At 43.6% G+C, this 288,358-nt stretch overlaps 2 protein-coding genes across 3 annotated transcripts in view; both read left to right on the top strand.

Moving 5' to 3' along the window:
* TENM2 (teneurin transmembrane protein 2) overlaps positions 1-104,400 on the top strand; it is a 1,128,689-nt gene extending 1,024,289 nt beyond the window's left edge. The window contains exons 15-31 of the mRNA XM_075010154.1: positions 9,503-9,649; positions 35,281-35,491; positions 44,460-44,579; positions 46,537-46,798; positions 47,591-47,858; positions 48,609-48,752; positions 53,238-53,487; positions 58,694-58,714; positions 67,990-68,222; positions 70,054-70,208; positions 70,721-71,595; positions 79,176-79,351; positions 80,876-81,111; positions 87,681-87,977; positions 89,909-91,523; positions 96,854-96,984; positions 102,534-104,400. Of these exons, the coding sequence (XP_074866255.1) occupies positions 9,503-9,649; positions 35,281-35,491; positions 44,460-44,579; positions 46,537-46,798; positions 47,591-47,858; positions 48,609-48,752; positions 53,238-53,487; positions 58,694-58,714; positions 67,990-68,222; positions 70,054-70,208; positions 70,721-71,595; positions 79,176-79,351; positions 80,876-81,111; positions 87,681-87,977; positions 89,909-91,523; positions 96,854-96,984; positions 102,534-103,295 (5,903 nt within the window). The 3' untranslated portion in view covers positions 103,296-104,400. The remainder of the gene's footprint in view (positions 1-9,502; positions 9,650-35,280; positions 35,492-44,459; positions 44,580-46,536; positions 46,799-47,590; positions 47,859-48,608; positions 48,753-53,237; positions 53,488-58,693; positions 58,715-67,989; positions 68,223-70,053; positions 70,209-70,720; positions 71,596-79,175; positions 79,352-80,875; positions 81,112-87,680; positions 87,978-89,908; positions 91,524-96,853; positions 96,985-102,533) is intronic.
* Positions 104,401-154,718: 50,318 nt separating this feature from the next.
* WWC1 (WW and C2 domain containing 1) lies at positions 154,719-287,933 on the top strand. Of its 2 annotated transcripts, XM_075009711.1 has the most exons (23): positions 154,719-155,373; positions 210,918-211,027; positions 220,298-220,501; positions 221,811-221,887; positions 222,937-223,016; positions 227,728-227,857; positions 228,341-228,487; positions 232,435-232,508; positions 242,593-242,835; positions 246,548-246,637; positions 250,064-250,596; positions 264,770-264,878; positions 267,060-267,140; positions 268,775-268,861; positions 270,183-270,375; positions 271,573-271,725; positions 272,342-272,442; positions 274,140-274,281; positions 276,597-276,761; positions 280,546-280,638; positions 281,648-281,878; positions 284,033-284,154; positions 285,101-287,933. In XM_075009711.1, the coding sequence occupies exons 1-23, from the start codon at positions 155,255-155,257 to the stop codon at positions 285,165-285,167; spliced, it is 3,351 nt and encodes a 1,116-aa protein (XP_074865812.1). In that variant the 5' UTR covers positions 154,719-155,254; the 3' UTR covers positions 285,168-287,933. The 2 variants fall into 2 exon arrangements, with proteins under 2 accessions (XP_074865812.1, XP_074865813.1); XM_075009712.1 differs by lacking the exons at positions 154,719-155,373; positions 210,918-211,027 and adding an exon at positions 220,594-220,656 and having other exon boundaries at positions 220,468-220,501.
* The last annotated feature ends 425 nt before the right edge of the window (positions 287,934-288,358 follow it).

The following is a 288,358-nucleotide window of genomic DNA, read 5'->3' as shown; positions in this document are numbered from 1 at the left end:
GACATAAATCACTTGATCATTGTCTTCTGTTCTCCTTCTCTGGGGCACCTGGCATTGGCCACCGTCGGCATATGGGTTGCTGGGCTGGATGGACCTTTGGTCTGACCCAGTATGGCCGTTCTTATGTTCTTATGTTCTTATAGATTGGTAAGCCTAACTTGAATACCAGGACAATTGGTTAAAAGTAATAAACAGCATAATTATCAAACACATGGATAAACATAATACATTTTGGAGAAGAGTCAGCATGGCTTTTTTAAAGGAAAAGCATGCCTCCCCCATCTGTTAAGAGATCTTTGATGGAGTGCAGTAACTTGTGGACAAGAGTGATCCAGTAAGTAGAGTGTACTTGGTCTTTCAGAAAGCCATTGACAAGGTCTCTCACCAAAGGCCATTAAGAAAATTAAGCAATCATGGGATAAGTGGGAATGTCTTTTCAAGGATCAGTAACTGCTTAAAAGATAGGAAATAAAAGGGTAGGAATAAATTGACAGTTCTCACAACAGAGAGGGGTAAATAGTGCTGTTCAGCATATTCATAAATTATCTGAAAAACTTGGTGGATAGTGAGGTGGCATATTTTTCAGATGATACAGAATTACTCAATATGCTTCAGTCCAAAGCAGACTACAATGATTTACAAAGGGATCTCACTAAATTACTCTGAGCACATCAATATGGCTCAGCCACACAAATGGCAAGTGAAACTGAATGTTAGTAAGCGCAAAATAATGCACATGAATAAAATCCCAGGTATACATACAAAATCATGGGGTCTAAATTAGCTGTTACCACTCAAGAAAGGTATTGTGGTGTTTTTCTGAATAGTTCTCTAAAAAAAAGTCCATGTAATGTGCAGCATAGTCAGTAAAGCTAACCAAAAAGAACACTTAGTAAAAAAGCAAATATCATAATGCCATTATATTAACCCATGGTACACCAAAACCTTCAGTTTTGCATGCTGTTTTGGTCACCACCACCACCCTCAAAAAAGATATATTAGAATTGGAAAAGATGCAGAAAATAATGACAACAAAAAGTTATCTGAATATGGATAACTTCCACACAAGCACAGATTCGAAAGACAGACTGTTCTAAGAAAAGAGGTGACTGACAGGAGAACAGGGGCCCATAAAGCCATGAATAGTCTGGAAAAAGTGAATATGGATATGTTATTTACCACTTCACTGGACCAAGGTGGGTCACTCACTGGAACTAATAACTGTTTTAAAACAAACAAAAAGAATTAATTTTTTCAGCAATGCACAGTCCACCCATGCCATGGGTTATTAGGAAGGTCTTTTCTTTTTCGTGTTGGTCACTGGATAACAAGTAGGACATCTTCCTGTCATCCTCCTATTTGTGAATCCATTGATGACTGACAAGGGGCAGGTAGATGGTGGAGGTGGTCAGGGCAGGTTTTGCCATTCTTTTCTCATTTTGGACCTGACCTTGGAGGAAGCCTAAAGCATAACTGAGTACAAAAAAGAATTTGATAAGGTCCATCCGTGGTTATCAGCCAAGTGATCATGGACTCCATTCCTTGCTCTGGGTGGCCCTAAATCTGCAATTACCAGGAACATATAGCTTTGACCCTGTCAGAAACTGGATACATGGATAGACGGGTCCTCAGTCTGACCCAGTATGACTGTTTTTATGTTAAGTATTTAAGGTCATTGATGTTTCTTGTTTGACCTTTTCATCTCTCTCAGCTTGTGCAATGAAAGCCAACTAACCGGTTTCACTTTTGAGTCAGTTTCTCTTTCACATTCTCACTCACTAGATCTGTGTCTACACGTGCTGCTTCTTCTGGAAGTGACATGCTAATGAGCTTTCTGGAATATGCTAAGGAGGTATGGATGCAAATTTTTCTGCACCTTATTGGCATATCAGTACATGGTTCAAAGTCTGGAAGAAGCTCTTATGGACTGTAAAGTACATGTGCAGACACGCAGCCTGCAGGGATCTTCCGGAAGGAAATCCTCCTTCTGGAAGCCCCTTCTTTCCCAAAATTTTGAGGAAGAAGGAGCTTCCAGAAGGAGGGTTTCCTTCCAGAAGATCCCCACAGGCTGCATGTCTGCACGTGTACATTGGAGTCTGGAATAGCTTCTTCTGGACTCTGAACCATGTGACAATATGCTAATGAGGCATGGAAAATTTGCATCTGTGCCCCATTTCGGAAAAGCTCATTAGCATGCCGCTTCTTCTGGAACAAGCGGCATGTGTAGACACAGTCTAGTACAGTATTTATTTAAGCTTAGTATAGTTATCACTTTATTTTTGTGGTGTGTGGGAAAAATGTTTAGTGACTTCATTAGTTTTTTTCAATATTGGTATCATTCAAAAATGAGTTATTTGTTGTCATAAACCAATTTGTTTAGCTAAACACCAGTCATGAGATAAACAACTGATCAGTGCCTACATCTCTACTATGTGTCATTTGTATTTTTATGCTTTGCCAGTGGCTTTAACTGTGCCCAGTGGGTGTAGGAATTGGATGGTTAAAAATAACAAGTGAGAAATCAAAGTCATGCTCTGATTTCCATACTCCTTGACACCTCATTCATTATTTGCTAGGCAGTACTGGGACTATCAGTAGCTCATTGGTGGAAACAGGACAAAGTACAAAAACAAGCTGATTATCATCCAAAAGCCAAGTGAAACAGGCTATTGTCTCCTTTGTCTTTGTGATATTTCTGTATGTTCCCTAGGCACAGCCAAACCTTTTGCTTCTTTTGCATATTATCTACTCTGTTTATTTCAGCTACACTGCAGTTGTGATTTTAAACATAATTTTTCGAGAGACAGAAAGGTGTAAGTTCCTCAAATTAGGTGGTGGTGGTTCAGATTTGTTTTTGTTTGTTTGTATTTGTTCACCCCTTACCTTAGTTGTAACTGTGTTTAAATAAGGAAGTTTGCACCCAATATGGTAGCTCTATTAGACTGCCTCTTTCAACGCATTAGGGATAATTTCATCCTGGAAGTGGTGAAAACTCTGTCACATGAGTGGTTTAAAATTGGACTGTACCTCACAAGGGAAATGAGATTTTGGGTCTAATGTTCATTAAGTCAGTGCAAAGACTCCCCTGGACTACAGTGGGCTTTCAGTCAGGGCCCAGATCACCTCATTGGTTTCTCACATGTTCAAGAGATGTTATTGACTAAATAAACCTGTGTGTTCAGAAAGAGGGGAAAGACCAAAGGCTTCTCTTTGATTCTCGAGCAGTCGTATGTTTTGTGGAGCAGAAAGCCATGATTTGACTGTCTAGTAGACCAGGCATTGGACAGAGACCTAGAGGAGACAAGTTCAATTCCCAGCTCTATCCATAGTCTTGCTGTAGGAATTTGGGCCTCAGTGCTCCATATGTACAAGTATAGTACTCCTTTACCTCACAAGGGTGATGTGGAGATCAAAACCATTGATCATTCTGAGCTGCTCCAGGAGTACGGTGAGGTAAATGTCTGGAGATGTAGACTAAAAGACTAACCTGCTTATCCCTTGGTATTTCTTTCTAATTGCCACTTCACCCTTTTCCCCTGTTTTTTTTTCTTTTTTTTTAAACATGTGCTTATTATTACAAACATTTAGAAACTTGGAGAAAGAGCAAATTAGATGAGTCTTCCCATTTCCAAAGAGTGTTTCACACTTTTTTTTCAGATGCTCAGCTCTCCTTCCTCCCCCTTTTAAGGTGTCTGGCCCTATTGGAACAGGGAGTACTACTGATTATAGATGGCACCAACATTCAGAGAGAAAAATCCAAGTGAAGCATTCAACATGATTTTGGACTTTGACCTTCTGTCCAGAGTGTGAAAAACTTATTTGCAGTTTCACTAAATTTAAAGCTAGTTCATGCCAAGGATAACTGTTATATTCATTTGTGTGTGTGTTCTTGTGCGCATTCCTTAATATCACTCAGCTGAAAGGGTAGGTGTTTGGGGTATTTTTTTAAATTTATTTATTTATTTATTTATTTATTGGCAGACAGTCATCTGAAACTGGGTTGCAGTTTTCCCTAACGTCGCTATATATAGCAAATAAATTTAATTAACAGCATCACTGCTTAGTTTGAATGGACATTGAATTACTGATAACTTGTGCCCAACATAGTTTTCTCTGTATTTATAACTTGAAAACAAACACATAAATAACTGTGATGCTTTTGTTTTCTGTTATGATTCTGCAGTGCAGTCTGTGGGAGTGTCATCCGAGGGATCACTGTGTTATTCAAGTTCTATGTTAGTCTTCAAAACAAGCTTACGTGCTGCATAGATTTTGCACTGGCCCTCCACATTGAGATGAATTTAATTCACTGAGAACATAAGAAATACAAATTATGACATTGACAGTAGTCTAATTATATAGCCCTATATACTTTTGTCTCATCCAATACTTACTAATAATGATAATTGTATTTGTATTGCAGTAGAACATAGCAGCCCCCCTTTTAGGTCAGGGCCCCATAATGGTAAGGGCTATGAGAACATATGGCCAAACATTTACATTATTTTAGTAGGAAATCTTCTATATGTTGTTTTACAGTTGTCTATAGTAATTATCATGTTGTGATCATAATTCTATGTATAGGGTATATCAGCAAGTTTTCTCTTCTTTGAAGTGCTGTGGTCATGGTTGTGTTGAAACTGTCCTGGGAAGTGCAACTGAAACACTTCTAATTCAGTACCAAGCAGTGTAGGTATCTAGGGAATATAATGTTCCTGGACAATGACACAGCTGTAAAGTATTTATTGAATTACTGACTGATGGCATAGTGACAAGATTGTACTTGAAATATACCAGATAATTCCCACGGGACTCAATAATGTGATACTATTGTTAATGGAGATGTGGTACAAAAACATCTTGCCAAACAAAAATGGCCTTTTTGATTATGAGCAAGCTAAGTATAGGTGATATTTGTCCAAGCAGTGAAGAGTCATGGACTCAGTGAAGTCTACTAAGGAGTTTGATGTGCCCATCAAATTTACTGGTTGAACCTCTCTTGTCTGGCATTCTCCAGTCTGGCAACATCTGGCAACATTTCAGTTTGCTGAACAACCACTTATGCATGTGGCCAACTTTCCTGTGGTCCCACGAAGTTTGTTTACAGGCACCAGTGCTGGCTCTCAGTATTCCATGTTGTTATTTAGCTGTAATTTACTCCTAAATGTCTTCTAAGAGGCCAGTAAGCAGTGGAAGGGTTGTTCGCGCAGCTAGACAATATTGACCTCCCATGGTTTGGCAAATTCTCTGGTTTGGCACTAGTCAGATCCCAGTGATGCCTGACTTGAGCGGTTCAACCTGTTCTTGGGAAGCAGAGTAGAGATGGTGGTGGTTGCTATGGGAATCCCTAAGATAGAAAGTGAAGATGGACATTGAGGCTCAGTCTTACAATTCTGAAGTGATAAGATTATACCGTTATTTTCATTGAGCAACTTATAAACCAGGATCTCAGCCTTACAGAGCACATGGGTTTTGTGTCAAACCCTGATATCAACATCTTACGATATTTTCCCTTGTGTGCACTCACTTACCCCTTTCCCATTTTTAGCATTCCTGTAGGCAAGCAGTGGACTGAAAGAGCATGAGGCTGAGTTCCCTTCTTACCCCCTGAGGCAATCTTCCCAAGTCATGTTGAGGGACACTGCCAGAAAAGTGTGAGAAGCCTGCACTGCTGCTCCTGTTTTGTGGATAAATAGGCTGTTAGTTTCCAGGCTGTCAATGTGACACTTCAAAAAGGCACTATATGTCCTGAGTTTTTTATCTTACTTTTTGACATTTTCCATTAAACATTACAGAAAAGATAAGAGGAATATTCTGAACACTAGCAGTATCTCTACCTGCCTTCTCAACATGACGGGTCCTTTCCCTGTAGTATGAATTTGCGGTTCCCATGTAGCATTGAATTAGGGGTGAGGGCTACATTCTGATATCCTTACTTTCATTGAGAGGTATCTTAATCCTTCAATAGCCTCACTAATTTCATTAGGACTGCTCAGGGCGCTGGGTATTACTTGATGGGGGTAGATTGGCAGAATCCATGCAAAATTTTGGCACGCATTCCCTCAGTGCTGAGAGCAGGACTTTCTTTGATGTGAGTGCTTGTGGAAGTAAGTACTATGACCTGTAGAGAACATTTGCAAAACTGGGACCTTGTTTTATGTCAGAGTCCCAACATTCTTGTATTTGGCAGGGCTTAAATTGCATTTGAGAAGGCTGTTTGACAAAGAGCTTCAGGCCTTGCTAGACATGTTCAAACACTGAGGTACTGCAGCACCCCTTGAGATGCCCAATCTTGCTTTGATCTAGCTAGCTCAAATAACAACAGCCACTGATTGTTCAGATGAATCTAGGACCTGAAACATGTACCTGAGTAGCTAGCCCATGCTCTTATGGCTTCGCTGCTGCTGCTGTTTTTTAAGCCAGCTACATCAAGTCTAGTTTCGGCACAGCTGCAAGTGCTGCAGTCTGATCGCAGCATAGACATTACCTGAACAACAGACTGGCCATATCAGTTCCAATTGCTATGCAAATGCACAGTTAGGAAGGTTTTTAAAAATGGGCATTTTGGACCCAAGTAAAAGTTACTCACACAACTACAGTTTAGACATTTTTATGGAAAGTTTATTATTTACTCTGTAGCTCATAATGGAGATGTTTTGGTCTATTGTATAAACAGACTCTTAGAACCACTTTTTGCCTAAAATACCATAATGGCTGTCCTGTCATGTACATATTTATTTGGAGATAATTTTTTTAAGTGCCTTTGTGTCTATTTTAGTAAAAATCCAAGTGGCAGCTACCTGCCTATTTGCTTATAGACATTTTTCATAGCTAAATACAACCATCATTTTAACAGCTTTTAAAGAAAAAAATCATCGCCAAAAATAATTAGATTGTATTTGTGGTCTAATTATATGCTGGCTCTCCCCCCCGCACCACCACTTTTTTTTTTTCCAAATGGAAAGGTTTTTTTTTTTTTTTACATTACTGGAACACAAAGTCTCTCTTCAGAAGGCCACAAATTGAATGAACTCTACAGTGGTGGCATAGTGTTTCCTAGCAACATCATGCCTGCACTAGTATTGCTTCCTTCACTCCTCAGGCTAAAAGCAAAGTCATGTCCATTAATTCCCAGCTGTACCTAAAACTTTTCAGAGATTTTGCTGGCTCCCTACTGTTCATGTTTTCATCTTGCTCATATGTTGTGGAGCAAACCTGCTACTGTGATCTGTTTATCTCTCTCTTTGGTTCCCCCACAAAAAGCAAACCCCAAGTGTATATTCACAATTAATGTTCATTTTATATATAAAGCAAATCATTTGTCCTACAGCATTATGTCTCACTTGATGCATTATCAGTTTAGTCACTCAAACGGCATGACAAGCCAAAGATAAAATAAAATGCCTTCAAAATGTTTCAAATAGTGAAGTATGCTGGCAACATTTTGCTGCTAAGTTCTGTAATGCAAGAATAACCTTTCTTTCAAGTGAAGGAAGCATTGCTTAGTTTAAATACACAATAGCCTCTCTGAAAGAAAATTCAGAGGGTTTCTTAGAATCTGCTAACAGTAGGCCTGTACTGAATGAGTTTAATGGTCTCAGGCCCATCCACATAAGGCAAGTAGCCACATCCGAAAACACACCAAAGTGGAGAATTTTATTGTCACTATTTATTATTTTAGTGTTGGGAAAGTATGTTGAAAGTATGTATGGACCTGGTCTGTGAATAAACTCAGGACTTCAGTGTCCAGAACTCTCAAGCCAGACCATTTCACAAGCTCTACGTTCACATGAAACACAATATAAATGCGGCTTACAAAAACATGCAGATCTAAAGATGAATGGTGACATGTTGATCTCTCACTGCTTTCTAGCCTAAGCAATAGCTACACTGTACCAGGATAGTCGGGCAATTTCACTGTGCCCTTCTATAGATTTTGACATAGGAATGGATTACTCCATTTATTAACAGTCAGAGCTTAAGGGTCATGTGGCAAGTACAGAGAGACCTAACACATGCTGCTACACGCACATTCTCCGAGGAAGACCCAAGAGTGCTGTTGCAGGCCTGATATCTAGGCAGAGTTCAGATTGCCACAAGAAACAATCCATTAGCCTTCAGCTATCCAGGATGAGGAAACCTTCCCTACTGTGGCATTCTGTGGATGAATTCAAAAGGTTCTTTTGAGGTCACAGTGGTTCCTGGGATTACTTCGACTGTGGTTATGTAGAATTAAAATTAGCAATGAAGCATTATTTGCTCTGTCAGATCAAAACCATTTGTCCTTTGAGTTTTCCCTCCAACAAAGGCCAGTCTGTGATCCTTCAGAGGAAGGTGAGAGAGCCCCATGATGTACATAGCCTTCTCTGCAAAGCTGTATCCAGAGGAAAACTTGCTGCCAGATTCCTGCTTCATAAGATTAAATACTAGCCGCAATTAGTCAATGTGCTGTGACAATTATGTAGACAGCATGATTAAGACTGGAGATTGGATTTCCCCAGTCTGTGTGCATCATGAGAGAAAAGCTTGCTGCCTGACACATCACCCTTCTCAGATGAGGCATTATTGGTAGGACTGAGATGTGGAGTAGATAATGAAGAACTATTGCCACCATATATGTACTGGCCGCAAAATCTCCCCCCCCCCCCCCCCCCAGCACCTTCTTCCTTCCTCTCCACTCCCACTCCCACTCTCTCATTCCCTCAATGGGAATACAGTCTGTTTCAGGTAAAGGTTCACCTACTGCTACAGTTTCGCCTATAGGAAGCGGATTGACAAGATAAAGTATCCCATTATCAGTGAACATCTGGGTGGGGCACCTAAGCACCACGTAGACTATTTCAATTCCAACTCAACTCTAATGACAATAAATAAGTATGAGATGGTCACACTGTGTATCATTTGTGGGATATCCGAGATAACATGTCTCTCAGGGAAACATGTTAAATCCTGACACAAATAATCTTTATAATTAATGGAATAGTCTTTTAAAGATATGCATTTAAACTTGACTTTTAACAAGAGGCAGGGGTTAAACAGTTTTGTTAGAGGATCTTTATATTCCAACTTTTAGGATACACTGTATAAAAGGTATAGGACACGTTGCCACTTTTGCTTACAAATATTCTGCTGTATAGATATAGCTGCATGGAAAAGTTAGGTTGTATAAAAATGAGCATAAAATAAGGATTTGATCCTATGTCAGCAGGCTGTGAATTCTGCCCATAACAATTAAAAAATAACCCAAGATCTTAAAGTTTTTGTAGAGCCAGTTACATATCATGGGCACATGACATTTGAATATACACTTTTATTAAGGTGTGAGTTAAATATGAATGTCTTCCCTACCTGCCTCTCTCCACCCAGCACCAGTGAGGGAATTTATCCCATTAGCTGAAGCTGCTTTTTGTGTGCACAGTGATATTATTTTGCCTACCTAGAGCATAGAATCTTAATGTGAATTAGTATTTCTAGTACTTATCTTCTTCATTTCTTCAACCAGATGGCTGCCCTGATTTGTGCAATGGCAATGGGAGATGCACGCTCGGTCAGAACAGCTGGCAGTGTGTCTGCCAGACCGGCTGGAGAGGGCCTGGATGCAATGTTGCCATGGAAACCTCCTGTGCTGATAACAAGGATAATGAGGGAGGTGAGCAAAAGTCTTGCAGTTCCCAGTCCCTAAAGAACAGAGGGTTATATGCACTTTCGTTACGAGTCACTTTTTTACAGAAAGGCCCTCTCTCATACGATTGTCAATATTGTTATTACATTTCCTTTGAAACAAATGAGATGGAGAAAGTGTTATCTTTGTGGAAAGTTGGTGTGACCTGAAAGACCTCCTTTTGAAGACAGAGGACCAGGTACCACCTTGGCAGAAAACTCGTTGCATCCAGTAGGGTTATGTCAGTGACGAATATGGCCTAAGATCTGAGAATTCAATCCTTCCCTCAGATATGCAAACTCATGCCAGCTGGTGAATTGTAAAATCACTTACTCTGGGAATGTGCCGAAGCGTAGCAGCAGATTAGCAGGATGTTTAGCAACATTTAGTTACCTATGTATCAGAAGCCAAGGTCCCGTCCTATATGTAAAAAGCACATACGTTGTCATAGCTCACTGTGTCGTATTTCACTGCCCACATCCAGAGCTGTAAAGGACTGGATCTGCTGTGCTGAACAACCTTACGTTACATCCTGAGGATTTGATTCAGTTTTCACTCTGTCCTTACCCAGGCAAACTAATATTAAGTAAATGATTATTATAGACTTCAGGTTTGATTCAAATGGTTTACAAGGAGGGCTACAGTACATCTTGTTTTCTGGAAACATTCATTATAGAGTGGTGGAGATTAGACCAGAAAAGTTCCTAAAAGCAGTACAATGTGAGTGTCCAGACTCCTGAGAAATACATTGAGTCATGCATGGGAAACGGGAAAAAACACCTGTACCATATGTAACATGCTGAGATTTGTGCTTCAGCAGATGGGCTAAAGTTTCTCAGAAACTGTTTAGTTCAGGGTTGGCCAACCCATGGTTCTCGAGTCGCATGTGGCTCTTTGCTTAAAGAAATGCAGCTCTTGTGAAGTCAGAGCCAGGTTCTTGTTTAACTTGTCCATTCATGCAGCAGGCATAACACTGGAAGATGTGAGTGGCTTTAGGATCATCAGTACATCTGCAGCCTGACAGAGAGCTGCTGGACAGGACTATGTTCTTAGCAGGGTGATATGTTCTGTCTTTTGCCTTTGCCTTTCCCTCCAGATCCCCAGACAGTGCTTCTGCCCTCCCCTGCCCAGTGGCCATGTGGTAGAGCCCAGCCAAGGCCACAAGAATGACTCAGTGATTCCTGCTGCGGAATGGGTAGTAGTTTGTTATTCTTGTGTCTGAGACCTGGGGGGAGGTGCGCAGTGGTGCTCCTGGGGCAGGCCTGAGGGTGAGAGGATGGGAATTGTTAGGGGTTAGAGCAGAAGTGTGGGAGAGATGGCAATGAGGATGGGTGGGGGATTATGAGGCAGTGGGGGCGCTGGAGGCAGCAGGATTAGTAGTAAATTTCAAAAAGGGCAATGTGAGGGAATTCTGCTATTAGAGAATTAGAAGAGGGACATTGTTATGGAATTGAGTGAGCCAGTGTCCACGCACTCACTCAATCCGCTAACAAAGTCCCTCTTCTAATTCCCTAATAATCTATCTATATTATAAATCACTGCATAGATATATAAAAATACATATATAATATGGGCTCTTTGCACTCTATCCACAGCTATTTTGGCTCTTAGTCTCTAACTGGTTGGCCACCTCTGGTTAGATTTTCCTGAAGTAATTCTCATATTGTTCCCTCTGCTGCTTTCAAATGCCAACCTTTGCGCCTTTTCATCTCGCTCCTTTTCTTCTAACATTCTTCAAAACCAAATACGTCATGCAGCTTTTGTCCTTCAGTTTGCTACTTTAGGTTGGACCTAATTTATTTTAAAGAGCACATCTGTTGTGTAAAGAGGTGGCTATTTCTTCTGGAGCAGTAGCTGAAGAAAATGTTTTGGTTGTCATATTTCCCAAAACTTCGGGATGACTCTTCTTTGGATGTTGCTTCAAGCAATGAAATTATCTTTATGATGCATGTCCAATTCTTACACAGGTTTAATCTCTCCAGTCTGGTGTTCTCAGGACCTGACCTGTGCTGAACCAGAGAATTTGTGGAACCACAAGAGGTCAATATTGTCTAGCAGCATTACCAACACTTCTACATCTTACTGGGCCTTTAGAGTAAATTAGAGCTGAATGATAGCCCAGAACACTGAGAGCCAGGACTAATGGCTGTAAACAAACCTTAGGGGACTGTGGGAATTTGGCCACATCCATGAGAAATGGACCAGAGAGTACCAGACTAGAGAGGTTCAACCTGTATAATATTTAAAGCTTCATGTTCATATAAATTATTAAAAACCACCAAATCCAAAAATGAACAGCATTTATAATCCCTTAGGTCCATATCTTCTGAATAGTTCAGAATCAGGTTTGCAAGTGATCAATACTGGGGTAAGAGTTTCAAAATTGCTCAACTCACAGGGTGAATACCTCTTTTGAAGCCTTAGCGAGTAGGTCAGTTCTGCACTCACATACCCAGATATGAACATCCTCAAATGTTGGAATCTTAGTCTCATCTTGGCAGCTGTTTTCTTAATATGTGGCTATTTGGTTATAGGAATAAGGGGATTTTTAAGCTTGCAGGGTCCTTTCAAAAAGGACCCCGTGTAGATGAGCCGTGTGTGATCGAAAGCGGCACTTTTGAAGTGCCGTGGCCACCATTTTGCTAATAAGGTGCTGCATATTCATTGCAGTTCCTCATTAGGATATCTTGAAGTGTCTCATTAGCATCCCCCTTTTGAAGGGGGGTAGCTAGTGTGGACGTAGCCTGTAAGGACCAAATTAACCTCGGGATCTGAACACTGCAAAACAATACAGGGCTATGTCTAGTAAATAGCTCTTGTGATGTGATCCTACAGATAAAAATAGCCACCTTAATACTAGTATGTGACATAACATAATAAATTTTAAAGTGAACTAATTTTTATGCCAGCATTGATAACTGTCAATGCAAAATTAAAAATGAACGTATTATTGAATTCTTCCCAAAAACAAAAGTGATTTTTGAAAGCAAATGATGATAATGGAATATGGTTTTTTTTTTAAGTAGGAACAATTTTTCACTATCTTTATTTAGTTACTTGTTTAACCCTAGAGTATATTGCATTTTTAAAACAGACATGCAGGGAAGAAAAAAAATCCTTTTGCTCTTGTGAAACCATTCAACTGATCATCCCAATTTAAGAATTACAGGCCTCAAAGACTTTGCTCACAGAGAGCCAATATCATCCCATTAAAGTCAAAGAATATATCAAATGCTATGCCAAATGTTGGGAATATAATATTAACCATCACTACCAAGAGTGTGTGTTTGTTCATCTTAATCATAGCCAAAGGGGAAAGGGTGTAGACTGCCTCTAAATGTGGGAACTGCAGGTTGATGAAACTTGCAGACCATCTGGCCTCTGAGCACTCCCATGTGCATTCAGTCTACACAAATATTTTCTAACATTGTGTTCCCTTCATCTGTTCCATTTGTCACCAGTTGTAATGATAATGCTTTATGTCATCTACTGTAAGATGATGGAAACCTTTCTGTATGTTTTTCACCATCTTATAGACTTTAATATTTCCCATATATGGAACTTTATAGAATAGTTAAACTTACACACAGAATGTCATAGAGACATGTTCTTGTAGAAGAGTAATCTCCATATTACATTTATGTCGAACTCTATTATTATTATTATTATTATTATTATTACTATTATTTATTATGTGTTGCAGTAATGTTGTAAAAGTTCCACTCAAGATCCTGGCACTGTCACAGTAGGCACAGAGACAGCAAGGCTATGCCTACACTGTGGTTACTATTTCAGGATACAACTGCATCCTGATATAGCAACCTTGTGGTTAAACACTGCGCTCGAGATAGCAGGACTATGTCAAGCACGGTATCTGTTTCCGCTACCCCTCGCGATGAGAATTGTAGAAACTCCGAACTAGCCACTTTTTCAAAATGGCACCGAGTCCAAAATAAGTTAGCTCAAAATAATTTATGCAAGTTGTACAATGCGAATTCTATACGTTATTTTGAGTTATGGCTACAGTATAACCATAGCCCAAGAGTCAGTTTCTGTCACAAAGAGATTATAGTCTATATAGATAAGAAAGACAGCATGTAGGGAAAAAATAGTGCCCTCATTTTACAGATGGGCAATCCTAAGCAAGAAAGACTGAGGTCATAATTATCAGAAGCACTCAGCATGCACAACTAGGGCCAGAATTTTCCAAAGAGTTGAACTAAATTATTTAAATTGTTCAGAGCTTGGTAGCTGAAATTCTGGCTATTTCATCTAGGTACCTAAATGGGAACTGAGCACTTTGGAAAGGGTCGCTGAATACTTTTGACCTGTCCAAGGGCCCTCAGAGAATTGATGGTAAAGCCAAGAATTGAACCTAGAGTTTCTGAGTCCCAGTCTAGCACCTATACCAATAGCCCTTCCTTGCTCTTTCTTAGTGTCAGCCTTATTGAAGTCAAGAGGATTTGTTACTGCAAATGGTTGTGGAGTTCCTCAGACTCTGTACTTCTGCTTTATACAATGTTCATAATCGCCCTCATTAAACCTGCGTCACACACATGCACCCATTTGTCTATCCACCCACCTAACTACAAATTTATAAGATTTATAAGTAAGCCCCACTTTTTTTTGTAAACTATGCTGCGGTACTTGACCTATGAGAGAAGATTAAAAGAATTGGATTTCTTTAGTTTGGAAAACAGAAGGCTGAAAGAGGACATTATAGCATCTTTCAAGTACCTAAAAGGGTGTTATAAGGAGAAGGGAGAAAAATTATTCTCCTTCGCGTCTGATGATAGGACAAAAAGCAATGGGCTTAAATTGCAGCAAGAGAGGTTTAGGTTGGACATTAAGAAAAAATTCCTAACTGTTAGGGTGGTTAAGTGCTGTAATAAAGTGTCTAGGGTGAGTGTAGAGTCTCCATCATAAGAGATATTTAAGAACAAGTTGGATAAATATGTAACTGATGATACAGAGAGTGCTTGGTCCTGCCATGAGGGCAGGAGACTGGACTTGATGACCTCTTTAAGTTCCTTCTAGTTTTATTATTCTATGATTCTATACTGTACTTTCAATTCATTGTGACTAGAAATTTAAAGGTAGTTTTACTCCTAATCACCCTTCATGCCTATAAAGTGATCACAAAGTTTTTTGTAATTTTGTGGCTGAAGGATGATTATCTTCAATTAAAACACAGTCCATGATTCTCATGGAAGCTAGGTGTGTTTAATAGAAGACATTTTGTATAATCTACAGGGTTATTTAATAAATTTTCTGTAGGCTTTTCTTCTACATCCTGATGATTTCTCTCAATGCATGTGTGCCTTTTAGTTAGTTTTCTTACGTCTAACTTCTAGAAATAGTTATACCCAGCTCAGAGCGGGACCTGAGGTGTTAGTGAGGAATGCGTCACTTTAAGAACCTATCCTTTATTTCTGATCAAACTGGCCCTCCGGGCACCCCAAAGTGCAGGCCCCAGAGCAGTCTCCCCAGTGTGCCATCCCCTAGAGACTGCTCTGATCACCTGCTCTTGAATAATTAATTAAAATGTAATGCACCTGGCTCACTGTAGAATGGCTATTAGCTATATGCACATCCTTACCTAAGCTGGATGTTCTTGTCATATCTAAAATCTGCATCTCACTGATATTAGTAGGAGTTTTGCTAATGGCTCCATTGGGACCAGAAATTGTCCTTTTGTTTTATAACCTATTAAAGTCCATAACATGAGTTCCAAATTATTTCCAAGAATGAGAAAAATCCAACTGCAAAAGATTGTACCCGACATTTCCCTAATTATTTTTTTAATTAAATTCAGTTGTTTGTGAGGTGGGTTATTCCCAGAAGTTGCATGTTGGTTTCTGTCTCACTGGGATTTATTCATGATTGTTTCTGGTTTACTGCCATACTCTGGAATTAGTGTAGGAATTCCATGGCCCTTAATCACACAAGTGCAGCAGGGGTCTAGGGAAGGTCGAATTCTCTCAGCAATCTTTCTTTTTGAGGACTCTAAGTGCTTTGCTACAGACTCCAAGTATAGTCCTGGGAAATACTTCTATTTTTATCCTGACTAGTCATGGATCAAGTCCAGACATGTGCTTAATCAGGTGTTTACTCTGATGCTCTTCAGATATGTAATGGTGCTCAGATTGCTTTGTCAAAAAGTTTCAAAGGCAGGGTTTTCTTTTGTTTCATTTTGCTTTGTTTTAAAGGAAGAAACCTGGTTAATAGATAGGATTTTTCTGGGGCCAACTCTCTTTAAGTCTTTTCAATTGTTTTTTTTTTTTTGTTTCTAAAACAAAAGATGTGTGAACTCCATTGAAACAGTCATTGTGGCCACTTTAAATCTAATCCTTTTCTTAATCAAGTCCCGTGTAGTTTAGTAGTTATTAAACTTCTTTTAGAGGGCAGTTATAAATACTTATTCAAGATTATAGGTTGAATCAAATAATCATGTATTTGTAATCAAAACATATAAGCCGTGTCTACACGTGCATGCTACTTCGAAGTAGCGGCACTAACTTCGAAATAGCGCCCGTCACGGCTACACGTGTTGGGCGCTATTTCGATGTTAACATCGACGTTAAGCGGCGAGACGTCAAAGCCGCTAACCCCATGAGGGGATAGGAATAGTGCCCTACTTCGACGTTCAACGTTGAGGTAGGGACCGTGTAGTCGTTGCGCGTCCCGCAACATCGAAATTGCGGGGTCCTCCATGGCGGCCATCAGCTGAGGGGTTAAGAGACGCTCTCTCTCCAGCCTCTGCGGGGCTCTATGGTCACCGTGTGCAGCAGCCCTTAGCCCAGGGCTTCTGGCTGCTGCTGCTGCAGCTGGGGATCCATGCTGCATGCACAGGGTCTGCAACCAGTTGTCGGCTCTGTGGATCTTGTGTTGTTTAGTGCAACTGTGTCTGGGAGGGGCCCTTTAAGGGAGCGGCTTGCTGTCGAGTCCGCCCTGTGACCCTGTCTGCAGCTGTGCCTGGCACCCTTATTTCGATGTGTGCTACTGTGGCGTGTAGACGTTCCCTCGCAGCGCCTATTTCAATGTGGTGCTGCGCAACGTCAATGTTGAACGTCAACGTTGCCAGCCCTGGAGGACATGTAGACATTATTCATCGAAATAGCCTATTTCGATGTCACTACATAAGCTATTTTGATGTAGCGTTCACGTGTAGACGTAGCCATAAACCCCCAAAAGATACATATAACTATTTAACCCACTGTAGACATAATATAAGAAGTTAAGGTATTCATTCGTGCCATGCTGATTAGCGTAGGTGATCATGGCCCTCCACCCTGTCTATTACGAGTACTCTGGAGCATCTCCACAGTGCTGTGGCAATGCAACCATGAAGTGATACTATCCAATATTTTCTCACGTTGTCTACCTTGTCCTTGCTTTCCATTATACTTTCCTGTTGTCACTACATTTTCAAGTGCTGACTTTCTAATTATATGGCCTCTAAATTTTGCCTGCCTTGTTCTTATCCCATTTAACAGTGTTCTTTTGTGGTTGGCTTCATTGAAAACAGACTGGTTCGTCCTTTTGGTTGTCCATGACATGCACAACATCCTTCTTAAAAACCACATTTCTGTGGCTTCGACGTACTTCTCAACTTGTTTCCTGATAGTCCATGATTCACATCCGTACATGAGGACTGGTTCTACATGACATCACCACACTCTTTTCCTAACCTCCAGTGATAAAGATCTGTTTGTGAGAATGCTTCTGATTTTCTGAAATGCTGCTTTCGCTTGAGTGATTCTTCATTTCACTTCAGTTAAACACCTACCATCGGATGTGATATAGGATCCTAAGTACTTGAATTTAGTCACTTGACGAAGAACAGTTCCGTTTGCTAGTACCTCCACATGTTGGGAGTACCTTTGTCTTCGTAATAACCATTACTTCCATCTTCGAGATGTTCGGCTTACTCCCTTTAGCTCGCTTTCTTTATTGACAACGTTAACCAGTTCCTGAAGATCTTTTTCACTTTCTGCTATTAAAACAGTATCAGCAGCATACCTCAGGTTGTTGATGTTACACCCTCCAATGTTTAATCCTGGCAGACCTTCTATTTTGCGCATTATTCTTTCACTGTACAAGTTAAAGAGATCAGGTGAAAGAACACAACCTTGTCTCATGCCTCATTTTATCTTCACATATCTACTAAGGTTTTTTCTGACCCTGATGGCTGCTGTCTGTTCCCAGTAGATGTTTTTAATTATTCTCATATCCTTCCCATCTATATCCAGTTCTTCCAACAGTTTCATCATTTCTTCATATTTTACTCTGTCAAACACTTTCTGATAGTTGATAAAGCACAAATATATGTCCTTTTGAACTTCCAGTGCTCTTTTGATAAATGACCTTAAAATGTAGATTGCGTTACCAGTATCTCTGTCTTTCACAAATCCGCATTGTTCATCAGAGATCTCAGACTGTATTTGATTTTGAATCCGGTTCATAATAATCTTCAAAAGAATTTTGGTCATGTGACTCATGAGACTGATTGTCCTATGCTGTTCACATTCAGTTGCACATGGTTTCTTCAGCAAGGCAATAAAAACAGATCTTGATAAGTCTTCTGGGATGTGCCCTGTACTGTAACTATCATTTAAGAGTTTCGTAATTGTGTCAATACCAAAGTCTTCTAGGGCTTCAAACATCTCACTCATGAGTTTGTCCGGACCAAGCACTATTCCTTTTTTCATGCATTTCAAAGCTTTTCTTTCTTCTTCCTTGAGTATAGGTGGACCATCTGCATCCTTAGAGGGACTCACCTTTTCCACTCTCTCATCATCATAGAGTTCTGAAATGTATTCTGACCACCTTTCCAAAATGTTATCCTTTTCCATTATTATACTACTATCCTTCAACTTCAGACAGCCAGACGATGAACATGTTTTCCTTCCTGTTACCTCCTGGATTCACGTATGCATCTCTTTTGTATGACTTCCATGTTGCTGTTCAATTATCTTACACTGTTCATTTAACCAGTTCTCCTTTGCAGCTGTATATTTTAACTTTATTACTTTGTTCAACTTTTCATATTCAGAAGATTTCTTTTCCTTTTCTCTTCTTTCTCCCATGAATTGCAAAATTTCCTCAGTCATCCACTTTTTCTTAATAATGGTTTTATTTCTTGGAATGTTTTCATCTGCAGATGTAACAATGGATTCTTTTAATAATTCCCATTGTCTGTTAATAATAAGATAATAAGACAAAAGATATCATACTTCCCCTATATAAAACTATGGTACGCCCACATCTTGAGTACTGCGTGCAGATGTGGTCTCCTCACCTCCAAAAAGATATATTGGCATTAGAAAAGGTTCAGAAAAGGGCAACTAAGATGATTAGGGGCTTGGAACGGGTCCCATATGGGGAGAGGCTAGAGAGACTGGGACTTTTCAGTTTGGAAAAGAGGCGATTGAGGGGCGATATGATAGAGGTATATAAAATCATGAATGGTGTGGAGAAAGTGAATATAGAAAAATTATTTACCTTTTCCCATAATACAAGAACTAGGGGACACCAAATGAAATTGATGGGTAGTAGGTTCAAAACTAATAAAAGGAAATTTTTCTTCACACAGCGCACAGTCAACCTGTGGAACTCCTTGCCCGAGGAGGCTGTGAAGGCCAGGACTCTATTAGGGTTTAAAAAAGAGCTTGATAAATTTTTGCAGGTTAGGTCCGTAAATGGCTATTAGCCAGGGATAAAGTATGGTGCCGTAGCCTTCAGAACAAGGGCAGGAGATGGATGGCAGGAGATAAATCACTTGATCATTGTCTTGTGTTCTCCTTCTCTGGGGCACCTGGCATTGGCCACCGTCGGCAGATGGGATGCTGGGCTGGATGGACCTTTGGTCTGACCCAGTATGGCCATTCTTATGTTCTTATGTTCTTAATATCAGTTAGATCTCTTAAGGCGCTGAATCTATTTTTGACTGCTAAAGCATATCGACTTCGAACTTCTCGATCCGTTTGGAGGAATTTCAGATCAAGTTTTATGCTTCTTACAACATTTTGAATTTTCTTTAATTTTACTCTCAATTTGCCTACCATCAGGACATAATTGCTATAGCAATCAGCACCTGGCATCGTTTTAGCTGATATGAGGGAATTTCTAAACCTTTTATTTATAAGAATAAAATCGATTTGGTTCTTCACGTTCTCTCCTGGACTTTTCTACGTCCATAGTCTCCTTGGATGTTGCTTGAACCATGTGTTTCCTATGACCAAGTCATGAATTCTAGCCCATCCTACCAGTCTTTCACCTCTCTTATTTCTTGAACCTAGACCATGAGGTCCTGTTATGTCTTCTGTTCATTCACAACCAACTTTAGCATTAAAGTGTCCTTGAACAATTAGAACTTCACTTGATTTACAGTAAGCTTTGGCTTGTTCTAGTTCTTCATAAAATCTGTCTATGTCTTCCTCAGTGCTGTCTGCAGTTGAAGTGTAGACCTGGATTATATTCGCATTGAAGGGCTTGCTTTCAAGTTTAACTAACAAGACCCTCTCAGATACTGTCCAATAACCCTTAAAACTATTTGCATTTTCTGAATTTAAGATGATTCCCACACCCCTTTCATGTTTCTCTCCTCCTGAATAGACTATTTTGTACTCATCCAATGTAAAAATTCCAGCTCCCTTCCATCTCATTTCACAGAGTCCCATTACATCTACCTTTAGTCTTTTCATTTCTTGCTTGATGTTCTCCAATTTCCCACTTCCCAGCATAGTTCTCACATTCCAAGTAGCAATCTTTATGATGTTGTTGTTGTATTTTCATTTTGTTCTTGGTTTGCTAACAGTCACTTGATGATGGTCTGGTGTCACCTGAAGCACATGACATACCCTACCGGACGAGGATGTTTTGCAACAGCCCTTTACGTTGTTCTCATTAAATAGATAGTGATTTTGGTTCATGACGTTCTTGGGAATGATACAATGGTGGTTTCCCTTTGTCTTCCATTGGTTGTCTTTGGTTGTCTCCATTAGCCTTTGGTACTCCCATACCATCAGACCTGTCTGGCGTGGGTGTCCCTTTCAGGAGTTAAACTCCCACTGGCATAGCTCACTAGGTCATTGAGACTCACAAGCCCTCTCACCATGCCAAGGTAGCAACTCATGAGAGAGTTAAGGTATTAGAAACAAAATTTCAGGGATGCCAGGTCACATTCATTTTTAAATTTAATTTTCGTTTTGATTCCCTCTTTTTTGTGAGCAGTTGGACTGTGTTTGAGCCCATGCAATGGTTTCTTTACTTGAAAGCTTTTTAAACTTCTGATCTTGGGATCCTTCCAAATTCTGAACTGGTTACAGTGTGTCAATACAGACAACATAGAACCATGTGTGTCTTGCCACAGAGCACCCAGAAACAAAACCATGAGTGTAGTGGAAGGCAGAACTCGCACTCCTTTTGCCAATGCAGCTAGTTCCCAGCATGAGACAAACTAAGGTAGACTTGTGAATATGTGGGCAGGTGAAGTGTTGTTAGCTTCCTTTATGGGCATGACCCTTGCCACAAAATCTACATTCTCTCATTTTCTAAATCAAGACTTTCTGTAATAAGGCATTCTTTGGAACCAACAGTGAAGTCATTAGTAGAAAACAGCTCATGTTCATCCTAGAACCTGGCATTTCAAATACTGAGACAATATTATTTTCTGTGTATACTTCTACATTTATTCATGCTGAGTGAAATCTGCTATTGTTTTAGTGGACTCCAGTGTGCAGAGACCATGAATGAAGTAGAAAACTTGTCCATCGTGCTGCCAAAATGAAATTTTATTTGTTTGGCACCTTGTTCCTGCAGGAAATGTTCCAAGCCTATAAAACAGTCAGTGAGTACTTTTCTGGGATTTGCATGGAAGCTGAAATGAGCTCTGTTTGGTCGTTCCATCAGGGGATTGGAGTCAAGACTTCTGGTTTCTGGCTGTTTCCAGCCTTGCTGTGGGCTTACTTTATATATGTCAACACAGCATTTCGTCAGGAGCTGAGAACCAGGTTGGCAGACTTGGGGAAGCAGGTCTTGTGCTGCTGCTCGAAAAATAGCTGTGTTGGCAGTCCTTTGAAGGTGTGGCTCAGGCTTTGAACTTCATCCTGCTCTGTAGGCTCCCGAGCCCAAGCTGTAGCCCTAACTACACTCCAAGTGATCTCTGCATTGCTGTTTTTGAGCATTAGTGCAATCCCTGCTGGCTCAACTCTGTTGATGCAAAGTGAGAGGCTTGTTCCCAGGGGCTCCAAAACACTATGCTGCACCAGTTAGCAGAACAGTCTTGTCTCTCTTCTTTTGCCGTATGGTACTTCAAAGTTTTAATGGTCTCTGGACAGTGGGAATTGTAATCCTTGCGAGCTCCAGGCGTTAAATGAACTCCTGGGGATTTAGGCACTCAGGTTGGAAAGTGCTACCTTTAGCTTAGTTTCCCAGGTTGTAAGAGAAGGATAATGTGTCAGTGCATATAGGAAGACAGTGAGGACTCTTTGTTAATGTTTGTAAAGTGCTTGTAAAATGCAAATCCTTGTGTAAGTACAAAATACTGTAACAGCTCTTTAGCCTCCATGTTATTTCAGTCCCTTCTGGGCTGGTTGGTTGTTTCTGGTGGGTTTTTTTTTTTATTGTGATTATTATTTGGTGCCCATAAAATGCTGAACAAATGAACAGCGAATGTTGTAGGAAGAGCACTGTCAAGTGTTAAACCCCCACTAACGTCAAAGTGAGAGAGTGGACATGCTTTCTTTGTAGTCGGGAAAATCCCTGGTGCGATTGGTGGGAATCAGCAGAGCAATGAAGGACAAGTTGGCTGTCAGGCTCATCATGAGAGCTGATCGCCTGCTAAATGCTAAAATCTTTGGTAGAGCTCAGCCCTGTGTGAGAGAATTTGCTCCCACTCTGAGCCAAGAACCTGTTTTCCAGGGAGTCTCTCCCTCCCAGAGCTGCTGTTACTTGGATCTGCATTCTTGCCTTTAGTTGTCTTTTTTGTCATATTACCTGCAGATGTCTAACACTGCTTTGTATGGCTAAGCCCACCAGAGCTTTTTTTAAAAAGTGACTGCCCTGGAGTGGGTGCCCCACCCCTCCTCCACTGCTGGTCCTCTCAGCCTAGTGGGGGAGCCTGGAACTTTACAGCAAGCTTTGCTTGGGCTTCTCTAGATGCCCTGCGAGGAGATGCCAGGGAGTGCAGGTGCAAACACTGGGCATGTGGGGAGCATGGATGGGGTGTGTGTAGGCTAATGCAGCAGTTAGCAAGGGAGGGGGGTGAGCCCCAGTTGTGCCTGGGTGAGTGTGTGAGGGACCCCAGCCAGCCTGGTCTTTATGAAAGGCAGCAGTAGGTGTTCGCCCTATGTCTTGGTTAGGCAGGGTTCTGCCTCCTCCTTTAGGAGACTTGCCTGCAGTGCAAGCCCTGCTTAACCTGACACCATAACAGCTTAGTGCAGGGGTGCCCAAAAGGGGGAGGCATGAAATTTCATAAGGGGGAGCAGCGCAGCCAGCCTGCCTCTTCTGCAGCATCTGCTGGCTCCTCCAGCCTCTGCTGCCTCCCCACACCTGACCTCTGCCACGGGCGCATGGCTCGTCACTTCTGGGAGACCTCTGTTTGCTTCCAGGCCTGTTGGAGGGCCTCTGCTAATTGCAGAGACAAAAAAGTTGGGCCCGACACAAAAAATTTGCTCACCCCCAATCTAGACTTTACTCTCAAGTGTTAGACTGGTTCTCAGAGCCATATTTTAACCTTTAGCTTTTCATGTTCCTTTGTGTTTACTTTACTCCTTTCTGTAGCACTTACTACTAAAGCATGGAAGCACTGTCACTGCAGAGAGGAAAAATAAAATGGACAAAATAAAATCAACTAATCAAATGCAAAGCAAAATACAGGAGTGGGAGAAAAGCTTGCACAAAGTCCCAAAGCTGGCTAGACTCTTTCTCTGGCTGGCTGGCCAGAAAGTGAGCCCCAAATAAGGGAATCCCCCTCAGCTTGTTGTTTTCTGCTACCTTCTTTACAAGCTGAGCTTCTGTATCCCTTAGGCTTTTGTGCTAAATTTCCTTTGGTTTGGAAGAGGGATGGAGAGAATAGGAGTAAAGCAAACTCCCGAACTGACTGTGCCCTACCCCGGTTGTACGGTTGTATTTCCTCACAAAACACATAGCATCCAAAAGTTTAATTCTCAAGGTACTGGGAGAAAAAAAAAAATCTTTCCAACCCCAGGAAATGCAGTATAAATGTTATGTAAAAGAGGATGGAATTGAATCCATACTGTTTGCTGGATAAACCTGGAGTCTTTTTTCCTACTTGTTTTCTTGTATAACTCCCTTGCCAAGTTAGTTCTAGTTAGTGAATCAGGGCAAACTTCTACCCCTGAATGCATTCATACACCATTCCAGAAGGCTACACAGAGAACTGAGCACTTGTCAGAGGGCATATTTTGTCCCTCAGTATGTTACTGTAAAGCTGTAGCACTCAATGTGAAATACAGTCAGTGCTAATTCTGCTTGGCACAATAGACTAAAGATCGCAAGCAAGAGAAAGTGATTTATCTGCTCTAGTCTAGTGTGAGGTTTTCAATTCAAGGATGAAATGCATTTCTGGAGCAATACAATGTTCTGAGCTGTGTATTTGACCTACTGTATTTGAGTTTCCTTAGAAAACGTCATTGCTGAAATTAAAGGAAGAAAGAAAGAAACTAGTGCTGTTGAAATAAACATTTGGACAAGCCTTGCTTTTAGAGAACTATGAATCCTGTGATTTGATACTGCATCAGGCTTGTGACATTTAAGAAAATACAAGTATTTCACAGCACAAAAGCAAATCATGTAATTTAACTTGCCTCAACAAGCAGTGCCGCAGCAGGGGTCTCTAATTCAGCACAGACAAAAGATTTTATGAGATTCTCGATACAAATACCCACAATACTCTCGGAACAGAGAGACTCCCCACAGTCAATACACAAGATATGGCACACAGTTGTCTTTAGAATATCTGATGTGCTGAATACTTGAAATCTGTTATTAATAGTTGTGGAGGAAAAATATTTTGCAAACTTTTAATAAACTTCAGTGTGGCATCTCTGTCAAAGCTGGTGTTTAAACATTTTAGCAAGAGTCAGTGAATCTGTGTGTATGTGCTTAAATTTAATAAAGTGAACCTGGCATGTTGTATCCTCAAAGCATCTTGATAAACATTAACTAACTGATCCTGACAATAACCCTGTGGGGCAGGTAACTGTGTATTATTGTACTTGTACAAGTGGTCCGGGAAATCAAGGCAGGGAAATGAATGCCTACATGTGTCAGAGCTTGCACAGGTGCAATGCCCTTTGAGTGCCGAAGCACAAGTCACACATTTTTCTGAAATACTTATTGGTTTTGGTTATAGCCAGGTTCATGCACTCTCTGTGTTTCCTGTGCTCCAAGGGTACATGAGTTTTGAGTATGAATTTGGGAGTGAGCACTCAGCCTGTCTTTCAGGAGTCTCAAAGATGGCCCAGGTCCTGTGGACATAGCTGGGTCAGAGGCACAATTCTTGCAGCTATTTAGCACGATTCACGTGACTGTCAGTAGTAGTAGCAGGGTCTAGTTATGAAAGTGAACATTTAGGCTGCATCTGAACGTAAAACTTCTTAAAAGGGAGATGTACCAATCTGGGACAGACCGCTTGGGGAAAGGACTGTGCTACTGCATGGGACTTGCCTAGAAAAAGATGCTGTTGACAGTAATCCCACTTTGCAAGGGAAAGGACAAGTCTTTTGATAATCTGACAGGTCCCTTCCATCTCAGACTGTGATGGCCCCATTCACTTTGGCATATTGATGCTTCACGTGCTTAAAATCAGATAATCACAAGCTACATAACTGGCCCTTACAGTCCTCAAAGAGACTTATGCTCTCAGTAGCTGCACCCTGCTTTCCCTAACCTTTCCTAGAAGTATTTAGCAAAACACCCACACTGAAGAAATCCTCCTAGAACTATACTCTGAAGGTGACCAAACCCTGGCTCTGATGAACTCAGAATGCCCACCACTGTGTGTGCTCTACACAGGGGTTTCAAACTCAGTTTATGCTTTGGACCAGGCCAGTCCTCATATCCTACTGGGATGCACCTCTCCATGGCAGAGTTCAACGTGCGGGGGTGTCCACATGTTCCCTGCACCACACACATGAGTCTCCATGCACCTTCCTCTATGCATGCCCTGGTCCTACCTTCCACCCCCGTAGCAATTTAACCCCCTCCTCTACTGATAGCAGCAGGGCTAGAGTGGCTTCCAGCTGTCGCCTCTGCACCACTGTCAGCATGGCCCTGTGGCCTGGGCGTGGTATGTGCAGAGCTGTACCATTCATAAGACAGTTTGATGTGGCCATCCCAGGCCCTGCACTTAAGGGGTGGGGGACCCTCATGGCAGCCACCTAATTTTCCTATGGACAGGACTGTTCCCTATACTCAAGTTAGCCTGGAGGGTCCTAGGCAGGCTAAGGCCAGCAGCACGTCACCACCACCCCCAAACACATGCTCACAGCAGCAGCAGAAACCATGGGAAAGCAGCACTATGCAGCAGCCTGCTTCACTCTACTGCCATCTCCCAAACCAGCTCACACAGCGACTGGGGCTCTCCACTTCCCATTGCCATGGGGAATTGGAGCAACCAGGCTGGCCTGGGAGATAGCTGCAGAGCAGAAGCTGCTGTGTTGCTCCTCTTCCCCACAGCTTCCTTGCCAGGTCCTCTGGTAATCCCTGAGGCCGTATCTCTTGGGGGCTGGGGCTCGAGGGAAGGAGTGCAATAGGGCAGAGGGCAAAGCGGGGTGAGAAGAGGCAGGGCCTGGACTTGGGAGAAAGGTATGAACACCCCCAGAAGCAGCAGGGCACCATGTGCCAGCTGGATCCTGGAACTGCTTGGGTTGCAGCTGGCCCCTGAGTTTGAGATCCCACCCTACAAAATTCTATTCTAGAAGCAGATAGCAGGAAGTGTCCTGTTGTTTGTAGTCCTACCAGCTGGGCGTAGACAGGAGTGGGGAAGTATGTCTAAGTGCTGGTCCCTGTAGGTATTCACCATGGGGGTGTGTGCACTGCATGTTCCTGGGACTGCTCTTGCTGCAAGCCTAGGGCATAAGTAACAATACAGTCTTCAGCTCCTCATCTTCCTTTTGTGGTTTGGGATGGAGCCCTCCAGTGTCTGTATTCTCCTCTTCCACTCAACAGCTCCCTGTACATAATTTACCTTTAGATTTTCTTTTTGGCAAATTAGCATCAAGTCTTCGGTTCTTACAGAGAGACAAGGTTGGTGAGGTAATAGCTTTTACTGGACAGCTTCTGTTGGTGAGAGAGACAAGCTTCACACAGAGCTCTCCTTCAGGTCTGAGAAACTTAAATCAGTGTCACAGCTGAATAGGGGCGGGGGAACAGATTACTTACGCTAAACAGTTAACACATATTTCAAGTGACCATTCAAGATGAAGTGGTCCATTAACACCTCTCCAGGAGTAAAGTGGCGAGGGAGCAGCTGGGAGGTGTTTAGTGGATTATAAACTGTTTTAATAAGCCATAAATCCTGTTTCTCTGTTCAGTGCATGATTTTAGTGTCTAGCAAAGATCGGCGTTTACGCTTCCAGGCTCATCTTTTGAAAATGTTGTGCGGGTTTCCTTTGAGGATGAGGACTTCTAGGTCAGATATAGAATGATTGCTTTGTAAAAAGAGATCATCCAAAGGAAATGTGATGTTTTTGTCTTACCATATTTGTATGAGTTCATCTGAAAGCACAGTGATTGTCTGGTTTCTCACCCATCATTGGTACTGGGGCATTTAGTGCATTGGATGAGGGTGCCCCATGTGCTCTAATAGGCATATGTAGGACCCAGGAAGGCAGGTGTGGTGATCTGAGGGTTTTTGGTATACAGCTGTCTGTAGGGTTCCATCATAACTGATCATGGTGTCCATGATGCTTATGGTGGTGTCAGAGTGTTCCAGGCAGAGTATAATGGACAGGTGAGGAAGCTGAATTTCAACAGCCACTGTTGGTTCTTTAAATTTCCCCTGGAACGTTCCCGCCACCTTCGCTCCAGACAGGTCACCCTTCAACAAAGGCATTTTGTTGGATCATATTCTGTCCCCAACTTAACTCCTGTTGGGCAGCCACCTGGCCCATTTTCACCCACCCTCTATTACAATAGCTATTTTGTTTTCATTCACCCCTCACACCCTGATTCTTTAAAGATATTGTCAGACCTTTCCTTCCACTATCTTGACCAACACATCCTGAGAGCTGAGTTTAGTAGAAGCAACACTCCCTAGGCCACCCTAGGCTTCCAGCTCTTTCCTATATTCACTGATGAAGGTGGCCTTCTTGACAACAGTAACTTAAGTTAGGAAGGTACATAAGTTTTGTGCCCTTGTGCCAGATCCGCTTTCACAGAGACAAGATGTCCCTCTAACTGCATCCTAACTTTGGTCTCAAGGGACTATCAGACTTCCAAGAGAATCAAACAATTCATCTACCCTGAAAACTCAACAGGTCTAAAGATGGCAGGAGATTACTCTCTGTTCGAAGGGCCCTCTCTTTTGACTCCGATCAGAGAAAACAACTTCAAACACCTCTTCAGCTGTTCATTATTTGTGGAACGAATGAAGGGTGATGCCATATTTTCTCAGAGACTCTTGATGTGTCTGTTTGGCTGAATCCCCCAAACATTAACCAGGCACTATGCGTGGACTTAGGCTTCAGTAGATGATGCATTATTTGGTGCAGCAATACTGTTGAATGTGGTGCCAGATACCTCCTCATGCTCTCCTCCTAAACATGGACTACTTTGGAATTACCTGTAGTGAACAAGCATAGGGCCAGCACTGAAAGAAGAAAGGGAAGTTACTTACCTAGTAGCAACTGGAGTTCTTCAAAATATATGGTCTCCATAGATATTCACAATGCAACCTCCTTTCCCCATATGATTTGGATCCTCATGTGATTCGTGTTAGAGCAGGAGCCAAAGAGATAGGCAGTTTATAATGTGAGACAGTGTGGTGTGTGGGTGTGTACCAATGGACACTGCTGTTGAATAATTTCTGGTCTCAGGGACCCAGAGTGCATGAATAGCTACGGAGAATACTGATCAGGACAACTTATCTCAATGAACTCCTCTCACTATAATTCCCATTTCTTAAGTAGGCTTTGCCAGACCATACAGGGGTTTAAACATAACAAGCATATTAAATTGCATGTGGAAGTGAAAACTGCAAGTGGTCACTGCAGAAGACAGGTGTTTTATGCTCATAGCAGGCTGCCCAGTTAGGACACAAAGCTGTGCTCTGTGTTGGGTTAAATTTCAAGGGAAGCCACAGGTACAAAGGTATTGCAGTCTTCCAGCCTTTTAGTGGCAAAGATGTAGAGCCTAACCATAGGCTCTTGGTTATGCTCAGATGGAGAAGACTGGGAATCCAGGAACAGGGGTGCAGCTAGTAAAGCATTGACAATTCATGGAAACTATCTTGAGAAAGGGCCAACTCCTTCAATAGATGAAGAAGACGCAGGCCCCCAGGTCCTCCGCTAGGCACTTCCTCTTTTCAGCTGCTATCACTTGTGTTCATTCAGGCTGAGTTGCAGCCATACATTTCCAGGCAGTTCTGCCCCATTTCTGCTGGCAGAGTATTTGGTCCTAAACCTTATTATAACTGACCATTAGACAACATTGCACACGCACTCCCACACACTTTTTAATTATTCTTGAATCTCAGAAAGGAAATGAGTTTTGTGACAATACAGACCAACACACTGACCTCTCTGTGACTGCTCTGTCTGAGTCAGAGTGACAAAAGAACACTCTTTCAAGGCCTGAATGCTATACATTTTGTATTGACTCTCAGCAAGACATAAATTGTCACTGCCACTAACATATCTTCATGAACATTTAAATGTCTGTATGCTCCAACATCAGTAAGAACAGTGTCAGTTTCAGTTTGTCTCTGTTACTTTGGCTTTGTGATAAATGAGAGTGCTCTGGATAAGGAAAACAATCTTCTTGCTGTCTTCTGTCAACCAGTATATTTCTTCTATGTGTTAATTCATGGCTTGGTTGTTACATAGGAGAAGGTGTTTGAACTGGATGACCTTCTGAGTTCTTTTCCAACCCTAATCTTCTGTAAATCTAGGCATGTGTGATATGTGTTCTAGGGCAGCAAATCTTCCTTGCTGAAACTGTAAGGTCTTCTTTTGCTCTTTCCATGCCCTCAGTCATCCACTGTAGTCTCACTGTGCAGGGCAAAATTCTATATCAGTTCATGTATGCAGAGAAAGTGGATGATTGGTGTAAAGGCAAAGTGATGTAAATTTCAGTGATATGGCATTCTGTAGCAGTGCAAAACGTAACTCCACTGAGATGCCCAGTTGGCAAACAAGGGCTGTAGCAGAAGAAAAAGCCCTGTCTGGCCTTAACCTCAGTAGTCAAGAGCCAATAGTCAACATGGTCAAGGAACAGTTGCTCATACAATATGGTGAATGATTTTTGTGGAAATGTCTTTCAAGAGTATTGTTGGAGAATCATTGCATCTGTCAATATTCAAGGGCAGACAGGTATGCAGAAACAATTCTTGAGGACCATTACTCATTGTAGCTCTGCTTTGCCACTTGTGAGCAGAAATATCACTGAGAAGAGAAAAGAAAGGAACAGTGAGGGTCTCACATGTCTCAGCAGCTCACCTGAAGGAAGCTATCACTACCTCTGTCCTGCTCTTGTTAGGTCTTGTAATGTGGAAACTGATCAAGAGACAAAAATAACAATTAATTGCTCCAGAAATTCAACATAAACAAGGGCACAAATTAAAATCTTCAAATTTTGCTGCATCAGTGTTATATAAAAGCATTTAATCTGTAATAGTGCCTGTGCAGCATTTAATGATAAGCAAAGAAATGTGTGAATTCATTAAGAAAAAGTGATTTTTTTTAAATGAACACCCTATCTGTTAAGCTGTTGCTAAAGGCTTGGTAATCGGATATTCAAAAGTAGCAATGAAGAGCTAATCTGGTGCAGCCAGTTTAAATCAAATCTTTTTTCCTTTTTCATTCTTCTCTGGTTTAAAGCCAAGTCAAAAGTACTTTCAGTTATTTCACTCTGACTTTTAAATTGTTGGAAGGGATACAGTATCATGCTGACACCTATATACTGTACTTTCCCCTGGTGGGTCAGTAAGAGTGATTCAGAACTCTAACAGGCACTGCATCCACTTTAAACTCTAATATGTCGTCTGTGAAGAGCAACAGTGCTTGGGTGAAACCAATTAAAGCCTCTGTCACTGGATTAACTGTAAAAACGTGTTTAGTCCTGACTAGAAGGTCCTGAACCCATCAAAACTCTGGAACATACCTTCATAAAACCTCTACTAGAAACAAAGAAAATGTTCATTGCTGACTACTGGGTAGCAAAAGTATGTTGTTATGAAAGCTCTTTCTTTAGGAACTAACTCTGATATTGTTATGCTGGTTGATTTGATTATGCAGGTATATACTGGCAGAGGCAGACAATCCTTCCCATTCTACTTTAAATGTATTTAAGAAAAAACAAAAACAAACAGCAATATAATTAAGTCGACACTTGTCCCCATAAATGCAAATCATTATGAAATGAGGCATCTGGATAGTAAAATTTGGCATAAATAGAATAGAAATGCAAATTTTTCTGGCCAGCACATATTATTAGGGATTGCAAAGGTGGTCTTATGCCACTTTTAGTCATGCCATTGCTACCTTCTGGGCCAGTCCCCAGTACTGTATAGGCAGCTTGAACTCATAGCCTTAAGAGGCTATTTTAACAGCCTGGGAGATGATACATTGTGATACATGTCCTGAACTTGCCCCCTGACGTTGTCCTCCACACTTGGACCATGTTTTTAAGTGGAGTTGCACAACCATAAATGATGGCAGAATTTGTCCAGTTACCTTTGTTTTCAGTGTGTGCATGTTTTTTTCCCTTTGTTTTAATACATTTTCTGTAAATCCTTCAATTTGGGCATGCAGATTTTTGATACTGAGGATGTCCTAATGAAGATGGTTGCTCCTCCAAAACTTTGGAAATAAGATCATTTAAATCTGTAGTTTTAGGTTTGTGAGATGAAGCTGTATTCTGGGTCTGATGTCTAACCTTGACTGAAGTCAATGAAAACCTGGATTAATCCTATCTATAGTTTTTGAGAAGCCCTTTTGCTCCCTGTTTCATTCTTTTACTGGGTTTTGTATTTTCCTGAATAACAGTATATTTTGTGCCCTAAGATCCCCTTAGATCTAGCTCTCTCAGTAATGCATGTTTAGAGTTACTTCTTTGTCACAAAGCTTCACGCTGGTCTAAGATACTCATGGGGCTTGTCTACACTACCACCTTCCTTCGAAGGAGGGATGGTAATTAGGGTATTGGGAGTTTACTAATGAAGTACTGCTGTGCATAGGCAGCACTTCATTAAACAAATTCGCCCCTGCAGCAACTTTGAAGCTTTAAACTTCAAAGTACCTGCACGTGTCTAGCCGTGGCTCACCCTCCGGTACTTTGAAGTGCCGTGGCAACTTTGAAGTCCCCTTACTCCTCAAAATTTTCCTTTGAAGGAAGGTGGTAGTGTAGACAAGTCCATAGACTTTACAGTCAGAAGGGACCATTATAGAACACTAGAACTGGAAAGGACCTCAAGAGGTCAACAAGTCCAGTCCCCTGTCTTCACAGCAGAACCAAGCACCATCCAAAGTCTCTAGACCATCCCTGATAGGCATTTATCTTACCTGCTCCTAAATATCTCCAGTGATGGAGCTTATGACCATCTTAATTAAATGAAGTGTATTTACTTCCATAGATGTGGTTGCTAACATATTTGAATTAACTCAATGAGCATAATAAATTAACATGATAAAATAATTAGTGGGTTGTAGTTAACTTCTGGGATGTTTAGAAGAGTTGAAATTCCCTTTACCATTAAAAATGTTGTATGTTGTATACCACCATCTAATGTTGTCACTTAGCTGTGAGTTATTTAAAGGAGCTTTTTATTCTCCTCTAAGTTACAGTGAGGTGAAGTAAATTAGGAAATGCTCTAAAGGCCAAGACAAACAGATGAGGTATAAATTTTACATTAAATTGTTGCACAATTTTGCCCTTTTTGAGCCACAAGGGTGTAAATGTGGGGGACATATATGCACACACATCTCTATCAGTAGCCAGATCGAGCTGGAGATACAGATGTCTATAAACTCATCCATTGTCAAAGGAATGATATGCATGCTTCTCACTGGTATTGAATGGAGATGTTTCTAACCTCCCAGGTCCTGAACTGGCAATTCAGAACAGTTTGATTGCCTGCTTGATTGTTTGCGAGATAACTGTAAGATTGGCAGTGACAGGGTAATTTACTGAAGATTGCAATGTCAGACTATATCCAAGGGGGCTTGCTGGCATGAAGATGTGATTCTCATGACTGACAGGCCACTGGGAGATTGGTGTGCCAATTTAAAGTTCACGGTGTCGTCAAAAGTGTTCGGCTGCAGCAGCCCATAATCATGCTGCATGATGAGGTCATTACAGACATAACATATGCTCACATATAATAACAGGTATAGCAAAAATGTGCACTAGCGTGAGCAGGTAAATGCAAATTCGTAGAAGGGAGTAATTTAGAGCCTGTGTTTTGCTTCTGCTATTTCAGATGTGTTGATAGGATTCTCTTGAGTGACAGTCGCCTGAATGAAAGCACTGAGCAAGCTAAACAGTGGAGAATTTTAAGTTCACGGTTGTGAAGGTGTCACAAACTCAGAAAGAGCACAGTGCCGAGGAAAAAAGGCTCTAAACTTAACAGGAAAACTGTCTTGAGTTACTGCCTGAACTCAATGCTGTCCTCATGTTGATTATATAAAGTGGGTGGTAAATGGACTGCAAGAACAAAAATCCCAGCTCCAGGCTGGAAGGATTTTCAAGAATAATGCAGCTTCTAATGTGAACAGGTGGCTGACCTTAAAGAAATCTATAGCTCTAACGACAAGGGAGTTCATCTAACTTAAGAAGTTTCCAGGGATGAAGAATAAAAACACCATCAACATATCTCAGCAGTTTTATTTGTAAATCAGGAGCAGTAATTTTGACTGCAGTTGCCTTCAGTCAATTCAAGCACAGTCTGATGGAGATAAAGATGCTAATTGCAAAAACTCTGAGTAGAACCCCCTCTATTCTGATACAGTCAATTCTTGTACATCAGAAATATGGTAGATGATATAAGATTTGAGATATTCATTCTGTCCTATTAAAGAAAATAAGTGAGTGATCTTAACTAACCCACTGGAATGATGGACTGTCTGTCTGTCCAGATTATTCTTTGCTTCCTACAGAAATGTCCAGATTTCTGATATGCAGTAGAGATGTTAAATTGTTAACCCGTAGTATTATTTACCAGTAAACTTACTGGTTAACTGGTTAACTGACCTTGTTGGCAAACTCCAGTGGCAGGCTGTTGCATTGAGCTGGTGCAGCCCTGGCCACAGAGGGGCTGGTAGTCTGGGGCACCATGACCCCCTGGCCACGATGGGACTGGTAGCAAGACCTCCCAGCCATGGGAGGACCTGAGTCAAAATGCTTAACCAGTTAAGAGTTCTCATTTAACTGATTAACTGTTTTAATGTCCCTAATATGAGGAAAATGAATAACTGAAACGTTCTCATTTATTTGCTAAATTAAAGGTAACATTTTAAAACAAGTGGACATTAATAGCTAAATGACACTGGCATGCCAATGAAATTATATAGTTTAATTAGGTTAGTGATTCCAAATGAACAGGGTAATGCCTAAAATTATGTTACACAGTATTTTAAACATAGGTCCAACTTTGACTCAGCAGAGTAATATGCAGGGTTGGTATCTGTCTCCCAGTTGAAAGCGCTATTCTTATTTCTGCTGGTGCTAAACAGAGTAGAATTTTCTTACAGGTTAGAGAGATTGATGACATAGTAGATAGCTTGTTGACTGAACTCTGCAGCAATACAACTGAGCCTTTCTTACCCAAGCACATTGTTGCCAAATAGCTCTAAGTTGTGGAGGAAGGAGAAGGAGAGAACTGAATGTTTGAAGAGAAGTATCCCAACAGCAGCCCCATCACCAGTTTTTTCATAAAATGGCAAAATATATAACAAATATATTTTTTGTTTAATTGGGTCTTGAAAATATCCACGCTTTGCTCCCTCCTTCCAAGAAAGAAAAAGAAAAGTAAAACCCACAATAGGTCCTCCAAAGAGCAAAATGAAAACTCAGCAACACAAAATATCAGCCAAGAACTCCCTGGATCCTCTGTTTAGTTCATCTGTTCTAAGCTGCTCTTTGGCTTCAAAGAGGTTGCTTAGCTTGGCAGAGCCTGACTGTCCTCTCACTTACATGGGTGTATGTAAGTAATTAACTAAATCAAAATCCACAACGTTAATTGAGAAAAGTATCTCCAGCACATCTTTCCCATCTATGTAATGAGAATGGTGACTTTTACCCCACCTCACAGACTTGTTGTAAGGATTTAACAGCTAAAACTTGTCCAGTGCTTGGAAGATGTGCACTAAGTGTGATTATTTGGTAGCGCAGTACAGTTGGCTGAACTTGGATGTTCCCTCCCCTCCCCTTTTCAGATGGCCTCACTGACTGCCTGGATCCAGATTGCTGCCTCCAATCTACATGTCAGAACAGCCTGCTGTGCCGTGGTTCACGTGATCCTCTTGACATCATACAACAGAGCCACTCCGGTTCTCCAACTGTGAAGTCATTCTATGATCGAATCAAGCTCTTAGTGGGGAAGGACAGCACTCACATAATTCCAGGAGAAAATCCCTTCAACAGCAGGTAGCAGCCATAAATATTACATTGCCTCAGCCTGGATGCCCTGCCTGGAAACATCGCTCCTAGAGATTTTATTCATGTTTTAATGTGAAATGCTGCTTGCAGTTGCTGTATGTGTTTTTGTCTCAGGGAACAGCCCTGCTGAGGGCTTTCTGTCACAGTTTATTAATATTGTCTTTATTTCGTAATGTTACATGTTGTGTTCTACCGCCCTGGCAGAGTCTAACACTAAGTTCCCAATACTAAGAAAGAATAGCCTGGATTTTAATTCATGAGGAATTTAGGATTAACACAGAGGCAGGGAGTGGATACTAGTGCTCAAAATAACAAAACAGTTGCATTTTGCTTGGTATGAAGAAGACAAATATTAAAATACAACTTCAGAATAGTGAAGTAAGATCTTGAACAACCGATTAAATTAGAGAACAACAAGAAGTCTTGTGGCACCTTATAGACTAACAGATATTTTGGAGCATAAGCTTTCATGGGCAAAGAAAAAAGCCATCAGATGAAGCGGGTCTTTGCCCATGAAAGCTTATGCTCCAAAATATCTGTTAGTCTGTAAGGTGCCACAAGACTTCTTATTGTTTTCGAAGCTATAGACTAACACAGCTACCTCTCTGATAATTAAATTAGATATCTCTTTAGTTATCGTGTTATGTACATAAATTATTTTACTTTTAGCTGACCCATTATAAAACCACCTAATCAAATAAGTTTTCCTCTTTCTTTTAAGACCCGGCCCTGTTCTGCATTTAGTTCCTAATTCTTTTATTTATAAATAGTCTGAAAGCCAAATCATCATTAATTTATATTTGATGCCTTGTAAAATTAAAAAAACTGTTTTTCTATTTACATATTTTATTCAAATATATCTGCATTTTAGCTCTTTGTAGGGAAATTTTGAGAAATTGATGAATAAATTCATTATGCTTATATATTCCCAGTCAAAGTTGAAGAGAGAGCTGCATCTGGTCTTTTGCCTAAGCAAGGCACAGAGTATCAGCGAGCTAGGTATTTATTCCTGATTCTCCCTGTCCTTCCTGTGTGACCCTGGGCAAGTCACTAAATGTATCTGTACATTAGGCTAGGTCTCAATTAAGCAGGTAAGTTGATTACAGATGCACAATTCTAGCTCTGGCAATTGCATAACTAGAATGAACTTATCTGCAATCCACTTACCTGCTCATCCTCCCTAAGAAAGGTCAAGGGGAGAGTTTCTCTTGTTCACCTCCCTTATTCCTCACATTAGCGAGGAGTAGAGGGGTGGACTGCCCACCCCAATGAGTCGATTTCATGTGTTTCCACCAGGCATGTGAAATCATACCCTGGAAGATTGAGCCCCAGGTCAATATTCTGGGTAATATAGATGTGGCCTTTTAGTTCCTCCGTCTGTAAAGTAGAGATGATATTTCCCTACATACCAAATAGAGCACTGTTACATTAAATCCATGTACTGCTCAAATGCTGCAGCAAAGGTGACATAGAAAACACTCTCAATTAATAAGTAGACCAGACTGAAAAATATTTCTGAAAATTTAATATTTGCTGACAGCAACTGACCAACTCCCTAAATAAGTCTAAAAATTGTCCTTTGTTTTACTGCTGCATCAGAAGAAAAATGGTCCAAAAGCTGAAACAAATCAACTAAAGCACCAAGCTTTGTGACTTATCCAGAAGGCATATTGTCAAGTCAGTGGCTGACGTGACGAATGAGTCCAAGTGTTATAAATCACAAACCCATGTCTTATCCAATGAGTATGAATGCAGCCATCATGGCCAAAAGTTAAGTTTAACCAGAACATCCATTGACATCAGTAGAAATGGCGTAACTTCAGTCAGGGTCAGACTTTACCGGGTGGGGATACTTTTTTGGGTCAGGGGCAACGGACCCACAGAAAAATCAGTTGTGGGCCACATAAAAGTGAGAAACCAAAAAACTCCACAAAATCCTCCCTGATGCAGCCCCTGACTTAGACACTTCACTCCTCTCACACCATGGGCAGAGGGATAGAGAAGGGGGAACAGAGAGGTACAGGACTTCCCCTAAACCAGATTAACTCTTCTGGGGTTTCATGGTGGGATCAAAAATGGGGGGATTCAGGATTTAGTGTGTTGGGAGCTGCTGGGGAGCAGGTGTAGGATCTGGGGTGAGGAGGGTTGAGAAGTGGGCTGGGGGTGAGTGTTTGGGTTCTGGATGAGAGGGAGGGTGCAGGTCTGGGCTGGGAATGCAAGGTCTGGGTGCAGGGGAGGGTGCATAACTGTGTTGGGGGCCAAGGTGTGGGGTTCAGGAGCAGGCAGTAGGTGAGAGGTCTAGACGACATGGAGGGTGCAGGAGCAGGCTGCTTGTGGGTGTGGGTGGGAGGGAGGGAGCGTGCAAAAGTATGTTGAGGGTGAGGATCTGATGGTAGGGGGTGAATGAGCAGGCTGGAAGTGGGGGATCTGGACGTTGGGGGACACAATTACCTCTGTATGCTGCCACTGCTGCCCCCTCTGCCAGTTGGAGGAAGGTTGCGTGGAGAGAGACTCTCTGGAGAGGCTTTTCTCCCACTGCTCACAGGTACTGCCCTGGAATTCTGGCCAATCTGAGCATCAGGGAATGCCTATCCAGGCAGCACTGTGCTGCCATTCCTCAACTGGTGGTGATGGCGGTGGTGGAGCAGCTTTCTGCCACCACCAGGCGGAAGGCTTGGGGCTCTCCTCACCCACCCACCAGGGGGTTCCCACCATTGCTTTAAAATATACAATTACAATTGAACAAACGTATGTATCCTTTTTCTTTGCTTTTACAGTGTAGAATTCATTAGTTGTGTTTGGGTTTACAGTTAAACAGTAACACAAATGCTAAAAAGTAATCACAAGGGCTTCATCATTTTAACTCTCCTCACATGTTATGCCTCAGTAGCTCCAGAGCCTGTGGTCAGTCTCCAATGTTGCAAACTATAGATCTTGCAAAGTCTATACTCAGTAAGTCTGAAATTCTATTCTTGGCTCTCCTTCACTTTCAGTTCCTCTTTGTTCCTGTCAGGAAAATTAAATATGGGCTTGTGTGTGTACATTTTTGTGAAAGGACAAGGGGATAATGATAAAAACAATTCTTACTACACAATGACACCATAATAAATATACTAAAAAACACAAGGTAAAAAACAGGTAACACAGTATTCTCAAGGCTTCTGATTTAGTGATAGCCCGATGTATATTTGTGCATCTGGGTTGCGATTTTTAAAAGTGGCCAAGGCAGATAATTGCCCAATTCTCATTGACTTTGGATGCTGAATCAATGAGGCTCCATTAAAAATCCCATTCTTGGTTTAAAAGTGTTGCTGCAAGTCACCTATGGTAAATTTTTTGCAAGCACATAATGGACTCAGGAGCCTAAGTTCATTTTCAAAAGTGAAAATCAGTGTGACTGAACTGGCTCAGGATGAGATTTCCAATAGTCTGTAGGGCCCTTAAGATGAAGATAGGTGCTTTGTGCACTTTTCAAAAGCGGCTAAATAAGGTAGGCACATAACTCCTATTGAAAGTCAATCTGCTTTGGTCTTTTGAAAATCCCACTTTGTGCTTAACTTCATTTTAGGGACCTAAATACCTTTGAAAATCTGCCTCTATGGGTACCTGTACAATGGAATAAATGGTCTGTGGTACAGTTGCAGCTAGCCTAGGGCAGCTGACCTGGGTCTGAGAGGCTTGGGCTGGGGAGATCAAAATTGGTGTGTAGAAATTTGGGCTTGGGCTGGAACTGGAATTCTCAGATCTCCCTCTCTCATGCACTCTAAGAGCCAGGGTCCCAGCCTAAGCCAAACATCTATATACCAGTTTTACAGACCCTGCGCCCAATCCCTGGAAACCCAAGTCATCTGAACCAGGCCAGTCGCAGGTGTTTAATTGCTGCATGGTCCATATGGGAATAAGTTGCTTTTGAAAATAGGGCTTAGGCTTTTACATCACTTAGACCTGGATTTCCAAATGGACATAGGTACCCATCTCCATGAGAGGTACAGGGCTTAGCATCCACACCACCTATTGCCTGTCTTAGCTGGGGAGCTGCCAAGCATGCTGACTCTTATGGCTTGTAATTTAAGGCACCTATACGTCCCCATTCATTTCAATGGGAACTTATGTGTGGATTACAGTGCTGTTCCTACAATTTTTACGACACCTAAAAGCTAGTCACCAGGGTTCTCAGCATCTCAGTGCCTACGTGTGGGCTGCGAGGAGGTGCCTAGCTCTCATAGTGACCCAAGAACAGGGGGAAGCTAGGTTCTCCTCTGCTTGGCTTGCATCTGGGGCATTTTAGTGGAGGATGAAAAGCAGAAGTTCCCTTATAACTTGTAAGTCAGTGGTTGGCTGCTCCCCTGGGACGCTGCCAGTTCCAATGCCCCCTTTGCCTGAGTGAAGGAAGGGATTTGAACAAGGATCGGCCACTTCTCAGGTGAATGCCCAAATCACTGACTCTCAAGTCATTCGAGCCCTCCCTGACCCTATTGAATTATTCAATTACTAAATTAAATAAAGTAGTATAACTTCCATTGGAGAGATTGAGGGAGACCCACCTCAGAATATCCCACAGCTCAGTGGCTAGGGGTCTCAACTAACTGGTCGTTCAAATCCCATCCCCTCATCAGGCAGCAGGAGCACCTGAATGAGTGATGTTCCACGTCTTCAGTGAGTACCCTAAGTGTTATAAGACATGTTGTAATCCTACTCCTTCCCCCTGGAAGTTTGATGGAGATCTAAGCAGCCTCTGGGCTCTCCTATTAAATCAGGCCTCACACACAACTCAGGGAGTTGACCTCCTGCCTTCCCCCAGCTGGTGAATCACTCCAAAGCATAGGTGGGAGAAGGTATCCCGCTGCCCACTGAGGCAGCAGTGCATGTGTTGAGAGGTAGGATATACAGGATCCTAGGGAACTTTCATTGCAAAAACGTAGGTGCCACATGAGTTCAGACACCTCTGACTGTACATGGCAGCTGCACAGGGAGGTTGTGGATTGCAATGGGGCCTGAAAACAAGGCATATGTACCTACATACCTTAGACACTTCTGGAAATGGTGTCCCAGACTGGTATCTCAGAGGCCAAATTGTGGGCAGAACCAAACTTTAGTGTTCAAGATAAAAATCCTGAGACTGGGGGTTGAAAGTGCTGTTAAGAGGCTAGGCTCCAATTCTGCAAACATCAAAGGTGTTGTCATCTTCCAAAAGAAGTCCCATGAATTATAATTTCTTTCCTCTGGAGCTCTTGCTGACAGTCCATTGCCAAGAAATGGAGGGGGCGGGGAAATAACCACTAGACTCATTTGCTCCACCTGTTGACTCTGCAGGAGGGACTAATAATAAGTAACATGATCCCAGAAGTATGTCCTCATCATTGCTCATTCTGAGCCATGGACAAAGATGTGTTGGTGTGAAGTTGCTGAACAAAAACAGCCACGTTAATTTGTACTGCATTCACATTTGACATCTATTATATGAAAAAAAGGAAGACAATTGTATGAGGAATGTAATTATTTTCATACTTATGAGGGAATAGCTCACAAAACAGATATTAAAAAACCCCTCAAATGGTATTGATGGGGAATCACTATAATTTACATGTTAGCTAGTGTTATCTGTGGTAGTATTATTGCAAGAGAAAATCATGAATAGACTCATGCCCTTTTGTTTGTAAATTTACTGTATGTTAAAGGCATGTGTCTGATAACTGGAAGCAAATGAATTGTTAAAACTTCCATGTGATGCAATCTATTTTTTACATTTTAAATGCACCAATGATATATTAAATATGATAATTTGAGAAAATCTAGTATGGTAAAGATATTTGGGCTGTTTCAACATATTCCAAATTATATTGTCTGCAATATACATGGATTTCTGTTTAGACCAATATCCCACAATATGCCATTTTCAAAAATTATTATTATTTGATCTAGAAGGTCGAGAAATCTTGGTTTCGTAATCTTTAAAAAGCAATAGAAAGGATTGTTTTCATGAACTGCTTATATTTCTCTGATATGTGGGTGGAATGAAAGAAAAATGAGAGCACATTTGTTTAGCAGCCAATGGAATGCACTTAGAGATTCACATCAGAGCATTTTAAACATTTCAAGAGTTCATACAAAGCTCTAAAAATAGACTTTGGTATTGCTAATAAAGACAGATGTGCCCTGAGGTTTGCATCCCTTCAGCATTTGATCTCAAAGGGATAACATAAAGCAGTATATCTACTCCAAAATGCATGTGAATTTTGACAAGTTTTGGCAAAAAGCGGGTCAGTTTAATACCCTAGTCTTAAAACTGGGACTCAGTCCAAGAACCTTAGGTGTCAAGAATCTGTGTCTGCCAAATTACCTAGAGTCTGTTAAGGCTGCTGAGTAGCTGCAGACCTGCCAGTACAGGGTCAATTCAGAAATGAAGCTTTTCATTACCTGTCTTCTCTGTGTAACTGCAAATTGAAGGTGGTGGGAAATGTTGAAAACGCTTCATGGGAAAATGAAAAGTTTTTAATTTGGGCTGAATGATGAAATCTCAGTTCACTTTTTACTTATTCCTTTTGCAAAACAATTCCAAGTTGTTTTCGTACTGATTGAGAGAGAACCAACTACTGGAAATCAAGATTCAGGGCAAGGTGTGCAAATGTCAGAAGTTATGATTGAAAGTTACACACAAACTGTAATTTGGCAAATTAATTGTGCGAACTATAAATATTCCTTCCCGAGCTCTCTTCTTTTGGAGAAGTAGACTTTGAGACCATAGTGCCATAGGAAGGGAAAAAACTGACATTACTGAGAGAATTATTCAGAGGAGCAAGAGTTTATAGCAGGGGTCAACAACCTTTCTTTGGCTTAAATTTAACCTTTTGGCCTCTACCTGTGGTTTGAGTGCCAGTGATACTTTTTAAAGTCACTAATAGTCCTACTTACGACAGCTTCATTAATAAATTAAAATGCCTAGTTTTACCATTTAGGTGGTGGTTGCAAGCATTAGCTGGACTTTTGTTAATCCACAGGCGACATGACTTTGAGCAAGCTCCTGACTGCATGGGGCAGGAGATGTGGGGCTGAGCACTCACCTCTTGTGCCGAGGAAAATTGGCTCATGTGATACTCTTGGTACCCATGCTGGGGGTTGCTAACCCCTGGTTTATAGTGATGGTCCATAGAATCCAGGGAAGGTGGAATGGCTCTGTACAGTTCTGATGATCTCATAGTTATGAAACTGGGCAAAGTTCAAAAGCTGGGAGAACAAATACTAATGGAAAAACATCTGTCAGAAAACAAATGGACTGACACTGGTGAATAGCTCCACTGAAATCAGTGGAGGTGCACCAACGTTAAACCAGTGGAAATGAGAAGTAAATCTGACACACAGCGCCAAAGTGGCAAAGATATTTCAGCACCTAAAAATGAAGACATGCACCTATTAAGATGCACCAAAGCACCAAAGGAGATTGTTAGATTTTATTTCAATGGGAATTAACACCTAAAGTCCTTAAATTTTCCACAAGGCTCCTAGCTGTGTGTTTATGTGCTGAAGTACCTTTGAAAATATGGCCCTAGGTGCCTAAGTCTTCTTTGAAAATGGGACCTAGGCTCTTAAGGCTATTTTGAAAATGTATCTAAAACCTTGTATTGCTAGAATGACCTTCCAGAATATTTTTCTCTACATCAGCAAGTTTGCGGATGATGCAAAACTAGGGGGAGAGGTAGATTTGTTGGAGGGTAGAGAGAGAATCCGGAGGGACTGGATAAATTGGAGGACTGAGCCAAAAGAAATCTGATGTGGTTCAATAAGGAGAAGTGTAGAGTCCTGCACCTGGGGCGGAAGAATCCCAAGCATTTTTACAGGCTGGGGACTGACTGGCTCAGCAGCATTACGATGGAAAGGGACCAAGGGGTTATGATGGATGAAAGGCTGGATATGAGTAAACAGTGTGCCCTTGTAGCCAAGAAGGCTAACGGCATACTAGGGTGCACTGGGAGGAGCATTTCAAGCAGATCTAGAGAAGTAGTTATTCCTCTTTATTCGGCACTGGTGAGGCCACATCTGGAATACTGTGTCCAGTTTTGGGCCCCCCAGTATGAAAAGGATGTGGATTTGCTCGAGCAGGTTCAGTGAAGGGCAGCAAAAATGATTAAGGGTCTGGAGCACAAGACCTATGAGGATAGGCTGAGGGATTTGGGCTTGTTAGTTTGCAGAAGAAAAGACTGAGGGATAATTTAATAGCAGCCTTCAACTTCCTGAAGGGGAGCTCTAAAAAGGAGGGTGAGAAACTGTTCTCGGTGGTGTCAGATGGCAGAACAATGAGTAATGGTCTGAAGTTGAAGAGGGAGAGGTGTAGGTTAGATATTAGGAAAAAATTATCCCTTGAGGTTTTTAAGTCCCAGCTGGACAAGGTCCTGGCTGGGATGACTTAGTGAGGTTGAGCCTGCTTGAAGCAGGGGCTGGACTAAATGACCTCCTGAGGTTCCTTTCTGCCCTGTGATTCTGATAGCAAACCTGGAGTGATGTTTCAGTAATCACAAATCACCCTCCCACATAAGGCCATTCATCTCCATTCAGCAAATACACACCTCTATATCAGAGGGATAGATGTGTTAATCTGAATCTGAAAAAAACAAGTCCTGCAGCACCTTATAGGCTAACAGATATTTGGGAGCATAAACTTTCATGGGCAAAGACCCACTTCATCATGAAAGCTTATGCTCCAAAATATCTGCTAGTTACAAGGTGCCACAGAACTTCTTGTTGTTTTTGCAAACATCTCTATATGGATTAAGTTTTAATTTCCTTGCATACATATTGGTCTGGTTTGAGTACATATAGATCTGGTCAATATGCTGATATGAGTTGTGTTAATTTAGATCCAGAGTGAATCAGAGTAAATATAGTCAGAATACTGTCCGTAGTCTGTTTATAAACACCACACTTGTTTTCGTGATTAGCACCAATTGTGTTTCTTTTTCAGTCTTGTGTCTCTTATAAGAGGTCAAGTAGTGACTACAGATGGGACTCCACTCGTTGGAGTCAATGTGTCATTTGTCAAGTATCCAAAGTACGGCTACACCATCACTCGTCAGGATGGCACGTAAGTGAAGTTATTTCATTCTGCACCTACTTAGTATGTAATATCTGTGCTGATTAACAGATGGTGCTATCTAGTGGAACCATGTGGCATCATGCATAGAATTCCTACTGGGCCAAAGAGCTATCAAGTAAACACAAAAGTAATTTTTCACATAGCATTTTGAATACTAACGGAAAGTAAATATAAAAAGGCTGAGTTTTGATAATAATGTGTTAGCAGTCAGACTTACTTTCAAATAAATTGCCCTGTATCTATGAAAACATTTGTGGACTACAGCAATATCCAGCTGAGACCAGAAATATTTCAGTTTAAAATGCAAGGCAGGCCAACATGCGGCTGAAAAAAAGTATCATTATAGAACAGTATATTTTGTTAAAAGTTCCCTTCTGCCTCTATCTTTCCTTTTTGAAGATCCACTATCTTTAGAGTTTCTTCAGGGTAGAACATAATCAAAAGATTCTAATTGAATATACTTAGACAATTCCCTGCTGTGTGAAGAGCTGCTTTTTTCCCTCTTGTATCATCGGATTTGAAATGCACACCAGCACAGCTCAAACAAAAATGAAAGTGTCATGGTTTAGCTAATTTATTGGACATGGCATGAAAACAAAACATCTATTGAAAATGCACTGTCAATATTTGCAGTTTTCTATGTATTTAGAGTCCACAAAAATTTTGAATTGGAATAAGGGGCATGAATCAACACAGAGGGTATGTGAGTTTCCATCCAGTCCAGTGTATTACTCGTTATCAAACTAATGTGTAGTAGTTTGAAATCAATAGCATTACTCTGTGGTAACTCAGTTGTGAATCAGGCCCTGTTATGTTATTGTTTTACATTATTCTATATACTGGATAATTCAGTTCATTGCATTGCCAAGAGAAAATATAACGCATGAAATTTAACCATTCTAGCACTCTCTTGCAAGAGAGATCCATGAGTATTTTACTTATGGAGGCCAGATTTCCAAGGGCTAATGGGCATGCGTATTTAAATTGTAGTTGGGATGGGAGTTAAATGTGAGGGGTTTGTGCTTCTTAGAGGCAATGGGTGTGGGCGGGGGGCATGTGGAGTCATATGCCCCCATTCCATATTTCTGACAGGGTTATGTGTCCTGCCCTGAACCCTGATGCATACCACCAGAACTTTTAAACTGTATTATTCTCCCCACCCCCGTCAACAGTTACCTGTCATCTCTGGGCTTCTGAAAAGTGGTAGATCAATGATCCTGGAGACAAAAATTATTTGCTGAGCCACGAAACAAACACAAGTGTCCCATTACTTCTCTACCAGTGTCCTACATTACAGCATTGCTCCGGGGCACAGAACCTGAGAGAAAAGCTCATTCAGTATTCAGGCTCAGTAAGACCTTGCCTTTTCTGTTGAGAATGTTTATAGGGTTGCTGATTAGCATCAGATGCGGTGGTCGTTTGGAGAGATGGACCTTTGTTCACTTAAGAAAGTCTGTGAGAGTGGTATTTAAGGCCATGACAACATTGCCCTCTAGTCAGTGTCACTTTTATTGGTCAGGGTGTGAGAAAAAGATCCCGATGGACAAAAGTTTTACCAAGAAAACGCACATGGGTGGACTGTGCTTTGTCGGGGAGACAACCTCCTGCTCACTAAACCACCACCCTGGGTTAGGGGTGGTCTTATTTTGTCAGCTCTCTCCTACTAACGAAGAGTGGCTGTACAGCATACCTTACAGCAGCACTGCTGTAGCGGCACAACTATGCTGCAGTAAATTGCACAGTGTAGACACAGCCCAAGTTATTGGTGATCATGTCTGAATTTCAACCTGCAGCTTAGACGTTAATGGTTCCACTTTCCATTATGACCTGCCTGAGACAAGATGCATGTTTTAAATCTTATCATTAATTTCCATTTGGTGGGAATGTGATCACTGTGGAACTATTCAATCTGGTCACCTCTTATGTTAAGCCCACATTTTCCTAGGTTTGACTTGATTGCAAATGGTGGGGCTTCCCTAATTCTGCACTTTGAGCGAGCCCCCTTCATGAGTCAGGAGAGGACGGTATGGCTGCCATGGAATAGCTTCTACGCCATGGATACACTAGTGATGAAAACTGAGGAGAACTCCATTCCTAGCTGTGATTTAAGTGGCTTTGTCCGTCCTGATCCAATCATCATTTCATCACCACTTTCAACGTTCTTCAGTGATGCTCCTGGTCAGAATCCCATTGTACCGGAAACCCAGGTATGAATTGTGGGAGTGAAAAGAATGTAGACACACTTGCTCACTATGATAGCCACACAACAGAGATGATACATCCAATTATCAGAGTTTCACCATCCACTCACTGGACTTTATTTGTGACCCTTGTGTATTGATTCTCACAGATGAGCCAAAAGACAGACTTCTCTAATGAAGCTTAAAGAAGCGGTGCTAGGCTTATCTCACCCAGGCATCTCTCTTTTGACTACCTTATGCTCTCTCCTACTGCCTCTCATTATCACATTGTATATGGAGTCCTGTGTATTTCTAACTATAGCTGAAGCTATTTCAAGTGAATTTTGCAAAAACTTTGTGTATGCAACTAACCACAAGCTGCTTTCTCTTATGCTAGTCAGGGGGATAAATGATAAGGGGTTATTTAATGATCTACACTGGTATTATTATTATTATTATTACTATTATTATTGCTGGTTTGTTCCATCTTGGCATGCCTCTTGCTTTATACCGATTGTCAGAGGAAGTTGGAGGTTCATATAATTACAGCCTCCTGTGGCCCCTATGTATATAACTAGCAATAAAGCCTGTTGTTTTTATTTACACTTTTTCCACGAGACTGTTTTCAGAAAGAAAACATAAGAGCGACACATTTATTAATCCAGAAATCACCTCAACTGCATCACTGCAGCAGGGCAAGGATACAAATTTTCAGCCATAGAAAACATGTTCGTGCATAAGTAAAATTCAAAGAGATATCTATTCTAAATAAAGAGTACAGGGGCAAGTTTAATGTGTCAGCTCTGTGTTTCCATCCAGGTTCTTCATGAAGAAATTGAGCTCCCTGGTTCCAACATAAAGCTCTGCTACCTGAGTTCACGTACGGCTGGATACAAATCTTTGCTTAAGATCGCCATGACCCAATCTATTGTGCCACTGAATCTAATTAAAGTTCATCTGATGGTAGCTGTGGAAGGGCATTTGTTTCAAAAATCATTCCAAGCATCCCCTAATTTGGCATATACATTTATCTGGGACAAAACTGATGCATATGGCCAAAAGGTTTATGGATTGTCCGATGCTGTAGGTACGTCATGATGTTCAAATGCTAAAACTTTCAAATGATAATGATCTTAAAAACCTATGTAACTCCTTTTATAGCAGTACATGAAAATGTGAACAATTGCTGTAAGGTTTTGACAAATAGATACGATAGCCATGTGAATCTGGAAAGATAATCCAATTTCAAAGATCTGCTTGCTCCTGCACTTTCACAGTATTCTAAAGACTTGCCCACAATAGCACCTCTTCTCTGAAAAACTCACACATCCCATGTAAATATACGTAGTCTGAGTGTGCATAGACATACATGCTAAAACAAGATGTTGCCATCTCTAATCCCAATTTAAATGAGCTGTTACATACCAGATGGAAAAAATGCAATTAAATTAAATATAATAAGTAAATGTGGTGGCTATCAGGATAATTCAAAGTTGAATCCCAGATTGTAACATAATAGCAGAATTTTTATTTGATTTTTTTTAATGATTTTTCCTACTTTCCCCTCATCCAACTGGTCATTTCTCAAAGCCAATTATTCAATGAAAAGGTCACCAGGTCCCTGCAGACTACAAGGGAATCACATTTCAAGCTGAATTAAGTCAAAGATCTGAGTTTAATATTGTGAAATGAAAGAGAAGAATCTAATCACTCCATCCCATTTACATTATCTGGGAAACAATTTTCTTACTATTTGGAAAGCCATTGTCTTACTGTGTGAAAAACTGTACAGTCATTTTCATTCGCTGTTTAAGCAGTAATCACCATTTTCCCCTAGTTTCTGTGGGCTTTGAATATGAGACTTGTCCCAGCCTGATTTTATGGGAGAAGAGGACAGCGCTGCTGCAAGGCTTTGAACTAGATCCCTCAAATCTAGGGGGCTGGTCTTTGGATAAACATCATGTGCTTAATGTCAAGAGTGGTGAGTTAACTGGCTTCCCATGTTTTCTGAACTACATGCTCTCTAGTAACTCCCATCCATCTGTAGAAACTTCATTGCATGGTTTGTAGTTACATGAGTCCAAATCCAGTTTCAGTGTTTTTCTTGCTACATTTCTGAAAAGTTCTGTAAAGTCTGAAATGTTTTTGTATCTAAGAATTATTGTCTCATTTTACCAAGAATCACTTCTTACCCTGCCATGAAGTAGCACATTCTTAAATTCCCAAGCTTTTCCTTCTGCTCCACTGATCCTTTATCTTCCTCCCCTTATTCTGCCAGTCTCCTCTGGGTCTTTTTCTGATACCTTGGCTGCATCTACACTAGCAAGTGTTTTTGGAAAAGCCGGGCCTTTTTGCAAAAAACCTGCACAGCGTCTACACACAAAATGCACTCTCTCGATCTGAAATTGAAAGAACACAGCCCTTCTTCTGCTGGCCTTTTTCAGAAAGATTCTTTTGAAAAAAAGTGTGTGTGTTGATGCTCTACAGGCCTTTCTTTCGAAAAAGCAGTCCTCATGGCACTGGATTCTTCTATCCCTGGCCCGTTCTTTCTACAGGGCTGGAGCTGTGTGGACGCTCTCTATCGAAAGAGCAGCTTGATCTTTCGATCCATTTATTTTGTGTAGACGTGATCTTTTGAAAGAAGTTTTTTCAGAAGATCTCATCTGGAAGACCTTCTTTCAAAGGATCACTGTAGTATAGGCGCTGCTCTTGTGTATGCCTTTGTCTTCTGTAATCCTCCTAAAGCATAAGCCTAGGGAAAACTCTGAGAAATACATGGCGTGACCTGGGAGACCCCAGTACCTCGATAGTCATAATATCAAACATAAATTGGACTTGAGTCAAATTAGAGTTAAAACAGAGGCCAGGGACATGGCAATTGAAGTGACCAAGTGGCATCAGATGAGAGGACACATGCTGCTGCAGCACTAACCCTGAAGGGAGTTCTCTATTTCATTGCACAATAACTCTATCCCAGGCAAACCTGAAAAAATGCCATTTTCGGACCTACCATGGTGTTAGGGATTCACAATATGAGGAACTGGGAAATGTTAGGACAGGAATCTAGTAATGCACATACCAGCCAGAAATACCTTCATCAGTTTCTTCCCTTCTGAACTTGGGATGTTTTTCCACTGGGCATGAGGGAGATGCGCAGACACTTAAAAGCAGCCTTTGAGCATAAAGCACTTTGTGCAAATATTTGTATCATCTTTGAAGGCCTCTGGAAACAGGGAAGTAAGGTTCATTGTAATTCTAAATTTTGACCCCTTCGCATTGGGTTCTAGGGGAGATCATAAAGAAATAGTGTTTCTATGTTTTTACTTTCTAGCGGACTCTGAATTCTGCTAGAAGTTGTATTGAGGTATTTTTGGATTGGGTTTTGTTTTTTTCTTTTTTTGCCTGTTTCTTTCATCAAATTTGCTTGGCTAGAATTTAGCCATGAGGAAATACTTCCCATAAGAACCAAGAATAGGCTTGAGAAGACTCTGGGGACGGGGGATAGATAATGAGACTCAATTTTTTTTAATATGTTGAAGCAGGTAATCTGTTAAATGCCAGTTTTGACTCAGACTGTAAGGATCTGTTTAATGAGCTAACTGAAGTACTGACTGTGGCAGTATATGAAGAAACTTATTTTAAGTAGCCTTAGGACACCTGAAATTCTTAAGAAGCTGGACAAAAAGAGTTTAGGTAGCATTTGTAGGTCAGTAACAGGCTTTAAATGGCCAAGATTTCAGCGCACAAGTTATTCTTATTGCTGTAATTATCTTACTTTCTGTATATGGTCCATGCAGTTATGCAATTTTTCTGCAACTAAATTATTTATATTATAACAAGCACCTAAAATGGGCCATGTGATTCACACACATGAGCCGCGTCTACACGTGCACGCTATTTCGAAGTAGCGGTGGCAACTTCGAAATAGCGCCCGTCACGTCTGCACGTGTTGGGCGCTATTTCGAAGTTGAAATCGATGTTAGGCGGTGAGACGTCGAAGTCGCTAACCCCATGAGGGGATGGGAATAGCGCCCTACTTCGACGTTCAACGTCAAAGTAGGGAACGTGTAGACGATCCGCGTCCCGCAACATCGAAATAGCAGGGTCCTCCATGGCGGCCATCAGCTGGGGGGGGTTGAGAGACTCTCTCTCTCCAGCCCCTGCGGGGCTCTATGGTCACCATGTGCAGCAGCCCGTAGCCCAGGGCTTCTGGCTACTGCTGCTGCAGCTGGGGATCCATGCTGCATGCACAAGGTCTGCAACTAGTTGTCGGCTCTGTGTATCTTGTGCTGTTTAGTGCAAGTGTGTCTGGGAGGGGCCCTTTAAGGGAGCGACTTGCTTTTGAGTCTGCCCTGTGACTCTGTCTGCAGCTGTGCCTGGCACCCTTATTTCGATGTGTCCTACTTTGGCGTGTAGACGTTCCCTCGCAGCGCCTATTTCGATGTGGTGCTGCCCAACGTCGACGTTGAACATCGACGGCACCAGCTCTGGAGGATGTGTAGACGCTATTCATCGAAATAAGCTATTTCGATGTAGCGTGCACGTGTAGACGTAGCCATGGAGAGAGATATGGCCTTACCAATAGGAGCGTATCGTCTGAAAAAGAACAAATATTTCTACAGCCATAACATAGTTAACTGTGCATTGCAAAACAAAGTGAAGCTCCATTAATTACTTAATATGCAGTTGCTAACTACTCTATTTCTCTCCAATTATTCCTATTAGTCTATTTTTGTCATCACTTCTTCTGTTTCCTTCTTTGTCTACATCTACACTACAGCTATCTGCTGACAAAGTTACTGTCAGAAGTGACTTTCCAGCAAAACTTCTGTTGACAGATTGCATCTACACATAGAGTGGATTGCTCTTTCAATCTTCTATCGACAGAGAGCAGCCAGACTGCCTGGCCCTCTCTTGATAGAACAGCTGACCAGAAACTCTGCAAACAGATTGCATCTACACATAAAAGCAGATCGAACGAGCAATCCGCTCTGTCAATGGCAAGAAGCCAGATTGCCTGGCCCTCTCTCAACAGAATGGCTGACCAGAAACTCTGCAAACAGGGCTGCCCATTGAACCAGAAGCCCCGTATCTAGACAAAAGGGCTCCAGAGCATCTACATGGCTGTTTTGTTAACAGAAAACTGCCATGAAAGGCATTATACCTGAACATGGAGCGGTATAAAGCTGCTCATGGATGTGCCAAGTTTTTTCAACAGACTGTCAGCAAAGCCCCTTTTGCACATAGACGCTCTGTGGGTTTTTCTGACAAAAGCCCAGTTATGCCAGAAAAACCTTCTCATGTAGACATAGCCTTTATGTCTTAGACATTGTGCCTTAAGCTAATAATTATGCAGTCAGACCTAAAATGGTTACTGTTCTTCATGTTTTTTACTAGCAAAACTAAGGGAGTTGGAGACTTGTGTCCCTTGCTTATTTTTTTCACAAGTTGGAGAATACTTAATTACATGAGAAACCTAGGTGTAGTATTCAAAATTAGTAAAGTTAGTTTATTTAACACATACATTCATGGATGCTATGTGACAGGTTGAATTCTGTGGCATATTCTATGTACCAGCATATGCATTGGACCTTTGCATATGGTGTGATGTTTGTAACACATGTGCGCTCATGGCCATGATATAAACCTCTTCACTTAAAGACACAGTATGTGGATTTTTAAATGAACAGGCATCTGTTCGTTTTCTCCAGTGTTTTATTTGGCCAGGTTGTTAGTGGTAGCTTGTCTGTGCTGTTTAGAGGCACAGTATCTTGCAGACCCAGAGGAAGCAGGACTTCCTTCATCCCTCAGGGTTGTTGGCTGGCAGTCTCAATTCAGATATTCTTCCCAGCCACAGAAATCAAGATGTTTCTCTGCACACTTTCCTTTTAGCCCTTGGAAGTCCCTTTAGACATTTTGCTTGTGTCTAAGAGTTTTCCCTTTCTTCTCCTTCATCTCTTTTGCTGTCCTTGGACAAGTGAGGAGGACAGCAAGAGGGATCAAGAGAGGGAGAGGCAGAGAAGGAAGAGGACATGAGAGGTAACACAAAATCTTCCCCAAAGAGAGGGCTCAGGGGCTATGCTCATGAAGAAAAAGTGCTGTCCGTTTTTTGTCTCTTTGCTTTCAACTCAATGACATATAACAGTGGTCCTCCTTTAAGCTGCTTCTATAGGATGGGAGAAGAAAGAGATATACAACAATGATTTGACTCAGAACAATAGGGTACTATATTGTCTTCTAAGATGATCCAACCTTACACTTTTAATTTTGCTTCTACCTGAGCAACTCTTTTGCTCAGGCTGCCCTGAAAACAACTATCCCTCTCCACAATGTGGTGTTGTGAGATCATGCAACTGAAGGTACTTCACCTTACACCCTGCAAACATCAGTTGTTAAAACGGAACTCCTCTAAAGGCCAACTTTCCAAATTACCATAGTAATCACTTCCATTTCCTTTCACTGTTAGGAATACTGCATAAAGGCAGTGGAGAGAATCAGTTTCTAACTCAGCAGCCAGCTGTGATCACCAGTATTATGGGAAATGGGCGCCGAAGGAGCATCTCCTGCCCAAGTTGCAATGGTCTTGCAGAAGGAAACAAGCTTTTGGCCCCTGTGGCACTTGCAGTGGGAATTGATGGAAGCCTCTTTGTTGGGGATTTTAACTATATTCGGCGCATCTTCCCATCTAGGAATGTCACCAGTATTTTGGAATTAAGGTAAGGTGTCAAATGTAGCCCTCTGACTGATGTTATCTGTGCTGAAACCCAGTTTTCCTATTGCTTGTTTTAATTTTCTAAAGCACTGTCACTTGACACCTGATAAGTTTCCAGTGTGGAAATGCAGAAAAGCATAGCTCCAGATCTATGGATGATACAGCAACAAACGTTAATGGAGGAGAAAAAAATCGAAGATGATCAAAGAAAAATAAATTTGTTTTCAATTTTTATTAATCACTTATTACAGTGTCTCTTTACTATTAGACTAGGCCTACCTGGTTTTCAAGAAAATGGTGAGTCAGAGCAATGCACCAGGGCCGTAAAGCAGGGCAGGGAACCCTTTTTTGTGGTCTGGAGCCACTAACCCACAGGAAGATCAGCCAGGGACCATGTAACAGTGAAAACCAAATGCTTCAGTACCACAGGCAGGCGTTTGGAGACTGAGGTTAAGGGCTTCCCTGCAGGTGAGATTAACTCTTCTGGGGCCCCACAGTGATATCAAAAATCGGGGTTCAGGGTGTGGGAGGAGTCTGCTGGGGAGCACAAGTGTGGTCTGAATGGAGGGAGGGTGCAGGAGTGGGCTGGGAGTAGGTGTTTGGGGACTGTACAGGAAGAGACTAAAGACAGGGGATCTGGGTGGAAGAGGGGGCAGGAGTGGGATAGCTTTTGGGGATCTGGGTGGGAGGTAAGGTGCACAAGCGGGCTGGGGGCAGCAGTGGGCATTCAGAAGCAGACAATGTGAGGGGTCTGGGCAGGAGGCAGGGCGCAGTGATGGGCTGAGAGTGGGGGTCTATGTGGGAGGGTGTGCAAGAGCAGGATGGGGGCTCTGGGCAGGAGGAGAGGGCAGAAGCAGGCTGAGGGGAGGCACTTGCCTCCATGCTCTGCTGCTGCCTCCCCCTCTCCTGGCTGGGAAAACAGCAGCAGTGGGAGAAAAGCCTCTCCAGGGAGCTTTTTCTCCAGCTGCTGCCAGGAACTGCCCTAATTCCAGCCAGTCAGAGAGACAGGTGAAGCCTCTCTATACTGTCATTCCTCCAGTCAGACGGGGGAGCGGGGAGTGGTGGTGGCACCGCTTCCTGCCCTCCATATGCCTCATCAGAGCCTGTGGGCTGGAGTCAGCTCCGACCTGCCTGATCTGGCCAGCTAGGCTCAGAGCTCCCCATCCACCACCCAGTCCAGTCCAGATGCTGGTGAAGGGAGCCCTGAGCACTGGGGTCTGGATCCAGGCAAGCCATGGGCCAGATCTGGACCTCAAGTCCGGTTCCTCACCCCTGCTTGAGCTCAGAAGAGGTTGTGATATCAGTATTTGGATGGCCACTGTCCCCACTTCTTTCTCCTTCCTCACATTTTTAAATATCTTTCTTTAGATTCAGTCACTGCAGCTAAAGTCAGGCTGATATCACAGAGCAGCGTGTGTAATCAGGATACTATAGTTATTAAAAGTTACCTCACTGTTCACAAACAATTGCTGAGGATTTGGTCACATAAACAGAAAAGGTACCAGTGTATTGTGAGCCATTTCACTCATTTCTCTTCACTGCCTTTGTTCTTCCCTCTGGGAAAGGGAAGCCCGCAAACCTCACCCATGTGGCTAGTCCTTGCTGCTTAGTCTTTGGACAGAAATTAATTCCTTACACAAGGAAAAATTATATGATTGGGTCCAACCTGAACGTCGTCTTCGTACTTCTGCAGCTGACTTGTTGGGTGTCAAGAGATGCACTGTGATCAAACTACTGCTCTTGTAAACTTCAAAGAGTTGCCAAAAACCTCAAGAAATTCTAATAGCTCGGCTAGTTCTCTAATTCCCCCGTAACCAACTGCTTCACTTTCAGGACCTATAAACATAGCAAAATGGCTGGCTAGGAAGAGATAAATGGATCTGATTTTGGTCTCCCACCAGTTTTCCACTGATGTAATTCTGTTGACTTAAGTGGTGTGAGTCCTGTTTTATATCAGCACAAGTGAGGTCAGAATCAGGACCACTCTATGTTTGAGCCCCTCCCCTGACACCTGTCTTGTGCATTTTGGCACATCAATACCTCCCTACCACTGGGGTGACTTAAAGCATCATTCTAGACAACAGACTGATCATTATTATCAGCAGATGTGAAATAACCACAGACCTTAGTAACTGGCCATGCTTCCTATTGGTAGATCAATATATACTTAGAGTAGGTAATTTGTGTGGCTGTGTGACCCCCATAAACATTTATCATTGTAGAACATCATTGCACTCTATGACTCCTCATTTTACATTATTAATTTATTTCACCCAATCGGGCTGTATACTGCCTTTAGAAAAATAATTATGCCACAGGCTGGGAGGGCAGTCAGTTCAGAGATCAGAATACAAAATCCAAAGGACCTAGACAAATTGGAGAATTGGTCTGACATCAACAAAATAAAATTCATTAAAGATAAGGGCAAAGTACTTCATTTAGGAAGTTAAAAATCAAAGGCACACCTTAAAATTAGGGCTGAAGTGGTAGTAACACTGAAAATGATCTAGAGGTTATAGAGTAAATGTAAGTCAATAATGGAACGTGAAACAGACTAATATTGTTCTGAAGTGTTATGTGTAAGACACAAGAAGTCACTGTCTACTTGGCACTGGTGAGGGCCTCAGCTGGATTGCCATGTCCAGTCTGAACACCACATTTTAGGAAAGTTGTGGAGAAACTGGAAAATGTCCAGAGAAGAGCAACAAAAATGCTAAAAGGTTTAGAAAACCTGAGCAGCATTAGTCTTGATAAAAGAAGACTAATGGAGGCTGTCATAAAGTGGACAGTAATCAATTCTTCATGTCCACTGAAGATAGGACAGGACATAATCAGCTTAATCCTCAGCAAGGATTAGCTATTAGAGAAAAAGTTAACTATACCTATAGTAAAGCACTGTGATCAACTGCCAAAGGATGTTGTGAAATCCCCATCATGGGAGTTTTTTAAGAAGAGATTGGCCTAACATCTGTCAGGGATGGTCTGGGTTGTACTTCGTTCTGCCTCCGCGCAGGAGACTGGACTTAATGACTTCTTGAGGTCCTTTCCAGCCCTGCATTTCTAAGGCTCTATAATGTGTATAAGTAATGGCCTACATTTTCAAACTCAGGTGCCGAATGTCAAACTGTTTATTTCCATGTCACCCCATCATCTCTGAATATCAGTTCACTTTTATAGGTGCCTAGCAGTAGGCTTCCAAGTTTGAAAATGTTGACCCATTGTTTACAAGAGGACTTGTTTGATCGCGCTTCCCTTCTGTCTGTGTGGTAAAGAACAAGTATCAATCTCAGCCTCTTTTGAATATGGAAAAAAAAAAAAGAAAGAAAGCACATCAGCAAAGGTCAGGGTGCTTATTCTTTCTTTATGATTCTCTCTGGCTGCTCTTGTCTTTTATTAAAGTCTATTTTCCACAGCATACTTTTCATGGCCTAATGAAAGTATTTCCTGTTGGGTACTGTTGAAATTCTACAGCAGTCTTGATACAGTCTTTGGACTTATGTTCTTCAATTTACCTCTGCGTTCTCAGAAGGGAATCTGGGTTGAGCCCTGCATATTTTACTCACAGAAAATATCCTCACTCAGAAGAGTGGTCCCATTAAAATCTATAGGACTTCCATGAGTAAGGGTTGGAAGAATTGGGCCCTTAGTTATGAACAAGACCAGAATCCCAAACTGGTATATTTTCTGTTTTATTAAAGCTTATAATATTTCCATAATTAATACCAAAATATTCCTTCATTAGTGGCAGCTAACAAACGTCAATCTGGTCTTACATATGTAGTGTAAATCATGACAAGTAGTTCCATAGAAGTCAGTGGAGTTACATCAATGTAAAATTGTACCTGAGAACAGAAACATGCCTCAGATTTCTCTTTCACTAAGCAGTATAGAATTACCCCAAGATCAGACATCAACTGACATCGTAGCCAGCAAGACCCTTCAGCCATGACTGTCACATGGCTAGATTTACAGAGTGAAACCTGCAAAGTCTCAAGGTTCTGACTGTGCTATAAGAGCTGCTACTCAAGAGTTATGTAAATCTCTTGTATTCTGCTTAATAGCTATGTCCACACTAGCACCCCCCTTTCAAAAGGGGGATACTAATGAGACACTTCAGGATATGCTAATAATATGCTGCAATGAATATGCAGCACTTCATTAGCATAATGGCAGCCATGGAACTTTGAAACTGCCGTTTTCGATCATGTGCGCTCATCTACACGGGTTCCTTTTTGGAAAGGACCCTGACGACATCGAAATCCCCTTATTCCTGTTTGGCTATAGGAGTAAGGGGATTTTAATGTCTGAGGGGTCCTTTCGAAAAGGTCCCCATGTAGACGAGCTGCATGCGATCAAAAGCAGCAGTTTCAAAGTGCCGCGGCTGCCATTATGCTAATGAGGCGCTGCATAGTCATTGCAGCATCTCATTAGTATATCCTGAAGTGCCTTATTAGCATCCCCCTTTCAAAAGGAGGGTGCAGGTGTAGACATGGTCAACATGTATTTTTAAACAAAATTGTACAAACACAAGACCAGCAAAATATCTTAAGTCACATCCAGAAGTGTGAAGGACACTTTCCCTTTGGTCTCATCCCTAAACAGCACACGAGGCATCAAGTGATACAACACAGTCTCTTATTGCTTTGTTATCAAATAAGAATCACTTTGATCCATTTAGAGACTTTCTTGATCAATGCCCGCTTTTACAGTCAGACCTGCTTTAAGCAACTACCACAGCGACCCAGGGGAAAAATGAGCTGCTTCGTAGAAATTAGTCTACAAGTTAAAAAATATTGCCTTGGGAACTGCTTTTGGGTGGCTTGCTTTTAATTGTTAGAGGTGATCCTAGTGCCAGTTTCACTGTATCTTAATCACACCTCTCCATTAAGCCCACTGTATGGTAAACTGCCAACTTCTTCCCCTCTCATCACACAGGATGAACATTTTTCCATATAATGATGATGTCAGTGATCCAGTAACTTTCTTGTAAAATATGCCTTGAGGGAGGGTATCTTAGCAGGGAACTATCTGGTGATTACAACACCCCTGTTGTGTCTCATTCTGAAACCAACCTCAGGCAAGAGTTGAAGAGAGATTTCCTCTCTTAGGTCCTTTTGTACAGTAAAAACAAAATGCTATGTTTGCTTTACCATCTATTCTTCAGCTAACTGTTTGTTCTTTTTTTTTCCTTCTGTTCCCTTTCTATAAAGAAATAAAGAGTTTAAACATAGGTAAGACCAAGAGCTCTTTCCCATATAATTTGATACAGTTTGTTTGCTTCACTGTGTTTGCTTTTTGTGTTGTGTTTTTTGTGTAACGTAATGTTTTTCATGTACCAAATATGGTAACATTTTATGTGCTAATTGTGTGTTATGAATATGATAAGCATTAGCAATTATGAAAGGCAGCCAAAAAGACACCAAATAAGTTCTGACAATAATTAGGAATTTCTAGTAGAATGCCAGTACAATGAACCCAAAGTTAACTTTTACATAAGCATTTCTCCCTGCATTCTGTAATTGGTCTAAATGGCTGAGGCAAAGTACAGCTGTGGCTTTTGTAATGCTGGGAAGGTATCACAGAAGCACTAATGAATGGAAAGTGGGTCAAAAACTTATTTTCACTCGTTAATAACCTTTCTTTCTTTCTTTTCCTGACTGTTAACCATGTGATGGGTTAGTTAGTTTAACTGGGGTTTAAAATTCATTTCTACAGGCTCATTTATCCTGGCATACAAAATCGGTGCTGCTGCAATCAGTGCAGCAGCATAGATTTCGTAGGTCTGGTGAAGACGCAGTAAGTCAATGACAGAACACTCTCCCATCAACTTCAGTGCTCATCCTCCCCAGGAGGTGGAAAGGAAGTCAGCAGGAGAGCATCAAATATCAGCATAGTGCAGTGTAGATGCCATGTTGGGTGATTTTTTCACAGCTCTGAGCAATGTAACTTACAACAACTTAAGCAGCACTGTAGACTAGGCCACTGGTAGGGTTCTAGTTCAAAGATATTAAAGGGAAAATTCTCTCCTTTCTGTGCCACATGAGCATTAAGTCCACTCTCCAGGGTGTCCCCAGCAGTTGTACATCAGCCTCTTGCCTTCCTCCTCACAGCCACAATGGAGATCTGGGGGAGAAGTAGAACAAGGAGGGTGTGTCTACACTTGCATTCCTCTTTCAAGAGAGGAATGCAAGTGTAGACACACCTGGAGTGTGGTCAACGTGTGAAGAGCTGTGTAGTCACTAGATGATGTACGGTTGCTCACCTCTCCTGAGCCCAGGATTAGATGGGTGCAGCAGAGGTTGACTTATTCCCATGCAGCAGTGGAATAAATCAGGAGGAAGGCTGAATGAAGTCATCATCTGCATGGTTATTTATGCTGGTGAGCAGCCATTATTTGCAGTTGTAAAGCTAACCAATTGTTAGGGTGCTTAGAGCTTCATGGATGGGTGGCTTTCTGAGTATTTAAATCTAAGAAACAAGCAAAGTGAACGGCATTACTCTGGCGTAAATGAGAGGAGAATCAGGCTCTCAGACCCACTCCTGCCTTCTCTGACTCCCAAGTGACCAGCTTTCTGCCAGACTGAGTCCCATGGGCTTCATGGTCCTAAATGCTAAGCTCACGAGTAAGTGCTGTGGGCTGAGACCTGGCAGTCAAGCATCTCTGAGCCACACTGATTATTTGATTAAAAACCTTTTCAAACAAAGGATGCGTTCCCTTCCTTCATATAAATCTAATAAAGAAATTAGACAGTTGTTTTAATGGCAAAGGGAGAGGCCATGGCCACTTAGCCAGTCAAATGCTAGTTTGGGAATTCTTTGTGTCCCAGGATATGATATGTCGGTATTTGAGGAAATAAGCCGTTGGCTTCCTCATGGGCATAACGAAGGTGCCTCACTGGACATCAGTTTCTATGCGCCAGAGTTTATTGGCCCCATTATCAAACATGGAGAGAAAAGCCCCTGAGAGCTTGTGAGCTTGGGACTGTGCATGGTAGATAGGCTCACACCCTCTCTGCCCTTGTTCAGCACACAACGGCTACGTCTACACGTGAAGCCTACATCGAAATAGCTTATTTCGATGTAGCGACATCGAAATAGGCTATTTCGATGAATATCGTCTACATGTTCTCCAGGGCCGGCAATGTCGACGTTCAACTTCGACGTTGCGCAGCCCAACATCGAAATAGGCGCAGCGAGGGAACGTCTACACGCCAAAGTAGCAGACATCGAAATAGGGATGCCAGGCACAGCTGCAGACAGGGTCACAGGGCGGACTAGTGCTTCCAGGGCAACAGCTAGCCGCTCCCTTAAAGGGCCCCTCCCAGACACACTCAGCCTGCACAGCACGCGGTCTGAGGAGACATAGGCACACAGACCCCGGGCGCCGCAGTCATGGACCCCGAGCAGCAGCAGCAGCAGCCAGAGGTCCACCCAGCCCTCTCGGCAGGAGCAGGGCTTGCCCTGATCCATGCCATGCGGGAGGCAGCTGAGCACCTCCTTGCTACCCCGGAGGAGGGGCTGCCCCCAGGGCAGCAGGGCTCAACCCCCAACCCTGCAGCACCCCGCCCCCCACCCACCTCACACGCCGGCGGCTGTGGAGCTACCCCACCAGCACCGACTGGTGGGAGCGGCTGGTGCTTGGGGCGTGGGACGACGACCGCTGGCTCAGGAACTTCAGGATGAGCCGGCAGACATTTACGGAGCTGTGCCAGTGGCTCACCCCCGCACTCAGGCACCAGGACACCGCCATGCGGCGTGCCCTGCCAGTGGAGAAATGGGTCAGCATCGCTGTCTGGAAGCTGGCCACTCCCGACAGCTACCGATCCGTGGGGCAGCAGTTTGGTGTCGGCAAGGCCACCATCGGGGCTGTCCTCATGGAGGTAAGAGAACCCACGGGGGGAGGGCAGGACGAGGGCCCGGGCAGGGGAGGGGAGGGCGGGGGAGGCCAGGGCGGGGGAGGGCAGAGGAGGGCAGGGCAGGGCAGGGCCACGCACACCCTGCTCACCCCTCATTGGTGCTGTCCCATGTGCTTTCTCCTCAGGTTGTGCGTGCCATCAACGCCATGCTCCTGCACAGGCTCGTGAGGCTGGGGGACCCAGATGCCACCATCGCGGCCTTTGCCACCCTGGGCTTCCCCAACTGCTTCAGGGCTCTGGATGGGACTCACATCCCCATCCGCGCCCCGCATCACAGTGGAGGACAATACCTGAATCGCAAGGGCTACCATTCTGTCGTCCTCCAGGTCTTGGTGGACAGCCGAGGACGTTTCCAGGACATTTATGTGGGCTGGCCTGGCAGCACCCACAACGCCCGGGTTTTCCGGAACTCGGGCCTGTGCCGCCGGCTGGAGGTGGGGACCTACATCCCCCAGCGGGAGATCCCGCTGGGGGACACCACCATGCCCTTCTGTGTCATCGCAGATGCGGCATACCCCTCCGGCCGTGGCTCATGCACCCGTACACGGGCCATCTCTCCGCTAGCCAGGAGCACTTCAACGAGCGCCTGAACCACGCGCGCCAGGTGGTGGAGCGCTCATTTGGCCTCCTGAAGGGACGCTGGAGATGTCTCCTAACCCGCCTGGATGCGGGCCCCAACAACATCCCCCAGATTGTGGGTGCCTGCTGCGCCCTGCACAATTTGGTGGAGAGCAAGAGGGAGACCTTTTTCCAGGGCTGGGCTGTGGAGGCCGGCAGGGCCGACGTCCAGCCACCTGCTGCCCCCAGTCAGCAGGTGGACCCCGAGGGGACCCGGGTCCGGGAGGCCCTGCGGGCCCACTTCGATGATGAGGCCGCGGGGTGAACTCTGCCCAGGCCCCCCACTGCCCGCCCCTTCCTCCACCACACTCCTGCCCCAACGCCCACACCATGGAGCACCCAACCGCACCCCCCTCCCACTTTTCCTGGACAAATGACAGCACGCACTTGTGGCTGAACTCAAACTGGTTTTTCTTTGAGAACTTTTTTTTTTAACTGTAAATATATAAAACAAGAACAAACTACATACAACATGTGGAAACAAAGTAATATGTACAAATAAAACATTCGTAAGAAACAAGTGTCCTCATTAATAAAAAGAAAACCAGGGAGGATAAAGGGGAGAACTATTTACATGGGGGGGATGGGGCAAACGGGGGGCACAAAATAATAAGTTGAAACTATATACAAGGGGGGGGCCACGTCCCGGGCCCCTCGCCCCTACAGTCTGGCACTGGGCGTGGGCGGCCAGAAGCCCCGCTGCGGCCGCGGCCCTGTCCGGGGCTGGCTGGGGGCGGGCCAGACCGGAAGATATGCCCGGCGAGTCTCAGCTGGCTCCAGGGGTCCCTCGGCGCTCCAGCCCTCGGCGGTGGGTGGCGGGGCGACGGCGGACGGGACGGCGATGGGCGGAGCAGCTGGTGGTGCGGCTGGTGGAGCAGGCACGGCGGGCGCTGCGGCGGCCGGCGCGGCATGGGGGGCCAGGTAGTCCACCAGGCAGTTGAAAGTCTCCATGTAGGCCCCCCATGCCTCTTGGTGCCAGGCCAGCGCCCGCTCCTGCAGCTGCAGGTGCTGCTCCACGACCTCCAGCTGCCGTCGGTGGATGGCCAGCAGCTGGGGGTCCGTCGCCGTCGGCTGTTGGTGGCACGGGGTCCGCCGTCTAGCCCGCCGTGGGGCCGGTCGGTCCTCGGCCGAGGGGCTGGCCTGGAGCGATGGTCCCGGAGGGCTCTCCGGGACCACTGATGCCTCGCCGGCGCTCTCTTCCGGTCCTTCTGATGGTGCAGGTGCGGGACACAGGAGAGGAGGGGGGGAAGAAGAATGGAGACAGGCGTTAGTGTGGGCCCTGAGCCGTGGCCTTTGTCCCCCCAGCCCTGTGCTGCAGGTTCCCCATCCCCATCCCCGGGAGATGCTGCTGTGATGGATGGGGTTCAGGGGTCCCCCTGCCCTGCACCCCGTCCCCTGGTGGGAGCAACTCTCACTTCACTCCGCAGGGTCTGACAGCAGGAGAGGTTTCTTAGGCCACAGATGCCCAGTTTCTCCCAGGAGTGACAGCACCAGCTGTCGGAAGGGACAGTCCTTCCAACCCGTCGTGGGGAGAAGACCCCAAGGGGTGCCCCTCTGGGATGCAGCTTTCCCCCTCCTCAGGCTGGCTGCCTTCCAGCTCTCCCTTCCCCTAGCCTCTACCTGTGGCCCCCGCCCTCCCCCCCCAATTCCAAGCCAGCTCGGCTCCTCCCTCCTCTTTGTTCAGGGCAGAGGTGTCACCTGCCAGCTGTAGCCCCAGGATCCTCCTTTGCCCCTGGGAGCTATTCGGCTCTTGTTGCTCGTATGTAGCCTGAGTCTCCCTTTTGCACTCCCCGCACTCCATCACATGCTGCTGCTGCTGCGGGGTGTCCCACCCCCTCCTCCCGGGGGTGCCTTGAGGTTCCGCTCCCCCCTGCCCCGGGGATGGGGCATGGCACTGTCGTGCAGGGTGCGGGGGGCAGGGGCTGATGCACTGCTGTGAGGGCCATGGCCCTGCTGTCCTTGGGGCCATGGCCATGTGAGCATGTGGGGGGCCCTGGACACACATCTATTACCCCCTGCCCCTCAAGGCCAGGGGTGTACACCAGAGGGGGGTACATACCTGTCGGTCCACTCCCACGGTCTGGAGATCCCCGGGGGTCAGAGGCCCGGCTGCTGCTCCGGGATGGCAGGAGGAGGATCTGCAGCCCGGATTCTGCAGAGGAGGAGCCCCCCTCCTCCTCCTTCTCCTCCTCCTGCCGCGATGTCCCAGGGGTGGGCTCCGGGGGGGGCCCCCGGGGTGCGGGGCTTACCTCCGGGGTGGACTCCGGCTGCAGGGCCTTCTGGGGCTCGTCAGCCGAAGTATCAAGGGTGGCTGGAGGGGAGGAGGTGTGCCGGGGGCCCAGGATGTCCCTGAGCTCCCTGTAAAAGGGGCAAGTGACGGGGGCAGCCCCAGATCGGCTGGCCGCATCCCGGGCCCAGGAGTAACCCTGCCGCAGCTCCTTCACCTTACTCCTGACGTGATCAGGAGTGCGGGCAGGGTGACCCCGGGCAGCCAGGCCGTCGGCCAGCCAAGCGAACGCATCCGCATTCTGCCTCTTGCTCCCCATTACCTGGAGCACCTCCTCCTCGCTCCAGAGCCCCAGCAGGTCCCGCAGCTCGGCCTCCATCCAGGAGGGGCCCCGCTGCCGCTTGCCAGCCTGGCTGCCCACCTGGCTGGGCTGGCTGCCCTGGCTTCCCTTGGGGGGGGTCCGCTGGGGGGGCTGCCGGGCAGCCATCACAGCTGGGTGGGTGGCTGTGCTGGCTGAGGGACGTGCAGGCTGGCCGCGTGTCTGGGCTGCCGCCTGCATGTTCCCTCAGCTTCCTGCACAGGAAGGGAGCGGGAGGGGACCTTTAAGGGGCCGCTCCATGCAGCCACCATTGAGCTGAGGGGCTGGAGAGAGCGTCTCTCAACCCCTCAGCTGATGGCCGCCATGGAGGACCCGGCAATTTCGACGTTGCGGGACGCGCAATGACTACACGGTCCCTACTTCGACGTTGAACGTCGAAGTAGGGCGCTATTCCTGTCCCCTCATGGGGTTAGCGACTTCGACGTCTCGCTGCCTAACGTTGAAGTTAACTTCGAAATAGCGCCCGACGCGTGTAGCCGTGACGGGCGCTATTTCGAAGTTAGTGCTGCTACTTCGAAGTGGCGTGCACGTGTAGACACGGCTAACAGGGAGCAAACACCAATATGTCCAGTGTGCCTCCTTGCCAAAGAGCTGCTAAAGCAAACGATAGCAAGTGGTCTGAATGAGCTCATTGCATCATGACCTTAGCCTGACTGGAATTCTTATGGCAGGCAGGGGCTGTGAGCTCAGCGTGCACATTAGTGACTGCATAAGAAAGATAGAGGCCCAGGAGGCACCTTCAGTGGGCCAAATTTTGCCACCCTACCTTGCAGTGCTTAGTCCCTTGTTCCCCTCGATTTCAGTAGGACCCACTTGCAGAGTGCGGTCCTACTCAAAGTGAATATGGTGACAGAACCTCCTCCCCAGTGCTGAAGGTGAAGATGTGTGTCACATGAAAGAGGATCTCACAGGGACAGCCATGCTCATCTGTGGATACACAGATAACAAGCAGTCCAGTGGCACCTTAGGGACTAACGCATTTGTTAGGTGATGAGCTTTCATGGGTAACAGCTACTTCACACAACACCTTATGAGCTAATAATTTGTTCGTCTCTAAGGTGCCACAGGACTGCATGGAAAAGGGGGAACCTTAAAATAACATTTACACCTTTTTTTATCTGACAGCTCTGGGTATTCATCTGCTGTATAACTCAGAGGCCCTGTTAGCGAAAGCCAGCCTCTTTTGGGCTTTTCCTGAAACCTACCACTTATCCTTGGCAAAGACAGAAAATTTAAAATTTTTTGATGAGGAGGGGAAAGGGAGAGGCAGTGAGGAGGTGACCTAGTGGGAGGATAAAGGACTAGGAGAGTGCAGTCTAATGCCAGTTGTTCCACTGATTTCACTGCACAAGTCACTTTATTCTGTGCCTCAGTTTCCTCCTCTGTGAAATAGATACAATAGTACTTACCTAGCTTTGCAAAGGCTTTGAGATCTTTGCATGGGATAAAACTGCCAAGTATTTTCTATTTATTTATTGTACTTTCCATGTCTTCATTTTTATGTTCCTATGAGTCTTCTGCAGATGGTACTATCTCTGCCCATGTAATGTCCGCCAAATCAATCTCCGTTTCGGAGTCTACCATTTTTGTACAAAGTGCAGAATGTGCTATTGACTCAGAATCATGCCATATTTCAGACAGTCCAGTTAGTTGCTGAGAAAGAGGATTACAAGAGTGCTTTCTCTGTCCCTCACCACAATCTCTCTGTCCTGTCATGTGCACAGTTGCCTGTGTACTGCTGAAAGTGTCACTGGCTAGAATTCCAGAGAGACTCTAATGAAGAAAAGCCTTGTTTCCTCCATCCTTGATTTGCATGCCCTCACTCTTGGCATTGTGCATTTTTGCCATATGACTCCAAGAGTTTGAATCTTTGGAGGCAAATAACTCCACTTCCTGCTAAGTGACCTGCATTTTCCCTTTGCTGACTGTTCTTATTTGTCCTCCATGCTTTTAAAATCTCTGCTGACCTTAAAAGAGCTTACCCTAGGCTCACCAAGCTGGGAAACATAATCAAGAGCTTGTTTAAAAACGCATTAAAGTGAATTCATCTTGCCAGGCAAGGTTTTGCAAATGTTCCTCTGCTCAAGCTCTAGTTATACTTATTAACGACAGAGACTGAAATATCGCAGCTTGCAGATGGTTTGTTAAAATAGTTTCAGAATTTGATAAGCTGTCAAAAATTATCGTTTCATTAGAGACACAGTAATACATCTGAGCATCCACTTTTATAACAAATCACGACTACGCACTAGCAGAGTAGCCCAGGTTAAACCCAATACATGGGCACATTCTGATTTTAATGACCTGACCCACTTCATATATCATAAATGTTTCATATTTTATCTGGCATAAGAACAAATGAGAACAAGCTTGCTTAAGGATAAATTTGTTACACACCTACCTTCTACTTATGTAAGCCCTCATGAATTTGGTGTCAGAGTATTCACGACTCAGCGGCTGGTGCTTTGATCTCATTCGTGAGATTTCTGCTTTCAAGGAAGTACAAGAATGAAAAGAGCTAGCAATGAACCAAAGAGATCTGGCCCCATTTCAACTGCATGAAGAATCTAACACACTCTACTAGTTTACTTGAAAACTTAAACTTTATAGAAATACTCCCTAGCAAAGGAATAACAATGATATAATGGTACATACTGAATAAATGTCTCTTTTCAACACCATGCAGAATTCAGCCCAGTCGATGGTGAATTTGGAGCATCACTCAATGAGCAAGGCACTTCCATTGTCTCACTTTTTCAGTATTAATCCTTCTGAGCATGAAACCATTGATACCTAACATTTAAGAATACTAACTGCCAGATTTATCCATGTAACTCAGGGACTAATCATTTTTCTGGCACGCACATAGGCATAACAGTGGGAGGAAGGAAGGGCCTTTTGCTGTGCACATTTTTGAGCTCACCAGTCAGCTACTCTGTTTTTTGTTTTGTTTTGTTTTTTAGCTGCTTATTAGGTTCTACAGTGTATTGTTTGGCAGTCTGGGAAGAAAATTATTGTGAAAAGGGAGAGGGCAAGCTCTACACCCTTCAGATGATGCTGCCCAGTCTGTAATCAGATCCCAGACACATTACTCATCTTTCCTTCTCTTTGGTTCATGCTTCACATTATGCCATTTGTAGAGTTTGTTGTTAGTAGATTTTTAAGAGCAATGTGCCCAAATGAAGTGGCAATATATCAGCAGTGTGGAAAATAAAGGGTTTCAAGTAATTCAGATGCCTCGAGTTATTAAAAGGTGCAAATGTTATTTCCAGTTCTTTAAGTGGCAGATAACTGTCTAAGGCCAAAGATCTAGGATATTTTTAGACTGCTCAGCCATGTCTGTTTTCTGTTTTTTCCCTCCTAAAGCAACAATCCTGCCCACAAATATTACCTGGCTGTGGATCCTGTTTCGGGTTCACTGTACGTATCCGATACCAACAGTCGACGAATTTACCGTGTTAAATCCCTCATGGGTGCAAAAGACTTGGCTGGCAACTCTGAAGTGGTTGCAGGAACTGGAGAGCAGTGTCTGCCATTTGATGAAGCCAGATGTGGAGATGGAGGGAAGGCCGTGGACGCAACCCTAATGAGCCCTCGAGGTAAAGGAAGCAAAAGAAACTGGAGAAAGCAATTGTCTGAGGCTAGGCTGGATCTGGATATAATTATCTAGTAATTAAATCACTACTTGCATGGCAATTTTTATTCTGTGCTTTAATCACAGTGGATTGGCAAGCGATCATGCTTTGTTTAGTTAAAGCAAACTTTATTACCCTTTCACTGTTTGCTGCAAAAGGAAAACAGAATGCTAAAAGCCACCTTTTGAAGTGGAAACCACACCGTTGTTGGAAATGCAGTCCTGTTTTCAGCTGGGAGACTGGGGCATGCCTAATGTGGTATTTTTATTCATTTCAGTCCGGTGTTCCTTAGCCTAGTTCTATCAATGGGAAAAATAGCTGTGTCTTACTAAGGTTTATAATATATGGTAAGGAGTCAGAAAAGATTTTAAGGGTGTTTGGAGACTTTTACATTTTTTTTCATCTCAAATGAAATAAGGAGTATAGTCTTCCCTTTGCTATTTTGCTTGGAGCACTGAAATCAGGGGTTTGGGAGTGCTCTAATTAAAGAGGGTGTGTTTGTTAACATTTTACTCAGGAGAGTTCTTCGTTCGAGTTAAGTAGATGTTATGAAAACCAAACAGAAACCAGCACAAAGGCTCCTACCTTTCAAACACTTACATAGTTGCTTAAATTTATCACAAGCAATGGAATGGGACTACTGGCCTATGTAAAGTTAAGTACATGTGCAATGGTTTGTTTACACTTAAAACACTGGAACTGCTTGAGTGCCTCAGTTAAGATGCATCCTAAGCCAATGGGAGGGCTGCTCCCATCAGCATAAGCACTCCACCTCCCAGAGGGGCGACAGCTAGGTTGACAGGAGACTTCTCCTTTCAGTCTAGTGCTGTCTGCGCTGGGGTTAAGTTGGTTTAACTGCGAAGTTCAGACATATGTTTGTTTATGACAGTGAACTAGGCTTGAAAGTTGGCAGGAACAGAGCTCAAAGAATTTTGAAATATCCAGAGTGAAAAACCACTTCCGCTCTTGGTCTTTCTTGATGTGGTCTATGTAGTCAAAGTCTACACAATCTCCAATTACATATATGCTGTTGCCACACTAGCCCCTCCTTTCAGTGAGGCTACAGTAATATAGCACTTCAAAATATGCTAATAAGGCACTGCCATGAATATGCAGTGCGTGTGCTTCGAAACTGCCAGTTTTGAAATGCACGCTGCCCATGTAGCTGGGGGCCTTTCAAAATGACCTCCTGATTTCAAAAGCCCCTTCTTTCCATCTGGTTTTGAGAAGAAGGGGCTTTCGAAATTAGGGGGTCGTTTTGAAAGATCGCCAGCTACACGGATGGAAACAGGCCATTTCAAAGCACATGTAGCTGCCATTATGCTAATGAGGCACTGCATATTCATGGCAGTGTGTTATTAGCATATTCAGAAGTGCCACATTACATTAGCCCTTCTGAAAGGAGGGGCTAGTGTGGCCACAGCCATAGAATCTTCCAAGAGAAACAAAATCCGAATTTTTCATGTAAGAATCAAGAAAAAAAAATCCTTTGAAAAAATAGTTTTAAGTTTCTTTATACGAAGGTGGAAAAGAGCAAAGGTCAAAATAATAAGTTAATGCAAAATTAAAGACTGTCTGACTAGTTAAAAAAACACATCATAAGTCAGCATAGTTCCATTGATTTCAACAGAGGTACACCGACAAAGATTTGGACTGCTGTTTCAGGAACTGAGGGCCTGAAAGAATGGGGATGAACAAAAAAGAAAGCACTTTGTAATTGTCCATAATTGGAATGAACTTATCAGAAAAGCATGAGACCAGAGCACTGATTATTGCCTGTTTTGCAAACCTGTAGGAATTGCAGTGGATAAGTACGGGCTCATGTATTTTGTTGATGCCACTATGATTCGGAAAGTTGATCAGAATGGAATTATATCAACTCTGTTGGGCTCTAATGACCTAACTGCTGTTCGACCACTGAGCTGTGATTCCAGCATGGATGTCACCCAGGTAGAGTTTTACTTCCTTTTTGTGTATGTGCCATACAACAGATGGCTATTTACTTTGGATAATTGCCTAGCCATTCTCAGTAGAAAATACAGTATGTTAGGCTCTTCTGAAAAAGGATTTAGAAGCTATTGATGGTATTATGTAGGGCAAGATAACAGCTTATATAATTAGTTACTGAAAAGAATGAACTTTACCTCTTGCAACCATCAACACAAGTTATTTACAGTTATAGAGCAATAAATTTGAGATAATGGAAATTATTGTATAGTTGCCTTTTATTTTTCTATACTTACCATAGAGGTTTTTGCAACATACATAATTAACCGAAGTTAGCACTGTCCATATTTTTAATTTGTACATACAAGTATTAAAAACAGCACTTACTACTTTGCTTTACTCTGTTAAACCATTGACTAATTTACTGCTGTTTCACTTATAATTATTATCTGTTTAAAGCAATTTACTTATTTGGTGTGAGTCGTACAATAATAGTGAATTATCGTGGTTCATAGGTGCGGCTGGAGTGGCCAACTGATCTTGCTGTCAATCCAATGGATAACTCACTTTATGTTTTGGAGAACAACGTGATTTTACGGATCACAGAAAACCATCAGGTTAGCATCATCGCTGGACGTCCCATGCACTGTCAGGTTCCTGGGATAGACTACTCCCTTAGCAAACTGGCCATTCACTCTGCACTGGAGTCAGCCAGTGCAATTGCCATCTCTCACACGGGAGTCCTGTATATCAGTGAGACAGATGAGAAGAAAATTAATCGACTACGCCAGGTAACTACCAATGGAGAAATCTGCCTCCTGGCAGGGGCAGCTTCAGACTGTGACTGCAAAAATGACGTCAACTGTAATTGCTATTCCGGAGATGATGCTTATGCCACTGATGCCATCTTAAACTCCCCGTCCTCCTTAGCTGTGGCACCAGATGGCACTATCTACATAGCTGACCTTGGAAATATCCGCATTAGGGCTGTTAGTAAAAACAGGCCTGTTCTTAATTCTGTCAACCAATATGAGGCAGCTTCTCCAGGAGAACAGGAGCTGTATGTCTTCAATGCTGATGGCATCCACCAGTACACCCTCAGTCTTGTTACCGGAGAATATCTGTATAATTTCAGCTACAACGCCGACAACGACGTCACAGAGGTGATTGATAACAACGGTAACTCCTTAAAAATTCGTCGGGATAACAATGGAATGCCACGCCATTTACTGATGCCTGACAATCAGATTGTCACACTGGCTGTTGGCATGAATGGTGGACTCAAGTTAGTGTCTACCCAGATCCTGGAGCTTGGATTAATGACTTATAATGGAAATACTGGGCTCTTGGCAACAAAGAGTGATGAAACAGGGTGGACAACCTTTTATGAGTAAGAAACTTTTTTACAATCTGTTGAGTTTGCATTTCTTTGTCATGTGAGAGTGGTCAGGGCCTAATATAATGCACATTGAAATCAAGGGTCATCTTTTTATTGGCTTCAGTGAACACTGAATCAGGCCTTTAAATCTTAATGTAATAGGTACCGGAGTCATGTGTGATTTTGTTAACATTAAGAATCTTTGCTGGATCCTGGCATAAGACAGATGATTCCTGTGAGCTGCTGAGCACCCTTATGTCCCACTGGAGTGTATGGGTAAACAGAGCCCCCCTACCTCACAGCAAATTGCTAGCTCCTTGCAGGATCAGTAACTTGCGTTTGCACTACTTGTTGCAGGATTGGGCCCAACTTTCTTTGCTGTAAGTGAGAGTGCAAAGAATTCAAGTTCCCTTTTCCAACCTAGACTGCCCAGTTCCCAACACAGTAATTTGTTGTTGTAGCCCACAGGGCTGCTTCTGTCGGGAGATTTCAATATTAGTTTCTTTTGAAACTCAAATTACAAGCCTTGCTGTTCAAATGTCAGGATATTGGACCCATATTACATATGAGAGATAAAGTGTTGATTAACTTTACTGATTGTTCATCCTTGAGATGGGTGAGGAAATTAGATCCCAAGGTATCTGTAAGACCCCAGTGTGACTTATAAAATTTGAAGATAGCCCAAAAGCACATTGGTTTTCATGAGCAGGTAGATTAACAAAAGACAAAATTTCCTCTTTAACTGAAACAGATCAGAGATAAAGTGCCTAGGTATATTAAAAGGCTGGAAAAGCAAACTCAATTTTCTCTAATAATTATCCTTTCCTTAATAGCCTTATCGTAATTTACTTAGCAGCAAGATAGTTTCCTAAATAAGTAACACTATAGCCGTGTCTACACGTGCATGCTACTTCGAAGTAGTGGCACTAACTTCGAAATAGCGCCCGTCACGGCTACACGTGTTGGGCACTATTTCGATGTTAACATCGACGTTAGGTGGCGAGACGTCGAAGACGCTAACCCCATGAGGGGATGAGAATAGCGCCCTACTTCGACGTTCAACGTCGAAGTAGGGACCGTGTAGTCGTTGCGCGTCCCGCAACATCGAAATAGCGGGGTCCGCCATGGCGACCATCAGCTGAGGGGTTGAGAGACGCTCTCTCTCCAGCCCCTGCGGGGGTCTATGGTCACCGTGTGCAGCAGCCCTTAGCCCAGGGCTTCTGGCTGCTGCTGCTGCAGCTGGGGATCCATGCTGCATGCACAGGGTCTGCAACCAGTTGTCGGCTCTGTGGATCTTGTGTTGTTTAGTGCAACTGTGTCTGGGAGGGGCCCTTTAAGGGAGCGGCTTGCTGTTGAGTCCGCCCTGTGACCCTGTCTGCAGCTGTGCCTGGCACCCTTATTTCGATGTGTGCTACTTTGGCGTGTAGACGTTCCCTCACAGCGCCTATTTCGATGTGGTGCTGCGCAACGTCGATGTTGAACATCGACATTGCCAGCCCTGGAGGGTGTGTAAACGTTATTCATCAAAATAGCCTATTTCGATGTAGGCTTCACGTGTAGACGTAGCCTATATATGATAAATGTGTAGAAGTGACTGTTTTGGCTTTTAAATATACCAAGCCTGTTACCTAGGTAGTGAGAATTTTGCTGAACTAGTTAATTAATACCATAGTTAGTCGTAATTTTTTGCCAGGTTATACTTAGAAAGTATTTGTCAAGCTTTATTTACAAAGGACTGGGCCTAGATTTGTTTTTCTTAGATTCTCCTCCAAGCCATGGGTTTCCACCTATAACATATGGTCACCTACTACTTAACCACTGCTGACTTTTTGCAGGAAAGCAAAACAAAAATAATAGATGAACATAATAAGTAACTGGTTGATCTAGCTGGCAAAAGAACTGAATTACTAATGCACATCAGCATTATCTCTGCTGTGTTTGGTTTTTAAAAAAAGGAAAACAGTGCCATCTCCTGGTCACTGTGTAATGTGACCACTAAATTGAACATCTGTTCATTTTTGTATACAAGTTAGACTTCCCTGGTCAGGCACTCTGGGGACCTGAGTGGTTCCAGACCAGGGAAAGTCAATGCTTCCCTGTTGGCCACTGGCCTCCACTCCTGGGCTCCCCTCTGGGCCATCAACCCGCTCTGGCTGCCAGCCCCAGTCACTGGGCTCCACTCCAGGTCTGGCAGGGATTCCAGCCGCCAGCCTGCTCTGGCTGCATCTCCCTGGCCACCGGTGGCTTCCCAGCCCCCTCCCTCCCGGCTCCCTGCCACCAGCCCAGCTGCAGCTGCCTGACCATGTTTGGGGGTCCCAGCTGCCGCTGTCCCTAGTTTCCCTGCCACTGGCCAAGATGCAGCTGCCCAGCCCTAGCTGTGGCTCCCAGCCACTGGACTCCCAGCTGGCCCCTGCTGTCAGCCCCTGGGGCTCTCTGGTCCAGCAACATCTGTGGTCCTGCCAGACCACAGAGGAGGTCGAACCAGAGAGACCAAGATTTCAGCGGTTCAACCTACATCCACATCAGTATTTAATTAGTTACATGACTGAGGCCCAAGAGAGTGTGAAATACTGATCACTGAATCAAATTAATATTAACTGTGTCTGAGTTTTGTGAAACATTTGTGATGATGAGTTGTGCTTGGGATTTTAGAAAGACCACTACCTTACTGGTTATCGATTATCAATAGTTCAGTGTTCACTAGATCACAGGGGCTGTGTCTACACTAGCAAATTCTTTTAAAATATTTTTCAAACAAAGGGGGCTCTTTCGAAAAACCCCAAACATCCTTTTGAAATTAAATTGAAAGAACACGTCACTCCTTTCAAAATCACTCTTCCACTCTGGTTTCGGGAAGAGAGCCTTCTTTTGAAAGAAAATGCATGTAGACGCTCCGCAGGACTTTTTTTGAAAGAGCAGTACTCAGGGCACCTGATTTTTCAGTCCCTGGTCTGTTCTTTTGAAAGAGCAGGGGCTGTGTGGATGCTCTTTATTGAAAGAGGAGATCACTCTTTTGATCCACTTTTTTGGGTGTTGACACACTCTTTTGAAAGAAGTTCTTTTGGGAGAGATCTTCTAGAAGAACTTCTTTTGACAGATTGCTGTAGTGTAGACATAGCCAGGTAGTATCAACTAGTTTGCTTCCTAGACGCTAAGCTTTGAACCAAACAGCACAAATTTTAATGAATGGAGATATATATATATAAAATGATAATATTACAATAATTACAAATTACAGAAGTATTTCATAATTAGAAATAATTTTAATTGAAAAATTCAGAAGTACAATACTGGTCTGCCAAAGGGCAATTAAAAGTCATGACATGAGACAGTATCTTGGCATGATTTTACAGGATGACATCTGATCATTTTTCTTCAGCTACAGGTTGAACTTCTCGAATTCTGAACTCTCTCGTCTGGCAACATCCATAATCCAGCATGATTTTAGTTAGCAAGATGACCACTTATCATGGGTGTGGCCAAGTTTCCTGTGGCCCCATAAAGCTAGTTTACAGCCAGCAGTCTTGGCTCTCAGTGTTCTGTGCTGTTATTTAGCTGTAATTTACCCCTAAATGTCTTCTAGGAGCCCAATAACTAGTGGAAGTCTTGATAATGTACTAGACAATATTGTCCTCCCGGGGTCCAGCAAATTCTCTCATCTGACACTGGTCAGGTCCCAAGGATGCTGGATGAGAGAGGTTCAACCTGTACTAAAACGGAAATGTGACAGTCGTGTTCTGAGATGTGCTGCCATGCTTCTTGAAAGTATTACATGGTATTTTTTATAGTGTTCATAATATTGCTAGGTCCTTTCCCTGGGACTATTCCTGGTGCTAAATACCAGGTACTAGCATGCCTGGTAGTAAGTAGTCCAGTAAATAGTAAATTAGCATGTTTCAGAAAGGGTAGATAGTAGGTAAATATCTCATCTGTTTTGAAGTAAGTATTGCAGCTAGGTTAAGTATCATGAACAACAATATGTAACTGGTAGACCAGAAAGATTATTCTTTCTGTTAATCTACATCACCAGCCGTAAATGCATCAGCACCCTAAACGTATTCTATATGCTTGCAGCCCAAATTTTTTTCATGTAATTAAAGAAGAGAGCCACATGATCAGCTCTGTCTAGGTTACAAAACATCTGTAGTGTGCCATCCACAAAGATGTCTGTGTCTCTGGGGCATTTTTAGTTACAAGAAGAATGTGCATAATACCAAGTGTGTGAAAAACAATGTATAAAGAGTGAAACTGAAGCAGTGTGTAAAATGCAAATACTCCACATGGAAAAGTATTGCAAAAGATAAATACAGGCATCTAGTTGAAACTGACTCTGGGTGGCTGATTTACTGTGATTCTTTAATATCCTGAGCCTGTCCCCGCACAAAGCTGTTTTGCCAATGAGATGGTAAGTAATAGTTAAATAAAATATAGGTGAATCCCTATTGACATCGTGCACCATATTAGATTGAATGTGTGAAGTGTCTATTTCCAGAGAATTAACTCTCTATCATTGCTGCATTTGTTTTGCTAAATATAGGATCATATCAATTAAAGATGGAAAAATCTATTAGATAATCAACTCTGCTCTCCGTAAAGGCAGTATGTAATACTTCCAACACCATTACACCTTCACATTCAAATGAAGATAATGAGTCCCTATTATTGCAATAGGATAGTGAGTTGTGAAATAACCACAACAAAAAAACCATCTAAAAAGTAACGTGAATTAAAGTTTAGGAATAAATGTGAATTTATTTCAAGATATATATAACAATTTCCCTGCTGAAATACAGTGCTACGTTATTTGACTTCATTGTCTTTTATGCAACCTATACCTGCTAAAAGTATGACAGAATTATTTTTGAATGTATCTTAAGTATGAACAGTCAAGGCTCATGAACAGCTGACAGCAGACTCACATAAGATAACTGAAGATTATTTGTAAGGCATAAGGGATAGGATGTTGATGTGGTCTCTGATGATATCCGAGGGGGCCTTTGGAGTATCCCAAGAAAGTGAAGAAGGATACCCTTAAATAGGACAATCTTACTTACTCCAGTCCCAGTAATACCCTTGAATCAGGCTGAATTTTATAAAGTATGTCACGAGGATATATTTACGTGTATGTGGACATACACCTTGCCTATCTCCACATTAGCTCAAAAGTTGTCAACAGAAGCTGCTTCACCCATTAACCAAAAAATATAAAGGATCCACTCACCTTTTCTCCTTTTGTCATGTTGCAGTGGTAATAACACCTCTGGGGCAGGGGATTTCCTGAAGATTAGCAGCTCCTGGCTGAATCTGAGATACTAACTTCTCCCAGGCACTCATCATTTCCCAGGAAATGTCCTGCTCCATCATAACCATTGTTTAATAAATTCATTGTATATGTCTGCTGCACAGCTCCAGGAAATCAGTTTGAGCCACCAACATCACCCGTTAAGGAAGTTTTCATCAACTGCCCTGTGCAAAATCAATGAGATCTCTGTTTCCTGGGTAGCTCTAGGTCTCACCCACACTCTATTGACTCTTACTTACATTCCCTCCTAGGCAATATTGTAGGCACTATATGGGGCAAAATCCTGGACCCACTGACATCAGTGGCAAAATCCCAGTTAATGTCAATGGAGCTAAGATTTCACCCTGGGACTGTATTTTAGGAACATAGAAATTGCCTTACCAAATCAAAGTACAGTAAACCTTCGATTTCGCAGACCCTGAATTAGCGGATTTTGGGAAAAACAGACATCCCCCATTGTTCCTGAATTCCTCTGGGGTCCATAAAATCATACCCCTCCCTCCAAAAAATTAAAGGACTTACGGCTGGTGCAGCCTGGAGGAGCCGCCACCTCCTCTGCTGGAGCCATCATGCATATGTGAGGGCTCCGTTGGTGGCGTCTTCAGGCCATGTGGTGGCCTTTCCAGCTGCACACAATGAGGCAGCTCTAACCACACCCTGGGGCACCTCTAGTTCTGTGTGACGAGGGAGCCACAGCCACATGGCCAGGTGCCTCCAGCTGCACTGCTGAGCACCTCCAGCAACATGACGGGGTCCATCAGCTCCTCTGGTGAGTGGCTGGGCTCTTTTCTGGGGGGAGGGGGAAGGCTGGGTCTGGGGGAGCCTGACAGGGGTGGGTAGGCAGGTAAACCCTCATATATGAAGGACTTCTGGTGATAGCAGACAACCTTTCCCTGGATTAGTCTGTTATATTGAGTCCAAAATCCTGTTTGTCAGTGGCCTCCTCCAGCTGTCTATACATGCATTCAGGGGTAATAATACAAAGTGTTTAAAAAACGATTTCCTTGTACCAGTTCTAAATGTGCTGCCTTAGAGTTTTGTTGAAATTCTGTTTTTAATACTGCGACTGGAGGAAGTAAGATTGTCCTATTTAATTTCTCTAGAAATTGGTGGTGTAATTTATATGAAATATGTAAACAATAATTTTGTATACTTCTAGCGTATCCCCCTCCTTAAATTAAACATCCTCAGTCTCTCCAGACCCTCTTTTTATTATACTTATTTCATATTTCTGGTAATTTTCATAATTTCTTTCTGAAACCCCTCCATTTTTGCTGTGTCCTTTTTGAGCCAGGGTGGCATGAATTGAACTGTCTCCCATTCAAAGGCACACTTACGATTTACATAAATGGTACTAGAATATGTTCCATATTTTCTATTCCATTCCTTATGTTTACTAAGAATTTGTTTGCCTTTGGCTGCTCCTGTACTTGGAGCAGAGCTGTTCAGTGGGCTGTCCATAGCGATGCCCAACTTCCTTTTCTTACGTTAAGTTAAAAACAAACAATGAGTGTGAGTTCCTGTTTGTAGTCTGTTGTATTTATTAACAGCAAAGCTCACTTGCCATTGAGTAGTGCATTCACTTAGTAGTAGTGAGGTCACTTTAAAATTCCTCACAGACTTCTCATTCTTAATCCAAACAATTCCATCTTCCTCAGATTTTACCAAATCATTGTGTTTCTTTTTAAAAATAATTATTTCTGATATTAGTACACAGTGCTGCAGGAACAGACTTTTGGGGGCACCCTACAGTTAACCTTTCACCAAATGAAGACAGCCTGTTGCTTAACTGATTTGTGGCAGAATTTTATGAGTACTTCTTTTTCTTAATAGCCTCTTGTGAAGGACTTTTTCTGAACTTTCAAAAAGCCTTTCTCAAATTACATCAACTAATTCTCTCTAATCCAACATCTTGTTGACAGAGAACTCTAACAGATTACAGAGGAGTGATTTTTCCTTAGCTAATGCAGTTGTACTGGCTTGCACATATTAAAATGTATATGATTCTGGGCTACATACTCTTCTCAGTGTCAACACTGCCAATCCAGACTAATTCAGTTGGAGTTAGTCTGGATTTACAGTGGTGAAATAGAGATCAGAATGTGCCCAGAAAAACCTTAATTCCCAGCCACAAATTGTTTTCAAATACAGTATATTGCATGACTCGGAATGTTCTAGAAGATTAATATTTGTTTCATGCCATGCAAGAAGCTGCTGCATTTATAATGTTGACTAAAAGAAGGCTATAACTATACATATGCCTGTTTTGCTGTGATTAATTTTCTATTAGTTATGACCATGAAGGACGCTTGACCAATGTTACACGTCCCACTGGAGTGGTAACCAGCCTTCACCGGGAAATGGAAAAATCTATTACTATCGATATAGAGAATTCCAACCGTGATGATGATGTAACAGTTATTACCAATCTTTCTTCTGTGGAGGCTTCCTATACAGTGGTTCAAGGTATCAGACTATACTTTTCAGCACATTGGACACAAACACCAATATCTCTCATGTACTTTTAGGGAGCCATTCTCAAAAGAGTCATATTTTAAGTATACTTCTGAGCAGGAAAAATATACCAGGAAATTCTAGGAGGGAACTCCTATACATAATCTATGAAAATGGAAGTATCTCAGAGCAAGCAGGGGAAGTTTAGTCTTCCCCAGTTAAGTCGAAAAAATTATGATCATTGCCTGTTGTAGATTGGCTCTGGGTATGCCTTTCTTGTCAGGTTTACTCTACCCACATTCAGAGTATGCTGCATGCTGGTGCAATATTGGCTACGACTTTAGTGACAAAAAGTTGGAGTAAAATGCAGGATCAGACCCGTTTCTGATGCCATGACACACACAAAAAATGTGATTTTGATGCAACATCACCACATTGGAGAACGTTGCCACTGGTCTGCATGCTACAGCAGAGATCAGCAATAACATGGTTAAATGTTCCCTAGAGTGAAACTTTCTGGCATGGACCAAACATTGTATAGGACACAATGTAAACAGTCACAGTTGCCAGAGATACACTGAAAGGAGTTTAGTGGAGGATGTTTTTTTAATTAAGAGATAATGTCACTGGAATAAGAACATTGTCACAGGACAATCGTCTCCTTCTGACATATAAATGTCATCATTTATAGACTATTATCCTCTGACACCTCGTGTTCCAATGACTTTATTTCTGTTATGCTAAATGATTAATTATGTAGATGTTCTCCCTTTGTCAGATGGATATTGATGCTTTGGTGAGCTGCACACAACAGAAGTATTGAAAAGCTCCATTCTGATTGTCTTACCTAATGGAGCTGGTTTTGTCAACTAGTCAGAGAATAACACAACTCTAAAAGTACAGTTTTATTTTTATAACTTTTATCAGTAAATGAAAAGGCCATACATCTGACTGGCTAGGACAGCTTCTTTATGGTGGGATAAAGAATGACACGGAGATACATAATGGATTGCGGCTGCCAGCTTGTATTGTTGGGGTATTGCACCTTTGGGATTTAAAACTAATCTATATCACTGTGTTGTGTATCTGTTGGTAGGGCAGTTTTTAAAAGACTGGAAAAAAGGAGAAGGGATTAGTTGTTCACTTCTGACAAAAGATTCCAATTTCCTCATTTTACATCACAGCATTTAATAGGCTTGTGATTCATCTAACGGTTCTGTTAAAAATAAAATTTCCCCGAGTTTTTCTTATTTTTAAAATGCATAGACCTTATGAAGCTGACAGATACCACTATACTTTTGGATTTACAATTAAGAGTAAAAGGAAAACAACAGTATAAATTATAGCACCTCTACAGGCTAGCAACATTAATACCATTGCTCCTTATATAAATCAATACCGGGGTAATATCCGCCATAGTACAATTAATGTAGATTCTGTTTGCCATCAAAGGATGTATCACAAAATCCTATTAAATTGGTTCTGTCTTTTCTTTATGTCTAATGTAACAAACATTGGTTTTGATTATTTTATTAGATCAAGTGAGGAATAGCTACCAGCTTTGTAATAATGGCACTTTGCGAGTGATGTATGCCAATGGAATGAGCATTAGCTTCCACAGTGAACCTCATGTCCTGGCTGGCACAGTAACCCCTACAATAGGGAGATGTAATATTTCCCTGCCAATGGAAAATGGCTTAAACTCAATTGAGTGGCGCCTGAGAAAAGAACAAATAAAAGGCAAAGTGACGGTGTTTGGAAGAAAACTCAGGGTAAGTGGAACTCACTGTTTTGACAATCTTTGGTCCTGTATCTAACCTGTTCTTCTACTCTGAGTGATACTCTATTCAATTTGACTTCATAAAAATGAATAAGATAGTGAAGTGGACTAGAAACACTGCCATTGTATGTATTTCTGCGACCAAGTATTTGTCTTTATTTCAATTTGTAAACTGCAACTATTTTCCTTCACCCAAAAGGTGGTTAAAATTTCAGTGTGGTGAATTGATTCCAGTATATAGAGGTTGAAAGGCACTTTGGGATACTGAGATGAAGGGTCTCCTCCAAAGCCCATTCAAGTCCTAGAATTCTGTTTTCTTCATTGGTTATTGGATTAGGCTCTATGTAGAATCATAGAAATATAATTCAGGAGGAGGCCTTGAGGGGTCATCTAGTTCAGCTGCTACACTAAGGCAGGACTAGTAAACCTAGACCATATCTGACAGGTGTTTGTCCAATTTGTTCTTAATGCCTCCAAAGACATCTTGGACTTCTTTTCCAGAGTTTATCCTTTACAACTGGAAATTTTTTCCTAATATCTAATGTAGGTTTGGGGTTGTTTTTTTTTTTTTGTAGATTAAGCTGATTATTTACACATACACACATCTCATAGAGCCAGCAGGGACCTCAGGAAGTCATCAAATCCAGTCCCCTGCCTCCTTGATAGGACCAAGCACCATCCCTGACAGTTTTTTTTTAAATCCATTTGCCCCAGATCCCTAAATGGCCTTGTCAAGGATTGAGCTCACAACCCCAGGTTTAACAGGCCAGTGCTCAAAAGGCTGAGCTTATCCCCCTGTCTTTCAGTGGATATGGAGAACAATTGATCATAGTCCTCTTTATAATACCTCAATAAATTTGAAGATTGTTATTTGGTCCCCCTGCAGGTGTCTTTTCTCAACACTAAACATTCCCAGGTTATTATTTTTTTAATATATCTTCATAAGTCAGGTTTTCTAAATCTTCTGTCTTTTTTCCCCTCTCCTGTGGACTCTTTCCAAGTTTCTCCACATCTTTCCCATAATGTGGCATCCAGAATTGGATACACTCCAGCTGAGGCCTCACCAGTGCCAATGAGAGTAAGACAGTTACCTCCCTTGTGTTACATACAACACTCCTATTAATATACTTCAGAACAATATAAGCTGGGGTTTTTTTTGAAGCTACATCACATTTTTCACTCTTGTTTTATTTGTCACCACTATGTTCCCCAGGTCCTTTTGATTTTCTACATCCTAAGTAAAGTATTTTGTACTTTTCTTCATTGAATTTCATCATATTGATTTCAGACCAATGCTCCAATTTTTCAAGGTTGTTCAGAATTCTAATTCTGTGTTCCAAAGTTCTTCCACTCCCTCCCTGTTTGGCATTAGCCACGATTTTTAAAGCATACTCTCTGCTCTACTATCCAACTCATGAATGAAACTATAGAACAGTGCCAGACCCACTAGTGACCTGGTGAGAATCCCAAGACATACTTATCCAGTTCTACAGTGAGCCCCTGATAATTACTCTTGAGTATGTTTTTTCAAACAACTGTGCACTCACCTTATAGTAATTACTTCAAATGATTATTTCCTTTGTTTGTTTATGAGACTGTCATATAAGATAGTATAAAAACCTGACTAAAATCAAGAAATATCACATCTACAACTCCTGTGTCCACTAGGCTAGTAAGCCTATCAAAGAAAGAAATTCTCTCTCTTTGGTGTGATTTGTTCTTGACAAATCCATGCTGGCTGTTTCTTATAATGCCATTATCCTCTGGGTGATTCCAAATTGATCGTATACCAGTTTGTTCCAGTATCTTTCAAGTTATGTAAGTTAGGCTGATTGTATATAATCATTCAGGTCCTCTTTGTTCCCCGTTTTAAAGATAAGTACTATGTTTGCCCTTGTCCAATCCTCTGGGACATCACCCATCTGCCCTGAGTTCTTAAAGATAATGGCTAACAGTTCCATAATTATTTCACCAAGCTCCTGAAGGAATTGCATAAGATGTTCTTATCATTGGATAGTATACATTGAATCAAAAACTTAGTTATTTTCAGAGAGAAATAAGACCGAAGATACTACATTTTAACATTCTCCTGGTGTTTAGTGGTTAGCAAATTCTCAGTGCTGAGTTATCAGTAGCCTTGCCTGTTTTCTTTTTGCCGTCTGTGTCTTCAGAGTTGCATGCTCCTGTATTTTTTAAAGACAAAAACGGGAATGAGATTAGCAGCTAAATCCTTAATGACTGGATTTCAGGACTGTGTAATTGATTTTTGATATGCTGTACTGTAGAAGTTGATTACAAGTAGTAATCACTCCTTTTCTAAGATAACTTAGCTCTGCATTTTGACTAGGTCTTCAAAACAAAAATAAATGAGGCCCTAAAATAAAATGGCTATAATCCTTACTCCAAATATTAAAAACTTAATAGAGGTACTTGTGGTAATTAGCTGAAGTTAAATGCACAAATCTTTGAGCTGAATCCTTGCCAGAGTTAGATTTTCTTCCATCATGTTTATGCAAATCAAAACACAGCTTTATCTATCAACACCTCAACATTTAATTGTCTGGTGTTAGTTCCTGTAACAATAATCACATATCCATTTAGCTCTTTTAAATGGAAATTACTATGAGATTATAACAGGTTGAGTGGACTGAAAATGCAATTTGAAAATGAGGGAGAAAGCATAGAATTTATTTGCATCTCATTTATTTTAATTCACCTTTGTAAAGTGTTTCGTGAATGAGATGAAATGAATTGTGGGGGGGAGCAGGTGGGACACATGGTAGACAGGGAGGGTCAGCAGTGTGGGATAAATCGGCATGAGTGGCGGGCACAATAAACCATGAATTATGGCTTCTGTGAGTAGTGAAGATTAATCAGAACACTCATCTATTTCTCAGCTGAGGCCCACATTTGGTACACAGACAGAACCAGGGGTCTGTAAGCTGTTATTGCAGGAGTCTGACCATGTATGTCATTAATTTCTTAAGGCAAATGCCACTTCCAATATCAAATTTCCCTCTTTGAATTTCTCATGTAAATATTAGCAATGATTGAAGTGATATAGTATTTCAAGGTACATTTCAATCTCAAATTTAAGTTCCTCTTTCTTGCAGCCTCACAGGCATTCCCTGATTGTGGGTGCTCAGATATCATGGTGACAGATGCCGTACAAATCATACATCTGCCCTTCCTTGGTGTGCCGTTGTGTGCTATCCACACTGCTCACAGTCTCACTCATCCACATTCTTCTGGGCAGAAAACCCTTGCTGCTCAGCATACAAGTATCCACTTGTAGTTTAGCACATCAGCATTATGGTAGCACAGTATTAGTAATTCTGCAGCCAGGGTCAGGGGTGTTATTGAACATAACATTGTACTGTTAGAGAAAGGAGCTTTGTCTCTGTAGTTTATCCCGGTGTTTGAGCACTTAACATTAACCTAATTTTCATATTTGCACTCCCTGAGTGGAAAAGAAAAGGGGCCTTTAGTGCTGATAGCAGGAAGAACATCTGAGGCTAGGAGGTAGCTCTCCCCAGGCACCAGTTGGTAACTGGGACAGGAGCATGCTATGGCAATAAGGGCCTCAGTGAGCATATTCCCTGCAGTGGCTGTGAAGGTATTATCCCTGCTCTTGTCCATGCCAGGATAAAGTGCCACTGCTTGTCAGGAAACCTCTCCCTTAGTGTGAATCAGGATCAAAGAGCCATCATTGAGGAAAGTGTGTACTGTTTCTTTATACTAACCAAAGTACGTCAGGAAATATTGTCTACTGGTCCATTATCAGCAGTGCATTGAATGATGTGCAGGCAATTCAGTCCTGAGAGAGATTGTTCTTTCAGGTTTGTTTATTTTTGTTTTTTGCATATGCGGTGATATCACTTAAGTGAAGTTTGCTGGACGAGCCAGTAACTAAATTCTAAAAAGATTCTTCCTGAGTGTGACTTTCACAGCAACAGCAAAAAGAAAAAACAGATGTGTGTGGAGTTAGCAGAACAATAGAAAAATAGCTTAGTAGATAATCTTCAGTCATGATATTCGTATTAGTGTTATTAGCATTCCCCAGAGGAGTGGGAGTTAGTCATCTTGTTTGGGTTTCTATATAATTAATATGACATTGGAATTATACTCTGTGGTGTTACTCATTCTACAAAGGAAAATGAAGTTACTGAATTATCAAACAGGTGCTATTTACTCTCAGAGTAATGTCTTTGTGTAGCTACGCTGGTGTGTAATTGTTCAGAAAGCTGGTACTTCAACTCACTGGGACTAAAACCTTTGTAAAGGAGAATCAGCTTCCTTTTGGGCAAAACAATAGAGTGTTTTGGGTTTACTGGATGCAGGAAGTAGCAGCTGTGATGAGACAAAAATGTCAAGTGGTTTAAAAAGATGCAGAACACTTAAAAGAGCTGATTTTTTCAAACCACTGGTTTCCCTCACCCCCTCCACGTAAAATGTGTCCAAAAAAAGGAGGCGATCACCAGGCCTCTTACAAGAAAGACAAGAACTGGCTATGGTGTTTTGGTGCCTGATGAGGACCTCCATAGGGTCAGGCAGCAACTTTGTGGTTCTTCCTTCACTGCTGATCTAGAATCAGATACTACGTTGTTGGCAATGGATTTTTGTTGTTTGTGTTTGTTTGACAACTGTTTGCATAGTAACATCTCTTACTAATGGAAAGCCACAGTACAAAATATAGCAGTAGAGAAATTTGTGATCCAGTAATTTTAGGTCTAGGAGAAAGGAATCTTAAGTACATCTCAAAAACTTTTTAAAGTCCTATAATTAAGATACTTATCAACAAAATAATTTAAAATTTCCTTTAATCATCACAGACACACGTAACCAATCATAATTTATTAGTCTAATTTATTTGAGGGTTTTTTTCCTTAACAATTTAGCTACTTTGGAAAGAATTCAGATTTCAGAGCTAAGCTAGAATTTTTCTTTAATTGTATAGACAGATGTCATTAATATAATAATTGGATATCCTCTGTTTTCCCCACTGGAGCTTAAAGGGCAATGTTTCTATAGATATTTCATGTTCACACAGATCTTGCATGTGTAAAAAATGGTGGTCATTTCTGAAAGATTGCCTTCTATGGCTAAGTTCTGCTCCAAGCCTTCCTTTCTACTAATGAGAAATAAAATAGAAGAGTATTTCCTTTCCCCAGATTTATATGTTTTGTGTGAACTACTATTATTGTCTTCACATCAGAGCTAGTCTATTTGTCAATACTGAAATCTTCTGTGGGAAATCCCATATGAAGAACATTTGTGTTACTAAGAAAATGAAAAGTGCATTAAAGAACTGAATTTTATTAACCAGAAAACATCAGACTGAGAAAAATGAATGATAATTAAAAAATGCTTTTACAAACACAAAATTATATTAATTTTAAAATTGCTTTTTGTATAGCTGCATTCCTACAGAGTAGTTTGGGATGGGAATTGGGCTTACTCTGCCAGTGAAAATAATTCAGAATAACTTTTATGTCCTCTAGGAAGGCTCCGAATTAATTTACATATTGTTTGATGTGCAGTAAATTTGAATAAGAGAAAAAGTTGCTTAATCAAAGCTACTGTAAAATATAAGCGGAAGAACAAATTCCCAAGAACAGATGAATACTTCTTAAGTAGTCATTGCTGTCAAAAGCGATCTAATTTAAAGACTTCTAGTTTATTAATGGTGCATCCACAATTAAATTACTTAAGAAATTTTATTAGATTGCAGCACTGGCCTGGGTTTTTTGTGGCTTGGCCTCTAGGGAGTATACTGCTTTATCTTTCTTACAGCATTTGCAGGAGTGAATGTTATAGTTAAGGTTACATAGTCAAATTTTACAACCCCTTGTTCTCGTTTGTTCACAACTTTTCAAAAATGTCTCCTGTGGGACTGAAACTTTTCATGCTGTGTTGTGTTGGTTTTTTCTTGCTAAAGAAAGTGAAAAAGTGAAATATATTTACTCAGCTTAAAGAAATTTATGGGATTTTTATTGCTTGCTAGGGACCTTAGCTTGCAAGATGCTGAGAGTTCAGCTTGCTCAGCAAGCACCTTGTGGGATCAAAGCCCAAAGCCTCAAAAAGGACTGAACTAAAAACACTTCTGAGGTAAACCCTTTCCATTGAAAGGAGGGGAGTAAAATGGGAAAGAGTTGAACTCATGGATTCTAAACTTTGGGGTTGTGACTCCAACCGGAGTCATGGCAACTTCCTCTTTATGTGGCTAGAAGGGGGGAAATCTCAACACTCTTTCCTGTTGTACTGTGGAGTCATAGTATGGAAAAAATGTTGTGACCTACTAATGGAAGCAGTTGAAAAATTACTTCTGAGCATACTCTGTGGGTATGAACTAAAAGTTAAGAGCTTATAGTAAGCGCAGGGGCTATTGCTCAGAGGTTAAAAGCTCGCCCAGGCAGCATTGTAAACTGTCTCAGCACAGTACTCTGCATTCTGTAGTTAATTCTGGGAAATGTAATTGTCCCTTCAAAGTATGAGTATTTTACTGTTGCATGGGCTAGGATTTACTGATTCACTGAACACAGCCACCTTTCGTTTGTGTAGGTCCATGGAAGGAACTTACTGTCTATTGATTATGACCGAAACATCCGCACCGAGAAAATATATGATGATCATCGGAAGTTTACACTGAGAATAATTTATGATCAGCTGGGACGTCCTTTCCTTTGGTTACCCAGCAGTGGGCTTGCTGCTGTCAATGTCTCTTATTTCTTCAATGGACGACTGGCTGGACTTCAACGTGGTGCCATGAGTGAAAGAACAGATATAGATAAGCAAGGCAGAATCATTTCCCGCATGTTTGCTGATGGGAAGGTGTGGAGTTACACATACCTGGAAAAAGTAAGTGGCTTAATTTAAACGGCAACAGGAGTTACAAAGGCTGGATGTCCAAAAGGTGTTATGCTGAGCCTCACAGCCCGTAACATTTAGGCATCTAGAAAATCACTGGATTCACAAAGCCTGTGTAAGGTGCCTAGGCTGCCTGTATGGTAAGTCTCTGTTCCAAATGCACAAAATATGTTACGTGCCTAAATATCTGTTTTTGGTGCCCAAGTCCCAGTTTGACCACCACAGCAGTGCACAAAACTCCCACTTACCCCTGTGGGTGCCCAAATTCACTTGATCCCTTCATTTTTGCTTTAAAAGGACATTAGAAGCCAATGTTTCTACCTATGCACACTGCTGCCTCCCTTCAAACACCTGCGCTGTTATCTCCCACCTAAGCCCCAAGGCTATTCTTAAACCAAGGACAGACAGGCAATTGTATGGGGACCCATCCAGTGAGTGCCCTCTGAACAGGGCTGATTATTGTGGATGGTGCCCTACATAGAGGCAGTGGGGGGTGCAGAAATGCTGCCACTCCATGGCAGGGTGAGGTGGGCTGCAGTGGCTGTGGGAGCAGGAGCAGGGCAAGCCCGGCACAGTCATGAGAAGTGTGGGAAGGGAGTTGTTGCACCACTCAGCCATTTTACATAGGGTTACAGCTGCCACCAGTCTTATTTTTGGGGTCCCAGCTGCCACCTAATGGAGGGTTCCATAAGTCTCTCGTCTTCAAGCTGCAACCCTCTGGAGAGATGCAGGGAATGCCACATCAGCTAGCTGCCTAGCGCATTCACCTGAATGATGGCACATACCTTCTCTGCCTCAGGTGGAGGGGCACAAACCAAGGTTTCTCTTAGCCCTGGCAAGTCCCTAACCACTGAACTACAAGTTATGGTAGGTTTCCCTCCTGCTTCTTGCATAATAAACATTTAAATCCAAAATGGCGGTCAACTGCCAACAGAGACAGCTCCTTCCAGCAGCCCACACTTCAGTGCCTGTTTCCTTAAGAGGGATACACAGGCCTCTGGTTGGTATCTCCTTTTAGCTAGTTTAGGCTTCACTTCACACCTAGTTTACTGGCTTTTGTGAGCCACGAACTAATGAGTGTCTCTCTGTTACATGTTCATTCTGATATTCAGATCTACGTAAAGGTATATGACCTAGGATTCCTAACATTTCAACAGTTAAAAAGCCTCTTGTGCCAGATCTGTGAATTTTTCAGTTTTTCAATTAATCAAAGGAAATACTTTGTTCATGGGTCAGTTCTTCTAATAATCCCATAAAATAGAAAAGGTTACCATAATAGCAGCATGAGCTAACAGGATGAATGTTACTATTTTAAAATGTATGACCAAGACTGACAGAACATCCCAGTAGCTGCAGCTATCTCATCTCTAACCATTATTTATTAAATGAAAATATGATTATTCATTTCTGTTTAGCCTAATTTAAGACACTTTGATCTTGAAAGTTTATAGCTAATCCTTAACAACACTTCATTGTATGTTCCGTATCTCACCCCACCTCACCCCGCATGTATTGTTTTATCTATACTAGAACCATTCCTTCTGTTAGCTTATCTGCACATTTTTACAGTATTCAGCATAAATTACAATTTACAGAGGAGATGTAAATGAGGATATTAAATTCATTTGCCCCAAAACAGTAAAGGAAGCATGTAGAAGAGGTTGATACAATGTTTCTTCCATTTTCTTATCAGAATTGATTTTTTTTACAAAGAGAATTTACTTATCATACATGTTAATATAGTCATACTGTTGAGCAGCATTGTACTGTAGATGTATTTAGACCTTCTGTACAGCTTTTATTATAACATTAAAAACTATTCAAAAATTTTATTTAAAAATTTGCTTTTCCCCCCATAAGTTCAGAAAGTGAAAAAAACAAAAGACAAAAAATATATAATCTCTGTCTTTCTCTTTTAATAGTCCATGGTACTCCTTCTTCAGAGCCAACGGCAATATATCTTTGAGTATGATTCCACAGACCGACTCCATGCTGTCACCATGCCTAGTGTTGCTCGGCACAGCATGTCCACTCATACATCTATTGGCTACATTAGGAATATTTACAACCCTCCGGAAAGCAATGCCTCAGTGATTTTTGATTACAGTGATGATGGGAGGATTTTGAAAACATCTTTTTTAGGAACTGGTCGACAAGTCTTCTACAAGTATGGGAAGCTATCTAAGCTGTCTGAAATTGTTTATGATAGCACTGCAGTAACTTTTGGATATGATGAAACTACTGGCGTTCTGAAAATGGTTAACTTACAGAGCGGCGGCTTCTCTTGTACAATACGCTACCGTAAAATTGGCCCACTTGTTGACAAACAAATCTACAGGTTCTCTGAAGAAGGCATGGTCAATGCAAGGTTTGATTATACCTATCACGATAATAGCTTTCGAATTGCTAGCATCAAGCCTATTATAAGTGAGACTCCTCTTCCAGTTGATCTTTATCGTTATGATGAGATCTCTGGAAAAGTAGAGCATTTTGGCAAATTTGGAGTCATCTATTATGATATAAATCAAATAATTACTACAGCAGTGATGACACTGAGTAAACACTTTGATACTCATGGGCGTATTAAAGAAGTTCAGTATGAAATGTTCAGATCACTCATGTATTGGATGACAGTCCAGTACGACAGCATGGGAAGAGTAACAAAGAGAGAACTGAAGCTTGGACCTTATGCCAACACAACCAAATATACCTATGATTATGATGGAGACGGGCAGCTCCAAAGCGTGGCAGTAAATGACAGACCAACCTGGCGTTATAGTTATGATCTGAATGGGAATCTTCATCTGTTGAATCCAGGGAACAGTGTACGATTGATGCCACTACGCTATGATCTAAGAGACAGGATTACACGTCTGGGTGACATGCAGTACAAAATTGATGATGATGGATTCCTATGTCAACGAGGCTCAGATATATTTGAGTACAACTCGAAAGGTCTCTTAACAAGAGCTTACAACAAAGCAAGTGGATGGAGTATTCAGTACCGCTATGATGGAGTAGGGCGAAGGGCTTCTTGTAAGACTAACTTGGGGCACCATCTTCAGTACTTTTATGCTGACCTTCACAATCCAACAAGAATGACACATGTTTACAATCATTCCAATTCAGAAATTACTTCTCTATACTATGATCTACAAGGCCATCTCTTTGCAATGGAAAGCAGCAGTGGAGAAGAATACTATGTTGCCTCTGATAACACAGGGACACCACTGGCAGTATTCAGTATTAATGGCCTCATGATCAAGCAACTTCAGTACACTGCATATGGAGAGATATATTATGATTCCAACCCTGATTTTCAATTGGTCATTGGATTTCATGGAGGACTGTATGATCCTTTGACCAAACTTGTTCATTTTACTCAAAGAGACTATGATGTTTTGGCTGGGCGTTGGACATCACCTGATTACGCAATGTGGAAAAATATTGGTAAGGAACCTGCTCCATTCAACTTATACATGTTCAAGAGCAACAATCCTCTCAGCAATGAACTTGATTTAAAGAATTATGTAACAGGTGAGAACGCTTTAGTGGTTGGTTACGAAAATGTTTTGGTGCAAATTTCTAAAGTTTAGAATTTTGTGTTGGGAAAAAGAATAGTTCAAACTTCTCTTTTCCAGGATTCCCTTTCTGCTGTCTCCTCATCCACCGGCAGAACCCTTCTCTTATCAAGCTAAGAACCACTTTCCCATTTGATAGTATGAAAAGGGCAGAGTAGTCTTGACCTCTAACTCTTGGTTGTGATGCTCAGATTAAGAACATATGAAACAGAGATATACACAGCTATTAAATAAAGGGGAATGGCTTTAATAGTAAATATTTCATTTTTTATGTAGTACTCCTCAGGTAGACTTCAAAGTGCTGTCCCAACCAAGGATACAAGTATCCCTACTTTGCTAAGGCGAAAGATAAAGACAGGTGAAATGGAGTGCCTGTAGTCACCCAAGAGGTCAGTGGCAGAGTCAGGAATTAGGATGCAAGCTCTCCTGCCCAGTCCAATGCCCTATCCCTCTGAATTACCTACTGGTTTTGTCCATGGGCACAACATCAATTACAAACAAGAGTAGCACTGATTTGGTCCTGCCATGAGTGCAGTTGACTGGACCTGATGACCTCTCAAGATCTCTTACAGTTCTAGTATTCTATGATAAACATTTATTTACTTTCCCCATTCTGCTTTTAAACACCAACCTATATTTAGCACTTGCTTTAAGAAAAGAACCTTGACATTTTAAGCTATGTTTCCTCTTGGAAAACTGAGGAACATCTGTAGTGTTAGGATGTGGAGACAATAAAATCAGTTTAGATTGCATGTGCTGGGTTTGGGTGAAACATCTAACTTCCTCTCAGTTATTACTAATTACCACTTAGTAGGCTCTCATAGTAGGTGAGCTAGCGGCAAATATTTTTTTTTTAAACAAAGGTAATTAAGATGTATCCAGGAGAAACTTTGAGAAGTGGATCTGCAGCATGTTGTAATTAAAACAGCAGTTTTGGTTGTTTTTTTTTTTTTTAATGAGCCAATGCAATTTTAGTGACAACTTCAAGAAACGTGACTTTTCTTCAAGGGAACTTATGTTAAACTATTGGTTCTTTTTTACAATGACTACATTGTATGTGCAGAATTTCTCAGGTTGCCCTTCAGCTGTCATACATTCTGAAGACACAAGTATTTGCTTGATGCTGGAAAAGAATGTCTGTGATCTAAATTGTGTTGAATTCTTGGGGTCTAATTCTGTGATCCTTAATTGAACAAAATAGTCAATGTCAGTCAGGCTTTGGCTCAATTAATAAGGGCATACTTTGGCTCTAGTGATTAGCTTTAGAAACCCCCAAATCCAGTAGGTCCTATCTCACATTCAGAAATTTCATTGCACTCAGAAGATGTTATAATCATTTTCATTTGTGCATCCACAGAAGAAATTCAGGAAAGATACGGTAATTGCTTGTACAATATGAACTTTTAATTCCTCAACAAAAATGGTTTATTACTACAGATACTTGCTGCATTCATAGGATTCCCTAGGCTAAAAGAATATTCTTGGACAATAAGTTGTTATATATGGAGTTAATATTCATAAGTGAGAAATAAATACAACTTTCATACACAATCCTCTAGACATATTTACAGTTAACATTTGATGCTGATTTGCTGACAGCTTTTTGCTGCGGAAGAGAATTTCTCCAGCTGTGTAACGACATCCTGTGAAGAACATTAGAAATATAAAATAATGAACTATTAAAATGAGAGAGAGCCTCCTCTTTATTGCCAAAGGAGGACAGCTAAAGTAAATTGTTTGGGAGGTAATGTTCTACCATATAATATAACAAATTGCAGCCATGAAATAAAGGCATAATGGTCCTTGCAGATATAGCTGATGGAAAAATTTATAATATAGTGGAAGATCTGTACACATTTCTTTAATTCAACAAGGATAGAATCTGAAGTTGTGCACAATGTTATTTATTTCAGTGTCTAGAAGACCAAAAAAATTAGGGATACAAACACACACTCAGAACTTCTCCACCCACTTAAAATTAGATATTTAATGCCTCACCCCCACCCTTAGAGGACACTAGGACAATAAGGTTGTAACATGTCCTGGATGCAACGAATTTAAGCTGTTGCAACAGAATGTGAGATTGTTTGACTCTTGCTCACCCTATTATCGAGAATACCCTGTCATCAGTCCCTTCTTTTTTACATCTAGGGTTTATTATTGGCATTGCAGTACATCAACTGATCTCTGCAACCACAGCACATCAGGAGAGGAGGTCTCTGAATCAGGCAGAAGAGCTGGTCAAAATTTTTCAAACAATTTTTTAAAAAATTGTTTTTTTTCCCCCAATGGCACTCCAGACCAAAAACTTTTCATTCTCTCACACCTGCCCCATTTTCAGAGACAAAGAAGTAAGGAAGGTAGGGCGGGACAGAAACATTATCAACAAAAATGTTTTCAGAATTTTTGCAATGTTTCAAAAGCCATTCCTTTCCAAAGTTTGGAGACTGAATATCTTAATACTTTTGGAAAAATTCTCTTCCAACTACTTTAGCATGTTGTTTAATGCACTGCTGGAAGCTGTTCAGATACTACTGTGATGAGCACAGGACAAGAGCCTAAATTGAACAGAATAGAATTCCCTGGCAGTCAGGATCCAAGGCAGATAGAGCATTTTGGGGCAAAACCAATACCTTGCACTTCACGAAAGCTGCCATTGGAGCATAGGAGGAATGCTTCCTATGAAGCATCCCTGCAAAAGGCCTTGATCTTGCAACAAGTAGGCATGAGTTTTACTTTATGAACTTGATTTGAATGGAACTACTTACCTGTCTAAATCTTTGCCAGAGTAGGGTCAAAAAGGGGAACCACGTTTTGTGCCAGAGCAAGTTTCCTAGTATTCTCACAAGTGTTAATCCACTGTCATGCAGAGTATAGTCCCTTCCATCCTAAGCAGTGATGACTGGTGACAGAAGTTCACGGGGTGGGGTCACCAGCTATGGAGGCCTGGAGCCAGCTCCCCCCAGGGCCTGGAAAAATTCTCATCAGCCCTATTTGTGGGAAAAAAAGTGTGAGAAACTCTGACCTAGACCATCCTGAGAATAAGCATCCTACGACAAAGAGACTTTAACGGCAGATTACAAAGGGACGTGTAAATGGGAATTCATGTTCAAATTCCATCCATTAACACTTGGTCTCAACAGATATAGCAATTATCTCACCCATTACAAGGACTGTTTCCCTTCCTTTGGTATTTGTGATGATCACAGGCAAGACAATTAGTATCTTTCACTCCCCCCCTTCAGTTCCATGTATCTGATTTGTCAGATTTTTTTTTGGGGCGGGCGGGGGGACCTCTGGGCTGTATAACTGTCAGTCTGTAATGGAAATGCTATTAATTTGAAGAGTCTGCCCCATGAAAGCTCATCACCTAATAAATTATTTTGTTAGTCTTTAGAGTGCTACGTGCTTACTGGTTTTGTTAGAATACAGAGTAACACAGCTACCTCTATGTTACCATCCCTGACAGATGTTTGTCTAACCTCTTCTTAAAAAAAAAAACCAAACAGACCTGTAGCATCTTAAAGACTAACAATTTTATTTATTAGGTAATGAACTTTCATGCAAGCAGCTGAGCAAGGGCTTCTTTACCAAAAGAGGCAAAGGAATTCCTTAATTCTTTAGTGGGGTCAACACACTGTCTCAAGGGTTCATCTTTCCTCAGGTTTCCTCTCTTCTAATACTTCCTTTACTTTTCCTTCTCGACTTGAGCCACAACTACTTCTAATGGAGTAATGGCTCTTTCCAGCACTCTAACCACTGGACACCAGTGCACTCCCAGAGTGGGTCCATGTGGCTCATTCTATCACTCTATCCATTAGACATCAATGCCTTCTGGGAGTCCATACTGCGTCTTGAAATAATTACAGTGCTTGAGAGACTACCAGTAGACACCAATGCCCTCCCAGCACTGGGGAGAGAACCCAAGAGTCCTGGCTACCAATCCTCCCACCATCTAACCTCATAGGCCTCCACTCCCAGAGTGGGAAGAGAACACATCATAGTATCTTCTTTCTTTTTGAATAATATGAAATCTTTCCCTAGTTGCATAGACCCATTTCCAAAGAGCATTCTTCACTTCTCTTTGTGATAGCATGTACGTTTTTTTCTCTCTCTGTCTCACTCTACTTCAAAGCTGGCTCCTTTGGCCTCTGTCTCGCTCATCTCTTCATACCTATCAGCTCAAGTTTAATATGGCTAAAACTGAGCTCATACATATCAATTCCCATCCCCCAGCATCTGCACTACCTCCTTTCTTGCTGGACAGCACCATTGTTATTATTCCATTATGAAGTTTTGTTATGCCACCAGCCACTTGCTTTGTTCTGCATTTCTCTGCGATGACAACTCAAAATTTTCTCTCTCTCTACTTCAAACCTGGCTCCTTCAGCCCAAATTAAAATTTCAGCATCTCCCTCTCTCGCTCTCTTTTCACTTGTATTTAATGTCAATTTGAAATCTTTTGTAAAAACTCTTTTGTGAAAACTGCCTCTTTCCGTAGTGCAGATGATTCACACATTTCTCTCTCTCTCTCAACTTGAAACCTGGTATCTACCCAGCTGCAAGTGGCAGACTCGACTCATTTTCTTGTACATGTGGTGAATCCCACCTTCCACCTACACTGTGTTCACTTGGGTATCATGGGCTTCAGGTACTGAACCATTCCTGTTTGGTGTCTTTTCACCAGGGGAATAGACTTCTAAAAAATGGGCATTTGTTTTCAGTGGCAGCAAGGAATGAGGGGAATGCACTCTGGGAAGATGATATCACACACTCACAACCACATGTAGAGCATGTTTTTTCCCGTAACGCACTGCCCAAAAAATCCAAAATGCAGTGGGACTGCAGGGACTGTGGAATAGCTGCCCACAATGCACTGCTGCAACAAACTTGGGCAACACATTGTCAACTTTGTGAGCAGGTGGAGGCACTCAACTTTGACTTTATAAAATCTAGTGGTGAAACGTCAACTTCAATAAATTCAATTTTATTTCATAGTGCAGATGTAGCCCAAGACTGTTCTTAAAAACTTCCCTTGCCAGAGATTCCACAGCGTCTCCAGTAATCCTGGTTTGTGTTTAAGTATAAAGGTAAATCAGCAGGTGACTATTTGTAATGTATTTAAAATAGTCATTCTTGCATCAGTTCACTCTGGAAGACTACAGCTGTGAGAGCTGCCAAGCAAAAACAGAAATTCTGAGGCCAAACCCTGCTTACAATCAGGAGCTGACCATATGTTACCTGAGACACACATTTCCCATTCATGTGTTTGCTTTTGGTTTTTAGATGTGAAGAGCTGGTTGGTGATGTTTGGATTTCAGCTCAGCAACATCATTCCTGGTTTCCCACGAGCCAAAATGTACTTTGTGCCACCTCCATATGAGCTGTCAGAGAGCCAAGCCTGTGAAAATGGACAGGTATGCTGAAACTTTCATGCATGCTAACATTTTTTGAGCATAATATGAAATTTAATATAGTCAGCTTTTCTAGTACTGAATATGCCATCTTTCTTACTAACCTAGATTTCCACCATATTAGCTGTATTACGAGTTCTTCATATATATGCTCTTGAGTTGTTACTCAATTAACAATAGCAAATGGAAATTTCAACATGTAATTTACCATCTGTTCCATCTATATCATTATAATCCTTATGCCTTGTATTTATGGCAATAAAAATGCAGTTTGTGATCATTGTACTATTAAAGAACTGACTTACAATATTATATAGACAGCATTTCATATTTTTCTGTTTGTTTGAGGGTTGAATTTTGGCAGCCTTGTGTTGTAAGTTTCAGTGTTGCAATTAAAAGGAAATCAGTGTTTACTTCTTTGTGAGATTAGGAAATTCATTTGTTTTAAAAAAACAAACAAACCTTGAAATTACTTATCCAAATACCAGGCCAATTTCTGGTCTCAGAAGTCAGTGGAGTTACTCCACATTTATAGTAATGTAACTTAGAATAAATTTAATAAACTAGAATAATTTTTAAAAGCATCCACGTGCATTAGGAGCCCAAGTTCTACTTTCAAAAATAATTAACTCGGGGACAGCTCTACACCCTAAAACTTACATTGCTCAGGAAAATGAAAAATTCACCTCCCAAACAACACAGTTCACCCCCAGGTCAATGAAAGAATTGTTCCATCAACCTGTATACTGCCTCTCTGAGTGAGAGTGGGTTTGCTACAGTCATAGAAGAACTCACGGCTGTGCTGCTGTAGCTATCTAGTGCAAACACACACTAAATTCTTAGGCACCTATCTCATTAGACATTCACAAGACTCAGGCTCAAAGTCACTTTTGAAAATGTGACTTAGGCACAATGGTACATTTTAGCTTTATAGTTTCTATATAAAGAAATGGTCAGAAATGCGTACGTAAATTGGTTCCATTGGTTCTACTGACCAGCTTTAAAAGTTTTAGCTGATTGGCTTCTGAATGCTCTTGTGACGGGCATGGTGTGGATAACCAGGATAGAGAAATCTGTCTTGATATAATCTACAAATACTGTATCTGAAAAGACAAATAAATACACAAGAAATATTTTATCTAATATTAATTGATTTTTACAGTACTTGTAAATTGAGTACTTTATGTTGATTTGAGTAACTTGCAGTTTATCTATGTACTGTGCTCTTTAGCTGGGCGGTGTCTAGACTTCAGATTTTGTCAGCAAAACACGTGGAGTGGCCAGATTTCAAAACATGTTCTGTTGACAGTAAGTCAACAGAACAGAGTAGTTTTGTTGACAGATGTTGACACCTCTGTCCAGAGTGATCTATCAACAAAAGGCAGGTGTGGACATTCCAGGGGGCATTCTGTCAACAGAAGAGCCCTCTGAGATGCCACACAGGTGCCCCTGTGGACACCCAGTCCACAGCAGTTATTACTCTATGGTTCCTGCCTCCAGGCCTTCTTAAAGCTGCAGGGAACCCTTGGAACCCCATGGCAGGAAACTGAGAACACGCAAGAGAGCCGCGTGACACACAGCTGTCTCCAACATATTCAGACCTGCACCCAGAGCACAGACGGCAGAGCCACAAGCACCCTGAGACCCCCCACTGGGCCATTGAGGGAACAGCCCCAGAGGTCCCAGGACCCATCCCAGGGCTCGAAAAGGGGTGCCTCTTGGATCTGTGGTCTGAGGAAGAGATGCTCCAAGACCTCAGAGCCAGGTGCCAGAATGCAGACATTTATGGCCAAGGCCTGGCTGAATAGGGCCACCCTGCCACACCCTTGAGCAGGTCAGCACCAAGGTAAAAGAACTGCAGCAGGGGTATCCACGGGCCACTCAGGGGCAGAACCAGCCACCTGCCCCTATTACCAGAAGCTGCACCGGACGCTGGATGGGAGGAAGCAACATGCATGTTGCTCCCCCTCCAGCCTAAGCCTGGATTTGGGACTTAATGCCCCTGTTATCCACCCATGAAGAGGATGAGCTGGAGGAGGAGGGCAAGCCACAGGATGAGCAGCAGCGGGACGCTGATGAGACCAGCAGCCTCATGGTCACCCTGGACCCAGTCCCCAGCAGCCAGAATGGCTCCTGGGACTCCTCGAGCCTTGGGGAGGGCTCCTCAGGTGAGTCCCCCATTAGTCACACATTGCAAGATATGGGAGGAGGGCACAGATGGGACAAGGTGCCAATGTCGCTCAGACGGCTTGGGTGGGACCCCACAATGGAGTCCCAGCATGTGGAACCATGTGCAGCGGTAGCATGCACCACCTGGACTCAGCAGACAGCCTGAGTTCATGGGTGGCATTCTGCTGCCAGGCTCACAGGGGGCCAGACGAGCATCAGGTCCTGGCAAGGGGAAGCCTTCCCACAGTACCTGCCATGGCTGGAAGCAAGCTAGCCACAAGAGTGCCAGTATAACCCTGGGCACCTTGCGGGGTGCTACACGCAGCACATGGGCATGCCTGCACATGCATGGCAGCACCTGCTCCCACAAGCAGTGTTGTGAGCCATGGGTGTGTGACAGGCCCCATGCAGGGTCAGGCTGCATCTGGCTCCCCTGCCACCCATGAGAGTACTCCTCTGTGGCTGGACACCTCTTTTGGCCACTAGGCCATTGACCAGGTAGGGGCAGCAGCTCAGGTCCCTATGGGGCAGGGCCCACTGTGCAGGACACACATGCCTTTGCTCCTGGGCCATCCCTGTCCCTTGGCCCAAGGGGTGTTGGTCACTGCTGACACTGGCAGGAACGACTCCAGGGGTTGCATTGCACAAATGACTGACCATCTCTGCCTCCTTGTGTTCTGTACAGCTTGACCGACTGGGGTCCGGGCAACCCCCAAGTCTCTTTCACCTCACCCCGGAGACAGAGAAAGAGGTTGTGGGTTCAGGAGGACATCTTGCACCAGCATGTGATGGTTCTAAAAGACATACAAGAAACGTTCTCCTACCACGTTCACAAGGACATGGAATGGCGGACATAGGCATGGGGCCAGCTAATGTCCTGCTGCGACGCCATAATTATGGTGTGGCAGGATAGCCTAGCCCAGCCGCCTGCTGCTGTCCCTGCTCCCTTTCCTGGCCTCCCCACTAACTTAGACCCTGCCCCAGCCCCTCCTCCTTCATACCTCCCCCCTGTTCCTGGCTCCCAGCCAGCCCCAGTGGGGCCCCCAAACGTGCAGCAGGAGGGGATCCTGAGGCCAGTGCCACTTGGGATCCTGCTCCCCTGGCTTCATGGCTCCCCTCCACCCAATGTCCCAAGACCCCCATTACCAAGTTCAGAGGCCCCCCCACCACTCCACAGTCTACCCTACATTTTTGTAAATAGTTAATGATACAACAGTTTATCATTCACCATACAAACATGTGCCTTTATTATTTTGGGGTTGGAGAGGATGAAGGGGTGAAGGAGGGGTCATGGAGAGGATAGGCTAGGGCTGTGGGCCTGGGATCTCCAATGGGGGGGTCTTTAGAAGGAGTTACTGGGGTCCTTGGCAGAAGCTCTCCCTCAGGGTCTCCTCAATCCACACCCCATCCTGATGGGCCTGGCAGCTGTGCTCAACAGCTCAGCCCTCATGGCCAGTATCTACCCCCTTTCCCACCCTGGGAGGAAGGCCTCTCCCTTCCCCTCCACGATGTTGTGCGGGATACAACAAGATCGCACAAACGCAGAGATGTTGTGCTCCCCCACAGCAAGGCAGGTCAGCAGGCACCTGTACTGTGTCTTGAGGCAGCAAAAGGCACACATGGTCTGCATCCTGCACAGTTCAGGCACTCATAGAATTGTGCCCTGCTGGGGTCAAGATGTCCAGTATATGGCTTCATCAGTCACTTCATCATGGGGTAGGCTATGTCCCCCACAATGCAGGATGGCATCTGCACGTCTCTAACCACCAGCTCATGGTGGGTGACAAATGTGCCCGTCTCCAGCTTCCAGCACAGGCTGGAATTACAGAACGTGTGGGCATCATGCCCCCGCCCACTCACCCGACATAAATGTCCATGAACTGTTCACGGTGGTTGACCAGGGCCTGCAGCACCATGGAGAAGTAGCCCTTCCTGTTGATTAACTTGTCCATGTGATGCTCTGATGTGTGGATTGGGATGTGGTCCCATCACTGGCTCTGACGGAGTTTGAGAACCCCAGGGCGGCGAATCCAGACACAGCCTGGTCAAGGTATCCCAGGCAGATGACCCCCTCAAGAGCATCGAGTTGGTGACCATCACAACCTGCAGAGGGAGGTGAATGAACACACACAATAAGGACTCTGGGATGGAGTACCTGGGCCATTGGGTGATGCCCATTCCCTTCCCATGCACTCCCCTCCGAGCTCTCTGGGAGCCCCTCCATGAGGCTGCCCCCCCAACCACAGAAGAACTGTGTGAGGGTGGGACAGCATTTTCCCCCAGGGATGGGGCTTCCCTCACACATCCCCAAGCCTGCTTCCCATGGGTACCCCTGTATCAGGACACCCCCCAACACCACCTGTCAAGGGATCGCAGCCTGAGTGTGCATTACCTCCATGAGGAGGGCTCCAATGGTGGACTTCCCCCTGCCAAACTGGTTGCCCACTAACCGGTAGCTGTCGAGGGTGGCAAGCTTCCAGAGGGCAATTGCGACCCACCTCTCCATGGGGATGGTGAGCCACAGCTGGGCATTGCATTTCTGAAGGGCAGGGGCAAGCCAGGCACAGAGCTTCAATAAAATGGCCTTCTGCGTACAGAAGTTTTGGAGACACTGCTGGTCATCCCACCACTCCATGACCAGTGCCTCTAGAACTGCCTGTCCCAGTGTGGCATGCGGTTACAAGTGCATAGCTCATGTAGCCAGAATAATAGTCCTGAAGATGAACACGGGGTCGACCTTGCTGAGGAACAGGAAGGCAGCTGCCAGAAAGTTCACCACAAGCCACAGCATGTCCCTGTGAGGCCATCACAATCCCAGCAGCAACTCTGGCAGCATGGCACCCAGGCATCAGATGTGTCATCCACAAATGTAGGGCAAGCACAGTGGGCTCTATGAGAACTTTGCTGTCCCTCACAGGGGTCAGCAAACCTGCAGCAGGGGCAGGGGATGGACCTCTGAAGGGGTCATTTTGAGCGCATGTCTCCTCAGGGTTCCAGCACCAGCTCTCGGAAGGCTGGTGGGCTGACATGGTTCTGCGTGGGCGTTTTGCCAAGAGAGCCTACCATCTGCCTAGCCGCTCTCTGTCAGGAGAGTGGATTGCCCTTTCAATGTGCTTTGGTGTCTGGACATGCTCTGTCAACAGAGGTTTTGTCAGAAGATATCTTCTCACAAAAGCGTCTGTCGGCAAATGCCTGCAGTCTAGACATAGCCTTGGTTGACTGCATAACACTATATAGTATATAGACAAACAAAAATTTGAGTGGTACCTTCTATAGCTTATAGTTTTTTATAGCACCATTTTTCATTGCTCTTTTAATCAGGTTTAAAATGGGTCTCTGAGGTCAGCATTTTCAGGCTGTGTATATCTTGTTTATTTTTGCAGCTAATTACTGGAGTCCAACAGACAACAGAAAGACACAATCAGGCATTCATGGCTCTCGAGGGACAGGTCATCTCTAAAAGATTGCATGCCAATATTAGAGAGAAACCTGGACACTGGTTTGCAACAACTACTCCCATTGTTGGGAAAGGGATCATGTTTGCTGTGAAGGAAGGCCGTGTAACAACTGGGATTTCCAGCATAGCCACAGAAGACAGCAGGAAAATTGCCTCAGTGCTCAACAATGCTTACTACCTGGAAAAGATGCACTACAGCATTGAGGGGAAGGATACCCATTACTTTGTCAAGATTGGCTCATCGGACAGTGACCTTGTCACCCTGGCAATGACCAGTGGGCGAAAGGTGCTGGACAGCGGAGTAAACGTTACTGTTTCCCAACCTACCCTCCTTATCAATGGAAGGACTCGAAGGTTTACTAATATTGAATTCCAGTACTCCACCCTGCTACTTAACATACGGTACGGACTGACCCCCGACACACTGGATGAAGAGAAGGCCCGCGTGTTGGACCAAGCTCGACAGCGAGCCTTGGGATCAGCATGGGCCAAAGAGCAGCAGAAGGTACGGGATGGCAAAGAGGGCAGCCGCTTATGGACTGATGGAGAGAAGCAACAGCTTTTGAGCACAGGAAGGGTTCAAGGTTACGAGGGATACTATGTACTTCCAGTGGAGCAGTACCCAGAGCTAGCAGACAGTAGCAGCAACATCCAGTTTTTAAGACAGAATGAAATGGGAAAGAGGTAACAAATTAACCTGCTGTCATCCTCTGCTGGATGAATCAGTAGTCACAACTGTTATCTCCTCTCCTAAGGAGATGAAGACCTAATTGGGGGCACTAGGCTGAGCTACTTTGGGATAGTAAGTGGCAAGACAGCTCACATTTTTTGAGTTAAATGCTACTGTTCAAGTGATTAAAAACCACATCCTGAAGTGGACTAAAGCCAGACTGATACCTTTAACCATACAAATTAAAAAGTACCCCTAAAATATTACCCGCTTGTTCTGGGTCTAAAGAAAAAAAGAAATAAAAATAGAAAAAAGGCCTCATATTATATTACCTCACTTCATTCACATGTGAGCAAACTTTAAGAAATTAAAGAGGGCCACCTTCACTAGACCAGCTGATGAAAATGATTCAGACTGCTTGTTTGAGAAATAGTCAAGAGATTTTTGTTTAAAACAAAAAACAGGTGCATTTAAAATATGACTTTCGGGTGAGTTGTGTGTAATAACTGGAGGGAAACGAGAACACAAATGAGACATCACTGGAAATACTAAATTAAAAAATATATTTAAAAAATAAACTCACACTTGCACTCAGACCCTGCATTTGTCTGGCCTGAAGTTTAATTTATTCAAAGAGGGCAGAGTGTAAAGTTATATTAAAAATGGTGGCTATAATCACTACAAATAAATTTCATGCTCTGTTTGTCTTTGAAGATTCCATTGTGGACAGTATAACACAGTTACAGGGTGTAGTCTGTTTAGATTCAGTAGTTTGTTGGTATCAGTTCCAGTAGAGCTGTGGGCATTGTGTTACACTATTGCAAATGGGCACCACTTCAGATCACCCTGTACATACATCAGCCAAATGGCACAATCACTGTTTCAGATTTTAAAATTATTAGTGTGTTTGTTTGGTCGAGAAACTGAGACAATCACATTACAGTCACCACAAAAAAAAAAAAATTAAAAAAAGCTAATAAGAACTTTGGTACAAGAACTTTTTTGTAATATACATGTATGAATTGTTCATTGAGTTTTTATATTAATTTTAATTTGCTGCTAAGCAAAGACTAGAGACAGGCAAAGATAATTTATGGCAAAGTGTTTAAATTGTTTATACGTAATAAAGTCTCTAAAACTTCCGTGAATGATTTGTCTCTATTTTGGAAATACTTTGCAAAAGAAAATTGTGTAGCTGTGGGTCTGTCTGTATAACCTAGTACATGCAACTTTCAGATGTGAAAGTGTGCTAGCATTGTACAAAGTCTATCACTAGCCCTTCCTCTGGACTTCCAGGTAAGCAAAATGTTCACCAGCAGCACTGTTATGAATGTTAAGCTGGCTGATATTTTTAAAAGCATTTGCCATGGAATAGAACAAACATAAACTTGGGAAAAACAATGAAATACAATTTATGGTAATAAAGCGATTGAAAAGGTTAGTGGAAGAGGGGAGGAAAATCCTAGAGGCAGCTGTGCAGATACAAGCCCCAATTCTGCAACTGGATCTGCAAAGAGAGCCTGATTCAGTTTGAGGAGCAGGGTCATATTCCCATTATTACATCCTACCTGTATGAAGCCTGTTTGAATCTAACACTGTACACACAGCGGGCCTACTACTGCTCCCATTTACACCTGGTCTGAGGCTAGTGTATCTCTGAGCAGACTTTGTTATAGTGACATCTTATTCAAGGACATTGTCCCATTGGTGAGACTCCTGGACTCAGATATGAATATCAGCCTTTTAGAAACTTTTCATTTAGCTCTAGTGTCTACAGCTTGGGGGTGGAGTCTTAATTCAAGTCCTTACAACTGCTCTTCATTCTATAAATAGCTCCAGATGGCATGCCACAGCCAGATTTCATATGGCTGAAGGACTGCTGAAGTGCATCTCGGCAAGTCTGAAGAGGAAGCCTGACTGAATTTCATTGTAAATGCCAATCTTTTTTCCAGAAAAAAGACAGTTTGCTCATGGGTTATACTGAAGTTTAAATTTACTTTTCTGAAATGCTGCAGGGACAAAATTGCTATTTCCACTGATAGTAATGAGTATATATAATACATAATTTGTTATATCCACTAAAGAACGAACTTTATTTGGCCACATTATAAGAGGTGACCCAATTATTTGAGTTGAATGTTTTTGGGGGTAGTTTTTAAGAAAATATGCATATGAATACCTTTATTAAAACTGCCCGACTGCCCCGCCCTCCCTCCCAGGCCTCATAAATGTGTAATTGCCTTTTTTTACTTGTGCAGTTAGCAAAGTTCTTGAATTTCAATGTTGTGTTTAAGTAAGCTTCAAAAGACAATAAAAAGTGATTATCAGTAGCCATACAAAACAGTCACTCAATTAATGAAAAAGGATGAGAGACAGCCAGTCATGAAACTAAAGTTAAACATTTCTGCTATATGCGAAAACAAGAGGGAAATTTGAAGTCTCTCGCAAATGTAGCCAATCCTTCATTTTAAGGGCTAACGGAAGGAAGTTTGACATTGTCCAGTTCATCACGTAAATAAACTAAAAGTGGCAGTTTTCAGGCCTCATCACAAGGGCTGTGTCTACACTAGCTCCCAACTTTAAAGGGAGCATGGTGAGTAGGGTGTCAGGAGATTATTAATGAAGTGCTGTGCTGCATACACAGCACTTCATTAAGCTAATTCTACCCTGCAGCAACTTCCAAGTAGTAAACTTCAAAGTGCCAGCTTGTGTGTAGCCGTGGCTAACCCGTGGGTACTTCAGAGTGCCCGGGCTACTTCAAAGTCCCTTTACTCCTCATCTGGGTGGAGAGTGCAGGGGGCAGATGAACGTAGACCTGCCCCAGGTGGGGGACATGCGGCTGACATGCACCTAGCTCCTGGTTGTGCCAGCTGCAAATGCAGCAGCCACAAACAGGTACGTCTCAACTGGCTCCAAGATGCTTTGGTGAGAGAGGGCTGAAGTTGTCCTCTGTTGTCAGGGCAGCCCACATACTGAACCCCTTCATTCCCCAGAGCAAGGATTTAAATAAGGTATGTACATTTTCATATTATTTTTCATAAACCAAAAATTGAATTAAGGACCTGAGGAACAGCAGATGAATCTTCTAGTTATCATGTAAACACAACTAGTGTCAAGCTTGCTCGAGCTGAAATACATTTTATACAAAAGAATCAAAATCTGTATGTTCCTGTCCGTTGAATAACTTTGTACATATGTACTAGCCACGTATGAACTACTTGACTGCTTGCCTTGGTTGTTGGATTTGGTGCTTCATTTGAATAGCTGAATTTTGACTACAAGAACTGAACAGGAGGGTTAAGCGGTAGACAGCAGTTGTTGAAGCTGACTTGCTTTCAACCTGGATGTAAGGCAAGAGATCTTAAAGTGCAAAAATAGTTTAAAATATTCACACAGGTGGGTTATTTCTGGCCTGCACTGATAGGCATGTGTTTCAGTGCATTTTGTGGTAGGAAAAATAAGGGGCTGAGGGGAAGAAGGTGAAGGGAGGAGGCTGCAGCACATGCAGTCATGGGTACACCTCTAGCTCTGCTCCAGCTAACTTCTTTGTGCCTAAGATTTACTTCTTTACTATGATCTGTTTGTTAAGAAGCACTGGCATTCCATTTAACGGATGTTGATAAACATTTACCCAGAAATATTTTTCATGGACTCACATAATGAATCTCCCTAAGAAATGCCTCATGAGAAGGTGACAGACTGAAGACAGCATTCTCTGAATTGATTTCAAGCTTTAGCAGACTCCCTCATAACAGAAGGGATGTAGAATTATTTTCATATCAAACACCAGACACAGGACGCTAATTCTATAGTGTAAGTGATATATTGCACCATTTGATGAGAACAAGTATTAATAGGCCCTAGGGATGTGGGATTTAGGCTTCAAAACAGATTTTGGCCCATGCAGTTAATTAACCAGAATTTTTATTGACACTATGTGTCTATCCTGAGTTGGTGTTATACAAAGAGTAATGAAAGCAGAGTGAGTGCTATAACAACATTTTTGATTTTATGAAAGCGCGTTACCATGCGTGATGGCTACTTGTTAGCTCTTTCCCAGGTAATTACAGGAAAACATCTCATGTATTTTACTTTCCAATTAAAAGATTTATTCAGGATAAGTAGGGTTCTGCACACGTCAATCTCAAGATCCGACATCCTGATTTCTGAAACAGAGCACCTGCAAAGAGATTCCAAATGATCCTACATGAGTTTCCTTCAGCCAGAGTTTCTCAAACTGGGTCTCAAAACAGCTTTGGGAAGGTCATTAATGGACCCACACCACTTTGAGTCCGTAGCCATGGAGGCTTGCTGCTTCCCGCTACCTCTGTTGGCTGGAAACAGTGAATCGGAGCCAATGGGGGCTATGGACCCTTCACATAAGCAAAGTGGCACAGGCCTGCTAGCAGCTTTCCCAAAGCGAGCCCTTCCTATGAGAATACTGCTTAAAGGCCGTCTCCTTTTTCTATGCCGAAATATTAAGATAGCGGCACTTGGCCCCAAACCCCTCCTGCCTAAGGCTTTGAGTTGGTCATAAGAAATCATTTAAATGTTAGCCAACTCATCACCATGTTTCCATTATGCTTCTGGTATTTAGAACAGTAACAAAGCTCTTGCAACCCTGTATGAAAGACCTGCCAAAAACCATGGTTCACTAGCTCTTCTCCAAGTTTTTCAGCTTGGCTTCCACCACGTTGCTTTCTGGCAGTCTTGTTTTCACTTGCTTTCAGGCAGGGCTTTTTTTCCTGCTGGAATGCCATAGAACAGCATTCTGGCACCTTTTTTTTCCTGGGGCCACCATTTTGGAAGGTGGCTGGGCAGCTCCGAGCCATATGTGGCTCTTTAAGGAGCCACTTGCGGCTTCCACCACTTCCACTCTCTTTCCTCCCCCTGCCTGCCACATTGAAAGGGGCATTCAATTTATCACTTAATGGCCATTAAGCCAATTAACTTGAGTCCTTTCAGCATAACAGAGTGCTAGGAGCTGCCCCTGCCGTGCTCTATGTGGGGGGAGCTGGAGGGCTGGAGGAAGCCACACAGCTGTGGTGAAGAGCTGATGGCCTGGTGAAGGAGCAGTGGGAGGCAGCAGCATGCGAAGCTCCTGGCCTGCGTAAGGTAAGTCACTGAATCCTGGGTTGCGGGGGTGTGGGGAGGGGGGCAGTTTGGGGCAACAAGAGGTTGGGGGGGACATTTGGGGCTGGTGAGGTTAAGCTGCATGGGGGCAGGAGGGGAGGTCATTTGGGGCTGTGGGGCATTCCAGTACCATTTTTCTGGGAAGAACAGCACTGCTTTTAGGTGTCTATCTTATTGCTACTCTGGTGATGGAACCAGCTTCTATTTGAAGCACATGGCCAATCCTTCTCCAAAGCCTGCTCACAATGATAGTGTGCAGATCCTCTTGGCTGCACTGTGGCACTAGATCTTGGTCTGAGATTGTCTTCATTCCCTACAGCCTGCCTCAGGAAAATCCTTGGCATTTTTTTGCCCAGAACAGGTTGGCTGTGCCATGCTTCCTCATCCCCCAGCATTCTACACTATAAAATAATGTTGACATTTTACGACTCTGGTTTTGGTGTTGATTTTTGATTATTTCCAGGCTTTATTTAAGCCCCTGAAGCTGTTCCTGGCTTTACTGATTTTGTTCTGGACATCCTGCCATGTTCCAGCATATAGGCTGATGGTGCTGCCGAAGAATGTGAATACTCCTACCTTGGTGAGAACATATAATCCTCTGTCCGTACTGGTGATGGTACGGCAATACTAAAAAGGTTGTGATAGCTGGCTTATTCTGGTTGCTTTTGGCCCAATCTGCTGATTAAATGTGCATAAATGAATAATGATCAGCTGTGATTCACCTGTTTCTATTTAGACCGCGTGGGTGGAGTTTTCAAAGAGTTGCAGGGCTTAGTAAAAAAGCAGATCCTATTGCTCATCAATGGAGTTTTCCCCTAAGTCATTTGGGTATATTGCAAAACACCCCCTTTTACAACACCTAGTCTGTTGGTAAAGTCTTTGAAGTGGACTTATGGAAAGTTCAGACTCCTCTTTCCTTTGCAGGTAAGCAGATAGTGCCACTCAGAATTCCCAGAGGCAGAGCAGAGGTTATGAATACACCGGTGTTCTCAGAGCAACTTGCTCTTCCGAGCCATTGACTAGTCTTCCAAAAGCCACACCGAATCCATTCTGAAGCATGGCTCTCTCATCCCACCCACCCCATTAAGCTTCTTATGTTTCCTTAGTCTGCTTCTGTCATGTCTGGTGATGTGCCTTAAGTCTTTGCATGGAGTTTTCCAAGTCTACTTACCAAGATCACTATGTTATATAATTGCTTATGGAAGCCTCATATCCTAAGGAGCGTTAGTATACAAATAGTCATCCCCATGCCAACAACTGCTTTGCAAGGAATGCCTGAATCAAGCCTTAGAATTTTAGCCAAGAAAAATAATTCAATGCCCTTCACACTAAAGAGCCCTGACCTTGTACAGTGTTCCCTCTAATTTTTTCCAGCCAGGGCGGGATCAATTTTATTATGTGCACTGATGCATATGTGGATGTGCACCATCAACCAAAGCCTGCTGTGGGTGCTCTCCTAATCAGCTGGGCAGCATCTGAATAGCTCCTGGGGTGGAACCACCAAGCACACAGCTTTACAAGGTACACTGTTTCAGGGGCTGACTGTCTGGTCTTGGCTCTACTTTTTTTAGGCAATTCTCTCCCAGAAAGCGGAGCAGTTTTCATCTTCCTTCAGGACTGCCATTAATTAGAGAGGGGGTCTCCTACCATTTCAGTAGTGGAGAAACCAGAAAGGTGTGGCACTTTGGTTTGGCTTACACAGGCAGCTTATTGCTTAGCTGCTTGTCTAGACTTTAAACACTGTCACCCACCAATGCAAGAGAGAAAGGGGTGATTATTTTCTTGGGTCAGATCAGTCAGACCAGCCGCCGTAATCTTTATGGGTTCATTCTGCAGAATCCCCCTAATTCTAGGATTCCCTCCATCCTTCTCGTTTCCCTTTGTTTTTCACCACCCTGCAACCTGATAAATGTCAAGCCACGGGTGATGAGTAAAGACCCAGCTGGGGAAGGCAAGCCCCATCCCGACCCCTTCTGCTACCTTCCCCCCACCCCCATGGAGTCAAGCACCCCAAACTCCAGCTGAATTGTTCCTGGAAACCTGGAGCTGCCATGCCATAGCCCCTGCCTTCCCTGACTGCCAGGTAGCATAGGCAGTTTTGGGAAGGCAATGCCTTCCCTTGCCTATATTATCTACAATCCATGGTCAAGCCCCTCACACCTCTTTGAGGGTTCTCTGTTCATATAAGCCTCTTTTTTTCCTACTAGTCCCCTGCTTTCTTTTAAGGTTACACATGGAGTTGTGATTAAGCTAACACTTCAGTTGGAGTGAAGCAAATCCTGCTCCTATTGTGGGAAAGAGCTTTAAGTGATCCCGTTACACTCTCCCAGGGTGCCTCAGTTACACTGTCACAACTAGACAAACCTGCCTTTACAGTTCCTCCACTTCAAATGCATTTGGTCACATGCCAGACAAAGGATCAAGGATCCCTGCTTCACAGAAGTCTTTGTGTCCAAGCCTGCACTCTCAAAATTCAATGCACCGCTGGGTGTCAATCACTCCCTTACCAGGCATGAGCTAGCTTAACTCTTCAGTCAATATGAACGTTAATTTGTTTCTGTCTGGTAGAGCTGCAGAAAGATGGTTACCATTTGAGGTGCAATCCTCTAGCATTCTGTTGCTAAGTTATCCCCAGTGTTCATGATACACTGCACCAAAGCCTGCTCATCTTGAGAGGTGCCTTACTCTGCAAGTAGCCTCACGGAAATCAGTGGACTGACTCCCACAGAACAGTACTCAATGTGAGTTAGAGGATCCAAGCTGCAACTGCACAACTGTGAGGCATACACAGTTGCTTTCATTTTTCAGGTCCAAAAGGCAAAGTGCACGGAGGTCATGCAACACAAACTTTAAAGCCCAAGAATATGTTTTGTGCTACAGGTGTAGCGGAGTGACAGTGTTTAAGAACATGTTTCCTTAAGGGCAATGGTAACAGCATTTTTTTTTTCAAATAAGCGAAGGAATTCTACCGGTCTAGTTCTGCACTTTAGCTTGATTGAGAAATCAGTTTTGCTTTTTAATGATTATTATGTATTAGCCAAATTAATAGTTTGTGAATATTTAGGAATGTTTGCTTTTAAAAGCCATCTTATATAGTTGTTTGACACAATATTAGGGAACCACTTAAACTTTGATCTTAAAAATCACAGCTGTGTGTCAACCTCTGCGTGATCGGCTCCCTTCAGCTGCCTTTGGCAGCGACAGCTTTTCCTCTTGAAACTGTATTACCACCTGTAAGCCACACGGTGGCAGTTTTGTCTGCAGTGTGTTCCATTCGTTAGTGACCTTTGTGTTTTGATTAAATGAAAAATGCATTCTAAAACTGCTGGGTTTGGTTTAGTCAGAGCGTTGCAATCTACAACAAAGACAGTGGGTCCAAACCCTCCTGATATCTGAGAGAAAGGAATGGAGAAGCCAGTTTTTATTTGAGTCAAGCCAACCAACATCAGACCAAATCCCAGACCTTAGAACTGTTTCTGTATTATACTTTCCTTAAGGTTACATTAGAAGAGCCCTGGTCACTGTGGAGTCTTCAGGATTTCCACTGCCAGGAGATAAATACTCCTCTTGGGGAGTTTCAGGTGTGATGCCACCTCCCTGCCCAGGAGATTGGATGGGGGGTTGGAGGGCAAAGGGGGCAGTTGTTCCATCGGTTTGGATTCCATTAGACAGGTTGGGAGGCCCTGCTAATTGCAGGGACAAAAGTGGGACTGGACATACATTTGCTCACCTCTGCCCTATGGGAACAATGATTTCATTATTACTCCAAGCAGCATTGACTAGTATTTAACTGACATCCATGAATTGATCATACAATCCCATTTGCAGTGTGTTTTATTAGAGAGGAGAACCTACCAGAGGCACAGTGTGGTTTTTGCCCAGGCCGCAGCACCATTGACATGATCTTTCCTGTTCGTCAGGTCCAGGAAAAGTACATAGAGCAGAACTTGGATCTGTACGCTGTCTTTACAGACCTGACCAAGGCGTTTGACACTGTCAACAGAGAAGCACTGTGGATTATCCTGTCAAAACTTAGCTGCCCGAGAAGATTCATTAACTTCATACACCTGTTCCACAATGACATGACCGGCTTTGTTCGTTCAAATAGCGAGTCCTCAGATCCATCTGAAATATCCGACGGTGTGAAGCAAGGGTACATGCTGGCCCCAGTGTTATTCAACCTCTTTTTCATATGTGTCCTCAGCCATGTAGTTAGGGACCTGGACCATGGAGTCTACATAAAATACAGACTTGATGGGTCACCTTTCGACCTTTGTCGTCTGAATGCTAAAACCAAGACGCTTGAGAGGCTCATCCTTGAAGCCCTTTTTGCCGACGACTGTGCACTTATGGCACACAAAGCATCTGATCTCCAGCTCATCGTCAACAAGTTTGCTGATGCCACTCGCTTCTTTGGTTTGACCATCAGCTTAGGAAAGACCAAGGTACTGTTTCAACCTGCTCCAGGAGCTGCTGTTCTCCCAGCTTCAATCTTTATTGAAGGAACAGAGATAAAAACAGTAGAGGAGTTCAAGTACCTTGGCAATGTTATAGCCAACGATGGTTCCCTTGACAAAGAAATCAATGCCAGAATCTTCCAGGCCAGCCGGGCACTAGGACGTCTGAGTGTGCGAGTGCTGAATCAGCACAATATCCGACAGTCCACTAAACTGAAAGTGTACAAGACTGTAGTCCTGACCAGTCTCCTGTGTGGCTGTGAAACCTGGACCTTGTACAGAAAACATAAAAACTGCTGGAGCGCTTCCACACACACAGCCTGAGGTCAATACTGCACATTTGATGGCAGGACAGAGTTACAAACCTGGAAGTCCAGGACAGAGCAGGAACCACGAGCATCAAAGCCATGATTCTGAAAGCCCAGCTTCGCTGGACAGGGAACATCATACGAATGGAGGAGTCAAGAATCCCTAAGCAACTCCTCTACAGTGAACTCTCCCAGAGCAAAAGGAATCAAGGTTGGCCTCGCAAGAGAGAGAAAGACTGCGTGAAGGCTGTTCACTGCTCATGCTGGTTTAAAACCAGATCAGCCAGAGCAGCATGCAAAAGACAGAACAGGCTGGTGTGCTATCATACGACATGTGTATGACAACTTTGAGGAACAGTGACGCATACACCTCATTGATGCTCGTGAGAGGAAGAAAGCAACACCAGCAGCCGCACCAACAGAGCTAGGATAATTCCCTTGCCCCCCACTGTGAATGCCCATGCTGTTGAATGCTTGGACTCCTCAGCCACATGTGAGTGCACAACCGGTGAGCCTGTGCAAGCTCAAGAGGTCATCGTTGGACATGACAGACGACCTACAACCTGGCTAGACTAGCCAGTTCATTTCAGTTTATGTGTTTCATGCTGGGTTTGATTTATGGCATTTTCAGAAGAACCTGCAGTATTTAGGGCCAGTCCGATCCTCCCTGAATTCAACTATTCAGTCAACTGACACTAAAAAGCCCAGAAGACTAAACCTCTCAGCTGAGCTTGTAGGCTCTCGTCCACTCCACGATCAGGAAGAGCGCCTTGTTTCAAAAGCTTCTTCTGAAAAAAAAAAAGCACATGTAGATTCTCCACAGGCGCTTTTTTTTTTTTTTTTTTTTTTTTGAAAGCGCAGTCCTCATGGTGCCAGATTTTTCAATCCCTGGCCCATTCTTTCAAAAGAGCAGGGGCTGTGTGGATGCTCTCTGTTGAAAGAATGGCTTGATCTTTTGATCTCCTTTTTTGTGTGTGGACATGGTTTTTTGAAAGACGATCTTCCAGAAGATCGTCTTTCAAAAGATTGCTGTAATGTAGACGCGGCCAATGAGACAGAGAGACAGTGCAAAATGTAAATTAAAAAAAGAACAGCCGTTCATATGGTAGAAAGGGTGTTGGAAACAAATGGTTACATAGAGAAAACAAAACCAAGCTTTCTAGAGCCTATATGTAAGCAAAACATTCCTTCCCCAATAGGATATCTTACCTCAAGGCATTTTCAGCCAAGGTGGCAGAGATACCCCTTTCATAATACCAAGCCTGCGGGTATCTCACTTTCATGAACTGAATGACACCACTGTGTCCCAAATATACCAGAACAGACCTTTGATCTTCTTGTGTATATGGTTCTCCCTGCCCCACCATTTACCTTTTCCTGTCAATTTCCTTCTGAAGTCTCTCCAAGCTCTTCACTTAAATCTGTGTGTGGATAGGCTTCTATTGTGAGACACACAATAGTTCCCCATGTGTCCCCTGTCTGGCTGGAGAAGTGTGTCTCAAGCAATGCTATTTTTGAGTGATCTGCCTTTAACTACAAAAACATAATTTTTAGTATATGTGCATGACTCCTCACAGTCACAGAATTATATAAGTTATACCTCTCACCATTGTGATGACTGAATGTAAGGGCTCTAATGAACGCTTGTTAGACAGTCTTCTGGTGAACATGTGGGATCCCCTTACCTCTACGTATCCCTGTGCCCACTGCCAGTTGGCTTCAAGAAGTCCTTGGGCCACAATTGACACCCTCAGATTCCTGTACATCTACCTTCATCAGAGGCAGGAAGGCACGAATTATGCATCTATTTACATTATGACTGGGTTTAACTTAACACTCATTCAACCCAGTGAAAAGACTCCCCATTCTCATTAGTCACTGGCTCAGGCATCAGATTCTCTGCATGGAACTAACTCCACAGACTTCAGTGGCGTTACCCTGCAGTGAGCAGTAGACTTTTTTTCCCTGGTGTGTAGGCCTCCCATAGAATTTAGGGGTAAAGAATAGTTTTACAGAAATGTGAAAGATTCCATTGAAGCGTACTGCCCTTTAATTAGTACATCATATGCCATATTTTACAGTGATCTCAGCCAAGGTATAAATCTTTCGTAACTAAGATTTGTAATAGAAGTGGCAGCTAAGCCATCATGAGTAGAGAAGGCTGCAGACATGGCACTCTAGTACTGTCTCTATTAAATTGTCACAGCTCAGACACTGTTAACATTTACAGAAGATTGACTCCTTGAGAGAGAGTTCCTAGCAGATTTTATCGTAATTAAGTAAGGTTACATTTTAGTCATGGGTTATTTTTAGTAAAAGTCACCACAGATCATGGGCACTGAAAAATTCATGGCTCCTGACCTGTCCACGACTCATATTCTATACCTCTGACTAAATAGTGGGTGCTCTGGGCCAACGGGCAACCCAGGGCATGTGGCCTGCTGCCGGGGATGGAGCTGGTGACAAACTTGCTCCAGATACAGGGGAAGTGGAATGGTGCAGAATTAATTTGTAGGAGGACTAGCAGCTGTGGGAGTGAGAGCTCCTTTCAACAAGCACCAAAGTTATTTTATCCCATATATGACAAAGAGCGCTGATGCTGTCACCCAACCCCCGCCACTGATTTAGGGAGTGGGGGAAGGGTGCAAAAATCCAAGATGGATTTCAACACCAACAATCAAAAGATGCAAATTGGCCCAAAACCCATGCAATCATGATGTGTTGGCATTGAACTCATGATCTTTGATCTCTTAAAGCTAAGCCATGTGTGGGGGTTAGTACGGGGTGCACATATGCTCCCGGGTCCCCCCTGCATACTCACTGTGAGCTCTGTGCCACTTCTGATGAGTATGGGGCAGTCCTGTCCCTCTCCCCACCAGCAAGGCTCAAAAGTGCTACTCCCAGGCCATGTGGAAGCAGGGGGAGCTGCCCCTGCACCCACTGGAAGCAGTGTGGTGCTTTGGTGAGAAGGGGCAGGGGCACTTGGCTGGAGCACCCTTGGCAATCCCGTGCTGGTCCCCTCTGCCCTTAAGACTATGTGCAGCAAAGACAAAGACTACTTAAAGTACCAGAATAGTTGCCATGAGACTAAGAACCAAGCTTGGGAATAAAAATCAGTCTTTAAAGATGTGAGAATTGTAACAAGGACTGAATCAAACCCTTTTATCTTTGGGCAAGTATAGCTATGGATCCAGCTTTGCTTCCAGTACTTCTGTGCACAGTTAGCGTTAGGTGAAGTAACAGAAAAATACCTTTTACTATCAGGGTTGGGAGTAAGCGGAGGCTAGAGTGAATTCCACGTCCGTTCTGGGAAATTTGGTCAGTTTTCCCAATGACTAACATGCCAGGTCTCTATTTGAAACTCTGAGGGGCCAAACCCAGAGCAATTTATCTAAATCAGCCACATAATTCCCCATCCTTTTCTTTTGAATTTTAAAGACTTCCAGCAGAACAAGACCCAAATCCAAACCACTCCTAATCTTAGTTTGCACAACTAAACTCCATGTATTAAGGTGTGGCACAGCCAACATCCACTTTTGGCTATCACTACTGAAAAATTACCGGTAATAACGAGTGATTGGAGCATTAGAGAAGTTGCTGAATTTCCCAGGGTTGTTAAATACTTGTTGTGTGAATATGAAAATTACACAAAGCACTGAATTAGATTCTGTTCTCAGTCACCCTGGTGTAAATCTAGAGTAATTATAGTGCATATAGCACAATTTAAATACCAAGCTAAAATCTGGCCTCATGTGTGCTGTCCTAAGCAGAGGTTTTACCAAAATATTTTACCTATTACTGTACAAATTATTGCAATAAGCATTATCGTTAGTATTTTAAAGAATCCCACCTCAAAATAAACCACTTTATGAATTTCCATACAAGTCACATCTTCTCCATGCTGCTGGGCAGAGTTTACCAGGGCAAAGGAGTGGAGACCCCACAAAACTCAAAACAACAACAATTAGGAATGGGAAGTGTCCACAAACAGATTAGAAAAGATAATGGTTGGGTTAATTGTAACCATCATTCCCTGGAAGTGAGCACGTGGGCAGCCACCCAGGAGAGATTCAGGCACTGCCCAGCTGATTAGCAAAGCACCCACAACCACCCACAGCTGGCAGCATGTGTTTCTACAGGTGGTGCACATCGGTATGTGCCTGGGGGCACACAAAATTTATTCCACCCATGGATGGAAAAAATTGGAAGGAATAAGGCATGCTGATTGGCCCTAGATTTTGGCCCAAAATATGGAGGTTCAGTTACACTGAAAAGTTTTAAGAAATTGTCAAACCAATCTGGTAGCATTCTTTGATAGGATAACAAGCCTTGTGGACAAGGGAGAAGCGGTAGATGTGGTATATCTAGACTTTAGTAAGGCATTTGATACAGTCTCGCATGATGTTCTTATCAATAAACTAAGCAAATACAACTTAGATGGGACTACTATAAGGTGGGTCCAAAACTGGCTGGATAGCCTTACTCAGAGAGTAGTTATTAATTGTTCTCAGTCCTGCTGGAAGGTATAACAAGTGGGTTCTGCAGGGGTCTGTTTTGGGACTGGTTCTGTTCAATATCTTCATCAACCATTTAGATATTGGCATAGAAAGTACGCTTATTAAGTTTGCAGATGATACCAAGCTAGGACGGGTTGCAACTGCTTTGGAGAATAGGGTCAAAATGATCTGGACATATTGGAGAAGTGGTCTGAGGTAAACAGGATGAAATTTAACAAAGACAAATGCAAAGTGCTCCACTTAGGAAGGAACAATCAGTTTCACACATACAGAATGGGAAGCAACTGTGTAGGAAGGAGTATGGCAGAAAGGGATCTGGGGGTTATAGTGAACCACAAGCTAAATACGAATCAACAGTGTGATGCTGTTGCCAAAAAAAAGCAAACATGATTCTGAGATGCATTAACAAATGCGTTGTGAGCAAGACATGAGAAGTCATTCTTCCGCTCTACTCTGTGCTGGTTAGGCCTCAGTTGGAGTATTGTGTCCAGTTCTGGGCACTGCACTTCACGAAAGATGTGGAGAAATTGGAAAGGGTCCAGAAAAGAGAAACAAGAATGATCAAAGGTCTAGAGAATATGATCTATGAAGGAAGGCTGAAAGAATTGGGCTTGTTTAGTTTGGAAACGAGAAGATTGATGGGGGGGACATAATAGCGGTTTTCAGGTATCTAAAAGAATGTCATAGGGAGGAAGGAGAGGGAGAAAACTTGTTCTTTTTGGCCTCTGAGGATAGAACAAGAAGCGATGGGCTTAAACTGCAGCCAGGGAGGTTTAGGAACTTTTTCCCAATGTCCAACCTAACTATAAGGGCGGTCAAACAGTGGAATAAATTGCCTGGGGAGGTTCTGGAATCTGCATCTCTGTAGATATTTAAGAACAGGTTAGATACATGTCTATCAGGGATGGTCTAGACAGTAGCTGGTCCTGCCATAAGGGCAGGGGGCTGGATTTGATAACTTCTCAAGGTCCCTTCCAGTGCTAGTGTTCTATGATTGTGTCAGTTTTGTGAAATGTTTTTGTATAAAAAAAAGTTCCAAAATAATTGAGACATTGAATTTTGAACTTCTTGAAAGGTTTTAATTTGTTTGAAATGACTTTCAAAATTTCCTTTAGTTTAATTTTAAAAGTTAAACATTTTAAGGCGGTCCAAACAAACTATTCTGATCTTGTGATTTTGTCTTCAAACTTGCCAGCAAACTGAAAAATTCATTACTCCAACTGTGCTGCTTGCTGTACATTCTTCCTCCTAGCCCTCGGTGAGATACTTGCTCAAGCTCACTTGGAACCAAGCTCTGTAGCTGGTGAGTGCAGGGAAGCCTGGGCATGCACAAAATAGCAATTTTGGCCTTCAGTCTCAGTAGGACCCAGAGTTCAAGTGTGAGTTGAGAGCTGGGGGAGGGGACGATCAAAGCTGTGTGTTGCTGCACTCATGGGGGGGGGCAGGTGAAACTTCCCCTTGGGAAGACTACCCCCCTGCCCCACCTCTTCCCACTGAGGTCCATTGTCACCCCTCCTCTCAGCCCCGCATCCCCCACATGGCCTGGCCAAGGAAGGGGTGCATGGGACGTGGGGCGGTTGAGAGCTTGTCCTTGGCTGGGTCTAGCTCTCAGTCCTGGCTGGAACTGCAATGGTGCACTTGGCCCAGAGCCCTTCCCCCATTCCATTGCTTCTGCCCTAAGCCCCGCCTCTCACCCCATTCCATCCCTTCCCCCCGCTGTCTTACACCTATTCTGCCTCTTCCCCCATCCCAGGCCCTCCCGCTTCTTGTTTCTCCCTCCCCCTGCCGCAAATGGCATCCAGACTGACCAGTCGGGAAAGTTGGCAACCCCTGTTGCAGCCCCTGGGAGCAAGAACTCCTCCAGCCCCAGGGCCATGGTGGGGCAAGAAGATTTTTCTGAGGTCCCCAAATCCACTACTTCCTTCTCCTCTTGGGGGTGCAAAGCTGGTCTCTGCCAGCCTCCATTTTGCACCACTGGGCAGTGCAGTGGCACCCAAGCAGTCAGAGATGTTATGGATGGTGCCATAGAGTTGATTGCCACCAAGGAGGCTCCTAACGCTCATTTTCAGATGCACCCAGGCAGAAATGACACATGGGGGTGCACCAGGGTCACCTGCCTGCCCAGCTTACTCCTCCCCACACCAGGTGCCTCTGCACCCAGGGCTACCCAGAAATTAAGACACAAGATAGATAGACCTAAAGATACTCAGGTGAAGTTCTGCACTGCCTGGCTATTAAAACCTGCCAGTCACCCCATGGACTAAGGACACCCATCTCTGAGACAATTATTTCCCAGTGTGTTCATAGGGTTGACACAGGGAAGCACAGCTTTGTCCCGTGTCTGTGGGTGCTCAATCCCAGCTGAGCACCAAGCCCTGCACCAACTCCACCACGCTCCCCAAGCCCTCGCCACCCCACCTCTTCTGACCGACACTCCTTAGGGTGGCTCCCTAATCACACAATTGGAGTGAAACTTTTTTTTTGTAAATTTGGACCATGACCACCCCACACGAGGGCCCTCCTCCCCTGCTACCCTCGGCTCTCTAACTGGCCTGGCTTCCCTGGCCCCCTTCAGCTACCACCTATTTGTCCCCCAACCCCTGTTAGACCCAAAGGACATCCCACCTCCCACTTGGCCCAAGGACCCTGCCCTCCCTACACCCCATCAAACTGAAGAACTCCCACAAGGCCCCAACATCTCTGCTGCCCCAACACCCCACTGCACCACTGCTCAGCCTGCACTGCCCCTGCAAGGCCCCAGCATCCCACGTGCCTGAACACAGCCCCCCCACCCCACTGCTCAACACCCCATATCCCCCAGCCCAAACCCCCACCCCACTCCAGCTCATCCTGAGGATTTCCTTTCCCTGCTTGGCCTGGGAGGGGGCCAGTTACCTGGGACACGATCACCTCCCCACGGCCTCCCTCCCCCACTCACCAAGTGGAGCTGTGCCTCGGCCTCCCAAGTCACCGAGTCCTGCTTCTCCACGGAAAGCTGGGAGGGTTCCTGCTGCCCAGTGGGGCTCAAGGGCATGGCGGAGGGCCTCACGGTGAGTGCCGGGGGGGCAGGCTGAAGGAGGGTAGCCCCTGAGGCTGCTCCTGCCCCAATAATTCCTGGCCAGACTGGTCAGGGAGGGGGGCCAGGAGTCAGGGGAGGGCAGAGTAGCCTGGTGGGTGCACACCTCCCCATGTACAGGCCTGCACAAACCTAACCAGCCTTGCACTGCCCCTCCCACAGCTCACTCACACCATTTCCACTGTCTCCCCGCTCTTACTCACCAGCACCAGGCTGGGATAAGGAGTTGGTGTTCAGGGTGTGGGCGCTGGGCTGGGGCAAGGAGTTGGTGTGCAGCAGAGTGTGGGCCCTGGGCCAGGACTCCAGACTAGAACAAGGCATTGGAGTACACAGGATGCAGGCTCTCGGAGGGGGCTCAGGACAGGGCCAGCCAGGTCACCCTTACCTGAGGCAGCTCTCAGTCTGGGGGCTAGGCAGGCTCCCTGCCTGCCCTGACCCCCACACTGTTCCCAGACCTAGCCAGCACTTCCCTGTAGCCCCTGGCAGCAGGGCCAGGGGACTCTGCATGTTGCCTCTACCTGCAGGCCCCACCTCAGCACCTCCCATTGGCAATAATTCCCAGCCAATGGGAGCTGCACAGTCAGTGCTTGTGGGGGCAGCATGCAAAGACCTCATTGTCCCCCTTCCTCCCCACCCTGAGCTGCAGGGATGGGCTAGTCACTTCTGGGAGCAGCACAGGGTTGGGGCAGGCAGGGATCCTGCTTTAACCCCACTGTGCCACCAGACTTTCACTTGCCTAAAATTGCCCCTTTTGGCTTCAGCAATCGCTGGGAGACAAAGTCAGATTCTCAGAATGGGAGGGTTGGGAACCCTGCCATCCAGGTCCCAAGCACCTGCTATCCCCACCTCTCCCCACCCCCCACGGACAGGCCCTAGTGTGCCTCCTCTCACATCCCAATTATGGGGGATGGGAGGCACTGGGGGGTTGGAGGCAGCTGCTGAGAGTGGGTCCTAACACCACGAATCCCCCCCACAGAGTTAGCAGCTTTGCAGGTAAAGAGGAGGAGAAGAATCAGGACTAAGGCAGTGGTTAGTAGGATATGGAAAGCACTAAGCCAGGGTGTGTTGGCAAGGGAGTTACTGAGACTGCTTCCTTCTTGACTCGTGTCAGGGAGTGAACTGAGACCACGAGCCTCTGCTGCTCACGTGGCAGACTGTGATGAGGAGGGCTGCAGCAGAGTCACCTCTGCAGCTCAGGCACAAAGAGGCCATGTAACACACTGACGCTCCCAGAACAACCTTATAGACTAACAGAGCTTTTGGAGCATAAGTTTTCATGGGCAAAGACCTGCTTCATCAGACGCATAAGTGGACTCATGAATCTGACGAAGCGGGTCTTTGCCCACGAAAGCTTATGCTGCAAAATACCTGTTAGTCTATAAGGCGCCACAGGACTTCTCGTTGTTTATGACGGTAGAGACTAACGTGGCTACCTCTCTGGTACTGACTGTCTAAGGCGTTGCCTGGTTCATGCACCCACTGGAAAAATAGTTGCTGCTGAGCACCCACCAGACACAGCTGTTCACCAGGGCTGCAGAGGAGCTGTTTGGCAGCTGGGGGAGGCATGTGGGGAGAGGAGTGCAGTGGCAGGCACCCAATGGAAAACACCAAATATCCGCATGTGTGCGCTGGATGGGTTAGATACTGCTGGGAGTTTAGATGCAGCACTGTGACATTTCGGGACTCAGTCTGTAGACTTGGACTCTAGAGTCTCCACATCAGACTGCAAACTCCATCTTGAACGTGGGGCTCCTCTGCTTTCTCTGTTGTCTTTTTACTTTCCTATTGGACTGAAGTTCCCAAGGACGGTGACACAGGGCTAACAATGGAGAGTTGTTAAACCTTCACTCTCCTCTATTCGCATGGAAAACAACCTCCTTGGACAATGAGTAGCCTTCTTCTGCCCAGCAGAACGGGCTGCACATTGGTCTGGTAACTAACCAACAGATCACCTTGTGGAGGAATTTGATCACCTGACAAGGCTGATCAGGAGATCATCTGACAAAAGGGATTGGAGGTTATAAAAGAAAATGTCTTTTACAAGCAGTTTACTTGAGAGAGAGAAAGGGGAAAGGAGCCCCACAGAAGAAGGCTGGCAGCAGAGGCAAGTGGGGACGCCATGATCTGAAAGAGAAGCCACATCCACGGGGAGAGGAGAGATCCTGGATTCCTCAGAAATCTCGGCCCTGAACCCAGAGAACATTCAGGAGTGATAAGGAAGGTGAGGCAGGGAAATGAGCATACATGGTTTATTGTCTTTCCGAGATATGTCTATTTTTGGCCTGCTGTTTAAACAGTAATTGTATTAGAAGCCTTTGCACACTCTTTGTATTCTGTGCTTAACTATCATGTCTCTCTCACGTTGTAAGAAGGTAAACCAGAATGCCCACACCACAATGTTGAACTAGCTCTGGGAAATGTACTTACACAACTGCTTTGTGTTGGGAGGTAAGAACTGTTCCTGAGACAGGCACCTGGACTGCAATGTCCCCCTGCCACAGCCACTTTACTATCCAGGAAGCTGGCTAGAGGGGCCAAAGAAAGAGAGAGTGGGCATCTAGCCAGGTTAACAAGGTTAAAAGCACATGGTTCCATACAGAGCAGCCTGAGGAGCGCCCAGCAGGCAAAGCTGGTCCAAAGCTGAGGCAAGTACCAAAGTCAGACTGCAGTGGAAGCCTGGGTCCGTACTTCATAAAGAAGCTCCAGGAAAGGGGGCAGTGGGCAACTGGAGGCCAAAAGTGCCCTTATGTTTTTCTGTTCCCTTCTGAAGCCCCTACATGTGTGCAGGAGGCCTGGAAAACTCCATGTACCTCAGTGACGAGACTAGTGAGTGGTGGGGGCACATAACAGCCTCTGTGCAAGTCAGAACCACCACAGCATACAACATTATTTTGGAGAGCCACCAGGTGCACTGGCATTCCTAGAGAACTTTGCAAACGGTGGCTTGTACGCCGCCACAGATCCATTAGCTTTCCTGAGGAAAACATTGTGTCGTGAATTGTTCACTGGATGTCCTGGCCATTGTAGATAACACTAGGGGTTTATACCAGAGGAAGCACTTGCTCTGTTGCTGCTCCAGTGACAATGATTCAAATTTGTGCTCTCTAGGGATTTCTATCCAAAGAGCTCCATGAGAGGTATCGCTCCCCCCGACTCCTTACCCACACCCCAAGAAGATTGAAAAAGCTTTTGGAAGCTCACCGTAACATGCCCGGCTATGCACTACCTAGGAGCAGACTTACCAAGTCTCCCCAGGACAGTACTGGGAATAAATATCACACAATATTTTAAACAGAACCCAAACACATACCACGGGGCATTCTATCACCCAGCTGAAACATATGATCTGCCTGCTTTGATGGTTAATTCTGTCTCACAGGTTGCTACAGTGGGGAATTTTTTAATTTGCCAGCCTCACAAATAATGGATAGAAATTACAGTTACAGCTGAGATTCTTAGCCCCCAGGCTAAGTCCCTTTTTCTGCTGGGAAAAAAGTTCAAAGGAAAGGCTGGAGCCCTTCTAGTCAGACTGTCTGAAGTTACAGACATGCCACAGGGAAAACTGTAATAACACATCACACAAGCTTGCTGATATTCTTAGAGCCCCGGCTGCTAGACAGGGAAGCCCAAAACTGGGCGAGACTGATGACACACCACCTGGTTACACCAAGATTTCTCATGATATTTAAAGATGACTGATGTTTTGTCTGAAACAGAATTTGGGCTAGTCTTCAGGGTTAATTTCAATGGCAGAAAAAGAACCGTCAAAGCAATTCCTTTGGTCCCTTTGCATTTATGTAATTTCTCATCCTATCTCATAATTAAATTATGTTCAGGTCCCACCTCTACAAGCATTTTAGTCACATACATAACATCATTTATTTCAACAGTCCCATTGATTTCAGTGAGACCACTCACAGGTGTACAGTAACAAACTTCAGTGTTTGCAAGATTGGGAACATATGTGAAAACTAGATTGCTAGCTAGTATCTCTGGTTTAATTAGAGCAACAACATAACCAATCCATCAGCATCTGTTAATAACAAGCAATTAAAAATCAGTCTGCAAAACAACACTGCTCAGAACCCTGCCTGGGACAAGGCAGACATGCTGTTAAAGGTCATACTGATCTTCAGTCCAGGACTAGAACACAAGTGCTCAGAGCACATATAGTCAGATCAACCCTTTTCTGATGCTTCAAAAGGTCCTGCCATTAGGTGTGACTCCTGTCCTGTTATTAAAGTTATTTGTGCTTCTGCAGTTTGAAGAAGAATTATCTTATCCTACACACTAAACACATTTGTTATAACATCCATAGGCCACCACTCAAGAGAGCGTCTCCTAGCACAGTAGGAAAGATTGCAACAACAAGCAGTAAGGCAGAGTGCTGTAAGAAATGACATTCACTTACAGGAAGACTTAAAGGGTGAAACTGCAAGGATGAATTTGGCTTAGTGTAACCCCATGGCATCAACAGTCCACTGAATTGAAAGCAACTGGCATTTGAGAACATGAATCCACAGAATACAGAGAACCCTGAACGTATACCAAATAAGTGTGAACACAAACTAGTTTTCTAAGAGTATGTTTAGACTGCAGAGGATGGATTCTTACAAAGGAATATGAGCTAGTCAGGGATTTCCTTACTGACCAGCTCTATACTACTCCATAAATTATTTGCTAACGCTTTTCACTGCTCCTTTAAAAAAGGGGCTTCTATGAAGGAGTAGTAACAGAGAGGTAGCCGTGTTAGTCTGTACTCCAGCAAAACAAAGCAGCAGAAATGTAGCACTTTAAAGATGACAGACTGATGTATTCAGTGATGATCTGAAGAAGTGGGTCTGTCCCACGAAAGCTCATCACCAAATAAATCATTTTGTTCGCCTTTAAAGTGCTACATTTCTGGTGCTTTGCTCTATTAAGGAGGGTATAGCTGTGGCACAGACACAGTATTAGCACTGTCCTGCCATAAGCTACTAGACCCAGAGGCAATTATGCCTTTTGCTCAATTTTGACAGCTAGCCATATCAATCTCTTTAACACTATTGGCTACTACTGAGGGGTGAACATAACTTAAATTTCTTACAGGTGCTGCCTTATTGCAACCCTGCAGGGGGCTAAGGCTGGAAGTCAGGGCATTGTGATGGATATTCCCTCTAATTTTTCCCACCCCTGAGTGGAATGAATTTAGTCACCATACATCAGCTTCATATTTGTGCACATAAACTGAAATTTGTGGGGGCAGGGGGCTGTACGTGTGTGAGGGGGCTCAGGGCTGGGGCAGAGAGCTGAAGTCCAGGAGCATGAGGGCTCTAGCTGAGGGTGCAGGCTCCTAGCTGGGCCAAGGGTTGGGGAAGTCAGGGCTGGGGCAAAGGATGGGTGCATAAGGGCTCTGGGGTAGGGCTGGGAATGAGGAGTTTGGAATACAAGGGGTGGGGTCCAGGTTTGAGGAGTGTCTCAGGGCTGGGGACTGGGGTGCAGGAGGGGGCACAAGCTGTGGGCTGAGGAGTGTGGGCTTTTGGGTGGGTCTGGGGACAAGGAGTTTAGGGTGCAGTAGGCAGCTCATGGTGGGGTAGAGGATTGGGGTTCATGCTTACCCAAGCTGCTCCTATCCAGGATCACTAAGGCTGCGCTGGGCTCCAGAAGCAGCCAGCAGATCCAGCTCCTCTCTGAGGTGGCAGGAATCGCTGCGTATGCTGCTCACACACACACACACAAAGAAAAATAAAGCTCCATATGGGAACACAAGTAACACACTGATAGAATTATCAAACCACTCATCGCAAGAAGAGTAACCCTAATAAGTTAGTCGGCCCAAAAGCAACGGGCAAATCTGGTAACACCATCTATGGCATGGTAACTTTGTTAAGAGACGTTGCAACATGCTTTTCCCACTTCTTATCAATTTTAAAGATGACGTCACCTCTTGCACTCATGTTCTAGAGCTACTTAGGCATCCATTTCTACTAGCACAAATAAGGGGGTGTAAGGCAAATTCTACAGCACAAATACATGATTACGTGCAAGTACTCAAGATCAGTATTCAGACTCTATAGTGTTATATCTAATAGCTCAGGGATCTAAGTTCCAGCACCAGCCATTAGACAAGGAACCTTTTAAAATCTAGTCTATGTTCAGACCCAACCCCAATTCATCAATGAGCAGAGCTGAAGATGAGAGTATGGTTAAAAATATGAGTGAAACTTATTTGTATCACTACAAGTTCCTGTTAAAGTTTAAGTAACAAGTCCCATTACAGACCAGATTTAGACTGAGGTGAAAGGGTTTAGTCACTGCAAAAGTCTTCCAGAAAAACCCTGGGGCAATGTACAAACTTATCTCTTACCTTGATGCTACTTGGTCCTCACTGCTGAAAGCCATTCATCACACAGTCTTTAAGGAACACATCAGGTGGACAAGGAGAAAGTGCTGTTCTGCAAGGTGATGATGCACATGGACTCAGTCATGGTGAAGAGTTACTATCCCAAGTGTTTTCATGCAAAGTCTCCTTGGAAGTGAATCTGTGTATGCCTGTGTCACCTCTTAACAGCCTGCACTGTGATGCCTCTAAAGGCAGCAAAGTCCCTGAAGACTTAATAGCCATACACAGAGTCAGGCACAATTCAGCTCACCACAGAATCTCTTATTTGGCACATCAGCAATTTACTTGAGCATTTTTCTCTATTCATAGTCAAGACACACTTCCACTGACTGCAGCAATGTCTACTTTTTAATTCTTCAGTTTCCTTCTTTTTGTTTAAAGTACAAGGTGCTAGTAATTAGTGTCATTTTTGCTCTCAGCACAGTTGTTTCATCCCCCCCCACCCCCGCTCCACGTGTCTTGCTACCACTTATGGCTAGTCAGATCAGTATTACCCGGTTATATGGGACACTTGTGAAGACCACTGCTTCTGTCTTTAAGCCCTATCAGTAGGGTCTGGCTATAAATAAGACATAGAGCTAGACGTGGAGCTAGATTAAATTAGATCTCACACACACACATGTGCAAAGTTTAGGCAGTGTGATGGGGTGTCCCCTGCTTGAAAAGGTAAGATGGCCAGTCAGAATAATTAACTCCTATGCTGCACCTGGAGAAGGAACCAGGGAGCAGCAATTAAACTAGAAAAGGCTCAGCCAGCTGGCAACAGAAAAGCCTGCAGGGGAGTAGGCAGTAGTCAGTCCCTAGAAGGAGGCAGGTGTAGTCAGTATTGTAGAGTGTAGTTCAGAGTTACTCCCTGGGAGGAGGGAGTTGGCGGGGGTGGGAAGCTGGGTAGCACAAGGCAGGCAATGTGGGCATGGGGGATAGTGAGGAGCAGGAATGCAGAGCTTGGCTGCTTATTAGAAGTGCCCCTTAGCTGAAGCCAGGGGAGAGGGTGGGTCTGGAGTCCCCTACCAGTTGCTGGACATGTGCCATAGAGCAGGCTAATGATAGTGCACTACCAGAGATCATTTGTTCTGGAAAGACTTTGTTTTACATGCACTCGTCTCCGCCCCCCCGGCTGGAAACACTCATAGTGATGCGCCTGGAGGACTGTGTAACAAAGAGGAAACGGTGGTTCCTGGAGCAACAGAACCACATACTATGTGCCTCTCCCAGAGCTACCAACACCTGTCCCATCTGCGATAAGCCCTGTTGCTCCCAAATCAGGCTGATCAGCCATCAAGGGACTCATTATTGAGTGACCGCTGCAAGAAGGTAGAGAGAGAGAGGCCCCTGGGCTGAGAGGATGCAGGAAGAGACAATCGGAGAAGGGTGCTATTCCTGCCAGAGCGCATGTCTAGACTGACCAGGAGGAGATGTGTCTAAAGGTGGGTGCACCGCGTGAGCGCCAAACACAGTACAATCAACAAATTAAGCATGTAGTGAACATGGGGCAGGGACTGGTTTCCCATCCCTCTGTTTTAAGGGTGAAATTCTCCTCCCCACTCAAAGCCTGAACAAAACAAATGTATGTGTGGGATCAAGTCTTCCCTCAAGGTATAATGAGGGCATGAGTCCTGGCACAGCTGTACAGTTCATGGGCTGCAATGGAAAATGATGCAGCCTCTTTCAAACTCAGCTATGCAGTGCTCATGGGCAGTGGCGCTGCACAATGAATGTACCCAATTGCCTTTCCTGCACCCACACACCACTTCCCTTGTGATCGCTGTGCAGCTCAACTGCAGGGGTCCTCATATCACTTCTCAGCCAATGCTGCTCCTTGGTTTGGGGCCTACTGCAGCGAGAAGGGGTCTGCCACATGCCCCTTGTCCTCTCTCCCAGAGCATGTAAGAAAGCCAGGCCAAGCAGGCCTCAGAAGCAGATAGCTTTATCGTATTTAGATGCCTCGAGATGCAGATAATGGCCAAGGGGGCGTTTCAAAGTGTCCTGGTACCTGGTTGGCATTTTAGGTGGCAAAATACATTTCACAACATTCCTCTCAAACTTTTTGTCCACAGTAGTTACATGTGCGTGCTCATTATAGTGGCTGTGTCTCACCAACTAGAAGGCACTGCTAAGCTGCTCCCACGCCCAAGTACAGTGGCTTCGGGGGGGGGGGGGGGGGGCGTCATTTCACAGTTCAGTGCAGCACAAAGCAGCCCAAACATGGGAGAATCTGAGCCACAGATCAGAGGGCGCAAGAAGCACAGCCTTCACAGCTGTGGGGCCCAGGAGCTGGAGTACCCTCACAAAGGAGAATAGGAGGAATAATACCCTCGCTATCTTCAGCGCATGAAGGACGCCCCCCCTCCCTTTGCATGGCATCACTGAAAGAAATAGGGGAGCAGAGAGCTAGATCTCACAACCAAGTAAGCCAAAAGCAGAGAAGAATTACCCAAAAGTAAAAAAAAAAATCTATGTTAGGGTAGAGACATTAATTAAGGGCTAACTCTAGATTGCAGGGATTTGTTGGCCGAAATAAGCGTCAGAAGACCTCCTGAGACAAAACATCTGTCGACAGAGCGCAGCCAGACAGCCCGGATGCTCTCTGGACAAAACCACCACCAGGACAAACATCAGCCAGGGTTGCAGGTCATCCCATCTTTCTGGGAGCCAGTGCCAGACGCCATTGGAGATGGGCACTTGAAGGGCTCCCTCCAGACAGCTGGTCCCTGTCCCTGCTGCGGGCTTGCCTCACCCAGTGAGGGACAGCAGAGCGCTCCAAGTGCCTGCTATGCTTGCCCTGCCTGTTGGGGGGGGAGGGGTAACACAGTCGGTCCCTGGGTGCCATGTCAGCAGAGCTGCTCATGGGCTTGTGATGCCCCCCACCCGCCCCCTAGACATGCCACAGCTGCGACTGAATGTTCTAACAGCCGTCCTCTTCCTCACCAAGGGTGAGCCTTGGAGCACCTTCTGGGCATGGCATCCTGGCTGCAGGACTTTCACATCGGCACCTGCCCACTCTGGAGGCAGCTCTGGAGGCACCACACCGGTCCAGACTGGTGGGACCAGCAGGTCATGGAGCAGTGAAACAACCAGCAGTGGCTCCAGAACTTGCGCATGCAGACGAACACCTTTCCAGATCTCTGTGCCTGGCTCACCCCTGCCCGCTGGAGACATGACGCCCAGCTGTGGCCTGCCATCCCCATAGAGAACCAGGTCTCAATCATGCTCTGAAAGGTTGCCACACCCAACAGCTACCACTCAGAAATGCACCCTCGGGCTATGGTCCTTGCATGGGTGGGGGGGGACCCTCAGGAAGTGGGGTTGGGGGTTGGTGTTGGAGGTGACGCCCCCATGACGGGGCAGAGGGGGCGGGGCATGCCAGCCCACCCTCACATAGCCCTGCTGCTGCAGGGCAGGGTGGCCTCATGTGGGGGGGGGCTCCAGGAGAGTTCGGGGGTGGGGGGGATGGATACCTCCCAAGGGCTCAGGTACTCACTCGCTCGAGCCCTGCTGTGTGTGTTCAGTCGCCTACCTCTGCGGGGCATGACAGTCCTCAACGTGCTTCTGCTGTGGAGGGTCAGCTGCTGGGGCTGGTATCAGGGAGGAGGTATAGGTGGTGAGGGGCTGCATGGGGGGGGGCAGGAGGATTGGGGGGGGCAGGGGGCGGGGCCATGGCCATCCCCCTGGGGATCGGGCGGGCATTCAGGATGGTCTGTGGGAGAGCTGGCAGGGGCAGGGTGGCGGGGTCAGCATGTCCCCCCCAGGTGCTGGTCACAGCATCAAAGTGGCTTGAGCTGGTCCCAGGCCCATGACTGCCACTCCAGGTCAGCCCTGAGCTGGCACTCCATGCTGCCCTGGATAGCTTGCAGAGCGGCGATGTGGTCCCACATCAGGTCCAAATGGACATGCAACCAGCTTCTGTGGCTGTGTGGTGGCAAGATGCAGGTGGCCTGGCCCGCAGATGGTTCAAGTCCAGCTGGAAGGAAGACAAGGAGGAGAGACGGTAAGTCATTCATGCAGTGCAGCCCCCTAAGGCTTTGCCCCCCAACTGTGAGCAGCAACCAACACCCCCCGGGCCAAGGGACAGGGATGTCCTGGGAACAAAGTCATGCATGGCGGACATAGCGGGCCCGGCCACATGGGGACACCATGTTGCCTCTGGAACCGACTGCCTGCAGCACCCCTCTCCTCCCCTCCTTGATAGTCTAGCAGCCAAGGGGGTGTTCAGCCACAGAGTGGTCCCCTCATGTGTGGCAAGTGAGATAGGAGCAGCCTAGCCCTCCCTGGGGCCTGCCCACACACACACACCCGGAGCTCACAGCGCTGCCGCAGGAGTGGGTGCTGCCTCTCACCTGCTGCACTCCTCAGCGTATCTGGGATCAGACTGGTGCCCTTGTGGCTAGCCCGCTTCCAGCTGTGGCAGGTGCTTCTTCCCCGGGACCTGGGGCTCGTCTGACCTCCTGTGAGCCTGGCAGCAGGATGCCGCCCATGCCTGGGGTCTGTCTGCTGGCTCCAGGTAGCAAACACTACCACTGCACGTGGGTCCATGCTGGGTGCTGCACTCCTCGGTGTCTCTGGGTGGGACCCCAGCATGATGTCCTGCCCATGCTGGTCAAGTGACACTCGCAGCACACCCCATCTGTGCCTACCTCCCACACCTTGAAGTGTGTGACACATGGGGTATTCACTGGAAGGACTGCCCAGCTCTGAGGAAGCCTGGGATGTGGCCGGACTGCCAGGGCCCAGGTCCAACTCAAGAACAAGCCTGCTGGCTCTGAATCCAGCTCCAGCTTTAGCAGGGGTTGGGGCTCGGATGGCTCCTTCTCCTCATCCTCATGCAGGGGCTCCTGCTGTGGTGGGAGTGGGCCTTGAGCCTGGTATCGAGCCTGGTGATGTGTCCCCTCCCCAACCCAGAATGGAGCTGAGTTCCCACTAAGAGGGGCATGAGAGTGGCCCTGCCCCTGAAAGTCAAGCAGAGTCCCAGGACCAGATATAACCCTGTTGCAACTCCTTGACCTTGGCCCTCATCCTGCTCAAGGGAGTGGTGGGGGTGGCCCTGCTGGGTGAGGGTGTCAGCTGTAGATCTCAGCATTTCTGCAGTGGGCCTTGGGGTCCTACAAGGTCTCCTCCTCTGCCCACGAGTCCAGCAGGGCCTGGATTTCTGCCCTGCTCCAGGAAGGGGCACACATTTTGGACCCCACAGGCTTGATCCTGGGACCTCTGAGGCTGCTCCCTTGAGGGCCCAGGGGGGTCTCAGGCTACCTGCTCCTCAGCCATGTAACCCTCTTGCTGGTCTATACCACCTAAATTCCTGACTTATACTAGTTTGTTGCATGTTCATTTTGTTTTCTAAAAGCAAATTAATTTGTGTATGGAATTGAGATACTAATGTTTCTGACTCAGTCCAGATGTAGTACAGACATGCATTCTACCAGTGCACCTCTTTTCTCAGCAATTTCTAGTCCAGTAAATCCAATCCCATTCCACACTTGCACAGAGAGTGCCAAGCATGCCAAAGTCTACGGTGATTGCTGTTGATGGTTTTTTTTTCGTTAAGGAAGTTAAATCCATTGCGTACTTTAAGTTCATAGTGTGTGGAAAATGTTTTCACGGTAGCTACTGCAGAGCTATCCTCTCCTGATACTAAAGATTACTGCAGTCAAAGACAGTCCTTCTTCATTGTTTCCTTTCTATGAAAAGCAGACTGAAGGCATTTATTCAGACTTTGACTCTCCAAGTCAACTGTCCATATGGCATTTATGATTGTCTGTCAACTCTGACCTGCAGAGTATACTCTTGCACCAAACCTGTAGGGCACATAGCTGTTGATGCTTCATCTGAAGACTTCTGCCAAGCAATAAAAAGCCACAAATAACCAATAATACATTGATTTGGTGTATGAGCATGTCTCTGGTCATAGCAGCTCTACAACTGTTGATCTGTCAACTAAAATAGACCTATAGTTCAAGTAGTAAAGGCTTTGTGGTTTTGCTATGCCTGCTGTGTTTGGAGGTTCACTGGGAGCTGTATGCATCTGCTGCTATGGTTAGTTACACAGGTCACAGCTAAGGATTATAAAGTGCTGATTAATGGGATGAAAGAACTGAAAAATCAGCATGTATTTGCTGTTCCTAGGGCGCTAGAAGAACAGGATGACCCTGAATAGTGCTGTACTTTTTTTGCTGTTTAAAGTCTTTGATCCACCTGCATACATACACTTTGAAATAAGTTCTGCCCTCTGGTTGCCTTCTCTGGGGTTGCATGTATTTACCAGAGAATAAAAAATGTGGCTCTTTAATTCAGTCTCCCTGGCAACTAAGGAGAGTGCAATTCATGGACCATTCTGATGTTCCCTGTTGCAAACAAGGCATACAGAAGCTGCTCTGAGATTTATGTGTCTTTCTAAAAGGGCTTCAGGCAAACGTTCAGTGGGGTGTCACCTGAATATGGCCTGCAGACTCAGGCACAACATTTAATTGCTACAGAGCTAGCAGCAGAGCACAAGACAGTGCTCATTTTGTCGGGTCTACTTTATTCTATCTTGGTGCCAGGCCTGATCTCACAACACACCAAACCTTTTGTGTGCTGTTCCCCTAACTTCCACTGGAAGCCATGGAAATAGGGAGTGCTCAGAGAGCACCTGATAGGTGTGCCAGTGTTAGCCCACTGGGGCTCTAAACAGGAATATTTTCGCACCTGTCTCCCCCAAACAGCATGTTCTAACAATTAGCAGATGGGCCCCTAAGCTGCTCTGATCCCTATGTAATTGTTTAACCTGCTTATGCCTAGTGCCAGCTCTCCCTCATAGGAAAAGAAATGTTCACACACCCTTGTCCCATATGTGGTCAGATTCTACAGAGGCTTCGACTCCCAATTCTTCAACTGTACCTCAGTCCTGGTTTCCGTTTTTATTCCGGTCTGGGGCCTCTTCAGAACACAGAGAATCAATCTGTGCACTGCAATAATACAGCATAACTCACAAGACTACATTGGTGCAGCATCTGCCTCTCGGCTTGTGAACTATATCAGATTTTGAATCCCAGTATCCATAGCTAGAGGACTAAAGCAGTAACCTACTGTACTGCCGATTGATTAGTTCTGTCACCAGCAGTGCACTCGACGCTTTTTAGTTATGAACGAAGATGTGACCCTTGCCCCCAAATAGCTCAAAGAAAAAGCACCATCACCCAGCAAGGAAGTAGCATATTAAACAGACTTTTAGAATCTAGACTTCTCCCATCTGGACCTTAATTGCTGTGACACTGTCTAGTGGGTTTTGCATTAATGGGAAGTGCTCCAGCATGTTCTGCACACTCTTGGGGAATTTAATCATCTGTGAGTCACAAGCTACAATACACAGTTTTTTAAGTCATCTGGGTTTAGCAGTCTCTTGCCGTCTTTCTGGTTGTGTGCCTGGCTTAAAGCTGCTCTCAGAGCACTAACATCATTTTGTTCTGAGTACACTAGAAATTCTGCTGTCAGACCTTCTGGGAGACTGTTTACTCTCAACACATGATTATTTAATCAGAGAATTCATAGGTTGATCTTCTGCACTGTCCATGCTGGCTAATAATTACAGCCAGGTGGGTTTGTAAAACTGACATAAAATAAAGACCTAATTATCCTCATTGTCTAATTAGTACACACCAGAGGGAGTGCTTAGCTCTACTCTGTTCAGTACAAATGTCTACCTTTGGATATGTGCATATTTTTCCCATTGAAATCAATGGAGATGCTCTACATACATGTGAGTGCACTGAATCTCCTCTATACAAAATATGTCAGTACAGGTTTTCATCACTTCTCTGTGCTGAGGGAAAGTGGGGCAGGATGGTAGCTGGATGTCTCATGCATGCAGCAATCAGCAGCAGGCCATGGGGGGAAAAGATAGGCCAATCAGTGGAAGCGAATGTAAAGTGATGTTAAGCGAGAACTGTCCTGGTAGCTCTATGCCATTTGCATTGGAGAGACAGGGCAATGGCTATGACCCTTTTGGGCCGAGCACACTGACAGCAGCAACAACATACTCCCATCTTGTGCTCATTGGCACAGGCTTTGCTGTTCCCCTCCTCAGCTCATCTGTATGACACTCTAAGCTGGCTGACAACTTTTAACGCTTTGGGGATCCTGGAAATGAAAGATGCTAGGGCCAGTGTCTTTACTCTTGGATGGCAGTTATGCACCTAAATCTCTATTTAAATACACACATAAAGGCATCCATATTTTCTGAGATGTGGAACACATACCACCAGCACCTGGACCATCCAAGGGCTGGTCCTGCTTTGAACATGGGGCTGGATTTGCTCAAAGTCGCTTCTAGCTCTAGAATTCTATGATTCAAACGTCAGCAGTTTGCCTGGTCTGTCTCCTCTGATTCCATCTCAAGCACTCAGACTTGACGAGTCTAGCAAATTTTTCAGGTATTATACTTGTTTCTCATTCATCCCCTTATGGATCCTTTGAGATGCTGTAGGTATATAAACCAACCCTCTCATTGCTCCATCTGGTAAATAGGAGTTTATGTTCATTTGGCCCTGTATGTAGAACACCTGCCACAGATCATACCCAGTATTCTGGTACGCCTGCCTGAGCTCCATTATATTCATGTGGCACTGCTGGGCATCTCTGGTGTATCCTAGTTCTATCATGCCCAGTGAGATTTTGGCATAGATGTCTGGGTTTCTTTTGCTGCTTTGTTGTTCTGCCAGCAGAGCTTCATCCCCCTGACTCACAGTGATTGATTTCCTGAATGTCCCATCCTAGTGCTCCTCTGCAACCCTGGGAATTCATGGCCAGATGTGCTGCTGAGGTGTGCTGTCTGCTCCTCTCGCCATGCTGGTCAAACAGGAAATGAAATTCAAACTTTCCTGGGGTGTTTCTTGTACACCTGGAGAGCAGCAAAGGCGAAAGTGCTGGACAGAGTGATCACATTGGGACACCTCCAGGAGGTCAAGAACACTGAATTTCATAATGATCGGGCTGCACTATCCTAAAGTTGACTGTGCAAGGCTAAATTTGGCATTACTCTTCATGAAAAGCAGAAGTACCAAAATCAACCTTAAGAACCCTTCAAGGTGGTGGGTTGCTTAGAAAATGGACCTAAATCAGATAAGTTCACCCTAACACCCTCGTATAGACCACACCATTTTTACTGTGCACACCAGAAATAAGTTTCTGGGCAGCAACACCCCTTCATTAACAGTTTCAGTCAGTCCTCTGCTTCCAACTCTTTTTAAAATATTTATCCACAGTGGAACAGCTTCAATAAGAAACTGTGAAGAAACCATTTTTGCCCCCACCTATTCGAATATCCTATAATCCAGTGGTTAGAGCACCCCTATGACGGATGGGTGTATGTGAACTGGGCATCTTCCACCTACCAGGTGAGGCTCTAATGACAGGGCTAAAAAGTTGAGAGAGGTCCACAAGCACCATTATTTTGTGTAGGCGCAGCTAGGAGGACCTGCTCTAGTAGGCCATGTCTAGGAACACTTTCTGAATCTGGTCTGAAGAAGATTAAGGTGGAAGAACACCTGTGTTTTCTTGATTTATGTGCCACTCCAGGCTTAAACTTCATCTGGAATGGGTGAGCAGTGCACATGCTCAAAAGTATAGGTGCATGGAAATTGTTTACTGCAAAAAGGCACTGAGAAATTTTATGTGCCCACAGGACTTGGGGGGGCCACTGAGCAAGGGTTTTGTGAATCCAGCCATTTAGTCATCTTTGCCTCAGTTCCCCAGCTGTAAAACTGGGGTGTAGTGATGACACCAACTTTCTTTGTGAAGTTTTAGATAGCTCCTTATATTGTACCCTTTGTAGGGTAATGAACGTCCCCTTTTGTTTGCACAACAACTAGCACAATAGTCCATTGTTGGGTCTCCTCTGTGCACTGACAATAAATATGCTAAAAGTTATCATTTTACTGACTAAATATGTTATATAAAAACATGGTGGTGGTATTATTAGTCAATATCCAAACAACCATAGTGCCAAAAATACTCACTTTTATCTCTGCTCAGCTGGAGATTGCCAAAAGACTGGCTATCACATTCAAACACTGCCACTGCATTCTATATATTTGCAGCCTTGAGGCTTGATTATTGCAACTGCTATCTAGAAATGAAGCCACAGGGCCTGAAAAAGCTGCAATTGATACAAAATGCATCTGCTTAGCAACACAAGTTGCCATGAACACATCACTCCAGCGCTCTTTTCACTGCACTGATGCCTTACTAAACAATGCGCCTCCTAGCTCAAGTCTCTGTCCTGACATTCAGAATTCTCCGTGAGATTGGCCCTAGTTATGTGAACTTCTCATTTCTTCTTCCAGGAGCAGGACCACAGAGGGCAGCTGTGCTCCTTTACAAGAGAGAATCTGTTAACCAATAGCGGGAAGCTTGTGAGTATAAGACTGAACTACAAAGTAGTGCATGTTGGAAAAATAATCCCAACTCTACACGTGCAATGATAAGCAGGGCTGTCCTTAGGGGGAAGCCAGGCCTGGGGCAACCCTCCTGCTCTGCCCCCTCCTCTATCTCACCTCTTCCCGCCTCTGCTCCATCTCTTCCTGCTCCCATTGTCTCTCTTCCCCAAAGCCCCTCACACAAGCCAGGAGGTTATTGCAGGGCCTGGCACAGAGCGGCAGCGTGTTTTGGGCTCCCCCACTCACCACAGCAGTGGGAGCTGCAGGAAGCAACCCAGCAGTCTATTCCATGCCACTGCCATCTCTCAACCTGTTTGTTTTGCTTCACTGTGATGGCAGGAAGTGAAACGGCCCAACCGCAGCCTATTCCTCTTCCCTGAGCCCACATGGCTCCACTTTCTACTACTGTGGCAACTGCGGAGGAGCCCATCCTCTGCTCCCACCCCCAAGTCCCAGGTCTCCCGCCAAGTAATCCTCCAGACTGCCTTGGCCCTGCTGGTTAACATCAATATGGGGGAACTTCCCAGCTGTAGGGTGGTTGAGGAAGCCTGGAGAAGCTGCCCCAAACTCTCCTGTGGAAAGGACAGCTCTGGTGATAGGTTCCAAAGCAGCTGTGACCACTCAACAAACAGAGCTTGGAGCTGCTGTGGGTAGTTTTCTGGAAACTTCTACTTAGTGTGCAGCAGTGGTCAAAAATACTAATAGTAAGTTAGGAGCTATTAGGAAAAGTATCTAAAATAAGACAAAGTATTATAGTGACACTACTTATAAATCTGTGAGGAGTGTCCATAGCTTAACTACTGAGTGCAGTGCTGGTAGACCTATCTCTAAAACTTTATTGTGGATGTGGAGAAAGCTCAGAGAAAGGCAGCAAGGATGAGAAAATGTATGAAACGGTTTCCTTATGAGAAAAGCAGAATCCAGACAGATTAGTCAGCCCTTCAGTAAGATGAACTGTCCTAAGGGACGGGGTATGACAGACATCTATAAAATCATGAATGTGTGTGTGTGTGTGTGTGTGTGTGTACACGTGTGTTTTACTGGCCCCTTCACACAACACACAAAGCAGGAAGCAGCTGTTGAAATCAAGTTTAATACAAACAAAAGGGAGTACTTTTTCACTCAACTAACGTGTGGGAATCATTGCCATGGGATGTTGCGCTCTGGGTTTAAATAAGAACTAGATAGTAGGTATGAGCCAAGAAGGCCAGATATGCAACCCCACACTTGAGGAGACGATGGGGAATGGACAAAGGGGTGGCCCACTCCATGCTTACCCTGTTCTCTATGTTCTCCATGACACTCTGCAAAATGTACCATGGTCTCTAACCCATTAGGCAGCTTCTATGATCTTAACCTTCACAGCATCCAGTCTGAACCTAGACACTGGAATTCACTCCTGCAACTCTCTTACTACATAAGCAGCGTGAGAAACGGCAACACATTTGTGTCTCACTAAGAGTAGAAGTGTAAGGTAAGTTTGTTAAACACCTGTTTTGTTGAATGCTGTGTTTGTTCAGAACCCAGCATATGTTGTTGTCATACTAACTATTATAATGCTTGGGTAACGTGTCAATAAAGGTAAGTTATTCATTTTGAAGTGCTTTTTCAATTAAATCAGTTAAAAGAACCAGATATATGTCTCACTTAATCGAGCCCTATGAGCAAGCTTCTCAGACCACTGCATAACTAAATCCACAGGTCTGTTCCCTTGGGACCATTTTTTATACTATAATGCAAAAATTAAAGGATATGTTAAAGAGTTTAAAATACAAAATGTTCTTTTGATTATTTAGAAAGTGAAGCAGCATGTGATAAGGAAAGAGACTTCCCATTGGCAAAGATTTCTCATCTTCTGGGCAAATACAGCGAGACAGCAGGAATCACAAATCAGTTTAAATTGACTAATACTCCTGCTGTATCTGTGTTGGTTGTGCAGCTCCATGGGCTTTATTGTCTTATGTAAGTGGGTTTCAATCATCTGAAGAAGTGGATATTACCCATGGAAGCTCATGGCCAAGTACATTTGTTAGTCTTTAAGGTGCTACACGACTACTTGTTATATTTTTCTTTTGCAAGTGTTCTTTTTTGGGTGGGGGGAAGGGTGTGGGGAGTGGTGGGGTGCATACTGACCTTGTTTTACCTCTGTTTTTTTAATTAAAAGAATAGGGCCCTATGGATCAAATCCTGATCCCACTGTAGCCAGTGACATACCCTTCTAATGGCTTCAGCAGGAGCAGGTCTAGCCCTATATCGAAACAATCTCCTTTAAATAGGGAGTGGGCTCCCATGGTCAGGAGGGGCTCAGATCCTACTTTGAGTTGGAAGCTGAGCAGCAGACAATGGCAGGGTGGATTTTAGCTCTCTGGGAGGTCACGTGTGGCAAGAAAATGAAGCATGTTGGATTAGTAGACTCCATTTGGGATAGTGGTAGCTGCAGTTTCATGGACATATTTTAGTTTTAATCCACTGTGTGTTTTTAAAGGTATAAAACAAGCATTAAACACCCCCTTGTTCAGTCTCCTACCCTCTGAGGCAGTGATTCCCAAACTTTTCACCTCGTGCCCACCCTTACTCTCGTATGTGCTGCCTCAGTCCCTGAGGTGGAGCCCTGGTTCTGGGAGGGGGCAGGGACATGAATGGGGCCCAGACAGGGACCACAGCTGGGGGCAGGAGCATAGCCAGAGCCCTGGACATTAAGGCTGGAATGCCACTGGCCAGAAATAAAACGTGGGGTTGGCACCCACGACCCTGGGAGCAAAGCAGTGGGTGGGGGGCTGTGGCCCTGAGTGGAGCTGGGTGGTGTGCCCTCTTCACTCCTCAGAGTGGCTAGCTTGGGCCCCCAGCTGTGTTCCCCTGAATGTTCCTCCCTGTCCCCCAGGGGTGCACACCCTGCAGTTTGGGGACCTATGCTCTATGGCAGGTATGAGGAACTTTTATTGGGTTGGGAGGCCGCTGATGGACAGAAAAATGAGCCAGGCACCACACGTAAGTGAGAAGAAACCCCATCCCCACCACCCTCAACAATATAAACCACCACCTTCAAATGTTACTGACATGGCCTCTGGCAGAGAAGCAGTAAAGAAGACACTTACCTGCCTCCCCTGGCACTCCAGCCCTATGAGGGAGGGAGGACCAAGGTTCAGGGCTTCCACCCAGGCCAGATGAACTCTTCTAGGGTGTGGGGTTGGTAGACTGTGGGTCTCCCAGGCTCGGGGGCGGGGGGATGCAAAAATGAGGGGTGTGGGAGGGGCTGCTGGAGGGTAGGATCAGGACAGGAGATAGGGTACAGGAGCAGGATGGGAATGTGGAGGTTTGGAAGGGACGGTGCCAGAGCCGGGTGAAGGCCCTGCATGTGAGGCATGTGCGTGAGGTGATGGGGGGCACTTCTCTGGCTCTGCACCTGGGGCACATATGGCTTTGTGCACCCCACTGATCCTAGGCATCATCCCCCTACTCCCATTGGTCACAATTCCAGACAATAGGAGCACTGGGGAAAAGCCTCCAGGCCAGTATTTCTCTGCACTGCCTTTACCCCAGCCCACAGAGCCGCTTCATCCCTGCCAGGCAGAGGCCATGGGCCAGATCTGCCTTGATCGTTGGGCCCCCTATCCCCCTACGCACAGCAGGAATCTCACACTCCTCATAGGCGTCACCCATATACTAATAAATTCATTGGTGGACTCTAGTCCAATTCACCTGTGTGTTATTACGGTTAAGATGAGTACTGGACTTATTATAAGGTTTAGTGTTTAGTCTTTGTGAAATGCTTATAAATTGCTGTATTTATAAATCCTACTTATAATATGTGCAGCCAAGGCTTTAACTAAGGCTTCAGGAGTGTGCTTCATTGCTCAGAACCAAAGTCTTTTTCAGCTATTAGTCACCAAACTAGAAAAAATCTTACCAAGTACAACATGTTTAAGCCCTATGAAAAGTATTAACTCTTGACCATCAGGAAGAAACACAATGGGCCATTATGGGACATCACAATGCAAATTGCCCCTTCACACCTATAACAGGCTACAGTCAAAAGGGCTCTTCTATCATTTTTAACTCTGGAAGAAGGGGGGAAAAAAAGAGTGAACAAGGAAAAATGTTCATCTCTTTTGCTCTTTGGACTCAGACAAGGCCTGGAGCTATGAAACAGACACAGAGACTAGAGTCATTCTGGGTTTGCCCTCAAAGACATTCATTGGTGACAGATCACAATGATTCTGTCACCTTTTGGAATCACAGACTGTAACTCATTTGTGTGTGTAGAAGGGTAAGCAGGAGATGAAGGAATGCATCCCTTACAGCTGGCTGGAAGTTGGGAGGGACCATGTTTATGTAAATAAATGTTGCTCCTGCTTTGCTTAGATTTGTTAAATATTCAGCTTACAGAGTGGTGTTTTTCTCATTCTAACTAACTCAACTGGTGTTGAGTCACAAATCGTGTTAACACTAATTGCGATGTCTGCAATGATTGTGGGAATACAGAAAAGAAAGACCGTGCTTAACCTGGCTCAAAGGAGAGAAACTCTCATTTTAAAGAATGAGTCTTTGTTCCTGTGTGCTTAGTTTACTAGATATTCGACGGATGGAGTGGCATTTTGCTCATTGTAATCAATTTAGTTGTTGCAGGGTCATAAGTTATGTTAATACTAAATGCAGGAGTTGTGAAATATGATCTCTATTGCCTGCGACTGTTGTGGGGATACAGGAAAGACAGGCTGTATTTAACCTATTTCAAAGGAATGAGACACTGTCAGTTTAAAGAAACTCCGATGGACAAGGGCTCTGCTGCCAGACTTCTGTGAGGTTGAGAGGGGAGTGCAGGACTCTCAATCAGCAGGCTCCGTGCCCTCAAGGCATTGGCTGTGAGACTGATTCAACCTGTTTCACTCCATTGTCTCAAGATTAGAGTTTTAAAAAGGCTCCTACAGAGACTTATTTTCAATTTATTCCAGCGGATGCTGAAATGTCTTGTGGCTGGACTGTGTTTCAGGCCAAGATCTGGTCACTGAGAGACGAAATTGCATGTGGCAGGACTGAGTTTTTGCCTAATGTCAAGTCCACCATGAGCAGTGGGCAGCTGGTGGGAGCAGCGGGTGGAGGTGGTGTGATAAGCTGCCAGCTGGGCATTGGTGGAGAGGTCATTTGGGTGGCAGCAGAGAGCAGGTGGATGGTGAGTGACCAGCGGAGTGAGTGAGATGCTGGTTTACCTCCCCACAACCAATATGGAAGGAGAACTTGGCGGATGCACCTCTGAACTCTGGGTCTGCTGTGTCCAAGGGCAGCAATTGTGAGTTTTGTGCAGAGGAAGTTTGAGTATGTGAAGGGGACATTTATCTTAGAGGAAATGGGCAGTGCCCAGCCTAGCTGGGGGGGGGGGACTTTTCACTCACATTTTATGATCCCTGTCTGTGGTTCTTTCCCAAATTAATGACAAGTTATTCCCCTCCCTTTTACTAAAAGTTTCTTCTCCTACAATCAGACTCTGTGCTTGCCGGGGGGATGTTTTGCCTCTCAGAGGCACCCGGAGTGGTGTGTGAATTTCTCAGGTTACTGGATGGGAGCGCAAGACAGTTCTGTTGTATGGATGGAGGGGAATCACAAGATATTGAATCCAACCCTGGCTGCTGCTGGCTCCATCTAGCAGAAGGGTTATATATATTTGCTTGCTTTAACCTGTACACTCTTGTCATCTTTTTCCTAGTTAATAAATACTTAGTTTACTATAGTCCTGTCTAGAAGATTTGTCTTTGGTGTGTCTTAGGACTGGGAGAAATCTGAATCTTTTGTGAATTTTGGTTTTCAGCAACTGTCACTGAGTCTAGTTTCCCTGGATGGCATGACGCACTGGAAGGAAGATACACCCCAACTATACCAGGGTGTATCTTCCAACTGGAAGACCAGGGACAGGGTAGGGACATTGCTCAGTGAGGAGAGAGAAACAGTGACAGGGAACTTGGAAATGGCAGAGATGCTTAATGACTTCTTTGTTTCAGTCTTCACTGAGAAGTCTGATGAAGGAATGCGCAACATAGCGAATGCTAGTGGGAAACAGGTAGGGTTAGAAGTTGTAATAAAAAAAGAACAAGTTAAAAATCACTTAGGAAAATTAGATGCCTGCACGTCACCAGGGCCTGATGAAATGCATCCTAGAATACTCAAGGAGCTGATAGAGGAGGTATCTGAGCCTTTATCTATCATCTTTCGAAAAATCATGGGAGACAGGAGAGATTCCAGAAGACTAGAAAAGGGCAAATATAGTGCCCATCTATAAAAAGGGGAATAAGAATAACCCAGGAAACTACAGGCCAGTCAGCTTAACTTCAGTGCCAGGAAAGATAATGGAGCAGGTAATTAAAGAAATCATCTGCAAGCACTTGGAAGGTGGTAAGGTAATAGGAAACAGCCAGCATGGGTTTATAAAGAATAAATCTTGTCAAACTAATCTGATAGCTTTCTTTGATAGGCTAACGAGCCTTGTGGATAGGGGAGAAGTGGTAGATGTGGTATACCTAGACTTTAGTAAAGCATTTGATACGGTCTCTCATGATATTCTTATAAAAAAACTAGGCAAATACAATTTAGATGAGGCTACTATAAGGTGGGTGCGTAACTGGCTGGATAACCGTACTCAGAGAGTAGTTCTTAATGGTTCTCAATCCTGCTGGAAAAGTATAACAAGTGGGGTTCCGCAGGGGTCTGTGTTAGGACTGGTTCTGTTCAATGTCTTCATCAATGATTTAGATATTGGCATAGAAAGTATGCTTATTAAGTTTGCAGATGATATCAAGTTGCAACTGCTTTGGAGGATAGGGTCATAATTCAAAATGATCTGGATAAATTGGAGAAATGGTCTGAGGTAAACAGGATGAAGTTTAATAAGGACAAATGCAAAGTGCTCCACTTGGGAAGGAACAATCAGTTTCACACATGCAGAATGGGGAGAGACTGCCTAGGAATGACTACAGCAGAAAGGGATCTAGGGATTATAGCGGACCACAAGCTAAATATGAGTCAACAGTATGATGCTGTTGCAAAAAAAAAGCAAACATTATTCTGGGATACATTAACAGGTGTGTTGTGAACAAGACACAAGAAGTCATTCTTCCGCTCTACTCTGCGCTGGTTAGGCCTCAGCTGGAGTGTTGTGTCCAGTTCTGGGCACCGCAGTTCAAAAAAGTTGTGGAGAAACTAGAGTGGGTCCAGAAAAGAGCGACAACAATGATTAAAGGTCTAGAGAATGTGACCTATGAAGAAAGGTTGAAAGAATTGGGCTTGTTTAGTTTGGAAAAGAGAAGATTGAGGGGAGACATGATAGCGGTTTTCAGGTATCTAAAAGGGAGTAATACGGAGGAAGGAGAAAACTTGTTCTTCTTGGTCCCTGAGGATAGAACAAGAGGCAACGGGCTTAAACTGCAGCAAGGGAGGTTTAGGTTGGACATTAGGAAAAAGTTCCTAACTGTCAGGGCGGTCAAACAGTGGAATAAATTGCCAAGGGAGGTTGTGGAATCTCCATTGCTGGAGATATTTAAGAACAGGTTAGATAGATGTCTATCAGGGATGGTTTAGATAGTACTTAGTCCTGCCATTGGGGCAGGGGGCGGGACTCGATGGCCTCTCGAGCTCCCTTCCAGTCCTAGTGTTCTATGATTCTATACATACAGAATGATGGGGACTAATTTAGCAATAACTATGTAAGAGAGATCTTGGAGTCATTGTGGATAGTTCTCTGAAAACATCCACTCAATGTGGAGCAGCAGTCAAAAAAGCAAACAATACTAGGAATCATTAAAAAAAGGATAGCAAATAAGACAGAGAATATTTTATTGCCTCTGTATAAATGCATGGTATGCCCAAATCTTGAATACTGCATATGGCTGTGGTCACCTCATCTCAAAAAAAGATATATTGGCATTGGAAAAGGTTCAGAAAAGGGCAACGAAAATGATTAGGGGGTTGAAACAGGTACCATATGAAGAGATATTAACAAGACTGGGACTTTTTAGCTTAGAAAAGAAAAGACTAAAGGGTAGATAGAGGTCTATATAATCATGACTGGTGTGAAAAAAGTGAGTAAGGAACAGTTATTTATTTGTTCCTACAACATAAGAATTAGGGGGTCACCAAATTAAATTAATGTATCGCAGGTTTAAAAAAAATAAAAGAGTGTTTTTTCGTGCAGCTCACAGTAGGCCTGTGGAATTTGTTGCTAGAAGATGTGTGAAGATCAGGATTTCAACAGGGTTCAAAAAGAACATGATAAATTCATGGAGGTTAGGTCCATCAATGGCTATTAGCCAGGATGGGAAGAAATGGTGTCCCTAGTCTCTGTCAGAAAGTGGAAATGGATGACAGGAAGAGGGATCACTTGACAATTACCTGTTGTGTTCACTCCCTGTAGGGCACCTGGCATTGGCCTCTGTCAGAAGACAGGACTCTGGGCTAGATGGACCTTTGGTCTGACTCAGTATGGCTGTTTTTTTGTTCTTATGTAACGCCCAAGGACACTGTCTGTGACTCATTGGTAAGATTCGAAGGGGTAAGATTGTTACAGTACTTCAGGGTTCACCTTTGTTACAGGACTGGTGCTCTGTTAATTACATTTCACACAACTAGAAAAACAAAAAAGCAGTCAAGTAGCCCTTTAAAGACTAACAAAATAATTTATTAGGTGAGCTTTTGTGGGACAGACCCACTTCTTCAGACCATAGCCATACCAGAACAGACTCAATATTTAAGGCACAGAGAAAATATTGAGTCTGTTCTGGTATGGCTATAGTCTGAAGAAGTGGGTCTGTTCCATGAAAGGTCACCTAATAAATTATTTTGTTAAGTCTTTAAAGTGCTACTTGACTGCTTTTTTGTTCTGACAGTATATAGACTAGCACGGCTTTCTCTCTGTTACTATTCACACAACTAGTTTGTGGTCTCTATCCTACCTCTTGACAGTCTGCTCTGGGGCTGGAACTCACAGTCTGAACCATTCCAAACAGAGTGAGAGGGAGGGGCTAACAAAATACTGAAGCTAAAGGGCAGATTGTGAAAGGCAAATTGTTTTAGGTGAAGAAAACAGGTGAGTGACCTTGCAACACCTGGAGGAATTTATTCCCTCTTTGCTGACCTGTATACCAAAAGATAAATATCTATTTAATGCAGGTGTACAAAGTGCCAAAGATTGCAAAGGTGACATAGCAAACAGACAACTGAGTAACTTATAATCACCAACCCTGAAAGTGAAATTCCACATGAGTCATGCTTCTACAGCAGGTGTCCTCCTGAGAGTCACATTGCAGGGGGAAAGAGTTCATTTTAAAGAATCAGAGAGGTAGCCAAGTTAGTCTGTATCTTCAAAAACAACAAGAAGTCCTGTGGCACCTTATAGACTAACAGATATTTTGGAGCATAAGCTTTCGTGGGCAAAGACCCACTTCGTCAGATGCAACACATCTTTGCCCACAAAAGCTTATGCTCCAAAATATCTGTTAGTTTATAAGGTGCCACAGGACTTCTTGTTATTTTAAAGAATGTTTACTTTGGATTTTGGAGAGAAGTCACCACAAAGGTATCAAACTGTAGGCCATTAAGGAAAAAAACTCTTAAGTATTTGATTGCCCTTGCTGTAAATATTTACAACATGTTCCACAGAGCCCCCGCTTTGGGTGGTATGGAGGTCTTTTGCCATAATTATGAACATAGCCATCAACATATCCCACTCTTGCTTACATAACTATACCTCTGTGACTATGGGTCCAATCACAGACTTGTCATTCAGGATTCCTGACTAGACAAAATGGCCACTGAACTGGGTGTCAAAATATTTTCCATTTCAAAATTCTGATCCTTGTCAAAGCCCATTAATTTTCCTTCAATGCATATTTACTTATTGGATAATGTCTGAAGCCTCTAATAGGGTTTGAAATAATAATGTGTAGGAGAGGCTTTCTGCTAACATTAAATGGGAATCACATGAGATGCTGAAAGAGAGGCAATAGATTAAGAGAAATATGTGTGTGTGTGTATATATAAAATTCCAAACCTGACTAAACTCCTAACATCAAGGAATCCAACAACAGAAAACCTTATTCATTACTCAGCATTTAACATGGGGGTTTTGTTTATTTATTTTGCATTAGTACGATAAGCTTTCTTTAGCAGCTGGATGCAGTCACACTGTATCCATCTAGTCATGAAATTTTTCCACTGCTCTAGATAATATCTATTTCTGTCAGTGGAGGTGAGCTTAGGTTGGATTCAGACTATGTAGACCAAGGCTCTGATACTCAAAATTATTTAGGATCTTAACTACCATTGATTTCAATTGGCTTTAGGCACCTAAAGACTTGGGCCAAACCTCCCTACCCCTGGAAAGGGATCTTTTTGGGCACACCCTCTTCCAAGTCCTGCCTTTTGTTGCCAACATAATCCTCTCACACATAGAAGACATTTGCTGTATCTTAAATCCTCAGCTCCAAAATTCATGTGAGCACATCAGAATCTCAACTGTTATGGCTGTAATGAAAAACTTAAGATAGACAATGTGTACCTTAAACCCTCAAAAATGTAAAATAGAGTAGCTGTAATTGATTTTTTTAAATAAAACCATATGATTTTTGGAGTCAGGTCATGATTTTTTAATGTTTGGGGTGGCAATATGCCTCACTGTGGCTTGATTTGCAGAATTAGGGTCTATCTTATCAATTCTTACAATACATAACATGGCCACTGGTTACTTCAAATGCAAAATTTTAGGCTATACAAAAATAAACACTAGGAAACTCCTATGGAGGCAGGTTGAATTAATTTCCCTCCATTTTCAAAATCTTTCATTGATGTGTTTGTGATGAACAAGCACAATAAGCCAAGGATCTGCTTAATGTATAATACTGCATTTCTTTTAACTCCCTATCTGTGTTCTACCAATTTCATTGACACATTTTACACTGTATATTAACTTTCCACAGTGGGATCCCAAAGCATTTTGTAATTACTTTTCATAACTCCCACTGTCATGTCATGAAGCTCTGATTAAAATCCTCATTTAAAGATGAGCCAGTGGAGTCAGACACAAGACCTTCCTCAACAATAGAAAATTTTGCAAAAGGTGCAGAACATATTTTATTAAAAATTCTATTTCTCATGGCTACTGAAGGGAAATGAAGATGAAAGCATGGGGCAGAAAGGCTCCAAACTCAGAAAACAGATAAAGAAAACAATTTGTTTAAACATGGTGGTTTTAGGGTGGCCCTACTAACTCCTTGAAATTCCTGAAATAAATAAAACTCAATTCCTGCTTAGTACCACAGTCCATGGGAGCTATGCTATTGTGTCAGGTTATCTGGGGTGGTAATGGAAAGCTCAAAAATTAAGACCCAGGCTCTGGCCTATTCCTGTGGGAGCAAAGTCTAAGGATGTAAGTCTGTATAGCTAACGCTCTCAAGTGCCTTTTGCTTTTTACAACAAAGAATTAAGCAGTGTTATCCACAGGCCTTTTAGGAAAGAGTTCAGTCACTTGGTGCTCTATGTGTGTGTTTATTCCTGGCTAAAAGTAACTTCACCAGAATTATTAGTGCACTTCCTAATCAAAGTAATTGTGGAATAATGTTTGCCCTCCAGAATATCGTCCTTTCAGGGAACTATTTCAGTATGGCTAGCCTGGTCAATTTCCCCCAGATGAATGAGACATAACAATTAAAAAAAAACAAAAAAGCCCACCAACTCAATCCTGAAATTCTTATAGCTCCAGTAGGCTCCATGCCAGAGTGGTATGGTAAGTCAATTCTCTTTTCCTTCTGAAAAGCCACTTCCAGAGCTGGTTCCTGTTTAAATAACAGCCCTTCTGAGATCCAGGGGAAGATTCTATGCCATATTTGCCAGGTAACATAGGTTCCATGGGCCATCCCTGGCCAGCCTGCCTTTTTCTTGTCTCCTGAGAGCAGCATGGGATATGCACCCTCTGGGACAGGCAGCTTCTGGGGTTTTCATCATGTTATTTGCACCGCACTATGAGCACAACTGCAAAGAGTTGAATAATGAGAGTTGGAACATGAGTAAATTCTTAAAAAAATACACACCAGGCTGCTCCAAATCTGAAGAAGTGGGTCTTACCCATGAAAGCTCATTGCCTAATAAATAAAATTGTTAGTCTTTCATGTAGTACAGGACTGGTTGTTTTTTTGTGAAACTACAGACTTACATGGCTACCCCTCTGAGGCTATACACCATGCTTGGGCCAGCAATGTACTTTTTTTCTATATTTAATGAGATCTCACCATTAAAATGGATGCTGTTATTGAAAATTTCTAAGCTAGTCTATTAGACTAGACTATACAAACCTACAAGGTCTAGAACAAGTGGGTTCCTAGGTGCTTTGACAATACAAAACTTGGAACTGCAGTGAATAGCACAAACAGGGAGCCTTGTTCCTTGCTCTGTCCTACATACAACACTTCCTGTTATACATGTAAAGAATTTACCTATGAATCAGCTCTGCCTTTTGTTTGCTTGTGTGGCACTAGTCACCTGCTTATCCATTTCTTCATAATTCAAATAGATTTTGATAACATTGCATTCCTTTGTTATGAGTAACAGTGGCAAAAGGGGATGAATAACAATGCAATAAATTCCTGCTTGCGTACGTGCATACGTTTTAATGAACAGTCAGGAGTTTTTGAAAAAAGGAATGAAAGAAAACAATGGCAAAATAAAGGGCTTTCACTTGAAGTTGAATATGCCTGGAAATAATTTCTTAGTGATTAAAAATTCTGTTTAAAACAATACATCAAAGGCATAAATACAACTTAATAATAGTGTGCACTCCTAGAGAAGAGTGTACTGTACCTGTACACATGCATATTTGGAGCTCACTGCTCTCCTTGCTCTTTTTTTCTTCTTCACCCTTCTGTGTAATCTTAATTGCTGCCGATTGTTTTCTGCTATGATGCTACCTGAGGCTTATTGCATTTTTCATCTGTAGACCTCAAAGTGCTTTACAAAAAGAGATGAGCACTGCAATAGCCAGGCATGCCAATGTAGTGGGGAAAGGAGGCAACTGCCCTGGGGCCTGGCAATACAAAGTGGCCTGGCGCTCACTGCCACCACTCTGGGCCCTTTAAAATGCTGCTGGAGTGCCCCACAGCAGCACTGAGGGCTGGAGTGTGGTCTAGGTAGTACTGAGGACAGACTGCCCCAGCCCAGCCCATTCCACCAGAAGCCCTGCCCCTTCCAGGGGCATGGAGCAAAGCCCTCTCCCCACTGCAGGAGCCTGGTGAGACTGCCAGCCCCTCTGGTTATACCAGCTATAAAAAGGATTATCTGAAGCACTTGCCTATAACAGATTAGTGGCAGAATACAGGACAAAGCTGATATCACCCACCCCTCGCTCCAAGATCCCATCTAGCGGACTGCACTTCTGTAAACAGGTTTGATCATTCTCTTCCCAGTAAAGTCAACAGTACTTTTAATTTTCAGACACCAGCACTTCTGTTCTGGAGCCAGTTATGGTGATCATCCCATCCAATATCCCATCTTTAAGAGTGGCCCGCCCAGGATGCTAAAGGGGAAGCTGCAAGAAATCCACAGTATGGACTGCCTAGTGATGGATTATTATGGAATCCTCATTCTAACTCATTTTACTCAGCAGGTGCTTTATGCCATGGAGCTCTACTTGTCTATCCACTTTAAAGTTAATGTTTGAATTCCTTTTCAATGATGGTACTCCTTATCTACAAACAGATATCATTTTAACAAAACCTTGGCCTCAATGATATCCAGCGGCAATGAGTCCTGCAGGTACATCAAATGTTTTGTATTATTTTTCAAGAAATTTATTTGTATCAGTTTTAAAATCTGCTGTCTTTCAAATTCATTTAATGTCTCTTTGTTTTCTGTTACCAGCAATAGAAATAATACAGGTTGAACCTCTCTAATCTGGAACTCTCTCATCCAGCAACATCTATAATCTGGCATGATTTCAGTTAACAGGATGATCACTTGTTGGGGGTGTGGCCAAATTTCCCATGGTCCCATAAAGTTTGTTGGCAACCACCAGTCCTGGCTCTTAGTGTTCTGTGCTGTTATTTAGCTGTAATTTACCCTTAAATGTCTTCCAAGAGTTCAGTAAGTATAGGAAATGTTAGTAATGCTCCACAATATTGATCTCCCGTGGTCTGGCAAATTCTCTTGTTCAGCACAGGATTCTGGATTAGAGAGGTTCAACTTGTATTCTTTCCTCTCCTATACCTAACGACTCCCGATGCTTGTTTGCTCCTTGACAAGTTTTGTATGGTGGCCAGAGACTTTTATCAACAAGCTACAATAATGACCTAGCTTCTTCATGATTGGTTGTTACTTTGGAACCCATCGAAGAGTGTAAGTAGTTCAAGCTTTTCCTTACCATGAAACTATTAAAAATGACTGTCACTGGCCATTGTGATGTTCACTCAATTAGCTTTATTAGGTCATCCATTGAAGGGTAACCCCATCAATATGAGTTCCTATATGTAAATCTCCAGTGAGGTTCTCTTACATTAAATATATCAGGGAACTTTTAGTAGGAGTAGAGATCTGGCCCTATGTTCTTGGTCAAAACATGTCTCCTCATAATATGAAGGTGGTAGCCTTCTTTATCAGAAGTGGGTGCTCTAATTCACAAAATATGCTGGGGTGAAGAGGAGTGTGTAAATTAAGGAAGACTTCTCTACCTAAAGAACACAAATTGCAGAATGTGTTTCATTCTTGACACTGACTTTAACGACTTCAGGGAAAACCACTTAGGTACTCTCATCCTCAGTTCTATCTTGTACGGGAGGCGGTATGAACTTAATAATAGGTTTTGATATACTTGTTGGTATGCAACTAAAAGGAATAAATGATATTTTGCCATAAAATGGATACTAGTAATCGAGTACAGCTAATCTAACAAGCACATCAGCATACCAAGAAACCAAGGCCCATACCATGTGTTGAGCTTTGTGTTGCCTTCCATATACTGCCCATTGTCTTTAGGATTATTTTTCTCTCCTGGTGCACCAGGCACATAGGATAGGCCCCACTAAGGGACGTAGGCATTGCAGTGGTGAACTGTACAGCTCCTAAATTTTTGGCACTAAGAAAAATCACAGGAACAGAATTTACTTGGGTTGCCAAACTGCTATGAGTTTCCTGGAACTGGCACCAATCTCCTGGTGCCTATTGAAAGCAATCCTGGACATTTTAAGTTGTGGGGACAATCTCCTGGAATAGTTTCAGTCAGTGTTGGCAACCTTAAGAACTATGACCTGAGCTAGGCTCCTGGGCTACTCTACAACACAGAGAGAGAGAGGGGATAGCTCAGTGGTTTGAGCCTTAGCCTGCTAATCCCAGGATTATGAGCTCAATCCTTGAAGGGGTGATTTAGCGCAAAGGGGGCAGGAGGAGTGGATAGTACAGAGTCCCACCAAAAAGGCAGGAAACTGGACAAGGTCCCTTCCAGGTCTATGAGATGTGTACCTCTACATATTATCATTATTTTATATTACAGGCAGGAATGTGATACACAAAACCCAGCATGCTAGGTGGGGTGCTGCCTATGATAGCCAATGAGAGATGCCAACAAGGAGGGGGCACTTAGCCCCACCCCAACACAGACACTGAAACACCTAAGCACCTCCCTGAAGGCAAGACTTATTTCAGCCTATCAACCACAAAGAGGAACCTGCTACATGGCATCACATGGTTTAAATGCCTGTCAGGTAGCACTGAGGACTGGGGTGGGGCAGACAGGACACGCTGCAGTGTGGATGGCTCTGAGAACTGGCTGCCCCAGCCCTGCCCTTTCTGCCTGAATCCTCATCCCTTCAGGGGTGAGGAGCAGGGGCCCCTGGCCTTCCCCAGGGTCCTGGAGTGGCTGTCGGGCACTCTGGTGTCTATGCTGCTCTTAAGGAAATGAGTGAACTCCTGCCTCACTCCACACAAAATGGGAGGAGAGATGAAGGTGCACTCTACCTCCCTTAGCCCAGCTGTTAAAGCACTTGCCTGGGCCATGAGACCAGCATTCCTTGCAAACTGAGTGTTTGGGCAACGACCCAGGAAAAATTCAAATGCCACCCAGGTGATTAGCAGAGTGCCCACAAAACCCACAGCTGACAGCATGTGTTTTTATTGGCAGTGCACATCTGGTGGTGCACATGCCTTGGTGAACATAACAAAATTTATTCTGCACATGAGTGGACAAAATGAGGGGAACATGGCGAGACCCCTCTTTTGAATCCTTCCTGCTGTGGCATGGGGGAATAGTGACCTTGTCTTCCACCTCCAAGGGAAGTATTTTAATCACTGTGCTAAAAGTTAAAGCTTGGTACTAGCTTGTTCTTCTCCCTCCCACCCATTGTGAGTGGACCCAATTCCGCAGGCAGCCTCTGAGCTGGATCAGCTTGGAGGTGCAAACAAAGCCCTGAACTCTGCCTTTCCTGGTTTGTGAATTGCTCTGGGGCATAGACAAGTGGATGCCCAGAGTGTGCCAAGCAGGGGCCTAGGGAGCTTTAAAAATGTAGGAACCAGGTGAGGTTTGGTACGGAAGAGGCTCATTTTGTTGATGCAGCAGAGCCCACAATGAGCCTTTGGTAACTAACCACCTTTAGGGATTGTAGCCCTAGGTTCTCTCTGAATATGCTGGCTAAATCTACCCGTTTTAATCTGCTCCCTGAGGCTTGCTTTCTGGTGGGGGGGAGAGAAAGGGAATGGGTGGGAGGAGACCACTCTGGGAAATGCGCCCCCCAGCGTGCACCAAAGCCCCAGCTGCCCTGAGCTGGCTACTCCTTTTGGGACTTTCTGGGTCGGAATGGAACAGGTTAGACTGCGAACTCCCCGAGGTAAGGGCTAGGGCCGTCTGAGGCTGTGTACACAGCACTGGCACCTCGGGCTCAGCAAACAACCCTGTGCATGCGCCAGCTTACAGCTGTGCTAACCCGGGGTCAGTGTTTTACCAGGCCCAGGCTCAGGCTCAGGCTCAGAGAGGGCGGGAGCCAGGGACGGCGTCCTTCCCCGCAGCACCCTGCTCTAACCATTAACCCACTCTGCCTAGGGCCGAGGCTAGCGCCAAACGCCCCCAGCTCGGCCCCACGCTGGGCGGAGGGGAGGAGCCGCTGAGCGCCCCAGCTGGTGCCCGAGGCAGGTGCTGCTCGGTGCCCAGCCCCCAGCGCCTCCGCGGCTGGGCAGAGGGAGGGGCCGGGCGGCGCAGTGCCCACCCCCGTGCCCTGGATGGGGGAGGCGCCTGCCTGCCTGCCTGCGGGGCGCCCGTGTTTACTCGAGCGACGGCACCTGCCTTCCCGGAGCACCTGGAGGCGGCCGGGCCGGATCGGATCGGATCGGACAGAAGCGGGCCGGGCCGGGCCGGCGGGAGAGGAGCCGCCCCCGAGTCCCCGAGCCGGGCGGAATATGGAGGCGTGAGCGGGGCGCTGGACAGCGCCGGGAATCTCCCGGCTGCCCCCGCCAGGCGCCGCTCTCCGCGGCCCCCGCCCCAGCGCCTGGCGTCGCCCCCGAGCGGAGGATGTGACTCCCGCCGCGTCCTCGCTGCGGCGGCCGGGCTGGGCGGCGCTGCCCGCCGGGCTGCGGGCCTGGCAAGCAGGGGGCCTCCTCGCCCGCCCCGCGGCTGCCTCCCCCTGCCGGCCCGGCTGCTCCGGCTGTAGCTCTGCATGGGGCAGCCCAGCCCGGCGTGGGGACCATGCCCAGGCAGGAGCTGCCTCTGCCGGCGGGCTGGGAGGAAGCCCGCGACTTCGACGGGAAAGTCTATTACATCGACCACACCAGCCAGAGCACCAGCTGGATCGACCCGCGCGACAGGTAGGAGCGAGGCCGGCCCGGGCGGCCGGGCCCTCGCTGCCTTTCCGGGCGGGGGCGGACAAAGGGCCGGAGGCGAAGGGAAAGAGGGGCTGGTCGGGTGGCCGCGTGTGTGTCTCCGCAGCCGGGGCTGCTGCTGCTCTCGCCCGCGGCGCGGCGGGAAGGGGCTCGGTTCCCAGGCGTCGGAAAGCAGCCGGCAGGGGGGCAGGTCCGCGCGGCCCCGACCCCCTCCCTGCGGCGGGGAGCAGCCCCGGGGGGCTGGCCTAAGTGACGGAGAGCCTCTGAATTCCTTCCTCGGGGGCCCTGCGAGGCTGGACTCGTTGACTCCCAGGGCTGGAAGGGACCTCAGGAGGTCATCGAGCCCAGCCCCCTGCCCAGAGCAGGATCGACCCCAACTAAGTCATCCCAGCCAGAGCTTGGGCAAGCTGGGACTTAAAATCCTCCAGGGATGGAGATTCCACCACCCCTTCCAGTGCTTCAGCACCCTCCTGGGGAAATAGTTTTGCCTAATACCCAACCTAGATCTCTCCTCCCCCTGTAGCTTCAGACCATTGCTCCTTGTTCTGCCGTCCCTCACCACTGTGAACAGCCTCTCTCCATCCTCTTTACAGCCCCACTTCAGGAAGTTGAAGGCTGCTATCAATTCACCTCCTCACTCTTTTTTTCTTCTGCAAACTAAATAAGCCCAAGTTCCTCAGCCTCTCCTAATAGCTCATGTGCTTCAGCCTCCTAATCATGTTCCTTGCCCTCTGTTGGACTTGCTTCAATGTATCCACATCTTATCTATACTTGGGGGGGGGGGGCAAAACTGGATACTCCAGATGTGGCCTCCCCAGTGCTGAATAGAGGGGAATAGTAACTTCTCTAGATCTGCTGGAAATGCTTCTCGTAATGTGCCCCAATATGCTGTTAGTCTTCTTGGCTATAAGGGCACTCTGTTGACTCGTATCCAGCCTCTCATCCACCATGATCCCCAGGCCCTTGACTTGTGATTAGCCTCAGGGCAGTAGCTGTGTAAGTCTGTGGCTTCACAAAACCAAAACCAAAACCAAAACCAAAAAAGCAGTCCTGTAGCACTTTAAAGAGTAACAAAATTTTATTAGGTGATGAGCTTCCCTGGGGCAGACCCACTTCTTCAGATCTAATGATAGCTTTCATGTTGAGGCAATTACATATTGTGCTATAGCCCAGAACCTGTGTTCAGCGACTCCTCTCATCCTAGATAAGGTTTTTAGCAAACAAGTAATTTGGTTCTGGTTGGCAAGTAAATGCATTGATCAACCATATTTATGTATTGGGCCAGATTGGAAATTCCAAGTGTTACCATAATACAAATTAAATATGGTCCAGGTTAAGACTAGATTCGCTGTACCTTGCCTCAGTGTATGGGATAGGGACTTTAGAGTCATAGGTGTGAGTATTGCCAGTTCTGCTGAGGAAAGACTAATACACACAGCTGAGGCTTAATTGAATAATATCAAGGTTTTACATTACTAAGTTCTATGGATCCAGAAAGAGGATCTTTACTCTTACAAATGTTCCCATGCTTGCACCCTACTCCACCCCAACCCTGCAGGAGTTGACTCCATTGAGGTGATTCAGCTTCAGGCCTTTATGAAGGAGAAGTATTTCTACTCCTGTAACTTTGGCGACTAAGAGCACTCATTAAAATGTTTTGTTTTGCCTTCTAATCATAAACCAGTGACTTCTTAAAGTTTTGATTCTTAAGTAGACCTACAGCATGAGACTGCTGTATTTTGACCCCAGGGAGTGTATCTTGGGATGTCCTTTCTGAGACTGGTGGTTTTAAGTATCAGAGAGGTAGCCGTGTTAGTCTGTGTCTTCGAGAACAACAAGAAGTCCTGTGGCACCTTATAGACTAACAGATGTTCTGCAGGACTGCTGGTGGCTTTAAGTTTGTCATACTATTAACAGTCTGCAATTTTGGGTTGCATTTCTCGCTAGCTAGACAGGTGCAACTTGACTGCTTGCCTTTAGTCATTTTGAACTGCTGACACTCACAGTTGACTTTAGTCTTTTGTTTAAGTGTGTTAAACAGTGATGAGTAAGTGGCAGTGTAACAGCTACTTGGTAACCATTAGAATGTTAATGGAAGAGAGAGACATCCCTTGGCTGATGTCACGACCTTGTAATTGTTCTGTAGGCTGTAGACAGTGCACCTCTTACTCAGTTCCAAAATGCCCACTGCTTGAAGAGTTGCAAAGATCTGTTTAGTTATGCTAGCAATCATCTCTAAACTTCCCTTCTATCCAATTTAAAATCCATAAAGCCACCATCTTCTTCTCGTGCTTGTTCTTTTAAATCTCTTTGCAACCTGCCTCTGCCATGTCTAGAAATGATTTCTGGTTGGCATTGACAGGCAAAGTAGTCAGTATTGTCACAGTTTTGTTTTCCTTGCCCTTCCATCCCTTCTTCCCTCAAACTTACACTATAAATTTCCTGTGGCAGGGACTGGCTTTGTTATGGTCTGTACAGTGTTTAATATAATGGGGTTCTGATCCTTGACTGGGATTTCTAAGAGGTATTAAAAATATTTGGAGGAAGGGTACTTTTTTTTGCCTTTCGTTTCCCTTTTCTTTTCTATTCACAGAAGTGTCTTGTCCTCTTTGTTACTTCAATGCTGTTGCTATTCTTATTCATACATGCTATTCTTGTTAGCAACAGCAATTTCAGCATGTTTGATATTTGTATTGTGGTAATATCCAAAGACTGTCAGGACTGGGACAAAACCATGGTGTTCGATACAAACACTAGCAAGTTTTTGTTGACAAAACCCCAGGGTTGGTTTGTGTTTTTTTTTAACAAAACTGGTGGAATGTCCACATACACAATGCATTTTGTTGACAAAACTTGGCACTTTTGCTGGCAGGGGTCTGCCTCTCAGCCATGAGGTGTAATGCTGCTGTCGACAGATTCTGTCAATATAAAAGCTGCGTGGATGCCCTTGTGGGGGCCTTCTCTGGACAGACTGGGCATCCAGAACAATGAACGGCCCTGTCTGCTGTGCTTCCACGTGCCTGTTTTGTTGAGAGTTGCTGAGATTACAGCCACTCTGTGGACAGTGGAGTGCTCTTCTGATTGGTTTTTGTGTGTGGCCGCATTCTGTCGACAAATGTGTTGTAGGGAAGTCTCTTCTGACACTGAGTTCTGTCCACAGGTCGCTGTAGTGTAACCTTAGCCATAGAGGCTAGGGGGCAGGGATTAAGGATTTAACAGTGGTGACATTCTTATGCTATAGTATACTAGTGTTATACAATAGCATGTTCTCTGTTTTGGCCTATCTCTTTAAAACAAAATATCACAATCTAAATTCCCATAGGTTATTCATGGAGTGAGTCATCTCCCACAATGCTTTTCTGATCATTCTTGCATCTCCTTCTATTACTCTTCAGCTTCCTTCTTGACCCACTTTACTCTGAAGTGTGCACTATTCTTCTGTTGATAAATTGCATTCAAGGTATTAAAAGCACCTGCTCTGCATGTACTGTACCAGCTACTTTTCAGATGTTTTGTCTGCTTAAGTTTCTTTAAAAATAAGTTTCTTTTAAAATAACTAGCATGTGATCAGTTCAGTTTTCTTGCTGAACTATGGAAATGTCACAAACTCTCTATTCTACTATCAGAACAAAAAAGCAGTCAAGTAGCACTTAAAGACTAACAAAATAATTTATTAGGTGAGCTGGCTATGATCTGAAGAAGTGGGTCTGTCCCATGAAAGCTCACCTAATAAATTATTTTGTTAGTCTTTAAAATGCTACTTGACTGCTTTTTTTGTTTTGATAGTATATAGACTAGCATGGCTTTCTCTCTGTTACCTTTCAAATATATTGTTTCTTTAACAAGCAATATGGAGTGAGGCAAGACAGAATTTTAACAAATTTTAATTACTTACATGTTTACTGCTGCTGAAGAAGGGAACTGTGCCTCAAATAGTATGTTAGCATTTCTAAATGCTGTCATGATCTAAATTTATAAAATTTCACAGTTTGTACTTCAGCAGGATTCCTGCAGTGAATTAAATTCTATTTTTAGAAATTCTTAATCCAAAACAATTGTAAAGAGCAGAAGGTTTACAGAATGTTACTGTAACAATTTTAACTATTAAGCTCAGTCTTTCTTGTTGTGTGGCAATTGTAGGTCTGGTTCTAGATAGCCTTCTTAACTGATTATTTTTTCATAGCAAGTGATTCTTTGGATCAGTTTGTTGTTACGTTTCTCAAGATGCCCACAGATTGATTTGATTCCAATTCAGTTATTTATCTGATAGTTAGTCAGCTATGAGGATGAAAGATTTGTCTGGTTCCTGTGAAGCTTTACAGGATTTCAGGGAGCATCTGCATTCTAGGAGTAATCTTTTGTGTGCATACTGTACACAAAAGTAATCTGCTGAAGGTGAGGACTTCATTTTATGATTCCCCTTTATGTAACATCATTGATGAGTTGCGACTAATACCGTTGTTGCCAGCTTTTTGCCCACTTATAGTAAGTAAAGGGAGACCACGCAAACTTAAATTAATCCCAACAGTTTCCTGTACAGTACGTCCTTATGCTTCTAATGAAGCTAAAAACAAACCAAAAATCAGGTAGCAATAATGAGGATCAATAGTAACATCTAAGAATCCTGGTCTCTTCTCATCTAGATAACTGCAATAAAATACAAACAATTACAGCATACAGATGTGCACCTTGCTTTAGGTATAGCTTGTATAGCTCTTCTAGCACCCTCAGGATCTGACTGCTTGCTGAATGAGAGAAGTTACCTGCCCAGAGTAGGTCATGTTGTCTAGCAGCATTATCAACACTGCCACTGCTTACTGGGCTCTTAGAAGACATTTAGGGGTATATTACAGCTAAATAACAGCAGAGAACACTGAGAGCCAGGATTTCTGGCTGTGCACTAAGTTGATTGGACCACGGAAAACTTGGCCAGACCTATGATATGTAGTTGTTCTGCTAACTAATCTCATGTCTGATTATGGAGTTTGCTGGACAAGAGTGTTCTGGTTTAGAGAGGGTCAACCTATATGTGTTGTATTACTGCATCAACATGGACTGGGTATTTACTACTCATAACCAGGTTTTTCATTGTTTTCTATGAAACCAGACTTATGAAATTTCTTAATATCTTGTGGTATTGACAAGTCTTGAACCTGAATCTGTTTTTTACTGGTATGAATTAAGACTAATTAGTGAAGTCATTGAAGTAATCTTGGCACCAGCATGTTTTCAGACTGAAATGATTTTTTTAACCTAGCACAGTTACAAGTAACCTCGAAAATTACCATAACATAGTTCACTGTGCAGTTGATATCTCTATGCTAATAGTCAGCTTTGTTCTTTTTTTTTTGACAGAGGCCTTTCATGCAGCAAAAGGCAGAGATATGTTTTAAAAAAGAGTGGTTGGTGATAAAAGCACAGATATTATTAATATGCAGGTGGATATGCCTTTAAAATCCTTTCAAACACAATTCCTTCAAACTGGCCAGATTTCAAGTTTACAGTGTCTGTACAATATCTGGTGAATTCATACAGTGAGCCACAACTGGTAACTAGGACCAGAGACTCAACTTTTAAAGCTTCCCTAAGTCTTTCTTTCCAGCTTAATGTAGCTTAATAAAATATGATTAGGGATATTATATAAGGGTAGTGCTTAAGATTGTCTCTCTAATTTTTTGTTATATTCGTGGATATTGGATCTGTAGGTAGATGTGTTATGTTAACTGAAGCTTGTTAAATGAATTATCACAGAACTGTGCCTGGATGCAGACACAATTGAACACCAGAGTAACGAGGACATTTAGGAGAAAGAGGGTCCTATCATTATCTACAAGTCAGCTGAATTACTAGAGTTGATTGTATCAACTGAAATTATCCCATTTCCCCGTAGAAGAGAATCTTTGAAATTTTTTTCAACTGCCAGACGTTCTCTTGTCAATGAGAAGCATGATGTCACAGCATCCTGTTGCTTAATTATATAAACAGATCTCATGTATGACAGCACCAGAAGGATTCAGAAATTCACTGTCATCCAGGATAGTGTGAGCCTTTTGAAGCTGGCCTGAATTTCTTAAGCCTTAAAGGGATGAAGAAGGATAATGGTCTAACTAATTATGAGCTTCAGTTTTGCTGTCTCAGTTAATGGGAAGGATACCCAGGCATGTTGTGTCTTAATTGCTCAGTCTATGGATTTCTGAGGTCCTGGGATAAGTTGGATGAAGTACAACAAGGGAAGTTCAAAATAAGATTGTTATTCTGAGGAAACTCGTGCTCAATACACCTCCACATCAGTTCCCTCTGGTCAATCTTTTTCCACAAGATATACACTAGGAATTATTTCAGGGAAGTTCTGTGGCTTTATATTATAAAGGTGGTCAGACTAGGAAATCGGTAGTCCCTTCTGCCTTGACCTTCTTAGGTCAAAGCAGAAACAAGGGAGGAGGGGTGACAGTGGAGATGCATGTCTGCTTTCTCAGCTGGTGTCAATGCCTTGCAGAAAGAGAAGGATATATTAAGGATGGAAGAACTTTTGGAAACTCCTTTTTTGTGACAATGGATGTTTACATGATGGTAAATCTTCTCTTCCTCAGTCAACAGAAGTTTGACTAGAAAGCTGTCAGGCATTTCTAATGGCCTGCTAAATTACTTCACCTCATCAAGTGGCTTAGTCAGTGTGTTGCTGCAACATGAAGCTGAAGCAACTACTTATTTGTGAAACTAGGAATGATGAATTTTGTCTTTAGGGCTAATTCAGGATTAGGCTTCTTAGACTGCTGTTTCAAAGACCTGCATTATTCAATAATGCATGTTCCTGAAATGATTGTATTCTCTGAGTGACAGCTTCCTTTGTGCTGACACAGACCACTCAGCGTACATTTTGATACAGTACAACTAGAATTCTCATGGCCATTTTTCTAAAGCAGAAGACACCTACAATTTGGGCCGTAAGCCCTTTAAGCTGTTTTTATAACTGCTGCTTAGCTCTTATACAAGAAGAGAACAAAATCCCAAAAGCATGATAGTTCATACTGGTGTCTGATCTTTATATTTTGCTGTAAATCAGGAATTTCACCTTTACAAAATTAGGTTAGTTGAGACAAGAATCTCACTCATCCGTTAGAATAGGGAAGAGTTACTTTAATTCCAACAAAGGAATTGTCCTTCTGTCTTTGTGGGAGAATGAGGGTATATTTACACTTCCGAAGCCTATGAATAGCAGGAGTCTGATCAGTCTGAAACCCCCATGTCCATTTGGAATGGTGGAATATGTCCTCCACTGCCTTTTCCAACTCTACATCCTCATCACAGTGAATTGTTCTATGCTTTTATGCCATGATATGACTCAGTCTTCCAAGGCTATCTCAGAATGATGTTATCTGGATTCTAATTGGGTTGCTCTGATCACTAGGCAGTGAAAATGAACAAGATTCTGGCCAGTTCTCACATTTCTGCAAGTTGGCAAAGCTGTCGTAAGCACCAGAGGTACTAGAATGGTCTGCAGACTCAGGAATACAGGGAACAGGAATTAATCTTCAAAACTGGTGTGTAATCTCTTCAGTCCTAAAGGCTAGAAGCCTTTGTAGATTCAGAGTTTAGGTTTTGCAGAAGCTGATTCTTGCTGGGGATAGTTTTCTACTTCAAGCTCAAGTGGATTGCCAAGCCTTGTCTATGAACCTAAAGAATGGTTATACTCTTCTCAAAGGGAACAGAGCTTCCAGAAGTACATAACTAATAGAAGAAAGACACCATTTAGTCACAGTGCTGAAGTTTTATTTTCTGCAAGTTGAATTTTCTTGCACAGAGATTAAGATTGAACCAAATTTTTAGACTCTAGGATTTACTTAGTTTTGAAAATGCTGGCTATCAAAGGGTTAGCCCCGGCAGGAATTCGTGGATTCCAGTAGTCTGGATATAAACATTTTTCACTGCCTAGGGGCTGCACAAATTTGGTGTGATACTTCAGTTTTTCTTGGCTCTTCTGCTTGGTTTTACTTTTGAAACAAAACTTCACAGCCGCAAGTATACTTCTGTGATTCACTGTCCATCTCTGCTATTGGCAGCTCAGTGCATTAATCTTTTAGTGGAATGCAATTAAATTTGGCTAACTAAAATGTGAAAGCTCTCCAAATGCCTCAAAATAAAAGGGCAATGAGAAGCCCAAACAACAAATAATGGTGCAGGGCTGATTTGCAAATGAAAACCAATAGTTTAAGAAGAAAAAATCTCAAAGATGTGGGGCATCTCTCCTGTGCTTTTGTTTTGTTTTCAGACTACTTTCAGCATGCATATTGGAAGAAAGAAATGTGAGTTATGCAGCTTCAGGCTTTCCTAACCTAATGCCTACTCTTGCCCATTTTTATTGGTAGGCAGCCAAATACCCAGCTGTAGTTATGTGAATCAGTTTCCCCCTCACATATACACTCTCCAAAGATAGTAGTTTAATTCATTAGAGTGGTCTGCTTAAGTTACTGCTAAGAGCCAGATTACAGATTTCACAGGTCTCTGAGTCTAGCTGTGACTGTGTGGCTGATAAACGGAGTTGAGGTCTCCCCTTTTCCCGATTACAGTTTGAATGTAGAAGGGAGGGTCGTGTTCTTCAATTTGAAAACATTTGTAGGTCCTACCCCCAGAGCAGTAGGGTTCAGTGCATTGGTACAAGTGTCTATGTGTACACACATGCTTGAAGGGGGAGGATGGGAAGCAGAATTATTGAGGCATTCAAGACTTTGTTTAAGCAAGAAACACTGAATCTTCCAAGATGAACTGAATGTAATTAGTCAGGAGGTTCTTCTAACTGAAGCAAGTCAGTGAATCAGAATCTGAATAGGAAGCTAAAATCAGGTCTTCCGTCACATAAATTGAACTTTCTTTTGCTTATCTAAGACTAACACAACAAACCCAACATTGGAATTTGTAATCATTTTGTGTGTGTTGCAAAGATTTCCTATAGTACAGTATGCAGTTCTGTTTTTAGTTGTGTTAACACTGTCACATATGGATAAGGGGAGGGGCTTGACTCTCAAACATGTAGTTCACAGCTTACCCACTGAAGTATGAGGCTTTTGCTTTCATCTTAACTTTAGAAGTGTCTGTGACTAGTTTTATTTCAGCATTATAGATGCCATGTTTTTTTTTCTCCTATGTTAGATTCGTATTGCAATAAACTCTGCTTTAACTGCTATTCAATCTTCTGGAAATCTCAAAAAAGCAGCACCAGGATCAAAGGACCCACTCTGAATCCAGCTGCTGCCTGGGCAATGGCAAATATCCAGCAGCCCCAGTGATGGAGTGCCCCTGAGTTTCCTACCCAGGACAAATCAGCCCTGCTGAGGGGAGGTGCTGCAGTAGCTGGGTGGGGTGGGCTGCTCCAGCTGGTGTGGGACCCCAGAGGACCTCCCCAAGCTCACGGACACTGATGAGGTGAAACTGGAGATGGTGATTCAGCCACTGGAAAGCAGTATGCTGACTTCATGGGAGGGGAAGAGCCCCACCATTTGGGGTAGGCGTGATGGGAGCAGGAGGAGAGAAGGGCCACCTGGGAGAAGGTGCTGGTGAAGGAGAAGGGCACCTGGTGGTGCAGCCGGTAGTGGGAGGAGCTGCCACACCAGTCAAGCCATGAGCAGGAGGAGCTGCTGGCCCACCATGAGATGGAGGAGGAGGAGCTGAGCGAGGAGACCACTGCACTGCAGCAGGAATGGGACAAGAGCCCCTTGCAGACAGGCAGACAGCCACATCACAGACCCGGGGGAAGACAACTCTCCAGCATCCACAACATTTGAACATCTGGCAACCTCCCAGTTCCAGGGCTGCTGCATATGAAAGAGTTTACTGTAGAGAAGCAGCATTCCTTGCCTAATCCCTCACTGATCTCACTTCATGGTAACTGACAAGGGTGTGAACTGAAATACCAAAAAAAGAAGAAAAAATTGGATCATGAGTTTCACTAAACTTAAGGAGCATGGGTAAAAGTGCAAAGCTTTCTCTTCCTCTCCCTCTCCCGGAAAGGATATATGTAAGTCAGATGAAAACTGCTAAGATTTGCTCCTTTTCCAGAGGAATCCTTGCTCATTTCTAACCCTTTAGTAGAGACATTAATGGCAACGTACACCATAATCCTATGGTATATTGCAGAGAAGGTATAAATATTTGCCTCTGTCTCGAAACCTAGCATTGATCTCTGCTACAGATTTATGTCATTGTATCTACAGTGCTCAGGAGTGGAAAAAATCCACACCTCTGAGTGATGTAGTTAAACTGGTCTAACCTGCCATGTAGACAGTGCTATGTTGACTGCAGAGCTCTTGCCATAGGCATAGCTATTTTTTCCTCAGGGATGTAGAGTACCTATGCCACTGATGCACTGTATGTGTAGCTGAGCCCTTAACTGTAGTCTGAACCAGAAAAAGCTACTTCCAGGATCCTTAATTAGTAGTAAGTGCCATAACTATCAAACACTCCCTTTTCTTGCTTGCTTGCTTACCTACAGGAGATGATGCCTAAAAAAACTTCTTGATAACATCATCTTGAAACTGGCTGAGTGTAAAAGTTCCCAAAAATACATTAGTGGTCTCATTGCAGTGGTTTTTAAAAGGAAATGTACCAAAAAGTTTCCAAAGTGTAGCTCCCTGTTTTAGACTTCTGAGTTGTAGTGTAATATCTGACTAGAGCTGTAAAGAGTTGCTTCATCTGATATCCACAAGAATTCAAGCTTGCTTCTGGGTAGTCAACTCAAACATGGCTGAAGGTTTAAATAGAGTTGGTTGTATCCAGACTTCACATTAAAACACTTGATTAATAAATATTGAAAATACAGGATTTTTATAGTATTTACATTCAAACATATCTCTTGGTATGTCTTCAAATCAGGATTGCGAAACAGCTGTCCAAATTGAGTAATCTCACCTTTTATCCACAAGAAATAGCTACCTTGATATTTCCGCTAGATAAATTTCTGATAATTGTTAATAAAAGTAGCTAAGGGAAAAGGCCTTTGTAACAGGAATTTAGAAATTTTGTTCAAAACTACTTTGGTTTTACCAAGTGTTTGGATGACCTGTTGTTAACCCCAACTGTGTACACGTTTAATTATGATGCATGATAATATTCAGGTAAATTAGGGAAAGCTAGTTTCACTTTATAGCTCACCCTTTATCTTTCCTGTTTCCATATGAATTTTAATGGTTTCTCTTGCCATGTGTTTAATGTTCTGTCAGGGATGTCCTGAAAAATGATTATTTTGGGAGGATTTTTACTAAGGCTATCTTATCTGGAATGTTTCTTCCATTCCTCCAAGTATTTTATTGTTTTATTCCACAGGAGAGGGTCACTTGCCTTAAAAGGATTTGGGTTTTTTCCCCCCAATATTTATTCCTAGATATTTTGAAGAGTCTTTTATTCATTTAAATGTAGTGTGTGTACCTGACAACAGTTTATTTTAACCTTTTTGGGAATTTTAATTCCTATGATTTAAAAATTTTTGTACTCTATTTTGAAGTCTGGTACATCCCCAAATTGAGTCAATTGTTCTGTAATTTTAAGGATAATATAGATCCTGCATTTATAACAAGACATTGTAAACATACAAAGCTATTTTTTGTTCTAAACTGGAAGATGTTTTGATGGTCTTCTACCAAAAGGCTGTTTCTCACATTCATTGCAAATGGTTTCATTGCCAAAGCAAACAAGGGGTTATGTGGTAACCCTCTCTGTTACCTCCAGACAAATTAAAAGGGTGGGACTGATGACCATTAATCAAAGCAGAAGCTCAAGGATAAGAGTTTAGGGTCTATATGCCTATAAACAAGTGACTTGTAAACCAAAGTTTACCAAAATCTGCTTTTAGTGCTCTAACTTCAGCTGTTTTCTCAGGTTTTATCCATATCTAAAAAAAGCTGCACACAGGAAGAACTGCTAGAATTAGCTTTATAAATCAAATTCAGAATTCTTCTAATTTCAGATGAATGCCTGTAAGCAAAAAACCCAGATGGTCATTTTGTTTGCTAGCACTGTGGTGAAAATTGGAGTGTCCATATCAATTAAAAACAGTAGGTCTGTATAATGCCAAGGTGTTAAGCTTTTTTCCCCTTCTTTAGGATTTACCACATATTAACCTCATTCCCCTGCAGTGCACCATTAAACAGTTCAGTTGCTTCAGTGCTCTGCGGTCCCTAAAAAACTCATCAGGACCTGAAGATTTGTTGGATTTTAAATTCTTGATGATAACTTTCTCCAGAGCAGTGGTTGCGAACCTGTGGTCTGTGGACCCTGGGGATGTGTGAGGGTATTGTAGTGGGTCCATGGGGGAAAAATGGTAATAGAAAATAAGTTTTAGATAAATTGTCAAGTTACAATGTATTATTTTTTAAATTAAATATCTTCCAATAGTTATTAATTGCTGTCCGAAAATCAATGTGATTTTCCTTTTCTTTTAATGAAGTGTACATAGTGGCTAGAATTGGCTTTGAATGGGGGTCCGCACATGATTTGGGGGGTTATTGGACATCTGCAAATGGTTTCTGGGGTGATTGGGGGTCATCTACACACGTGAAAAGGTTGGAAACAGCTGCTCTAGAGCAGTTTGCCTATCAAGACTTCCCACATCATCTACTGAGAGCTGATGTTTCATGCTTCTCAGATTATCTGTACATTCAGGATTTGAATATCCTGAAATGTACAAAGTATGGTAAAAGATAGCAGATAGTTCTGAGATCTATTTCACACCAATTCCTAACTCTCCCTTTTTATTTCTAATCAGAAGGGTGGTTGATCTATTGCTTTTCTTTTTTAACTTTCTGGCTAAAATCTTGTCGTTTCTGTTGCCCTTTTCATAATATTTAAGTGTTTGCTGAACCTTACCTGTTTATGACAGATTAATCTTTCCTCTTATCTCCGTTTTCTTATAACTTTTTAAATTATTGTCCCTGCAGCCAGTACAATGTGAGCAGATTGAAGGACCCATTTCTAGATTACTTTATTTCTTCCCTTGTGATGTTTGTACTGAACCTGGCACCAAACGACTAATGATCAATATTTGGGAGTTTAACTGTTAACGTGCAAACTATCTTGAACTACTAAGCTGCCTACTTAACTGTGCCATCTCAGAAAGAAAACATTTGTGCGTTAAGATTATTTTATTGAACAGTCAGTTCTGCAACCATCCTAATTTACCTCAGTTCATCTTTTGTAAAATTTCCCACACTTTTTTTTCTGTATGTTGCATTTTGGATGTTCTTGTATTAAAGTGGCCTTTCCTGTGACATGCATTCAGATGGCATTTAAATACCTGTGCATTCTCTTTTTACTTTTGACTTCTCCTAATTGTTGCCTACCTCCAAGCAGAAACATCTAGAAATACTTAAACTGAGTTAAACCTCTTTGCTTTTGCCATTCTTTAGGACAATCAGTCCAAATTCAGTTTGCTTAAATTACCTTGAGTCTGTTCAAGTTTCAGAGGCAGGGCACATGTGCTTTACACCTGCATCTCATGGAACTAACCTGTAAAATGATCTGACAATGTTATCTCTTCAGTGCATGCAGGGTAAGGTTCGTGCTTAATCAAAGAGATGCTGCTTCATTCTTTAACAACTATAAGATTAGAATGTTGTTAAATTCTTTAGTCAAGCTACTATTCAGACCAGAACTTCATTTAAAATGTTGCCACCTCTTTTCTTAAGTGATTATATGATGCTGCCTCTCTGACTTGCATGCGTGTCTTGTATTTCTGGATCTATTTAGCTGGTGTTTGTAACCCAGGAGGGTTCTCTCCTCTAAGTATCTGTTTATTTCTTGAGAATATTCACATTAGCTTCTGTGGCTGTATTTTATGATCCCAGGATTTCCGTAAATGATTCCTTGGTACGGGAAAGGATACATTGATAAATTGGCTATCATATAATCATCAGAGAGGAAGGAACCGTGAGTTGTCATCAAGTCCAGTCCCCTGCACTCAGGGCGTGACCAAGAGCCATGTAGACCAAGAGTGGGGAACCTATGGCCTGAGGGCTGGAACTGGTCTGTGGCTTGCCTTGATCTGGCCCCCAAGGCTTGGTGCTCAGTACCTCCCACACCAGCAGGGGTGTAAGCCAGTTCTGGCACTCCAGCCATGTGTGAATTGTGAGCCTTGCAGGCATGATCCAGGCAGGATGGGGCTGGATTCTGTCTGTGGGGCCTGCCTGATGGGAGGAGGAAAGAGTTCCTGTACACTGCAGGGAAATGTCCTTGCGGCACTGTCTCCCATCACTCCTCATTGGCTGAATTGCAGCCAATGGGAGTAGTGGGGAGTGGTGCTGGTAGGAACTGCTTCCCTGAGGTGCACAGAGCCTTGTGTACCCCCCTCTCAGGAACTGTGCCAGGTAAGCACCCAAGCTCCATCCTGTGCCCCCAGCCTTTTCTGCCTTCTGCTCAGACCCTGCACCCCACCCTCTTCTGTACCCCCTTCCAGATGGTGCACACTTGCTCCTGCCCCCAACTTCTTGCCGTGACTCTTTACCCTCAGCCCACTCCTGCATCCTACCTCCTGCCCAGACTCCACATCCCCACCTCAGTCTGCTCCGGGACAGCCTCCTCCCATGCACTGAACCTCTCCTTTTGGCCTCAGATCCTAGGGAGCTCATAAAATCTGTTAGCCCTGTGGCTGTGTTTTTTGTTTTTTTTCTTCCGCACTTGTGTGTGGCCCCAACTGATTTTTCTGTGGAACAGTGCTCCTGGTCTAAAAAAGTTTCCCACTTCTGGTCTAGACCATCCCTGGCAGGTGTTTGTCTAACCTGCTCCTAAAAATCTCCAGTGATGGGGATTCCACAACCTCCTTAGTCATTTTTTCTCGTGCTTAACTAGGCACAGAGTGAGGTATAGGAGCCTACAAGGTTCAGCAGCAATTCTGTGGGTCACAGTGTAGTCAAAACTGAGAGTTAGGTGAGTATGTAGGTAACTCCATTCCCTGGAGCATCTGCCTTGATGCATTGTCATTTTTCACTATTTCCGGTAGAAGAGTGGCTCCCTTGAAGTGTGTTTCCTTCAGTTCTACTTCCCCAGCCCTCCAGTTGGGCAAGCCAGCTTCACGGTGGAAGCCTGTTCTGAGGTGGGTCCAATGAAGAGTTTCCCTAAGCCGTGTATGTAAAAAAAACAATTCTGTCCCATTCTTCTTTCAGCTCAGCAATTCTGGGCTCTACAGACCATGAGCTGCTTACGCACACATGATCTGCTTGGCCACATAGTAAGTAGTCATATATCTTGCATGCTCTCAAACAAATTGGGTAGTGTCCACCTTCATTAGTATGTTGCTGGTCTCCTCCTGCAAAATAAGACTGTTATTTTTAACTCTGAGGAGGGATGGATTTAACTTGTGATCTGTCAGTTACTCAAAGGAAAGGTCTTAGTATACAGGTTTTTAATTTCTCAGTCTACCAGATTATTAATCATTACATTTAGAGCCAGTTTTTCCATGATGCATAATTCCCACTTAATCCAAACTCCTCCATCTGTTGTCTATTCACTTTGTCTGGGACCTCTCTTCACTCAGTGCGAGAGGTGGTAAAATATGGCCCTAAAGACTGTTGGATGATGCCTCTGGCTTAGTGCCCAAAATCTGTTTTTTTTGTTTCTTTATGTAGCTCCATTCTTGGTGTACACTGACACTGATTTTAATGTACAGTGGTTGGGGAGGAGGTGAGGGTCTGATCTGTTCATTTTATGGTGTTCTTTTCTGATTCTTCGCACAGTATTTTTAAATTAGAAATATATTTGCAAACAGACTTGCAATGAAATAATCTAAATTAGTTTGAGTATAGACAAATGCTTAAATATATTATCATGTTTCACTTTAAGTTTTTGCCATGACTAAAAGGAATTTCTGATTCCAGGGCTTGAGCCGCCACCTCTTATGATGGCATAAAACTGTGCCAACTCCACTGAAATAACAAGCAGTCTTGTAGCACCTTAAAGACTAACACATGTATTTATTATGTAGTGAGATTTCCTGAGTAAGGCCCATGACTTTAGATTTTCAGATTTGGAGGAGCTAATTAGAATCCAGGGGTGGTGGTGGCAGAGGGCAGAAATGGAGGGGGAAAGAAGGGCAGGGGTGGGGTCACCTGTCACTAATAGGACTAGTGGAAGAAGTAAATCAGGTGAGATGGTGCCATTCATGCAAATATCAAAGGTGGAGAAATTGTAATGCTCAAGATTATTAAGATCTCTCTTAAACCTGAGATTAAATGGGTCAAACTTGCAAATGAATTCCAGTTCAGATGTGTCTCTCTGCAGTCTTATGGTAAAATCCTTTTGTAGAAGATTGGCTGCTTTCACACCCTTTAGTGAATGTCCAGGGAGGTTAAAATGTTCCTCTATAGGTTTATATGTATTCCAGTGCCTGATGTTGGATTTATGTTCGTTCATTGTTTGGCACAGAGACTGTCCAGTTTGTCCAGTGTATGTGGCAGAGGGTCATTGCTGGCACATGATATATATCACATTAGTGAATTTACAGGTCTATGAACCCCTGAAGGTGTGGCTGATGTGGTTATGTCCAGTGATGGGGGTGTTTCTAGTTTTGATGTGTGGACGGAGTTGGTGACCAGGTTTGTTGCAGGGATAGGTTCCTGTGTTCGTATTTCTGTAATATACTTACCATCAGCCTCACACCATTTTCTCGAGGGTGGCTGGCTGGCTGTAGGAGAGGACAGACCTGTCACCTAAAGCCTGTGAGTGTGAAGGTATAAAGTAATATTTATGTGACCTTCATTGATTTGTACTATAGTTTCCAGGAAATGGATCTCTTGCGTGGAATGATCAAGGCTGAGTGACTGTGAGGTACAAATTGTTGAAATCCCTGTGAAATTCAAGGTCTCCTTACCATGGGTCCATATGATGAAGACGTCAGTGATGTAGAGGGGGTTGCTAAGTGTCAGAAACTGAGGAAACATTGCTCTAGGTCAGCCATAAAAATGTTGGCATATTGTGGAGCCATGCTGGTACCCATAGTAGTGTCGCTGACTCAGAGGTATAAATTGTCCCCAAATTAGAAATAGTTGTGAGTGAGGACAAAGTCACATAGCTCAGTCACCAGATGTGCTATGGCATCTTTGGGGATGAAGTTCCTGATAGCTTGTAGTCAATCCTCATGTGGAATATTGGCATAGAGAACTTCTACGTCCATGGTGGTATGGATGCTATTTACCGGAAGATTATGGGTGCGCTGTAGTTTCCTCAGGAGGTCAGTGATGTCTCAGAGAGCTAGGAGTGCTGGTAGCACAGGGTTTGAAGAGAAAGTCAACATTGCAGGATAGTCCTGCTGTAAGGGTGCCAATTCCTGAAATGATAGGACATCTGGTGTTTCCAGGTTTATAGATCTTAGCTGCGGCTCTGTGGGCATGTCTTTGTGGATTTGATCCTGAGCTGATGCAGGAAGTTTCTTGAGCAGATGGTGTATTTTCTTTTAGTCTTCCTCAGTGGGATCAGAGGAAAGAAGGCTGTAGAATGTGGTGTTGGAGAAATGCCTGGCTGCCTCCTCTTCATAGTCTGACTTATTCATGATGACTACAGCACCCCCTTTGTCACCCTCTTCGATTATAATGTCAGTTGTTTTTGAGGTTGTGGATAGTGTTGCATCAGGACGGCTGACGTTTAGTGTTGGTTGTGCAGAATGTCAGCTTGTGCGTGTTCATGGAAGCATTCAATAAAAGTGCAGACTGTCATTACGATTTTCGGGGGAGTCCACATAGAATTCTTCCTATGGTGTTGGTAAGAGGGATCAAGTGGGTCAGTGTGATATTCATTGGTGTGTTGGAAGTATTCCTTCAGATAAAGATGGTGAAAATAGTCTTCCAGGTCTACTGAAGTACTAGAATTACATTGGCATAAGGTCAGAATTGAACCCCATGAACCTAAACATACAGCCATAATTACAAACTTCTAATCACAAGACTTTTTTTGGTTGTTCTAACTTGTACTGGCTAGATGAATTTTATGGTCCAAGACCAAAGACACTCTTGTCATTCCTCACTCTCCTTCCCCCAGGTTTTGCTGAAATATTTCAGTGGTTATTGCTACTAAGTTCTCCCACCTAAGGAGAGATGTCCTAGCTCATTGCTTTCAGTACTTATTAATTATTACTTTACTTTTGTGAAACCCCTTGTTATGGCTTAAATACACTATACAAATACAAGACTCTTTTAGTACAGTTCATAAACTTGTATCTTATATTTGGAACCTATTTAAATAATTTTAAAGCAGGAAATTAAAGATCAAAAAGAACTCTTTGTGCATTGCATGTATAGGCAAAAGAGAAGAGATGGTCCATTTGGTGAAATGTCAAAATGTTTACTGTTATAATGATAAAGGGCATGTGAATGTATGTGTTATTAACAAACCCTTTTAAAGATGAAACCTCTCCATCTAAGCTTTGTGCAAATAAGTGGCCTTTCTGCTGAAGTTGATGGTATCCTAAGGGGACCAATTCTTCAATGGTAGGGGAATGGACCAGAGGACCCAATAGAAGTCTTCCCTCTATGACTTCTGCAAACTTTATTAATGGTGTCTGTTCATTTTTAAAAGCAAACCATTTTCGCAAGAATAACCAATAAGTCTTTGATGGGCTATTGGAAGCAGAGACTTAAACTCATAATAGTAAACATTCTCTGTGTGCAGCACGTAGTTGGAGTATTATTAATAACTATAGTAAAATTCCACTTAATTGGAACTCCTGTTTATTGATTCTGTTAAGCAAGTCTCCCCATCTAGGATACTAACAAATCTGACTAGTGATCATATCACATGTGTCCCATGAACCACAAGAACGTCGAATGAATGAATGAATTGAATTAGTAATACAAGGTATGCGTAAATGTTAAGTACTGTAGAGTGGTACAATGGACCTATTCAGAAGTTAATTACGAAACTTAGCATAAAAGGTGTACGTTTTCTCTTAAAACAATGTGTTATTTACTAAATATCAGATAAGTGTGAGAGGAAGGAAATAATATTCTGGTAGCTGAAGGAAAATTTGTGCAGGTGTAGACTGCCCACTGTGGGTGAAACTTAGCTGTGTGATAGGAGGACAGAAAATCTTTTTGCATCTCTTGACTCTTGTGTGGGGAGTATGGGTACAAAGTTCACACAGAGGTGAATCCATGAATCTACTGGGTAAAGATCAGTCTGAAGCAATATTTCCTCTAATCTTTTTCATTCATGTGCAGAATAAATTAATGTGTGCACTGAGGTAGATGGTATTGTGAACCACCAGTAAAAACAAAAACTAAGCTGCGGGCACTCTGCAAATCAGCTGGGCAGCATTTGAATCTTTCCTGAGCAGCCACAGAAATGCACATCTTACAGGGAACACTGGTTGGATGGAGGCCTTTATTGTTTTTCTCTGTCTTTAAAAACATTATACACTACACTCTGTCAAATGTCTTAAATCTACAGTTGATGATTACAAGGGCTCTGCATGTCCACTGATGGATTTTTCTGTACTCAGAAGACTGTCAGTTACCAGCCTTGACAACCAGGAGAAATCCTATTTGCTGCATAATTGAAAGCATTGTCATTGACATTTGAGCAAGGATCTCAGTGGATCTGCAGACTGAGGACAGCATCAAAGCGGTCTTTTAATCGGTAATTGGAAAGGGACAAAAATTTCATGTGGCTTCCCTCAAAGGCAGCCTAACTGTTGAAAACATGCAGGCTATGAATGTATGTTTGTTTGTTTTTTTCAGTTTCTTGTGCAAAATATTTTGGCTAGATATGCTACCAATATTTGTTTTCTAAAAACATAAAACATAAATAAAAATGTTTCAGAGATTTTTCTAACTAAAAGTCTAAAGTAACAAATGAATTCCCATAGTAAGTGCTACCACATGAAGCATGCAAACACAGAATAATATTAGCCCTCTGTCTCTAATAGATTATCTGTTTGTTTGTCTTGAACAACACCTCTGCAGAGAAGTGCTTGGGCCAATTGTCCCCCATGGGTCTCTTCCCTTCTTCTGACTTCACCTGAAGGTGTGGTTGGTTAGTGGGTCTAGAAATCTGGACCTAAGGTGTGTCAATTTGGACACCTGAAATTGGGCCTTTTTTATGTGAAGACACACTTGCGGCCTGATGCTGTTCTCACTCAGGAGGAAAAATAATTCGTTTGGTCTGTGAAGCTGGGTGCCAGTGTCAGCCAGCTGAGGCAATGGTATTTGTTTCAAGAAGCAATACTAAGAAACTGTTACCAACAATATGGCTCAAAGTAGTGCTCTGGTGAAAGTAGAGCTAGAGCATAAGATCCAACAGAAATAAAATAGAAAGTACAGGCCATGGCTCAGTGGCCCAGTACCCAGCCAGCAGGAGCAGAGAGCTATCAGACTTGCAAAAAGTGACATTCTGTACAGTCACAGGGTGATTTTAGTGGAAACACCAGGAAATGCCGAATGAGAAATGTGTGTGTTACCACTATCGGGCAGACTGGAACCTCTGGAGCTCAGTGCAGGAGCCTCTACCGTTTAAGCTAAAAGCCCACTGGCTCTCAGCTAAGGCTGTAGAGGAGACTCATTCTTTTTCTCTGTGTAAGTGGTCTAGGTGCCACTACACAGGACAGTGGACCGTACCCCTAATGTGGGGGTTATGTAGGGTATGTCTTCACCACCCAGAAGATGGACCTGGTCAATCTTCTGGGGTTCAATTTCATGTGTCTAGAGGGGACACATGAAATCAAACTATCAGGAATTGGCAGATGAGCCCTGTACCCCTCAGTCTCATGAGGTATAAGGGAGAATTTCTTCCATTGACCTCCCTCAGTGGGGATGGCCAGGTAAGTTGATTGCAGAGAAATCAATTCCAGCTATACAATTGCCAGAGTTGGAATTTCTTACCTACAGTGGACTTTAAGGTCTACTGTAGACCTGGCCATACTTCCCCAACTGAGAATGAGTCCTGAGCTTTAGAGACCCAGTTAATATCCCAGATGAGCCCCGATGTGTAACCACCCACAGGGGGACTTGAACCTGGGACCTCTGGAGCTTAAGGCATGCAGCCTCTAATTGGGGCCAAAAGCCAGCTCCCTTTCAGCTAAGGCAGTAGAGGAAGTTCCTCCTTTCTCTGTCTGTAAATAGGTGATACAGTGAACCACACCCAGTAGGGATGTGGGTTATATGTGTGCTACTGTTGGATTATAGATGTCCTTCTGCACTTAACCCTTGCATTCCATAGTGATCCTTTGTGATGGCCGGTTCAGGTGGTTTAATGGACTTACCGTGGCAGGCTAGCATCTGTATGGATCTCGTTGTTGGCCTCTGAGGTATGTATACACTTCAGGGTTAGTGAGACTCAAGTCAGCTGACCTGTGTTAGTGACCTCTGTGCTTGAGTGGCCAGAGCCTGCTGAGCAGGCATTTTGGCCAGTGTTCTCCCAGCTTCCAGAGCCAGCAACATGGAAGAGACGCCTTTTGAAGAATTTCCCTTGCTTGTGCTGTCACTCCTGTTTTAGGAGACTGGCAGAGAAGCTGAGAGGTGCTAGTGGACATTTCAGTGCTATTTTTCTGTCCCACCAAGGGTACCTGTCTGATTTTCTGATGCAGCGGCAACAGGAGAATATGGGAACTAAGAGCCTTGCTGGGTCTTTGGGCAAGGTGTGTGTGGGGGCAGCTATGTGCTCCCAGAAGGGGCTTCAGGTGGAAGAAGTGGGGCTGGGGAAGTGGCTGGGACCTTTAGAATCTCCAGGCCCTGGGGCAGTTGCTCCTTTTGTACCCCTCCTCATTTTGGTGGGCCTGCAGGAGGAGGAGTACTCTGACACAGCAGATTTGCACTGAGCAATACTGCTGAATACAGTTGGCCTAGCAGCTGATGTCCCCTGCGTAGGTCAACTCTTCTGGTGCAGGGCAGTAAGTACTGACTAGTGGGTGGCATCATCATGAAGACCGACGTTGACCATCAGGGAGGCCAGAACTTCTGCATGAAGTTTCTGTGTTTCTGAAGCTTTATGAGCAGCTTACCTCCATCTTTCTGCATAGAGACACAGCTGAGGTCACCCTTGCTGATCCAGAAGAGGGTTGCTATGATCATCAGAGAGCTGGCAACCTTAGATTCCAACCCCAACCTTGTTAGCATTGGGCAGTGGCAAAGGCAATTGCAGTTAAGGTAGTAGCATAGGTAGCTGAGGCAGCCAGGCATGTCATTTACTCCAAGGTAGTGGACATTAAAGGTATTTTGGGGGTAGTTGCAGGCTTGAGAGAATGGGGTCTCCATACTGCACTGACTCATGCCCATCATTTGCCCTCATTAAGGAGCAATAGACTGCATAAACAGCAAAGGGTACTGCTCTGTTGTTACCTCTGCCCTCCTGGGGTGGGGTCATAGAGGTTGACTTATGAATGTCCGTGTGGGCATATGTAAAAGAGCATCAAAGTTTTTCAGTGCTAAGGAGTTTACGTTCATGCAATGGATGGAGTCCTCCACCTGCCAACTGAGTTACTGTACTCAGTTACTCTGGGGGTCCCCACATACCCTCTTTTGCTTATTAAATCATACCCTGATGTCAGAGGCCATGGCCAAAAAAGGCTTGACTGCATTCAGCAGGTGTCGAATAGCTTTTGAATGTGCTTTTGGCAGATTACTATCACAAGGGAGGAGTTTACAGATGTGTTTGAGTGCCAGGAGCACGAGTGTGGTCCGCCTCACTGTGTCTTGCGCGCTTCACAACTTCGGTGAAGCCAGCAGTGAGCTATTTCACCTGAAGGAACCTTTGACGGTAAGGAGCAGCTGAATCAGTATCCTCAGCCAGGAAGTGCAGCTACTGCTGCAGGAGTGGGTTGCACCCAAGCAGTAGAAGGGGCTTTGTAGTCTCACATCATAAACTTGCATGGCCCAAGAGAGGAGGGGGAATAGTTTCCATATAACTGTGCTTGGGGGAGGGTGAGCTTATTGGTTTTGGAAGGTGTGTGGGCTTGACTGGTGCACAGTGCAATTATGTGAGACGTGATGATTAATGAACTTGGGACATGGGTTGGTGTATAGAAATACTGAAATGTGAATTGCTGCACCTTGGCAAATAGGGGAACAGTGTTTGTTTGCTTACCAATGTCTCTAATTTCTCTTTGGACTCATGACTGCATCATGGGATGCAGGATAGTAGTAAAGATTACTGAAGACATATAAGGCTTTATTTGTAAACAGGTAATAAAACACTACAACAGTCACCCGGTGCTGGACAGACCAGCTGCCACAAACCAAGTACCAGAAGAATTTTTTAAAGGACAAAACAACACAATCTGCATGAGTTCTGGCCTCGCATTCTTTTTTCTCTTCTTTCTCCATTTTCCTATGCCCTTGGTGCAGAGGGTAGGAGATCAATCCCTCTCCTTTGGAGAAATTCAAGAAAGGCTGTACAGTAATCTCTTGATTTATGTGGAGGTTATGTCCTGGGCAACCTCTGCATAAATCGAATTTTAAGTAAATTGGAGGAGGCTGAGGGGTTGGGGAGATCCCCGGAATTCCCCTGGCTGGGGGAGTGGGCAGCTGGCGGGAGTGTCGGGGAGGCAGCCACATCACGCCCGGCTTCTCGCAGCTGGGATGCACACAGCTGCTTGCGCTGCAGTTTCTCCCAGCTGGGAGCCCAGCCTTCAGACAGGCTTTCAGCACTCTGGGAGAAAGCACACCACAAGCAGCTGTGTGCCTGCCGGGCTGTTCCAGCTGGAGGTTGGAGGGGAGGGCGGTTTAGATTTTGCACTTAACTCACATTAATGTGAGTTAAGCACAAATTGAAATCGCGCTTCTCGAGGGTTTACTGTATGATGATTAACTGCCAGGCCCAAAGACTCGTGAGGTCCCAGTGCTTGGGACATCTTGACAAGGAATTGTCCAGGCTACTGCATGCCTGAGGGTAAGTTGCAAGGGGGTCAGGTCATGGTAGGGAGGAGCCAGCAGGAGGCAACAGTCTTATACGTATGATGAACATGAGTTGCTAAAATAGCTCATTGCTGTGAGCTCAACACTGTATTTGTCCCTTACCTACTGTTCCTGTTTCAGGAATTGCTTTGCAAGTTCCTGCCCTTGTGGATACCCTGACCTCCACCTCAATGGTCAATATTGGGCATTTTTCCTGCCAGTCAGCATATCGTTGCTGTAGGCTTGCATTCCTCTGCTTCTGATCTAGGATCTGATGGTCTCCCTCTCCAGCACATTGAGCATAACGTCATCACAAAAAGGCTTCCCTGTAGAAGGTACATTGGGTCAGGGATCAAGTTACTGTTAACAGTGAGCAGTAGAGGTAGAGGGGCCTGAAACAGGACAAGAAACAGAGGGTTATTGTCTAAAGTAGCTCAGTGGAGGAGCACAGTATTAATTCTTGTGGAATCTCGAGGACATAATGTTACATAGCTAAATTAAACCAACATACATTGTGAAGGGGAAGCTTCAGTCCACCTACTCTCTCTGGAAACAGCCTTGCTGATCTTAGTTATAGAATTGCAGAGACAGTGATAAGGTTAAAATTGCAATCTTTATTTTTTATCCTTTGTTATAAAAACATCACAACTAATTAACATATGGCATGTCTGTGGAGAGGTGTGGGTAGTGCCCTTGCTGCAAATGTCTTTTTATCATTTTAGGTCTTTCACCCTTTGGAAGCCATGACTGTTCTTGTTTTTTCTGCTGACAAAAAATATCACTTTTTAGGCCGTTGGTGGAAAACCTGTCATGTATTCAGCTGAAGTATTCAAACACGTAGTGACTGAACAGCACATTGTATTCTAAGAGGTGAGGGAGTTGCTTTTACCCACTTGTGACAAGGCCCTTTGTTTTGTGACTAGGAAAGATTGGTGGGGAAGTTTGGTTTTTTCAGTACGGGCAAAGTTTTTTAATTCTCCCGCTTGTGAGAGAGGTCTCACTAACGTTAGATGGCAGTCAGATTCTCTCTGTTCACTGATCTTTAAGAGTGCTGTGCTTATTTTCTCTGTATCACCTGTTCCGCACGCAGGTCGGGAAGCAAAAGTTCATTGACTTGTTTAGTCTGGAAAATATTGGCATTGACGCACTGTAATGAAGGTTATGCTTGGTCTCTCTACCTCTTACCAGAGATCCTTGCAATACAGTTTTCAGTTAACAGTCCTGCAGGATTCATTGCTCTTCCTCAAACCTTTTTAGGAATTCCCATACTGGATCAGACTGTGGGCTTTCTAGTCCAGTATCCTCTCTTGTCAGTGGCCAGTACCAGATACTTCAAAGGAAGATGCAAGGTACCATGCAGTAGGCAGTGTAGGAATGTTATGCGTTTCCCCTGCAGTCTCATCCTAATGGCTAATCGAAGTATTTGGTTAGTTATGGGTGAGATGCTGTGGGCGTACCAACACTCATACCGCGCACTTGGCACTGGCATACTGCCCTGGCTAATTCAAGGTTTTGCCTATAGTTCATGAAGTCCTAGGTGATGTGGACTGCATTAGAGCTAGCCTCTCTTGATGCTCCATCACTGGAATTAGTCTGGCTTGCTCTGTTGCTTCCCAAGATCAAACTGGGTTACCAGGCATCCTCTGGATGGTCTATATTTCTGAAATCTGCTCTCTACAGTAGTCAGGCCTCAACTGGTGTGCTGGAAGGCACACTGCAAGATCTAGGTAACTATTTTTAAATAAACCAAGGGATCAATACCGATTAAAATCTGTTATACCCACATGCTTTAGCAATAGTCAGTGATGTACATTAACCCAAGCGCTAGTAAGTATTGAACGATCCATAAATTATAACCAAATGAGTGCCTGTATTTGCACAGTGCCTATTGCAATGAGGTTGGGGCTGCTAGGCACTACTCTGATGCAAATAAATACATAAACAGTGGCCAAGCACAACAGAAAAAACAGCTTTTCTCAGGTGATTACTAGTCTCCCCACAAGTAGCCAACTCTAACCGTTGTGATGTCCGTTCTCAGTTGCTTGTTCAGTTCAGGCACATAAAGATGGCCTTTTGAGGATGCTAATGACTTTTTATGAAGGTCTTTCCCGTCGTACTTTCCTCATTGGTTGCATTGTTTTTACTTTGATCAAATATTTATCTTTATGCCATGGGTCTTTACTCATTCTTAAATGCCACTTGAAAGGGTACTTGCTTTGTTTCAGCTTCTTCTTACTCTCATTGTTGTAAAATGCTGCAGAAGTGAACACTTCAGCAAAAGTATGCACCAGTTTTTCCCTTTCTTTGGTCTTGAGCTGCTGATTCAGAACAATGAGTATCTTACATTCACTTCGATGAGCCTTTCCATTTGCTCTATATTTTGTGTCACTGCTGTTTTGAAATTGAGGTATCCCAAAGAAGGTAGGTGTAATCCCAAAAGCAGATGTTGAAGAGAATCTTTAAAAAATGTGAACTGATAATGGGGACAGAGGTGTCTGAGGGTCTGTCAACACTATGAAGTTTGAGAAAACTTTAATTATGTTAGTTACAGTCTTCAGCTTTTGTATGTTACTTGAGTGTGTGCACTCTTGGCTGCTACCTGTGTCCATGCTGTGTTCTCAGTCAACTGAAACAATAACCCATTAGGTGTGAACTGCCCTTTCCTTCTCAGAGGTGACGCAGTACTGATTATTTTAAATAGTTAAAATTGTCAGCTTTCTTCTTGAGTACCAAGTGTGTTTGTATTGAAGTATCAGCACAATTTACTGCGACACCAAAATGAGCAGTGACAAGTGGATGGCATTGAGGGGCTAGGTCTACGTTACAGTATAAAATCAATTTTAAGGCACTTACCTTGATTTCACAATGTAACTACCTTCACTGCAAGTACCATTAGGTTCATTTTCTTTCCTCAATCCTCTGTGGCGTAACGCCAAGTTTGAATTTAAGAGTTGAATTAATGCTAGTGTGAAAACTGCAGTACTTTAAATTGATTGGCTTCCAGAGGCATCCCACAATGCCCAGAATGTGTTTGTTCTAACCGCTTTCATCTCTGCTGCTCTCCACATGTGCAGGAAGTAGACAACAGGAAGCCTGGCAATTTGAATTTATTTTCTTTCTGATCAGAGTGGTGATGATCTCTAGCCATGACAGAGAGCCCCTGCCTGGAGCCATCAGGAGAGCCTGGATCTCACTAAGGCTGGTGGGCTAGCCCCTGCCCCACCATACCACGTGGCATCTTGGCTGTAGGACCAAGACAGCAGCACAGCAGACAGCAGCATGTCCTGCCCTGCACAGGGTGAAGGCTTCTGCCCTGAACAAGATTTGACAGGAGAGGCCAAGAAACTTCTTTTCTCCATACTTCACATTTGTATGAGGCAATGCTCCCACTCCCCTGGTGCCATGCAGCCAGCAGACTGGCCCCCACTACACTACATGGCTAGCCCCCTCTGCCCGCCCCCCAGTGCCATGCGGCTAGCGGGCCAGCGCCCTGCCCCACCACATACATGCCAGCTGGGCTTAGGGGATCATGCTTGCAGACCTGTGCATGGTGAAGGCTTCCTCCCTGCATGGGTTTTAGCAGGAGAGGCTGAGAAACTTGTTTTCTGTGCTTCACATTTGTGTGGGGGCAGCCCTACTCCCCCCCAGGTGCCATGGAGCTTGCCGGCATGCCACCGCCCCACCACACCATGTTCCAGCTGTGCAGTGTGGACCGTGCTTCCAGAGAGCAGCATGTCCTGCCCTGTGTGCGCTGAAGGCTTCTTCCCTGGGAGAAACTAGTTTTCTCCGCTTCATATTTCCTGGGTGGGGGTCACCAAGCGCCAGGAGGAGGGGGGGCTTCCAGCAGCAAATATTTTTGGGGGCAGGCCCCTCAGAGGGCATCGGATATTTTCGGGGCTGCTCCCCCGCCCCACCTAGGCATGCAACTGATTGAACCATGCCAATAGATTATTCAGCTGGCCCCTGCCAGCTGAGTTTTTTGGGGGCTGGCCCCTCGAGGCAACATGTGCGGGGGGGCTGGCCCCTGGCAACTCGTATTTTCAGGGGCTAGCCCCTCAGAGGCAAGACATGCCTGTTCTCTTCCTTACCAAAGCATGTGGCTCATGGGAACCACAGTGCCAGTAGTGTCCTGTTTGGTCTGTTTTCTCCAGGGGAAAAGTAGTTGAGTGACCTGTTGACATGGCACAGTCAGCTGTGTACTCCCAGAGCTCATTTGCTAAGGGTGCTTCAGCTTCTGAAGCCCACCAACTGTTTGGTGGTCTTTCTCCTGGGATTCCCTACTTTTTCCTCCTTTCCTTGGGAATAATAGAAAGTCTTTTCCTTGTCTCATGGAGCCTGTTTTCTGTTTGGGCAACATGGGTACATGGTACAGCCAGCTGTGTGTATTTTCACAGGGTAAAGAGTAGCTGAGTGACCTGTTTAACATGGGACAGTCAGCTGGGTGCCCTCAGAGCTCTTTTTGGTGGTTCACCTTCTGAAGCCCACCTATTTGGTGTATTTTCCCTTGGGATTCCCTAGTTGCCCTTCTTTGCTTGAGAATAATGTGAAGTCATTTCCTGTGGCATGGAGTCAGTTTGTTCCACTTGAACATCATGGACTTCAGCTTCTGAAGCCCCCCTGTTTGGTGTGTGTTCAGTGTGGGAAAAGTAGTTGAGCAACCTATTCACATAGTACAGTCAGGTTATTATTTATTAATTTCTATCATATTGCATTCTGTTCTTTAAAAAGAGACAGAAGGAAGAACAGTGCCAGCAGTGGACACTTAAAAATGACTTGGGGGGTGGGTGGATGGGAGGGATGTAAAGTGGACAAATCAAACAATTTTTCTTATTGGGGAAAGAGACTTCAGAAAAATGGCTGTTTGTTTTCAATGGGGGGGGAAATGAGGGCAATGCGTTCTGGGAAGATACGATTACACAGCCACAATTGCTTCTGGGGCATTCTTTCCCATAATGCACCAGCAAGAAAGCCCAGAATGCCACGGGGCTGAGGGAACTGTGTTCCCACAATGCGCTGCAGCAACAGTTGAACTGTGGCAATTTAGTGGGGATGCACTAAGTTGACTTTACGGGCAGGTGTGGAAACTCAGCTTCAGCTATGTAAAACCCAAAGTTACAAAGTTGACTTTAATCAATTTGATTTTATTTCATAGTGTAGATGTAGCTGTGGAAATGCCCCCACTTTTTTCCCCAGTTCATGAGCCAAGCAGGCCCATAAGTATGATCAAGCCCCACTGATGCACAGAAGTGTTCAAGGAGTCCAGCAGAGCACCCTTATGCAACAGAAAGTACACCTGATTTTACTGACTCTTCTGGGAAGAGTAACGGAGATGAAGCCGTGCTAGTCGATATACTATGAAAACAAAAAAGCAGTAAAGTAGCACTTTAAAGACTGACAAAATAATTTGTTAGGTGATCTTTTGTGGGACAGACCTTCTTGGTCTGTAGAAGTGGGTCTGTCCCATGAAAGCTCACCAAATAAATTATTTTGTTAGTCTTTAAAGTGCTACTTTACTGCTCTTGTGGGAAGAGCTTGTGTTTGTGTGTGGCGAGTAGAAGAGTACCACCATCTTCAAGCCTCATCTGATGCTACCACATTTGAGCTTCTCTTAGTTTGAACTAAGCACTTGAAAGAGGAATATTCTCTGCATAGCTATAAATTAATAAGCCTGTTTCCTGTTTATACCAGGAAAAACTTGTGTGTTTACTTCATTAGGTATGTTGTTAAATTCCTACTGTAGACAATTCTGGGGATTGCTTTTTTTAGGTCACATATTAGTCTTGTCTTGTGCATAATATCTAAGTATTTGGGTCCACAATCAGCCATTTTCTCCTCCTGGTGCTTCCCCCACATTTTGATAAAGCAGTGGGAAACATTTTTAAAATGGGCTGTTACTAGATCCTTAAATAATTATATGCTTTATTTTATGCATCGAAAGGTCTGAAATCTAACTCTGAAGCTTACTTTAAATAATAATCCTATTTTTAGGGTCATAGCAGTGAGGGAAAGACTTATATCTGAACGTTGAGTGTATCCCCTGAAAATGGAGAATAAATCCTTTATTGGGAAATTTTATCTGACAATAAGCCAGTCTGGGGGGTAAAGCCAATCAAAGGAATGGAATTAGTCTGCAGTTATTACAGATCCCTTTGAGGTTATTTTGCCCTCAAAATATTCAAACAAACTCTGTCTTAAAGAGCATTTCGACCGTGACAGGTATCCATGCCTCAGTGGAATCCATCAGGGATATGGCCTTTTCTAGTGACTTTACGTGGAAAGTACGCAGATATTGATGGATGGATGGCAGCATGAGGTCCTTGGACAGCTAAAAGACCAGAGAGCAGGTGGAACTTCAAGAGTAGGTCTGAATTTCCTGCTTTTGTGCCATTATTTGTATTATCCAGTACAGTTAACAATATTGTAACATTACAATTTATAATATTTTCTTTGGTCTTTAATATAAAGATGGAAATGTATCAGTGAGCAATGCAGGTAACAGCTCCAAATTTGTATACTCTATGCTCCGCCCATTTTTAAAGGGCATATTGCTTATCCATTTCTATAGGGTTAAAGTATACATACTTTTTAAAAATACAACTTAATCCCACTCACCCTGAAGTCAATTGAAGCCAGAATAAATCCTTACAAATAAGGACAAATAAAGCAATCAAAGGGAAAAAACAGTGTTTTAAAGGACAACAATTTACAACATTATCTGTCTGGTAAATCCCTAGGTCCTAGGACAAGTACCTCCATCTGGTATCCTCTGAACTGTGCTTCTTAACGGCTCGGAGTGGCTGTTGTCATAGTGACCCAAGGATTCCCTCTGTGAGAACAGAGTCAGGAGGGACCTTAGTTTGGGATTAAACTCTTGATTAGTCGCATGAGAGCGAGTGGTGCTCTAGGCTTAATAGCTGAGCTGCTCCTGCCCTTTAAAATAAAGCAAACTACTATTCTCAGTCTCTCGCGACCTTTTTTACACCTTTAAAAGTAGGCATGGTTTGGATTTAAAAAAAAAGAAGAAAACGTTTTCTATCCTAAAATCTGTGCAGTGACTGGACCACCTACATTCTTGGAGGCAGTGGTGTTATAAAGCTGCCTGCAATGGCACGTGGCTGATCAGTGGTGGCTGTTAGCAATATCTCCAATGGCTGGCAATGGGACACTATAGGTGTGTCTACACTTGCATTCCTCTTTCAAAAGAGGTATGCAAATGAGGTATAAATTTACATATTCAGTGCCTCATTTTCATATTCTAATTTCAAAAGAGCTTCTTTTGAAAGAAGAAAGCTAGTGTAGACGCTGCTCTTTCGAAAGTCAACGCATCTTCGAAAGACTCCTTCTTCCCTTTATTTAATGAGAAGAAGGATTCTTTCGCAGATGGGGTTTACTTTCGAAAGAGCAGCGTCTACACTGGCTTTCTTCTTTCGAAAGAAGCTCTTTTGAACTTAGAATATGCAAATGAGGTGCTGAATGAATATGTAAATTTATACCTTATTTGCATTTATTTACCTCATTTGGATACCTCTTTTGAAAGAGGAATGCAAGTGTAGACACACCCTATGTGGGGAGGGCTCTGAGTCAGTACAGAGGGTTCTTTCCCAGTTACCTGGATGGTGGGTCTTGCCCACATGTGCCATCATTAGGAATGTTAATGATTAACGAGTTAACCAATAAACCTCATCCTACTTGCCACTTATGGTTAACCAAATAGGAGCAGGAGCAGCCCTCTTCCACTGGCTGCAGGCAGGGGCTTGTTCCAGCCCTGCGGGGTTGCTTCTGGTGGCGGGCACTCCAGCGCAGTCAGAGTAGTTAGCAGAGGGAGGGGCCACTGGGGAGGCTGCTCCAACCCAGCCAGGCTGGAGCAGCCCCAGTTGCTGCAGACAGGGGCTGCTCTGACTGTGCTAGAGCCAGGCTGAGGTGTGGGGAAGCAGGAGACAGGCGGATCCATGTTCAGTGCTTCCCACAGGCCAGATGAACTTTTTTGTGGACCAGTCCCCCCCACCCCCACCTCACAAGCTGGATCTGGTCTACAGGTATTGGGGTTGCAGCCCTATGGTTTCCCTCCCCTGGTTTTACTGGGAAGCTGGTGCAAAAATCTTGGGGCCAGGGGTTTCAGGGCAGGAGTGCCAGCACAAACTCCCCACTCTGCCAGGGGGAGCCCTAAGCCTTGCAGCCCACCTGCAAGGTGGCCATGAGCTACTTGTGGTCTGCAGACAGCAGTTGGATAACCAGTGGATTAGATGATCATGATTATCCCTTCTGACTATAAAGTCTATAAGTCTATCTCATCCTGCTGCAACGGAGCAGACCGTGAATTGTCTGTATTTGGAGTTGTGTATTAGAGAAGTCCCAAACAGCAGCTATGCATAGAGATAGGCCAGGTCAGTTCTGTGTGGAAATGTGCTATAAGACATACAGTGGGAAGTGTGACCTCAGGCCTTTCGGACAGTCACAATATCAAAATGAGGGGTTTTCTTCCTGCTTTGCCACCTTCCAGTTAGCGCAGCAGATAAATATTTTGTTAACTTGCAAGTGCACTTGAGATGTATTCAAGGTGCTTGCCCCCATCCCCCCTCTACAGAGTCTTAATAGCTGTCAGTTATGCTTAAGTACAGGTAATACCCATCAGCTCTTAAGAGGAAGGTGTATATCAGCCTAGGTGGCCAGTTTTAAAGCAAATAACAAGGCTGAGGTTTACTGGCTCAGTGGAATGTGACACGTTGAGCTGGTATCCAGGATACGTGGAGGGCGGGAACATAAACAAGGGTCTACTGCTACATTCTTGGAATGTCACTTTATCTGAGCCAGGAGACAAGTGAACATGACCTTGAAATACTGGCAAATCCTTATCGAGAGAAACAGGCGCAATCCGTGAGCACATTCCTCCTACAGAAATGCACTTTACGCTGTACTCTGCTGAACTATGCTATCAGTTGACTGTAGCCTGTATATCTGTAACAAACTGCTTCTTATTAGAGGTCCTGTGACATATCTAGGAAGTATACTATAGCTCAGGTGGGGGAGGTAATAAACATTCCCCTGATATTTTAAAGTGCATTTTGCTAGAGAGAAATGCAGACAGCTACCTGGAGCCAAACTTTTTTAATGAAGTACGGTAATCTGATGATAAAGCCATGCAGGTGCAAGGTCATAATGCTACAGGAGATAGCAGCCAAGTCAGAAAATTGAAAGTGGGTTTGTTGTGTAGTGTGGAATAGCTGTGGAAACACCAGGCACATCCAGCAGTGTATGTAGCCTCATAATACTGTAAATGATAGAACTTGTCCTGAGCAGAAATCCTTTTTCTGTACCACTACATTAAAAATAATTAAACTTGGACAATTGATCCTATAGTACACACTTATCTCCTAAGTTCTACTCGAGCTGGTTATCTCAACCAATATGCAGGGAGCAGTATTGCTAATCACCCCCCCACCTCCAAGAAAATGCTTTCAACACAACTTTTAAAGGGCCACTAATAATCTCTTTAAATTCCTCCATTCCCCACTCCAGCTTGTACTTTTCAACTTATCAGTACTGGTGATTTATTGTTTACAACCTTACCACAAAATCACTTACGATAATCAGACAAAACTATGCAATGTATGCGCACATGACTGTTTGAATAGCAGTAACTTGGCCAATGTCACTACCAGGACACTCACGACAAATAACTTGCCATTACTGTGTGTGTATGAGTAATATAAAATCATAAATACCTGCATTCCATTAAACAAAAATAGCTTTCCAGCTGTCATGTGATGATGCGGTATTCTTGGCATTTAGCTTAGAACAAGGGATATGCCTCTGATATAAATTGCTTAAATCTGTTTTTTATTTTTCTCCCCATTTTTCTGGAGGAGGGGAGGAGAGCGTTTCCTGTACAGCATGGTCTCTTTCTTGAATGCAGTAAAGTCGGTACATATCTGTTCCAGAACAGTAGAAGAAATTGTAACTAAACAGTCTTGCTTATTTAGAAACCTCGTGGTACCTGTGGGAGAATGAAGGGTATACTGATGTCTCTGTGAACTTTTTAGTAATAAATTGTAAGTTTATTTGCTGAGGCCAAGAAAATCAGGACAGCTGCATAGTCTCTTCAGACAGAGTAGGATCTGAATCCTGTAAAGAGAACTTAGGTTTATGTGCCACTGTCAATTTATGACTTGCACAGGGTGCAGGGGTTTTCTACTGTTACCGTGTGTTAACAGGAATTTAGGAACGGTTTAATGTGATGAGGGACTTTTTCAGAGCTGTTGTGTTGGGGTAACCTCTTTATTTCACCATGATATAAGAGGTGGGCAGGACAGAACTTTGGTCAGATTCAAGGCGGTCCTCTAGAAACAACAGGGCAGTTTGGAGCTGAGGTTTATGTTCTGGAGTCTGTTATTCTCTTCCTAGTGTCAAAACAAAAAGGAGTCAAGTAGCACTTTAAAGACAAGCAAAATAGTTTATTAGGTGAGCTTTTGTGGGACAGACCCACTTCTTCAGACCATAGCCAGACCAGAACAGACTCAATATTTAAGGCACAGAGAACCAAAAACAGTAAGCAAGGAGGACAAATCAGAAAAAGATAATCAAGGTGAGCAAATCCAGAGAGTGGAGGGGTGGGGGGGAAGGTCAAGAATTAGACTGAGCTAAGTATGCAGACGAGCCCCTAAAGTGACTCAGAAAGTTCCCAACACGATTTAAACCATGTGTTAATGTGCTGAATTTGAATATAAAAGTCAGCTCGTCTGTTTCCCTTTCCAGAACCGTGCGATAATTCTTCAGTAACACACATACCTTTAGGTCACTGACAGAATGCCCCATTCCATTAAAATGTTGACTAACTGGTTTGTGGATCTGGAGTGTTTTGATGTCTGTTTTGTGCCCATTGACCCTTTGTCTAAGGGAGTTAGAAGTCTGTCCAATATACAAAGCATTTGGGCATTATTGGCACATGATGGCATATATGATGTTAGTAGAGGAGCATGAGAAAGTGCCCATGATTCTGTGAGTAACCTGATTAGGTCCAGTGATGGTATTTCCAGAGAAGATATGTGGACAAAGCTGGCAGTGGGCTTTGTTGCAGGGAAAGGTTCCAGGACTGGTATTCCTGGGATATAGACTGTGGCTGTTAGTGAGAATCCTCATGAGGTTGGGAGGTTGTCTGTAGGAGAGAACAGGCATGTCACCCAGGGCCTTCTGGAGTGTGGCATCCTGATTAAGGATAGGTTGTAGGTCTTTAATAATTCATTGCAGTGGTCTGAGCTGGGGGCTGTAGGTGATGACAGTTTGACCTAGTGCTCTGTTTATACCATACACCACATGAAGTCTATGAACATATTTTTGCCCTTCCATTCCCATGCTTCCTATTAATGAGAATGAGTTTGTATTGGGTGTATAAAGCATGCTAAAACCAAGCTGAGTAAAATTTAATAGATGTCTGTAAGATATGTCCAGCAATCTCATATTGCTTCATATACGCCATCATGTGCCAACAATGCCCAGATGCTTTGTATATTGGACAGACTTCAAACTCTCTTAGACAAAGAATTAATGGGCACAAAACAGACATAAAAACACTCCTGATCCACAAACAGGTCAACCAGCATTTTAATGGAGCAGGCCATTCTGTTAATGACCTGAAGGTTTTCATCTTACTGAAGAGGAATTTTCACAACAGATTGGAGAGAGAGGCTGCTGAACTCTCTCTTATATTCAAATTCAACACATTAACACGTGGTTTGAACCGGGATGGGAATTTTTTAGGTCAATATAGGGGCTCTTTTTGCATACTTGGCTTAACCTGATTTTTGACACCTCCCCCCGACCCCAGCCCCACCTTCTGCCCCTCTACTCTCTGACTTGCTCACCTTGATAATATTTTTCTGATTTTGTCAACCTTGATTACTGTTTTTGGTTCTCTGTGCCTTAAATATTGAGTCTGTTCTGGTATGGCTATGATCTGAAGAAGTGGGTCTGTCCCACGAAAGCTCATCACCTAATAAATTATTTTGTTAGTCTTTAAAGTGCTACTGGACTGCTTTTTGTTGTGGTAATATACAGACTAGCACGGCTTTCTCTTTGGTACTATTCATGTTGCTTTATTGTGTTGTCATTTAATCATTTAATTGTATGTATCACTGTTACGTGGTCCAGGGTCACATATTGAAATAAGCAGCTTATATCTTGCAACATTTTTTTTAAAGAAAGCTTTTTCTATTGGGCTTTACAGTTCCGAAAAACAAATAGGAAGGCGGCATGCCCTTGTGAAGAGAATACTGGAGTGGATTCAGTGACTGACTTCTGTATTTGCCACTGCGTTGCTGGTTAGCTTTGGGGAAAGTTATTTCACTGCTTTGTGCCTCTGTATTCCAAACTCTGAAATGGGGGTAACACCTTTTACAAAGTAGTTTGAACTTCACAGATGAAAAGAACTTGGTATTGTCAGTCAGACTTGCAGTCTTCCACATTAGAGCAACGGGTAGGGCCTGAAAATCCTATTTCTACTTGACAAAGGTTCCATGGAGGAGAGGCATGTAAATAGGCAACTTTGTCTAATGTTGGGAAAGAACATGAATAAATCAATGTCATTTTCTGGCATGCTCTTTTTATATTTTCTTTCCTGAATAATGTAAAGCATTCCGTATCAAGACACCCTTTGGTCTCAAACCCTTCTCCTGTTCTTGCAGTACATCTTGAACCTCTCTAATCCAGAACTCTCTCATCTGAGAGCATCTTTAATCTGGCGTGATTTTGGTTAGCCAGATGCCCAAAGTTTCCCAGATGGCTAAGTTTCCTATGGTCCCATAAAGATTGTTTACAGCCAGCAGTCCTTGGTCTCAGTATTCTGTGCTGTTATTGAGGTATAATCTACCCCTAAATGGGTGTCTCTACGCTAGCAACTAATTTCGAAGTTAACTTTGAAGCTAGGCACTGCATCAAAGTAGCCAGCAGAGAGTCTACACACATTTTCCCTTACTTCGAAGTTAACTTTGAAGTAGGGAGCCCAATTTCAAAGTCCTTACTCCATTCCTGGGAATGGAGTAGTGCCCTGCTTTGAAGTTTAACTTTGAAGTAAGGTGTATGTAGATGCTCAGCTTCAAAGTTGCTTACTTCAAAGTTATTTTTGTAGCGTAGACATAGCTAATGTTTTCTCAGAGCCCAGTAAGCAGTAGAATTGTTGGCAGTGTACTAGACAATATTGACCTCCCATAGTCCGGCAAATTCTCTCATCTGGGACTGGTCAGGTCCAGAGGGTTCTGGATTACAGAGATTCAACCTGTACCTTCAGATTCTTTACTGTGTGGTGATGCAATAGGCACTCATCTCTGGTACTGCTGGAAAATCTGTAGGTTTCTTTAACCTTAGGGCTCTTTGCCAACACAAAGTCCTGCTGCCTGAGCAGTGCAGATGGCTGATCAGACAAGTGAACGTGGGGGGCTGCAAGACCCAAAGCCCATGGCTCTTCAAAAGTTCTAGTATTTCCTCCAGGCTCTGCCCTCCCTGTTCAGGTCAGGAGCAGGCTGAGTGTTGGATTTGTCCTAAAGGTTGAATGAAGGCTAAACCCTGCCCTCTGGCTGCAGAGCAGTCCAGCTGGCTGCTCAAGTGAGTAAAACAGGATCTGGAGTAATTGATGAATTGATCATTCGGATTATGCACTGTGCAAGCCCCACAGCTGAGCCTAGAAGGACCCAATTAGAAATCAAGCCCTTCAATTTAAGCCATTTGAATGCAACATCAAGCTTTGTACAGTTGCATTTCCTGATTGCAGGACACTTTACTTTGGCCATGTTGCATTTTCTCTCCCTGGTTTGTGTTAATTGTAAAGCTTAATGGCTGTTTAGTGCTAGATCTTCTACTTAATCTACACCACAAAACACACAAGATAGGAAAGATAGCAGAGTCAAGGGTTCCTTTCCTCACTATGGTAGTGTGTCTGGTTCCTGACTGTGGGTCTAACATTCCAACATTGGATTATCAGGGATTTTTGCATTTAGGTGATTAGGAGAATATGACCAGCCTCCTGCCCTTATCCTGTTTGCTGGACCACTTCATCTGTGTACGTGGTTCAAAAGATCTCTAAGTGCCTTTCTGTTAATCTTTTACGGAAAGTCCTTCAGCAGCCCTTCGCTTCCTGCAGTTATCTTTTGAAAAGTGAATTTCCATCTGTGAATCCATCCAAGTGTGTATCTTAGCGTCATCGTGTACGATGCCAAATACTAGAGAGGTAGCCGAGTTAGTCTGTGTCTTCAAAAGCAAGAAGTCCTGTGGCATCTTATAGACTACTAGATATATTTGGAGTATAAGTTTTCGTGGGCAAAGACCCACTTCATCAGATGCCAAATAGGGATTGTAGCAGAGACACTCAGGGTTTTTTGAAAAGAGAAAAAAAGTAGAAAAACAAGTAACAGCTAATAGTCACTGACAAGCACTGGGTCCAAATAGTGTGGTTTATACTATCCAGTGGGATACACAGCTACACACAGTAATGGCCTCTATAAGCCTACATTATGATCTGGGGCCATTCACCACCTTTCCTAGAAGAGTGTGTGTATTTCTGCCAGTATGCAAGACAGAAATTACTTGAAGGATGGAAGTGTTCATACATGCTCCAGAGGGATAAAACACAGGAGGGATAAGGGGATCTGGCCAGTTGAACTCCTCATGTAGTGAAAATTGTTCATGGGGCAATGATTGTGGGATGTATCGTTAGTGTCACGAATGGATAAAGGTGAGTCCAAAAATATTGCCAATCTAGGACATATTCCCACTCATTAACAGCTTTGTGAATGAGGGCAGGGCTGTGTGGTTTTGAGAGCCAATGTGTTTTATGGAACAAGATGTTCTGAGGCTTTCTGAAGGAGCCAGGGAAGAGTATGTTGCTCAGTTTAATTGGGACGCTGTTCCAAACACATGGAATAGAGTGCAAGAAGATAAATCAGAATGAACAACGGGAGCAGCCGAAACCTTGAACATGTACAAGTATCTGTATGTGTGTCTAACAGCATTTATACTGAGCTCTTCTCGGTAGTATTGGAGCCCTCTCAGCAGAAAGCTCGAGTTGTCTGCCGTGCCCTCCTGTGACTGTGCTTCAAATTTGAAGGCTACCCAGCTTGCCAAATAAACTTTCCCATAAGCTGCTCCCTGTAAATCACAGCTGGAGGGTTACATATGTCACCACCCAGACACTATTATTTTCAAACCTAATGAATCTGTTTCATAACCCAGGTATATTTTGAACATGCCTATGCTAGACTTGAATTTAAGATTTCCCACCATGGCTTCAGTGGTGGGAGTGCTAAAGCAGGCCAGCTTCCAGCTTTTTAACCACTGCACAGTGGTGCTCATCAAAGCTGGGAAAGACACTCTGAAAACACAGCCGGCTGCCTGTGTTCAGCTTACACTAGTGCATCTAGCACTGGCAGCAACACTGGGATACCTGATGGCTGTGTTTTGGCATCATCTGTGCTGAAGGACAATCCTTCATGGCCTAAAACAACCAGCCGGATTGCAATTTAGTCTCCCTCAAGCTGTAGCTTTAGGATTTGCCATGCTGTAGTAGAGCCCAGTAAAATGTTTCAGGTAATTGCACAAAATTAGGCAATCCTGGATTTTTGTGTTGTGTTCTCACCTGGAGGGAGAAAACTATAGAGTTATAATTCATTTTAAAATACAGAGGCAAATTGCAAAACATTTTGGAATTCAGACAGCCAGCTAAAACGGAAGGCATGGCTGTGCAGATTCTGGTGCTGCCATTCATGACAGTGAGTTTTGTGCAATAGGGCAGGGCTCAAAAATTCTCCACTCCCCTTGATGGTGAGATAAGGGATTAGGAAATTATGAAAAAAAAATTACTCATTGAGGTTTTTAGTTGTAAAAGGACCTTCCCACAAGTTGTTGTTTCTTGAGTCTGTGGATATATGGCTTCAGCCCATAGCTCAGAGCCATGACTGCAGCCTTGAAGGAGATAAAGGGGATGATCCTGATCACCCTTGCTTGGAGTTTCCAACTTCATATTGCACAAAACTGAACACTCACCCCACCCATTCTCCAAGGGTCTGCCCCTCACTCCATGCCCCCTCCTCTTCCCTCACTCCCCACCCTCAGTCATTTTCACTGAGCTGGCTTGGAGCGGTGCAGTAAGGACTGTGGCTGGAGGGGGTGGCTAGAAAGGCGGAATTGTGGGTGCTACAGATTGAGGCAGTTGGCTGGTGTATGAGAGGATGAGGGCTCAGGAAAGAGTGGAGCCACTGGGGTGAGGCGAGGGATGAGGTGCTGAAGGTGTAGGAGGGGCTTGGGGGTGGAGCATAGACAGGGACGCGGTGGGGTGTTGGAGGTTGGAGTGTGGAAGTGGGTACAGGTTCTGGGCTGCAGGTGTGTTCTGTGGTGGTGCCATAAATGAGGGGGTTTAAGGTGTGTGAGGAGTACTGGTTTGGGGTAGGGTGTGAGGGCTCTGGCTGGAGGTGCAGACCCTGGGTGGGAAGGCTGGGACTGAGGGGTTCAGAGGACAGGAGGAGAATTGGGACTGGGGTAGGGGGTTGGGGCATGGATGGGGTCAGAAGTGCAAGCTGTGGTTGGTGCTAACCTCTAGCAGCTCACAGAAGCAGTGACATGGTTCCCTCCCGCTCTCCCAGCGGGTTCCTACACGGAGGCCTGTCTGGATGGCTCTGTGTGCTGCACCATCCTCAGGTGCCACCCCTGCAGCTCCCATTGGCCAGGGTTCCCAGGCAAGGGGATCTGCAGAGATGGCATTTGAGACTGGGGCAGTGTGTGCAGCCCCGTGGCTCTGTCTGTGTGTAAGAAGTGGAGTGGGGGGCATGCTGTTGTTTCTGGGAGCTATGCAGAACCATGGCAGGCAGAGTGTCTGCCTCAGTCCCACTGCACCACCAACTGGACTTTTAACAGCCTGGATGACTGGAACCACCAGGGTCACTTTGCGACCAGGCGCTCTGGTCAAAAACTGGACACCTACCTAGCAACCTTGCCCTTGCTCATCATCTTAATGGCAGCCAGTCATGCCTGTAATGCCATTCACATTTGCAAGCATAAAACTTGTTTTTCTGTAAATGAGCCAGAAATTCAGGGAGATTGTGAAGCAGGAGTGGCTAAACTCAAGGCTTAGAACAAAGTCCAAGTCAGTCTTTGAAATCTTGTGGCATTTGATCTCTTGTTCGGTTTCCCAGAGGGTTATATGATAAGCTGTGTGTAGCATTTTTAACTAAGCAAAACCACTGAAAGCAAGACTGGAAAATTCACAGGGTGTAGACAAGGAAGTCTAAATTTCATTTAGTTTGCATCCTTTCTTATAGCAGTCTCCCTTTTTGCCTGGAAAAAACTTTGACTCAGAGTTTCTGTCTGTAAGCATTCGTCTGTGTTGAGGATCATTTCACAATGCTGTTGCTACAATTCATACCTTATGAAGAACATTCCCGGGTGTTTCACCTTTTTAAGAAGTAGCTTGGGTGAAAGCTGTGACTGGAATCTGTAAAGAGGCTGCCGATTTGATTGCACAAACAGCATAAGAAAGCTATACTGCATTGGACAGTTCTGTTGCATCACACTGTGGGGAAAAAATAAATGTTTAGGTTTATAAAAATCAAATTATTCTGATGTAAGTTCTTTCATGGAACACCTTTAAAGTGGCCTTAGTTACCACTACCACCTGCCAAAATCCATCCAGTCACAGAGCTGGGTAGAAGAAGTTGGCATTGCTGTTCTTCTGTATAAGCTCCTCTTTCATGCAGTGTGTACTGGAAAGCCCTTTACAGACTAACCAGTCACATCCTGGAGGAGAAGTTACCATGTGAGTAAATGAACCTGCAGTCTCATGACTAATGGCAGCTTGGGATATTTAAGCTGTTTAAATTGGAGTGTTGACTTGGAAATGAAGGATAAAAGTTAGCCTATGTCTATGTAGCAACTAGACACGCACAGTTGTCCTGTGCCAGCTGGCTGCAGCTCGCAGAGCTCAGGCTCTGGGCTGTTTCATCGCTGTGTAGACTTCTAGGCTGGAGTCCGAGCTCTGGGACCCTCCAAGCTCACAGGGTCCCTCCACAAAACTTACCTTCTGCTTGAGTCCAGAAGCCTACATAGCAATGAAACAGCCTTCCATGCCTGATTCTGCAGACGTGGGCCAAGTGTGGATTTTTCTTTGCCGTTAATGCATGCCTCTTTGTAAACTGCAAATGCAGTGTTGATTTGCACCAGGACAGCTACTAGAAATGGCTCTTAGGGTCTCCAGTTTCATGGTTTATTGGAAGAATGTCCCTCTTATTTGCTGATATTTCAGAAAACTGCACTTCAGTATGGTTATTGAAATAAGGTCCCCATCCTAGAAACACTTTAAAGAACTCTTCCCTTATCTCAGCCACCCAAAAACATGGGATTAGGCAATTCTGTTTTGCAAAAATATTAGCATAAGATGTAACAAGATCTTGCGATCCTGATGTAACTAAGGACATAGTTTGACCACATGCGTGTCTGTTGTTTGACTTATGTGGATAGCAATCATGGGGCTTGGGCTCTGTTCTCATCACCTCTTCCCTAAACTGTTGGAACCAGAAACCAAGAGATTGCTTGGGAGTCTTAAATTCATGGTGACGGCGTGAAGAAAGACCTGGCAATGATATCATCAAAAAGAGCCTCTTTGCTGCCACCCCTCTGGTTATTTTAAGAATGCTTGGTACTCGAGATCTACACAGACTGTATTGTATCACAGCACACAGAAACAAAGTGCATGGTTTCAGCTATGACTTCAAGGCACCACAAGATGTACTTAAAGCAAAAGGTTATAAAAATGACTTTGTATCTTAAAATGTACAAGACTTTAATTATTATGATACATAAAGGTACAATTTTATTATTCTGTAGCTTCAGTCAAAAACCTTATTGCATGTGGGTATGATGTCACAGCCATGTGATGTTACAGCCATGTATACAAACTGCCCAACAATGAAAAGTCTTGTTCTATATGTATGTACCTTCAGATTTATAGCTGAGGTTTCAACTGACAGCTGAGGAGCTGGATGGAATATATAGAAACTCTCTGAATTGGGAATGAAGGGCTCTCTGGCCTAACAGTGTTCTCACATGATTGTGCACCAGCTTATATGATATCTGAATTAATAAAAATTAATCAACTGATACTAGCTTCCTTTGTAAATTACAAATATACAGGAGAAGCAGTGAAACATTAAAACCAGTATAACTTGCAACATTGAACCAAGCAGACGATCTGTATGCCCTTGTGCATTTGGGAATTTGCTTATAAAGCATTTTGATGCATAAATATTCAAAATGTATATGGAGACTTAAAATCTTTCCCAAACTAAGGAGCTGGCTAATTCTTAACTCTCCAGGTCCTTCATTAGAATGTGGGGAATAGCATGAATTTAAATTTTGTTTTCTTTGACTTTTTTCATATGGTTTTAAATGGTAAATTAGCTATTACATATAAGTATACTCACTTGCAAGGCAGGAGCCTTTTACATAAGCTAGCAAGATTAGTTTCTGCAACAGCATATGATATCCTGCACTCACTATGCACAATTCAACAGTATGGTTGCCAAATGAGAAATGCTAAAAGATACGAAGCTTTTCAGAACATGTAATTCTGGGCCTCCTAAAAGCCCCCAAACATTAGCTTCCAAAATATTTCATTGATCAATTCCACTTAAGGTGTGACTTGTGTCAAGACATAATAGCATCAAATTTGGGGCTGACTGTAGAAGCAATTAAGATCTTCAGATCTGGAAAATTCTGAAAAGATTTGAAGAAGCTGGTCTTGTCCCATGAAAGCTCATCTCCTAATAAAATATTTTGTTAGTCTTTAAAGTGCTATAGGACTGCTCTTTTGTTAGTTTTGTGAAGATACAGACTAGCATGGCTACCTCTTCGTGACTATACACAGCAGGTGTCTGTGAATGACTTCTGGTGATCTGAAAGTTAGAGTATAATTTACAGGAATATCGTTTTGATGGGAGTTCAGGGTACAGCCCGGGATTGTGGAACCGCTGTGGTCCATTACCTCTCGAGCCTGGGCTGTCTCTCACAATGAACTCAGAACAAGTGCACGTGGAACCTCAAACCCAGCTAGATTGTATGAATTCTCCCACAACTACTCATGAATCGGAGAAAAGTACAAGTCAAATCCCCACCACCACCTGCCTTGCGCCTCAGGATGAGCAGTGCAAGTTGCTAATTGGTTCATCACTTCATCGATGGAAAGTGGACATACACCAGCCTTTGTAAAATCTGAGCAAATTTAGCAAACACTTCAGGCAAACTCACTGGCAAAGATAAGTAGTAAAACATTTATTGACTACCAAGTAGATTTTAAATGACTGTAAGTGATAGGCAAATTGTTAGTGGTTACTAACAGAAACTAAAGTATAAGCATGTGGTCTAAGCTCTCAATCCTGCTAGACTGGGCACCACATAGAGTAAGCAGTGTTTCTCACCTCCACTGGATACCGCATTCTCTAATTTACAACTTTGTCCCTTAAGTTGGGCCCGTCTCCTCTGTTGGAGTCTCCAGTCTTCTTCTCACTGTCATTTTGCTTGCAAGATAGGTGGGAAGCAGGGGAAAGGTGTGACGTGGGCCCCTGCATTCTGTTTTTTACCCTCAGTCTATGTGCTTGGTTAACAAAACTCCAGGCATCTCCGGTGGGCATTGCTGGGTCCTCCGCAAGGTTGAGCAGTTCCTGTGTGTAGCCTTCTGCAGGTGACTCATTGAATTGTAGTTCCCTTGTTGGATAATGGCTGTTAATGACTGATGCCCACCCAGCCATTGGTTACTTTCCTTGTTACTGTCCCTACGGAGCTAATATCTGGCTGATTTCCCAATTTACAGCATGTTTTATGACAGCCATGCAACACAATCTTACCCGGCATCGCCTGGCTCCTTCAGGGCAGGGGGCTGACACTGTGGGAGGTGCAGGAATCAGGGAAGGGTCTTGGGGATGTGAGGAGGCAGGGCTGGAGTCTGAAGGTATGGGAGAATGAAGGTTATGGGGGGAGGAAGGACTCCTCTCTGGGTTTTCTGTCCTTGCATCCCCACCACATGCCAGCAGGTGCCTTTTTCTCTCCCCTCTATCCTGCTTTGCCCTCTGTCCCCACTAGACAACAGGGGCATTCTCTCTTCTGCTAGCCAGCAGAGGCTTCTCTTTCACTCAGCTCCTCCCCAGGCCTTTTCTCTCCACGAGCCTCCCCTCCCCTGATGCCAGCCACCGAGGGCAAGGGTTGGGGGGGTGAGGGTGGGGCTATTTAACCAGTCTGGTGGCAGATAAGATGGTGGAGCTCCAGCCCTTGTGGCCACTGTTTTGGTGGTGCGACTACCTCCAGTGGCTGCTCTCAGTATCACATCCCTCCTCTCCTGCCCCTCCCTTTAGCATTTCTCCTACCTCTGCCCTCTCCCTTTCCATGCTATGGAAGATAGTCCCATTCCCAGCACTTCCTGTTTTCTTGTCACAACCAAACCCTGACCTTGCTTTGAGTTATGGTAAGAGGATGTTGAATACCAAATTTGGTGGTCCCAGCTCCTTCTGTTTAGGAGGAGTTCTTGAACAAACTGACTCTCACATAGCACATGCGGAGGGACTCCCAGACAGACCGGCACACTCTAAAATACAGAGGGCGATTAACCTGTGAATTGGTTGAATGCTACATCAGTGACACTTCAAGAAAGCACTTGCAAATCCTCCCCACTTGATACTGACCACAGACTTTGTAAGTGTACTTTCTATGCCAGTATCTAAATCACTGATGAAAATATTGAACAGAATCAGACCCATAACTGATCCCTGCAAGATCCCACCTGTTTGTTAGATTCAGACCTGAGCAAAAAACCCAATTCAAACATCCTGGACTCTGGGGAAGGTGTGAACTGTAGCTTGCACCTGTTTTAAAAAATAAATTGACCCAGATCCAACCACCCCTTTGTTGTTGGAGTAGTATAGTTCAGAATTTTGCTGCTTAGGCTCATCTCTCAAGTTTGCTAAGGGGAAACTTAATTTGTAAGATATACTTTGCAGTTGCAGGGCACACTCCATGGGAGACTCGAAAGCACTTTAAAAGCATGTATTAAACTGGTAGCACCCTTTTGTGGTTGGTGTAGCAATTCATATTAGACCCATTTTGTAGATGGGGGAACTGAGGAGTCATTTGCTTAAAGTAAAATAGCAAGACAATTGTTGGAACAAGAGACAGTGCATTTGCGTCCCAGACATCTTCTCATTTAACACTCTTGTGTTCTGTGGAAAGTAGTGCATGTAGGTTTGTCAAACAGTATATAAGCATTGTGAGACCATCATGTTTATATCTGAGCTTTAGCTGCACAATGTGAACAAGTTGCTAAACGATCATTGCTTTAAAACTGATCCCTTAAATACAGACTTAATGTAACAGGCAAGTAAGTCCCTGGAAAGAGGTTGATAGGAGCAGGGCTGGGTTAGGAAAGGGGCTTTAGTGTCTGCAGTCCAGGGACCCTCTTAGCCCAGGGCCCTGGGCTGTAGCCACTAAAGCTCCTGTGTTCTTATACAGTCCTTCTTGGAAGGGCAGGGGAGTGAGGAGGCAGCTCAATGCATTGCCATTCCTCTGTCCCCCATAGCTGGAGTCACATGAGCAGGGAAGCTCTGTCCCCACACTGCCCTCTCCTGGAGACTCTGTCCCAGCAGCTCCCAATGGCCAGGAATCAAAGCCAGTGAGAGCTGTGGGCTGGGGGGGACGGTGCCTGCAGGTGAGAGAGTGGCAGCTCCTGTACTCCAATCCCTTAGCCCTAGCTTAGAGCCATCTCCCACACCCCAAATGCCTCACTCGCAGGTCCACCCCAGAAACCACATCCTCAGAACCCATGTCACTCCTGCCGTAACCCACAGCCCCCTCCTGCACACTGCACATCTCATTTTTGCCCCACCAGTGAGCCAAGGGGGGCCCACAAAATCTAATAGCCTTGGGCTCCCGGAAGACCCAAGCCAGGCCTCGGTAGGAAACCTTGATTTGTACTGACTGACTCTTTTTTAGATGCTCAGAGTTTTCATAAATAATTAGGGTTTATTGATAAAATGATTTGACTTCCTCTGGGTTCTGAATTGTAACTAAACAGGTGTTCTGTTTACGTTCCTGAAGGAAGCAAATCCCAATGGCAAAAAAAGCCCCTTTTGCATTGGTGTGGATTGAGCAGAGAAAAACCTACCATCCAAAAGGAACTAAGAAATCAGCTATGGCCCTAATAAAGCATCCAATAAAGTAATGCTGCTTGTTTCCCAAATCTGTTTAGGGATGGGAGCCCATCCACCAGGGGCTTTCATATTATATGAGGTGAACTATCAGATCCGAAGAAGTGGGTCTGTCCTATGAAAGCTCATCATCTGATAAATTATTTGGTTAGTCTTTGAAGTGCTACAGAACTGCTTTTTTATTTGGTGAAGATAGACTAACATGGTTACTTCTCTGACTATCAGAAATTAAGTATGCAGTGAAGAGGACGTGGGTCACTATTCAAACTTATTATTTCAGCCAGAGATGATTTTTAATTCATGCTAGAACAAAATAAGAGTTCAGACTCTTAGGACATCATTATTTTTAAGGAATATTTTTAAGGAATATAAACCACTATTTAAAAAGAGAGCCGTATAGCTGATTTAACAGTGTGAACACTCTCACACCCTGGAGGTAAAGGAGTGTCATTCTGAGATCTGTTGTGCAATCTGAGTTATGGCAAGCATTCATGTGAATTACTCAAGGCAATAAGGAAAGGCCAGCTCAATTCTTGTTTAAGCTTGAATGGGAAGAATAATTTAGGCTTGTAGCTTATGTTTCAGAATGTGACTTTTTGGGATCCTATGCTGCCCTCTTGCTTGTCTCTAGATTTGTGGATCAAAGGACTGGAGGCTTTGCAAAGAGCCTTAACCTATGAGAATACAGAGAAGCCAATAGACCATGCTGAGCTTTTCTTTCACAGGAAATTCTTCACATTTGTTTTGCACAGATGGGATTGGGAAGCGGGGATACCGAGCCAAGAGGAGGCTCTGCTTGGAAGGGTTCTGCCTCTCAGCCATGAGGTATAATGCTGCTGTTGACAGATTCTGTCGACAAAAAAGCTGTGTGGGCACTCTGGGGTGGAGCGGGGAGGGTGTCTCTTGACAGACAGGGCACCCAGAACAGTGGGCAGCCTGTCTGCTGTGCTTCCAGGTTCCTGTTTTCTCAAGGGAACAGCTGGACAGTCTGGCTGCTCTGTCAACAGAGTGGCGTGTGCTTCTGATTTGGCTTGTGTGTGTGTGTGGCTGCACTCTGTCGACAGAAGTTTTATTGGAAAAGCTCTTCCGACCAGTGACTTCTGTCAGCAGAGCTCTGTAGTGTAACCATAACCCAGGTGACTTTCCAGGGGCTTATGTGGTACTTCCGTGTCAGCATATCTATCGTAAATGATGTGTAGTGGCTGCACTGAATTTCCCCCTCACATAGATCCCTGGGCTTGTAAGTTCCATAGGCGCTGTAGAGAGAATTAAGCATTTTTTGGTGAACTGAAGTCAAAGAACTTAATGCTGGTGCTTTTTATAGCCAATGACATTTTCACTTCAACCTTTTGAAATTTAATAGAAGCAGATCCAGCCGTACAAATGAAAAATGAAAGACATCAACTTACCTTACACCAGGGTGGAAAAGCAATTTTGATTTAAAAAAAAATAAAAATCTGATATTTTTATTTTTTAAAATCATCCATAATATACTAAATGTCTCATTTAAAATAAGTTACAATTAAATCTCATCACAAACATATTTTTAGATTTTATTTTATTTTACAAAGAATAAAAATAAGAGAAAATCATCTGAATGAACAACTAACTTCCTTCTGATAGGAGGATAGCTAGCAACCTCGTAATTAAGTATAAAAATTAAATGCAAACCAAAAAGAGAGTGTCAATATAACAGCCGAAAGAAGGCTGGTTAGTGTATTCTTTTGTACAAAAAGAGGACAATATGTTGAAAAAAGGACTATCCTTCCGTAAAGCTTAAAAACATATTTATGAAAATAAAAATGTAAAACAAAATAGATATGAAAAAATATTTGTGTTGTGTTTTCATATGTTTGTTATTGTTACAGAAAACTACTGGAAAATAAAAATAACATTTAACTTTTTTTTTTAGGGGGAAGAATGAATTTGCAATTGTTTTTTTTTTTTTAATAACAAATCCACTTAATATTAGGAATGATGCTGGAGAGTTGGATCCTCACATTAGGTGCAGCATCACGTGATTCTCTGAACATGACTTGTGCCGACCCAATCTGAATCAACTCTGATTGTTTCAGCACAAGTCATGTAACAACTACTATTATGAATGTGTTATAAATATTTATATACCTACAATCTAAATACTATTCATATATACCTTAATCTTTTTGATACATGCTTAATTTCATATTTACTTTAGAGGGAAAAATATTACCAGCATCAAATTTTTGCTCATGGAACAGCTATTCACATCATGTGGAACACAAGTGTTCCATGGAACACAGTTTGGGAAACACTGGGTTAATAACTTAAATAATTCACTTTGCAATACATCATTCTTCAAGACTCCATGCCTTTCGGCATAATTGTGATTTCACAAGTAAATTCCCAAGCTGTTTGCTGCGTTACAGGGTGCTAGAAAAAAAGTTTAGTTTTGGTAATATTTATACCTCATTTAATTAGTTACCTAAGTTTAGAATCTGTTACTGCACCTTCCTGTATTTTGTACTTGAGTAAGGGAAATCTAGAATTGCCAGTTGCTGCTGAGGGTCATTTCCTTATTTTGTATAACATAATGCATGCCCCTTATTTTGGAACATCATGGCCACAGATCATAATAGTGATGCCATAAATCTGTTCCCCATTTTACCTCAATATAACTCAATTTTTCCAAAGGAACCCCGTTCTATATTTGTTTTCTCAAAAAAACAGAAATGCCAGAGAGTTCAATGCAGTTTACTCCAAAATGAAGTACGCTCTAAGCTGTTGGTCTTAGCTTTTTTTGGTATCTTGATTTAAATCAGTGACATTTTTGGTGATTTTAAATTGCCTTCATTTACATCAGTACCCTTTGACTTACACAGAGGTTGCCAGCATGCTTGGAGCAGAGTGGTCCTTTCCAGCTGTTTTTATTATATTTGCTTCAACACATCTAATTGTTCTTAATTGTTAAACGGGACCTATTTTTGCATTCCTAAAGGTCTCTGGTCTAGTCAGTTTAATTGGATGGAGAAAAATGCAAATCTTAGTGTAACTTTTCATAACACTCAGCATGTGTGTAAGGTGCTTTAAAACAACAGTAGTTTGATACAAGCATGAAAAAGGTAAGTTGCAAAATGACTGTAGCTACATGAAACTCTACCCATTTTAAAGAGCTGTAGGTGGCCCAAAGTTCGGGGCTTAAATGGAGTCTTGCACCCAATGTGAAATTTTAGGGAATTTTGCTTCAATCTGCTGATTGTTGGGGTGAGCTTGTATGCATATCAGTGGCGTAGCTAGCAGGGGGCATTTGGATGGACTCTGACTTCAGGTGGGGAAGTCAGCAACAGGAGGGAAGAGGAACGGTAGGAAGGAACCGGTGATCTGTCTGCATCCACCCCCTCCAGTCCAGCTGGCCTTGAAGGGGTTGGTAGATGCTTTCCCCACTTCCAATGCATGCAGCGTTGGGAGGAGACATGGCTCTGCAGTGTACAAGATTCCCAGCACCAGTCTCCATTGCACCACCACATGCTGGGCTAGGTTCCTTGAGACAGCAAGCCTACGTTTATTTTTTATCGCGAGTGCTGGCGAGGCCAGCTGGCCACCCTCCTCCTCCTGCTGCAGCTTGTGTGCATGCACACCACGCACGCTTGTCAGGCACTCTGGTGCTGGCCCTCCCCCTCCAGTCAAGACATGCAGCATCCTTCAGCTCTGGAGGGCTAGTTCTGAGGCTGGAGCAGAGCCAGGACTGGGGGTGCGCCTGGATGCTAAGTGGATGGACCACAGCCTGCCTAGGCCCACTGCAGCTAAGCCCCTCGTGCATGATGTATTACTTTTTGCTCTTCATTTAATGAAAAAAGACACTCTCTATTCTAATATCTTAATCTAATTTAAATTGTAGATTCCCAAGGACTTCAAGATTTGATCTGTGAAAACAGACACAAAACAAATGAGCCATGAAGTGCAGAGAGGTGTAACAATTTAAACTCTTGTATAGAAACATCGCAGCACTCAAACAGGTTAACTTAAAGGAGTAAAATAGTTGTTTTGCTAGAAAACACTTATGGGTTTTTTTTGTGTGTGTTTTTTTTTTTGTTTTTAAATTAAACTGTTCTTTTTTCAGCTCATCTTTCAGGTTGCTAATGGCTTATTTGTTAAATATTGCAAAGTTTGGTGAAGACAAAGAATTGTATATGTATTCTGAATATGCTGCTGGAGGGTCAACTCAGTGACTGACTGGGAGGTAGCCTGAAAAAATTGCTTTTTAAATGTTTCATGAGGCTATGCCATCCTCTGCATGTGTTGTTCCTGCCTAGGAAATGGGAACTTCCTTTACATTCTCTCAAGGTGGACAGTCCTTGTTGGCAGAAATAATGGGATTTATTGCCAGAAATCTCTGCCAAGATCCATGGATCTCTGGGCAGGCCTTGTTTCCATGCTGGCTCTCAACTTTCTCAGGACGTAGTAGCATGGTTCCTATGAGAACCAGATCTTCAGGTGGTTTAACCCAGGGGCTTAGATCCCACCTGGTAATGGCAGTTCTGTAGCCTGGAAGAGGGATGGCAAGTACAGTGAGTAACAGTGAGATGGAATACCAGTGAAGAGGGCAAATGATGGTGCAGAGTGGTTGGTCCTGTGTTGGGGGGAGGGTTACATGCCACAGAATTTGGTGCTTTTTCTCTTCAAAGGCCCTTACTTTTGCCAGCTTTTTGTTTCTTCTGTCCATGCAGTGGGGGCTCATGTGTCATAAAGTGAGTAAGTTCCAAAAATCTGATTAGATAGTATCTCTTGTGACTCCACAAAACATTTGGAAGTCCAGTTGAATATAATTATATATAGGGGCTATTTATTTTGGAAATAATATGCCAGTTCTGTTCCTCCTTACTTTCTGAAGAAGAGATAACAGTGAAGTGGTGGCTATGACTGTAGACTTGTAACTTGGTGTGGTATCCAGTTGCTGATGTACCACTGAAACACCATAAAAAACTCTTGGGTAAACATGGAGGTTTCAGAAATAAAATAACTTGATCAAAAGATTAAAACGTGGGGTGCAGCATTGTAGCCAGAAGGGGAGGAGAATAAGATCTGGTCCTGTTAGTCATAAAGATTTTCCTGGGTCAGATTTCTTTTGTTTTAAAAATATTTGTAACAGAATTTTACAGCTATTTGTCTGGTGAGCCTTTGCTGGAGTGAATACTTGACAAGTATATGCATACTTTCAGTGCTGCTTGGAGTACAGTGACTGTAGGTTAAATTTGCTCAGTTTACAAGGAAAGACATTACCTGTAAACTGCCAGCTTTGCAAATTAGCCCTTGGGTCTGAAAGCCAGGCAGGATTTATCCAGGCTTACATCTCCTTCCAGGAATACAAGTGCAGTAATTGGAATATAGCTCATATATCGGTTAATGTGTGAGCCAGAATAGAATGCGTCTCATTCTCCTCGCTAGCTCTGCAGCGCAGGTGTCAACTGCAGTATAAATAACTGCAGTATAAATAACTTCAGTAACTAAAATCAGCAGAGCTAACTCTAAATGTTTTCAGGGAGTAGGTCTGTTGAGTGTATTCTTTATATAACTGCATTTGAGAATAGATTTCAGGTAGACTCAACTAGAAAAGCCAGTCAGAATAGGTCCAGTCCAGTATGGCCGTTCAGAACAATGGTACGTGTAGCCAGTATCCTACTTCTAACGGGGGCCACTGTCAGATGCTTCAGATATCCCAGATCACCAAGTCCAGTGGTGTCCAACTGAAATGTACCAGATCATCACAGCCCTGCTCCCAGAGTCAGGTGCCACCTCCCCTTCTCCCTAATACCCCCTCCCAAGCCAGATTACTCACTTAGTGGGAGCCGCTCGAGGCTGGAGCTGTGCTGTGCTGCGCCATGGCTGGAGCCACCTGGGGCTGAAGCTGCACTGTGCCACGGCCTCTGCTGCTGCTGCTGTCACACACTTTGGGACACACACGTGGAGTGGCTGGGGGGATGCCCCACGTGTGTGGCTCAGAGCCGCACTTTGCCACATGTGACTAATGGGGAGTATATTGGACACTGTGGACCTAGGCTCATAGCCAGGAATGGACCTACCCTCCATGAAATTCTCTAATTCTTTATCTGAACCCAGCACTGTCTTTGGGCTTCTCAGTAATCCATGATGATGATGAGTTCCACAAGTTGACAATGCATTGCTTTAAGACATACTGCCTTGTATTAGTTTTAAACCTGCTGCCTATTGTCATTGACTGGCCCTGTTTGTTATGTAAATAACGCTTTCCTGTTCTTCCTCTACATTATTCATGCTTTTATATACCTCTATCATATCCCATCTTAACTGTCTTCTAAACTGAACAGTTCCCGTTTCATACCCCTGATAATTTTTGTTGTCCTTCTCTCTACCTTTTCCACTTCTAATGTACCTTTTTTTTAAATGTGACCAGTAACGTACTCAGTTTTCAAGGTGTAGGTGTACCAGAAATTTATATTGTCTCTCTTATTGATTATATGTTTCCTGATGGTTCCTAATTTTTCGACTGCTCCTGCACGTTGAGCAGGTCTTCTCAGAGAACTATCTGCAATGACCCCAAGTCTTTCTTGAGTGATAAAAGCTAATATAGACCCCGTCATTTTGTATGTATAGTTGGTATTATGTTTTCCAATGTGCATTACTACCATTTATCAGCATTCAGTTTCATCTGCCATTTTGTTACCTAGTCATCCAATTTAGTGAGCTCCCTTCATAATTCTTCAGAATTCTGCTACAGTAACTCCTCACTGACCATTGTAGTTATGTTCCCCGGAAATGCTGTTTTGAGCAAAACAATGTTAAGCAAATCCAGTTTCCCCATGAGAATTAATCTAAATCAGGAGGTTGGTTTCCAGGGAATTTTTTCAGCAGACACAAGGCAGTATATACATGTACAGTATACATTTTAAACAATGTAATACTGTACACAGCAATGATGATTGAGAGTTTGGGTTGTGGTGGTATAGTCAGAGGGTGGAAAATTTCCCAGGGAATGTCTTGCTACTGAATGACGAACTAGCACTTGCTGAGCCCTCAGTGGTTAACACATTGTTAATGTGGCCTCACACCCTAGCCTAGAGGCAGCATGGACTGAGGAAGGAGGGAGGAAACACAGTAGACCCAGGACAGTAACTGTAAACATTTCCCTTCCGAAATGGGATACAGAGTGATAGGCTCGATGGGGCAGAGAGGTTGGGCATCCTGTCATCAGCACCCCTCTCTCTCCTGTCTCTGCCGCCCCCTGCTCTGCACCACAAGCAGGAGGCTCACAGGAGTAGCACCAAGGCAGAGGGCAGGGGCAGTTACAATGGCAGCTGCCCAGCTGCATACCTTGCGGTAGGGGTGAGCAAACTTCTTATGTCCCTCAAATTAGCAGGGCCCCCAACCTGAGGGAGGACCACAGGCGGGAATGCGGGGGGCAGTGGGGAATGGGAAGAGGGTGTTGGGGCAGCTCCATCAGGTGCCCCGAAGGGGGAGGGATGCTCAGGGAGAGGACCCCAGGAAGGCATGCGTGGGACTCAAAGCGTGTTCCAAAGGGGGAGGGGCACGTGGGGTAACTTGAAGGGGGGTGCTCGGGGGTGGGCAGAGGGACTCCAGGGGCTCACCTGCCTCACCACCACCACCACCTTGTAGGTGGTGCCCTTGCTGCTCTACTGTCCACGGAACTTGGTGCTCCTGTAGGGCAGGGAGGGGGTGATCCCAGACTTTGCCGTGTGCGGTTGGGATGGTGCATCCCCTCACACACAGACGCACTCTTTGTGCACCGGCATCTCGGGGGTGGGTTGTGTCCCGGGTGCCAGCACGTTGGGGGGACAGAGTGACATTCATAAAACAACAAGAAGTCTTGTGGCACCTTATAGACTAACATATTTTGGAGCACAAGCAATATCTGTTAGTCTGTAAGGTGCCCCAAGACTACTTGTTGTTCTTGAAGCTACAGACTAACATGGCCACCTCTCTGATACTTGTTGTCATTCATAAAACAGAACATATTGCCCTGCACTGACAGGCATCATATGCAAATAGTCCCGTATGTCTCTCCTCCTTACTATTGATTGTGCAGCTTTAACTATTCATGCTTTGTAAATCACATTTCTCATCTTGCTCCTGATTGTCTACACTTTTTTTTTGGTGCATGACTCGCCCCCAGTGAGTCTTCAGTCTTTCAATTATGGGAGCAGAACTGTTTTGGCAAAGTTCTTAGTGTTCTGCTGCTGAATGAGTACTGGCTGAACCATACTAAGGCTGGGAATTTTGTCAGAAAGTGAATTCATCTTGCTGGTAATTTAGACAGAATAACTTGTGGAGGAGCACTAAAAATAAATGAAACCTTTAAAATGTAGGCTTCTATTATTTCCTATTAAATCTTTTCAATAAAGTCTAATTTACCACTATCTTTACAGCACTTAGCTGGAAATTTAGTGTGTTAAATCAGTTGTGTTTTGTATTTCAGGTATACTAAACCACTAACCTTCGCTGACTGCATTAGTGATGAACTGCCGTTAGGATGGGAAGAGGCTTATGACCCTCAAGTTGGAGTTTATTACATAGACCACAATACCAGTAAGTGACATTATATGTTATTGTTTGTAGCTTACTTATTTACTGATTCATTATGCATATATTATCATAGCATATTAGGAATAAGCTGCAATGGCCAGCTCTGAAGGCAGCACTACACTAGCAGCAGGGCAGAAGTAAGGGTAATGCCATGCCCATGTCACTCTTACTTCTGTACTGCTGCTATCAGAGCTGGCTAGCTGGAGAGTGGTGGCTGCTGACTAAGGGCCCAGCTCTAGTGGCAGCAGCACAAAAGTAAGGGTGGCAATACCATGCCATACCATCGGTACTTCTGTGCTGCTGCTGGCGGTAGTTCTACCTTCCAAGTTCAATTCCTGGCCAGCAGCTGCTACTCTCTAGCTGTCCAGCACAGAAGTAAAGGTAGGAATACCTCAACCCCTGTACAATAACCTTGTACCCCACCACACAACACACACACGCACAATTCCTTTTTGGGGGGTGAAGACCCCCTTCAACTACAGTACCACAAAAGTCGAGATTTAAATATCTAAAAACATGAAATTTACCATTTTTGAAATTCTATGACTGTGAAATTTGACTAAAATGGACCATGAATTTTGCAAGGTCGTACTCATTTGGTCTTATGTAACTGATGCTCAAAAAATACTTTGGACAGGGGTATTAGGTACCGAGATCAGGTTTCCTGTTTTAAAATATAGTTCCCGTTCTGATGCTGGATATAGCAGTGCGTGTTTGGTACTCACCTACTGTGTGTGATCAAATGTTCCCAAAAGGTAAGAAGTTGTATGGGTCCAGATGGCTGGCCTTGGAATGACATCTGATGTTAATGGCAGGGCTTTGGGGAAGCTCCAGTTCTGGTAGACTGGTGCACAGAGAGACTCCTCTAGAATGGATCCAAGAAACAGATGTGATTTTACAGACTGATGAGGAGAGGGGTGGGGTGGGATGGGAGAAAACTGTTCAAGTCACCTACCCAAAAACCCACCACGGTGCAATGCCCAGACCCTTTCGTAGTTAAATGTCTACAATTCACATCGAAAGAGAGATTGCTTTGAGAGACTATCTTCTCAGAGACATTTGTCGGGGAAAGAACTGAAGCTTGTCAGCGTGTGTGTGGAGGGCGTGGTGGGGTGTGGGAGAAACAGAGTGAGTTATTTAGTAAAAAAAGATTTTCCCCCTTAGGACTTGAACAAAGAGTTTGAAAACAACCATTTGTGTCAATTTGATTTCTGGTGTTCATAAAAATTGACAAGTTAGTTTTATATTACTTGAGATGTGTGTAAGCAGTGGATATGCTGCTCAGCCGTTTCAGGGAGGATGGGGTGGTTTGGATCAGGAGAGCCAAATTTTTAGCTGACCTGAAAACCTGGCTTCTAAACATGTGATTAGTTTTCTGGGCAAAATATATGGATCGTTTTAGATGGACAACACACCTGCACTTACCTGATTTGAATGTTTTGCGGTTACTCGTTTTCACAGGAAAAATACATGTTCTCATATATGCAAATATGCTAGTTCAGAAGAGTGCTGATAATTTAGTCTGTCTTTTACTGCCTTCCGTAAGTCTCAGAGAGAAATTGCAAGTAAATATTTCATGATAATATGTTTTTGTATAAAAGGTATAACAAGTATAAGTACTTTTTATTGTTGCCAGAAATAATAGGTACCCAACCTAACACTACATAAGATTTAAATATAAAGTGAATAAAATTCAAAGCAAATGTCAGGTGTCCCATTTCAGTTTTGAAAGTGACTTGAAAAATGTTACCTTGTTTTTGGGTAGGCCCCATCATTACAGTGTCTGAGGGCCTCACAAACACCATGTTTATCTTAACAACCTCCCAGTGAGACAGATGGGGAGTATTAGTATTACCATTCTGTAGCAGAAGATAACTGAGGTGCAGGCCTTTTAGAGCCTTGCCTAAAATCAGATAGGAAGAGTGGCAGGGTAGGGGATTAAGTGGAACTTGGTCCTGTGTCCATGAGCTGGAGATTTGCCAACACATTCTCCAGCACTTTGAACACTAACAAACATGCTCCCACCAGAAGAGGGCAGAATCCTCAAGTCCTTGCTCAGTTTTATTAGGTCAAGATTGCTCCCTCTGCTGCCCCTGTATGCAAATGGACTGTATGGCATGTGCTTGGCGCTCACTCATCTCACATGGGAAATCGTCTCAGAGCAGTAGCCGTGTCAATCCGTATCTTCACCACACAAAGCAAGCAGTCCTATAGCACCTTAAGGCTAACGCTTTTGTTTCTTGGGTAGTGCACTTTTGCGGGTCAGACCCCCTTCTGTCCATAACCTGAAGAAGTGGGTCTTATCCACCAAAGCTCATTACCTGATAAATAAAATTGTTAGTCTTTAAGGTGCTACAGGATGGCTTGTTTTAACACACATGGGAGTGTGTGTTCGGAAGCAAATAGCTGTGCAACTCTTCCCGCTCCTCCCCCAACTCCAGACTACCATTCCAAATACTGCTGCTGATAGAGTGCACAGGGAGAGGGGAAGGAGACTGGGCACGCCCAGCAAGATCAGTGCATGGGATGGAGTGGGAAGTGTTGTCCTATACATGAACATACTCTGTTCCCTGGTCCAGTCCTACAGACGCTTACTAGAAAACAGAGTAGTCTGGGATATGCCTTTCCAGGGGTCCTTGTTATCATGGTATTGGGAGGCGGGGGGCAAAGGCACTAGAAAACTGGTTCTCAACCAAGGGTGTGTGTGCCCCGAGGATACACAAAGCTCTTCCAGAGGGAACATTAATTCAGTGTTTCTTAACCTTTTTATGAATAAATAAATTAGACTCTTTTATATTTGTCTAATTTTTTTATTTATCCTTTTTGCACAATCGTAAGTATGACTGCAAGTTTATTGCCTATCCACAATTTCTTCCAACCAACCACTTATGATTAAGTTGTTTAACAAATGTGTTGCAAGCACAGTGGAAAATATAGCATTTTTGAAAGTTGTAGCTACTGAGGCGTACTAACAATTGAGAAGCACTGCTCTAGCATATATATGGGAAAGAAGACCATGCTCTGTGGAACAGACTAATTTGCTTTGATTTGTTTGGACTGATGCTAACCAATGCTTGGAGACAAACTTTGGACAGGGGTATTAGAAGAAGCGGTATTGATGGCAGTTCTGTTGTGGAACTGGAAGAAGAGTCACTCTCAGGCTTTCAGCATGACTCTAGAAGGAATATAAGTTGGCTTTGGCTAGTTATTTCTTGCCACTGACCGTTCAGAGAACTCATCACAGCAACTCTTCAGATAGGGAAAAGTCCAAAAAAAATGTTCCCACTGACCATCTAGTCTCACTAATTAGCATGGTCTCTAAGACCCTATAAATAAATTTTAAAATAGCCTGCTAATTCATGCAGATTCATTCACTGTAAACAGGCATAGCTTATATAAATTAGCCTATTAAATTAGTTAATCGGTTTAAAGGGGAAAAAAAGTGGCAGTTTTTATTCAAAGCAGCGAAGGCATTCAATGAAGTTAATTGGAAATACTTTTTCTGCTTGCTCCATAAACCTGGGGCAGACTGTGCTTTTCTGAAGTTGTGTTAGGCTCCTGATTCTTCAGATTGATTCACGCTGGCATACCCTCACTGAAGTCAGTGCAGCTCTCCTTGTGCAGATCTTAATGAAGGACTGAGGCCTGAATGATCACTGTTACTCTAAAAAGCCTTGGCTGACAAACCCCACAGATACTGGGTGCCAGACGATTTAAAGAATATTGCAGGTATGTTGGTGGCATCATCTTAGTTAGAAGTAGAGCTGGCTTGGAACTTTATTGGTAAGTTTTGATTAAGGGGAGTGTAGAAAATCACTGCTACATTTCCATACCAGCTCTATTCATAACTATAGTAAATCGAACCATGTTCCATTTGCTGTGGCTGATGAACAGACACATCTTTATGTTGCTTGGTTGCAGAATCATTTGGAGAAGAGACCAAAGTGTTACCACTCTCCAGGGACTCTTTCATATTGCACTGTAAGGGAAGGAATTTTCAGTGTGGCAGCAGGTTTAAAATATTTCAGTCTGATTATAAGCATTATGCCCAAGGGCAGAGCTAAATTAAATTGGCACCAGCAACCAGTCAAATGAAATGAGCTGAGAATATTTCTAACTTATTCTCTGAGGTAAAGTAAACATAATTAAATTGAATTGCATACCCAGAATATTATATATCCATAGTACATTATTAATGAACTTCCCTAATTAATACTTCTCAGACTGCAGTACAACTTTTTTCAGGACTCCATTTAAGATGAGACAAAATTCTCTTGCAAACTGTGACACCAATAAAATGAGGCTTTATTCCTCAAACATGAAAGTAAAAAATGATTCACTTACAACAAGCTCTGAATGGAATTAGAGAAACGAGCAGAGAAAGCAAGTTATAGAATAATTTGTTTGTATAATCTCTTCACCTGATAATCTCAATCTCAACCTCCACATAGTAGCTGAGATAAATCAAGCCCTGTGTCTGAATTTTATTGATCATGATTTCATAATTGAGCATTGGAGTTTAATAAGTGCTGCAACTGGTAGAATGTAGCTTAATGCTTTGATTGCTAGTTGTGATGAGGTAGATCTTTCTGAAGCAAGAGAGAACAGATTGTGGTTTTCCTACACAGTTACGTAGTTGATCTTCCATATAAGTCCCCTGCCAAGTGTCACTCACCTGGATGAGTCATATTTTTCCTTGTTATGTCTTATGCCAGCTGACATGTTCTCTTTTCAGCCCATCCTCCAGCAAGCAGAACATGACAGGACATCTTCCCTTTTCACTTCTGCAGGTTCTTTCACTCCACCAGGCTTCTTAGTGCAGAAAATGTAAGTGGCCAGCATAGCTGCTGTTGGGTTCTGAGCATTCGCAGGCCCCACTATAGGCAGAGACAAGAGGTTTTAAAGTTCAGGGAGGGAAGACTGCAAAGTAAGGAGTGTGAGACTCCACCACTGCAATAATGAGGAGATGACAAGATGTAGGCATTAGGCCATGGTGAAGGGAAAAGTGAATAAGTAGGAGAAGAAAAATTAGGGAGCAAAGTTGTTCTGTGTCTATATGCATAAGATTGAACATCAGAATTCTTGAGTTTTCAATCTCCAGCTTTTCCATGTTGCCACAGCAGGTTAATGGCAAAGTCACATTGTCTGCACATCAGTTAAGCAAGCTGTGAAAAAGGGGATAAAAATGCAACCTAGTTCATGGATAGGTGAAATCACCTTGCAATCCTTGGCAGTGTTAACTCTCCTTATAAGAGAGCTAACTTTTTAATTCAGCCTCACTTTGCATGCTCACATTTGCAAAATGTCCCTTGAACTAAGAATTACACTGAAAAAGGCAGTACAAATATATTAAACATCGCTGGGGAAGAACCAAAACAGTATTTTTAAACAGCACCAAAGAATAAATATCAGCTGTCACATTTTGAAGAATTTTTGCTATTTTTTTAACAAAATTTTTAATGTGTGTCATGAAACTTTGAACGAATGTGGGGCTTGAAAAATCAGCTGCTTTCTCTCAGATTCACGCTTCTGAATTGGGTTGGTATCTTAGGCTGTGTCTACACTACTCTGGAACATCAACCCAATCAGTGTTGATTTTCTGGGGTTCAATTTCACATGTCTAGTATGGATGTGTGAAATTGACCTCTCAAAGATTGTAGTCAACCCCTGTAGTCCTCATGAGAAGTGAGGAGTAAGAGAGGTCAACAGGCTAAACTCTCCCTTCGACCTTCCCCAGTATGGACAGCCGAGTTAGCCAAGCGCAGATGTCAAAACAAAAAAGCAGTCCAGTAGCACTTTAAAGACTAACCGAATAAGTTATTAGGTGATGAGCTTTCGTGGGAGAAGACCCACTTCTTCAGACCATAGCCATATCAGAACAGACTCAATATTGAAAGCACAGAGAACCAAGAATAGTAATCAAGGTTGAGAGATAAGAGGTGATGAGCTTTCGTGGGACAGACCCACTTCTTCAAACGATAGCCATACCAGAACAGACTAAGAAGTGGGTTTATCCCATGAAAGCTCACCACCTAATAAATTTATTTTGTTGTTCTTTAAAGTGCTGCTAGACTGCTTTTTTTTTGTTTTGATAGTATATAAACTAGCGCAGCTCTGTTACTATTCAAGTGCAGATATGTTGATTTTTAGCTACTCAATTGCTGTAGCTAGAATTGTGTGCCTGTGATCAACTTACTTTGCCTAGCATAGATGTAGCCTAATGTAAATTGAGAGTGCTATGTTGGTTACAGCTAGCCCCTGCAAATATTCAGATTTTAAGAGGTTTTAGATAGGTAAATTATCCCCAGCTAGGAGCCTACGGTTCAAAGGTTGAATGGTATTCTTCAGAGGCATTCTGACTTCATGTATTAAGTTTGGAATTAGAAGACTGTGGTTTCTAATCTCGGTTCCAATGCCGACCTTGGGCCAGCCACATGCGTGAGAAGTTGCGTATGGTGTCCTTGGGATGTCCTGCTGAAGGTTTGGCCCTTTTGGCTTTGGACACAAAGTAAAGAGCATAGGGCGTGCTGAGTGGTTTGCTGAAAATCAGAGTGGTTTCAACTGTAAGATTGAGGTGCGAGCACCACTACTGGGATTTTCACGTTCTCATTGCTTGTATGATGCTGTGCATTCCAGATAGTGCTGCACTCCCTGTTCCTACCCAGTTACCAGGAACACTTCAGTGTCTTTCCTGTCCTGCAGGAACAGTAATATGGCCTCACCCATGCCTTAATGGGTGACAGGTCTCAGGTAGCAGAAACTAGCTGCTAGGGATGCCAATTGTTTAATCCACATAAACCCAAGTCCTCTTACCTTGCCCTGCCTCTTTTGAGGACCTACCCCTGCTCACTCTTGCCTTCATTCACTCTCCCTCACCCACGTTCAGTGGGATGGAGAAAGAGTTGGAGTGTGGGCTCTGGGCTTGAGCTGTGGGGTTCAGAGTGTGGCAGGAGGCTCTTGGCTGAACCTAGAGCAGGGATTGGGGATATGGGAAGAAGGCTCTGGGAGGGAGTTTGAGTGCGGGAGGGGGCTCAGGGTTGCCACTGAGAATTGGGGTACAGAAATGGGGTTTGAAGTGTAGGAGGGGGGTGATGACTTATGCTGGGGCAATGGCATAGGATGGCGGGTGGGGTGGGGAGTGCGGTCTCTGGCCAGGCAGCAATTACCTCAGGTGGCTCCTGATCAGCAGGTTAGCAGCAGGGCTGGATTAACTGTTCTGGGGGCCTGTGGCTATTATATTTTGTGGGGTCCTCTAGGCTCTGGGTGAGGCAAAGATGAGGGCTTCTGTGTGAATGATGGGGCTGCGGATTGAGGCTGGAAGATTGGTACAGAAGGGGGTCAGGGCTCTGACTAGGATTGTGTGCTCTGAGGTGGAGGAAGCAATGAAGTATTTTTTGGGGGAAGCAGGGTCTGGAAGAAGTTAGGGTACAGGAGAGGGCTCACAGTTAGGGTGTAGGGTCTAGGAGAGAGCTCAGGATTTAAGGTATGTGGGGCCCAGGTCTGGGGTCTAGGAGGGAATTAGGGTGCATGAGGGAGATGGAGATTGGGGTGCAGGGTCTGGGACAGATTTCGGGTGTAGTCTCACATCTTGCCTGCACTAAGGTAGCAATATTGAACTTTGGTGGGAAAATGCTGCATCTCAGCTAGATTTCTGCATCGCTTGGGATTTTGTTTTGTATTGTTTTTGTAACCTGCATGTTGAGGCTGTGCTAGTTACTGCATTACTTTCACTTCTTTTAATGCCATGTGTATGCTATATGTCTCTAGCTACTCCAGCAAGCGCTTACTTAAAAACATATTAGTGGTGGAGTACTCCTAATTGTGTCCGCCTTGTAGCGTGATGCAAATAGCTTCAAGGCCTTGGTTAAACTGCTGTAAGGGTTTTCATCAATATAGACGTGCTTCTGCATCCTGTGCCTTCCAACCATGAAGATAATCTTCTGACTGACTTTAGCCCTCTTCAGGGCTTCAGCTATGGAAGTTTCTATTGAATATTTAAAGAAACTCTTAAAATATGCAGACTGGTATCCCACTGATGGTTTCAACCAGGCCCTTTTAATTAATTATTCACTACATGGTAGCTAGACATTCTCATTCAAGCATGAGCAGTTCAGGCAACCTAGAGCATTTAAAGTCATCTGTAGACTGGGAGTTTGTTTTAATGTCTCAGACTGACCGGGATGAGAGAAAAATGAAGAACTTTTCAAACACTTGCTCACACCATCACAATGGAATAATAGAAGTTGCAGTAAGAGTGGCAGCTTAACGTTACCTTGTGAAATGTTCTTTATAGAAACCCATCAGGCTGTGAATTCATTGTATTGGAATAATGGAGTCCACAGAGTCCAGGATAGCAGCAGTTCCATTTTGTAAAACTGATTTTCCTTATTACAGTTTTCCTTTTTCCTTCATATGAGTAGAATGATAATGCTGTGCAACTTTTAAATGCAGAAAATAGACATTTACTCCTGTCTTAAGGCACAACTAATACAACATAATGAGGCAAGGTTTATAGTATGGATGCAATTGGTACAATGGCATGTTGTTCATGCAGATTATAGCAATAGAAGGTTCCCCCCCTCCGTTGTTCAAGGAAATGTAGCTCCTACAATGATGGCAGCTAGATTGATGAGAGCATCTGTCCAATGATATAGCTGCCTCTACAGTAAAGACTATGTTGGTATAGGTACAGTGATCAGTGTGGATTGTTTACACCCCCAGTATTTGTAGCTAAGTTGATCTAGGTTTGAAGTGTGGACCAGGCCTTAAAGGGATGCACTTAATTTTGTTGAATGACTTAGTTCTTCTGCATTTCTAATATGCTCTTAGAATCTGGTGAAAACAATGTGATTCTTTAAATTCTTGGTTAAGGAAGTAGCATTTTTAAATTACATATCTATAAAAGGTGATGGGCCCCCAATAGAACAAATCCAGGAAGAAGTCTCAAGCTCTCTATTTTTTTGGTCTGTCATTATGAAAATATTAAGAATAGAAAGTTCTGCAATTACTTTTTAGATACCTAGAATCCATTGCTGAAAGTAGTACTTGTGATTCTACATTTTGTCATTTGTATACAGTAATTAATAGAACCAGTTTCATTTCAGATCAGCAGATTGCTAGGAACTTAATAGGTAAAAATGATTAGGAAGTTACATTCCAAATACTGACTGAGTGAGGGGGAAAAGTGATCCATTCCAGGCATACTTGTTCTGTTTTCTCTTGAGTGATATCATCCTGTCCATCTTTTGAGTAAGGACTTTTATCTCTGCTAAGAAACCACACAGATAGAGGACCCTCGTGTGCAATGGCGGCGGGAGCAAGAACACATGCTGAAGGACTATCTGATACTAGCTCAAGAGGCAATCACTGCTCAGAAGGAGATCTACCAGGTGAAACAGCAGAGACTTGAATTGGCCCAGCAGGAATATAGGCAGCTACATGACGTTTGGGAGCACAAGCTGGGCTCTCAGATCAGCTGTAAGTATCAACAAGGGGGAAACAGTGTCAGAATACAATCAGACAAAACACACTCGTAATAAAATTGTCTGGTTTTGTCATTTGTTTTGGAGGAGTTTCTTCAATTCATCTTGTGTCAGTGAGTTCTACAGGCTAATTCTGGATCACATTAAAAGGTGATTAAACAATTTAAATGTTGCTGCCTTTTCAGTTTTATTTGAAGTGTTCATCTCCACTGAAGGCTGAATAGAAGTGCCCAGTCTAACTTTGCTATGCCACTATTCCAGTTTGCTTGCCATTATGTCCCTTGTCTTATCTCTAAAGTAAGCAGTCCCAGACATTTTAATCTCTTCCTGAAGGTTTCCCTGTCTTTGAATCCCATTCATTTTTCCTGTGTATTACTCAGGACTTTGAACTATAAATTGTGTGCTGACGCTGGAGGATTTTGATAGCATCCTGCCAATGTCTCTGAAAAACAAACTAGAGCTCCATGCTACAGGGCATAAATGGACCATTTCACAGATCAAAAACCAGTTTCCTTGTCCCTAGCCACCCCTTAAAGTAGCTCCCAGTTGTGCACTGTTATGCCTTCTGAAGCATAAGGGTTTTACCCACTGGTCAAGACAGGATGTTGCACTTAATGGAACATTGATCTAATCCATAGAAGCATAGCTTACGGTCTGCTCCATCCTCAGGCCCTTCAGAAGGTTGTATTGCAGTCTTTGGTTTTCTTATTTGATAGATTTATTTACAAGAAAAACCTATTTTGAAACTGAAATCCTGCATGCTTCCTCCTCTACCCCACTACCCCCGCCCCAGACTCTGGGGTGTGGTGTGGTGTTTTGTGTTTGTTCAAGGATCTGGTATTGCAGGGGAACAAGCAACTGAACGTGGACCTAGAGTTCGGGTGCTGTGCCATGTAGAGGAGAGGGATTTTGATTGCTGGGAACTGGTGCAGGTTTTGCATTTTCAGCCTTCTCTGGCACGAATTCCCAGTGTGGTGATTTGACCATGCTGCCAGAGGCCATCATACTAGAAGAAGAGGTGCAGAAGCAGCATTGTGGGGAGAAGAGGTGCATGAGGTGGAGGGCAGCTAGAGGAGGTCTTGTTTTGTGGAACGTGCCAGGAGAGAGCTGGAGCATGAAAATGAAGCAAAGACGAAGGCAAATAAATGGTCTCTAGAGAAGTACATTAAGGCTCAGAGAATAAATATTGGAACTTCAAGTTGTGTGTACAATGTTGGAGTCTTCCTTTCAGATTTGTGTCGTGTTGTAAAGTGCATGCTGTCATAGAATAAGATTCTTAATTCAACATACTCTCTTCATTGCAGTGCACTCTGGCTCATCATCTAGTTCTAAATATGATCCTGAGATTCTTAAAGCTGAAATTGCTACTACAAAATCCAGGGTAAGAAGTGCAAATGAACTTTGTTTTCGGCTAATAATCTTAAGAAGTTTCAGAACCTCATGATTAAATTTTAAAGATGCCAGGGGAGTTAACAGAGCTAAGGCTGCTGCCCCTTCATCTGGAATATAATTTATCAGAAATTCTCCAAAATTGGTGTCCAAAAGTTCAGTTATAACATACTCTCTTGAAGGCGCTGAGCTTGCCTGAAAGCTAATAAAGCACATTTTGCTATGAGTGTTATGAGGTATTTAAATAGTGGTCACTGTCTACTGCAACTTCAAATGCCCACACAACAGAAAAGCGGTCATATAGCACTTTAAAGACTAACACAATAATTTATTAGGTGATAAGCTTTCATGGGACAGACCCACTTCTTCATTTCTGGAGACAGCCTCTGTTACTACTCAAAAGCCCAGGAATGGCCTGTAGTCATTAGCAGATATTTTGTGTTCGGTTCAGTGCAGACGGTAAGAGGGTGGTCTTTTCTGGAGTCTTTACTTCTAGTTGTTTTTGTTCCCAATCTAAAGAAGGTGAGTCACCCTTCTGTGGAGGAACATGACAGAGGAAGCCACTGAGTCCATGTATTTACAATTTGCACTATCTTCCACTTAGTTGTACAATGAAATCCGTTACTTGGGACAACCCAGTTGATGGTTTAAGTAGCTGTCTTATAATTTGACTGCCTTTAAAAAGTTTGTAAAGACATAAACATTATGTAATAAAAAATAACATTCATTGCATTCCGTTTTGTCTCCTTTTAATCTTTATATATCAACTTGTGAAATTCTTAACTCATAAATACACATCTCTTACACCTAACTTGTAGAACTGAAGAATCTGTCTCCAATAAAGGGTGATTTTTAACACTGTCCAATTGAAGTAGTAATGGCTGTTCAGTCTTGTTGTGCGAAGTTGATTTTGTAGATGATTCAGGCAGACGTTCCCATACTGAGTAAGCATGTTCTGAGTGTGTGGATGATACTGTACTTCTAATGTTAGTGGAAGTATCAGACTGAAAGTATAATGCTTTGCTCTTCCAATTACTACAGGTTAATAAATTGAAGCGAGAGGTAGCGCATATGAGGCAGGAACTGCAGTACAAAGAACATGGCTTCCAGACACTAAAGAAGTAAGTTTAATGCACAGTTAGTTTTATTTTCGTGTGAAATGTTCTTTCCTTTCCCATTCCCAAGTTCCTTAGTGGCTTCAATAATGCAAGCCTTTTCTCTGCTCTGGTGCGCTCCAGGAATGCCAACATCTGGACACACAACGGACAGACGCGAAAAGCATCACACATAGCACATATTAGCATCTGCCACTTGCACGCACAGGTGCTAGTGTAGAAATGTGAGCAACCACAAACTAACTTAGTTCCAAAGAGCTCTTCCAATAATGTAATGCAGCCGTATTATGTCGTCATTTAAAGTACAGCGCTGCCTGTTGCATGTAGTACTGCTTAACAGTGATGTCGTGGTAGTGCCCATGGCCTTGATTTAAGGGGCCATTGGTTTTTAGGTGCATTGAGGAAAAGCTATAAAAAAGACAAAGGGCCTGGTGGTTACCAATATAGGAACAACAGCTGGCATTTCTTACATAATGAGGCATAGTGTGTGTAGGTGGTTAACTTTTTCTGCTTACAAATCCATGGATGTGCCAGCTCCTTTCAGTAGAATTCCCTTGGGGGGGGTGGGGGAGAGAGAGAGCTGTCAAGTTATTCAGCTTACTTTTGTTGAAGAGGATACACCACTACAGTATGATGTCTGTGTCCTGTATAATATGCCCAACATATAGAAACTGGTTTCCATACACATTTGTAGAAGGTCTTTCCTTGCTAGTTTATAAACTTGTTGCTTAGCGACTCAGCTGTTGATTTCAGATGTATGCCATATCTCTGAGGAGTATTTACTTTTATTACTGTGCATCCTAAGCTATGTCTGGATTGAAGAGATCTGCTGACAAAAGATAGGCAAAGTGCGAAATGCATTTGCATACCTCCTGCTGGCAGTAGTGTTGGGAGACGCTTTCCTGAAATTTGGCCCTTCTACACAGGGCCAAATGTCAGGAAAACCCCCTCTGCCAATACATCCCTTCTTCCTCATGGAACGAAGATGACCGGGATGTTGGCAGAAGGCTCCAGACATGGCAGACTTCAACTGGGAGACCCTTGGGCTCCCAACAAAAGTCTGCAGTCTAGGCATAGCCCTAGACCTCCTGCTGATGGGCCGAAACCCTGCTGTGCAAGGTGCTGCACAAACAAAAGAAAAATGACTTTTTTCCACAGCTTTTTTCAGTTGCTTCTTAAATCTAAGACTGATGATCTTCGTCCTATTGTCCTGAATTCAAGGAGGAAATAAAATTGTCCTGGGTACTGAAGACAGCTCAGTAATGTGGAAACAGGGAAAGTGTGCAGTGATTCACTTCATCTGTCATTAACCAGTAACACTTGGAAGGAAGGAGTATATGTACTTCATGGAGTTTGATTTCTATTTTCTGGTGATATATACAAAGACTCCTAGTTTTGTCACCTTCTGTGGTTTTCAAGAGAGGGCAGTACCAAGAGAAAAATCTGTGCTAGGGCACCACAAAGGAGGAAAAAAAACCGGAATTCCTCTTGCATAATTTTGTTTGCAGCTGTCAAAAAAACCTCTGGACATAACTTTCTGGGTATGTCTTCATTTGCTACTAGATTGGCACTGCTGCAATTGATGTAGTGAGTGTTGATTTAGCAGGTCTGGTGGAGACGCATCAGATTGATGGGGGAGAGCACTCCCCCAGTAGTGTAAGCTCTCCATCTCCCCCAAAAAGTGCAAGGGAAGTCCTGTTTCCTTGTAATGTAGCCACTGTGTTAAGCAGACCTTACAACATTAACATCAGTTATGTTACTCGCATAACTGAAGTTGTATAAGTTAGACTGAGTTACTGTGGTCGTGTAGACCACCCCTCTGATTTCAGTCTTGGTTTATATGTGCACATACATTGTAGCACTAGCACTTACTAACGCAAGTGGTGGATTTTTAACAGTGTGTTCAGGTGATGAAATTTGTGTATGTAAATCCTATCTTTTGTGCGTGCACCTGGGTGCTAACATGCCAAAAGTGCTAGGATGAGAAACCATGCTGAAGCCGCACTGAAATTCAGACCCTGTATCATCAGAAAATCAAATGTGGATGATTAATTTTTGATGGGGTTGTGGAATCTGTAATTGTCACAGAGAGGTGGAGTCTGTACTTGTTGTGACTGGATGATCTCTGTGCACGTTATTTGTTTCTATTAATGTGTAAGTGCTACTTCCATTCTAACCTGTTTTAAAATGTCTTGGGTTGCTTTTGTCCAAAGGTATTAAGCATAATTCACCATAAGGTGGATCAGTGCAGATGCACACCCTTCTTGCAGGCTGCAGATCTCTGCCTGTTATTTTGAAGCAGAAACATCAACCAAATTCCTCTTACTCTGCCTTATGAGTGGTGGATCTGCTTAGTCTCTTACATTAAAATAAAGGAGAGAGTACTGTGAAGGGGGTTCTGTACATTTGAAATTTTGTACTTGCCCAGAGGTGACACTAACCTCCCTCCCTTTGCTGGTAAAATGTGTCTTTGGAGCACGGAGTTGTCACACGAACGTGAGAACAGCCATACAGGGTCAGGCCAAAGGTCCATCTGTCCCAGTATCCTGTCTTTCAATAGTGACCAATGGCAGGTGCCCCAAAGAGAATGAATGAACAGCACAGGTAATCAAGTGATCCATCCCCTTTTGCCCATTCCAGCTTCTGACAGACAGGGTCTGGGGACACCAATCCCTGCCTGTCCCGGCTAACAATCACTGATGGCCCTAGCCTTCATGAATTTATTTAGATCTTTTTTGAACCCTGTTACAGGCTTGGACTTCACTTTAGGCTGCAATTTTCAGACGTATTTGGCATTCTTCAGGAATACCATAGTCCTTGGATTACACAAGTTTACTTTCATGTTTTCATAATGTACATTGCAAAATCCATCAATTTTGTGGTCTGTAACCATAAGTCATATAGAAAATAACAGGGGCACCCTCATCCTGAATATATTGAAGCTGCATCAAGCCTATTTTCTGAAGACTAATTAAGGGCATAGGTCATGCGGAGAACTCCTTATAATGCTCTACAATTCTGAGGGGATCTTGCCAAGACATCTGGAAAGATCAGATCTAAAGATTCATCTTAACTTTTCAGCTGAGCCAGGTGCTTTCTGGAACTTGATTTTAGGGCCCTCTAATTCTGAAAATGCTTATTAGGTTGCAAAAGGGGCAGTTGAGTATGATCAGCATTGCAAACAGTAGTATTTGCAGGGTCAAGGTGTAAGCTATCACAGAGATAGGATAGACCTGTTCGTTATACTTATTCCATTGGTAATTCCAAACACATGAAAAAAGTCAAGTAACAACACCTATGATTCAGATTCTGTTGTGATACGGATATCAGTTTGGAATAATTCCACTGGAATTTGACCCCAATACATAATGTTGGCAATAGTAGAAAGCTTATTTCACTGCCCTTGTTTCTCATTGTGGGCACATCAAAAACCAAAGGGGTGGCATTAAAGTACCCTTCTTAATTAGCTTCAGAATAATATAGTGGTTCCCAAACTTTTCAGCATCACGCCCCCCTTTTGATTTTTGAGAACCCTCATGCCCCCCCTTCTTTACCATCATACAACTCCCCTTCAACAAAAAATTCAATTCGTAATTTGAATTAAACACAAAAGCTTGATATAAAAATGTTACTTAAAATTATTTGTGCTTATTTTTAATTTTTATTGGCCCCTTGTGGTTGCCTGGTGCAGCCACAGCTGGTCAGCTGTCTGAGCCCCATGCCAGCCTCTAGAGCTGCCCGCACCAGTTGTTCACACGCCTGAGACCTGTGCTGCCAGAGCTGCCTGCCTGAGCCCCGCGCCACTGGGGCCAGCCAGCCACCTGCCCAGCAACTGCACAAGCCCCGCGCTGCTGGGACCAGCTGGCCACCCACTCCAGCCATGGGCCAGCCACCCAAGCTGCCTGCCCAAACCCCACGCTGCCAGGACCAGCTGCCCACCCACCATCCTGAGCCCCTGCTGCCAGGGCCACCCACCCACTAGCCTGAGCTGCCCAAGCCCCACACTGCTGGGGCCAGCCAGCCAAGCCCTGCTCTGCTGGGGCCAGCTACTTGCGCCCCAGGAGTCCCATAAGCTAGCCAGCTGCGCGATCCCCGCAAACCGCCCACTGGAGCCCCTCCTCTGCCCTCCTACAAAGCCAGGCACCCTCAGCCCCCATCTAACCTCCTCTGCCTCCTCCACCTCCTCCCACAATCCATGCTTTCTCTCATTTGCAGAAGGCAGCCAGCAACATGTGGGTCTTTGCTGACCGCCCGCTTTTTATAGTGGCTGCGCCGGGTCACCCACATAAAATGGCGGGAGCTGAGAGCTGGAAGCAAAGGACGGATCGTTGTTCAGGTGGGGGGGAATGATGGGGGGGGGTCGCCTCATGCCCCCCCCCCAGAATTTCTTCATGCCCCCCAGGGGGGTATGCCGCCCAGTTTGGGAAACCATGGAATAATAGAATTCTCAGGGTTAATATAACTGGATATGATGAAGCAACTTTTTCAGAAGGGGGGAAAAATAATCATTCACTAATTGTTCTTCCCATCTTATGGGTGACAACAGCCCATGTTTAAGACCATTTACTTTCTTGGAAGTAGACGCAGACGCAGACGCTTGCATGTGTTTTAGCTTTTGAAATGTGACCAGCTAAATGTTCTTCAGTAATCTTGAACTAGTCATATGTCTAAACTAGTTGGGGCATTTCTTGAGTTTGTCTCTTTCATTTTAATGCAGAATTGACATGAAAATGTCTGATGCTCAAGGTGGATACAAACTTGATGAGGCACAAGCCATATTAAGTGAGATGAAAGCTATCAAGAAAGCAATCACTTCAGGAGAGAAGGAGAAACAAGCTCTCATTCAGGTACTGAAATAATTTTAAAAGAGGAGCCTTTGATAGAAAGGACAAGGCCTGGCTTGGAAATACCCTTGTGAAAGTGACATGATATAACTGGAAATGTTCATAATATTTAGGGCACACTAAACCTTTTATTTCAAGGATAATAATCCTTAGTTCAGGAGTTTAATATTAAATGACCCAACATCACCTTTGGAGTGGAGCTGTCATCTTTTCAGTTTGAATTTGTGATCAGTAAATAAAAGACGGTATATGATATTGGCTTCAATTAAATCACTGTATCATCCCCAGATCTCCAAGTGAGGGCAAGGACATGTAAGAAATCCCTTGAAATGTTTGCTTTGCTACACACGTTTCTATTAAGAAATTATTTATCAAAGAAGGGTCACTGATTTTTGCTGAAGCTGAAATACATCATTCAGTGTAATGATTGTGCAGCTGGTGATTTTTTTCTGGGGAAAAAAATGACTTTGTCAATTTCTGTTTTAGAGCTTAGCGAAGTTAAAGGATGGGTTTGTCACAGACAGAGGATCACAGTCAGACCTGTGGGCCAGCAGTGCATCCTTAGAAAACTCCAGCCGTTCATTACCTGCCCAGTATCTGGATGTTAGCTCCCAAACAGATGTGTCAGGAAATGTAAGTAAAACCTCTCACAAACACATGCACAAAGGTTCCTCTGCACTGGAGATCAGTGTTGCTGTATTGGAAATCTCCAAGTTAGGGCACAGAACTATTAATTGACAGTCCTTCGGAGCATCAACATCAGAGTGTTTCTTTCTGAAGTTTTAGTTAACATGATAATGTAACTTTAATAGTAACTCCATTCAAAACAGTGGCGGAAGAGGTAGCAGTGGTGGCGTCTGCCTGTCTTAAATAATCAGCCTCATGGTTAGCACATTTATCTGCCAGGTGGGATTCCCAGGTTCAATTCCCCTAACTGGTCAGTAGGATAAAGATAATTTGAAGGAGTGTTTCCTATGACCCCAGTAGGAGCCCTAAGCATTGGGCCATGGAGATTTTTCTTTCTCTTTTCCCTCCCATCCTGCCTCAATTGTCATAGGTCCTGTGTGTTGGGGGGGTGACTTCGTAATTCAGCGATTAGGACAGCCAGCCTGGAGGTAATTCAGCGATTAGGAAATCCAGCCTGGAGACCCCAGCTCTGGTCTCTGCTCCACTCTTTTTTTTCATTGCTCAGTCACAGTGGCTCAAGTTCAGTATGGGACACTGAGGGAGCCCCATGTCAGAATATCATGTAGCTGAGGAGTTAGAGCCAGAGGTGAAAGTTAGGCAGCGAGCCCTGGTGTCCCGCTCCAGCAAGAGCTAGCTGGGATGCTCTGATACAGGCACATGTAACTTGGCTTGTGGTGTGCTCTCCCAGCCGGACTCCTGATTCCAGCTAATGCTGGTGCCCAGTGCACACAGCCAGGTGAGGCAGGCAGGTGTGAAAGGGGTGGGCTGAGGGCGCACTGTAGGGAGACATGAGTGCTCCTAGCCAAGCTACTCATGCCTGTCCTGCTGCTCCTCTCTTACTGGGTGCTGCGCAGTCTGTGATGTGCACTGCTGCTGGCAGGCCCTGGGAAGAAGCAGGGGATGGGAGCAGCAGGTCAGAGGGATCTTTCACACCGCTGCTGGTTTCCCAATAGCACTATCCTCACAGAGCCAGTCCACCGCTCCCTTGTGGCCGTGCAGTGAATAGCAGCTGCAGGGCAGGGACCCATCCGCCATGCAGGTAAGGTAACCTGACTGCAACCAGGGCTGCCCCATCTCCTACCCCCACCTGCTCTCCTCCTTACACTCACACCCCATCCCCCTGCCTTGAGCTCCCCTTCCACACACACCCCTAGTCCTCAACGCTGACCTTCCTGCCTCCCTGCATCCCCTGGCCCCGTGCCTTGAGTCTTGCAACCCCACCTCCCACCCCCACATATACGCTCCAATCCTCTGCCCCAGGCTCCTCCTCATGCACCAGCAGGAGCTCCTCCACCTCTGGCCATTTCACATGCAGCAGAAGTTAGCTTAAACATCTAAGCCCTGTGATTCCAGATGGCAGGTTCCAGTTTGTGGATCTCAAGAGGAGATATGCACCTCCCTGAAGCCTAGACTGAGGAGCCTATATCTGTGAGTGGGGTGAGACTCAGCATGTTACCCTCTGATTGGTGTCTCGCATTGGCTAGCTTTGGCAGCTCCCTGGCTGGTGTGTTGGCTTTTGTGCCTCACATTCTAAGACCCCTCTCTCTCCCCATGCATTATAAAAGCACCTAAATCAACTTTGGGGATCCCACCATTTTTATTATGATTTTTTTTCTAGGCACCTTAAAGTTAAGCACTGTGATGGTTAGTGTTGCACCTCAGTCTCTCTTTTTATGGATGCCACTTCCCCCATCCCCCAAATATTTCTTCCATGAGGCTTGGACTATTCTGTTAATCCTCCAATTGTAAGGCGAGCGTTAGAACTTTGACTATTTTGCGGCTACCTAAAAGCACCTAGCTTAGAGGAAGATCACAGACTTGCAGGGCTGGGTCATTGCTCCAGGTAACGTCTACTAGTGGGAATTTGAATTATAAATTAGTCAGGTTACCAATTTTTAAAAAAATTTCAACTTTCATACTATTCGTTATGATGTAGCCCTGTGTAGAGGATGATTTGTGGGTTTATGCACCGATTAAAAACATAGGTGGCACATAACACTTGTGCTCACCCCACGAGTGTAATTTGTCTTTGGATCCTATCATTGTATATGGGAATTAGAGTAGGTGCAGATCCTGAGGGCTTTAAAAATAATGATTGTTGGGGTGGATTCTTCCAATGACTGTTGATAAACATCCTTAGCTTTCAAAGATGTATAGAAGCCATCTAAGCCAACTTCTTGACTTGTGCACATAGAAGGGTGACTCTTGCTAGGTCTTATTACAGCAACTTGCTATTAAATCTTAATGTATTTTTGTATTAAAATTAAAAAATGTATAGTGTCTTATATCACCATAAATGTCCATGGTGATTCACAAACATTTGGTTCTAATCTGGCAATTGGATCAGCGCATGCAGACCAATGTCACCCTTGACTGGGGCTCTCCAAAGATGCAGTGGGGACAGCCCATGTGCATCAGACGACAGGTTTGGTATCATAGTGACTGATCATGGGTAGCAGGTAATATAGACAAGGGAAGGCATTGCTTTCTGGCTGCTCAGGAGGGCTGGGGACTGTGGTGTGGCCCCAGCCCTCCTTGACAGGCAGCAAGTCAGAAAGGGTGGGGCCCCACCATGCACTGGGACCAGTGAGACAAATGGACCTAAGGATATCCAGGAACTAGGGGCACTAACCTGAGGTGGGAAAGGTCATGGAAGGGGGTGGAGCCTCAGTCAGAACAGGTGGGGGCTGGGGCTTGCCTTCACCAGTTGGTCATTAACCCATCACCCATGTGACCAATCCTGCAAGTCCTTGCTTGAGTGAATAGCCCTTACTCCATGAGCACTCTGTTCCTTGCCCTGAAGATTTTTCAATCTAAATGAGACAGACCAACACGAGACATACTGTAACATTCCAGAGGAGAGACAGTGAATGTTACCTTGAAAAAGGTTTTAAATGGAAGGGGAAGAAAATCTGGACGCAATAGTCAATGTCAATTAGTCCGTTTCTTTTGAACTCTGTGGTTTGGGTGCTTTCCAGTTACATAATCATTACTTTTACACACACACACACACACACACACACACTCTCTCTCTCTCACACACGCGCACACTCTAAAACCCTGAATTGCATAGAGTTGTGTTTCTCGCAACCCCCACGTAACTCAGATATCATGTAAGTTGGGCAAGGGGGACCCCTCTCTCCTCTGAGCCCCTGGGAGCCTGGAGGCAGGCGCCGCAGTGCCTGGTCAATTTCCCAGCTCCCTGCTGCTTGCGGGAGCCAGGAAACTGACCAACTACCAGATTGCCTGGCTCCCAGTCCCCAGTGCTGAGGTGCTTTCCTACTCCCCTCCTCCTCCAAGCCCCCAGGAGCCAGGCACTGCTGTTCCTGGCTCCCGGCTCCCTGGGGGCTTGGAGGAGGAGGGAGGCGTGGGGGGGAAGCTACTTAGCCCTGGGGAGAGGGGAGCCAGACGCAGCAGCCCCTGGTAAGTTTTTTCTGGTTCCCCGCTGCTTGTGGGAGCTGGGAAACGAACCAGGCACTGATGTGCCTGGCTCCAGGCTCCCTAGGGCTGAGGGGCTTCCCACTCCTTCACTCCCCTCCTCCCAGCAGCAGCATCCCCCTGGCTTCCCCCATCAGGAGGAAGCTGTGTCCCCCACCCCCGGCTTCAGCTGCCCCCTTCCCCCAGCTGGTGGCTGGAGCCCAGGATTTTGACATTCGCATTAATAAAATTTAACATGTATGTTGAACTTGCATAAAGCAGGGTTTTACTCTCTCTCTCTCTCTCTCTCTCTCTCTGTGTACGCGTCTCAAAAGAAACCATTTTCAGTCTGCTCATCTCTTGACTCTGTCCATTTAGTTCAACTGATAAGTAATCAGCATTAATATTTCAGTTCAGAATGTCACAAAGCGCAATAGCTATTTATTAATTCACTGGTTTCCTTTTTTATTTCCTAGTTCATCACAAGCACTAATAATCAGTTGGCTGAGAAGGTCAGATTACGCCTCCGATATGAAGAAGCAAAGAGAAGGTAGTTGGTGTTTTGTCTGTTGTTGCTTACCATCAGGACTGTATAGTTCAAAATGTAAACAGATATCTGTGAGGGAGGGGAAAATCCATTAAGAGCACAATTAGAACTTCAGTGGTGGAGCATTCGCTGAAACTCTGAAAGATCTTTTGTGCTCAGGAGCAGCATGCAGCAACTGCTTCTTTGAAAGACTCCAGCTTTTAATTACAGTAAAGGCTGTATGGAATTGCTAATGCAAATCAAATGTCAGGATATAACCAGAACACTCAATACAAATTTTTAAATCATCAGAATACAGAAGATCAACGCAGTTTCCATCCTTCTCCTTACTTAACTTTGAAACACCCTATAAAACAAAAATGAAAATTAAAAAGTTGACAATAAATTAATCACCTTAGGCCTTTAAAGAAAATTAATTACACACAAGTCTTTTCTTGGCTTTTGCCAGTGATCAGGCAGATAAAAACAATTGTCTGCATAACTGAAACATCCTTGCTACCTAACTAATATTCTAGTTGTTGAGCTAATGAAGCAAAGGTTTCTGAGTCAATACTGGGGAAAGGCAGATAGTTCTTAAGTAACAAAATAGTAAGTAATGTAACAAGTCTTCAGTTTGGGTGGATTTGGATGACATATGGTTTTGGCTCTCAGTATATCTAGGTCTGTCCTCCTAATGAGCCAACTGCCTTTGAAAACAGAGCTGTGAAGTCCCTTCCTTAGTTTAGTATTCAGAACTGCCAAATATTTCTCAAATCTATGGACAATTTTAAATTTAAGCCTGGGAGACTCATTCGTTGCATTTACACCTGGTTATTTACAAATACGTTCAATTCTATGCTTAATGACAGTTTCTACACTCTCGACTAAACCTAGTCCCTGAAACCATCAAGAATACAGACATTGGACTTGTAAAAATCTTGAAGTTTTAGATGTAAGCTCTTCCTCCAGACTTAACCTTGGAAGCTGATGTAAATTGGTATTCTGAAATTGCAACTAGTAATTAACATTGAGGCATTATGTTTTGGTAGACCTAGAGCATTCACCTAACTCTGCCCTACATAAAACAGCTGGGGTGTAAATAATGAAGGTGACATATTCACCTCAGAAAGTTGCCATTTCTCTTTTGAAGTTTCCATTGACAAATGTCCACATATAAAAATTTAATGTAGTACAATTCAGTAATATAATTTTGAGCACACATATTAGCTGTGAATACTCTGAAAGCCTGCGCAATTAAATAACCCCCAGGTACATTAAAGAAGCAAAGAATTGTGAGCATGGACCATAAGGCTCTCTCTCTACCTCCTGTATGCTTTTCTGTCATCACACGTGAATGAAAAGCATATAAAGAGATTAGAAACTGACTTGCCCTCTTCAGTACAGTGGTCATCAATTTTCTGTTTTTTGTACTTTGGTTTAAGTCCAAAAGTAAATACTTTAGTTTTCAGCTAATCTACTGTTGTATACTCCTGCTGGAAAAAAAAAGTGCAAAAATTCTCATAATGGGTATTTCAGACCTAAAGATGTTTGGGACAGTGAAATTTTATTTTCCTGTGGAAGGACACTGGTCAATTCAGAATTTTAGAGGCAAAATACTACTTCCCCAGTACCATTTAATTAAAAAAATGGGGTGATTAAACCATGATATATGTATTTTATAATAGCCATAGGATCTGTTAGCTTGTCCTTTCATCCTATCCTAACCCTGGCCATTGTTTGGTCAAGAAGGGTTTTCAAAAGATGAAGTTAACCAGAGACCTTCCCAAGTGCTTACAGGTTTCTCCCAAAAATGGCTTCTGTTAACAGACTTCTCATAGAATCATAGGGCTGGAAGGGACCTCAGGAGGTCATCTAGTTCAGCTGCCTGCTTCAAGCAGGATCAACCTGAACTAAGTCATCCCAGCCAGGAACTTGTCAAGCCACGACCTAAAAACCTCTAGGGATGGGGAATCCACCACCTCTCTAGGCAACGCATTCCAGTGCTTCACTACCCTCCTGGTGAAGTAGTTTTTTCCTAATATCCAACCTACTTCTCTGCTTTTGTAACTTCTAACCATAGCTTCTTGTTCTTCCATCTGTCAACACTGAGAACAGTTTCTCTCCATCCTCTTTAGAGCTCCCCTTCAGGAAGTGGAAGGCTGATATTAAATCACCTCTCAGCCTTCTCTTCTGTAAACTAAATAAGCCCAAATCCCTCAGCCTCTCATCATAGGCCATGTGCTCCAGCCCCTAATCATTTTTATTGCCCTCCACTGAACCTGCTCCAGCACATCCATATCTGTTTTTCACAAGAGGGCCCAAAACTGGGCACAGTATTCCAGATGTGGCCTTACCAGTGCTGAACAGAGGGAAACAACCACTTCCCCAGATGAACTTAAAAACAAATTTCAAAGCCATAAAGACCATATAACATATTCACCCCCACTGGAGGTCGGGTGGGGTTGGGGCAATGGGGAACAGTACTTAGGAATCAAATGGGAGAGCACAAAGCAATTAACTGTAGCTGAGATGCTGTATTCATAAGCTGTGTTCCTAGAGCTCTATTCCTAAGGCTGGCTTGTTCTCTGAAAAAAGTGTTTCAGCTTTCAGCCCTAAGATGTATCTGGAATAGATTTTAATGCCAACATCTGAAAAGCTGATTGGATGGTAATTCCCAGGTTCCACAGATCAACCTGCAGGGAAGTCCCTGCATCATTGGAACCACCTTTCGAAACCCCAGGTATTTCGCACCTTCCCCATATATTGGTAAAGTGGAATTCAAAGAAAAGCCCCTTGCTCTGAATCTGTAAGAAAAGTAAGAATTCCTCTGTTCTCTGTCTCTTCTGAAAGAACCGACTAAGCTGAGTTGGGGGTTCAAGCACTATGTAGAGCGACTCATTGTGAAAAGGAGAGTCCCAGTGGCAAGACTCCAGGCTGAAAAAACAGATTTTTCTGGAAAGAGAAAATGGCGGGCCTGGAAATCAGGGTTATCTGATGGTAACTTAGTCATAACATTTAATTTAATGGAAACACAGAGGGCCAGACTACTTGTAGGTCTCCTGCTGGTAAAATTCTTGAAGATTCTGAAAAAGATTCTCGGCCCTGGTTCTATCATCATCTGTAGTCAGCCTCCTCAAAGAAAAGGTCAATGCAAAGTGGCTTGTGCCAGCCTAATTTTGTAGTGCAGAGCAGGCCTAAGGGTCTATCCACACTGCGAGGACTATCTTGTCATAGTGGTGGTGCCCAATATTTCCTCCATTTTTTTCCATCTATGTGCAGAATACATTTTATTTTATGCACCAAGGCATGTTCATATGTGCACCACCAGTAGAAACATGCTGCTGCTTGTGGGCATTGTGGCCACTCTGCTAATCAGATGGGCAGCATTTGACTCTCTCCTGGGATGGCATCCAAGCGCTCAGTTTACAGGGAACATTGGTGTCACCATAGCTCTGCCAACATAACTCCATAGCATAGACAAGCCTATGCCATGAAAGGGGTTTTCCCATCACTGTAGGAATACAGTAGACCTCCGACTTGCATGGAGGTTGTCTTCTCGGCAACCCTGTGTAAGATGAATTTTCAGGTAACTCAGGGAGTTCCCCCTGAGCGGCAGAGAGCCAGGAACCAGGTGGCAGCCTGGCTCCTGGCTCCTCTCCACTTGCGGGATCCATGAAGTGGACAGGCAACATGCTGGTCATTTTCCCAGGTCCTGTGAGTGGATGGGAGCCAGGCTGTAGGCTGCTGCCGGATTCCTAGCACCCCCCCACTCCTGGGGACAGGGAACCTGCTCCTGTCAGGAACGGCAGTCACATTAACCCGAGACATGCGCAACTGAGTTGCGCATGTCTTGGGGGTTAACTGTAATTACCCACGTAATGGTAGGTAGGTCGACAAGAATGCTTCCATCGTCCTAGCTGTATGCACCCTACGGGTTAGGTCAGCATGGCTACGTTGGTTGGCCGAATTTTCAGAATTTAAAGTGTAGACCAGGCCTTGAGCAACTTAAGAAAAGTAAGTTTGAAATTGGGCAACCGATAACAGCCATTGTGACTGAATCCTTGACCAAGGCTTGTCTTATAAGCTCTTAGGTGGATGGTTTAATAATATATTTGACACCACTGCCGCAGCAGTTGGCCCATTGCAAAAGTTGAGGTATGTTCTTGTGAGCACACTTTGAAGCACACTAAGGGGCTGCCTACATTATGGTGATGCAGTTTGCACCAGCCATTCAAGTTCAGAAGCAGGTCTGACTACTTGAATTTCTAATTGACTGTGGGTGCACACAGCTATAGAAGCGCACTTGCTCTGATTTGTTCCTGCAAACAGGAAGCCCCTTGTTTAGGGCAATAAAAGAGTCAGATTGAATATCAGGATAGCAAACAAACAATCTAGAATGATTGTTCTATTTTAAAAGAGTACAGTTCAAATTAAAACTAAGCATCCTTTCCTCCACTTCCCTCAGCCTCAGAAGTGATAGGCACTCAGAGTGCCTGGCACCTCAGAACCCACTATCGCTGATTTCTTTGTAATGCAAATCTGGACTTGGGCATGAATGATGTGGTTTAAATGTTCAGTCTGTGATAACTGATGGGATGAAGTTTTCAGCTAAATGTCAAGTTGTTTGCCAGGCTTTTATTCCATGTCGATGAACAAACTTTTTTGGACTTTAAAGGTGGGTTTATTATTTTTTTTTAATCCAAAACCAAAATCTGCTTGCAAAGCCAGGCAAATTCAGAATTAGTTCTTTTTTTTTAAAAAAAAAAAAAAAAGTGAGAATGTGTGCTGAGCATTGAGAGCAAATTCTGTTGGAAGGAAAAAGCATATTCATGCAAATGTGTGCCAGGAGCACTCATTGATATCATAGTAGTCCTCTTATAAAAGTAATATTCCTTCAAAATGCACTGAGGAATTCTCAGATTATATGTGAATTCTTCATTGGAACATACTTCTGCACTTAATCTGGCAGAGAGAAACAAAATGGCTCTAAGTCAGGATGAACTTCTAATACTTATAGCATTTAAATTAATTAAAAAGATGCAACCTTGCTGTGGTAGTTGGTGCTACAGTAAGAATCAGGCCCTCAAAAAAGGCTTCTGTGCTGAAAAGTGACAGAAAAAGCAGTAAGGTCCATACTATCATAGAGGATTGGTGCCTGCAGGGGGAGAACGTGCAGGGAGGGTCACCCAGAAGGACAGAAGAGGGCACAAGGGGGCACCCATTTATCAATTAAAATTTTGGCAGAGGCCCAGGGAGGTGGTGTACCTCCCAAGCGCTACCACGAGTAAGCTATGCGTACTAGTGTCAAGAATAAATAAGCTAGGTTGAGTCTTGGTCAAGTAGCCTCTCTTTCAGAGAGCTCTGTGGATTCTAGTCTTCCTGGGTTTTGGAGATGGAGGCAGGCATGCTGGCAGAGTCTCCGGGCCTCTGAGGAAGGTGAGGGGGAGTGGCTCTGCGCTCCCGAAAAGGGCAATGCCTCAGTCCTGCCCCAACTGCTGGTCACCCTCCCCACTGAGCAGTGCTGCATCTGGCTGGAGGGCTGAAGTTGAATCCCAGTGTCTGCCTCTCTGTGATGCTGCTAACTCTGACAAGCCAATCATGGTTTGAATTTAGTCTGACCTGAGGGTAGGATTATTTACTTTCATTGGCTGAGGCTGCCCATTTAGCTGAGTTAATAAATACATTTGTACCTGCCCAAGCCTAAAGTGAACCTCAAACACTTGTGTTCTGCAATATATGCAGTGTGTCAAGACTAATATGTTCAGAAGTCTTGGCAAACTCAAGTCAACTGGTTGCCAACCTAAGCCCAGCTTTATCACACCCTGAATGATGTATGCACCCTCTCCCATGAGGGCAATTTGCCTGCCAAACTTCATCTTCCCAACCACCAGTGGAGAGTTGTAAAGCTGCTAAAAAAGAATCCCCACCCAAACAAACAAATGGGAAAAAAACACAGCTGTCTTTCCTAATTTGATTCACAGCAGCTGAAACACTTTCGTATAATCTTTCCACAGAGGTTCACCTCTTGTCAGTGAAAAAGATGGAACACTTTATCTGAGGGGGAAATGCTTCAAAAACCTAAATTACTTCAATCCACATAGCGAGAATGAAAACTTATGCAACTTGATCTGCTGTGTACCTACTAAAACTTCAGCTATGGTTTTAGTTACTGATATACCAACTATGGATGTTGATTCCCTTCTTTTGATTATTCAAAACCTATCTCTCTTTCTTAGGTTCTTGAACATATGATGCAGCTCTGAAATATCAGTACTATACAGTTTATGTTGGGTTTTAAAATAGTGTCTAATCAAAATAGTTTTTATGCAGTATCAAAATAAGTGACTAGTGATTGAGTGTGAAAGACTGTTCTTTCCGTTGATTGTTATGTATATCACCATTGCTACTGCCTGAGGCTTTAGTTTTAGTGAACAACAAGAAGTTCTGTGTCACCTTATAGACTAACAGATATCTGTTTATCTGTGTATCTGTCTGTAAGGTGCCACAGGACTTCTTGTTGTTTTCGAAGATACAGACTAACACGGCTACCTCTGCAATAGTTTTTAGTGTTTTACTCTTCTTTTCTCCCCTACTTCACACTGAGCAAACTTTTTTCAACATGTAGGAGTCCTGAAACCCAGTTCAGGAAAAAGATCATTCAACACAGTATCCAGATGCATTAATTAGGGTTATAAATGTTCGCATAACCACTTACACTATTACTGGCTAGCAATATATGATCTAACTATAATATAGCTAAGGAAGTGGATCTTGCCCACAAAAGCTCATTAGCTAATAAATAAATCTGTTAGTCTTGAAGGTGCTACAGAACTGCTTGGGATTTGTGAAGCTACAAACTAACACAGCTACTCCTCTGAGTCTATAATGTGACCTGTAAATGGACGTCGCTAAAACAGTTCAGCATAGAATCATAGAACACTAGGACTGGAGAGGACCTCAAGAGGCCATCGAGTCCAGCTCCCTGCCCCAATAGCAGGACCAAGTACTATCTAAAAAATCCCTGACAGACATCTATCTAACCTGTTCTTAAATATCTCCAGCGATGGACATTCCACAACCTCCCTTGGCAATTTATTCCACTGTTTGACCGCCCTGATAGTTAGGAACTTTTTCCTGATGTCCAACCTAAACCTCCCTTGCTGCAGTTTAAGCCCATTGCCTCTTGTTCTATCCTCAGAGGCCAAGAAGAACATTTTCTCCTTCCTCCTTATGACTCCCTTTTAGATACCTGAAAACCGCTATCATGTCTCTCTTCAATCTTCTCTTTTCCAAACTAAACAAGGCCAATTCTTTCAACCATTTTTCATAGGTCACATTCTCTAGACCTTTAATCATTGTTGTCACTCTCTTCTGGACCCCCTCTAGTTTCTCCACATCTTTTTTGAACTGCGGTGCCCAGAACTGGACACAATACTCCAGCTGAGGCCTAACCAGCGCAGAGTAGAGCGGAAGAATGACTTCTCGTGTCTTGTTCACAGCACACCTGTTAATGTATCCCAGAATCATGTTTGCTTTTTTTGCAACAGCATCACACTGTTGACTCATATTTAGCTTGTGGTCCACTATAATCCCTAGATCCCTTTCTGCTGTAGTCGTTCCTAGACAGTCTGTCCCCATTCTGTATGTGTGAAACTGATTGTTCCTTCCCAAGTGGAGCACTTTGCATTTGTCCTTATTAAACTTCATCCTGTTTACCTCAGACCATTTCTCCAATTTATCCAGATCATTTTGAATTATGACCCTATCCTCCAAAGCAGTTACCACCCCTCCCAACTTGGTATCATCTGCAAACTTAATAAGCATACTTTCTTTGCCAATATCTAAATCATTGATGAAGACATTGAACAGAACCAGTCCTAACACAGACCCCTGCAGAACCCCACTTGTTATACTTTTCCAGCAGGATTGAGAACCATTAAGAACTACTCTCTGTGTACGGTTATCCAGCCAGTTATGCACCCACCTTATAGTAGCCTCATCTAAATTGTATTTGCCTAGTTTTTTTTATAAGAATATCATGAGAGACCGTATCAAATGCTTTACTAAAGTCTAGGTATTCCACATCTACCACTTCTCCCCTATCCACAAGGCTTGTTATCCTATCAAAGAAAGCTATCAGATTAGTTTGACAAGATTTATTCTTTATAAACCCATGCTGGATGTTTCCCATTACCTTACCACCTTCCAAGTGCTTGCAGCTGATTTCTTTAATTACCTGCTCCATTATCTTTCCTGGCACTGAAGTTAAGCTGACTGGCCTGTAGTTTCCTGGGTTATTCTTATTCCCCTTTTTATAGATGAGCACTATATTTGCCCTTTTCCAGTCTTCTGGAATCTCTTCTGTCTCCCCTGATTTTTCCAAAGATGATAGATAAATGCTCAGATACCTCCTCTATCAGCTCCTTGAGTATTCCAGGGTGCATTTCATCAGGCCCTGGTGACTTGCAGACATCTAATTTTCCTAAGTGATTTTTAACTTGTTCTTTTTTTATTTCAACTTCTAACCCTACCCCTTTCCCACTAGCATTCACTATGTTGGGCATTCCTTCATCAGACTTCTCAGTGAAGACTGAAACAAAGAAGTCATTAAGCATCTCTGCCATTTCCAAGTTCCCCATTACTGTTTCTCCCTCCTCACTGAGCAAAGGCCCTACCCTGTCCCTGGTCTTCCTCTTGTTTCTAATATATTTATAAAAAGCCTTCGTGTTTCCCTTTATGCCTGTAGCTAGTTTGAGCTCATTTTGTGCCTTAGCCTTTCTAATCTTTCTCCTGCATTCTTGTGTTGTTTGCCTATATTCATCCTTTGTAATTTTTTCTTGTTTCCATTTTTTATACAATTCCTTTTTTATTTTGAGATCGTGCAAGATCTCCTGGTTAAGCCAAGGCCGTCTTTTTCCATATTTTCTATCTTTCCTACACAGCGGGATAGCTTGCTTTTGGGCCCTTAATAATGTCCCTTTGAAAAACTGCCAACTCTTCTCAGCTGTTTTTTTCCCCTCAGTTTTGCTTCCCATGGGACCTTACCTACCAGCTCTCTGAGTTTACCAAAATCTGCCCTCCTGAAATCCATTATCTCTATTTTGCTGTTTTCTGTTCTACCCTTCCTCAGGATTGTGAACTCTGATTTCATGATCACTTTCACCCAAGCTGCCTTCCACCTTCAAGTTCTCTACCAATTCCTTCCTATTTATTAAAATCAAATCTAAAATAGCTTCCCCCCGCCCCCGGTAGCTTTTTCAATGTTTTGGAATAAAAAATTGTCTCCAATACAATCCAAGAACTTGCTGGATAGTCTGTGCCCTGCTGTATTAGTTTCCCAACATATATCTGGATAGTTGAAGTCCCCCCCATCACTAGCAAATCTGGGGCCCTGCTTGACTTTGTTAGTTGTTTAAAAAAAGCCTCATCCACCTCTTCCACCTGGCTAGACAGCCTGTAGTAGACGCCTAGCAGGGCATCATATTCTGATGCAATATTCTGATTCTTTTAGTATTACCTAGTTTTACATTAGCTTTGTCAGTACAGGATCAGGGTTTTATTTGTTAAAACTTTATTTTCCATTTGAAATGTGACTTAATCTGATATTCTTAGAGAGCCCTTCACAGTGCTGAAGTACAAAGTTCTCTCCCTCCACAAAACCAGTAGAGCAGTGACATTGGGATTGTTCTCCACACTGCCTGTGTGTATCATCTCTGACTTGGATGGAACATCTCTAGGGTTTGAACGTAGATGTTTCTAATTCCCCTAATTTCTATTGGGTACAGCACCAGCTGATGGAAGCAATAGTGCCAGCAAGTTTCAGGTGGTCCAGTGTCTACCAATGTTAGAAGGTGTAGTTAAAAACTACAGGGTCTTACCTACATTGTGAATTCCTCTGATGCTGCCAGCTATTGTGCTGGACTGTTGACAGTTGTGGATCTTAAACAAGGCCAGTGGCTGAGGATAATTCAGTCTCCAGGTTAGGCAAGTGAACAAGGATGCTAATTGTCATAGTGGTTCATTTTGTGGCCCTCTGCCCAGTAGCACCTGGATTCACACCACTAAACACGAACGTATGTGAAGTGGACTTTTTTTTTTTTTTCTATAGAATAGCAAATCTAAAAATACATCTGGCTAAACTGGATAGTGAGGCCTGGCCAGGTGTGCTGGATTCAGAACGGGACCGACTCATACTAATCAATGAGAAGGAGGAGCTTCTAAAGGAAATGCGCTTCATTAGCCCCCGGAAGTGGTCTCGAGGTGAAGTGGAAAGGTTGGAGGTGGAGAGAAAACGTCTAGAGGAAGACCTGCAGGCTGCAAGAGATACTCAAAGCAAAGCCTTAACAGAGAGGTATGTAACAAGGTGCAGCGCAAAGCTTAAATTACTGATTTATAGAATAAATAATAAACTTTATCATGTCAAAGTAGCAGGGTGCTTTGAGGTTCTAGGAATGTCCATATGCCGCTCAGAATTACTCTGTTTTTAAGGTTTTCTTTTGTCTGAACCTCCCCAAGCACTCACCTGAAACTCTACTGAAGTGCTTAGGGAGGCTGTATGGTATCAGCCTGGCTTTCAAATGGATTGGTCCAGGGAATGTAAAAAAAAAATTGAGCGTTCTTGGGACTATCCAGAAGGATTCTTTGCTTGGGGTGATGTCTCCATAGGAAGGCCATTTCATGCAGCAGCCCCTTTGGTTGTTAGGCAGGTTGGAGCCTCGTAGTTGCAAATATAGTGAATTTTAAAATCGTTCTTACACCCTGTTTTCCATTCCAGTGCATTTTAAAATATAGTTCTGGCATGACCTGATGTTTGCAGGTCTGAGAAATGTGCTAATTTAAAGAAATGCAGCCTATTGTTTTCCCCGGTGATTACTTCAACTGTAGTATGAGGGCCTACTGGAAAGCACAGTAATAGAGCAAAACAGTCTAAGCTGTGGCTCAGTGTACTCGGCAACCTGCAGACAAACTAACGTGGGTGGATATTGCTAGGAGTCTGGAGTAGTGTTATACATTTCCATCTTCCCATGACTGATCATGTGCACATAACATGGTGTCTGCATTTTCAGGGTGGTTTTATAGACTCATTTACTCTGTGTAATTAGCTGCTATCTTACCCAAATATGCTAAAAATATATTCATGCATTTATGGTATTGGAAAAATTCCAAATGCCTAAGAGAACTCTGATTACGTGAGTTTTTACTGTTGTGAAACACTTTGAACTAAATGAATAACTCCTACTTCTGTTCTAAAATTAACACCTTTACTTGGAGCTTATGGAAATACTCATTTTGGGATGTCACAAAAGAATGGAGGGCAGGAGCAGGGAGGAAAAGTCTATTTAGACTCACTACTCTGTAGTGCATCCCCTTTTGTTAAGGGTACCACTCAGCATCTCATTTGATCTGTGTCAATCAAATTTTCATCTTCTCTGAAATGTAGTGTGTTCAAATTTGCATACGCTTGGAAGGAAGTGTGTATAGCTATGAACTTAATTAGTATTTCAGAAGTTCTCTGAAGTCAGATGAAAGACTGAATTTTTAGATGAAATTCTAGTAATAAATTCAGAAACGACCCTCGGCCCCAAAGTGTAAATCAAGGAAAGGCTAAAGTGCAACAGCTGTCAGGGTACGGCTTCAAGTTTTCAAAAGAAATTATACCTTATGAAGTTGACGATGCTTCAATATCATTAGCATAAGAAGCATGCAATCTTAGTGTGAGAGTTCATTCAAATCTCCATCTGGTTTCCACACTGCAAAGCTCTTGTAAGCCCTCACAGCTTCCTTTTCGGGGCTCGTGCAGAGTTTTCTTTAGATGCAAGGGCAGGATTCCATGAGAACTTCATGCAGCAAAGTGGTCATATTTTGCTTTTTAATTCCTAGCTAACACCTGTTGTTTCAATTGCATGGCTTGTTCCATGTTTTCCTCTACTATGGGAAATGTTCTAACTAAAGATACAAATGCAAAATTTGCTCTCTATCACTGTACATCTGAAGTAATGCTAGTGCTTCAAGCAAATTCCTCTTGCCTTACACACACACTCACTCTCTCTCTCTCTCTCTCTCTCTCTCTCCATATAAATATATAAATCTGGTTTTGATGTAAATCAGAACTATAGAACCAGAAGGGACTTCAGCAGGCCATCTAGTCTAGTTCCCGTTGCTCAAAGCAGGACTACGTTTTAACTCGACCATCCCAGACCAGTGTTTATCTAACCTGTCTTTAAAAGTCTCCAATGATATCCTCAGGCAACTTTTTCTAGCGATTTAACCAGCCTGAGGAAGTTTTTTCTAAAGTCTAACCTAAACCTCCATTGCTGAAAGCCCATTGCTTCTTGTCCTAACCTTAGAGATTATGGAGAACAGTTTAGATCCCTTTTCTCATAAGTCTTTTATGTACTTGAAAGCTGTTACCATGTCCCCTTTTAGTCTTCTCTTGTCTGGACTAAACAAATCATATTATGTTTCTTTCCAAATTTCCCTTGTAGGTCTTATTTTCTAGAACTTTAATAATTTTTGTTGTTTTTCTCTGGACTTTCTTCAGTTTGTCTGCATCTTTCTTGAAATGCGGTACCCAGAACTGGACACAATACTTCAGATGAGGCCTAATTAGTGAGAAGTAGAGCTAGAGCTGCCAAGGAGGGTGGGAGGAGGTAGTTGCCCCAGGATCCAGTGATTTAAAAGGACCCAGGGCCCTGAAGCACTGCACTGGTATCGGCTGTGGCTGGAGCTGCTCTCTGGGTGGTGCTGAGAAAAGGCCCTTGCCCCAGGGACGTTCTAGTGAACATAGACAGTGGACAAAGGAGGGAGCAGAAATTCAGACCCTGAGGGCAATGACACGCCTAATAGCGAACACAAGATGAGTGGCAGTGTTAGGAACAGAACTCACTACTCCTGATTGCTGCCCCAGTGCTGCATGCATTGGACCAGTTTGCCCTTCTCTATACCCTCCCTGCGCTTTAACACACAAGGCAGTAAAAGTTGCTCCTGCTGCTGGCCTCTAAGGGTTCCTCTAGACAATGTGGAAGATGAACCTGGTCAGGGTCAATCTTCCGGAGTTTGATTTTGCACTCCTGGTAGAGATGCGTGAAACTGAACTATCTGGGGCTGGCAGTCGACCCCTGTACTCCTCAGTATTGTGAAGAGTAAGGGAGGTCGACTGGAGGCTTGCTTCAGACACATGTCTGGTTTTAGGACAAGTAGATTGAGCCTCTTTATGGTGCAGGAAGCCTCAGGCAGTGTCTGCATACTACCGGACAATCATCTTTGTTTCCGTTTACAAAGACTAGATCATCAGTACCATTGTGAGGCGTTTCTAGTACAGCTCCTTCAGTGGGAAGAGAGGTGGAGAAGAGGAGTGCTTGAACAATCCATGTTTTGCAGTAGTGGTGTGGGCAGAGAATCTCCTGCTAAAAACCCAGTCACCATTACCAGTCATGATAGCAGGTTCTGTGGTCTACTCCTGCTGCTTACTACTGCTCTGGTGACATTACGCAACTGAAGGAAGACGGCAGAGCTGTGTGCACCTGTTAGGGTTTGAACGATTAGAAGTACATTTCATATATTCAGAAATTCCACTGGATCATAAATGTCTTTGGAAATGTGGTTTTTAACCTATTTTATTTAGAGAGAGGATTTACATGAAAACTGTATTCCCTTTCCTGTTTTGAAATTGAGTGAAATTTGCAAACCCACCATTTTTGGTGCATTGACTGTAAGACTAATTGCCTCATGAGTTATTCAAAAATAATACTACCAAATGTCTATGGCTTGATCCTAGAAATACAACCAGGATAGTGCTTGCTACTCCACCCAGAAATAACCGTTTGCTGGACTGTGCTTCAGGTTTTCAGGTTTCTTGAAGCTGTTTTTTAAAAAAAAAAAAAACCAACCAACCAAACAAAACACAAAGTATATAACTGTGTTACTTAGGCCTGATAACCGTCCTAATTAACTCCCTCTTAGTCTCAGAATTGCTCAGTAGGGGCACAGTGTAAGTGGCTGGTCTTTATTTTAATTTAAAAATCTCATTTTAACTTATTGTCCATTTTTTCTGTCTTCTCTAGACTGAAGTTAAATAGCAAAAGAAATCAGTTGATCCGCGATTTGGAGGAAACAACACAATTAGTTGTAATGCTACACACCCAGCTGAAAAAGTGAGTTTTCAGTCTGAGTTTTACATATGCTTTAAGTAGGTATCATGTGATTGCCCTTTCTCCCTCCTCATGGTGCTGAAATTTTGTCTAATTAGAGTTGAACTTATTTAGGTGAGGGGTGGGAGTAATCCATTAACTCATCACGGAAGCCGATACTGCTAAAAGGCCGAACCTTAGACTTGTGGTGGGCAGCCTGTGGCCTGCTGACCACGTATGGCCCACTGGGGATGTATATGTGGCTGATGAGACATTTGTTTACCATTATCCATGCACAGGGTTGCCAGATTATGCTGCTTTCCAGGAGTGTAGATTTTTTTTCCTACTGGTATCACAAAAGTGATGTGCATATAAAGCCAGGGCATGTACAGTGAGTTGTGTGCTGATTTCACAACATTGAATGTAAGAGCCCTGAACTCGCTCTGCATCCAGAGTGCTGCTATGGTTCGACTGGCACAACCTGCATATTCCAGGTTTAAAAGTGCAGTTAGCAGAACTATCTTATCCCGGGGGGGGCTGTCTTGGTTACAGCAATCTTGCAGCCCCTGAGATGGAGAGCCACTCATGTGGCCCACTGACTAGCTGAGGTTGCCTGTCATTGCCATAGACGACTAATAACTGGTATGCAGAGCATGGCTTAAAACAGGTCACCAGCATCTGAGTATGAACCATGGTAACATTTGTAAGACTGTTGAGAGCTAGTAAATACACTCTGTTATAAAAGGTTGTAATTTCATTTCGATAAGGGAATGTCTCATTCTTTTCCTGTGACAGTTTGCTTGAACTTATTATAATACTCAGGCAAATACATGCACTTGAGCATTTGCTCATAAGCCACCAAGCACATCCAGAATAAAGAAATATGGTGTTACACAGCCCTACCCACTGAACTGAGAAATGAATAACAGTAATAATATATGGAGACTTACCTATCTCATAGAGCTGGAGGGGACCTTCAGAGGTCATCAAGTCCAGTCTCCTGCCCACACAGCAGGGTCTATCACCATCTCTAACAGCTTTTTTAAACCTATTTGCCCAAGATCCCTAATGGGCCCCCTCCAGGCTCAAACTCTCAACCATGGGTTTAGCAGGCTAACGTTCAAACCACTGAGTTATGCTTCCTCTACACCTGCTGCAGCTCCACGCACAAATAATGCCTGCTTCACCACATGGAAATGGTGACCTATCTGTGATTGCACTAAGTGTCTTCTCTTAGAGTCTGATATCTTGCACTAAAATTTCTTTCTGGTCCTTTTACTGTTACCTTAATGAAAGATGATAGGCCACAGAGCAGAATCCAAGAGGAAAAGCCACGAAGAATAGCATCAGCTCAGTTTGCCGAGTTGACAGAAACCCACTTTCTCCGATGGATGGGCCAACCCTGAGTTCTGAGGAGGAGTTTAGCGCCCAAATACATGTACTTGTTTGCAAACCTTATTCTTTTTCAAGAAGATAGTCTGAACAAACTGAGTGTCTTATACTTCATTAGAACAGGTTGAAAGACACCATAAATATCAGGGGTATGTTTGCAAGCAGCAGCATAAATCTGAAGTCCACTTTGAGGGATACGTATCCAGTGAGTGTCATAATCATCAGGTAAAATCAGTACTTTGTTGCATAAGGTTGATGTGATACACATCTGCCATCCTGGTGCAGAAAGCAATCTATGCTAATACTGTGGTGAACTCTCCTTGTTTTCCTGAAAAGAACGTAGATTTGGTGTATGATTTCTTGAGCACCACTCCTAAGCAGCATTGCAGTTACATGATTCAATAAATCACAATTAAATAATGTTATGCTTATTAATTAGCATTCCACTGCCTGTTTCAGCATCAGGATTTTTTTAAAACAATGTTAAAAATAACCCAAGTGCAAACTTGTAAAGCAAACCAGATCTGAAGTGAGGTCACATCGTTCTAAGACGATCACTATTTTTGTATAGTGCTTACTATATTCAGTAGTTCCAGTGCTTTTTGTTTTTTGTTTTAAAAAGAGGGGAGCTGGTACTCAGCTGGCTCCCTGCCCCCTCCCTTGCCAAGGTTTTCACAGCTGAGGCTGCCGGCGGAGTGCCGCACCCTAGCTGCAGGGCTGGCAGGGTCCCCCACCATGTAGCCAGGGATCTGCAGCTGGGGCTGCAAGGTGTTAATGCTTTTTTTGTGCTGGTACTGAGTACTAAGTAGTTCCATCCAATTAAATGGGACAGCTTGGGCTAGTAAGTACTGTCCTTGGTAATTAATCACGTGCAAGGAACTCCTCGCTACTAACGTGTGTGGCTTAAGGTGTAATATAGTACTGTTTTACTTTAGGGAAGGTATTTTATTTTGTTCTTGCTGATCTCATAACTTACACAAAAATGCAAATTAGTCAACATTTTATTAAAGTAAATCTGCAAGTCCAGCAGTTGTTGCCAACAAAACCCTCTTGCACACTTTACTTCTGTTGCATTCTGCTTATTTTAAATACAAATTGGTGTGAATTTCTCACTCGTGAAATGAAAGACAAGTAAGGCTGACCTTAAAACAGACCTCGTCCAGGCTTCCCATATGAACATCTGCTAGTGTATTGCTGTCTGATTTATAACTTCTCCTCTATTAGTTCCTTGTTGTTACTGAGCACTGCTGAGTTGTTGGGCTCGTTTTATGTGAACAAACACCCTCTAAGGACTCAGCTAACATTTACCTCACGTGAGATTAATTCTGATTTGAGGAAGCTCTCCAGAGGTAGGTGGATTGTCAGAGCAGTGTTTAGTTCCTTGTTGTTGTGGCACTGGAACAACTGTGGCTGATTTTGCTTGGCAATCCTAATTTTTCACATAGATATATCTTGCAAATCAGCTCAGAACAATTGGTCACTGAGCCCATGCCAGAGAGTTGCAAGTTGAACATCACAGCAGGCCATATATTGGGCAGGAGTTTGAGATTAGACTCAGGAAACTATTCCTGTGACAGGGAGACAGTCATCTCCTCAGTCTGGCATTGAACTCATCTTTCCTGCATGGAGCAAAGGATCTGTTCTGATGCTTCATTTGAAGGTTAAGAAGAACCAGAGCACCTCCACAAAAGTGAACAAAGAATGCTGTTACTCTAATTCTTTTCTTCTTTGGGATGATTATTTGGGTGTGTGAGAGGGCTCGGTGCATGAGGAATACAGCTTGCTGAGGAAAGCAAATTACAACGCCCGCTTTTATTGAGGTACTGTCGATTTTTGAATTTTGGAAATTTTCAATCAAGTGGGTGACAGTTCCTGTGTGGATTGTCATTCTAAAATGTCAGGGTGCCTAGCGCAATGGAAGGGTGACTGTTTAAAAGCTAAAATAGCAAGTTGCATCAGCATTTTGGTGAGTGTGGACATAAAAGTATCACCGTATCTTTCACAAAAAGTCATATGTAAAAGTCTCACTTTCTTTGACCTGTTTGTGTTTCTCCACAGCCTCTCTACCAGCATGCTTTCCCTTTCTTCGGGCAGTAGCCCGGGCTCTCTCGCATCAAGCAGAGGGTCTCTAGCCACCTCAAGCCAGGATTCTTCCACCTCCGCCAGTTTTACTGATCTCTACTGTGAACAGTTGGAACAGTTGGACTCAGATTATCAGAGCAAAGTTGACTTCTTACTCCTGGAGGGAGCCTCTGGATTTAGGCCGGCGGGCTATATCACCACTATTCATGAGAACAAGGTGGCAAAAACTCACAAAACAGATGCCACCAGCCGTATCCAGGCTCTGAGATCTTTGTCTGGGACTCCCAAATCAATGACATCCTTATCTCCAAGGTCATCTCTGTCATCTCCCTCTCCACCTTGCTCTCCTCTAGTGATAGACCCTCTCTTATCTGGAGATGCCTTTTTGAGCCACGTGGATTTAGAAGACACAGAAATAAACATAAGTCTTTCTGAACTTGCTCTAAATCCTGGAAGTGGCAGCTATAGATTGGAAGAACCGAGGGCAGAGAACAAACATCTAAGCCAAGGTACAGTATCAGTTGAACCTCAAAGTAACTTTTAAATCTTTTTTAAAAAATCTTTTTAATTAAACAGCAAATTAATAATCTTAAATTCAGATAATGTAAACATCGGTCAACAGCCTTCAATACAAGAACTGCTGGAAGTCTCCATCCAATAATGGGTTCATGACATTTCACTGTATAGTTTGCTGGAGATGGTGTTGGTGATTTAATTCACGTCCAGGAGTGTATTCCTTTCCTAGCCTCATCAGTTCCTAACTATGCTTAGCAGAATTTTATTTTTATTTTTTTTCCTAACCATTATTAATCAGTTTTAAGGTGTTTTATTGTGAACTATTTTTGTTTCTACAGATGTAAGGAATTAAAAGGAGATAGATTAGGAAGTAGAGTTTGGACAAGATTGGCAATAGGGCTGAAGGCTGTTGCCAGAATAGCCAAGAAGCCCAAGTCACTGACACAAGGTGTGTGGGGGCAGCATCTGCAGTCTTGGTCCAGCAGAGCAGAGACCTTTTGGTAGGACTGCAGGGAGTAGGATGATCTCTGGCCTTGGGATGCTGCTGAACAGTTCTTGCCAAGAGATGGCTCCCACTTGCATGGCTGGCAAGTGAGTGCATGGGCCTGTGGCCACAAAGACCTCTCTGCTCAACAGCAGGGCCCGTGACACTCAATGCCTGATGTGAGGAAGACTGCTGTTTGGGGATAGGACAGAGCACAGCTGCTCGGCTGCAAGGGAGGACAGCCTGCTGCTGAATGGCTCCTGATTAGGGATGTTGCTATTCAGCAGCCAGGTGTCATCCTCATCTTCCTTGTAGTCCTGGCCAGAGTTCTCTGCTTTTCCCTGCCAGGACCTCAGCCTACCCCCATCCCATTCTCCTGCAGGAACTGGGTGTCAGGCCCTGTGCAATGCAGAGAGTGAACAAGTGGGACCAAAATGGGGGCTGGGATAGGGCCTATAAAGGGGTCTGTGCACTCCTGCAGGACCAGTGACACCTGATTCCTGCAGATGCAAGGCAGGGGGGCTGAACTTGTACTGACTGGTATGATCCATTTTCTAGTCAGTGTGTCGGATGAAATTGACATTTGCTGACAAATTAGATTATTTGAATGGTGCCAGTCTGCACCCATAAATAACATGGAGCTAATTTTCAAACATGAGTGCTTATATTAGAATGCCCAGTTCTTCATCAGTGTGTTTTAATTGTAGGTGTCTAGTGCCTAAACATAGAACTGAGTGTCTTTAGGAGGACTCCTTAAAAGGGCACAATAAAAATCTCAGTGGCTGAAATCTAGCAGGTGGTTGTGAAGGTCAGCTACCCAACAATTCAAGAAAGAATGAAAAAATCCCCGGAGGAGCACATTGGGCCTAAGTTTGCTCCCAGAAAATTCAGTAGTTAGTATTTCCATGCAAGAGCACGAGTGGCTGTTATATTTTGAGAACTAGCTGTTTCAAAGACTAAGTCTCTTAGCAACAATAACTTGTTTGGATAAAAATGAGAGACTACTGGATGTTCTGCTGAAAGCGTTCAGTACAGGAGCCAACACTTCCTTTGTGAGGCCACCAGTCCTGTGCAAATAGATTAAAAGCATCAGATACCAATTAGTACAATTGATCCATTCAGGCACCTGTCAGATTTCAGTGCAGGCTGGGCCTTTGTGAATGCAATGGCTTTACTTTCTACTTCAGTGAAGGCAAAAAGTAGAAAATAAACAGTAGTGCAGCACAGAGCTACATAAGCTTGCAAAATGCAGCAGTGGCAATGGATTTTAAACCCATTTAGTGCTTCAGCCTCTGGATATGTTAAAAAAACAAAAAACAAACCAAAAAAACACATGAATATAGGGGAATTAGTGAAGTGTAATTTCTATGTGATACCATTTTCTATCTCAACAGTTGTCATTTTAAGGCTTCATTTGATCATTCAAATTCCCTGAGGTGACACTACCTTCACCCTATGTGATAGATACTTTTACACCTGAGTACGAAAGAGTATTTTGCTGTTACAACTGGACAATGATTTGTTTTAACCTTTTTAGCACTTCATGGCTGCTGAGGTTGTTAAATCAAAGCTAAGGTGTTAAGCAAATTAAATGATTTCTGCTGTTATTCAGTCAGCAGAAAAAGTAATCACCATAAGTAGTTTATTTCAGGGCAATAAGAAGGAAAGATTTCACTCTCTAGGCATTACTCGCACTAATTGAACATATCACTGAAACAGTGTAGCTGAGTGTGATGGTCAGGTGGTACGTGGCCTAATGGGACAGCATGCTCACGTTTTTGTGAGCAGATTTAAATCATACAACCTTGTAGTATTTTGTTGTTTCAAAATACATAATGAAGTCTTTTAGATATGCTCCTTCCTTACCTTAAATGTGTGTGGTTAGAGTCTAGTTATGGATCACCAAAAAGTTTCAAACGTGTACATAACAAGCATCTAAGGAGCCAAACTGTTGATATACAGTATGTCCCTGATTATCCGACCCGGTGAGCTGGCCATGTGGAAGCTAACCCCAGGCAGACAGCCCGGGGTAGCTGACATTTTCAGTTATTGGTCGGTCTAGTTCATGTGGGGTAATCAGGGTTCCAGTGTATATACAGAGTAATACCATTGAGGTCAAGGGTGAACCTGAATGGCATCTAGTCCATAAAGAAACCTAATGGAGCCCGATACCCTACTTTCAGATGTTCATATCACCCGCAGCTGCTTTTTTTGAAAACAGATTAAATTACATGTGTGAGAGGCAAAGAGGAATCCTACCACTGGGGCAGATGCAGCACACTCCATGTAGTGCTGAGGCTGCCTAGGGAAAGCTAGTCCAGCCCCGCCCCTCCCACCTAAGGCTCTGCCCCTCCTGGGGGATGCAGCGCCTCTTGCCCTCATACCCCTGGCAAGTCAGTTGGCCCCACTGGAAGTAGCTCATGTGCTGTGATAGCACTGTCCATGCTGGTGCTTTGGGGTATGGCTGTACTTACCTGGCATTCAACATGCAGCGATTGATCCTCTGAAATTCAAAAATCAATCTCTTGGGGCTCAGCTGTCGACTCTGGTACTCTGAACTATCCCACGCAGTAAGGGACATCAACATGAGCCCAAAGAGCTCCGATCTTCCCTAGGGACTGGTGTAGCTAGAATTGTGTATCTGGGATCGACTTTGTTCTCTAGTGTAGACCAGGCCTAGGTCAATGTCCCTTAAGTCGCTAGGCAGTAGCTTATTCGCACCCATAGGCAGCAGATAATGTGGACTAGAGGTGCTCAGGCACCAAGAATATTCAAGCCTGGGAATTCAGCTCTAGCTATGTTAACTGCAACAGCCTGGCTACATCTACACTAGCCCCAAACTTCGAAATGGCCACACATGTGGCCATTTCGAAGTTTACTAATGAAGCGCTGAAATGCATATTCAGCGCTTCATTAGCATGCGGGTGGCTGCGGCACTTCAAAATTGATTCGGCTCGTCCCGACAGGGCTTCTTTTCGAAAGGACCCTGCCTACTTCGAAGTCCCCTTATTCCCATGAGTTCATGGGGACTTCGAAGTAGGCGGGGTCCTTTCGAAAAGGAGCCGCGTGGCGGCGAGCCGTGTCAATTGCGAAGTGCGGCAGCCACCTGCATGCTAATGAAGCGCTGAATATGCATTTCAATGCTTCATTAGTAAACTTCAAAATGGCCATTTGTGTGGCCATTTTGAAGTTTGGGGCTAGTGTAGACACGGCCCTTGAGTGTCACTGTGATGAACTGGGGAGCAGGGCAGCCTTTGCAGTGAGGAGTTTGTTTATAAACAAAGGCAGGGCAACTAACATAGCAAAAGGTTTGCCATTAAAGTGAAGTAAGGTTCATTAATGATTCCCAAAAGCATTGTCAGGAATTCCAGTCAAAAGATAAGAAACAAAAGTGGGCTAATGTGGAAGTTTAGCAATGGCATTTAGAGGCAGATTTTGAAGGGCATCCCTGAAACTTGGTGGAATAAGGATAATCAAGGGGACAATGGGATATTGTAATAGTAGGGTCATTTTTGTATGTCTACACACACAGAATAGACCCCCGACTTACTGGATTTTGACTTAGCATTTCTTGCAATAATGTAAGTTGAAACTGTGAGTGGTGGGGAGGCGGGAAACTGACCAGCACTGCTGCACTGGTCAGTTTCCTGGCTCCCAGAATGGCAGGGAGTTGGAAACCAGGTGGCAGCCTGGCTTCCAGCTCCCTGCCACTTGAAACTGACCAACACATCAGTGCTCTTGGGAGCAGGGAGCCGGGAGCAGGGAGCCAGGACCAGGAGACCAAGGCAGCAGGGTCTGCCCCCCACCTAGTCCCAACTTGCATGAAATTTGACTTACGTGTGGTTGCCCAGGAATGCAACCTACGTGTAAGTTGAGGGGCTACTGTATGTGAGTGTGTGTGTGTGTGCGCACGCGTGCACACACAAAATAATGGGGTCCAAAAAAGGACAGAACACTTTGTGCTGGTGCGGGAATGGCACTAGACGTGAAAGAAAGCATCGAATCAAATCAATAAAAACCTTAAATGAACCAAATTGTACCATAGACTCACTATGGCTAGTAATTCTGTGCTCTGATGATAACAATATAACAGTAGACTTACGTTACTGACCATCAGACCAGGATGGTGATAGTGACTGTGAAATGAGAAGGGTGATTAGAGAAAAATTATAAAAATAAAACACTCAGTAATAATGAGGGATTTCCACTCTCCCCCTATTGACTGGGTACATGTGACCTCAGGATGGGATGCAGCAGTAAAGTTTTTTGACACCTTAAATGTCTGCTGCTTGGAGCCGCTGGTTCTAGAACCCACAAAAAGAGAGGCGATTCTTGATGTAGTCCTAAGTGGATCACAGGATCTGGTCCAAAGGGTAAATATAGCTGGACCACTTGGAATGAGAATTTAATTAAATTTAATGCCCCTGTGGGTGGGAAAGACACCACAGCCACCCAACATGTACCATTTAATTTTCAAAAGGTGAATTACATGAAATGAGGAGGTTAGTAAAAGAGAAATTAAAAGGTAGACTGTCCTAAGGCAAATCCCTGCACGCTACGTGGAAACTTTTCAAAGACACCATAGTAGAGGCCTAGCTTAAATGTATGCCCCAAATTTAAACAAACAAACAAACAAAAACAAACCATATTAAGAGGGGGTGGGGGAAGAGTCCCTGTTACTTAACAGTCAAGTAAAAGAAGCAGTGAGAAATAAAAAGGTAATGTTTAAAAAGTGGATGTTAAATTCTAGTGAGGAAACTAGAAAGGAGCATAATAATCTCTCCCACATGAAGTATAAAAATATAATTAGGAAGCCCAAAAACAAATCTGAAGAAGAGCTAGCCAAAAACTCAAAAATAATAGCAACGTTATTTTTAAGTACAGCAATTCTTCTCCCAACCACCAGGCTTATGTTCTGCATACAACCACGGTAAGGGAACTTGTGGTGGAGGGACTTAAGAGCGTATGGGAAAAATAGAGTTAGGGAGACTGTGGTTGGAGGTGAAGCTATGAAAACCCTGCGCAGGCTGATAGCCCTGCTACAGCTGTCCCCTTTCTTGCTGGCCCCAGCCAGACTCCTGGCCGCCACATGAGCTGCAGGCCCCACTATCGCCATCCTTGGCTGGCCTTCCTGTTGCGGCTGGCATGTGCTGCATACTAACCATTCTCATGGGAGTCTGCGAGACAATATGGCAGCGGCTAACCATGCAAATGCACAAAGTTTGAGTGGGTTAAGATGGCTCGTAGTGACTCACGTATACTCAAGGCTGTTGCTTCCCATTTGCGCAATGAGTATACAGAAGAAAACTTGCGTGTATGCAGAATCTGGTGTTTGAGGAGTTCCTGGCTGGAGAGGGAGTGCTGCATGTCAGAAACACAAAGCCTGCGAAATAAACTCCCTCCTAGATCCTTAAGCAGATTGGTGGGGGGCAGTTTGGATGGGGGAGGAGCTTAGGCGCTGGGTATTCTGGGCATGATCAAAATTTCTGCAAACCTGCTTCCCCTGTTCACAGCCCTGGGCAATGTAACATACCCATATACAGTGGACCCCTGATTTACACAATTTCAACTTACACGTTACTTGCAATAGCACAAATCAAAATCTTGAGTGGCAGAGAGCTGGGAACCAGGTGGCATCTGGGAACCTGGCAGATGCCAGGAGCTAGGTTGCCGCCTGGTTCGTGGCTCCCTGCCACTCCTGGGAGCTGGGAAGCTGACCAGCACAGCAGCACTGGTCAGTTCCCTGGCTCCCACAAGCAAAGGGGAGCTGGGAGCCAGGTGCAGACAGGACTGGGGGCCCCTCCCTGGCCCGGTCCCGACTTGCATGAAATTTGACTTGTTTGCCTAGGAATGCAACCTGTGCATAAGTTGGGGGTTTACTGTATGCTGTAGTACGTACATAACCTGAGAGCCACTTGTTTAGTTCAGTTCTCAGTTTGGGGGTGGGGAGAATTCTGTAATTGGTGTAAAATGGGGATTTTCTGCTTACACTGTACTGAAGTCCTGTGGCACCTTACAGACTAATAAATTTATTAGAGCAAATGCTTTTGTGAGTAAAACCCAGCTCATCAGATGAGTTGGAGTGGAAATTTCAAAATCCAGGGTGTACATAGCAGCAAAACACACAAGATGTTACCTATCAATAGTAGGACCAGTTATTAGTGAAGCAAATTAAATCAGGCAGGATGTGTCTCATTCATAGTGTAAGATGTAGAATATCAAAGGTGGAGAAATCTGTTTGCAACACATTAACCAGTTAAGCTCTTTATTCAAGCCTAAGCTGATAGTGTCATTTACAAATATAACAAAATGAGAGTGGAGTGAATCAGAAACTGAGCATACTCAGACAGTGAAAAGAAGTGTATGGGTGTAGAGGGTGGGTTACTGGACAAAGAATGCTGTATCTTTTACAAAGGAGGTTGAGGCCATTCGTGCTCACGGTGTATCTTGATTAATACTTCAGCATGTCTTTTTGCTTCTTTATAACCTTGATCATGTGGTCAGTGGCCCCTTATCTATCTTTTATGTCTCTTTTCCATCTTTCCTTTCTCCTCTGGGCTTGAATTAAGGAATGGTTCAAAACCTCCCTCCCAATTTTCTCCCTGTTTCGCTTCAGTTTCCTCCTGCAGTAGGTGCAGTCTGTCAGCGGGAGAAGTTTTCAAGATCTCCTGTGCAAGACAGAAGCTGTCTCTACACGTGCACGCTACTTCGAAGTAGCGGCACTAACTTCGAAATAGCGCCCGTCGCGGCTACACACGTCGGGTGCTATTTCGAAGTTAACTTCGACGTTAGGCAGCGAGACGTCGAAGTCGCTAACCTCATGAGGGGATCGGAATAGCGCCCTACTTCAACGTTCAACGTCGAAGTAGGGACTGTGTAGATGATCCGCGTCCCGCAACGTCGAAATTGCCGGGTCCTCCATGGCGGCCATCAGCTGGGGGGTTGAGAGATGCTCTCTCTCCAGCCCCTGCGGGGCTCTATGGTCACCGTGGGCAGGAGCCCTTAGCCCAGGGCTTCTGGCTGCTTCTGCGGCAGCTGGGGATCCATGCTGCAGGCACAGGGTCTGCAACCAGTTGTCAGCTCTGTGTATCTTGTGTTGTTTAGTGCAACTGTGTCTGGGAGGGGCCCTTTAAGGGAGCGGCTTGCTGTTGAGTCCTCCCTGTGACCCTGTCTGCAGCTGTGCCTGGCACCCTTATTTCTATGTGTGCTACTTTGGCGTGTAGACGTACCCTCGCAGCACCTATTTTGATGTGGTGCCGCGCAACGTCGAAGTTGAACATCGACGTTGCCAGCCCTGGAGGACGTGTAGATGTTATTCATCGAAATAGCCTATTTCGATGTTGGCTTCACGTGTAGACATAGCCAGAATGTAACAAAAGAGGGATTAAAACATTTCACTCAAAAAAACCTTTCAGCGTGTGCACCTACTCTCCCACTGTCCCTTGAGAGAGACACATTTCACATGGTGAGGGGGAAGGGGGAGATGAAGGATGTGAACAGGAGAATAAGAAAATACAGTCCTGGCTTGTGCAGCAGATTTGCACAGAAATAATTGTAATGATGCCCCACTTATCCACAGGCTGGTATTACTCTTTCTGACACTGCAGTCATGAGGATAAGTGGGGAAACCTGGGCTGTCCTCCTTGATGCCAGTGGGGTCACCCTCCCCTTATACAGCCCAATTATGCACCTCTTTGGTTCCTTCAGTACTGATTGAAGAGTATTGAACCATGGGGAGGGAGCAGAGGGTAGGGACAGGACATGGCAAAGTTTCCAGAGCATTTCTCTGCGGGACGCAATTAATGTCGCAGTGTGCATCAGCAGCCTGCTGGGATGTAACATCTAGTTCTGCAGGGAGATGCCAGCTGACAAAAACACAGCCACCCTCCTTTGGTTCTGCGACCCCCTCCCTCCTGCTACAGTCCCCAAGCCAGAGCTACTTACCTTGCATCTCTTCCCTGACTTCCTGCTCCCCGTCAAGCTGCTGCTGAGACCACCATTCACTGGGGGATTTGAGAACGGTGCCCGGCTGCCTGCCACTCTGGGTGACCCCACTGTGAGCCCCACATCCTTGTCTACTTCTGCCTCCATCTGTAATTTCATCCTCCAGGTTAAGTGCTCTTCTGGTGACTCAGTGCACTCGGTGTATCTTTGCAGCACAGGCGGGGTCTTCACCAATGAAGATTGTGCCCAGCTCTTTATAAAATACCATTCCACAATCAGTGCTTTGTTGGGTGCATCACCCAGGTGTGTCCCGCTTGTTTCCCTTCTCACACAAGGATTGAGAAATGTGGCTGTACGTGCCCCAGTTCCCACGGGTCACTCGTAGCTGGGACAGCACAGGATCCCTTCCCTGCCACAAAATCAGCAGCAGTTGAAGCAGGAGAGCATTTGGAACAATGGGAAGACACCACGAGAGTGCTCCATGCTGAGCCTGCTAGCAGGAAATTGAATTTAAAGTTCGTGGGGTTTGCAAGAGGGAGGGGCGGATTGCTGTTTGTTCAGCTGCAGAGCAGCGGAATTCAAAGCCCTGCCCAGAGTGGCTACTTGGGCATTGTGGGAAACATCCTGGTGTTCAGTAAAGGTGAAGAAAAGGCTCCTGGGGTACATGCTGATGGACTGTTGTTCAGTACAGGGAAGGGAAGAGGAAAAAAAGTCCCTCATCAAGGTGGTAGTTTTTTGTTGTGGAAACCAGGCTGTTTTCATGACTTTTGTCACAGTGCAAATGCTAGTGGAGTTTTGTCACCAAAAAGGTTATTTTAGCCACGAAACCTGCCACTGTAGACATGCCCTGGCATCGCAACCAGGATGTGGGAAGTCAGACCTAGCATTGAGGCAGGAGGCAGGCCAAGTCAGGTACCATAGGCCAGAAGGCAGACTGAGTGTCAGGCACCAGGAGGCGGATAGCATGAGGTTACTGAGAGTTCAGAGTCTCAGGAAGGCCCAGAGGACAAAAGCCGAGTCAGGTGGCGGGCAGGGTCCAGTTACAAGGAGATCAGGGTCAGATGGCAGGTTGCAGGCAGCAGCTGAATAGCAAACTCAAGGACAAACCAGGATCAGAAACCACAATCTAGAGTCTATCAGAAGTTGGATCTGGAACAGACCTGGGCAGACAGACTACACTGTTGTGCAGATAGCTCCTTTCACGGTTTCCTGGTTTATATACTGATAACAGACAATCAGTGGCTGTTTGGCGCCGACGCCCATGTCCTACCACACAATACTTCCTGCCAAGCCCAGCCTGTCAGGGTCCTCCCCCAACCACCCAGCCTAAGCCTCCAGTGGGGAAGCAGTAGGCGCTATCTTCCGGACTAACGGGGCTGGAGTGCTCTACTCTGCCCTGGCCTGCACCCCGCCCTTGCTCCACCTCTTCCACTAAGTGTCTGCCCCTCCCCACCACTTTCTGTCCCCTCCCCAGAATGCACCATGTCCTTCCATCTCCCCCTTCCTTGTAGAGCCTCTGGATGCCACTAAACAGCTGTTTTGCCACTGCTGGAGGCACAGAGAGAGGGAAGAATAGATCAGCAGGGCCATCAGCAGGCAGGAAGCACAGGGTGGGAGAGGGGTGACAGTGGCTGCTGATTCTGAGCACCTGCCAGTTATTTCCCTGTGGTTGCTCCAGCCCTTGAGCAATCATGGGGCTGACACCTGTGCTCCATGGTCCTGAATTGCAGCTCTGGAGATTCTTACAAAAGGTACCTAATTCCCCTCACTTAAAAAAATACACTGAACATTTATCAAAACTTCGTAGTGTTTTAAAATAAAAGAAAAAGCCCTCTGCTTGCTGTGTGGGCTAAGTGCTTCTTATAATGTCCCACAGCTGCTTAAGGTGGGATTTTCTGTCTCAGATACCTGTTGGCTTCAGTGAGTGAGCCGGGGTAGGTTGAGTGCACAGACAACCCCTGGCTCTATAGTCCCATTATACTTGCACTGAATGTAAACCCATTTTTCTGGAAGTGCCTCCAGATGTGTGACAATACCCACAAGCTGTTTTCAGAGCTGCTTTTGCATATTTCAGGGTGCATATGGTATGTTAGTGCTGATGTCTTCTATGTTTCCATAGCATCCTACCCCCAAATATCTGAGCTGTGTGGCTGTAATTCCCATTTTTTGTTTTGTTTTTTAACTATTGTATATGTGCTAGGCGTTTCCCAAACAGATCGTGATTCCTGGCCTTACTCAGAATAGGTAAATCTCAGACAGATGGTGAAGAGCTAGAAAAGGATCTCTCACAGCTGGGTGACTGGGCAACAAAATGGCAAATGAAATTTCATGTTGATAAATGTAAAAGTAATGCACATGGAAAAACATAATCCCAACTACAGGTGCAAAATGCAGGTGTCTAAATTAGCTGTTATCACTCGCGAGATTAGTCATTGTGGCCAGTTCTCAGAAAACATCCACTCAATGGCTGTGTCTACACGTGCCCCGAACTTCGAAATGGCCACGCAAATGGCCATTTCGAAGTTTACTGATGAAGCGCTGAAATGCATATTCAGCGCTTCATTAGCATGCGGGCGGCAGCGGCGCTTCGAAATTGACACGGCTTGCCGCCGCGGGTCTCGTTCAGACGGGGCTCCTTTTCGAAAGGACCCCGTCTACTTCGAAGTCCTCTTATTCCCATGAGCTGATGGGAATAAGGGGACTTCGAAGTAGGCGGGGTCCTTTCGAAAAGGAGCCCCGTCTGGATGAGATGCGCGGGGGCAAGCCGCGTCAATTTCGAAGCGCCGCTGCCGCCCGCATGCTAATGAAGCGCTGAATATGCATTTCAGCGCTTCATCAGTAAACTTCGAAATGGCCATTTGCGTGGCCATTTCGAAGTTTGGGGCACGTGTAGATGTAGCCAATGTGAGCAGCAGTCAGAAAAGTGAACAGAATGTTGGGAATCATTAAAGGAAGTGATAAAAGGACAGAAAATACCATAATGCCTTTTTAAAAGTTCATGGTACACCCACTATTTGAATACTGTGTGCAGATGTGGTTGCCTTACCTAAAAAAATATATATATGTATTGAACCTGGAAAAGGTTCAGAAGAGGGCAGCAAAAGTGATTGGAGGTATGGAGTAGCTTCCTTATGAGAAGAGATTAGTAAAACCGGGACTTTTCAGCTTGAAATGAGAGAACTAAGTAGGGTTATGGTTGAGGTCCATAAAATCAGGACTGGTGCAGAGAAAGTAGGTAAGCAAGTGCTGTTTAGTCCATCTCATCACTCAAGAACAGACAGGAGGTTTAAAACAAACGTAAGTAATTCTTCACACAACACACAGTAAACCTATGGAACTCCTTGACAGAGAGAGTTTTTGGAGGCCAGGACTATGATATGGTTAATAAAGCCTCCAGTACTCCAGATAAATTCACAGAGGATAGATCCACCATTGGCTGATAGCCATGATAGGCAGGGATGGTTACCCTACCCTCTGTTTGACGGAAGCTAGGAACAAGCAACAAGAGATGGATCACTTGATGATTACCTGTTCTGTTCTTTCTGACACTGGCCGGTATCTGAAGACCGGATACTGGGCTCCTCTGACCCAGTATGACTGTTCTTATATTCTTGCCTTGAAGAACATGAGGGATTTCACTATAGGCACCAGGAGCTAGTATGGTGCTCTTGTAATAATGGCTGACTGGGATGTATTGCCATTCAGGGAAATTTGCATTGGGTGCACGGGGTGTAATGCTGCCACCTGAATGAACTTGGCATGCTGAATATTTAAGTAGGGGAAAGCAAAAACAGACACAAGGTATAATTTTATACACTTAAGCATCTCCCTTAATTTCAGAGGCAGGTAGGTGTGAGAGTTGGTAGGATGAGGAGACAAAAAGAAGGCTGGAGAGGCATAGGAATTGATCTAGTTAAGGAAAGGATGCTCTCTGGCCATTATGGCAATATGCTGAATCGGAGAACTTTGTTCTTTTGGGCCACAAATGACGCAGCTGAAGTGATTAGCAGCTTTGTGGCTAAAGAATACATACTTTTGCGGGGTGAGGGGGCAACACATATGTCTAAGCTGACTGGTGATCAGGGAAGATTACTATTCATAGTAAAGGCTGGGAAGTAAAGGCTATGCCACAGTAATTAGGAAAGCAACAGAGGTTAATCAGCCTTTATTTTTGAGCAGTGCCTATGGGGCATGCTTCCCTATTTAAAGTAGTCCCATGAATTTTAATGGGAATGCAACGGGAATAAGTTTGCTAAGAGAGGACAAGAAAAAATAACTTGGTTTGTGAATGTTGTTATAGCACTGCCATCATCTGCCTTATTTAAGGACTGATAAACATCTCTTGAATTCTTGCTAACCTGTTTTTACATTCCAAAGGGGACAGAGTGGATTACCTTTCTCACTGGCAGTACAGCACAGGGATAATAGTCCCCACCAACATTTTATAAAAGCAATATTGGAACTAGTATATGTTGTCACCTCAGAGCTGAATCATTGCAAAATTCATCAGTAATTATAGGAGTTGCCTGTAGTGCCAGCTGCAGTGAACTGTGAAGTAGTTTCTTTTAGCTATATTATTCACTTTCAGGATTGACATTTTCAAGCTTGGTCCCTGTTTGAAAGTGAATTTTTGTGAGTCTGCAGAAGTTTGAACAAAACCCTTTCAACTGTATGAGAGTTGTAGTTAAAGCAGTGTGAAAAACTAGATTTGTTTTAGGAGTGATTTTTCAGTAGGGAAAAGTAGAACTACACTCTTTAAACAGGCACATCTGAAATGATTAGGGCCAACATGACGTGTGGCCTGGATGCTGTTTTCAATAAAGTACGAACTTTGCTAGGTTTGAAGATGGGGGATGGGAGGAGGGCTGTTAAAAGTTAAGTCTGACTTTTTCCATGGTGGTCCTGGAATGCTCAGTGTGACATCACAGCACATCCTCCCTGCCAAGGTTGCTTCTCTGAAGGTAACCCTGGTACATTACAGATGCAGAACATTTTCACTTAAACCTATGCAGCAAAACCTTACCATCCCGTCCATAAAATAGCCTTGAGTACAGTTTAGATAACTATAGTTGAGAGCGCAATCTAAATCCAGTGTGCAGCTACGGCAGATAACATTCATGCCCTACCCCATACCTCTGCTGTCCTTTCTGGATTCTATGGTAGGTCTAGACTACCTGGAAGATCGACCTGCTCATGGTTCAATTTTGCCTGCTGGAGACATGCGAAATTGAGCCGTCTGGGGTTGGAAGCTCCTGTTGACCTACCTCTGTGTGGGCGGCCAGATAAGTTGATTGCAGCTAAGTCAGTTCTAGCTATGCAATTGCCATAGTTAGAATTGCATATCTGCAGTCAACTTACCTGCCTAGTATAGACCAAGCCTTAATGCTTCTCCATAGGTTCTTGTGGCTCAAGTTGAGGGACCCCTCGGTCTATGCAAAGAGGCTTGTCCTTCTGCTGTCTCTGCAGTGTCAGCTGTGAGTGCCTACACCCATGCATAGAAATAAAACTACTGCTCTTCCTTGTGCTCTTCTAGGTTAGAGAAGCTTTTCTGGTACCAAGGCTGCCAGTCCTTGTCCACCGGCACTAATTTAACACCTGATAAAGAGTAGTCCATTCAGAGTCCAAAGTCTATTATCACTTGACATGAGTACAAGAAAGACACTTGCCTTGAAAAGCTACAGTTACTGATGCATCCAGCTCTTTTTCATTAACGCCTTTCTTTCTTCACTTCATCGCAGGTGTCAATACAGCTGGAGGGGCTGCACTGAAGGTGGCATGTGTGTCAGCAGCAGTATCTGATGAATCTGTTGCTGGAGACAGCGGGGTGTATGAGGCAGCTGTACAAAGGTATACCTCAGGTTTGCTCAGCCAGAAGCTCATCATTCAGAGATAAAGCTGACATTACCAGACATCACTGTAATCCTTTTTTGCAATATAAGATACAGACTCCGGGATTTTACCAAATTTCTGTAGAAATGACAGGTAGAGCAGGCAGCTCGGCCTGTTAAGATGGCCTTATATAAATGATTGAAAACAAGGTCATCAATTTGCTGGACATAACTGTTTCGTGCCAGGCTGAAGTTATCTGGAAAACTTCAGCCAAAAAGTTTCAGCCATTTCTGAGAGAGAGGCCGGGGAAAAGTATTTTCTGTTTATATTTAACAACAAGACGGGCCTCCATGTGTTAGAGCTGGGGTGGGGAACCTTTTTTTGGGTTTGGGAATTCTAACCCACAGAAAAAAAAACCTTCACTGATCTGGCCCCGATTGAGACACCTCAATTCCCTCAAGCTCCAGCACCATGGGCAGGGAGTAGAAAAGGGTGTTCTGAGGTTCAGCGCTTCCCCTTGGCCAGATTAACTCTTCTTGGGGCCTGGAGTGGGACCAAAAATCAGGGGACTCAGGATTCAGTGTGCAAGAGGGGGCTGCAAGGACCGGGTGTGGGTGGGAGGGAGGGTGTAGAAGCAGGTTGGAGTTGGGGAATCTGGGTGGGAGGTAAGGTGCATAAGTGGGCTGGGGGCAGCCACGAGAGGTCAGGAGCAGGCTGGAGGTGAGGATCTGGTGCGAGGGACAGAGCAGGAACAGGCTGAGGACAGGAGTCTGGGTGGGAGGGAAGTAGCAGGAACAGGCTGAGGACAGGAGTTTGGGCAGGGAGGGCAGGAGCAGGCTGGGGGAGTGTGGGCGATGGGGAGGGGCATTTACCTCCATGTTTCATGGTTGTGGCCACCTCCCCCAGCTGGGGGAATGGCAGCATGCAGAAACCTTCTCTAGAGAGGCTTTTTTCCCTGCCTCTCCCAGGCACCGCCCTCCTGTTGCTCCGATTGGCCAGAATTCCAGGGAGGCAGTGCTTGGGAGAGGTGGGGAGAAACGCTGTGAGCGGCTGGTCCCACAGCGGAGGGAGGGGAAGGAGGTGTGGCAATGGCACACGTGGCGGCAGTGGCACCATTGCTTCCTGCCTTGGCTTGCCTGATCCAGACCGCCCCCTCCCCCAGCAGGCTGAATGCTGGGGCGGGTGGGGAGGAATCTCAAGGGGCTGGATCCAGACAAGCAGCAGTCCAGAACCGGACCAAGGTCCAGGGATTCCGTGCCCTTGCTTTAGAGTAGTTTGATGGCTTTTGTGTGGGGAGGGACAGCAGTGAGCGTGTATGTAATCGAGACAGAGGGCAATGCATCTTGGCCATTATATCGAAAGCTGCGGAAACTTACAGGATAGTGCCAAGAAGCTGGTGCCTTTTAAAAAAAGACACGAGTTGCTGATCTCAACACAGAATTCATTAACATGCATCACGCTTGGTGCTGGATTTCTTAGAAAATGCTCACATCTATTCTGTCTTGGGTGTGTTCCACCATCAGAAATATAATCCTGGTGACTTTAATGTGTCAGTGCTGGCAGTGCATTACACCTTCTATAGCGTAGTTGGTGGCACTTTAGTTCTAAGTTAGTTTTGCGCGTGCTATTTGCAAATATAATAGTTGAAAGAAAAGGCATGTTTAGCTGTTTTATACAGCAACAGTAAAACACCGCTTTTGACATGCCTGGGACCTTGTAGTTGGCTGCACTGAAAAACTGGATTTATTATAAGGCAGCAATGGTGACACCACCTACTGGTATCAGGAAATCAGGAAGTTAGGCATTTGAACACTGCATTTGCAGCCTATTCAAGACCCTTGAAAAAATGTAATTCTCCTTTTAGGACGCCATATCTAAACCTCCAGTAGCCTCTCCTCCATGCATTGTTCAGAGGTGCCTTTACTGGTGGCATTTCCAATGTAGCTTTCACTTCTTGTGTGTATTTTCTCTTATCTCACACTTTTGCTGGCAGCAGAGGGAGGGAGGTAATTCACTGTTAATGTATATTTCTCATATGCATTCTTAAAGAAATCCTAAGAGAAAGCAGAACCCCTTAACAGACCTCTATGCACAATTCCCCTGCAAATCTGTGTGCAGAGGACAAAAGGCTCTGCTCCTTACAATAACCATATCTTATTGAAGTTCCGCAGGCCCTTAATTGTCCTTGATTTCTTTCAGACTCTGTGTGTCAGAAATGATTATGTTTGACAGCGATGATACAGAAGCAGCTGGGACTGCCAAAGTGCAAATCACAATGAAGTAAGCTGGGTGCTCTGATCTTAATAGTTATTGATGTATCCTGTTCTCATAAAACTTGCATGTGCTCTAATTCACTCTTTTTCCCATATCTTTTTTGTTTCTGTCTTACTGGATTAATTTCGCTTAAAGCGTGCTATAAAGTGTGATGATCACCTTGGTCTCTGGATACTTTGGGCCAGGTTTTGCTCTCACTCACACCAATGGAAATCTATTGGCGTTACATTCCCAGGGTAAATGAGAAAATGGAGACCTTTTGTTCCTGGCATCACTAGACTAGATGCATCATGGAAAAAGCAGAATTTGGTCTCTGGAAATCCCTTTGCTGGGTGTCTCCATCCCCTACTGACCAGTGAGGATACCGGGCTGGGCCCTCATTTAGGGTGATGGACAATAACAAGAGGAAGGGAGTAGGAGCCATCAATGCCACTTCTTCCCCCCAGTCCTCTAGGGGGTGACAGACACTGTGGCCAAGGGCTCTGAAGAAGAGGGAGAGGTGGAGCTGAAAACCAGCCTCCCACCTGCAGTGTCACAGGGGAGTGGGGTAGGAAGCTTGCCCCACTCTCAGCCCAGCAGTCTTGATGAGGAGTGGGGTCGGTGCACAGGGACTTGCTCCGTTCTACTTGCTGGCACCCCTGCTAGAGAACAGGGACAAGGCACAGGGGCTTGCCCCATGCTAGCGCTCCAACTGGGGAGTGGGAGTCAGGCGCTTGAAGCCTCGTATCCCAATCCTGGTCTCCAGCAAGAGTGCCGGGTGGGCAAATCAGGGCAAGGCCCCAGCCCGGCTCTGCCACTGGAGTGCTAGGCAGGCAGAGCAGAGCACCCCGTGCCTCGACCCCATTCCCCAACAGGCATGCTGGGTGGGCAGAGTGGGGCAAGCGTTAGGGTAGCAGCAGGATTAGAACTGGGAGGGGTGGGGGCCTGTCCACTCAGGCCCATCCATGGTTCTGCCCCTTATAACTTTTAGAAACCCTAATAGTAATTGGCAGGCTAACTTGGTATGCCAGCTGTGTGATAAGAGCAGAAATGGGAGCTGGCAACAGGACGGGCATAAGGAAGTAGACAAATAGGGCCTTACTCTAATGACTGGGGGGACGACACCAGAAGCAGCTCTGAAAAAATACGTAACAATAGACCATTGGATTTTGTTTTGTTACCGGTGTTATGGGTTGCTTACTCCTAACTTCTTCAGCATTAAAATGCCTGACTCACTTGGCCTCCTTAACTATAATTGGCTTTCTTTTACAATGATATTTGTTTCCTAAATATGATTCTATATATTAAAATATTATTTGGAATTTGACAACTTACTGGAATAACATATGCTGATGCCTCGATTCAACTTTATAGTACATCTTATCTGAATGCCTTCAACTTTTATATATCCGCTGGTGGTTATACAAAAATGTTACACACAACTAGAATGTGATTGATTCATTTATGTGTAACAAGCTCCTAGAAAACAATTTATAGACTTCAGTGGTGTAGTTATGTTGTTAGATTTTAAATATCGTAGTGTAGCAAACGCTAAACCAGCAACTCTGAAGGTGTCTTGAAAACAGAACAGTCTTTCATTGTGTGTAAGGTGATTTTGATATTGCTAAAGTGTCTTCTCACATTTTTTCAAATTAATTCAGGTATGATGACAAAAATAAACAATTTGCAATATTAGTCATGCAGCTGAATAACGTTCCTGCTCTAATGTTACATCAAGATCAAAAAGTGTAAGTAGATAATGTAAACATACTAGAAATGGTGGCAATATACTGCATCTGGAATCTCACAAACCTTATCTTATTTTTCTAGTTTATATAATGCACTTAGCCCTCTAAGCATGCTCCCAATTTTTAATCTCACATTTATCAGTTGTGAGCTCATACGTCCACGTATGGAAATGGAAATGAACCTCTCCCTGTGATAGTCATTTTTTTCTTTTGTCAGGAGGAAAACTTTTATATGTTTAACAGGCAAGATTCTCAGCTATGGCTGATTGCTCAGTGCAGCTAAGCAGAGGGTGTGCAGAGTCTAGATGCTTGGACTTGAATGGTTTGCCAGTCCCAATCAAATGAAAAATTAAGCACTAGATCACATTCACTGCTGCCAATAAAATAAATGGAAGACATTGCCTTCGCATCAAAATGCCTTGGATGTTTAGCCAGCAGCTATTTGGCAGTATTTCCAAACCTTGCAGTTCCCACATATTTGTTACAATTTTTCCTGTTTAGAACTCATTTTTTAAACATCGTAAGTACAGCAGTACAAAACTCAAACACTTCAGAAGTTCTCACAAGGTATTTAAGGTTCCTAGTTTTATCCCTTTTAATTCCTGTCGTAGGCTACATCTACGCTAGAAGCATCTGTCGACAGAAGTTACTGTCAGAAGATGCCTCCCAACAAAACGATCTGTTGACAGATCACGTCCACACACACAAGTGGATGACCGTCGATCCACTCTCTCAACAGAAAGTGGCCAGACTGCCTGGCTGCTCTCTTGACAGAAAGGCCAACCAGAAGCACAGCAGACAGGGCTGCCCCATGACCTGGATGCCCTGTCTGTCGACAGAGGGCCCCCCAGAGCGTCTACACAGCTTTTTTGACAACGGCATTTGTCCTCATAGCGGACAGGCAGAATGCTGTTGGTGGAAGTGCTGAGTTTTGTTGACAGATTGTCAACAAAACACATTTTGTGTGTAGACAAAAACTCTAATGTAGACGTAGCCTTTATGTTTTTTCCACAGCTGAATATCTATGACTAGTTAGTGATTTTTAGAAGGCTCTAGCTTTTGTTTTTAGGTACACAAGTAATGTAATTTTGTTCCTCATGTATCCTAAAATTGTAGTACATTGCATGTTTGTTTTTACAACTTATGTGCCCAAAAAAATCCTCATAATAGTTGAGGTTAGTATGCCAAAAAGGAAAGTCTGACTGTGATTGATGCTCTCAAGATGGATTGGGTAAATAATAGTGTTTTGTTATTTATGGTAATCTCATAACGGAAGCTTACAGCAAGTTAATTCAGCACTAATTAAAATATTTTTCAATAGGAACATTCGTGTGGCTGTTCTTCCTTGTTCTGAAAGCACAAGCTGTTTGTTCCGCACAAGACCCATGGAAGCTTCAGACAGTCTTGTATACAATGAAATATTTTGGGTTTCAATCTCATACCCTGCTTTACGCCAGAAGACTTTAAGAGTTGATGTTTGCACTGTGGATAAGTCTCATCTCGAGGAATGCCTGGTTAGCATTCATTCCTATTTGAATGTTTTTTTTATTCCTGTCTGATCTGTTAATTTGACAAATGCCTAGTGCTCACAAAACTTAGATTTGGCCAGTTACACAAGCTCCCTTAACCTCCTTAGTGTAGGACCCCGTAAAGATGGACTTTCACTATTTTGGAAAATCCCAGTTATGCCAGTGTGTACAGTACATTACAAACTTGCTTCCTCAAACCACTAGACTTTTCTTCCCTTTTGACTTAAAAGGGCATAAACCAGGATTTGCACCCATCCCTTAGGGAAATAGTCTGTAGAATATAATAGGGAATGATCTCCTTTGTAGAGGATTTAAAAAAAAATCTATAGTATTCTATAACAAAGATGATTTTATTGAATTCTGTAGTATTTTTACAAAATCCTATTTGAAATGCAATCATTCTCTCCTATTTGGTAGAAGAGTATAATGTGTAAAGAACCCAAAAGTTCTATAGAATTCTGTTGGTATCAATTCAGCTATCTTTTTTAATGCCAGTGTTCCCTTAGCGAGAGATTTGATTCCCTGAGTAAATTACTTAATATGAGCAAGACTTGTAGAGCTGGGGCCAAAGAAATTCCAAAGCAACAGAATGTTAATTCTGGCTATACTTTCCTGGAGTTTTTCACATCTCCTGGAGTATATGCTATTGTTCATATGAACTTGGTTGAGAATCCCAGCACAATTTTTTGGGGTTTCTGCTTTGGCACCTTCACCTGCAGACCCCATTTGGACTTAAACTGCAGTTGTATTCCAGACTGCTTTCCCATGTGGTTACCCATATGCTTTTTCATGGCTTGTATGCCTGGGTAAACTCTAGATTGAACTGAATTTAATTGTAGGAAATCTGTGCAATAAAATATAAACTGTACTAACCCAATGAAAGGAATAGTGTCCGCTGAAGCACAGACCATACAAATTATAACAATTGAAATATATCATGCACATGCCATGATGTAGTAAAATAAGACAAAATGAGGGTTCACATTAGATCTAGTCTAAGGGGATACAAAAACAAGTGGAACCTTTTAAAATGAGCAAGCACCTGGATCCAAAAGAACAATTGGATGAGCCCTTGAAATTTCCCTGCAACAACTAAAGAGCCTTGGTTTTTGCTGTTACATATTTCTGCATTCACTTCATTCTGGTATTGCATGCACAATGTTTTTTTCTTGGTTCCATCAGGGTGGAGCACAAATTAGCCTCGCTGACATATGTAGATCTGGAGAGAAATCAACACGCTGGTACAACCTTCTCAGTTATAAATATCTTCAGAAGCAAGGCAGAAAACAGAAACAAGGGAACATTTGTTCTGCGGTTTCCTGCACTGAAAAAACAGTAAGGACAGATGCTACAAGGAAGCGTGAATAAATCTCCTCTGTTAACATTAAATTGCTGAGAAGAAATCAAGAGTCCTCTGTTTGCAAGATACTCTTATGTGAAAAATGTTAAGATACCAAAAGAGTCAATAAAACTAAAGGTTTAATTCAGGATACGGGTTGAACATCCCTTGTCTGGCACCCTTGGGATCTGACTGGTGCTGGATGAGATAATTTGCCGGACAATGGGAGGTCAATATTGTCCAGCACATTACCAAGACTTCCACTGCTTACTGGGCTCTCAGAAGACATTCATGGGGTAAATTACAGCTAAATAACAGCACAGAACACTGAGAGTTAGGACTGGTGGCTGGAAACCAACTTCAGGGGACCACAGGAAACTTGGCCACACATAAGTGGTTGTCAGGCTAATTAAAATCATGCCGGATTTTAGAGTTTGCCAGATGAGAGAGTTCCAGATTAGAGAGGTTCAACCTGTATAACCTTTACCTGACTACTGGATATTTTCCTATTTTTCTCAGGTTGATAGTGAGTAATATGAATCACTCACTCGGACAGTGGATGGGGTTTAGGAATATATGTGGTTTTTAAATAAAGTCCTTTTGCCTGTACAGGACTCTGTATCCGCACTGCTGGAACAGACTGCTGTTGAACTGGAAGCGGTAGAGAAGAAGCTGGAAGAAACCAGAAGCACTTTAACCAGTGGAGAGAATTGGTAGGTAGCATCCAACTCCCTTATTCTAGTGTAAGAATCTGTGGATTTTATGGTATTTTACACACATGCTTCGTCTACCCTACCTTCCTCCCTTGAGAGAGAAATGCCAATGAAAGAGCTCAGAAATGCAATTGAAGCACTGATTTACAACTCTTGTGCTTCATTTGCATAATCTTGTGCAATCACATTTCTGGAACTTTTCTGAAAACAAAAACAGCAGTGTTGATGGGGTTCCTTCTGGAAAAAACCCTTTTGAAAAGAACCCTTCTTCCTTATTTTTTTCAGGAAGAAGGAATCTTTTGAAAATAGGTTTTTTTCCTAAAAACCCTGTCTACACTTTTTTATTTTTTGAAAAAAAATCTCATATGCAAATGAAGCATGAGATTTGTAAATCAGCACTTCATTTGTATTTTTGATTTCCCTCATTGGCATTCCTCTTTTGAGGGAGGAATGTAGTGTAAACGTAGCCATAGTGTTTCAGATGATGATGCCAATGAGTCAAAGTTTAATGTGGAGACAGACTTGCAATCCTGTAATATTGTGGTATGTCTAGTAGCTGCTGAAAGATCTTAATCTTTGACGAAGATCTCTTCTGGCATCAATAGAAACATCCTGGAATCACTGAAACTGGAAAGCATATGCCTGAGAAGTCAGCCTTGCAGTAGTAAAAGTTAAATTGGAAGAGATTAAAAAATATTACTCTGTGGCACATTACGCTTGATGGACCTGTGAAATACCATACCTTCAGTTCACAGGGATTTGCATGAGCTTTTTAATTGGTTGTGGAGTATTGAGTTCAAACCAATCGCAAAATTCAAAGCAAAACTTAGAACAAACCATGGTGGGGAACTACCAAAGTGCATAATAGAGCTCAGGTTTACTAAAAGATTTCCAAGAACATGTTGTATAACAGAGTTCTGGCTTTCAAATGGAGAGTACCCGAGTTTTGGGGAATCTCTGAATCAGCCTCCTAAACCCACCATAAACTTAGACCAGCAGCACTAAGTCAAACCCAAAAGCGCCAGACCCTGTATAGAGTTTGTGACAGAAACTGATCCAAATGTATTGAACCATAAAACAAAAAAGCAGTCATGTGGCACTTTAAAGACTAACAAAATAAGAAGAACATAAGAACAGCCATACTGGGTCAGACCAAAGGTCCATCCAGCCCAGTATCCTGTCTGCCGATAGTGGCCAATACCAAGTACCCTAGCGAGAGTGGACCGAACAGATATCGATCCAGCAGTCTCTCTCCTGCCATCCATCTACAACTTCTGACAAAGGCTAGGGAAACCATTCCTTACACATCCTATTTTTGTGGAACATAACCACTCCTTCACAGCTGATAGACAGATTTTCAGATAGATCTGAAGAAGTGGGTCTGTCCCACGAAAGCTAAGAAATTATTTTGTTAGTCTTTAAAGTGCTACAGGTCTGCTTTTTTGTTTTGTGAAGATACAGAGTAACACGGCTACCACTCTGAATATTCAACCATAGTTATCACCTTACCATAGAATGAAAGATTGAGAAACTTCCCTTTAACTGTTTCACTACTGGTTCATCCACTCCATCTGGTGTGTTTTTGTTCATGGGGCATCATTACATGTATTACAACTGGCAGAACACCAGTTAAGATCATACTGGAGGTATTGTTCCAAGTGAGTTCAGCCCAGTAACAGAAGTGGTTTATATGACAGGCAAGATGAGGAGAGTGCTGAGCAGGATGGGAACAGTGACAATGAAGCGGAAGAGGAGGAAGAATTCTATGATGGGAAAACACTCTGGGAGGTGGAAGAGAATCCAGAATCCCAAGTACATGCTGAGCTGGCAGCAGTAAAGGTAAATATTGTCATTTCCAAAAGGTTGATATTTAGTAAACAGAGTAAAGCACCACTGTTTGTTGTTCACTGTTATCTCCCTAATTGCTGGACTTGATGCTGTTCAATGTCTCTTCTGCTTTCTTGGAAAATTACATGGAGTGTTTTTCTGTTTCTTATAGCAACACAGCAAGCAGCATTTCAGGGGAAATAGGAGGCTTGTGGAGTAATGAATATTGTGTGGGGAAAGTGTTCCACTTCAGTTTGGAAATGTTTCCTTGTATTTGATGTTTTTTGCACTAATCACTAAGCCCTAAACATTTATCACAGACCTATCCAATGAAAAGCAGATTTACCAACACTCATGTTAACCTGTTCACCTGCAAAAGTGCATGCACACATGTATTTTGGGCCACTTAGCCCCGCCTTTGCCAAAAACCGCCTGCATGTGCATAAGCAAATTCGGTCATTCAGATGCTTCCATGTTCAGTTAACTGATTTCCCCATGCAAATATAGGAGGTTTTTATGGCCACAGGGTTGTACATTTGCATCAAATTCATTTTGAAGGGATGATAAATTTGCATTTTTGGGGGAGAACTTGCTGCCACCACTCCCAATATATATCCTTCTCAGGTCTTGTTTTGGACTACATACTTGTCGCAGTCTGAATTGTTTCTACATTTCTACTGCTGCTTTGAAATTTTAGGATTTTTAAAAAAGCTAAAAAAAAATAATCTGGGTGGAACATGTTCATATTTCTTGATCTTATTCTTCCCCCTCATTTTTATCACTCATGATAAGGTTTTTTGTGGTTCCTGTGTTAACCATAGAATTGTAGGGCTGTAAGGGACCTAAAGGGGACATCTAGTGCAGTCCCCTGCTTTCATGTCAGGACCAGGTATTATCTGCTGCAAAGCTGACCAGACCAATGTAACATTAAGCAGAGCAATAGCATTAGCATGAAGTTTAAGATAAGTATCTATCTTTCACGTTAGGATAAAAACCTCAATTTTAAATAATGCTATATTTATGAAATACTATTTAATCCAAAAGGTCTTGGAAACATTTGTCACCTCGCACTGTCAGAAAAGGCAGTCCAGTAGCACTGTAAAGACTAACAAAATAATTTATTAGGTGGGTGATTGACAAATGGGATCTCCTAATGTAATCCTGAGTGATACCGTTATCTAATTATCACCTATTTACCTAACCGAGGACTTGTTTTAATGCTCAGATTGTCTTGTTTCTGACAGTTGTGTGTGTGCAGTACAAAACAGTGGTCTTTAATGGATAATCTACATTTAAAAACTTGACTTTTAACCTGCTATGTTGGGGTAAATCTGAAAACTCACTGGAGTCAATCAGTATTTTCACAGGTGACTTGCAGCTTAGTCAGTAGAAAATGATATAGTTGTAAAAATTGCTCACAAGTTTGGTGAGAGCAGTACTATACTGTATTGTATGAGGAGAGCCAAGAAAGAGATGCAGTTTTGCTCTAGCTTATAGTTTAATTCATGGAAATCTGCACTTCTGAGTGTGAAATTGTAAGTGTGATTGCAGGCTGAACACAAAAGCAGTTGTCACTGATGGTATGTTGTTGGGGGTGGGGACAGCTACAGGGATATAAAAGAACACAGTAAATATCATAATGCCATTGTATGAATCTATGATACATCTACATTTTGAATACTGTGTTCAGTTCTGGTCATCCCATATCAAAAAGGTATTATAGTACAGAGGAAAGGGTAGAAAGAATGTAACAGTGATTAAGGATGAGGAATAGTTTTCTTATGATGAGGAATCACAGACTGCGACTATTCTGCTTGGAAAAGATGATTAAGGGGAGCCTGGGGTAGGGGGTGTATAAAATCAAGAACATTGTGGAGAAGGTGAATAAGGAAATGTTATTTTCCCCTTCACATAACATAAGAACCAGTGGTGACCCAACAAAATTAACAGAAGGCAGATTTACAACAAACAAAAGGACGTATTTCCTCACACAACATACAGTTTACCTGTGGAACTCATTTCCAGGGGATGCTGTGAAGGCCACAACTGGGTTCCAAAAAATTTAGGTAACTTCAAAGAGGATAAATTTTTCAGTGGATGTTAAGTGAGGGATGCAACCTCATGTTCTGTGTCCCCCAAAGCCTCTGATTGCCAGATGCTGGGACTGAATGACAAGGAATGGCTCATTTGATCATTGCCCTGTTCTCTCCATTCTCCTTGAAGCATCTGGCATGGTCATTGCCAGTAAAGAAGATACTGGGTTAATTGGATTATTGGACTGACCCAGTATAGCCATTCTTATGTTCACTAAAGTATGTTTCTTTCAGGTGGATAAAGAGACAAACACAGAGAGCTTTGCCCAATCTTCTACTGTAGTTCGTCCAAAAGAGAAGAAAGCAGCTAATCCGCCGCAAATTCAGTTTGTCAGAGGTAACACCATAATCCGGTCGAAAACGTTTTCACCGGGACCACAGAGTGAATACATATGCCGGGTAAGAAAACCACAGCCACAGACTGCATTGTAAATGTTTTTCCTTAGTAACTGTGCAGTATATTTAATTCATCTGATAACGCCATGCTGTATATGTTTGAGCTGAGAGAATATACATGTCCTCAGTGACCATGGACTTCAGCAGTTGAGGGAGTGGCACCTGTTCTTCACATTGTACCTCAGAGGACTGCGGGGCATTTCACGCCTCCTGAAGTTAACCTCACAGAGAGAAGTCCTAATGGAATCACTATGTACTCCTGAAACGCAGCTATTTCAGCAGTTTTACACAGAATAGTGGTTTAGGGCAGGCACTGTAGAGAGAATGAATATAACTAAAATGCTAGCATGAATATAAATTGGAACTTGGCCCTAACAGTGGTATTAGCACCTGCAAAGGCTTTTTAATAAGCCAAGTGGTCAGAACCTGTCTGAGATGTCATTTCAGTAGCACAATATCCCATACACCACACAGGAATGCTAGTGACTGACATTACAGAAAGCAAAGTTGTCCTGTCTACACCAAGTTGATTAGCCACTAATCCTTAACCGTCTGGGGTAGACGGCTCCCAGAAGGCAAGAGCAGCACAGCTCTGGACTGGTATGGCCTCATATCATGGCTGTGAAGAGACAGAATGCAGGTTCAGAAACGTGGGATTCCTCATACCAAAGTTCTAGAGCCACTGCTCATCATCCCATTTCTATAGTCAAGGTTGCTGTTCTTATAGAGCTGTTATTCAGTACAGGGAGAGCCCTCTACCATTTGAAACTGGATCAGCTATCTTCTGTCCTCCAACTTTGCAGACCGCTTGCACTTCTTGCTTAACACACTGCTGCATTTTGTGGCACCCAGACCCTGCCAACCTGCTTGCCACCACATCCTGTGGCTGGCTTTTCCTCCTCTTCCGAAATGAAATGCATGTGACAACATTTGGTAGAGTCATTGTTCTGACATAGACCCTGATGTGCCACTGTGGAATGAAGGCTCCAGACAGGAATCTGAGACATGCTAATCTAGAACTTGGTCAGCTTGGGGTCAGTTCAGATAAATGACACTCACTAATTAAAAGGTAGCGCATATGTCAGCCAACAATCTGAGTGCCTTACCAAGGTAGGCAGTTAATTTACATGTGATGGATATGAGGCATAGACAAGTAACTTGCTTGAGATCAGAGTGAAGAGTGACAGTTCAGAATAGATCCTTATTTGCTCTGCAGGCCCCTTTTCTAACCAGAGGCAGCCTTGCCGCACTTAACTCCAGTCTCTGCCATTAAACAGCATTATCATCAGAGAGAGATGCTGTAAGTGTCTGACTAGTGTTTCTCCTCTAAAATCAAAGGTCATGATGAAAATCAGAAAGCAGAGAACGACTTACTTCAATTAGCAGCACTGAGGGAGGATGAAAGACTCCACTGTGCTGTGCATCACACTAATTGAATGATCTGTGTACTGAGTGAGAATGTCAGTGCCACCTCTCTGATTAAATGTTTATTCATAATTAATTAGTTCCAGGATTGAGGATCAGGATAGACTATAAATAACTCCTGTAGCTTCAGCTGGTGCAGAACACAAGCAACCACTGCCAGGAAACTGCTTTTGTGAAGTACGTGCTGGGCCAAGGGGGGACTTTAGGTGTTCTTGGAGAACATCAAGGGCTGCCTACCACTGAATGCAGCAAAATAGGACTTGGAAAAACCTGTGTATCCAGTTCAGATACAATCAGGCTCACAGAATGAACTGTTTTGCCTTTACATTAGCTCAGAGGTTACTTGTCTTCATGACAATAGACCTTTAAATTGTATCTTCTGTTTGGCCTGGGAGCACTGAACCATATAATAATTAATACTGAACAGGGCATTCAGGCATAGCCAGGAATATCCATGTCTCAGGGTGCTGGAAGGTGCCTGGTCTGGGGCTCATTGGTTTGTGCCTCCAAGGAGCACGTAGACCTTACACTAGATGCACATCCTGGAGTACAGTGAAATTAGTGGTCATAGACATTTAACATCACCATTGTGCATAAGCCACACCAAGGGTCAGTAACCTTTCTGAGGCCAAGTGCTGAAATTTTATCTTTTGACCACTATGTAGGGTCCAAGTGCCTTTCAAAGTCACTAACAGTTCTACTTACAACAGCTCCATTAATAAACTAAGATGCAGAGCTTTACCATTTGGGTGGTGGTTGGTAGCATTAGCTGTCTTTTTGTTAATCCATAGGTGGCATGGCTTTGAGCGAACTCCTGGCTGCACAGGAGAGGGAGGGTGGGGCTGAGCTCCCGCCTTGCATGCTGATGAATATCAGTTCATGTGCCACTTTTGGCACCCATGCCAGGGGTTGCTGACCTGAGCTACACCTTCCCATTATGGCAAGTAGTGGGAGAGACCCAAGTGGGGGGACACTAGTTTGGGGATGGAAGTGGGGAGGGGTGGGAACTGGCACTCACCTACCCATGTGACTCCTCTGGATCCTGTGCTCTTCTCATACTATCCCTTCCTCATCCCACATCACCTGGCCAAGGCAGGGAGGGAGAATGAAGGGGATGCACCAGGCTGCCATCTGTCCTGGGCAGCATGGCTGGAGCCTGCCTAGGAGAATGCAGCTGCAGCCTCTTGTACCCTCCGCATCCCACATTACCTGGGGGAGCGGAGGCTGCGTCCCACTGCACTGCATTGCACAGCATCCCCTTCTAGGCAGTATGGCTGGTGGCTGCGCTGGGCAATATGGCTGGAAGAGAAGTTGTGGCCCACCGTGTCCTCTGGCAGAGTGCACATACCCCAGGAAATTCAGCTGTGTGGAGGGGCTGCAGCTGCAGTAGAGGAACTGCCGTGTTCCATGTGCCGCATTCAGGCATCTGATGAGGGGCATTTGATCCTGTCTGTGCTCTCAATCTCTCTCCTGCCCCCCAGCCTGTCATTGTCCTCTCCCATCATATTCTGGAGCTCCCTAGCATGCAGGAGCCAGATGGCTGCACGTGCTCTCCTGGGTGCTTAACCCAGAAGTATGCAAGGAGAGACTTGTCCCTGTTCTATGGAAGTGGCATAAAAGAGAGGAGTTTCTTGCTCCACATTATCAGGAACTATCTGACCCCAAATACTTAAAATGCTGGCGGTTGTGGGGGTGGGGGAGAAAAACTGAAGAAAATCACAGTAACTTTATGTGGCATGTGGTTATCTTTGTATATAAAAATAGTTTGCAAAGGAAAACAAATACTTAATCCTTCTTCAGTTCTGGTCATCCCATATAAAAAAAGGTATATTGCACACGAAAAGGTAGAAAAAGGTGATTAAGGATGAGGAATAGCTTTCTTATGGGACAGATTAGAGAGACTGGGACTATTCTGCTTGGAAAAGAGACAATTAAGAGGGATGGGGGGTGTTAATGAGTTGCTTGGTCATAGGTGTTACAGGTGGAAATGAGTTAATTCCCAGCCAATGCAAGACCATTCATTACTACTTATTTTTGTAGTCTCTTGTCTGACCTCACTAGTGCTGTTAAGTGTGGTAAGGTGACTGGGTTGTAACCTGTGAAGTGTTCTAACCAAAAGCGATGGTATCGTCCAACCTTTTCTCAACCAACACCACTGAAAATCAAAGAAGATAAGGGCAAGAAAGGACAGTGGACCAGGCAAAACAGCCAGATTTGGGCATGGGTTGGGTTTCATTGTGCTGTTATGTGTGACTTTCTCACTCCATGGTTTTCTGTAAATCTCAGCAACTCCATGGGCTCATTTGTAATAGTCTGGCGCTGCACGCCTGTTTCACAACAATTACTTTTGTCTCTTTTTCAGCTAAATCGCAGTGACAGTGACAGCTCAACACTGTCCAAGAAACCACCCTTCATTCGGAATGCTGTGGAGAGGCGAAGTGTCAGAATGAAGCGGGTAAAATTTCACCTACTTGTTTTTCCCGTAGCTGGCAGTCAAGAAAACAAGCACATTCTTAAAGCACTGATTTGTTTGCTACCAATAAATAATTCTATTAAAAGCAGGGTTAGCAAAGAGAGTTCAGGTTAACATCAGCAATAAACCACCCATCTTCATGTGTTCACAGCTTTAAAGAGAGAGAATTCTCCATTTGGGCTGAAAAGTTCCTAGTGGTCTGTCAGAAGGTAACAAATGTCTGTTTCCCCAAGTTACTAGAACTCCCACTTGGAAGAATTATTTCTCACAATTTTCCTTCCAAATGGAACTCAAAAAAGGCAAATTTTGTGTGTGTCATGCAAATTTTGCTCCAGTTGGCTCATGTCTGTACCAAAGGAATTGGTGGGATAACTAATTTCTTAGCAATTAAAAAATCGCTTTTTAGTGCTTAATGATGCCACACCTCTATTAGTGACATAATCGTGCATGTGCTGCTAGGATGTGAACGGGGTAGAACTGGGCTGCTGTCCTTAGGAGGTCACTGAAATATTTTGTATGAGTCGGATTGTAAGTGCCTGACTGAAATACTTACCTCGTGCTCTTCTTGACACTAATATTCCTGATATTGTGGGCAAGAGAAAACCCAGTCTTGTAAAATCAATGCTGATATATTGTCTTGCAGCTTTCTGCAATATTCTGATAATTGAGGTGTATGTATTAAAGTAAAATTATATTCTAAGTAATGCCATAAGGAAGACGCCTCATTTCAGCCCATTGTCAGCTAAGTACAGAAGCCCTTTGCTTACATCAGGTATCACTAAGGTTTATTGAAGTTGCAGAGTGGGCAAGTCTACATGTAAGACTTGCTAGATTGTGAAACTGCAAAATTGGGTGAGCAACCAGTTGGAAAAAGGAGTGTTGAAAAGCCAGAGATGCTGCCCGAATATTGTGCGTTTTAGAGAGAAGTGGTTGTGCCAGACAGGAACAGTTTGACACTTTTTATTCCAATTCTAAATCCCTTCTGTTCCAGCCTTCGGTTAAGTCCTTTGGCACAGAGCGTCTAATCCGGACTTCACTAGACCTGGAGTTAGACCTGCAGGCATCAAGGACGTGGCACAGTCAGTTGGTGCAAGAGATCTCTGTACTGAAAGAACTGAAAGAACGGTTAGAACAAGCTCAAGGTCAAGGTGAAAAAGAGTTGCCACAATGGGTGAAGGATGATGAGAGATTCCGGCTTTGGCTGCGACTGGTGGAAAAACGGGTAGGTGATTCTGACTGGCCTTTTGCTAACGTGCTTAGTCAAACACATTTTTGCAAATCCGCTACCTTGCTTTTCCTCCCCTTTATAAATAAGCCTATTCGACGGGGCTTTGTGTTGACACATCAGTTTTAAAAACATTATACACCCACAAATAATTAGAACTGTAGCCCTGGCAAATGCAAAAGTCCTTTCTTACCTCCAAAAGGACTTGCATAACTATGGAGAGCCAGATAGTGGAATTCAAATTGTGCTGTCACTTTTTATTGGATACTAGGGCCAGCACAGGAGGAGTCTGTGATGGGTTGCCTCTGGGTTACCACAAGGAACTGGGGTGCCACTGAGCCCTCTGACTCACCAGCCTAGGCTCCCTTTCTCACTTGTGTTGCTGCAGATCTACTCCTGGTTCTTCACTTCCACCAGTATTCACACAGGTGGGGCCATGCCCAACTGCAATTACATGCAGGCTATCCAGCCACCGTCTGATTGTGGGAAAACAACAAGGAGGATGATAAAAGAAGGCAGACAATTTGACTGCAATTTACGTACTTTAGCAGTTGTGCTTTCAGAAAACATTGGGTATAACAGAAACATAAGGCACCAAGTAAAACTTTTCAACAAAATTTCATTTCAGGTTTAGCTCACTGCAGTAGAAATGCTGTATGTCTGTCCTTATGTCAAAAAGAAATTATTTGAGCATATTAATCATGCAGGATGCACAGTTGGCCAGAACAGGAAATGTCTTTTTCTAGATTATTAAAACCCCTATTTATTTGAGATTTCTAAAAGCATCTACAATCAAAGAGCAGGTTAAATGGTAATAATGAAAGGGATGTTGAAGAAAACTGGAAATACTAAAGACTATTGCACAAAACAATATTTTATCTTCCTGCACGTTTGTTTTCTGTTAAAAATGCATTCCCTTTCTCTGTAAAGAGTCTAAAACTGGAACTCTGTGGTTCAAAAAGAAAAGGGTTTATGGATAAGTTGGGGGAAGCTTCAGAAATAACTAAACAGCCCTGAGTGGAGGCAATACAAGTTGAACATCTCTAATCCAGAACACTTGTCTGGCAACATCTGTAATCCATCATGATTTTAGTAAGCTGGACCATAAATTATCATGGGGTGGCCAAGTTTCCTGTGCTTCCATTGTTTGTTTACAGCCACCAGTCCCAGCTCTCAAGTGTTCTGAGCTGTTATTTAGCTGTAATTAACCCCCACATGTCTTCTAAGAGCCCAGTAAGCAGTGAAAGTGTTGGTAATATTGCTAGACAATATTGACCTCCTGTGGTTCAGCAAATTCTCTGGTTCGGCACCAGTTAGGTCCTGAGGGTGCTGGACTAGAAAGGTTCAACCTGTAGTAAAACGGGACGCTTTTTGGCACATTTCATAAAAAAGAGTGTGTTTTTTATTTCATTATGATAATCCCTTTGATGCTAGACATCTAATTGTTAGATAAACTTTCAACTTTTTTTCATTAGCTTAAATAGTTGCGCAACTTAGTTGCAAGAGAGCCTGCCTGGAGGCACAACGCTTTCATCCTCTTTCATATGACAGGGGCACACATCTTCCTGCTTACAGTTCAGTTTCATTGCAATATGCACGCATGCACACTCTCTCCCTGTGCTGCAACACATTTCACCCAGGGCCCCCTTCATGCCACTCAGACTTTGCAAGGGCCCCTGTGCTGGAACTGACAGGCAGACAGGATCGATGTGCATGGGAGCTTTTGCATCTGCAGTGCGAGGGGTTCATTTTGGCTCTGAATGTTCTGGTGTGCAGGGGACTGTTGTGGTTGAGCTGCTGTGGGTACTGCTTGGATGCTCATTGAAGCTGATCTATCGGCCTCAAATCCCAGACAGGGGTTGCCGAGAGGTCAGCAGCCACTATTCCAACCAACAGGCTGGAATAGACATTGTAGGGCTGCATTGTACTTAAAATGAATGGCTGTATTAAAGGTGGAAAACTCCTATTAAATCTTACTCCGGCTCCTATGGCCCCACATAGCTGATGGCAACAGAATGCCTTTATTTCTCTCCTTCAACATACAAATGAAATAACCCTTTTAACATGACATGAGCTTATTGGTATAGAGAAGAAGCAACTGGTATTTTCTATATTGTATGGAAGGTTTCACTCTCTTCATCACCCAATTAGGCAGAAAAAACAGAACATAAGTGCGAGCTGAAAGCAGATAAAATGATGAGAGCAGCTGCCAAGGATGTACATAGGCTACGAGGACAGAGTCGTAAGGAGCCCCTGGAGGTACAGTCGTTCAGGTAAGAATTTCTCTAAATAGGAGAAAATTATTGCTGAAAAAAGCAACCTTTTTTCTTCACTTCAACCTAGATTTGAGTGTCTATTATAAAAGACAATTAGGCTACGTCTACATGGACAGCCTCTGTCGACAAAACTCGCTGAGCGTCTACAGGGTTAGAGCGCTCTATCGAGAGTTGGTTGACAAACTCAGCTGTTCAGCCAGCAGCGTTATACCTCTCCCCAATTAGGCACAACACCTCTGTCGACAATGTTTTATTGACAGAGTAGTCATGTAGACATTTCTGTTGACAGAGGGCTTTTTAGTTCCCCAGGCAGCCCTGTTTGCAGAGCTTCCAATAAACTGGTCCGTGGAGAGAGGGCAAAGCAGTCCAGCTGCTCTTTGTTAACAGAGCACCTTGCTCTTTTGAGCCGCTTTTATGTGCAGACATGATCTGCCGACAGTGACCTCTGTTAACAGAGTCTACCTGTGTAGACATAGCCAAATTGTGCTGCTTGAGTCAGAGGAGTTTGCATTTTCTTATTCCAGAGTAAAATCCTGCACACATTTAAATCGACAGAATTCAATTGGTTTCAGTGAAAACAGTATTGGTGCCCAATATTTGCCTTATCAGGGAGTGGCACAGCACTGCCAAATTGGTCTGTTCCTTTGTTTAATAAACAAGTCCCCTACTGCTCTTATTGTAACATACTTTTACCAAACCTAAAATGGTGCAGGAGTTGCAAACTGATTTTTTTTAAACAAGTAGAGTTTTGAGAGTTTTACTGTAACCACTTACAATGCCTGTCTCTGAAATGTAAATAAGGAGAGTGTTCTGTGTGTGGTGAAGCATAGGGCTTTTATTTTTGTATATTAGTTTCCTGGGAAGTCTTTTTCTTCTTTGAGACTATCCAAATCTCTGGTGGATTCTTCATTGTATTTACAACTGATGGTGGTCTTCTTTTCAGAGAGAAGATGGCATTTTTCACACGACCAAGGATAAACATTCCAACTCTCTCAGCAGATGATGTTTAATCACCATAAAGTATTTGTTTCCTGGCCATTCCATAAATATAGTTTGGTTCTGCTGAAGTTATTTATGTGGTATTATGAAGGTACCAAGTCATTTGTACATTAGAGCTTTTGTCGGTTTTTTAATATCTAAAGACTTTTTTAGTTTTGTTCTATCATTAGAAGAACCAGCATTAATGTGACAAGACTGTATAGTTTGTATATTTAGGAATGTATTTTTGGGAAAATTTTAAATAAGAACAAATGCAGCCTGATGTGCTGTTCTTAAATAATGCTCTGTTTAGACTTATTTTGTACAGCTCTACCTTTTAGAGATTTTACTGCAATAAAATAAATCTGAAGGAACCTCACTGCTATGTTCTATGGCTATAACACATCAAACTCTTCCTAGTAAATATTTTGTAAAAATACAGAGAATGCAGAGAACGATTTTTTGATTCTACAGTGCTGTGAACGAATACTCTGAGCTGTGAAGTGTTTGAATTTCCCAATAGGTCATAAAAGTGGGTGTGGAGTTGAAATACTTGCACTTTTTTGAGATTTGTACTTTCAGCTCGCATTTATAATACATTTGTTTAAGTACCAAAAGCTCTTTGAAACCCCTGTTGGGGGAGGAGGGCTGCAGGAAACATAAGTCAATTTAAGGGTGTGTTTTGGGGGGGGGGGTTAATTTAAATAGTGAGATTTCTCGATGAACTTATCTTTTCTCCCTCTTTTTTTTTAAAAAATACAAATGTTCTCATCAAATGGGGAACAGTTAACTCATTCCTTTTCTAATCCACTAATCTGGGAGAGCTCTTCTTCCGCTTTAAAACTCTATTTTCAGAGTATTTTTTTCATAAGTGATTCAGTGGGACTTAGGCTCCAAAGTCATTCAGGTGCTTTTAAAGATTTTTGTCCTTACATATAAAGAAGAGTTGCTTAAGGAATATTTTATTACTTATTTTTCTACAGTTTAAAATAATAATACAGAAAAAGCAACTAATATATGTATAGAAATATAGTAAACAAATGTGTGAAAGCACCAGGTTTCCCTAACTGATTTACATTATATACTTGGCAGCTTCTGTCACTAATTCATTTCTGCAGACAATTTACTCTTTATTTTACACGTGAGTGTGAGATCAGCTTTCAGGAGTGGATGTTCGATCCACATAGGGAAGGATGTTTAGTAAGAGCTGAACTGCTCAGTCTATTGTATGCCCAAATGCCAGTTGGAATATCCAGGGGGCAAGCTTGGATCTAGTGGATCAAAAGTGACTGTGCTTTTAGAAATGCTATTTATTTTCTTGCACTCCCCTGGACTGAACTCCTTCTCACAGTGTTTGAATGTATAAATTCCTTTTGACTATTAATTCATGTAGGGCTTTTGGTGGCTGAACATATGCCTCAGAGAATAGAGCCCTGGTAATTTTTTATAGCCTGTCTGGGGTGGGCAATAAAAAAGCTGCAGCCTGCCAGACTGCACCGCTGTATTTACCTGCTCCTCCACCAGGATTGGGCAATCGCAGCTCTTGTTGGCCACTGATCAACATTCATGGCCAATGGAAACCACAGGATGGAGTGAAGACTGGGACATCACTTACCGCTGCTCCCATTGGTCACGAACAGTGATCTGCAGCGATGTAGATCTGTGACTGCCCAATATCTGTAGAGGTGCAGGTTAATATAGAGGGGTTGCGGGGACTGCCAAGGACTAATCCTGGCTGATTGGATCCAGCTCACGAGCCAGTATTGGCCCGCCCCGGCCTATCAGATGAGACCAAAAAAAAAAGACTTAAGTGAGTAAACTTACATATTCTGCACTACAAAAAAAAGTAAGTAAAATGCTCAAAATAAGATGCTATGCAGACTGAGAGCACAACATATCCATGTAGATGAATGGCCACAGTTAGCCTCATATGAGAAGGCTAAGGTTAGAGAGCTGCATCCTGATGCTATATTTGATACAGTGTTGTACTACCAAGAATCTAATTCAAATTTTTAGCCATACACATTGCACTGTTTTATAGGTGTGGGGAAAACTCCCCCTCCCCCAATCATTTTAGGGCCTGATCTAACTCCCATTCTATTCATTGTCTTTCCACTGATTTTTAGGTGGAGTTAGGCCCTCAGCCAGGTCGATACAATGCATTTCACTTCTCAGACTTGCTATTGGCTGTTTGTAAATGATTATTTTATGTCAAATAATGGCTTTCAACTCAGTAAAAATAAACTATGAAACTTGGTGTCTTGCTGCTAAAATCAAAATGTTCTTAAAAATCTTAAAATTTTGTAGTACATTAACTAGTATTGAGTACTTGAATTCTGCTGTTTTAAAAATATTTACAACCTTGCTGTATTCTACAAAATTTATGAAAGATGTGACTATTTTGTCCAGAATTACTGTAACTGATAGCTAAGTTTTATCAAGCTACTATCTGCTTTGTAATATAGTATCTGGGTAATTTAACTTGAAAATGTTGATTTGAATGGGTTTTATTGTGCTATTTTTTTATTTTCTGAAATACTTCTAACCTTTGCAAACCACCTTTATAGTAAGGACTCTACTTTGGTGCAGTGGAAGTGAGGAGAGAATGCTATTAAGTCCAGAATAAAGACTAAATTACATTAGTCTCTGTCCATTAAAACTGACAAAAAATGCAGGTGTCTTGATGTATATACTATTTTTCTAAGTATGAAACACTTTAATAGCAACAACTATACATTTTCATCCTATGTATACTGTAATGGTTTTGTCAGAATTACTGGTAATTAAAAACCCTACAAAATTCCACGGTTGGTCTGAACACTTGCATGTTTTGGGTGGGAATAGATGATGTTTCAGAACTCACTTCAAGTAGTCATGAACCTAAACTAAGTCTTTAAAAAAACAGGTGACTCCTAAGAAATTGTGCTTAGCTGTAACATGTAGTAGGAGACAGACCTTCATGTAGACACTTAGCATATAAATCTCATGTCAGAGGACACAACAACAGAGGTGTTAGATGTCTGGGCATAGTTGCCCAAAGACTCCTGGACACAGGGTTTAGTACTTTCTATGCCAAACTCTCAGTGGAATCTACACGTCCCATTACCATGGGATGCAAATGTGAGGAACCTTTTGAAATAAAATGACAAGTGGACCTGCTCAGTGGATACTGAACTTGGACAACAGCTTGCTCACGAGGATATAGATACCTGATAATCAGCGG

The sequence above is a fragment of the Carettochelys insculpta genome, chromosome 15, assembly GCF_033958435.1.
Source record: "Carettochelys insculpta isolate YL-2023 chromosome 15, ASM3395843v1, whole genome shotgun sequence".
In the NCBI taxonomy this organism is placed as follows: domain Eukaryota; kingdom Metazoa; phylum Chordata; order Testudines; family Carettochelyidae; genus Carettochelys; species Carettochelys insculpta.
This window is presented reverse-complemented; position numbering and strand designations above follow the sequence as displayed.

Excerpts from the sequence above, each read along its gene's own strand:
- WWC1 (XM_075009711.1), top strand. The coding sequence starts at position 155,255 with ATGCCCAGGCAGGAGCTGCCTCTGCCGGCGGGCTGGGAGGAAGCCCGC. Across the intron at positions 221,888-222,936 it reads TTGCTACTACAAAATCCAGG|GTTAATAAATTGAAGCGAGA; the intron begins GTAAGAAGTGCA and ends CAATTACTACAG. Across the intron at positions 232,509-242,592 it reads TATGAAGAAGCAAAGAGAAG|AATAGCAAATCTAAAAATAC; the intron begins GTAGTTGGTGTT and ends TTTTTTCTATAG.